The sequence below is a fragment of the Podarcis liolepis genome, assembly GCF_965112155.1.
Source record: "Podarcis liolepis genome assembly, chromosome: 14".
NCBI classification, from domain to species: Eukaryota; Metazoa; Chordata; class Lepidosauria; order Squamata; family Lacertidae; genus Podarcis; species Podarcis liolepis.
This window is the reverse complement of record NC_139569.1, coordinates 12,131,184-12,416,832: the sequence shown is the minus strand read 5'-3', so window position 1 is coordinate 12,416,832 and position 285,649 is coordinate 12,131,184. Positions and strand designations below refer to the sequence as shown.

Sequence of the window (285,649 nt, the reverse complement as noted above, 5' to 3'; positions counted from 1 at the left end):
AACAACGGAAGTTGCCCTATAGAGGCTCAAGCTTATCAGACCATGTGGCCGCCGAGACCACATAACACTGGTCCTGAAAGACCTACATTGGCTCCCAGTATCTTTCCGAGCACAATTCAAAGTGTTGGTGCTGACCTTTAAAGCCCTAAACGGCCTCGGCCCAGTATACCTGAAGGAGCGTCTCCACCTCCATCGTTCAGCCCTGACACTGAGATCCAGCACCAAGGGCCTTTTGGAGATTCCCTCATTATGAGAAGTGAAGTTACAGGGAACCAGGCAGAGGGCCTTCTCAGTAGTGGCACCCGCCCTGAGGAACGCCCTTCTGTCAGATATCAAGGAAATAAACAATTCACTGACTTTTAGAAGACATCTGAAGGCAGCCCTGTTTAGGGAAGTTTTTAACGTTTGATGTTTTATCGTGTTTTAATATTCTATTGGGAGCCGCCCAGAGTGGCTGGGGAAACCCAGCCAGATTGGCAGGGTATAAATAATATTAAATTTTTGTTGTTGTTGTTGTTTACTTCTGTACTGCCTGCACTGACTGTCATGGGCTCTCCAGGGCTTCAAATGCAGGGAGTTTCCCTCAGCCCTACCTGGACATGCCAGAGATTGAACCTGAAACCTTCTGCGTTCAGCACTGATGCTCTACCAATGAGCTCCATCCCTTCCCCAGCCTCATCCATCTCTGACAAAGCCTGTCCCTGGAATCAAAGCCATCACCTCCTCGCTTCCCCTGGCCTAGTTTGCAAATCAGGGCACTGTGCAGAGTTCAACAGGAAAGCCGGCCAGCGCCCTCGAGCTGTTTCACCGCAACGTACGCCCTGTGCTTTCCATCTGTTCCTCGGCGCTGAAAGAGCCTGACATTTTAGGAGAAGATTTATAAAGAGAAACAAGGAAATTAACCTCTGCGGAGCAGCCCTGCCTTTATGATTAAAAAGAAACCTCAGGCAATACCGTCGGCTGCCGTGCACGGCTATAGGTAGCACAGGAAGAGGAAATAAAACGAAGGGAACAGGCGCAGGCAGCAGCCACAGCTGTGTGAGTAGGTGTGCGGGGAACAGCAAGTTCTGCAGCTTAATCATCTCTGGAAGAAAAGAAAAACCACAGGTGAGAACATGTCTGGCTAAGATGAAGGATAGGCGAAAACAAGAACTACAGAGACCGGGCTGTCCACTGTGTCATGGGCTCCCTTTTCCTCTACCACACATTTTCCCTCCCAGCATATTCCTGAAAGCAAACTTCAGTCAGAAACTGTATTGCCGGCACAGCTTGTAATTTAGAGCACTATCAAGGTGCATCCTAAACTGAAGGCAAACTTAGAAGATCTTGCTTGGAACCACGTGGGGAGTGATCAGACGTAGAAGGGCTGAATGTTGTTGCTGTTAATCACTATTAGTAATTATTATTAATTATTATTATTTAGTTTATAATGTAAAATAGGATTCTAAGGAATTTCCAAGCATAAGAACTAGTTGTACGCACATTTAAAATACAATAATGCGGCATTTCCTTTAAATTTCCATGGCTTTTCGTATGATGGTTCTGCTCCTATTTCAGTATGTATAATCAAGTTCACCTCGACATTAGGAAGAACTTTCTGATGGTGAGAGTTGTTTGGCAGTGCAGCAGAGTACCTCGGCAGCTGGGGGGGGGGGGTTGAACGGAGGTCGGATGGCCATCTGATAGGGATTTATTTAGCTGTGATTCCTGCATTGCAGGGGGTTGGTCTAGATGGCCCTTGGGGTCCCTTCCAACTCTGCATTTCCACGGTTCTATGATTATACATACAAAATACTTGGGGAAGAACAAGTGGTGTAGAAGGAAATTCTTACATAACATAAAAATATAAGCATTCCAAGGTTCAATATGCAATAAAGCGATCCCATGAAACCAGCACAGTCATTAAAACAGGGGGCTCAGGTGTCACGCTTCGAGGAATCAGCTTCCTCCCCCATGGCAGTAAATAAGAAGATCAAATGAAAGGAACGTCTTACCAGTTAGATTCACAGTGAGAGAAAGAGCACGTCTCCCTAGAAATAGAAGTGCTCCCAATTAAGGCTCACTAACCCCCTCTCTGTCCCTATTAATCTATGTCACTCCTGTGTCTTGTAATCTGAGCTTGTATCCTCTGCGCTTTCTGTTCTAACACTTTCAGAGCTCTCTGTGTCTTTGGGGAAGGGGGGGTTGAATGCTGTCCAGAGATTGTGAATCTGTTTACTCTCTCTCTCTCTTCCAGTGTTTCGTCTCCTAGCTTTTCCCCATCCAGTATTTCCCAGCTTCTGCCTTCTGAACTATGCCCCTCTGCAAACCACTGTTCCAAATCTATACTGTCCTCCCGCTCCTGGGAAGATTCAGAATCAAGGGGAGGGGGTGGCTCCCAACACTCTTCCTCAGTGCAGCCTTCCTCAGTACAGTCCCTGACATCAGGTTAAGAGACCAAGGGAACCCCTGTGCAAAAACAGCACATCTTCAGAAGCCGGCAGAATGCCAATACTGATGAAGCCTCTGGCATTTCAGCAGGAAGTGTATTCCACAACAGTGGTGCCAACAGTGGCAAAGCCAATCTCTGTGTCAACACAAGCCGGTATTCACTAGGAGGTGGCAAAACTTTCCAAGTTCCATGTGGAATGGGCTTCGCACGGTTGTGTTTTCAAGTCACTGTTATGCCACAAACTGCATATGTGGGTTGGGCCCTATCCTAACCTCCTAGGAAAGTTTTTTTGGGGGAGTTGCAGAGCCCTTTGCACCCAAGAAGAACGTCAACATAAGGAGAGTCATGCTGGATCAGACCAAAGGCCTGGCTAGTTCAGCATCCTCTTTCCCACGATGACCAGCCGGGTGCCCCCTGGGAAGCCCATGAGGAAGACATAAGCAAAATAGCCCTCTTCCACTTGTGACCCCCAGAAACTGGTAATATAGCCTCTGAACTTAGAGCTTGCATATAGCAATAAAGGCACTGGTAGCTATATCTCCCAGAAAGAGGGATGTCAGAAAAAAAATTGCATTGCTTGCTTTTAGAGAGTTTGATTAGACTATGGCATTCCTGCCAACAAGGCGACTTTGAAAGCCTGATATAATTTAGCTCGTAGCCTGGACAATCTGATCCACATTCCAGCTTGCTCTGAGGGGGAGGCACCAGGTGTGTGCAAAGAAAGCCCATAGATTGGGGCGAGGAACCTTTGGCTCTGCAGATGTTGCCGAACCGCAATTCCTGCCATCCCTGGTCATTAGCACTGTGTGCTTTGCCTGATAGGAGTTTGTAGTTCAGCAACATCTGAAGGACTGAATGTTCCCCACACCCTCCAAAGCGTAAAGACAGGTGCTGTACTCTTCACTTCGGTCACAGTGGGTTCCTCACCTGCTGCGCAAAACCGTGATTTCACAACTTGCCCTGCAGGTGTGCTTGTCTTGAGAGTCAAAGGCTGAGTCAGCTCTGAGGCTCAGACCGGCTGTCCATTTTTCCAGCGTGCATATGTCCTTATATGGCATGTGTGCATCTTAAAACACAGTTATGCTTTGTCTCATCAATGACTTACACTGTCTGGAAATTGGGAGTGGGTGTCATGCTAATGGTCACAGGTGCTAGCCAATAGGTGCCCACCTAAGCTGCTTTTCCATACCTTCACCCCCTGAAACACTCAATCAGAGTATTATATCTGACTCAGGTTGCATAGGGGCCCTCCAAACAGTATTCCAGAATAAGTGAGATACATAAGGGGAGATCTGGCCATTCTTTAATTTTTTTAAAAAAAGGTTTAAAAAAAGGTTAAAAATAGCCATGGGTTGAGGGCAGTGGCATAGCGTGGGTTGTCAGCACCCGGGGCAAGGCAAGTAATTTGCGCCCCCTAACCCGTGGATTTGCGCCCCCTAACCTGTGGATTTGCGCCCCTAACCCTAACCCCCAGATGTTGCACCCTGTGGAAAGCCCTCCCATCAGATGTGAAAGCGATAAACAACTACCTGACATTCAGAAGACATCTGAAGGCAGCCCTGTTCAGGGAAGTTTTTAATATGTGACATTTTAGTGTATTTTTCATCTTTGTTGGAAGCCGCCCAGAGTGGCTGGGGAAACCCAGCCAGATGGGCGGGGTACAAATAATAAATAATAATTATTATTATTATTATTATTATTATTATTATTATTATTAACCAAGCTGGAGAAAGGATTTATGTATTTTCAGCAATAAGGCTTATAAGCAATTGTTTGGGAGGAGAAGTTGCTTTAGATGGGGCAAATGCCTTGAGCAGAAAGGTTGGACGCCACTCTCTAGTAGCAATAATTTATAATAATTCAGCACCACTCCCCCTGCCCACACACAGAGAGATAATTTGAACTAAAGATGTGGGAATTCAATCGCTTGTCTTTTGTTGTTGTTGTTGTTGTTGTTGTTGTTGTTGAGTCGTTTAGTTGTGTCCGACTCTTCGTGACCCCATGGACCAGAGCACGCCAGGCACTCCTGTCTTCCACTGCCTCTCACAGTTTGGTCAAACTCATTGCTGGTAGCTTCGAGAACACTGTCCAACCATCTCATCCTCTGTCGTCCCCTTCTCTTTGTGCCCTCCATCTTTCCCAACATCAGGGTCTTTTCCAGGGAGTCTTCTCTTCTCATGAGGTGGCCAAAGTATTGGAGCCTCAGCTTCAGGATCTGTCCTTCCAGTGAGCACTCAGGGCTGATTTCCTTCAGAATGGATAGGTTTGATCTTCTTGCCGTCCATGGGACTCTCAAGTGTCTCCTCCAGCACCATAATTCAAAAGCATCAATTCTTCAGCGATCAGCCTTCTTTATGGTCCAGCTCTCACTTCCATACAACTTCCATACATCACTACTGGGAAAACCATAGCTTTAACTATACGGACCTTTGTTGGCAAGGTGATGTCTCTACTTTTTAAGATGCTGTCTAGGTTTGTCATTGCTTTTCTCCCAAGAAGCAGGAGTCTTTTAATTTCATGGCTGCTGTCACCATCTGCAGTGATCATGGAGCCCAAGAAAGTAAAATCTCTCTCTGCCTCCATTTCTTCCCCTTCTATTTGCCAGGAGGTGATGGGACCAGTGGCCATGATCTTCGTTTTTTTGATGTTGAGCTTCAAACCATATTTTGCGCTCTCCTCTTTCACCCTCATTAAAAGGTTCTTTAATTCCTCCTCACTTTCTGCCATCGCTTGTCTAGCTTAGCCCTAAAGACTAAGAATTGTAGCATGCCACTGCTTTATACTCTAAAAGTATTTATTTTCTCAAAGTATTTATACCACGGGTAGGCAACCTAAGGCCCGGGGCCAGATGCAGCCCAATCACCTTCTCAATCCGGCCCATGGACAGTCCGGGAATCAGCATGTTTTACATGAGTAGAATGTGTCCTTTTATTTAAAATGCATCTCTGGGTTATTTCTGGGGCATAGGAATGTTGGGAAACTGCCAGGGAGATAACGTCCATCATGGCCCCCAAGCCGGAGTTCGGAGTTTCCATCGGCCTCCCGTAGTCACGCAGATCCAACAGTTAGGGGCACAAAGCCTTAGAAATTCCTAGCCACATTCCAGGGCTTGGTGCACCCTCTTTAAGCAGAAAGCACAGTCAAAAGCTTGCACCGCAGAAGAGCATAATTTACAGACTTTATTAGCGTTTAACAGAACAAAAGAAAACGTGACCGTTCTGTGTCAGCATCTCTGGCCGACTGAGAAAACGAAAGGAAAAACAGCAAGCATAAACATCCTGTGAATAGGACATGCGCAGACTCTGTTGCTTACAAAAGCCTGCTCCCTTTTAAGGTGGAACGGAAATATCCTAACATCCTCCCCCTTTCCGTGTAACCTGTTGTACCTGTGGTTCACCCAATTGCAACTTTTGTACATAAACCTTTAGTTGTTCTTTGTTAACAACCTTAGACAACAGATCAGCAGGAATTTCATTTCCTGGCATGTAGGACACCTGAATCAGTCCTTTCTGGATACACTCTCTTGCACGATGTAACTTAATCTGCAAGTACTTGGTTCTCTGCTTGCAACTCTCGGAGTTCAGCAAAGCCAAACACGATCTATTGTCTTGATACACTTGTATAGGACATTTCACAGACACCCTGATGTCCTTAAACAGTTGCATCAACCATTCACAATCCATGAGTGAAAATGACAGAGCATTGAGTTCTGCTTCACAGGAACTTAGGCTCACTGTTGTCTGCTTCTTGCACAACCAGTCAAACAGGCAGTGGTTGTACATGTAGCATACTCCAGAAGTGCTTGTACCATCCGTGGTGTCACTTCCAAAACTTGCATCAGCAAAGATTTCAAGACCTCCAGTCTTCTGACTGGTGAACCTCAGCCTGTAGTGCATAGTCCCTTTCAAATAGCGGGCTATGCGCTTCAGAGCTTTCCAATCCTGAACCGTAGGATTGTTGGCATGTCTGCTAAGCAGATTACAGCTTACAGCTATGTCAGGTCTTGAACATCTGGCAATGAAATTCAGCTTGCCTAGAATGCATCTGTATAGCGTTGTGTCAGAAAACGCTTCAGCAGTACTGTCTACCTGGTAACCTGTCACCATCGGTGTGTCTGCTGGGTTTGCATCAACCAAATTCAACCTGGTTAATACATCAGCAATTTTCTGTGTTTGGTGTACCAGAAAATTACCTGCTTGATCCCTCTCCACCTGCAGAGAAAGATAGTTGGATACCTCACCAAGATCCTTCATGTCAAAGTGCTCCTTCAGCTGAGCTAGGGTGCTTTGGTAAAAAGCCTGATTCTTCCAAAACATCAGAAGATCATCAACAAAACATAAACAATACAGTTTGTTTTGCCCCTCCTCCTTGACAAACACACATGGATCAGCTTTGCCCTGGTGAAAACCTAGAGAAAGCAATGTCTCAGTGAGTTTTGTGTTCCAACACCTGGCACTCTGCTTGAGACCATATAAGGATTTCCGCAGTTTACAGACCATACCCTTCTGTATCTCCATCCCATCAGGTGGAAGCATGAACAGCTGTTCATTCAAAATCCCGTACAAAAAAGCTGTATTAATGTCGTGGTGGGAAACATGTAGTTTCTCCTCCGCAGCGACCTTGAGCATCAGCCGAATGCTCTCATATTTGACTGTGGGAGAGTAGGTCTCGTGGTAATCCTGTCCTGGTACCTGTGAAAAACCTCTGGCAACCAATCTGGCTTTGTGTCTGACTACCTTGCCATTCTGGTCTGTCTTGGCCTTGAAGACCCATTTGCTGCCAACCAGTCTCATTCCTGGGACTACCGGTACCAATTCCCAAGTTTGGTTCCTGTTCAAGGAATCAACTTCAGCCTTCATGGCATTAAGCCAAGGCTCAGCATCTTTAGAGGTCAACTCCTGAACCTCTTTGAAGCTTGAAGGTTCCCATACCTTCTCTGAGCTACCAAGAACAGCTGTTGCTGTCTTAGCAAACTCATCAGCATACCTCTTTGGAGGTCTGCCCTTGGTCGCCCTTTCAGATCTGCGTACTAGACGCAAGTCTTCTGGACTCATCTCCTCTTTCTTAGGAGAAAAGTGACCAATGGTGAACAGTGGTTCTTCCAGTTCATTGTCAGACGCATCAGATGGTCTGACTGAGGCTTTTGCGCTCTGGTAGTCTGCTGTGTCGTCACTGTCACTGACACCAGCAGCAGCAGCAGCGCCGCCCACTGAACTGGAATCCGAACTCTGATCATCATCATCATCATCATCATCCTCATCCTCATCATCATCAGCAGCAGCTTTCTCATCTTTAGCTGCTTGCTTGACATCACCTTCATCCTCCTCTGGGTAACTCTGGAAAATTCCCACATTTTCCCCCCACTTAGGATTGTACTCAACACTCCTTGTGAACTTTATGGACTTAGAGTCAGTCATCCATACCCTGTATGCACCTTTTTCGTACCCCATGAACAAACCATGTGCCCCACGCTTCCCAAGCTTGTTGGTTTGTTGTGTGCGTATCCACATGTCCGAACCAAATATTTTCATGTGTTTGGTGTTGGGTTTCTTGCCAAACATCTTCTCATAGGGGGTACAACCAATGGGTGATGACAATCTGCGATTAACGGTGTAAACCAAATTCCCCAGAGCCTCCCCCCAAAACTTATCAGGGAGATTGGCATCATGCAACAAGGTCTTGATTCCTTGCAGCAATGTCTGATTTGCTCTCTCTGCAAGCCCATTCATCCATGGCAATCTGGGCGTTGACATGTCATGCTGGATTCCCTTCTCAGTCAGGAAAGCTTCAAACTGCTGAGAAGTAAACTCCCCGCCCCGATCAGTAAAAAAACAAGAAATACGTTTACCGTGCACATTCTCCAACCAAGCACAGAATGCCTTAAACTTTGGAAACGCTTGTGATTTCTGTTCGAGCAAAAACACATGAATGTACCTAGAAAAAGAATCAATCAGAACCATGAAGTACCTTGCTCCTCCTAAAGAGGGCGCAAGTGGCCCAACCAGGTCCGCATGCACTAGCTGGTAGGGCTTGGAAGCCTGCCTGCTAGACTCCTTGCCTTTTGGAGCAACCTTCACCTTGTTCTCTGCACAAGATACACATTTCATGTGAAATTTACAGGGTTTGATGTTCAAACCCTCAACCACCTCTGGCATCTTGGCCAGTGCCTTCCAAGAGAGGTGACAAAACCTTCGATGTGCATCATGAATGCAACCTGCATGAAGAACTTTGTTAGTTTGTGCAACACAACAAGAATCAGCATTATTCACAACAACAGTGTCATCATAAGTTATATGGAACAAACCATCCATAAACTTTGCATGCAAATAGTCCTCTTTGCCTTTACTGATGACACAGACGCTCCTCTTGAAGGAAATCTGAAAACCACGCCCAGTAAGCTGTGGGACGCTCAACAAGTTGCTTGCAGCGCCTGGAACATACAGTACACCGCTGATGGTTGTGTGCAAACTTGCAAGTTTCACAGTCCCTTCTCCTGCAATTTGCAACGTCCTTCCATCAGCCAGGTGGATCTCACCTTCCTGAGGCTTGAAGGAGATAAAGAGATGCCGATCCTTTGAAATATGGCGGGTGCAGCCTGAATCAACAACAAAGTCGCCTTTGGCTGTTGGAGCAGTCTTTACAGCAAGCAAACCCTTTTGCAGCTTGCCCCCCTGCTGCTCCTGGCCAGCAGACGTGCCTTTAGCCTTTGGTGAAGCTGTGCCAGCAGGCAAAACCTTGCTTTCCACTGGCGTGGGCTTTTGCAGCTTGCCCCCCTGCTTCTGGTCAGCAGACGTGCCTTTAGCCTTTGGTGAAGCTGTGCCAGCAAACATCGCTTTGTTTTTCCCTGGCGCCGCGGGCTCTTCACCCTCCCTCTGCTCCTGGCCATCTGCAGGCGTCTGCCTGTGGCTCTGTTTACCTTTGCCTTTCCGGCCTCTGCAAAGGCGATGACCTTGGTTCTCACGAGAACCAGAGCTCTCAGCTGCCAACTCCTTGGCTCCCCCTGGAGGCTGGAATGCTGCCTGGGATGACGTGACGGTCAGCTCCCCCTGCAGCTTGCAACCGGTGCCCTCAGCATCCCTGCACTCAATCGCATTCTGGGAAACAGCTAGGACCTCCGATGCAGTCAAACTCTGGGCTGGGATTATTGGCTTGTGAGCTTTTTTTAAAGCAGACCACATTCCACGTGCAGTGGTGTTGCCAGCCAGCGTCTTAATTTCCTCAAGAGATACGGATAGGACTATTATGTCAATCGCTCTCGAATCAGCTGATCTCCATTTCTCTGTCAGAGGAACTGGGGGGGGCTTCAGAAACAACATGCCACACCCCAAACTGACGCAGTAAACTCTCACACCATTTTGCCCAGGGTTCATAATTCTGCCCATCCAACTTCGGGCACGGAGCAGTTTCTGAGGTCTTTAAGAGATCCATCTCAGCTTTTTACTTGAGCCGTGAGCCCTATGCCTTCAAAGACTCCTTATCTTGGCAGCCCATTAATCACGAAGCCTTTCTGGCTCGGCTCCCAGGCCAATTAAGCCTGCCGGAGATCAAAGAGGTAAAACAGAAAAGCCAAATGCCTCCCTCATTTCTTTCGCTTTTCCCACCATACCTCTTTAACGCAGTCTGTTGCAGCTTTACTCTCCTGTAGGTGCCGTGAATCTGGGCCCGAAACCTTGTTGTTGGGAAACTGCCAGGGAGATAACGTCCATCATGGCCCCCAAGCCGGAGTTCGGAGTTTCCATCGGCCTCCCGTAGTCACGCAGATCCAACAGTTAGGGGCACAAAGCCTTAGAAATTCCTAGCCACATTCCAGGGCTTGGTGCACCCTCTTTTAGCAGAAAGCACAGTCAAAAGCTTGCACCGCAGAAGAGCATAATTTACAGACTTTATTAGCGTTTAACAGAACAAAAGAAAACGTGACCGTTCTGTGTCAGCATCTCTGGCCGACTGAGAAAACGAAAGGAAAAACAGCAAGCATAAACATCCTGTGAATAGGACATGCGCAGACTCTGTTGCTTACAAAAGCCTGCTCCCTTTTAAGGTGGAACGGAAATATCCTAACAAGGAATTCATTCATTTTTAATTTTTTTCAAAATATAGTCAAAGCCCATCACATGGTCTGAGGGACGGTGAACTGGCCCACAGCTAAAAAAGGTTGCTGACCCCTGATTTATGCCCTTCTTTTTGGCCAGAAAGCTCCCAGAGCAGCTTGGAAAATAACAAACAAACAAACAAACACCACATCCCACTCTTTGGTTTTCAGTCTTTAAAAGGCTTGACACGAAAGGAAAAAGGGATGGTGAGGAAAGAGGAAAACAAGCAAACAGAGGCACCACCATGTTCTTAATGGTAACAGAAAGGTAGCCTGTGATTATAGGCCTTTCCTAACTCAGAGCAACACAGAACTTGGCGTGCTTGAAAATATACAGTGGTGTGCAATACATTACCTACAAGAAGACAACTCTAAAGGGAGGTGCAACCTCATTGCTACTCCAGAAAAGCAATGGAAGCCTCTGCATATTTTCCCCGTTGAGTTTTACAGGAGAGCAAGCTTGTCTCATAGGAAATGCAACAGGTAATTCTACCTCCTACACGGTTATTTGATTCGGGGGGGTGGGGTGGGGAGAACAAAATTTCTATTACAGGAATAATATACCAGGGAGCTACTGGTGTGGAGAAACAAGCAACATGAGGAAAATAAAAGCACTGATTTTCTTTTTTCTTTTCTTTCAAAGTAAAATAAAACCCACCCTCAAAATGGCACATTAACAGCTGAGGCAGATGCGGTGAGAAGAAGGTGGGTAATCCCTTGGCAGAAATCACAATAGTCAATTCCTCTGAGAGACATTCCCCATGTCTGTCAGCACGCCTGAGTGTCATTTTATATAACAGCTAATGAAAGGGGATGTTCTCCTGTCTGTTAAGTTTCTATACCAGGTGCAAACGGAGATGAAAATTGCTTGCTATTACGGGGGTACCTCCTCGAGTAGGCGATCAAAAGTTATGTTGGAAACATTTGTCTGATTAAGGCCCCACCCAGTGCAACATACATTTCAAGTGCTATGATGCCACTTCTGCAACTGTGGCATGCTGCAAAGGATTCTGGGAGCTGTAGGGTTGGAGACCCTCTGACTCCCCACACAGAGCTACGATTCTCACCGTATTAAGCCCTGTTTCCGGGAACTCTGGGATATGAAGCTCTGTGAGGGGGATACATGTAAGGGGCATAGGTGGCACTGTGGTCTAAACCACTGAGCCTCTTGGGCTTCCTGATCAGAAGGTCGGTGGTTCGAATCCCCGCAATGGGGTGAGCTCCCATCGCTCTGTCCCAGCTCCTGCCAACCTAGCAGTTTGAAAGCGTGCCAGTGCAAGTAGATAAATAGGTACCACTGTGGTGGGAAAGTAAACAGCGTTTCCATGCGCTCTGGTTTCCGCAAGGGAGTCCCGTTGCGCCAGAAGCAGTTTAGTCCTGCTGGCCACATGACCCGGAAAACTGTCTGTGGACAAACGCCAGCTCCCTCGACCTGAAAGCAAGATGAGCGCCACAATCCCATAATTGCCTTTGACTGGACTTAACCATCCAGGTGTCCTTTACCTTTTACCTTACATATAAATGAAGCAAAGAGATCAGGTACTTGGCACTCAACCACACTCCCTATTGCTGATGGACACCTTCGTTATTTCCCAGAAGGCATCAGAGCAGGGTAGGAAGAATGGGCCTGACTTGGAATTGGCTTCACGGCTGTGCCACATCACATGACGCCACCATGAATCATTGTGAGGGCAATGGTGTGGTGTCCCCCACCACCACCCCCCACCGCCTTCTCCATTATTCCTGCCAGCAACCGAAAGTGCAGTCAGTCTTGTTGCCTGGGCCACAGGAGCGTAGAGGGACCATTTAGGCATTGCCCAAAAAGAGGGCACAAGAAGGCACAGATTTGCATGTGCTAATTCATATTTGCCTATTTCTTATGCGTGCGTGTTTTACATTATTTTATGTCAAGCACTTGAGGTTTTTGTCGATGAAGCCATGTATAAATATTGCTAAGGACGGATGTGAATTTAGATGCAATTGCGTTATTGGTCAGAAGGCCACTTGGCAGGGAAGCTGACCTGTCACCATTTGCCTGAGGGCATGTCAGCGCCGCCAGAGGCTCTTTATCCCATCTGCCCAGTGAGACTTACAAGACTTGCGGAATCTCCTGATCACAGTCGAGCACAGATTAAAGTTTAGTTCAAAATAAAGATATTTGAAGACATTTTAATTGTTGCTTTTTTTTTAGTGTGTGCATTTAGTGGAATGAGAGGGGGGAGAGAGGAAGGGAGAGAGAGAGAGAGAGAGAGAGAGAGAGAGAGAGAGAAGAAATAACTCAGAGTTGCAAATCAAAAAACAGCAGAACAGCACAGGGAGGGAGGGAGACAGAGAGGCCCAAGCAGAGCAGGCTCACTTAATTTTAAAAGTGTGCATTTGTATTGTAAAATATGGCACAAAAAGAATTAAGATGCAGTCAACACTTACTGCATACATGTGCATTTAAAAGACACACATACCTGGAGGGAATGTTCTTTCATATGTGGTGGACCTGTAAAAGGGTAAAAGAGTATTGGGAAATGATCCATAATGAATTGAAAAAAATGTTTAAAAGTACTTTCCCAAAAAAACCCAGAGTCCTTTCTGTTGGGGATAATTAAGACTGAAATTCCTAGGTGTCAAAAAATGTTATTTATGTATGCTACTACTGCGGCCCATGTCTTGTTAGCCCAAAAATGGAAAACGAGCGAGGTCCCAACCAAAGACGAATGGCAACTTACGTTGACATAATATGCGTAGCTTGCAGACTTAACATATAGAATGAGAGAACAAGAAGAACGTACGTTTAAAGAAGATTGGAGAATGTTTATTGAATATTTGGGAAATAATCGTTATAGCTGAAAACGCTGGCAGCATTAAGATAAATTCAATAGTGTAAATAAGTTTTGATGGATGCAATAATGGAATACTGAATGGTGCAGTTTTTTGTAAAATATGCAGGGATTTATGGTATGTAAAATGAACCATGGAAAGAGAAGAAGGGAAGTCATTGATATCTTAAGGACGTAAAATGAGTATTTTAAAGTGTGTGTGTGTGTGTGTGTGTGTGTGTGTGTGTGTGTGTGTGTGATATCACACATACCCCTCAAAGAATCCTGAGAACATGGGCCAGGCAGAGGCTCTCAGCCCAACCTACCTCACAAGGTCATAGTGGGGATTAAATGAGGAGGGGGAGAACCACATACACTACCTTCAGCTCCTTGGGGGAGAAGGTGGGCTATAAATGCAATATACAAATAAACGATAAACACAGAGAGCTATCTTCTGCTGGGTCAGAACATTGGTTCATGTAGCTCAATGTTCTCCATACTGATTGGTAGAAGTGGCTCTTCAGGGTATCAGCCGGTGGTCTTTCCCTGGGGATGCCAGAGATTTTAATCTGCCCGCCATGCAGGTGCTCCACCCCTGAGCCTCAGCCCTATTAGCAGTGACCTTTCAAAAATGGTGCCCTGGCTGAACGTTGCTCCCAAGGCCACGCTCCGTGGCTTTTGACGAGGATTCCCGTTCCGACAGAGACCTTTTCCAAGAATATTTTCTCAAGACTTGAATATGCATTTATTGTGGTCGAAGTCACCAAACCGTAAGAGGGGTGGGGAGGGCGGCAGCCGGAGAGCGCCTGTTCCTCTTGTTGCTTTGCAGGGGATTAAGAGGGGATTAGAGAGCGTCGCAATGAAGCCACATCGCGCCAGCCCTATTTTTCTCGGGCACATTGAGTCGTGCTCTGCTGAATCCATTCTTTCACATCGTTGTTTATGTTATTGAAAATTTAAGCCCTTTCCCCCTCCCTCTTGTTTCATAATAATCTCCTTCAGGTACTCCCAGATCCTCATATGTCTTACAAGTGTGTGTGTGTGTGTGTGTGTGTGTGTGTGTGTGTGAGAGAGAGAGAGAGAGAGAGAGAGAGAGAGAGAGAGAGAGAGAGAGAGACTACCACAAGAGGTGGGGGGGGACCTGTGACTCTCTAGATTGTGTTGGCCTACAGCAGGAGTTGAGGGCTGAGGGCGGAATCTGGCCCTCAAAGTCTCTTTCTCTGACCTCTTCCCAGCCCTCACTCCTTCCAAGGACACACACCCTCTTCCAAAGGTAAGAGTCACACCTGTTCTTCCACGCCCACTTTTGCCTCTGTCCACTCCCATCACTGACATGTAGCCCCTGGAAGGTTGTCCTTGAAGAAATGTGGCTCTCAGGATGGAAAAGATTTTTCATCTCTGGTCTCCATCACCCCTCACCGTTGGCCATGCTGGCTTGGGCTGATAGTCCAGCAACGTCTGGAGAGCCCCAGGTCTGTCATCTCTACAGAACCCAGTTGGATGTGGGAAGCTATTGGGTTCCAGATAGCCAGTGGCCAGCCTGAATGAGTAGTCACTCCAGGTCTCCGTTGTAGTCCTGACAGCTCCTGACAGAGTCCATCCAATGCCACAGCAGGAGCAGTTGGGGTTCTTACCTGCGAGAGATTGGCACCCAAGCATAATAATTCCTTATTCTTGCTAGTTAGCATGAGGAGGGGTTAATACCACAGAGCTGCATTGCTGATGGGCAGATACTCAGGCCACAGAAATACAGCTGCTAGAGATGGCTCTGTGTGATGTCATTTCCCCTCCTCTCTGGTTAGCAAGGAGAGAGTTTAGCCACAAGCCCACTTTCCCAACTTTAAAGTTAAGATCAAAGGCAGCTCACCACCATGGCTGGGTTATAACAATACAATTGCACAAGAGTTCATGCCTGCAAGAGGGGTCAGAATCAGAGTTCTCACTTTAAAAAACAACTATGTAGCCTTCTCAGAGGGAAAGCTATAAAGGAAAATGATCAGGCCCTCCTCTAAGTGGTTTCTGTTACATGAGTCAGCCCAGCTACTCCTTCCTTTCAGTGTTTTTAGCTTATTAGTGACATCAGAGCTGCAATTGAAGAGTGAGGATTTTTCCAGCAGCACCAACCTATAAGAGTCCCTGGAGTCCTAAAGAGCTGTTTTTTTTTTGTGGTACCTTATTTCATGTGTAATTTTTGAGGGGGGAGAGAACCCTGTTTTGGGAACTGCACCCGGGCACCAAACTGCCTTTCTCACATTCATAACTAAGCATTAACAGATTAAAAATGATACTGCCATCAATACAATCATATTTTCAAAAGCCACACACACACAACCACAAAAAATGGCATATCTGTAAGCAAAAGCAATGTGGGAACGTTTAGCGCTGGACAGATGGTATTCCAGAATGTGAAATATTCCGACAGCAGACATATCAGCTAAAACATACGAAGGGTCTCAATGGGGACATGGGCTTCTACAATATATGGTGGTGTTTCTCTGCTTATATTTAACAAGCCTCGGTCTCAACAGCAATCCTCTAAATTTGGAACAGAGCATAGAATATTTGACAGGAACTACACATGTGCTTTGGGTTAAACCACAGAGCCTAGGACTTGCCGATCGGAAGGTCAGCGGTTTGAAACCCCGTGATGGGGTGAGCTCCCATTGCTCTGTCCCAGCTCCTGCTAACCTAGCAGTTCGAAAGCACATCAAAGTGCAAGGAGATAAATAGGTACCGCTCCTGCGGGAAGGTAAACGGCATTTCCGTGCGCTGCTCTGGTTCGCCAGAAGTGGCTTAGTCATGCTGGCCACATGACCCGGAAGCTGTACGCCGGCTCCCTCGGCCAATAAAGCGAGATGAGCGCCGCAACCCCAGAGTCGGCCACGACTGGACCTAATGGTCAGGGGTCCCTTTACCTTTACACATGTTACACCATTACCAAGGAACACCAGGGGCTGGTGGGAACTGGAATCCAACAATTTCTGGAGAGCATCACATTGGCTCCCCCTGCCTGGGTACATAGTATCTCCCTGTGTTCCTATGATAAGACTGTACAAGCCTGATGGATCAGGCTGAAGGCCAAACTGGACAACCATCCTGCTGTCACAGTGGCCGCCCAGGTGCCTGTGGGAAGCAGGACGTGAGTACAAGAGGCCTCTGCCCTCCTGTGGTTTCCCACAACTAGTATTCAGAAGCAATACTGCCTCCAACTGTAGAGGCTGAGCACAGTGATTGTGGCTAATGCTAATAAATAATAATAATAATATAATAATAATAATAATAATTTATTATTTATACCCCACCCATCTGGCTGGGTTTCTCCAGCCACTCTGGGTGGCTTCCAATGGAATATTAAAATAAAATAACCTATTAAACATTAAAAGCATTAAAAGAAATGCCCACGAGAGAAGAATGGAGAACGAAATTGATGGAATACGAAGAGATGGATAGACTAACGGGGAGAATTAGGAACCAACGAGACCAGAGATTCACCGAAGACTGGAAAAACTTTACGGAGTATATCAAAAATGTTTGTGATGAACAATTAATACTTGTTGGTTTTCAAGCAGCTCTGTGAAAAATATTGATAGAAATATTGCATAAAAATATGATATGATTAAGAATGTTAGAGTGCAATATAAAATTGAGAAATGTGAGACGAAGAGATAATACGGAGAATTGTCAGACATGCTGATGGAAGTCTAAAAGAATGACTAAGTGAGGATTGGATGTTTAATTTTGTATAAATCTATGTTGGAAAAATTAATAAAAAATAATTTTGAACATTAAAAGCTTCCCTAAACAGGGCTGCCTTTCAGATGTCTTCTAAAAATCTGGTAGTTGTTTTTCTCTTTGACATCTGGTGAGAGGGCGTTCCACAGGGCGGGTGCCACTACCGAGAAGGTCCTCTGCCTGGTTCCCTGTAACTTGGCTTCTCGCAACGAGGGAACGGCCAAAAGGTCCTTGGCGCTGGATCTCAGTGTCCGGGCTGAACACTGTGGTGGGTGGGTGGAGACGCTCCTTCAGGTATACTGGGCCGAAGCCATTTAGCGCTTTAAAGGTCAGCGCTAGTACTTTGAATTGTGTTTGGAAACGTACTGGGAGCCAGTGTATGTCTTTCAAGACCGGTTTTATATGGTCTTGGTGGCCGCTCCCAGTCACCAGTCTGGCTGCCACATAGTAGCCGCAGAGAGACGTATTCTCCACGAATTTGTCTATTAAATCCATCCAAGTTGGTAGCCATCGCTGCCACCTGTGAGGGTGAGTTCCATAGTTTATTTTACTTATTTTATTACATTTATATATCACCTTTACCTCCCAAGGGTCTCAGGGTGGTACACGTGGTACTTCCCCCTCCATCTTCACAACAACCTGTGAGGTAGGTTAGGCGATGGTGACTGGCCCATGGCTGAGTGAGGATTCGAACCCTGCTCTCCCAAGGTCCTAGTCAAACGCTAGTCAAACACTCTAAACATTACGCCACTGCACTCTGTGAAGGAGTTTTTTTAAAAAAAATCTCTCCTGAACCTTCCAACATTTAGCTTCCTTGGGTGTCTATATGAGAGAGAGAGAGAGAGAGAGAGAGAGAGAGAGAGAGAGAGAGAGATCTATTCTCTTTCTCCATTATGTTAACCCTAGAAGAACTTGTCTGGAGTTGATCGTGCTTCAGCTCAAGGCGACAGAGGTCATCTTCAGTTCCCTTGAAGCCCCATACAAGACTAAGATTATATGTGACATGTACTAAGATCAAAGGCTGGTTCATGCATTCCTTCAACCTGGTCCTCGTGAAAAGAACAGTCTGTTAATTCACACTGAAGGCTGCAAAAGGTCATAGACAGTGGAGTCTTTTTTCAGCCTACAGTTTCTCTTGGCGAAGAGCCTCTCATTCAGAACCAATCCCTTGGTACCTGGGAGGTCTGAGGATCAGGGAGGATGAAACCAGCACACAAGAAAGTGGATAGCCAGTTAAAAACCATCAAGTTGGGGGGTATAGCCTAGAATAATAGAATCAGAGAATTGAAGAGTTGGAAGGGACAGCAAGGGTCATCTAGCCCAACCCCCTGCAATGCAGACTGGTTATAAATCAGTCTTTCCCAAAATGGTGCCCTCCAAATGTTGTCGAACTACAGCTCCCATAATCCTTGACCACTGGTTGTACTGAGTGAGGCTGATGGGAGCTGTAGTCCAAAAAACCTGAAGGACACCACTGTGGGTGTTGTTGTAGATTATTAAATACACTCTTTGATTGCCAAGGAAGAACCACTGCAGTTATAAGGAATGTGGCAAGTTACCTATTAAAGTGTCAAAAATCATACAGGTGATCCAGCTGACCAAAAAGCTTTTTACAAAGTACCTCTACTAAGACTAAATTTAGCAATTGTGGAAGAAGAGGAGAGGCTGGGGAACTGGTTAGATAAGAGGAAGCAGAGAGTAAAAATAAATGAGCACTTCTCCCAGTGGAAGGATGCAATGGACACCCCACTCACCCCGCAAGGATCAGCGTTGGGCCCCATCCGATTTAGATGGCTTTAAAAGAGGATGAGACAAATTTGTGGAGGACAAAGCTATCAAGGGCTACTAGCCACAAAGGCTGTGCTCTACCTCCGGGGTCAGGCAGGAGTGAGGTGACATGGCTGGATTGGGGGTTGGTTTTTGAGCACAGCTGCTGTCGCAGATGTTTGCCTGCCTGAAATATACTCAGAGTTGAGTGCGGATTTCATGCTCTTTATTCAGCTCATAGTAGTGAGGAATGGGAGTTTCCCCGAAATGTCTGCTTTATATACATTATTTACACAATGGGCCCCACGTGATTGGCTAATTCTGGGATTCTCCTGTAGGCCAATCAGGTTGTGGATTCACTTCCACCTGGAGTTGGATTGGGTGGCTCCTGCGGACCAGTCAGACTGCTGCATTCTGGATCCTATTATTCTAGGACCAATCAGACTGCTGCAATTTGGATCCTTTTCAACTCAGTACATAACACTGCCCTCTCTAAGTGAGGAAGCAGAGAGAGGAGGAGGAAGAAGTGCTGCTTCTTCTTGTCCTGCCTGCTTCTTGCTTTTCCTTCAGCTAGAGTAGAGTGCAAGGCCTGCATCTTGCTTGGCTTCTTCCTTTGACAGGAGGTAGGCAAACAACACCAAGGAAGAGTGAGTGTGAGTGTGTGTGTGTGTGTGTGTGTGTGTGAGAGAGAGAGAGAGAGAGAGAGAGAGAGAGCGCGCAAATGCATGAGAAACAGAAAGAGTCTTGGTGTGTACATGTGTGCAACAGAAAAGAGAATGTGTGTTCATGTGTGTGTTCATGCATGTGAGAGAGATTTGTTTCTTTCTGGAAGAATGGCAGATGAAGGTGATGGACTACATGGAATTGGCAGAAATGACTGGCAGAATCCGAGACCAGGGAGAAGAGTTGGTGAAAGAAGACTGGAAGAAATTCAAAGACTATTTACAGAAATATTGTAAAATTAATGAATGTTAGAAGGATGTTGGATAGAAACTAAGGGGTTTCCAGCTGTAATGCTTTAGGAGATACGAAAAAAAAAAGGTTTATAAATGGGTAAAAGCTTAATGGTAAGGATTTGCTGACCTAACAAATTGAAGTGGAATACAAAGAAGGGAGGTATGAGGAGGTCTGGGGAAATAAGCGTCAGGAAGATATGTTATGGAAAATTATCTGTTTTTTAACTGTTTTATGTTGTATTTTGTTTCTTTTTATTTTTTGTTTTTTTCATTGTTATATTTTAGAAAACTTTAATAAATATCTTTGGGGGGGGGGAAGAGATTTGTTTCTCTCCCATCCATTCCAAGGGTGACAACCCACCTCCCACAAAGACAAGGAGAAGAAGGGCAAAAAGGTTTGCCATGTTCCACAACAGCAGCCCACACACATTGCCAGCATGCAACGAAGTAGCAGTTCCTCGTCATAATTAGCCTCCCAGAACTGATTGCAAATATTGCATTTGGCAGGCGTGGGAAAACACGAGTGACTCATAGCCTTCTTGCCCTGATATGTCGTCCACCAGATTCTACTGATGACCATAGAGAGGGAGAGGGAGGAATCATGACGCACCCAGGACCTTTTGCAGCTGGGCGAGTGCAACTGGATCCTTTACCTGCTTGAGGCTTTCATCGGTTTCACTCTTAGTCCTGAGGCTGTTGACGCCTCCTCAGCAGCTACAAAACCACAAAATGCCAAGAACATTTGGAGTGGCAAAGTGTATTCATGGGGCAACTCGCGTATCTTCAGAGGATCCTAGCCACTGCCAGGCAAATACGCTCAACCTGGAATATCAGCCCAGGCAGATACTAAGCTTTGCCATCACTTACCAGGCACACAGCCAGGACCAGGACCAGACTGGGCCATAGGAGGAGAAGGAGAAGAAGAAAAAGAGGAGGAGGAAGAGGAGGAGGAGGAGTTTGGACTTGATATCCCGCCTTTCACTCCCCTTAAGGAGTCTCAAAGCGGCTAACATTCTCCTTTCCCTTCCTCCCCCACAACAAACACTCTGTGAGGTGAGTGGGGCTGAGAGACTTCAGAAAAGTGTGACTAGCCCAAAGTCACCCAGCAGGTGCATGTGGAGAAGCAGAGACGCAAACCCGGTTCAACGAGTCCACTGCTGGGCTTGCTGATCACACAGACAGAACCCTCCATCCATGCGCTATCAAATATGAGAGAGTTTGCTCCCTTTCAGCACTGCAAGTCCTTTTGTCCTCTGTTTGGATTTGGGAGCAAGACAACGACAATCTTTGTGCATTGATTCCCCCCTCTCCCCACCTCCACGCCCTGCTTTTATCCGCTAAGCATTTATGGGCTTTAAATGATGAAGCCATTCTAAAACTCCCAGACAGTACAAGGCTAATGACTGTTATTGCCATGCATTATTCAACAGGAAATATACAATTAGTTCCTTATGTTCAATTTGGTGTATGCATTAGCATTGGGTTATCATAAAATATAATTATGTGGAACTGTAAATATGTCTTCTCTATATAGCTCTCTCTCTGTGTGTGTGTATGCGGTTGCCTCCTGCGTTCTCCTTTGCCTGCTGGGTGAGCAAAAAAAAAAGACAAGGACACATTCGTCATTTCAGAACCAGGGGCAAAGCTTAGAGAAACCATCTGGCAAGAAGAGTTCCCTAGCCATTACCTATTGTGTTTTGAGAGCAGCAGGACAGCAGAGTCAGCCCTGTATATCCTGTATACAGAAGGCTGGGCTTGGAGAGTTCATTTGAAAAAGGAGTTCATTCTGGTTCAAGTTTGAAAGTTGCCAGTCTCTAAACGCTAAACCACATTACTTGAGAAACTGCCTTATTCCTCAATGGAGTTGGAGGGGGGGTCCCCATTCAGTTTGCATTTGAAGCTGAGCTATCCAATAAGGAATTCCTCACTTCTAGGGGGGGGGGGAATATGAAAACCCAAATACACCCATCCTTCAAAATGCCCACTCCTCTGAATTTTACAGTGAAGTTCTCCAACCAAACACTGGTTTATCCCCAAAAAAGTATATCTTATGTAAAAGTGTGTATAAAAGTGAAAATAACATACCAAATAGCATACCGAAACACATTATATTAGGATAAATTGCTGACCAAAACAACAACCACCACCCTGTGGACATCAAGGAAAACTGTATCAGGAGAAATTCACAAAAAATGCCAAAGAATTTTCATGATGATTTTTTTTTAAGGATGGAATTGCAAATTGCTGTAGAACTAAATTTAAGATGGGAGGAAATGGGTATATTCCTTATTTACCCAGTAGGTTACTGCATACCCTGCAAGTGTCCTGGAAAAACAGGGACATCACATGTTTTTTTCTCATGAGAGGATGGCGGCCATTTTGGTGATCTTGTGTAATTTGGTGCCACAATTCCCCCCCCCCATGAAAAAAGCACTTTGGGGGGAGGAATGATCTCGTGCAGCAATGCTCTGCCCCCCAAAGGAGCTTTTTTCCGATGGGAAATTGTGACACAAAATCACGTGAGAGCATAGGGTCCAAAATGACTGCCGTCCCTTTCCGAAAGAGAAGAAAATGGGAAGATGGCGTCCCGGTTTTTGCCTTTGAAGTGTTGGAGGGTATGTCACTGCAGTCTGTGTGAGAGCTTCCCCTTCAAGTCCCAAATATCTTGGAAGCCTGCTCTGCAGTAATTTGGAGCAGGGCTTTTAGTGTGGCTGTGGAATGAGGTTCCTTTTGAGTTATTGTTGGCATCCACTATCTGCATTGTCCAGGAAACAACAGAAGACATTTCTGTGCCAACAATCCTTCCCAGCTGGATGAATTGATCTCCGCCATAGGTTTATACTTGGTACTGCTTGTAAATTTATCTGTTGTTGTTTTCTGTGTTGTTTTCAAGTGTTTGTGTTGCATTTTGTGCGTAGAAGGCGAATCATCATCATCACCATCTGAGTCTGTGGAGGGGCCCTGTTTTTTTCTCTCCCTCTGTTCCAGCCAGATGAAATGGCTGATGATAGATGACAGTCGAGACATTCCTTGAGAAATAGGATTATAACATCATTCACCAGCATGGGGAACCAAGCCTAAATTAATGTAGTCTAACACGAAGCGGCAAAATGCTGTAAGAGCCAATCCGAATGCACCTTCATTCCAAATTATTTTGTACCAGCTAAAAAATTTTCGTAGCTAATCATTATCTTGTTCCTCGGCTAGGTAATTAATTTTTTGCATTGTTGCTTCGCTCCTCTCCCCATGTTCGCTTCATGTTAGCAAAGTTTAATTGACCGGGGGTGGGGAGGGGGATGAAATAAAGAGGAATTTTAATCAGTGAAACCAGAGTATCTTTTTCAAAAGGAAAATCTAAAGTAATAGAGAGTGCATATTCCCCCCTTATCAACCACTTTCCCCCATTCATTACAGAGTTGGCCTGCTTTTTAATCACATAATTTTTTAAATTAAAAAGGCATTTCAGATATTTCAGATATTTGGAGGCAAACATGGGTTTGCTGGAGGTTTAGCCTGGAAAGACAATCAGTGTTGTTGAACTACAACTCCCATCATCCCTGGCCCATTATCCATGCTTGCTTGTGCTGATGGAAGTTGTAGACCAGCAACATCTGGAGGGCCAAACGTTCTCACCAGTGCCACACATGACCTTGCCGCTCACCCTACGCTCAGGCCACTTCAGCCCGCCATTGCCGCCACAACCCCTCACCTTACTCTCGCTGGCTGGGCTCTCTACACCTCCACCACCGCTGCCACTGCCACAAGGACGTCTCTGCCACAAGGCCTCATCTGAAGCCTGTTGTGGCTGCTGACATACTTCCAGAAGCCGGTGACTTGCTTCCGGAAGTTTGGCCCGGCTTCTTGAAGTGCCTCAGCAGCCTCACCGGGCCTTGGCTGAAGCAATCGCTGTGGAGGAGTCCTTGCGGCAGTGGCTGCGGAGGAAAATAAAATAAAATAAAATAAAATCCTTCCAGTAGCTCCTTAGAGACCAACTAGGTTAGTTATTGGTATGAGCTTTCATGTGCATGCACACTTCTTCAGAAATAAGGGTCTGGTGACTTCTGTTTCAGTGTATCTGAAGAAGTGTGCATGCACACAAAAGCTCATACCAATAACAAACTTAGTTGGTCTCTAAGGTGCTACTGGAAGGAATTTTTTCATTATTATTTTTATTTTAGATAGTGGCAGGAAGGAGAAAGAAGAGGTACTAGGAGGGTCCAGGAGGTTGACGCTGCAGTCCCTTCAAGGGTGTGGGTCTTGGCATGTTCCCAGCATCCCTGACCCTGTTGTTTTCTTGCCTAGCTGCATAAAGACCTCCCCTTTTGCCACTATTGTTTTCAGCTCACCATTGTGAAAGGGATGCCTTCTCCCTTAGAGCTTCGTATTCTTCGCAGGGGTTGGTAATTATTCCCTCAACGGGAAGCCCTCGGCAGTGCTCATTATCATAATGCCTGTCTCCATGGAGACGCTTTATAGTAATTCGCTCACAGGAAGGCAAGAGGAACAGAGAGTGGAAGAATCCAATGTGGTCTCCCCGTCTTCATTTTGCTTCTCACTGCACTGAATAAGAGGAACACTACTTGCTCTCACTCTGAGTTATTAAGAGAGAGACTGAGGCTGCAAGTCTAATGCTACTTACTTGGAAGTAAGCCCTACTGAATTCCATGGGACTTACTTCTATGGAGACATAGTTAGGCCTGCAGCCTGGTCCTCCCACCAGAAAGTGAACCATACAAATCTTGCCTGAGACAGGTAAGGGGAAACCTGTGGGTCTCCTGCTGTTCCTGGACTACAAGTCCCATCACTCTTGACCTGTGGCGATGCTGGCTGAGGCTGCTGGGAGTTGTAGTCCAACTGCAGCTGGATCTTAAGATCTGATCAGAGGTCCTTCTGCAGGTTCCCTCACCCAATGAAGGGAGATGGGTGCTAACTCAAGAGACAGCCTTCTGGGTGGTGGCCCCCTGGTTATACAACGCTCTCTGTAAAGACATTGGCCTTTCCCCTGCATTTGGATCTTTTCAGTTTCATAAGTAAGGTTTAGTGCATTTTAGATGTACTTGGTCCAGTATATCTGAAGGAGCGTCTCCACCCCCATCAGTCTACCTGGACACTGAGGTCCAGCCCTGAGGGCCTTCTGGTGGTTCCCTCACTGCAAGAAGCCAAGTTACAGGGAACCAGGCAGAGCGCCTTCTCGGTAGTGGCACCCGCCCTGTGGAACGCCCTCCCACCAGATGTCAAAGAGAACAACAACTATCAGACTTTTAGAAGACATCTGAAGGCAGCCCTGTTTAGGGAAGCTTTTAATGTTTGATGCATTACTGTATTTCAATATTTTGTTGGAAGTCATCCAGAGTGGTTGGGGAAGCCCAGCCAGATGGGTGGGGTATGAATAACATATTATTATTATTATTATTATTATTATTCCCCTTGGACAATTTTATGAGGTCTTCCTTTTGCAGGAGAGGGTGTCTGAGAGACCCAACAGATCAGCTTCCTCCTGACATCTGATGCCAAAGGGGGAGGCCCTCCATCTTCCACCCCTGGGTCAACAGCCTTCCAGTGCTGCTGCTGCTTCCTTCCACTTCTCTTCCACCTTGGGCTGCCAAACCATTCCGGATTCTGATGGAACCATAGGTCCCCTTGACAGCTCTACAGGACTAGACCTACTAGACCAAATGACAAAAAAGGGGATGGGTTTCAACTTAGGAAGTTGTTAGGAAGAACTCCTTGGTGGTAGAAACGATCTGATGGTGGAATAGACATCTCAGAAGGTAGTGGGTCCCTATCAGAGGTTCTGGAACAGTGGCTGAATGGCCACATCAATGGATTTCCTGCCTCAGCCCAGTCTACCTGAAGGAACGTCTCCACCCCCATCGTTCAGCCCGGACACTGAGATCCAGCACCGAGGGCCTTCTGGCAGTTCCCTCACTGTGAAGTTACAGGGAACCAGGCAGGCAATCTTCTCGGTAGTGGCGCCCACCCTGTGGAACGCCCTCCCACCAGATGTCAAGGAAATAAACAACTTTCCGAATCTGACTTTTAGAAGATATCTGAAGACAGCCCTATATAGGGAAGTTTTTAATGTCTGGTGTTTTATCGTGTTTTTAATATTCTGTTGGGAGCCACCTAGAGTGGCTGGGGAAACCCAGCCAGGTGGTCGGGGTATAAATAATATATTTATTATTATTATTATTATTAACCTGTTGGGTGGACTAAATTATCTTTGAGGTCCTTCCAGCTCGACAAGACTATGTTTCTACATCTGCCTATTCCTGGCTCGTGGTTATTTTGTTGTACTAGGATTCGGAAGACTGGGCTCAAGTCCTAATTCATCCAGAAACGCTCACTTGGTGACCTTGAGGCAGATGGGCACTCTGGGTTGTTGTGAGGATAAAATGGGGGAGGGGAGTTATGCAAACCATCATGAATTCCTTGAATGAAGGCTGGGATAAAAATAAAAACAATGAATGCATTCTCCTCAGGTTTGAAGATTCCTTAAGCAGAATACCTTCCTTGTTGGGGCAGGCAAGAAGAGGGACAGTTTAGTAGAAAAAACAGGATTTTTTCCTCTCCAATGACACCCCCCCCTTCCCCATCTTTTGTGGCACAATATTTTCTCTACTGTTTTGATGGATTAAGGAAAGAAGACTTTTTTGTTCCCAAAGTAGTCGTCTTAGAAGCCTGAGCTATATAATAGGTTCCCTCTCAAATCGGCTGGGCCATGTGGCTGAGTTAATTTAACGCCGCCTGTATCTTCCAGTTCACTCTGACATGAAGTTAATTAAAATATTTGCGTGTTTTTATTCCGCTTATTACAGTTTCCTGTGGCAAAAGAGCTGTTTTATAGGCTTGTGAGCGTTACTGCACAATTAAAATATAAAAATAAAAATCCTGCACACTTTACCTAGCAGATAACAGAATCCGCTGCCGGAAATTACAGAAACGTGCAGCGGGGTAATTGGTTGCCATTGATCCAAATGCCACAAGGCCATGTTGAGGGGGAAGGGCCAGGCATGGAATGCTGAGGGGAACTTGAGAGCGCAGGGTTCGAATCCTGCTGAATCCTGAAGCGACCTTCGGCCAGTCACTGCTGCTCAGCCCATCTTACCTCACAGGGTTTTTGGAGGGATTAAAGGAGGAGGGGAAGAACTATGTACGCCACTTTGAGCTCCATGGAGAAAACGGGTGGGATATAGATGCAAATCAACACCATGTTGGTGGACCACAGCTTCCATGTACAGGAGGGAAAGCAAGTGAGGGAATGTTTCTGTAACAGGAATATATGTTGGTTCTCCACTGTTCGGTGGGGTGTGTGTGTGTGTGTGTGTGTGAGTGCGGCTTTAAAATTTCTCCTTAGTTTATTATAATTCATTGTTTCCTCTTTATTTCCTTTGGAATAGCCTTTTTAAAAAAATAAAAAAGGAAGCAAACCTTTTCCCTTTTATCCTTTTTCGCCCAGCTGGCAACCCTTTTCCCTCATGCTCCTCATGGAGCTGGAAATGAACTTGGGCTTTTGTATGCGCTGCCTTGTTTGCACACCATTATCAGAGGTGCTGGGAGAGCTTTGAAGACAGCGTTTGATTGTTAATTGCTGCCACCAAGCCAAGGCGAGAACAAGCAACTGTTTTATTTAGTGGGGGGGGGGGAGGCAGCTCCTTACAAACATTGACTGGGGAGGGGGGCTTTAAAAAAGGAAAAAAGAAGCAATTCTGCAGCCTGTTGCTTTTTAAAAAAAGAAAACAAAAGAGCTATTTTCCACGAGTGTTTGCACCCTGTTTCTTAAGGGTGGTGGACTGCAGTTTCAATTTAACAGCCAAAAGTATGGCTCAAGGTGCAGAGGGGGGCACAGAGCTGTGAAGAATAATATTCTGTTTTTGTCACAAAAGCATCACAACCTGCCTTATACTAAGCCAGACTACAGGAAAGGGCGTAGCTAGCTGCTCCGGCGTCCGGAGAGGCAGGGGCAGGGTGATCCGCACATAGGGGCGCTGTGGCAATCCACCCAGGGGGGCGCCACAGCGAGCTGCCCATGGAGCTCGCCTGGTGGACGCAAGCCCCACACTGCCGTTTCAGGCAACGCAGGGCTCGAGCCACTGCGTCACACGCAGGAGAGAGGAGTGGCTTGGGCACGCTGCAGGCCAAGCCCAGCGGTACGTGCCGCACCCCCTGCGATGTGCCGTTCTGTCACCCCCTCAGGGATGACACCCAGGGCACACCGCACCCCCCCTGCACCCACCTTCCTACACCCCTGACTACAGGTTTGTTTAGTTCAGGTGTGTGCATGAAGCCCAATCACTGCAATCCACCATTCTGCTTTCCTCCCCAGCACTGTCATCGAGCCCGGCCTTTGAGGGGGGAGCAAAAGCGCAAGGCCCCAGTCAGCAGAATGAGAAACAGGAGCAAACGCAAAATTCTTACCACCTTTTGAAGTACAGTAATAATGCACATTAGTAAAGAAAGTGGGAGCGATCACATTAAGACCATCACATCCAAAGCCTAAAATTCCCTCCCTGCACCACTGTGCTGAGAAATACAGCAGTTCTTTCCAAGGATATCAGGACAAAAGGAATGAGGAGATGGAAGGAGAACCAAAACAGTTTTATTAACAAATAAACAGCAGGCACGCAAAGCAGAAAATAAAACATACCCGACAGGGGCTACCTAATCTCCCCTTCAGCTGCCCAGAGCCCCAGGTAGAGCAGCAGGAGAAAGACCCCGACCGTCGGTCTCCAGCATCAGGTCCTTCGATCTGGGCAGAAGCTCTCCAGGCTCCTCCCACCTATGGCTTTTATAGCCTGCCTTGATGTAATCAAGTGCACCTGGCATTACTCATGATTAATACAGAGCGGCTGAGAGTGTCCCTGCAGCCAGTATCCAGCCAGCACTTGCAACACAGAAGAACCCAAGAAACTCCCGACAGGTGTGTGAAACACAAGAATCCAGCAGACCTCAAACTGGGGGTGTTAAAGGGAAAGGGACATGCCACCTAACGCCTCGAAATACAATTGTCTTCCGCATTTCCACTACAACCACTGTTCCTTCCTGGTTTCCCCATGATCATAGCATCCTCTTAGGCCCTTCACTAATGCCAAGGCAGAAACTGCAGAGAAACTAGCCAATTTTGCATCTAGGAAACAGTTGCTGAAGAGTTAAGAAGCAATGAACAGATGTTCCAACATCTATCGCCGCCATGAGTAGTCCATGCTTTACAGATGGCTGAAGGTGCACGAGTCGCTGCCTGGGCGCACAGATTTCGCAGTGTCCTTTTTAGCTTGGCTGTGGTGGAAACGGGATGGAGAGCAGATGAGTTTTGCAATAAGAAATGAGACCCACTGCATTTTAAAGTCAGGACTTACTGGTGAAGCTGGATGGCCCCATGAGTAGAGCTAGGGCAGCCACAGTTAAGGAATGCTTAAAGTGGAAGTGGTCAATCAATCAATCAATCAGTCTTGTTCAGGGCTGGATTTAGGTTTGATGATGCCCTAAGCTACTGAAGGTAATGGGACCCTTTGTAAGTCCAGCTGTCCTTTGTCAACAACAAATTGTCACTGTTTTTTGTGTTGGATATATGCTATATGGTAATTTATGGACCGAATAGGTATCTAAAGCCATTAGCACATAACAAAATACGTATTTCATCGAAGTAATTGTTGAACTGAAATACAATTAAGAAGTATATTAATAGTAAAATACAATTAAAAGCAAGTATATGGGGGTCCAAGAGAGTGGGGCCCTAAGCTACAGCTTGTTTAGCTTATACCTAAACCCGGCATTGGTCTTGTTATTATGTGGTCATAGACCTGAGCAAAATAAAACCAACAAGCATATAAGTAAAATATCATAACATACAAAGTGCATCAAAGTGGGTTATGAAATATGAAATAAAATATGAAGAATATCAAAAACATTTCTGAAATAAGCTACAGTATCCTACTTGACACCTTCATATCTGGGAATTAAAAGTGGCTAATAATAATAATAATAATAATAATAATAATAATAATAATAATAATAATATGACCAGATTAAATAAATGCTGCTCTGGACCTCAACCTCTGTCTGTTTTGGACCTTTGGTTTGGCTCCATGTGCAATGCAAGTCTGTTCCCCTTGATGCCCAAACTTGACTGCCTGTAGTGGTTGTTGTTGGACTCCAACTCCCATCATGCCTGAACACTGATGGGATTTGGAGTCCAAAGACATGAGGTGGGCCACAGGTTCCCTACTTAGAACCTGCTCATTGTTGAAGCCTGACAATACCTCCAATTTGAGAGAGAGAGAGAGAGAGAGAGAGAGAGAGAGAGAGAACCTTTATGTCTTTAATAATAATAATAATAATAATAATAATAATAATAATAATATATTATTATTATTATTATTATTATTATTATTATTATTATTATTTGTACCCCGCCCATCTGGCTGAGTTTCCCCAGCCACTCTGGGCAGCTCCCAATCAGTGTTAAAAACAGTGCAGCGTTACATATTAAAAACTTCCCTGAACAGGGCTGCCTTAAGATGTCTTCTGAATGTCAGGTAATTATTTATCTCTTTGACATCTGATGGGAGGGCGTTCCACAGGGCGGGCGCCACTACCGAGAAGGCCCTCTGTCTGGTTCCCTGTAGCCTCACTTCTCGCAATGAGGGAACCGCCAGAAGGCCCTTGGTGCTGGATGTCAGTGTCCGCGCTGAATGATGGGGGTGGAGACGCTCCTTCAGGTATACAAGACCAAGGCCGTTTAGGGCTTTAAAGGTCAGCACCAACACTTTGAATCGTGCTCGGAAACGTACTGGGAGCCAATGCAGATCTCTCAGAACTGGTGTTATGTGGTCCCGGTGGCCACTCCCAGTCACCAGTCTAGCTGCCGCATTCTGGATTAATTGCAGTTTCCGGGTCACCTTCAAAGGTAGCCCCACGTAGAGCGCGTTGCAGTAGTCCAAGCGTGAGATAACTAGAGCATGCACCACTCTGGCGAGACAGTTTGCGGGCAGGTAGGGTCTTAGCCTGCGTGCCAGATGGAGCTCGTAGACAGCTGCCCTGGACACAGAGTTAACCTGCGCCTCCATGGACAGCTGTGAGTCCAAAATGACTCCCAGGCTGCGCACCTGGTCCTTCAGGGGCACAGTTACCCCATTCAAGACCAGGGAATCCCCCACACCAACCCGCTCCCTGTCCCCCAAAAACAGTACTTCTGTCTCGTCAGGATTCAGCCTCAATCTGTTAGCCGCCATCCATCCTCCAACCGCCTCTTTTAACTAAGTTACACAACTGACAGTCTGCTTGGAAACAAATGGGATCGAATATTTCTCGCCATAAGGTTTCCCCGAGTTTATTTAAAACACAGTCCTCTGCAGCATCTGTAATCGAGTTCCACTTCAAAGCATCGTTGTGCAGTGACCTTATTTCTTCCTAGTCAATACAATCAACATAATGTTCCTTTTATATGCAAGAATTATGAAAGAGGAAGGGAGAGAGAAAAAGAAAGAAACCCAACCTCTAGCAGATGATATTTGCATCCCAGAGACGAGCACTGCAATAGCAACCTCATAGTTTATGGGATGGCATTTGAGTTCCATAGCATTTACTGCCTCATTACTCAGATAAACTATTAGTGTGTAAGCTTCTCCTTGCCTCTTAAATATATGCAGAAAGGGAGGAGAAAGGTGGTTGTTTTACTGGGGGGGGGGGTTGGCACAGCGGGGGTGGAGAATTAAAGCCTGAGGGCCACATTCCCTCTTAAGTAGTCATCCGGGGGCCTCAATCCAGTGGTGGATGAGGCCAGAGGCGACAGATGGATGGAGCAGCCTTTGTTTCTCTTAACCTTTCTTCAGTAAGCCGCATTCCAGCCACACAAAAACTAGTTTCCCACACATAAATTCGCCCTCTCTCTCTTCTTCTTCTTCTTCTTCTTCTTCCAGGCAAGCAAGAGGCATTCTGATACATCAAGGACACACTCCTACCAGGCAGAAGTGCCATCTTGAAGAAAAATATTGGGATGGCCCAGACAAGAATGGTAATACAGTGGTACATCGGGTTACATAGGCTTCAGGTTACATACACTTCAGGTTACAGACTCCGCTAACCCAGAAATAGTACCTCGGGTTAAGAACTTTGATTCAGGATGAGAACAGAAATTGTGCTCTGGTGGTGTGGTGGCAGCAGGAGGCACCATTAGCTAAAGTGGTGCTTCAGGTTAAGAACAGTTTCAGGTTAAGAATGGACCTCCGGAACGAATTAAGTACTTAACCCGAGGTACCACTGTACAGGATGGAGGCTCTCGGTTTCCTCTTCTTGTTTTGAAGCCGAGGTGTCGTGTTTTCCTCGGCTTGCTCCGTCCCCATCCTGTCCTCCTGTGTACATCCCCTTCTGGCTCCAATCACAAGGGCCATAAGAAACGACGTCAGAGGTTCTTGCCCAATCCCAGCTCCCTTGCCATCCAGCAACCCTTTTACAAGTTCCTTTACAGGGCTAGTTGGGAAATGAAGTCCAGACAGGGAGAAGAAGGAAAGGCAGCAACGGCCATCAACTTTTTTTGGGGGGGGGGTCCTCAGTGCCCTCAGATGTTTTATTGGGGGGCTGAAGGAGGCCCCTAGGAGTTGGTGCCTATGCTACCAGGCAAAAGCGCTTGAGAATGGTACAAGTGAGGGAACTGGCCTGGAGTGGGGCATTACCCGAGGGAACCTGCTTTTTAAAATTTATTTCACAAGATTTGTATATTGCTTGATTGTAATAAAGCCTGAAAGTACATTACAAGCTGAATAGAACAATACAACTATCAGGGTCTTTAAACAAATTAAAAACTAGTATTCAAAATATTAAAATATGATTAAAATCAACAGGGGTGAGAGAAACACCTTGAATTAGGCCCTGAAATGAACTGGCAGCCAATGCCACTGTTTTAGAAAGTGGATTCTATGAGTTCTAAAGGCCATCCCAGCCAGTCATCTGACCGCTTCATTTTGGACCAGTCAAAGTTTCAAGGGCTTCAAGAGAGCCAGTGTGGTGTAGTGGTTAAGAGCGGTAGACTCGTAATCTGGTGAACTGGGTTCGCATCTCCGCTCCTCCACATGCAGCTGGTGGGTGACCTTGGGCTAGTCACACTTCTCTGAAGTCTCTCAGCCCCACTCACCTCACAGAGTGTTTGTTGTGGGGGAGGAAGGGAAAGGAGATAGTTAGCCACTTTGAGACTCCTTCGGATAGTGATAAAGCAGGATATCAAATCCAAACTCCTCCTCCTCCTCCTCCTCCTCCTCCTCCTCCTCCTCCTCCTCCTCCTCCTCCTCTTCTTCTTCTTCTTCTTCTTCTTCTTCTTCTTCTTCCTCTTCCTCTTCCTCTTCCTCTTCCTCTTCTTCTTCTTTAAAACCTCAAATGGAAGGAGAGCCCACCATCTTCCAAAGTAGTCCTTTCTCCTGTGAAACAGCTCTTACTGTCAGAAGCTTCTTGCTAACATTTAGTCAAAATCTCTGTCCTTGCCATTTGAATCTACTGTTTCAGGTCCTACCGTCTGGAGCAGCAGAAAACAAGCTTTGCTCCATCTTCCGGCCCTCTCCCCGTGTGTGGTCTCCAAAGATACCTTCATTTCAGATGTAAAGCTAAACAAACAAGGTTTGCGGAGTGCCTGATTCATTGTTAAGGCCATCTGATCTTAATTAGGAGCCAATCTGTTAACTCTCCATGTGGAGAGAGGTTCACTCCCTTCCCCTTGTCTCTTGGCATACAGACCATATGGTTCATTTTCCAACTGGGAAGCATGCTCCATAAAACGAACAATAGCACTCCCAGGTGAAATACTGTGTTTACAATTTGGTGACATAATCAGAGGAAATTACATGCCAGCCAACTAACAAACAGTAAATGATTTGGAGTGCAGGGACTGAGGGTGGCGGTGGGTGTTCTCTTACGGATATATCATGCTCCTTCAATCAATTTTGACCCCACCAAATGCTCACAATAATTCCGTGGCATTCATACCTCCATCATACAAAGAGGTGGCACCCACACCATGCATTTAAAAGCACTTGGTGTTGGCATCTGTCTGTCTCGAGAGAGAATGGAGGGCATCTCCGGGGGTGAAGCCAAACCGCTATGTTAGCAGCACCCAAGTGACCTTCACAGGGCGCAAGCTTGGGCAGTGTGTCTGAAGGTCCTGGACTGCCCAGATGACAAGACCCCCTCCACCTCGGCCTCTCCGGTGTGGTCCAAAGGAAAGCAGAGCAATAATTTTGGCACCAGCTTGGCTGTAGGAGTTGCCGGAAGAAGGCGTGCAAGGCACCATCCAACCATCTTAGGGACTACACCCCGGATTTGTGTAGTAGGGCTTACTCCTTAGCCCTTTCCTCCCTCAGAGATATTCCACAAGGCAGCAGAGATTTCAGATCAGAGTTTTCCTTCCTTCCCAGGTTGATGTTGTGATAGGAATTTTGAGGTCTTAGATATATGTTAAATGTTCATAAGTGTACCAACCAAGCACGTACATAGATCAGCACAGGAAGACCGACCTGAAGCCATTTTTGATTCCCATTGTCTACTGACCAAATGTTTTCTCTGCAAGGAGGGAGGGTGTCAGGGAGCCTTCAGGGAGCCTTCCCATTGTCCCAGGAACTGAGTAATCAGCATTTTAATGGGTGAAAGACTATCAGGAAAGACAATCAGGAAAGGCAATCGGATAACCTGGCAAACAGGAAAAACAACATTCAAATTTCTGTTTTAGACCACCTTTTCTGTGATGTAGGTATGATGTATCTAGGGGGTGGTCTTAGGTTACACCCCTTCTGTGATGTATGTATGATGTATGTGGGGGTGGTCTTGATCTACAGGGTGGCAATTTCAAAAGTCTATATAAGGGCTTGCACACCACTGTTTTGGGTTCCTCCTTTCCTGCGTGTGATGGGACGCAGGTGGCGCTGTGGGTAAAAGCCTCAGCGCCTAGGACTTGCTGATCAAAAGGTCGGCGGTTCGAATCCCCGTGGCGGTTCGAATCCCCGCGGCGGGGTGCGCTCCCGTTGCTCGGTTGTTTAAATTGTTGCAAAAGGAATAAATATTATTATAAAAAAAAGATAAATAGGGACCGCTTACTAGCGGGAAGGTAAACGGCGTTCCGTGTGCTGCGCTGGCTCGCCAGATGCAGCTTGTCACGCTGGCCACATGACCCGGAAGTGTCTGCGGACAGCGCTGGCTCCTGGCCTCTAGAGTGAGATGAGCGCACAACCCTAGAGTCTGTCAAGACTGGCCTGTACGGGCAGGGGTACCTTTACCTTTTTCCTGCGTGTGAGGGGAGCACCCTGTTGCAACAGATCAATAAAGATCAGGCTTACTAGCTGCTTTGCTTCTCAATATTCTCTGGTTGGCCTCTGTTATTTTCTCCTACCAATAGGGAACCTATGTAAGGACTCTATAAGGGGAAAAGGGCAGATTTTGTTTAGAACAATGTGCTCCCATTTGCCCTTAAGGGAGGCAACGTGCTTCTGAATACCAGTTGCTGGAAACAGCAGGAGGGGAAAGTGCTCTAAGAAAGTGGAGCAGGTAAGGATGGGCTGAGAGCAGGTACAAGTTGGTTGGCCAGTATCCCAGTTGTCCTAATGGACCAGCCTCCTCTGGCCCAGGGTCTAAAACTATCTAACCATGGCACTGCTTCCGTGTCAGGAAAATAAACTTTAGCAGAAGCGGTTGATGACCACTAAACAAGGCTAAGGCCTCTTCTCGGACCCTGAAATTCTCACTTCCATCACTGGAGTCCCCGAGAGCAGGTTCAGACTGCTCCCCGTTTCCCAAGCGCTTGACAAAGTGTGCACAGATTAAATCATGCTTCGGGGAGGCAGTTCCCTAAATCACACCTCTGTGCTGTGACACGCACTCCAGCCTTCCCAAAGAGCTGCTGCAAATGTAAAGGCAGAAACAAGAACGTCATTTAGAAAGAGGGAACAGAGCCGCCACGCAGAGGCATGGATTGCCTCTCTTTTAGCCCAGTCGCTTTCCGAAAGAAGTCTACTGCTGCCAGGCTGCGGCAAGGCGAAGACTTTTCCAGTTAAATCATTGCATAATATGATGGTAATGAGATTCTCAGAAATCATTATGTCTCTGTCAGGTGGTAATAAAACGGAATATTTGTCTCTCTTCTGGGTTCGCTTGGAGAATATGCAGATCTGCCAGCCCTCATTATATCTTGATGGAAACAAAACCTATTAGCATAGGTGCTGTAGATTTTAATGAGGGAGACACGCTGGAAAGTAATCCGGGTCAATGGTAATGAAACAGTTACACCTAGCTGAAACTGATAAAAATCTAATTATGCCCGTATCAATGGGCTACTTCAGATATTCACTGCGCCGGTTCTCCCCCCTGTTTCAGGAAGGCATTAGACATTTCTACCTAAATGGTTCCATATAATTGGGAGGTGAAGGGTGGGGTGGGGTGAAAGAAGCTGGAGGGGGTACAGTATGCTTCAAATTTACAATAATATAAAAGGAAGAAAATTTCTTGGCTGGGAGGGAGATGTGTGTGTGCATGTTGTTAATGTGGTTTTCTTTTCTTTCTTTTTTCGTTTTTATCCAGATCAAAACATAAAATGCATCATTGAGCAAAACAAATTGACAGGGTTAGCAGAGCCTGTCAGCAAGTGTTAATTCTCAGTAAGTTTGGCTCCGACAGAAAAAAAATCAGCTTGCTAACCCCAAGAATCCAGGGAGTTCTCCTTAAGCACCTCCTCCTGTTTGAAAGATTGCAAAATGACCTTTAGGACAGCTTGCAAGCTGAATGTGCTTGCTAATGGCGCTTGGTGGCTGGTGGCTACTAGCTACTGCATAGATACCTGGCTGGGCAAGGGGATGGAGTCAAACTGTTTGGCAACCTGATGGTAGCCAACAAGGGAGACGTGGTGGGAAAATGAGTTATGAAAGTGACCTGTGAAGTCCATAAAGCCAGGGGGACGTGGTTAGAATGTCGGACCAGAATCTAGGAGACCACGGTTCGAATCCCCACTAGTCCATGTAGCTCACCGGGCAACCTTGGGCTAGTCACTGCCTCACAGCCTTCCCTGCCTCACAGGGTTGTTGTGAGGAAGTGGACAAACATGTACACCACCTTGAGCCCCTTGGAGGAAAAGGTGGGGTACAAATGCAGTTGTTGTTGTTGTTTAGTCATTTAGTCGTGTCCGACTCTTCGTGACCCCATGGACCAGAGCATGTCAGGCACTCCTGTCTTCCACTGCCTCCTGCAGTTTGGTCACACTCATGTTAGTAGCTTTGAGAACACTGTCCAACCATCTTGTCTTCTGTCGTCCCCTTCTCCTTGTGCAGCAGGGTCTTTTCCAGGGAGTCTTCTCTTCTCATGAGGTGGCCAAAGTATTGGAGCCTCAGCTTCAGGATCCGTCCTTCCAGTGAGCACTCAGGGCTGATTTCCTTCAGAATGGATAGGTTTGATCTTCTTGCAGTAGATGAATAATAAATAGAAAGGTGAAAAATTCAACCCCTAGTGTCTTTGGCTGAAAGGTTTTTAGAAAGCACCAATGGTAAAGATGTTAAGAGTGCCAGTTGCAAGACATGTTTGCTGGGTTTGACAGAAGAATGATGAGACTTAGTGTAAGGCATCTTGATATTTTCTTGATTGACACAATGCTCTTATTTTTATCTCCTTCCCCCGCCCCTAGTTTTGTCCCATTCCCTCCCTACAGAAAGACGGTTCACCCCTCCAATGCAGCAAATGGCATATAACCTTGTTTTGCATCCAAGCTTTTATTTAAAGAACCATGTGTTTGTGCACTAACTGATTTCAGTCTCGCCTGTGGGAGATTTGTCCAATAAACTGTGCCCACTGCACAATATATGCCTCCCTTAATCCATCTCCTGCTGACATGGGAGGCAGCTAGGCTACTTTCTCCTTGACAGATGTCTCTCTCCCATGCCTTCTTCAAATCCACGTCCTTTCAAACCAAAGCTCAAGCACAGGTCCCCCCCCCCCCCGATCTTCCCTTCCTGGTTCCCTCTCAGCTCATCTTTGGCGTTACGAGTAGAATTTATTTCAATGTTCCTGAATGCAATTCCATATCCTTCAACAGAAGGTTTCTTCTTCCAAAAAACAAACAAACAAAAACCTTACATTGTCTCCAGGTATTGCAGGATCATCCCTTCATTTATCTAGCTCTGGAATTACACATTAATTTGGTGCATAGATATCCAAAAACCCTCACCAGGCAAACCAAGGATTGGATGTAGACTTAAGGCACACTCCCTATACATTTCGACTCAGGGGTCACATTAAGTTCAATGTTCAATGGCTTAGTCCCAGGCTATCAGAAGGACCAGATTCTCCCATAAGAACCTGCCCCAGCTGTGGGATCTTTGGGAAGAGCACCTTCTCTCAGTCGCACCATCCTAACAGGCAAGTTTGGTGGGGATACAGGAGAAGACCTTCTTGGCATCTGCCCCCAGGCTTTGGGACTCCCTTCCTTAGAGAGGCTGTCTCCCTCCTTGTTGTCCTTCAGCCAAGGAGGTGACGGCTGGTTTATTCCAACAGCCTTTTGGGAACAGATTGCTTTTAAGGAAAGGGCTTTTAATAGCCCTGTGCTGTTTATACTACCTGCATTTTAATAGACCTGTTTTTGCATCATTTTACTTCCCTTATAGTTTAATTACTTGTTGGCTATTTTCTGTAATAGCTTTTTTTTTTGGCTATCTGTGTTTGTTTCAATTTGTGTGAACGGGTTTGAATCCCAGTTCTCGGGGAAGGGCAAGGAATAAATAAATAAATGTTTCAGTTTCTCCAGCGTTCCACAACCACGTGTGAATTATTTATTTATTTTAGAAAGCTGACATGAACACCCGTCAACATTTTAGTATGATTCCCCCACCCCAGCCAAAATGCACATTTTACCTAACGCACACAACCCTTACATGATCTTCTATGATATTTCATGCACATTCCATCCTAGTCAGTTCACTACTGGCTGTGTACAGTTCTGGTCTCCTCAGTTCCAAAAGGATACTGTAGGGTTGAAAAAAAAATGGTTCAGAAAGGGGCAACCAAAACATTCAGATACAAATAATAATATACACCGGCACTACATTGGTGACCCCCAAATCATAGAGCAGGTAGGCAACTCCAAGGTCCCCACATGCATTATAACATTTTAAAACACCGTATTTTTTGCTCTATAAGACGCACTTTTTCCCTCCTAAAAAGAAAGGGGAAATGTGTGTGCGTCTTATGGAGTGAATGCAGGCTGCGCAGCTATCCCAGAAGCCAGAACAGCAAGAGGGATTGCTGCTTTCGCTGCGCAGCGATCCCTCTTGCTGTTCTGGCTTCTGAGATTCAGAATATTTTTTTTCTTGTTTTCCTCCTCCAAAAACTAGGTGTGTCTTGTGGTCTGGTGCGTCTTATAGAGCGAAAAATACGGTAAGTGTTGATATGCATTATTATCAGTGCTTTTACACTTACTGGCCAGGAGAGGATTGGAGATCAAGCTTATGGTTGTTGTTTTGAACAACCGGACAAAATCTTGCCTTCACACTTTTCCTTCTATCTCTAGAAACTAAAAGACTAGCAACTCAAGCAATCGGAACATTCCAGGCAGGGCATAGAATATCCCAAAGAGCCAGGGTGTCAGAATAGGACCTGGGAAACCATGGTTCAAATTCCCACTCAGCCATGACACTCACTGGGTGACCTTGGGCTAGTCACTGCCTCCCAGCCTAGTCTACTTTGTAGGCTTGGTGTGGGGAATAAATGAGTGGAGGATAACCACTTACACCACTTTGAGCTCCTTTTGAGTAAAATGATGGGACAGAAACGCAATGCACATATAAATATTTACACAGCTTGAGCCCTGCCCGGAGACCATGACTGCTAACTTACTGTTTTGTTTTGGAATTTGGTGTGTGTTTGTGTGTCATTATTTCACGAGCTGCTTTTCTGAAATGAAGAAAATGAGATGATTGCTTTAAAGACTATATAGTAATACGCACCAAAGTTACCTTAAAAAAATAAAAGCATACACACCCACACAGCTTATGCCTTTTAAATAATACATCTATCATCTCCTGGCTCTGTTTTATGGAATAATTGCTCTCCTTTGTTGAAAGGAACGCAGGTGGGAGAGGGGGCTCGCTTCGATATTAAAAGAGGCCTGCAACTTCTGTGACACACGCAGACCTCAATTTAAAAACCGGCTGCAGCGGCACGTTGAGAGACACCAAGGTTTTCCATGTGATCTTGACCCTACCCTCAAGTTCCCGATTGAGCAACTGCAACTGATCAAAACATCTTGCTGAACGAGGCGATTTGATCCATTAATGCCAAAGTCTTATAAATACCACTGGGCAGCGTAGGGAGACAGGAATTAATGTGCCTTAGAGAAGCAGAACACTTGCCAAGGCCCCCTGCCCTTCCGAGATAACAGACTGAAGCTTTCCCTTAATAATAATAATAATAATATAACCCACAAAGTCTAAGCAGATTGGGGCTGGAACGAGGGCAGGCCTTGATTGATTGATGACGGGCAGATCCTGACAGAGCGCCTTTGCAGCTGCAGATAAATACCACCTCTCTCTCTCTCAAAGGAAAAGCCGCCATCAAGCATGGCTTGATTGTTCGAGCCCTTGCCTTGCTGGCTGTATAAAGCTAATGTCACCTCTAAAAATAATAAATGCGGGCACCTTGACCCGTCTCCGCACCACCTGAGAGGAAGAAATGTACAGACCAAGTTTCCTTGCCAGCTGCTTATGATAGCAGATCACCTAACCCTGGGTTAAATGGACTGCTCCGGTGGGGATTCTAACAAGAAACTCAAATAGCAGGTGGGGTTGGGGCTTGTGCCCTCCTCGTAATTTATGTATATAGAGTCAGGATCACAGGCATCAAGGAGGCTTTGGAGACCACGTAGCCCAGGGGCCAGCAAGCTTTTCCAGCAGGGGGCTGGTCCACTGTCCCTCAGACCTTGTGGGGGGCTGGACTATATTGGGGGAGTAATGATGCAAGAGCACCACAAGCCTCAGTGGCTGCTTACCTGTGTCTTGCGAGTGGCAGGGGCAGGCGGCAGTGGAGTGCCTACCATGTGCCTACTCCCAAAGGTACTACTCCCAAGAGGGAGGACTTATAAAAAAATGTGCTCTTAAACCACACCCTAACCACAACTGCAGGCAGTGAAAGAGTATGGGTAATTTCTTACTCACAGATAGACCTCTTATTTAGGAGTAGGCCAATGAGAATGGATTTGTAGATAAGTATTGTGCCATTGTTTTTCAGCTTGGACCTGAAGCTTTTGGCACCAACACTCTTCAGGACTGAATGGTTCTGGCTCCCTCCTCTGACAGTTCCAGGGGTTCTTCATCAGGCTGAGGACCTCCCAAGGAGATCCTCAGCATTGCATCCAGGTGGCCCCGCTTGTTCCTCAAGAGCCTGGGTCCTTTAGGGTGTTTGGTTCATCCTCTGAGGACTCAGTGTTGCCAAGCATGACAACTCACCCAAGTCATTTTTCTGCCTGAGTCTAAGAATCTCACCTCCTCCCCAAATTCATATAAAAGCTGGCCGGACTGGCAGCTGACTCTTCCTTCAACACGGATGACGGGTTGAAAGCCTCCACTGTATCTGGGGGTAGCAGAGTTGCTGATGAGGTGTAGAGCAGGCTGCCAGGCATACACCCCTCTGACTTCCAGCTCCATGCCATCACCAGCATTTGCTGCCTGAGGCAGCTGCATCACTCTGCCAAAAGGTAGGGCCAGACCTGATCAGTCAGCCCCTATCTGAATTTGCAAGGGGTGAATTACTCAAGCACCACCACCACTACCCAGTCCTGTCTCCCTCCCCACATCTACTCCACCAAGGTAAATTTGGGAGACAAGAGAGGGTTGCAGCAGGAAAAGGAGATGGCAGGGACTGGTATCTAAATGGGAGAGCTGGCCCTTTCTCAGTTTGGCCTCTGCAGGACACATTTATTTTCTCCCAGAGCAGTAAAATGTCTTGAGACAGCCCTGTCTCCAACGGGACTACCAGAGAATTAAGCTGCTGTTCCTTTTTAAAACATACACACATCATCCATCGGGTTGAAACAATTATAGTTTTGAGAGCAACACCCTCCCGCTTTGCTGCCATCAGAAAAACAAATCTTTCATTGCTACAGACAGATTCTGAGTCATCTTTCCCCAGTACCTACAGACTAATTTCTCTCTCTCTCTCTTTATATCTGACAATTCACAAAGAGCCCAATTACTGGGAGGAGGGGGAGGGGTGGCAAACAGAGAGTAAGGCACCAGTCTTAGAAGACGACTGAAAACACTCTGATAGTGCTACACGATTTCACTTGTGGGGACAATGATATTTAATCCAGAAGGCTGTTCTCTGAATGAGAGCAACATTTTAGCTCCCCTACCCCATCCCAATATCACTTTACCCCTACCCGAAAATGTGTTGTTTTGCAAAGTCTTCCTTTTGCCAGCTGTGATGTCTGATCCTTTCCATTTCCTCCAAAGATTGGTCTCCTTCACCCATGCCTGCATTGTAGACAAATCTTCCAGCTTGGGTTCTACAAATTTCTCATTTTCCCTTTAGTTTTCCACATTTACATAACAATTTGCATTAAATAATGATAATAATCTTAAGAAAATTCACCCGCAGGGAGTGCGACTTCCTCCTAACACACACATTCTTCTTGTATTCTTTTTTGACTCAGACATTTTTGCAATTTCCCCTAATGCAGTGCAGTTTTGGAGATCATTTCCACTCTCATATGCATTTTTATGCAATTTTCCCTACAACAGATGCATTTTTTGGTACATATTGGACGGTTGGAAAACCGCATTGCAAAATTCAGAGAAGAGATCGTTTCAAAGGTTAGCCGTGCCTTGGTGCGCATATTGGTTTAAGAAGTGCGAATTAGGCACTTTCTGATTAAAATGGTAGCAAAATCCATTTTCTCCTGCAGCCCTACATGCACCTCAAGGTAGATAATTACAGAATTGCAACCAATCTTATCTTAAATAATGATGGGTCGAAGAGCAGGACTCAAAAAGACTTCAAAGAATCAGGAATCAGGTCTAGGCTGCACCCTTAGGTGTATGTTTGGAATATGTGCCCCTACAGATTCTGCTATCTATGCTTGGGGTTGGCTTATTAAAAAGGAATGCATGGAGGCTTGCATAACCAAGAAGGGCTGTACCCAATGTTAGCCATACTCAAGAGTATACCCATTGAAACTGATGAAAATTGATTAGGTCTATTACTTTTCGTGAGTCTACTCTTGAGAAAAACTTAGCCAGAGGTTTATTATAGCACAGAAGTAATGGACACTGTAGGGACGCGGGTGGCGCTGTGGGTTAAACCACAGAGCCTAGGGCTTGTTGATCAGAAGGTCGGCGGTTCGAATCCCCGCAACGGGGTGAGCTTCCATTGCTTGGTCCCTGCTCCTGCCAACCTAGCAGTTTGAAAGCACGTCAAAGTGCAAGTAGATAAATAGGTACCACTCCAGTGGGAAGGTAAGCGGCGTTTCCATGCGCTGCTGTGGTTTGCCAGAAGCAGCTTAGTCATGCTGGCCACATGACCTGGAAGCTGTACGCCGGTTCCCTTGGCCAATAAAGCGAGATGAGCGCCGCAACCCCAGAGTCGGCCACGACTGGACCTAATGGTCAGGGGTCCCTTTACCTTTTTAATGGACACTGTACTCAGTAGGGCTTACTCCAAAGTAACTATGCACAGGATGGCTGCCTTCAGCCGTAAGACACCATTCCCGAGGCAGGCAACAAAAGGGATGTTTCAAGAAATGGCTCGTTGTAAATAAATATATGAACAGCAATGGAGAAATCCTCCAAGAGATGTCTTAACAAGAAAGGAACTTGAAAGTATCGGAGTGGAGCTTACGAAGAATTAAGACTCATTAGCAGGAATAGCGTAGGGAGGGGGGGGGGAGAAACAGCTTGTTAACACGAAGATGGGATTTAAATGATACGTTATGTTTTTAATGTGCCATTACTTAACCCATTTTAGGATGGGCGTGGACCAGAAATGCAAGCTGATAAAAGTAAAAGTACTTTCCATCAGGCATGTTCTCTCATAAACGCATGTACAGGCTAAATTGTGTGGGGCGATAGAAAAACAAAGCTTTGGGAAATGTTTCGTACACTTCAAAACGGAAGTATGGCAAGTGTTATTTTTAAACCAGGAGTGGGTAAGAACACAATAAGAACAGCCTGCTGGATCAAGCCAAAGGTGCAGTAACATGTTCTCACAGTGGCCATTCAGATGTTACTTCTGGGAAACCTACAAGCAGGATTTGAATACAAGAGTTCTCCCGCCATCTTTAGTTTCCAGCAATTGGTATTCAGAATCATTTCTGCCTCCACCGTGGAAGCAGAGCATAGCCATAACAGATAGTAGCCATTGATGGCCCCTCTCCTCCAGGAATTTAATTCTCTCTTAAAGCCATCTGGATTGGTGGCCATCACTGTCTCCTGTGGCAGCGAGTTCCATATTTTAACAATGCACTGTGTTAATTACCGTACTTTTCCGTGTATAAGATGCCCCCTATTTTGGGGGACTCAAATTTAAAACAATGGGGGAGATGGCCCAGAGTTGTTGAGCTTTTTTAGTGGAGGGTTGCCTCCACTAACATCTAACAGCTACAGCAGCAACAAATCAAATGTCCACCCTATGCACTACCCATGTATAAGATGACCTCCATTTTTCAGCATAATTTTTAAAGAAACAAACATAGTCTTATACGTGGAAATGTACAGTATGTATTTGCTCATGATTACTAGAATTATGGGACACGGGTGGCGCTGTGGGTTAAACCACAGAGCCTAGGACTTGCCGATCAGAAGGTCAGCGGTTCGAATTCCCACGATGGGGTGAGCTCCCATTGCTCGGTCCCTGCTCCTGCCAACCTAGCAGTTTGAAAGCACATCAAAGTGCAAGTAAATAGGTACCGCTCTGGCAGGAAGGTAAACGGCGTTTCCGTGTGCTGCTCTGGTTTACCAGAAGCGGCTTAGTCATGCTGGCCACATGACCTGGAAGCTGTACGCCGGCTCCCTCGGCCAATAAAGCGAGATGAGCGCCGCAACCCCAGAGTCGGCCACGACTGGAGCTAATGGTCAGGTCCCTTTACCTTTACTAGAATTATACTGGTGAAAATTCAGAAACAGTCCCTCCAAAAGCAGGCTACGGTGACACGGAACGTTAGTCTGTTGTTGGCAACTGTGTGTCTCTCAAGAGACAATGGAGTGCACCTTGGGAGGTGAAGTCAAACCGCTGTGGTAGCAGCACCAAAGTGACCACTCTGGTATCCATGTTGGTCCTACTCAAGAGCTGACCGATTGAAATCGATGGACGTGACTGACAGGTGCATTAATTTCAATTGGTCTACTCCTGAGTAGAACTTAGCTGGCTACAACCCAATAGTTCTACTCTTGCCTATGACTTTTCTGGAGATCACCCAGGGTTATTAAGGTTTGCAATTTATGGTCACTTGTGAGATGGGACTATTTTTCAAAAGGTCTACTATAAACAATTATGTGAAAGCTGCCGACCCGTGACAGAATATTTATCATGTCATTCTATTATTGCTACCTGTTCGAGCTTTCTAAATCTAATGTGCTGTGGTGGTCGAAGTAATTTAATGGAAGGTGTATTTATATATAATTTAGGTAGGTAGCCGTGTTGGTCTGACACAGTCAAAATAAATATCTGGTATCTGAAGAAGTGTGCATGCACACGAAAGCTTATACCCAGAACAAACTTAGTTGGTCTCTACGGTGCTACTGGACAATTTTTTATTTATATATAATTGTTAGACTAAGAATAGGTGCTAAATTAATGTTTATAAGAGTTCCCTCTCCATATTTAGCATTTATGTTTACAATATGTGTGTTTAAATATATATAATGCGCTGTGTTCTGCATTTTGGTAATACAATCAGCAATATATATGGAAGGAAAAACTCTCTTTAGCTGCTACTTATGCAGCACACCAAACAGAAGAGCCTTCTCAGCAGAGATACTGATGCAAGTCCCAATCCAAACATACCGTATTTTTCTCTCTATAACACGCAGATTTTTTCTCCTAAAAAGGAAGGGGAAATGTCTGTGCGTGTTATTGAGCGCATGTGTGGTCCCTGGAGCCGACTAGGGCAAGCGCAGGAACAAAAATCAGTCAAAAATCAAATCGCGTGTCGGAGAAGGGAAACCTGAAAAGAGGAAGTTGCTGCTTTCCTGCATTCTGCCTCAGGGTCTTACTGCCCACCCGCTTGTGTTTCGTTGCTGTGTTTGCTCAAACGGAACAAAGAGCAGGCAAATCCCCTCCCCTCCAGGCAAGCAGAGGGGAAAGCAGAGCGTCCTTCCTTCTAACTCCTCTCCCTGCTCCTCGCAGGCAGCCAGAAAAAATGCAGGTGGGAGAGAGGGAGAGGGAGAGGGAGAGAGAGGGCTGGCTTGGGTGGGGTGGGGGGACTTTTGCCTTTCTTTCCTCCCTCCCGTTAAATTCCTCTCCTGCATTCTTATGCTCCTTGTCCCTTCTGTGTTTTTCTTCCCTCCCCACTTAAAATGCAGTTACAAAGCATGGATCCACATGGATCCTCAGGCTCTTTGCATTGGGTCACCCCAAATTCACCATCAGATCACATAGCATGTCCATGGCTACAGCCTGCCCCCCCCCCCAAATCACGCACCCACTGTTGCTTGGGGCTGCAATGGTGCAAAAACATGGTTACAAAGCATGAATCCACAGGGATTCTCAGGATTTTTGCTTTGGGTCACCCCAAATTCACCATCAGATCACATGTCTGTGGCCACAGCATGAAGCACAAAAATGATACATCCACTGTTTCATTCAGAATTCCCCCCCCCCCCTTGTTTTCCTCCTCTAAAAACGATGTGTGTGTTATGGTCAGGTGCGTGTTATAGAGCGAAAAATACGGCACTTCCTCATAAGCTTGTATCAAGCCAGGAGTTTTAAATCTTTTAGGAGCAGGATGCCGTTTCTTGGAACACGCCATTATGAACCAAGAGCGGTTCTCCATTCAACGAGAAACAAGAACTCACCTACTGCCATACTAAAAAACGTAGCCACAGGAAGGATTGCTGCCAACCTCTCTGGACTAATTATTCAAATGCTAATTATTCAAGTAGGCGCTGGGCGTCCAAGGCCCTCTTTAAAATGGCACAAATGGCTAGCAAATTCATTACTGCACCAGGCTCTTGTATGGGTCTTGTTCTTCGGCTGATTTAATATCTGCATTACCAAGAAGTGACATGATTATCTGCACACCGTGCATTTGTGCTGGGAACAGTGTTTTAATGCCATCAACCCTCTCTACTTTGGAAGCCTCGTGTTGCCGCTGCTTATTTTAATTCACTGCCACTGAGCCCACTTCAGGAAAACAAGCACCGTTAAAGCATTTTAGAAAATATTTATTTTGAAAAAGTTCACTCTGTACAAATTGGAACTGTAACATTCTGAACACTGCAAGTTTTATAAAAAATGCTAACATGGACCCAAATAAAAGCCATTTCTTTTCCCCCCTTCTTTTAAATTACAAAGGTAAAAACTAAAAACGTTTCCTCGAGAAGCTACTGAATGAGACACATTTAAAGATGGCAAAGCTCAAGACATAACCAGCTTATCATATACTTTCTGACTTGTGTTGCACTGGTTCCATCAAAATATGCAACTTAATGGATGACAAATTCACTTTTACAGTGCTCCTCCGACACAGAAGTGAGCCTCTAAACTAGGTTTCAGAAATGGGTCCATCTGTACAATGCACTGCAACAGTTAGGGAGAAAACTAGCACAATTTGATCATTGCTCACCCAGTGGTGACCCAAAAAGGGCAATTCTCCCCCCTTCTCTATACATTTTGTTACAAAACCACTGTACAAACCCACTACGATGCACATGCGACTGGATGAAAATGGCATTCATTCCAGCAGTCTTTGCACCAATCGGAAGGTAAACAACAAAGAAAACACTTTTTTATAAAATGAAAAACAGGAACGTCACGCAGGAAGACCCACAACGTGGGGGATACAAATTCCTTAAAAGTGTTCTTGAAATAAAACAAAAAGTTTGAACGAGTAGGCCTGCAGCTTCCGAGCCACAGGCACATCCTCGCGGCGGCGCGAAGGAAGAGATGGTTCACTGTCTCCTCTCCCTAAGCCACTTCAAAGGAGCGATCCTTGGACGATAAGCATGCAAAAATGACTTCGAGGGGCATAGAGGCAGCGGTACTTCTGTAAACATGATCACACCGAAGACTGATGAAAAGGTGGGGTCAGGACGGGTGGAGATGTAGCGGCAAAGCAAGGCATAGTTCACAAAGAAGTGTTCACATTTCCCCACCCTTCTCCCCACCGCAACTGCAGGCCGTAAGAACTTCACGGCGCCAAGTCAGAGCCAGGGGTGCCAGGCGGGATCCATGCGGCAGAGGTTGTCCAGGCTGTTTGCTGCAGCAACCAGGGTGTTGACTTTGCTCTCCCCGCCTTCGAACTGAGCCAGGTTATGCAGGCGCGTCATGATGGCGGTCACGGCTTTCTGAACCAGCGAAACCAGCTGCTGGCTGTCCATGTTCTCTGGCTGCCCTGCTGCCGAGAGCGGGGAGGAAGTATCCTCTTGGGTCTTCTTGTGCCAAGCAATTATTTCGTCCCGCAACACCGTCTTCAGGATGCCATCAACCTACGAGGAGCGGGGAGGGAGGGAGGAAGGGAAAATAATTATGTTTAACTAGGAGGGACTGTCAAGGGACTTAGCCAAACTGCAAGGAAAACGGACCGTCGCGAGGCTTTGGCATTCCTGCAATAAACCTTAGCAACAACAACAAAACTCTACGGTGGCATGTTCAGACCACTGCAGCCTAGAGTGAGCTGCGTTATTAAAGGCTATGCATTTGATGTTTTCTTCTAGAACCATTTGTGACGGTTTACTTTTGGCTGTGCCCACCTTATGGAACCCCTTTGCCCCATGATGCGTGGCTATCTTTCTCCCCCATTGTATTTTCCTCCTGTTTATTGAAGCCCTTTTCAACTCAGGAAGCTTGTATTTGATCAGGCAGACAATACTTCTACTTAAAAAACCCCTCACTTCTGTCACTTGTCTCTTTTGTAGTTGTTTCCTACGCTTTCTGCAAAACTGCAATTTCTGTGTTTTGTAAGCAAGCCCTGAACAGAAGAGGCAGAATATAAATGCTCCGATCGATCCAAAAAACCCAAGCCTTCAACTTCAGAAAAATCCAACGCTTCTACAATTTTGATCCTCCCCACTTTTGTTTTTGGCTGTTTGCTCCCTTGCCCCCTTGCATTTAAGAAGTTAAGAGAGGATTTAGCACAACTGCAGGTTGAGTCTTTAGATGCCTAATTAGGAAAATCACACAGGCATAACACCTGCGCTCTTCATGTGTCACGTGGCGTGTTTGGTGTAACGCGGCAACTGCAAATTTGCCACCAGCTGCGAGGAGATGCTTCACCTTGGTGAAGCGGCAGAATTTAAAACGGAAATAAGCCCATTCCTTGAGCAAACTGTACCCTGCCAAGAGCCAAACTCCATCAAAACCACTATATATCATGAGCTTCCTTTTCCACTTAACAAGCCGCCAAGACAGATTCTTATTTGCCACATGATTCGTGGGGAAAACTAAACGATGCTGCTGATTTGCAACCCGCGCCACCGTTCTCAGGCTTGCAGACACCAGCACTGTTGATGGGATGCTGTGGCAACTGCTGAGGCACGTTAATTTCAACCCAACAGGCCAAGCTGAGAGCAGAATTATTGTCCGCTTTGCAGAGTTCTGCCCAAGAAACAGGACCGCACAGGCATCAGCTACAGTTTTTACGGATGTGTTGTGAGACATGGGAAAGTTAATTCATTCTCTAATTGTCTGGAAAATCCCCCCCCCCCCCGAATAGGGTCAAACCAGCAAAGCTCTTTTCAGATGTGCTTCAGCTCAGGGTACAATCTGATGCAGGTTATCATCTGTGAGCCGAATTCTAGGGACATCGTAGGATCAAGCTCATAGACCTGCAAGTTACATTTTCAAACCGATTGTAAGTAGCTACTCTATAAAAAAGTGGGGGGAACAGTTACTAGGAGTGCAGGCATTTTTGCTATAATGTACTGCCGCGGAAGTGGGGCCAATTCCGTAGAGGACTGCAAAGCCAGGGCTATTATTTATTTATAAAAAGCTCATATTATGCTTATATGAGATTTCTGCCCGAAGGCGGAGAGGCCAGCGTGGAGGTACATGTTAAACGAGAGAATACTTTTGTTTCTCGGTGAAAAGGAAACCTGCCTATAGGAGAGCATTATCAGAAGAGCAGTGGCAGTGGGTGATAAACACTTTACTCACTAGTCGGTTCTCCCCTACCGTCATACATCCCCCCTCCCTTTGATAGGTTTATTTATGGTTTCTATGCCAAAGAGGCAGTGGTGGAGGAAGCCACTTGGGCGCCTGGGGTGGTGCGCACCGTGGGGCCTCCGGAGTCTGCCTAACTCTTCCCACTCAGCTGCCCTACAGCTGGGGGGGGGGGAGGCAGTGGGCGGACCATTTGAGCAGTGCAGAACCTGCGCATGCCCAAGCCACCACATCTCTCCTAGGAGAGACGCGTGGCTCGGGTGTGCTGCAGGCCCCACGGTGAGTACTGCCCAGCATTTTAATAATAATAATAATAATAATAATAATAATAATAATAATAATAATAATTTATTTATACCCCGCCCATCTGGCTGGGTTTCCCCACCACTCTGGGCGGCTTCCAACTGAATATTAAAAACAATACAGCCTTCAGTTGTTTAAGTAAAATAGTTGTTTATTGCCTTGACATCTGCTGGGAGGGCATTCCACAGGGCAGGCGCCACTACCGAGAAGGCCCTCTGCCTGGTTCCCTGTAACCATACTTCTCGCAATGAGGGAACTGCCAGAAGGCCCTCGGCATTGGATCTCAGTGTCCGGGCTGAACAATGGGGGTGGAGACGCTCCTTCAGGTATACAGGACCGAGGCCGTTTAGGGCTTTAAAGGTCAGCACCAACACTTTGAATTGTGCTCGGAAACGTACTGGGAGCCAATGCAGATCTCTCAGAACCAGTGTTATGTGGTCCCAGCGGCCACTCCCAGTCACCAGTCTAGCTGCCGCATTCTGGACTAATTGCAGTTTCCGGGTCACCTTCAAAAGTAGCCCCACGTAGAGCGTATTGCAGTAGTCCAAGCGGGAGATAACCAGAGCATGCACCACTCTGGTGAGACAGTCCGCGGGCAGGTAGGGTCTTAGCCTGCGTACCAGGTGGAGCTGGTAGACAGCTGCCCTGGACACAGAATTAACCTGTGCCTCCATGGACAACTGTGAGTCCAAAATGACTCCCAGGCTGCGCACCTGGTCCTTCAGGGGCACAGTTACCCCATTCAGGACCAGGGAATCCCCCACACCCACCCGCCCCCTGTCCCCCCAAAACAGTACTTCTGTCTTGTCAGGATTCAACCTCAATCTGTTAGCCACCATCCATCCTCCAACCTTGTCACACACACACACCCCCGGTGACACCCGGGGCGGCCTGCACCCCCCTTCCTCCGCCCCTGCGAAGAGGCAGGGGAGAGAGAAAGCAAAGAAGAAGAGCCAGGTAGGAAGATCGGATGGCTTTCACAGAGGATGAAAGCTAAGGAGTGTAATTCAGTTCTTTGGTATTAAACATACAAACTCCCACCCATACCTGTACATACCTTAAAGTTTGGTTGTGCAAAACAGCGAGCCACTGCAATCATAGATGCAGTGAGTGGACCAGAAACGCCAATAGTAGTGAGGAACTCAGAAATGTTTGGTGTGAGTCGGAATGGGACGGGTCGGTTGGCGTCAAGATCCCCGGTAGCATCATTGATATCAAAACGGAAGTATGCCACGTTCAGTTTGCCGGTATCCTAGAGATTTTTTTAAAGACACACATATAAACCATAAGTATGGAAATCAGAAGAAAAACAAAAAGCTATCCAAAACTGATTGTATTATTGCAAATCTGAAAGACTTCCCTTGCATTCAAATTGTAAATGGGGGAAAGAATAAAAATAAGCTATTCCAAAGGCATGTTTACGTTAACAGACTCCTGCTCAGGGATTATGAGCACAGACAACAGTTAACAAGAATTGCAGACATGTACACTATTCCTTGGGGACGCGGGTGGCGCTGTGAGTTAAACCACAGAGCCTAGGGCTTGCCGATCAGAAGGTCGGCGGTTCGAATCCCCGTGACGGGGTAAGCTCCGGTTGCTCGGTCCCTGCTCCTGCCAACCTAGCAGTTCGAAAGCACGTCAAAGTGCAAGTAGATAAATAGGTACCACTCCGGCGGGAAGGTAAACGGCGTTTCCGTGCACTGCTCTGGTTCGCCAGAAGCGGCTTAGTCATGCTGGCCACATGACCCGGAAGCTGTATGCTGGTGCCCTCGGCCAATAAAGTGAGACGAGCGCCGCAACCCCAGAGTCGGCCACAACTGGACCTAATGGTCAGGGGTCCCTTTACCTTTACTATTTATTATGCAAGTTGCCCCCGGATGCCGAAGGGCATCACGTGATGATTATATGCAACCTGCAAACTAGTCCCAGTGCATACCTGAGCAATCTGCAGCATCTCAGGGTTAAGCCTGTTCAAATGGAAGACAAATTCTGCGAACCCAATCAGTGCCAACTGGATGGTGAACATCTTCCGGAAGGTCCAGTAATCGGTGGCGTTTGGGAAGGTGTGCAAAGCCCACTCTTTCAGCATGCTCCGAGGCACCATGTTGCCCTGCACCTCTTTCAGAATATCACGGAGAACCTAAAACGGGGGAGGGAGAGGAAAGCCATCAGGATCATGTACTTCTATAAGGTTTCAAACAACTTCAAAGGGGCCTTTGCAACTATAATTAAGCACTTAAGACTGCAGCTATTGGGATGGACAGATTTACATCGGTTGACAACAGAAACACATTATGTATTTATTTATTCCAGGTTGATTTAAATCCTTAGAGTTGTGTCATGTTACACTTGCAAGTGAAGCTACTTCAAGAAGAAGCTCCCTTTAACCATTCTGGGGTGGGGTTTTTGTGGGGTTTTTTAAAAAAGCAACACCTTCATTTAATGAAAGCTGAAAGCAAAATGATAAGTCCTTTGAATATTTTAGCACATTATTTTCGCTTTTAAAAAATCAGGCTTTTAAGTAAGCCCACAAAAGTTATAGTCTGCAGGGTTTTTTTCTTTTTAACTAGCCTGGTTCGAGAGCAGCAGCAGCCTGCATTTCTAAGCTGGCTGCCTCGTCTGTCGTGGAAACAAAACTGCTTAAAAGTGCCAAAAACCTGTCTTCCAGCAAGAGAAGGAAGGATCCCTTCTCTATCAGTCCTCTGTGCTTCTGCGCTTTCCTTCCTCTGGATTTTCTTCCAGTGTGGAAATCAAACGTGTCCTTCCCTTGCCAACCTGCTCGTTTTGCCTGCATGGAATTCCTTACTGCCCGTGGTGAAGAGGAAAGCCTGACTGAAATGTATTTTAGAATGCACAGGACTTGGGAGGTAAAATATATTTCAGGTCTTCTGTTATAGAAATGAAAGGATAAAATGGTAACCCAAATAAAAACATCTTGGAGATCCTGGGCCACAGGGAGGTTAGGCTGGCCTCGACCAGAGCCAGGGCTTTTTCAGCTGTGGCCCCGATCTGGTGGAACGCTCTGTCACAAGAGACTAGGGCCCTGAAAGACTTGACATCTTTCCACAGGGCCTGCAAGACAGAGCTGTTCCACCAGGCCTTTGGCCAAGGCACAGTCTAACCCTCTCCTTCCATAATCCTCATAGAACTCTAGCCCAATAGTTGCCATTAATTTGACTCTGAATTGATTTTAGAATGAATTGATTTTAGAATGTATTTCAATTAATTGATTGTGATTTTATATAAACTGTGTTATTTTTACTGTTGTCAGCCGCTCTGAGCCCAGCTTCAGCTGGGGAGGGCTGGATATAAATAAAAATGTATTATTATTATTATTATTATTATTATTATTATTATTATTATTATTATTTAGGCAATATTGCATTAGTGGCAATAGATGCCACAGGGTTTCGGGAAAGGGAGTGTGTACTGTAGGAGCTCAATAAGCCAACAGTTAAAACTGGGGAGTCTGGGACACTGTCCAGGGGTGCAATACGAAGAAACCTTGCTGAAGCTAAGGAGGTCTAGCTTGTTCCTAGACGAAAGGAAGTATCACCCATGATATCAGACTGGGCTGCCCACCCATGAGGCCTTTATCCCAGCAGAAGGAAGGTGTAACAGCCACTGAATGATACTGTATTACTGCTCATTTTATTCAAATTGGGCTGTATAGCTCACCTATGTGATAGAATTATATCATGCAATGTAGGCAAGATTTAAGAACAAACAAACAAGCAGAAGTGGGTGGGATGATAGGAGACTGGTGCACCCATAACCACATCAAACCAAACTTTTATATCCTTCTAGCATGGCTACATCCAGCTTTGTAACTAAAGCAGTGACAAAGGAATCTGTGGTCTTCCAGAGGTTGCCAGGCTACAGCATTCACAATCCCTCACCGATAGCCGTGTTGGGTGGGGCTGATGGGAGCTGAGCAACAGCCAAAGGGCCAGAGGCTCCCCAAACCTAAACTGCAGGCCCAGCTACTAAAGTGTGGGCTTTGGGCTGTGGTTTCCACAAGCAGCCTCTGAACCTCTTACGCCTCCCTGCATGGCACAGATGTCGTGATGGATGTTCAAGCACTGAGAGGCAATACTATCTTTCCGCAGTCTGCACAGGGCCTGGTATGCTCGGGCTGCAATCAAGATCCGCTTCAAGCATCTGAGTATTAATGTTACCACACTTTCCGCAGCCAAGTTGTGCCTCCCATGTAAACATCTGTGAACTACCTCCATATTTAATTACCTACAGCGTGGACTGGCCTAATTAATTAGAAGGAGAAAATAAAGTGGGGACCTGCTCCACTGCACTAGAAAAGAATGATAATCACACTTGCTTAAATTAAATTACTCAGAGAGAGAGGGGGACTAAATTTCCACAACCAGAAGGGAAGAGCCTCAAAAAAGAAAACGGGAGAGAGAGACAGATGTTCCACGTCACTTAATTTTATTTTATGCTGTGCAAGGAATGAAAGGTTGTTTATTACAGACACAACTTTCAAGACACAACACACCTGGAACTGCATCAATTTCAATGGGAAGAAAGAGGACAGCACAATGCTTAATTATATGTGTTAAGGCTTTTAAAGTAACTATTTATTATTATAAATGGGCAAGGGTGATAATGGAATACTAAGCCTTAATTACACCACTTCAGGGGGATTCAAACTGTGTCTTAGTTGGCCTAGGGGGAGGGGGGAATGGCAGATATCGGACAGGTTTTTTTAACGCCAAATGGAAAAAAGCTTCCTTTTTTGTTTTCATATTTGAAAAGAGAGAATGGTGGAGAGGCCAGTCTATGGACTGAAACACAAAACAGTGAGAGCATTTGGGCAGGGCTTTCTGGGTGTCTGGAGCAACTAATACACATTACTATAGTCATCCTTAACAGCTTTGTATTGTTAAGTCGCATTATCAGGAAGCTGGTCCAGGACTGTCTGCATTGATTGGCAGGGGTGACCGAGGGTCTCATATAAAGGGGCTTCCCTATCATCTGCTACCTGACCCCCCTCCCTTTTTAAAGGGAGATATAAAGGATTGAATCTGGGACCTCCTGCAGGCAACACATACGCTCTACAAGTGAGCTATGATTCTTCTCCATTGCAGAACCAAAGTGGAGGAACAGTGGCCCAAGGTGACACGGTGAGTTCATGGAAGAACTTCTCAATGAAGCAAGCTTCTCCTGAAGTACTGTTTGGATTAGGGATGGGGATCCTGTGGTCCTATGAATGCTCTTAAGACTCCGGCTCCCATCACCCCTAGCCAGGATGACCAATGGTGAGAAGTGATGGGATCTGTAGTCTAAAAGCATCTGCAGCACCACAGGCTCCCTTGGATCAAACGTGCTGGATCAGGCCAATGGCCCATCCAGTCCAGCGTCTTGTTTTCACATTGGTCAGAAAGATGGCCACAGAAAGCCTGGAAGCAGGACCTGAGGACAACCACACTCTTCCCCCTCCTATGGTTTTCTGAAGCTGGTATAAGGAAGCAGAATGCCATTGACGTGGAGATGGAACGTGGTGGTCATGGTTAGTAGTCATGGAGAGCCTTATCTTTCCAGAAATATGTTTAATCCTCTTTTAAGCCCATCCAAGTTGATGGCCATCACTGCCTCTTGTGGGGCTCATGGCTCTGACAAGCAAAACAACCCATGCCAAACACCCAACAACCCACAGCTGCCTAACAAAACTTCTTTGTTGCATATCTTGTCTTTTTCCGGTCATAATTACGCTCTATTAATCATACAAGGTGGAGAGGTAACAAGGCTCTTTTGAGGGTTTATGTTTTCGGAGCTTTGCCACAATATTAATGCGATGCAGGTGCCCGCTCAGTCCTCTGGCAGATCTACTTTGAAAGATTGTTTTGCCGATAAAAAGAAGGGGATGGGAGAGAGAGCAAGAGAGTGAAAAGATGAGATTGATGCATCAAATACGAGGCAAGGGAAGCAAAGGGAGGCGAAGAGCAGACCTGGCGCAGAGAGCGTCTTAACGCATTCGTCACAGATTACAATACCTGATGGCTGGCCTGGGTCCCTCGCGCTTGGACGGTTGCCAGTCTGTCATAGTAGCGAGAAATCGGGCTGTCGTGCTCAATCCCCTTCTTGGCGCAGCGCTGCTTGTAGATCTCCACGAGGGAGAGAGATGAAGGATTGTCTTCGACCAGGCGCATCTGTGGAGAGACGGCCACGACTCGGGGGACTGGAGACAGGGAGAAAGGGGAAAACGTAAAGTTAATGTCCTGAAGGATCAAAGCGAACAAGCCCAACACATTATTTTTCCTCCTTTCCCCAGGACAGCCGTAACCATCAGGCCTTGTCCTTGCTTTTAAAGCTCTCCTGAGGCCTCCCCAGCCTCCATGTCTGCTCTTCTCTCCCGAGACATGCAAATCCATAACCTCTTTGCTTTTCCTACCATCCTCAGCTTCTCAAAGGCTTGCTTGTTCCTTGGGAGCATGCTGCTGCACTCAGGTACTGATTGTAAGCCTCCCAGAGGCACCTGGATAGCAACTGCGAGAAGAGGATGCTGGACTGGACCAGCAGGGCTTTTCTTATGTTCTTAGATGACATCGCCCATTCAGCGTGGTGCTGACGCCCAAGTTGCATGTTTGGTCCCCATATGGGACAGCTGCATATTCCTGCATTGCAAGGGGGGCGGGTTCGATCCTCAGGGTCCCTTCCAGCTCTAAAACTCTATGATTCTTGTGTCTCTTTGGAGGAAGAGTGGGGGGAGCAGGACCCCTCCCTGGAGAGAGACCTGCACTGGCAGAGGTGGCACTGAATCCAGGCATCCCCACCCTAAGACCAGAGGTCTCCACACCAGTTGGCTGGGATCCTGGCCAGCTCTCTCTCTCACATACATGCCCATCACCCCCCGAGCTGCTGCAGCAGAGAAAATGGCCAGCAAGACCTCTTGTCAAAGCACCTGGCTAGCTAGACGTGAGGCTACTTTGCAGGAGAGTAAAGTAGATAAAGCACCTACACGGTTTGGGACTTGACTGAGAGCCTGGAAGGGATGGAGCCTCCACTTTCCATACAAGTTTCCCAAAGGCTGATGAGATGCTTTACAGCTGCAGCGAAAGCTCCCTCAGAGCTTCAAGCCTTCCTGAACTGCGGAAACTGACATCGTCCCTCCTCAAAACTTTGGCCGCAATATTAAGTTGATTAATCGGTTCGATTAAATTGACTGGAAACATTTCAACAGACCTATAAAAGCTCCCCTCATTAAAACCAGTCAGCAGAGTTTAAAGCATTTAAAATGATTTAATACAAAAAGACACTCTCTTCTGTGTGTGAGAAAAAGGGGGGTGCCTTTCCTAAGAGGACAAAAGCTGCAACACATGCATGCGCTGCTAAGCGCAAGGGTGAGGAAACCTCTGTCCCTCCAGTTGTTGTTGGACTCCAACTCTTATCAGTCCCAGTCAACGTTCCCAATGGCCATAGATGATGGGCGCTGTAGTTGAACAACATCTGGAGTTATAGGTTTGGAGGGAGGGACACCTTTTTAAAAGAACTTTTGGGCTTTTTTCCTCATATGCCAATGTCTGCAGATTTAATAATCAACCAACCAACCATTTAATTGAGTAAGAGATTAACCCAAAACTTAAACCTTCCCTGTGAAACCTTTGTGTAACCCTTTTGGCAAGCTGAAACCCATAACTGCATTTGCTCACATTAGTCCCTTGTTATCCTTGTTTGTCCTTTGTTGCCTTTGCCAAGGTCAAAAATCCAGATGTTCAAATGGTCCCCCAGATGCTTCCATGGTAAAATCCCTGGCTAGGGCTAGTAGGAGTTGGCTCACGTGTTCCTCAATCTTGCCATAGGACAGGGGTTAGGAACCTCTCACTCGCCGGCCAAATCTGGCCCAGCAAAGGTCTCAATTTGGCCCACAAGCTGTTTTCCCCAAACCACTTGCAGCTGCCCCACACCCAATGTCATATGTGGTGTCAGGTGCGGGGCAAGTAGAGATGGATCAACTGCACAACCAGGTTCCCTGTGGGGAACTTGCTCATGAAGCCGATCCTACAGAAGGAAGTTTTAAAGGCACGGCCAATCAAGCCTGCTAGATTGGTTATGTGACTGAGATTTCCCTGGGGAGCTCAGTTGTGGAACTGATCCCTGGAGAAAGAAGCTTTGCCAGCCTTGTGCCAGCAGATAACAGCAGTGGATTGACTGGCGGGTTGTCAAAATTGGCTAACGGCAGTGGGTAACAATACATACCTGGCCTGCTGGATTCCCCACCAGTTATAGGATCTGGCCATAAAGCTTCCCCACTATTGGAAGCCGCCTTATGCAGAGTCAAATCATCAATCCATCTAGCCAACTACAGTGGTACCTCTGGTTACAAACAGGATCCGTTCTGGAGGCCCGTTTGCAACCTGCGCACACGTGGGTCATGATTCGTTGCTTCTGCGCAGGCGCATAATGTTATTTTGCACGTCTACGCATGCATGAGCGGCGAAACCTGGAAGTAACCGGTTCCGTTACTTCCGGGTTGCCATGGGATGCAACCTGAAAACGCACAACCAGAAGCAAACGTAACATGAGGTATGACTGTACTGTCTTTGCAGCCTGGCAGTGGCTCTCTCAAGGGTTTCAGACACAAGTCTTTCCCAGCCATACATTAAGATGCACACCAGGCCCTATCTAGGCACAGGAATCCCTGTTAAAACGTCTCTTTGCTGCAAACCATTCTACAAAGGGGGATGTTACAACCTTACACGGGTCAGGACCTCAATATCTTAAGGACTGCCTCTCAGCATACAAACTGACCCGGACCCTGCGTTTGTCATCCAAGACCCTCCTGTATGTCCTCCCTTTCTGAGAGGATTGGAGGGTGGCAGCATGAGAACAAGCCTTTTCTGTGGTGGCTCCCCGACTGTGGAATGATCTCCCCAGAGAGGCTTGCCTGGTGCCATCATTACATGTCTTTAGGTGCCAGGCAAAAACATGCCTCTTTATCCAGGCCTTTGGCCCTTGAATAATCTATGACCTGTTAAATGTGGGCCCGCCTATTATTATGATTATTTTATGAGTATAATTCTATTATTATGCTCCATAAAATAGGTTTTTTATGTTGTACTCCGCCCTAAAAAGGTAAAGGTAAAGGACCCCTGACCATACGGTCCAGTCGTGACCGACTCTGGGGTTGCGTGCTCATCTCGCTCAAGAGGCCGGGAGCCGGCGCTTCTCCGCAGACAGCTTCCGGGTCACGTGGCCAGCGTGACTAAGCCGCTACTGTCGAAGCAGAGCAGCACACGGAAACGCCGTTTACCTTCCCGCGGTCCCTATTTATCTACTTGCACTTTGAGGTGCTTTCGAACTGCTAGGTGGGCAGGAGCAGGGACCGAGCAACGGGAGCTCACCCCGTCGCAGGGATTCAAACCGCCGACCATCTGATCGGCAAGTGCTAGGCTCTGTGGTTTAGCCCACAGCGCCACCCGCGTCCCTTGTACTCCGCCCTAGGGGTATATAAATCAAATAAATAAATAATAATAATTATAATAATAATAATAATAAACCTGAGCTTGGGCTCCACCACAGGACTAAAATACCCTGTTCACTTATGGTGCCTCATGAGCAACAAGCACAAGGAGAAAAGGGTTTGCAAGAAGAAGACGCCTTCTACATCGAAGCAGATTCTAGACTGGCAAAGTATGTAGATATCAGTTCTCCCACTGCCGTGATGATCGGCCTGAAGTGTGTCAAGTGGCACTCGTTGTCCACTCTCGGCAGACTCAAGAGCTCTGCTATGAAAGAGAACTCACAAGAAAGAACCATTTGTTTGTACTAGACGCCAGGCCCCACAAAGGCATTTCTGAATGAAGAGCTGTATTACCCTGAACAGGATTTCAAGCCTCCCATTGCTACACCACGCCAGCTGCAAATCTGGAGAGTCATGGGCTACTCTGCTCACTTTTATGTCAGAGACAAGGATAATTTCTGCTCAGATAAAAATCCACCTACTGCTGACACGCTCGCTTTATCCGATTATGCCATGAAGCACAATTTTTCGTTCCGAAAGAAGAAAGCCCAACCCTGGCTCAAAACTATAGGAGGCTCGGGAGAACGGCAGCAACTAGAGAGGAAAGGCCTGGCAAGCAGAGAGGAAGCGACCTTCAGCGACAAGGTTATTCCTGCTTCACTAAGGCTCTGCCGGGATGCCTTTAGCTCCGCTTTATACCTGCTGCATCACCAGCCAAAGGCTCTACATTCTGTTCTTATATACAACCAAGTTGTACTCAGGGAAAACCCAATGAAATTAATGGACCAATGTTCACCATCATGTACGTTCAGTCAAATGGGTTGACTCCCGAGTATGACTAACATTGGATACAATAATTAGTGGGACGCGGGTGGCACTGTGGTCTAAACCACTGAGCCTCTTGGGCTTGCCAATCAGAAGGTCAGAAGTTCAAATCCCCGTGACGGGGTGAGCTCCAGTTGCTCTATTCCAGCTTCTGCCAACCTAGCAGTTCAAAAGCACACCAGTGCAAGTAGATAAATAGGTACCGCTGCGGCAGGAAGGTAAACAGCATTTCCGTGCTCTCTGGCACTCGTCATGGTGTCCTGTTGTGCCAGAAGCAGTTTATTCATGCTGGCCACATGACTGGGAAAGCTGTCTGCGGACAAACACCGGCTCCCTTGGCCTGAAGCGAGATGAGTGCCGCAACCCCATAGTCCGCTTTGACTGGACTTAACCATCCAGGGGACCTTTATATTTTTTACAATAATTAGTAGCAGTAGTACAGATAAGTCGCATCTTACGCTCTTTTAATTAGAATCATAGAGCTGTTGGAACTCCTAGGATAATCTAGTCCAACCCCTGCAATGCAAGAATCCTTTGTCCAACGTGGGGCTTGAACCCACAACTTTGAGATTAAGAGTCTCATGCTCTACCATCTGAGCTACATGATTGCGGCTTTGCACGGTTGCCTCAGACAGCATGGGCCAATGGTTAGAAATGATAGCAGCCATAGTCCTGCAATATCTGGAGAGCCACAGGTCCCCCACTCCTGCCACTGTGGGAGCCTCTCTGCTATGTAAAAGAGGGATCAAGGTGAATGAGCAAAGGTGCACAAATGTTTTCACAAGCAACGCCCACCCTGGTCTGTGGACAGTTGCAGAGGGCTTTGGAGAGCGCAAGACTTCTTAGCTTGCACGGAGGGATGGAGAAAAATAGCAGGAAAGGCTCCTGCTGTTTCTTTCCAGCTCCAAACTGCAGCGCAAGTAGAAGAAGACTCCACGTCTCCTTTGAGCAAGCCCTCTGACGAGTGCAAAGGGCTTGGGGTGTTGAAGTCTTCTCTTCTCTGCGCCATTAAGAAAGAGCTGGAGAAACTCCCGCTGCTTCTTTTTGTATTCAAACCTCAGCGTGAACCAGAGTCTGGGAAAGGATTCCTTGCATCCTTCCAGCCAGAGGACTGACAGCTGGCGTACCAGGGGACCCTTCGGAACACAGGACTTGTCTTCTCAACACATCTTGAGGTTGCGCATAACAAAAAGTTATTCAAGGCACTTGAAGATGTACGATCCTTTAGAGCTCCTTGTTTGAAATCCTAGGAACAGCTCGCTGCACCCATACCTACCTGTGAAAAAGAGATGCCTCTTTGTGGTTTCTTTCCTCTTCTCCAAACAGGGGTTGAGGAGGCGAAGGAGCTGTAATACTCGTTCCTCTCTGCGTGACTCTGTCAGGCAAGCATCGTTCATTACGAGATATGGGTAAATCTTTCCATTATGACCTCGGATATAGAGTCTTCTGGCTGCAGTGTTATGCTTTTGTACTATCTCCACTCTGGGCATAAACCTATCAAGGGGGTGGGGAAGAGAGAAAGAGAAAGAGATAAAAGCACCTGAGCTTTCAAAGTCCAAAGCTTCATTTCTTTCCTCCAAGATGAAAGCTAAGATTTTTTTTTTAAAAGGGGGGGGAGGCCCTGAAATGCCATACTTAAAGCTAACAAAATGAAGCATATTAGCAGCTGAGTTTTTGTAAAACTAACATTCTCATTATGAATTTTTATAATGATGCAGCTACATTTTCTATTACGCGGCTCAGCCAAGACTGGTATTATGTATGAAAAGCTTCCAGCATCTTTTGTCTTCTCCAAATTGACTGAGAAATGATTTTCTCAATAGACAGAAACAACAAAACCAAGTCGCTTGGTGTAGCTTGGGTTCTGATTTCCATATTACTGTCAGTGAAACCACGACGGGAACAGAAGACCGAGCATGCAATTGGATGTGCTTCAGATTTGAGAGCAGTTATATAAGTTTAAAGGTCATCCACTGCTGCTGATGCTGCCACACACACACCCTTCCCCAAAATCTCTCTCAAGTACACATGGAAGAGCTAAATTGAAATGTATCCAAAACGGTCTTGAAAGGCAGAAAATAAATCCATTCTCCTTTAAAAAATGGCTTAATTCGAATTCTGCACAACTTCTCAACCCACCAAGCTGAATCCGGCCCATTGCCTGCAGCCCAACACATACTTAACAAGGCCAACAGAAGAATCACACAGCTGCAGTGTGTGTGTGTGTGTGTGTGTGTGTGTGTGTGTCTGTGTGTGTCTTGCAAGCCATCTAATCTAACCAAATGCCTGATGCAGGAAAATCCAGAGAGAGAAACCCTAACAGATGGCTGCCCAACATCTGCTTACAAACCTCCAGCACAGGAAAATCTATGGCAATTGGTTCCACTGGTGAACTGCTCTTACCGTTAAGACATTTCTCTTACGTTTTACCCATTAAATCTAGCCCTGCCCTGGGAGCACAGGAAGCTGCCTTAAACCACTGGTCCATCTAGCTCCATACTGTCTACACTGACTGGCATTGTCTCTCCAGGGTCACAGACAGATGTTTCCCTCCCAGCCCAACCAGCAGATTCTATCCTGGGACCTTTCACAATAAAAGCAGTTGCTCTACCACCAGTCTTTGCCCTCTGCATGACAGCCCTACAGGTACTGTAGAATCAAAGAACCATAGAATTGGAAGGGACCATGAGGATCAATTAGCCCAACCACCTCCAATGCAGGAATCCTTTGCCCAACTTGGGACTTAATAGTAATAATTCTATTATTTGTACCCCGCCCATCTGATTGGGTTGCTCCAGCTACTCTAGGTGGCTTCCAACATATATAAAAACATGATAAAACATAACACATTGAAAGCTTTCCTACACAGGACTGCCTTCAGTTGTCTTCTAAAGGTTATATAGTTACGCATCTCCCGGACACTGAGGTCCAGTGCTGAGGGCCTAATGGCAGTTCCCTCACTGTGAGAAGCAAAGTTACAGGGACCCAGGTAGAGGGTCTTCTCGTTAGTGGTGCCTGCCCTGTAGAACGCCCTCGCATCAGATGTCAAGGAAATAAACAACTATATTACTTTTAGAAGACATCTGAAGGCAGCCCTGTTTAGGGAAGTTTTTAATGACTGATGTTTTAATTACAGATAGGTAGCCGTGTTGATCTGCCATAGTCAAAATAAAAAAGTTCCTTCCAGTAGCACCTTAAAGACCAACTAAGTTAGTTCTTGGTATGAGCTTTCGTGTGCATGCACGAAAGCTGTGTATCTGAAGAAGTGTGCATGCACACGAAAGCTCATACCAAGAACTAACTTAGTTGGTCTTTAAGGTGCTACTGGAAGGAACTTTTTTATTTTGATGTTTTAATGTATTTTTAATCTTTTGTTGGAAGCTGCCCAAAGTGGCTGGGGAAACCCAGCCAGATGGATAGGGTAGAAATAATAAATTCTTCTTCTTCTTCTTCCTCTTCTTGTTACTACTACTGAAAAGGCCCTCTGCCTAGTTCCCTATAACTTCACTTCTCGCAACGAGGTAACAGCCAGAAGGCCCTTGGTGCAGAATCTGTGTCCGGGCTGAACAATGGGGGTGGAGACGCTCCTTCAGATATACAGGGCCAAACCCACAACCCTGAGATTAAGAGTCTCATGCTCTGAGTTATCCCAGTTTGGTAGTACCTGTGCATGGCCTCACTCAGCCTTGTCTTCTTCAAGCCTGAATGATCCATTGAACCATTCCTCACAGGATGCAACTTCCATACCATCTGAACCATCTTCTCTGAACCTTTTCCAACCTGTCAATTTATCTACCTGCAGCACACAGAACTGAAAACTGCATCTAACTACATTCCACACAACAATAGATGCGCTAAATTAATGAACCTATGCTAGTCACGCCCATTAATTCCGACGGACCTACTCCGAGCACTTTTTACAATCCATTGCTCCATATGAACACTGAGCAGTGGTGGAGGTGGAGCCAACTCAGAGGCTGAGCACCTGTTTTGCGTGAAGAAGGGTTCCCAGGTCAATCCCTGGCATCTCCAGATAGGGGACCAGGGAGCAGGAGGTGGCAGCAAGACCTCTGCCTGAGCGCCCGAGGAGTCAGGGCCCATGAAAGCAGCTGTCATCTAACCTGGTTCAAGGCAGCTTCCTGTACATTTGGACTGATGGGTAGGCCTATTTTAGATCTTGGCTCACGCCAAAAATAAAATTCTTAGGCTCTCAACCTCAAAAACCGCAGGCAAAGTTCTGCTGAGAAAAAGAGAGCCCTCCTGCTCCCTCCCTCGCCCCAGCTGCTCTCAACAGCCTGGGGGAACCCTCCCGAATGGTGTGCGCTGTCGTGTGATGGGCAGCAGCTGGGAGGAACTGGCAAAAACTGAAGACCTCTCCTCCCCTTCCGTCCTGTATGGCTGGAAGACCATTTCTCTCACTTTTAAGCGAGACTGCTTTATTCAGGTGAGTATTTATTTACTTTTTACTTAGTTGTTGCTGCTTTTCTTCTTCTTTTTTAAAAAGTGCTTTTTTAAGTTTTCAAAAACAACAAGGAAACAAAAAAAATGTGTGGAGCACATTACTGCAGCTGGAATAAAATAAACAGAAATCTCAGCATACTTTTGCAGACATCATAATAAAATAAGATTCTGCAATGGGACAGTTTGGAAGTAAGAGCCACATACTGGTAAGGTAGCCTTGCCACGGAGAGATGTGTATTGTTGTGGGCCTATGCAGTGCACTATTTTTATTTATAAAGCATATGAATGGTCACCATATCACATCAAAATGGTCTTGTTTTAAAGCCTCCTGTGATGGTTTAAAGGCTCAGCCAAGGCTGTGTCCCATACTCTCCCAAACAATTCCACTAGAGGGAATTGATGCAGATGTCCAACGTAAGGCAATTTTGAGTCTGGCTGCAGCAAGCAGCAGAGCTAACAGCTCCTTGGGAACAAGGGTGGGATTTAAATCCCTTTCAAGAGCCAAGAGAGATAATACTGGGTCCTTGCTATTCAAAAAACAACGTTAGTCAAAAATATGGATGGTTAACTCAAAGACCTAGAAAGACTCAGTGGTATAAAGAGTGAAAAGGAAGTGAAATACCTGGAGATATGGTTAACGGTGAATAATAATAATAATAATAATAATAATAATAATAATATCTTTAATGATAACTGTGTAAAGGTTTGGAAAGAAATCAAAAAAGATATGCAAATTTGAAGCAGAATGCAATTATCACTGTTGGGCAAAATTTCTGCTATAAAAAAGAAAGTACTTCCAAAGATGCTATTTCAGACAATACCTATAGTTAATGATATTCAAAATTTTAAGGAATGGCAGAAAGAGCTATCTTAAGTTTATTTGGCAGGGAAGAAAACCCAGGACAAAACACAAAATTATGATTGATACTGCTGCTGTTAATGCTACTTTCACTGCTATTTTGTTTTACTGTTGGGATTCTTTTGTTTTACTGTTGGGATTCTTTTGCTATTTTTATTTGTAAGAAGCCTTTTAAGTTTGACTGCATCATGGAAAGGCAGCATACAAGTGGGGAAATAAAGTGGCTTCAATTTGTGCAAAGGGTCCTTTAGATCGCCAGTGTGACTCCCAAGGTAGGAATACAGGAAGCTGCCTATTGGTCAATCTAGGAAGTCAGACCATTGGTCAATCTAGCTCAGTATCGCCTACACAGACTGGCAGTGGCTGTCAGGATTATGAGCCTTTCTCAGGCCTACCTGGAGATGCCAGGGATCAAAGCTGGCACCTTCAGCTGGCAAGGCAGATGCCCTGCCACTGAGCTATGGCCCTTCCCCAGCAAACCACAGGTTTGCACCCGGATCTCACAAATGCTATTCTAAAATGACAAAGAGCTACGTCTAGCACAGGGTTTGAGAGCTGGGTACTTAAAATCAACGGCTCTGAACCCTTTACTCCATAAAATGCTGACTTCCGTAAAGATGCTCTCTCTGCAGTCTCTGTCTTCACCCCTGCAGGAAATGGCCGAGCTCAGCTTTCACGACTGTGTAGGAGGGATTTTAAAAACAACACACTGACTCCCACACACCAGAAAGTAGTTGCTTGTTAGTCAGGACTCTATAAAGGACAGACTGCCTTCCTGTTGGCAGGCTTAGTTTCTCTCGCCTTGGAAAGAATCAAGCGTGCAGATGCACACTGCTGTTGGGAGCCCTTGGGAACATCTGACTAATCCCTGGCAAGACACCAAAGTAGATAATCAGGCCTTGAAATGAAAAGAAAAAAGAAAAAAGGTAGGAAACTAATGGCTCAAGACAGGGAAGGCCAATTTTGTTCAACCCTTGGTGCAGCCACCAAATTTTAATCAATGCATGGAAGAAAAAAGGTTAGTCTGCAATTTTGCCTCCTGAGGAAATGAAATTGTCAGGAAACAGAAATGCTCCAAAACCGAAATATTACACTTCTCAGGGAGAATAAGGCAAAATTGTACTTTTTTTGCTAGATCTGTTAACTGTAGCTATTTGTTTACACTGCGTTTTCTATTTATTTATGGGATTTGTATTCTACCTTTCAACCTAAAATCTCTCAGAGCACGATAGGGAAAAAGAGTGTATATTTATAAATGCAACAAAAAACAACAGATCTAAACAAAACTGACACTTAAGGCTGCAGTTAAAACTTCTTGGTAAAAATATCAGCTAAAAACTAGGGTAAAACAATGTTAGCACACCCTTAGGAGCCTGGCAACAGGAGGGATGATGTGTGGTGCTATCCTTTTACTTTATCTTTAGATCACAAGCCTTTGAGTACAGCCTGTGTCACTTTAAATTCTTGTGCAGCACACATTGCTGTGGTTCGTTAAAGGTGTTGGGAACTGTAGATCTGTGAGAAGGAAACTACAGTTCCCAGGATTCTCTGGGGGAAGTCATGTGCTTTAGATGTGTGGTGTAGCTCTCCTGCTCGTCTTCCATGAATTCGTCTGTAAACCCGACCAAATATGGTGGCAGAAACTGTTTCAGGCCCCAGATGATTGTGTCTGGAGAACAGAGAAGCCCAGGAAAATGGAGAGGTTAATTTTGGGTTGGATCCAGACCAAGTTAGTTGAACTTAAGTTCCCAGGAAATCACTGAAGCTAATTTATGACTAACGGCACTGTGGGTTAAACCACAGAGCCTAGGACTTGCCAGTCAGAAGGTCGGCGGTTCGAATCCCCGCGACGGGGTGAGCTCTCATTGTTCGGTCCCTGCTCCTGCCAACCTCGCAGTTCGAAAGCACGTCAAAGTGCAAGTAGATAAATAGGTACCACTCTGGCGGGAAGGTAAAGGGTGTTTCCGTGTGCTGCTCTGGTTCGCCAGAAGCAGCTTAGTCATGCTGGCCACATGACTCGGAAGCTGTACGCCGGCTCCCTCGGTCAATAAAGTGAGATGAGCGCCACAACCCCAGAGTCGGCCACGACTGGACCTAATGGTCAGGGGTCCCTTTACCTTTACCTAGTCCAACTAGTGACCTACATTCAGCACCTTAGCCGGGAACTAACCCAAGAAGTTCTGGTACGTATAACTAGTACACTTCCCAGCCTTAGCTTCCAACCCCAGATTTACCGTGCAATCTTGATGTAATAATGTGTCGGCTTTGGCATAAGGAACTCTCCAGGAATTTCCACTTCGGCTGTTTGGGCTGAGAAGTTGCTCAGGAATCGGCACTTCTCCTCTATGAGGAAGAACTTGGGAAGCTGCTTTGTTTTTGCCTCGAGAATTTTGATCCATTTCTTCAGCTTAGAAATAAGATTGTGGAGCTTCATGGAGCCTGGCACGCTGAAGTCGAAATCTAGCAGATAAAACAAATCCAACAGAAAATTGCTTGTTAGAAATGTGATGCAGGTATTTAATCAAAACTCTGCTTGGTGTAAACACCTTGAATAGTTAAGGTATCTGGGCTTTGGAGCCTTACCCCAGGGAACTGCTACCGTTTTTCTTTACTATTTGCACAATAGTAAAATGAAGTAAAGCAGGAAAGATTATTATCGCATACAACAGAAATTATTATAGTAGTCACTTTTAGCCTAACACACATTATTGCCAAGCAAATCCATGTATAAAATAGATGAGCTGTTAGCAAAAGCAATTCAAGCTCATCTGTTCCAATTTACACTGGCAGAGATTACACATTAAAGATACTTGTTTCTATCATTTGTTTTCCCATTATGTGGATGCTGTTTCTTGTTGGGCTATGTCTAAAACTGCCTTTTTAAAAATGTCCCTGAGCACCTCTCTCTGTACCAGTGCAACAGAGAAACAATTAACCACATAGCATTGGTCGGGCAGTTCACCCACCTTTCGGTTGGCATCAACACCTTCAAAAATATAACAACAAATGTTATCAAGTCACGTGTTTTAATTCTCATAGAAACCATCTTATATCTTAATTCACATACAAATCTACTAAGGATTAAGATTTGTGCCTGAGGAAATTCTTGGAAGCGAGGCAAGTGAGAAAGACCAATAACCGTTCTCGACAGCAGTGGTAGCTGCGGGCAAGGGGAAAGTTCCTGTGTGGCTGGCTGGCTGGCATCATCAACCAGCTAGCCACAGGGAGTTTGAATTTAAACTGGCCAATTAGAGCCCAGGCTGCAGGGTGGGAATTTGGAGACAAGACCTCGGTAAGCCTGCTTCCACTCAGGTCCGTCTTCAAATCATAAAAGCTGGCTGCATAGCCTCCAAGCAGCATCAGACATCCCACCCTCTGGCCTTGTATAATTTTGTCCTCACCTAAAGGTAAGCAGGTGGTGCACGTGTGTGACCTTGCTTGCTTGGTCGCCTTATTCAGGGTCAGGGAGGAATTTGCCTGCAGCTAATTGGGTTGGTTTGGAGGTTTTGCCTACCTCCAAGCAACTGTCACAGCTTGTTGGCGGGAAAAGCAGTTGGGTTGCATCTTTAGTCTAAGGTGGCGGGGGGAGGAGACTTACCCTCTCTCCTCAGGATCAAAGCATCAGGGTACTCAGACAAAGGGGTTTGTCTGTATGTCCAGACAAGGGCTAACAGGCCATAGAACTCCCCAATTGGCATTCTGTATGGGTCACCTGCATAAAGAAGGCTGGTCGCCAGAGAATTTATGATTCTGAATTATGGTGCTGGAGGGGACTCTTGAGAGTCCCATGGACTGCAAGAAGATCAAACCTATCCATTCTTAAGGAAATCAGCCCAGAGTGCTCACTGGAAGGACAGATCGTGAAGCTGAGGCTCCACTACTTTGGCCACCTCATGAGAAAAGAAGACTCCCTGGAAAAGACCCTGATGTTGGGAAAGATGGAGGGCACAAGAAGAAGGGGACGACAGAGGACGAGATGGTTGGACAGTGTTCTCGAAGCTACCAGCATGAGTTTGACTAAACTGTGGGAGGCAGTGGACGACAGGAGTGCCTGGCGTGCTCTGGTCCATGGGGTCATGAAGAGTCGGACATGACCAAACAACAACAACATGGGTCACCTGTATTTGATATGTGTCACGTGGGGATGCTTAACCCAAGACTGACCCTGATGAAGTTGTCATCCAGCAACCAGTATACATATCCAATGCCTAAGCCAAAGCCTTCTTGCATCTGCAGTCAATAAAGTTGTGGCCATTTCGATCCCAAAAAGGCTGTCATGTCATTTATTGCTTCCTATGCAACAGGAACCCTGATGAACTCTGTCTTACTACAACTGGGCCCACAACCAGAGAGAACATGACACCCTTTGTCAAATGATCTCCATAAGGAGAGTTTAAATGAACCTATCTCATTAATAATCTCAGATATGAACAAACCTTTTGTCCACAAAAACAACTGTCTCCTCTCTTTGCATAGGCTGGCAAACTGGAAACTTTTCAATTAACTATTGTTTCCCGTTTCATCCAAGCCAGGAAACAATGGTTAATAGTTTCAGAAAAAGCCATAACAGCAACCCAACTTCAAACCATGATTTAATAGCCTGGTTTCTTTAGAAGATATTAATGTTTCCTTTTTGGATGAGATGAAGAACTACATGGAAGACTTCTTGGTTTGCCTTGTGCAAAAAGAGGTGCCAAGGGGCTTTGTGCACAGGAAAAATGGATCGTTCATATATCAGCATATTAAGGCAAGATATGTCTAAACGCAATCACAGATATCCCCATTTCTAAGAGTCAGGCATCATGTAGTAGAAACCGCTCAATTCATCCAGGCATTTTAATAATGGCTTTTACCAAACAGTGACTAACTTACTTTCACAATGAATGGTTTTAATCTGCTGTTCTATGTAGTATTGGCTTCCAGGCCATCTCTGCGTTTTTTAGATTTCCCCTCCTTTCATCCTGGTATTTATTATGATTTATAGTATTATTGTTTAGAAATTGTTTTTACTGGTACTCACTTTGAGAACGTTGCATAAACCTGAAATGGGGGGGGGGGCGCTACGTGGATTCTATCTGAAGAAAAGGCAGGGTAGAAATGTTTCAAATAGACACAAACGTGCTAAATAAATTAAATCTCTACCGAAGAACAATGTTGCAGACAACATAATTCCATTTAAGCAGCACAAACATTAGCTTTGCAGGTAAGGCCCTATCTTCACTATGCATTTAAAGAAGGATCATACCACTTTATCATGAATTATGATATGTGCAGTTTGTTAAGGCCCCTGAGAGTTGTTAGGAGACCCCAATTCCCCCACAGAGCTACAGCTCCCAGAGTGCCCTGGGAACAGGGATTGACACTTAAACCGCAATGTGAACTATAGCTCTGTGTGAGCAATAGGGGGTTTCCTAACAACTCTCAAACCTGAACCTCTCCCCACTTTGCCTTGTGTCCAGTCTGAACCTCTTATTGTCCTATACAGTGGTACCTCTGGTTACGTACTTAATTCGTTCCAGGGGTCCATTCTTAACCTGAAACTGTTCTTAACCTGAAGCACCACTTTAGCTAAAGGGGACTCCTGCTGCCACCGTGCGATTTCTGTTCTCATCCTGAAGCAAAGTTCTTAACCCAAGGTACTATTTCTGGGTTAGCGGAGTCTGTAACCTGAAGCGAATGTAACCTGAAGCATATGTAACCCGAGGTACCACTGTACCAGGCACAGGCAAACTCGGGCCTCCAGATGTTTTGGGACTACAATTCCCATCATCCCTAGCTAACAGGACCAGTTGTCAGGGATGATGGGAGTTGTAGTTCCAAAACATCCGGAGGACCGAGTTTACCTATGCCTGTCCTATATCCTGGCTGTATCTTGTAGGACATGTTAGCTCTAGGAACTGCAGGGTCCCTTTTGGGGGCTGGAAGGGGACATCTTAGGGCATTCTGCCATAAAGAGCCAAGCCAACTTCCATCTACACAGGGCCACTTTGGGTTCCATATCAAGCTCTGTCAACATGTCACTAGGAATGCGCCCAAGACGGAAGCCAGGTGCTGAAAATATATCAACCTGAATCAAGCCCTGTAAGATTATTTAGATACCTCAAAAGTACCATGATTATAATCAAATTGTTTGAAGATATTATGGAGAAGCTTCTGCCAGGCTGAGTTCAAGCGTGTGAGTGTTCCTGATGGATCCAGAAACTGTGACAAACCACTAAGTCCATATCAAAATATATACCAGGTGGCGGCAACAGGGAGCCCTCAAGTTGTTACTGGACAATGACTCCCATCAATCCTGAACACTATCCATGCTGGCTGATAGGAGTTGGGAGCCCAACAATATCTGCAGGACACCATGTTGGCTGCTCCTGATGCTTAACAACAGCAATCTTTATTCTCTGAGTGTGAATTCTTACGTAGCCAAAATAGCACCATCCACAAAGAAGAGGGAATGATCAACTGGTTTTGACGAATGCTGAGGTTCTCAGAGCTACAAGAAATTGGTGAAGGAAAAAACCCACACGGAGGGAGGGCAAAAAATCACAAACAGCCCAATGAGGACTGAGCATGCTCAATGATAATGGAATGCTGATCAGTTGGGGGTCTGAGGACAGAAAAGGAGAGGGGGAATGGAATGGAGTGACTGGAAGATTGAACAGGGAGTTCTGTATGGACTGCAACATTTTGTTGCAGGTTCCATTGGCATTTGCTATTTAAAAAAGCCAGCCCCTTCCCTCAAATTTAAAGTGCATCCCAATCATGCTAGCTCATTAGAAAGGTAGTGCTAAGACATACCGGCTTTCATATGCTAAACATGAAAATAATTTAGAGGTGGTTATCTGTAGATAACACATATTGAACAGCAGTACAGGGCTCAAAACTTTAAGACCTATTTAATGCTCAACTGTGCTCAAAAATTCCCTAGCAGTTTCAATAAAAAACTGTTCTATCACACTTGACACGGAACAATGATGCCTGCCATTTTCAAGTACTTTCCTAAAATTAAAGTAGAGCAATTTACATACTCCCTATAAATCTGTGCAGGAATCTTTTCATATGACCGGGGGGTGCGGAATGTGCATAGACTGGTGTCAATGAACACGTTTCAATTTAAATCTTCAAAACAACCTTTAAAATATCTATTAGACAGAAGCGAGCAAAAGCAAGCACGGTCCACTGAGTTCAATAGCAAGGAGGAATTGGGATATAAAAAACTGGCGTCAAAGAACTGAGGGCTGCACCCAAGCAAAAGGGTCTTCTCTTACACTAGCACAGTGCTGGATGGCAGCTACATTTGAGCCTCCTAACCTAGTCCAGTAGCCTCCAGATGTCGTTGAACTACAATTCCCATGAACCCCAGCCATACGATGGGACTTGTATTATAGCAAAATATGGAGGGCAACAGATTGGGGAAGGCTAACACAGGCAAACAGAATATTTAAATGCAGGGCCCAATTAGGCAAAGCAATAATAATAATAATAATAATAATAATAATAATAATAATAATAATAATTTATTTATACCCCGCCCATCTGGCTGGGCTTCCCCAGCCACTCTGGGTGGCTTCCAAAAAAACATTAAAATACTGTAATACATCAAACATTAAAAGCTTCCCTAAACAGGGCTGCCTTCAGATGCCTATCAATAAGATAGAGGCCTTTAAATGTAGAACTTATATGGTGAAATAAGCATGCCTAATATATATTTTTTTTGGGGGGGGGGGAGGAGAGGAACTACAAGGCTCCACTTGCTCTTATTTATTTATTTATTTATTTATTTATTTATTTATTTATTTATTTATTTATTTATTTATTTATTTATTTATTTTCCCCACTCTTCAGGCAAGAAGTGTGACTTAGAAATCAAGTATCATTAAAGTAAATCAAGTATCATTAAAGTAAAAAAGCAAAAATGGCTTACATGTACTCTTTTAAAACAACGAAAGCCAACTGTTTCCAAGTGTACAAGCAGGGAATTACAAAGGCAGGTAGCTTTAGCCGCTTAAGGCAAATTTGGAAAAAGTCGTTCCTGCAGACCAAACTCTGAAAAGCTACCTGAGGCACAATTTAAAGGCTAACTTGCTTTGAATGCAAGGACCCTGACCCAAGTAGCATCAAGTACAGTCGTACCTCATGTTAAGTACTTAATTCATTCTGGAGGTCTGTTCTTAACCTGAAACTGTTCTTAACCTGAAGCACCACTTTAGCTAATGGGGCCTCCTGCTGCTGCCACACCGCCGGAGCACAATTTCTGTTCTCACCCTGAAGCAAAGTTCTTAACCCGAGGTACTATTTCTGGGTTAGCAGGGTCTGTAACCTGAAGCGTCTGTAACCTGAAGCGTCTGTAACCCGAGGTACCACTGTACTGGTTTGAAATGCTCCTCAGTAGTGCAAAACAGAAACCAAAACTCTTTGTAACTCTCACTTAAATGGGACACAGACAAGAATTTTCCAGCCCAGTCCTGCTGCCACCTGTCTCCTCCTTCACATGCTATTGGGTACACTTGGTGTTCTGCATGCCCAGGGCAGGTGAGGGAGGGCTTGACGAGAGAAGTGACAAGTGGGGGGGGGGGGAGCAGAGGGAGTCCCAGCTGCCTTGTCCACATGCTTTAAACCCTCTGGTGTCCAGGTTGTGAAGGTGTCAACCTATCAAAATTGCTTAAAGCTGGACACATTGCTCCTTTGAGTCTTAGGAGTCACGGGCTCTCTCTTTTTACATTTTCAAGGAGGGCTCTCCTCTCCTCGCCATTCACAGCCCCTCTTCCCAACTTATTTTGTATTTTTGTACCAGTTGCAAGTCACACCTATGAACCTTACAGAGAGCCGTGCTAAATCGGACCATAAACCAGAGGCACACTGGCACCTGAATCCGGAAGGGGCCTTTAAAACACACTGCAAACAAGTGAAGCCTTGTGAAATGTTCTCTTTCATTATCCTGTGCTCAAAGGATGACAACTTAACCTCTCTTACTGGACCAACATCCCAAGACCAATGACAGGTGCATCATATCACCAGTGGAGACAAGCTTGTTTTTGCCATAAGGCTAGTTGTCAGTAGGACAATTAATATTCATTTTGCAATGTATTCACAGTACGGAACTTTATTTGTAAAAAGTGCTTTCCAGGTCATAAAGGTGTTAGCAAGAAGACGAAAAAGGACTGCTGCCCTTCTTGGCAGCTGTCTTTTAATTTTTATGCAGCCAGTCCAGCACCTCTTGCATCTACTGTGAACGTACTTGTAAAAAATCTCATTATAATTCCAAGCCTACCCTCTAGTGCACAGTCTGAGCAAATCGCTGGGTGAGAAAGAGAAACATGAAATACGGCATTGTTTGCCGCTCATCGGCTCCCCAAAGTGCAGGGAAATGTCACCAAACGGCAAGTACAATCTTCTTGCTAATGATATGCAAATAGCTGAAGCAAAAATATTCAGCAGTGTTAATTAAAATAAAACACACCAAGCCATTCACTTCACCGTAGGAATCACTCCAGTTTGTTGAAAATACCTATTTTAGACTTCCCTTTCTCCTTCGTTGTTTTGCTTCTTGGTAGCAGATGGGAATGACAGAGAGCACTCGATTAATTAGCTTTCTTTCTTCGTGTCACAGGGGCTCCATACAGAGCCTGTCTAAGTACATCCAAAGAATTACCAGCTATGTGGCATTCTGGAGCGGCTCCCCTGCTTTGCAGACAGCTTAATTAGGCGGAAAGGAAATCTCTTTGCGATACCGATCCTAACTAAAACCCAACACTTACTACCTACGTTAGTTTAAGCACCAGAGACTGAACGAGAGGATGGCAGTCCACTTTTAGAATTCTGGACTCCACACGGAAATTCCTTTGGAAATTGCAATAATACGGACTAAGATTCTTTTATTGGACAGAAGGAATAAGAATACTGAAGGCTAGGATAAAGTGGGATGTTGTTGTTTAGTCGTTTAGTCCTGTCCGACTCTTCGTGACCCCATGGGCCAGAGCACACCAGGCACTCCTGTCTTCTAAAGTGGGATAGGATGCCTAATAAACATTCTTTACAGAACCTTGACTAACACAAGTTAGCAAATATGGCTCAGGGCAGGAAATATTTTTTTTAAAAGTGTATATTTGTGATGAAAATAAAAAGTCACTACCTAAATAACTGACAATTCGCTGCTCTCTCCAAACATCTGCTACATGAAGCACCTTGCCTAATGATACAGGCAACCTTGGTAACCAGTCTAAAAGCTCTGGAGTCATCTTTTATCATTTATTGACCAGGTATCTATTTAGGACATATGGACCAGAGAAAGATGAGGGGAGAAAAAGATATTACACTGACTGGTAAAACCCTAATCTCATGCTTTTCCTCAAAGTGTATTCCTGTGTTACTTTCTACTTCCCTGAAATGATGATGGCTGGAGATCCTTCTTGAAGCTCCCATGTCTTCCTTTGCTTGCCAAGTCTAACCAAGAAAGGAGCCACTGTTTTCCTATCCTTGGTAATAATATGAAATTGTTTTGAGAAGGAGAATACTGTCAAATTGGTTCTCTCTCTTATTCAGCCCGTTGGTTGCTCTTCCTTAATCGATTGGGAAGAGGAGAACCTGCCCATTTCTCTGTTCAGAGAAGGTGAGCTGCTATCACGTTCAGTTACACTGATTTGGGTGTGGAAAACTGGCTTGGATTAGCAACTTTTTTAGATTCAACACCCCTTGGCAAACTCAGTCCTTAAATGGGTCTACAGCCCAAAATTTAACTGTTATTCAACTGTTATATTGAATCCGGGCTAAAGGAAAGGAAACCAGGTTACAAAAACATTGGGCTTTTGCAAATACGCCTGAATGGCATTGGCTGGAAATTGCAAGAATATTTAGAGGATCTTGAATCCATCATGCCTTGGAAACCTAAAGGCTTGGATAATAGCAACTGTATGTACTAGTAGAGAAAACTTGTGAGACTTTCAGAAATCTTGGAGAGCAGTTAGCTCTAAACCCTTGCAAGGGCCAAAGGGCCATGAACTCAAGAAAAAGGAGGATTCAAAGCATAAGTCAAGACCAAGACTGCACAAATTGGTGATTCATTCTCGGCTAAGGACTGGTATGGTAATTAACTCGCCATTAATTCAGAAGCATAAATTCTATTACTGCTGCAAATTAATCAAAAATGTATTTTCTGCAAAATGAATTGAATCCCCCAAACGCCAAAAGGCAAGCGTACTGACCAATCTAATTGCAGCCATTTCCCCCTCCACCCTTCAACTTTAATTCAAACTCCAAATTTAACAGATTAAAGTAATCTCATCTTGCGCTAACTAAAAGTGCTGTTGTAATCCTGTGACTACTCATGCTTAATCATAATTGAAAAATAAAACGTTCCAAATCTGTAGAAGATATCAGAAAAGTTTTCATTCTTCTAGAAAGCAGCAAATCCCTTTTGTATCCTGAATGCTTCTATTACTTTATCTTGGAAGTCGAGGGAAAATCTCATCCTTTGTTTGAATACATACACACACACACACACACACATATATACACACACACACACAAAATAAAAAGTGGAACTTAGTCAAAAAAGCCAAAACTCTGCATTTGGCATTTGAAGAACTGAAAAAACAAACATCAACAAATGCATTAAAAAAAGAGTTGAGCAAAATTTAATTTCAAATTTGGTGCAGAAATGGCAAGAGTGAAGTTGTATCATCCATTATGCTTCAACAGAGGCAGCCCAAAGCACCTTTCCATATGCTTTCCTGCCTCCTCTGTTCAGCTGTTCACCTTACGGCTGACCCAGGTTTGGCCACTTTTTGCCGCAAGCATGGAGATGGTAGAACCAGCCCTCTAAGAGGAGGGAGAGCACAGCTGCTCAGCCTGTGTTGCGACTGACAAAAAGCTGGAGCTGGAGTTGCAAGAATGCTTTAACTCTGCAGAGCAGAAAGGCAGAGAATGAAGGAGGCGCTCTCTAAAGCAGGGAACCTGGTACCACCCAGATGTTGCTGGACTCCAGCTCCCATCAGCCCCAGCCAGCATGTCCAGCGGTCAGGGAAGATGGGAGGTGCAATCCAGCAGCACTGGAGGCCACAGACTCCACACATCTACTTTGTTGGATTCACATGACCCTGCCTCTATCTGGAGTCAGCGGGAGGAGTAAGCTACTCAGGAGAACACACACACACACACACACGGCCTTGGTTTAGAATGAGAAAATACTTCAACTCCTTCTGTATAGTTTATATGCTAAAAGGGAATGTTTTTCCTCTTCAATTTTCCCCTACTCTGAAACAAACAAACACAAAACAAACAAACACTTTTTATCTATATACCAATTTTAATACGGATATGAGTTTTTGAAGTACCATCGCATACAGGAAAAATTGTCTATTCTTCCTAAGCATGGAGAAACAACACATATGTCTTAACTGCAGCTGCATCCCTTTGACTTATCAGAAAACCCAGAAGAAGGACAATATGCTGGCAACTCTCTTCTTCCCTAGTAGCTGCCACGCATTAAATTTGATCATATGGTTCAAGGCTTCCATTATCTACTGTCATGCGACTGTTGTGCTGCAAAGATTACTTCATGCAGAGCTTAACATGCTCTCTAATGTGCAGGGCATAGATGTGACACACAAGAATCCCGTAAGGCCACTTTCTCCATGCTCATTAAAGCGAGGTTCTGAGGAACTATCTCAATTTCCCTGTTGCGAATTCAGAATGCCAGCATCCCAAATTACCCTAGAATTTCCCTCAGTTTCAAAACCAGTTTACTGTGGGTTGTTGCTCAAGAAATGCAGACGAGTTGCATCATTCTTTCAGATTGTGGCTGCACACCATGCAATGCTATGACCCTGACTGAACTTGAATGCTCAAGACATCCAGATATCTCAAAGGGTCACCTTCCTCTGCACAAAGCTGTCAACAGAGACCCTCCTCTGAATACCCTCCTGTTTCTGAGGGGCGGGTGGTAACTTGGCTAGGGCATTTTCTGTGGTGCCACTCCATCTACAGAACACCCTTCTCAGATACGCCTTCACCCTTTCACCTTTTAGGTTTCATGTGAAAACTATTTCACTTCCCATAAGGTTTTTCATCTAAGATATAAAGATCTTTTCCTATTAATGCTGCGGGTTTTGATGGTGTTGTTCATCATGCTTAATATTTTCATAAGAACAATCCTTTTTATTATGACTTTTTAAAAAAACAACCTTTATTTTTGAAGTTATCTTGAGCATATTTGATGGATAAGTGTGATAAAACTACAGTGGTACCTTGGGTTAAGAACTCAGTTCGTTCTGGAGGTCCGTTCTTAACCTGAAACTGTTCTTAACCTGAGGTACCACTTTAGCTAATGGGGCCTCCTGCTGCACGATTTCTATTCTCATTCTGAAGCAAAGTTCTTAACCCAAGGTACTGTTTCTGGGTTACTGGAGTCTGTAACCTGAAGCGTCTGTACCCCAAGGTACCACTGTACTTAAATACAGTCGTACCTCGGGTTTCAGACGCTTCAGGTTACAGACGCTTCAGGTTACAGACTCCGCTAACCCAGAAATAGTACCTCAGGTTAAGAACTTTGCTTCAGGATGAGAACAGAAATCGTGCTCCGGCGGTGCGGTGGCAGCGGGAGGCCCCATTAGCTAAAGTGGTGCTTCAGGTTAAGAACAGTTTCAGGTTAAGTACGGACCTCCGGAACGATTAAGTACTTAACCTGAGGTACCACTGTATCCCGACTGTCTCTCAACTGCTACTGTCATCCCACCTAGGTGCAAAGGAGGGATGAGACAGCAAGGTCCTCTCCACTGGCTCATTTGTGACCGACTCATTTGGCTCGATTTCCTGTAGCAGCATTTCACCTGACAGCATTGGAGGAGGAGGTGGAAGAGCAAAGACTCCTCCGTTGGCTCACCCACGGCTGCTGGTGACGCAAGAGGGAGCCTTTTCTGTGGCTGCTCCCGTATTGTGGAACTCCCTCCCAAGAGAGGTGAGACTGGCTCCCTCTCTGCTCCCCTTTTGCCAGCTAGCTAAGACCTTCCTGTTCGGAGAGGCCTTTGAAAACTAAGGAGCAGACAGACGATGCTGATCACAGGGCTGCTATCAGGGCAAGCTATTTTAATTACTGGTTTTAAATGTGTTTTGATGTATTTTAAGTATTGAAATATATAGATCCCATAGATCTACTAGAAGAGGAAATGAACATTTTTTTAAAAAAGTTATAGGGGTACTGTAATCATTCCAGCCACATAAAAGGAAGGCTAACTTACAGAGCCTCAGACCTTGGGAATGAGAGTCTAAAGATCCTAGCATATTCTTGAGCCCCCACTGCACAGCATCTCCCAGGACCACAAATTCTCCAGTAGAGCAAACACATTTGAAATGGGGTGGAAAGGTGGCTCTAGGCTAGGGCCAATGACTTGGCAAGTACACACATCCTTCAAGGTTGGCCTCTTTGCTGTCAGTAAAAGAGGGTGGTGGAAATTGAAAAACAAAACAAAACATTCTGCCTGCTGCCCTTCTCACTGGCAGAGGGGTCAAAGTAGTCAGTTCAGAGACTCAGAAGCATTTATTCTGCAGTCCCAAGCATGCTTACTCAAGACATAAATCGCATCAAGCTCAATGGGGCTTAATTCCAACTCCCATTGGCTTAGCATTTCATGAGTGTGCAGAGCAAGGAATGGCCAGATTCAGCTTGCAGAATTTCCCTTTCATAAAATACACCTTGTGCCAGAGGAAGGCTAGAATCTAATATGGCAAAGAACAGATGCTCCTTACAAATAATAGTTTTCATGTAGTGCTGCTCTATAAATAATAGAAAGCAAAGCTGGTTAACAGAAAATGAATTAACAGTAGCAAAATACTTCCCAAATTGCCCCCTTAAAGGCCAATTATAGCAATTGATTTAAATTATCAAACTCAAATGGCAAAAAATTTTAATAATTTCATGAGTACCAGACACACCAAAGTTTAAATCACATCACTTACACAGATGCTTCTAATTTAGGGGAAATAAACATACAACTCTTCCAACAAGCACATTGTGCATTTTAGGTGTAAACCTGGACTACTTTGAGATTTGTTTTCTTATCTAAATGGTTTGGTATAATTGTTTTCCTACTCAGTTAATGAATTAGGTTAGGTATTTTACTGAATTAAATGCCACAAAAGGATTCTTAACATAATTCTGTGACATTTATAGCAGATAAAGGAAATTACCCAACTCTCTTTCACTCACTAGGCTGTTCCCTAATTCTTTCTAAATGCTCATATACTATTCCAAAGGGCAACAGAGAAAATAGGCTGAGTTCAGACGTAACATAAAACCTTGGTTTACCAAAACAGTAATGGACAGTGGCCAACTTTGGGCTAAACACTTCTTCCTTTCTCCCTCATTTTTCATATTCACATGGATTGCAAAAGCTCCTACTTCCACTGTCCCTGTGATGTCTGAATTCTGGAAGCTGTTGTCGCTTAAACAATGATTAGTGAGAACAAGCCAAATGCAATTGTTCTTACTAGCCATTGTTTAAACAAACCATAGTGCCCCAAGTTTGGATGCCACAGGGAACTGTGGCTAGTTTGAAAACAGAAGAAGATTTCAATCTCATTGTAGATATAAAAGGGAATGAGATGAGAGAAGTTTCCACCATGGGGTTGGTTCCACGGTAAGTGCTTTAATTAAAATAGCAGGCAATATTAATACAAGATATTGAGACAGCAACACCGGAAAGGCAGTGATTCCTTCACTGTGGTTCCTTGCCTAGGAGCAGAGAACCAATGATCTGCAAGAGCCCATCCAATCCTGGTTTGGATGAGCTGGGAAAGCATCTCCTCTTGTGCCTTCTGTCCCCTTCTTGCTCTAAATCAGCAATCATTTCGCTTTTGCTTCCTCTCCCCATCAAGCAACTTGTCCTCCAGGACTTGGTCCAGCTGGAGCTGGAGGAGACTCTTGAGAGTCCCATGGACTGCAAGAAGATCAAACCTATCCATTCTGAAGGAAATCAGCCCTGAGTGCTCACTGGAAGGACAGATCCTGAAGCTGAGGCTCCAATACTTTGGCCACCTCATGAAAAGAGAAGACTCCCTGGAAAAGACCCTGATGTTGGGAAAGATTGAGGGCACAAGGAGAAGGGGACGACAGAGGACGAGATGGTTGGACAGTGTTATCAAAGCTACGAACATGAGTTTGACCAAACTGCGTGAGGCAGTGGAAGACAGGAGTGCCTGGCGTGCTCTGGTCCATGGGGTCACGAAGAGTCGGACACGACTAAACGACTAAACAACAACAACAACTTGCTCCAGCCTCGGCTGGGTCTCAGCGAGGGAGGCTACATGCATTCCTGAAGTTCAGTGTGGCTCATTCTCATAGCACAGTTTCCCATTACATCTGAAGCTTGCTTTGATTTAGAGGAGGGAAAAAGAAAAACCTTTTCTTGAAGGAATAGCAAGCATCATTATTTCTGATGCAAATTTTGGATAGAAAAGGAATCGTAGCCATTGTAGAGCTGAAGGGATCTCAAGGGTCATCTAGCCCAAGCTGCAGCAATCACAGCTACTAAAGAATCTCTTACTGATGGACATCCATCGGTCCAGTATATCTGAAGGAGCGTCTCCACCCCCATCATTCTACCCAGACACTGAGGTCCAGCGCCGAGGGCCTTCTGGCGGTTCCCTCACTGCAAGAAGCCAAGTTACAGGGAACTAGGCCTTCTCAGTAGTGGCACCCGCCCTGTGGAACGCCCTCAGGCCACCAGATGTCAAAGAGAACAACAACTACCAGACTTTTAGAAGACATCTGAAGGCAGCCCTGTTTAGGGAAGCTTTTAATGTTTGATGCATTATTGTATTTTAATATTTTGTTGGAAGCCACCCAAAGTGGCTGGGGAAGCCCAGCCAGATGGATGGGGTATAAATAAATAAATGAATTATCATTATCAAATAAATAAATAAATAAATAAATCATTATCATCCAACCTCTGCTTAAAAACCTCCAAAGTACTATTCCCAGATGAGTTCTGGATCACAACCTGTAGGGTGAAAGTTAACCACAAGCAGTATAAAAATCACATACCTGTTGTGAACTGCCCTTTCAGTTTCTGGAAGACAGGGTCTTGAGCCGTCGCCTGGGCTCTCCTCGCTAGCGACTCCGAAGCAGCGCTGGAAAACATGGTGGAGACATTGGAGACGTTCTCCAGACCGACACCAAAGGTGCTGACCAACTTCTTGACAAAATTCAGCGTGTGGGGGGTGATTTTGGCATCTGAAACTGCTCCACTCTTCTCAAAGGCGACAGAGTAGCACTTTGCCAGGCCTTGCTGAAGCTGTCGAAGGACCTAACGCCATCAAACACAAAAACAGCCCTTTTTTCAATGGAAATAATGAAGTACACATTTGGCACCGTACAGCAACATTCTGAGATGGAGCTACAGAAAGCAGTGCTAAGAATTTTGCTCTTCCTCTCCCCAACCGGTTTTGCTTTTCTGTCATGTATTCTAGACTGCAATCCTGAGATCAGGGACTGACTTGGGGTTATTTTGTTGGTTTATATGTAAAAAATGCTCCAGAAGCCCTCTTGCTTGAAAAGTGGGATAAAAACCTTCAAAATAAATAAATACACATGTGACACATTACCAGCATGTTGCAATTCCTAGCTTTTTGGATGCAAACCTGTCTGCATATAGCCAACTTTCCTGTACTGCTTTTTGCTTGTCAGGAAGTCCAAACAGCAATTTTAGATACACATTTATTTCTGAAATGTTCTATATTCCACTCTTTGGTTGCACGAATCCTTCACAGAAACTGCTGTCGCTTTTCAGCATCCTGTAAACAACTTTGAAAGGTCTGCTTTACTTGCAAAGTGCTATATACATACTTAAATAAAAAATGGGAAGTAAGGTAGGAAGAAGTCAATGGGAGGCAGTGATGGCTTGTCCATTAAGGCAAATGGGGCACTGCCCCACCAACCTCAGCCTTTATTCTTCCAAGAGTGGCTAGGGAAACCCAGCCAGGTGGACAAGGTATAAATAAAAAAATATTATTCTAATTGTTAAGTCCACACGTCTGCCTTCCTACTCACAACCAGCCTAGGTGGTAGCACGACCTGTCAGGTTCCTCCTCCTGCTGCTACTGAGTCCCAGTGTTGCCACTTGCAGAACTCAAGAGGGTGGAGATGGAGACAAAACTAAAATCAGCTGACTCTGCTTCCTGTTTGGTCTGACTACACTTACTGTTGGGCTCCTTGCCTTCTGCCCAACGAGCCACCTTGGCTGTGTCTGAGCCCAGGCTGGGCAAATGCCTAGAGCACCAAGTCAGTCCCAAGAAATGCAAGCCCCCTTGAATCAGTGTGCAAGGTGCAAAAGCTTGAAATGATCTCAATACCAGGAGCAGGGGGAAGCAGGGTGGTGGCATACGGGCCTCTTCCCACCTACGTGCGTTTGGCTCGCATGTGACCATGTAGCACCCAATCCGATATGGAACCCGGGAAATAATTACATAAATCCATTTCAAACTGCAGAAAGAGCAAAAATTGCCCAAAAAGAGCAGGAAAACAGCTAACAATCCCAGGAGCCTTTGCAACTGCAATCCCAGCAGCTTTTGCATATCACCCTCCATTGATGAGGAAGACTAAGAGCCACCATTGCCACCTGTCTGGTCAGTGCTACTTGTTTTTTAAACAGTTTTTCAAGGGGTTTCCGGGAACATAACCCCGGCGTAAGTGGGGAGACCCCTGTACACGTTTTAAAAATTCCAGTTCTAAATGGAAGAAACATACCTCTTCATGCCAGTTTTCTCTGAACCAGACCATCTGATCCACTATCCCTTCCAGAGAGGAGAGGAGTGTGGGGTGCAATTCCCTCTGCATGTGCATAATTCGGCTACAACGCCACATGGGAGCTGTGGCTCTGATTGGCCCAGGGTCCGAAGCCGAATGGGACTGGTTTCCAACTGAACTTGGCTGCTGCTGTCCGGAATCTTACAGGGGATGGAAAAATTCCCAGAAAACACCATTAGCACTACAAAGCACCCCAGAACCTTAAAAATAAGTTGCAATTTCTCTGTAAATTAGAAAAGGAATTGCAATCCCGCTACATTGACAGGCACATTATTAACACAAAACGTTTACAAGAATTTCTGCTACAAACAAATACTTCCTGTTTCCACTTCAATAAAGCTGACAAAAAGAAAGTATTTCATAGAAGACCCACACTGGAAAACAGAAATAGCTTTATGGTCCTCAACTTTCTTCCCCTCCAACTGCTTGGTTTTGGTGTGCCAGGAACTGCTAAAACATATTTCTAGACTAGACGTTCAGAGTAGCCTTTCCATTCATAAAATCCCACAACATGTCTGGGCTCCAAAGTCACCATTAGCCACAAGGAAACAAGTCATTTCCGAGAAAGACTGTCCAGAGATAATACAGTAATATCATAATCTGTTTTAAACAGCAACCAAACACTGTCTAGCAAAAGGGGAGAAAGCCTAAAACTTAAAAACAAGCTATGCATTTCTGATCATTTTTATCAGACTCTAACACTTAGAAGCAATTTGTTTTAACCCTGTTATGCATTTAGGATATTTTCATGCTCCTATATCACTACTACTACTACTACTACTACTACTACTACTACTATACAGCACTTCATCTGAGGACCACAGGGCAGTTTACAATATAAAAGTGTGAGTTATGGAAATGACCTAAGGGGTCAGTTATGAAATGTTTTTAAGTCTAATTCATGCCACTGAACAATCCACATGTTCTCCTACAGTAGAGGTATGCGTTTGTCAATCATTCTATAGCAGTGGTTCCCAATTAGCTAAGTATTGCGGACCCTCATTTTTCAAAAGCCAAGCCAGATACCCTTTACTTTTGAAAATGTTTATATCTGTATGGTAGTTTTTGTTATGCGAAGGGTGACACAGACTCCTTGGGTATGTGGACCACCATTTGGGAGCCACTATTCAATAGTATTGTAGCCTCCTGGCGCCCTGCACCTTAGATGCCAGGAGTGTAGATGACCCCAATATACTTAAGCTCTAATTTAGCACAGCCACTGCTGTCATGTTGGTGCAACATTTTTATATACATAAAAAAACCACAGGCATCTGGAGCGCCTTTTATTATTATACCTCCAGGACATTTTGAATGGAAGGAAAATGAATTTGGGATCTGTGAGATCTGATATGAATTAACAATGGGGTAGGAGGGATTACAGACCTCAAATGCTATCCTTCTATAGTAATAACAATCCACAATACAATTACACTTTAAAATATTGAATTTAAATGAACATCAGTAAAGTTAAAGGACCCCTGGATGGTTAAGTCCAGTCAAAGGCGACTATGGGGTTGTGGCGCCCATCTCACTTTCAGGCTGAGGGAGCTGGCGTTTGTCCACAAACAGCTTTCCCGGTCATGTGACCAGCATGACTAAACCGCTTCTGGCTCAATGGAACACCGCTGACGGAAGACAGAGCGCACGGAAACGCCGTTTACCTTCCCGCCACAGCGGTACCTAGTTATCTACTTGCACTGCATGCTTTCAAACTGCTAGGTTGGCAGGAGCTGGGACTGAGCAAAGGGAGCTCACCCCGTTGCAGGGATTCAAACTGCTGACCTTCTGATCAGCAAGTCCAAAAGGTTCAGTGCTTTAGACCACAGCACCATGCGTGTCCCTCGAACATCAGTAAGTATGTATGTATATATTTGTTTAACCCCTCCCCGCCCCCCCCCCAAAAAAACCCCTATGACTTAACTGGGGTCCATTTTATTATGAGGTTATTGACACACGTTTTGTAAGCATAAGGAGGTTGAACAAAGAAGCTGCCTATCAGCCAACTCTAGAAGCAAAGTTGAGGCAAATTGCCCAACTTGAGAAAGGGCCAAGGACATCATGGTATGCCTGCTGCTTACCACTTTTGTAGCGCTCCCGCTGTTCTATCTTCAGTGTCAAGTAGAGGGTCCGAATAGGAAAGTAGACTGCCTGGGGATAGACTCGCCCAACCTATTTTGCCATTAAAAAAAAAATACATGTGAATTCTCAACGGCCTCATGAAAAATACTGTGATCCAAACAGATCTGCCAACTGATTGATGCCTAAGCATAACTACTCAAAAATATTTTTTTTAAGAATGATATATACAGCAGGTGAAAAGTACAAATAAAGGGCCCGTCTGGGCAATATTTCAACGCAAGTCCTGAACATGGTGGGGAGCAATAGCATATCTTTTAATACAGCTTTTCTTTGATTTTACAAATTCATTAACACTCATATTCACAAATAAAAAAGACTACAAAAGATTCCTCCGAATCTCAAGGCTTCCCTCCTCCCCTCCGTGGGTTCTTTGGGTAACCTATTAAACTGCTTTTCGTAAGTCCATCTAATTTATAATCCTCCATTGTGTCCAAGGTCTATATATCATTGCAAGAGTTATTTAAAACCAGCAATAGCATATCTTACCCCCTTGCCCACCTGGTGTGCTGGTCCACTCTGCACAATTAGACATTTTGTGCTTCATTCTCTCTCTCTCTCTCTCTCTCTCTCTCTCTCTCTCAGGGTTTTTGTTCTTAATTATATATTGAAGTTCTTCGTCTATGCAAATCATCCTCTTGAGGGGAGATCTTTATCCCAGGCTGCTATTATCCCAGGAAACTATTTGAAAGGGTTTCTATATGTGGACACTTGTTTTTAAATGTTTGCATTTTCATATATGGAACCATCTTAATTGCTTTATACAGTGGTACCTCGGGTTACAAACACCTTGGGTTATAAACGCTTCAGGTTACAGACTCCGCTAACCCAGAAGTAGTACCTTGGATTAAGAAATTTACCTCAGGATGAGAACAGAAATTGTGCTCCGGCGGCGCGGTGGCAGCAGGAGGACCCATTAGCTAAAGTGGTACCTCAAGTTAAGAACGGTTTCAGGTTAAGAATGGACCTCCGGAACAAATTAAGTTCATAACCAGAGGTACCACTCTATACGCAACTGCTTTTTATCTTTTTTTTGGTTTATAGACCTTTAACTGTTTTATAAATTGTCTATCTTATTGCTATAACGCACCCTGGGACCTTTAAGGTGAAAGGGACACGTACAAAAGCTAACTAACTAACTAAACGTAGGGATCGGATCCTGATAGAGGCATCGCCCAATCTGATATAAAAGCCGCTCCGAAAGGGTTATAAAGGGAAGCTGACAAGGATTCTATCATATTACTTTGTAAGCCAGACATCTGCATAATGAGATAGCATACAGAGCACTAAAAAGATGTTACTGATGCAGATAAAAAGAGAGAGGCACAGAAAGACAGCATTTAGTCTTTAAATAAGACCACAATTCCCAATGAACCCAGCACGATGTGTTAGCTGGGCCCATTAGAGCGTAACCTTATCTCACAAAATTGCTGCTCTACTGGGTGAAAAATAGCCACTTAATGTAAAGGGATACCACTTTCACCAAGCAGAGGTTTCATGACTCCTCCGGGGAGAGGAGGGGGGGAAACGGTGAACACACATTAATGTGCCATTTTTGCCTTTAAATCTATACGTCTTGGTATCTATTAAATGATAGGAACAATATATCTGACCAGATTCTATGAGGCAAGGCAGACGATAAGCTATGGCAGGAGGTTCCTCTTGCCATCCTTTTCATCAAAAAATATACCGCACCGGCTTCCAAAGGAACTGAAATGTCACTTTAAAACGTTTGCAATGAATTAACTCCCGCCTGTAATGGCCCATTTGAGATCAGCATAAAATGTACAGTAATGACAGCTGGAACAGTCTGATCATGGCGAGGATTTCGTTTCTGTATTTCACATATTTAAAGACTCCTGATAAATAAAAGCCTAGCTCGTGCTATAACAACACCATTGCTGTTATAGCGGCACCAGAGATTACGGTCTGCAAAAGCAAATCACTCTTTGACTCCATTTGCACAGCATGGAAAGCCATACTATAGCTTGCCAGGACTGCACAAATGAGCAGGACTGCACATGTGTAAGGAGCTCCCAAACACTTTGCTCCTCCTTTTTTGGGTGTCTGTTACTCCTACACCATGGGTAGGCAAACTAAGGCCCAGGGGCTGGATCCGGCCCAATCGCCTTCTCAATCCGGCCCGCGGATGGTCCGGGAATCAGCGTGTTTTTACATGAGTGGAATGTGTGCTTTTATTTAAAATGCATCTCTGGATTATTTGTGGGGCATGGGAATTCGTTCACCCCCCAGCTACGCAAACACACGCTATCCCCTTTTTTGGGTAGTCTAACATCACGACAAAATGAAAATATCAGATTCTATCTGTCTGACCGGAAGTAACTGCAATATAATTTGGAAGCCAAGTGGCTGAGTTTTTAATCAAAGGTATCTATCTCTCAGAGTGGTGAGCAGCACTATTTAGCAGGAAGAAATGCCAATGAAAACCCCCATTATTAAGTATTTTTACATGGCTGTTTATTTGCATATATTTTAAATTTTTATACAGTGGTACCCCGCAAGACGAATGCCTCGCAAGACGGAAAACCCGCAAGACGAAAGGGTTTTCTGTTTTGGAGGCGCTTCGCAAGACGAATTTCCCTATGGGCTTGCTTCGCAAGAAGAAAGCCCATAGGGAAATCTCCGGGGACCTCTTTTAAATGCTGGTGGTGGGGAGCAAAGCCTTTCCCCCCCTCCGGCCTTCAGAAGAGGTCCAGGAAGGCCGGCGGGGGCCGAAAGGCTTTGCTCCCCACCGCCAGCATTTTAAAAGCAGTCCGGGATAGCAGGGAAGCGCTTCCCGCTATAGCGGACGGCTTTTGAAGGCAGGCGGGGGGGAGCAAAGACTTTCGCCCCCCGCCCGCCTTCAGAAGAGGTCCTGGACCTCTTCTGAAGGCGGACGGGGGGGTGAAAGTCTTTGCTCCCCCCTGCCTGCCTTCCCGGGAGAGCGGAGAAAGGCAGCACGTTTCTCCGCTGTCCCGGACGGCTTTGGAAGGCAGGCGGTGGGGAGCAAAGACTTTCGCCCCCCGCCCGCCTTCAGAAGAGGTCCAGGACCTCTTCTGAAGGCGGGCGGGGGGCAAAAGTCTTTGTCCCCCCTGCCTGCCTTCCCAGGGGCTTTTACATCGCCCCGGACAGCGGAGAAGTCCTCCGCTGTCCCGGGCGATTTTAAAATGCCGCCCGCCAGCATTTTAAGATCGCTCCGGACAGCGGAGAAGTCCTCCGCTGTCCCGGGGTTTTTTAAAATGCTGGGGGTGGGAAGAAAAGCCCTTACCCCCCCCCAGCCTTCAGAAGAGGTCGGGGGACAGACTGTCCCCGGACCTGGTCTGGAGGCGGTTTCCATAGGAACGCATTAATTGATTTTCAATGCATTCCTATGGGAAACCGTGCATCGCAAGACGAAAAACTCGCAAGAAGAAAAAACTTGCGGAACGAATTAATTTCGTCTTGCGAGGCACCACTGTATATGGATGTTTTATGGTAGCCTATATCTGCAATGCCTAATAAAGGTTTGGCAAAGTAAGGATAACATAAAAAATAATCAAAGCAACCAAAAATGCATATATGAAGTCTTTTATGGTCATTCTTCCCTGTGTACATAATGAAGGAAGGCTGCTCAATTGTAAAGCAGTCCTTTTGTTTTATATCTTGTGCCATTCTAAATTTATTGGAGAGTTTCTTAAATTTCCAGAGCTTAGTTATACCAATTCATCAAAGAGGCTCCTTCCATGAATTTCCAATACCTAGTTACAATAAGTCTTGGTGCAATTAACAGTGATTTAAAGCATGCATCTGCATTTTGCCCGCAAAAAAAAGAAAAGAAAAAAGGATTTAACAAAGCCAATTCTGGGCAAACCGTTTTCAGTCTTTTGCCAAAGATGGGACATCATAAATAAAAAGGAAAAACTTTATCCTGTAATCAGCTCATGATCTGCAATTTTAGATTTTTTTATGTGAGGGTTTTTTTAATGCACATACTGTATGTATATATTTATGATTGCTGTAAACCACATCAGTATTTGTTTCAAGAACAATGAGATATACAAATATTTTAAGTAAGTAAAATAAATAAATAATCTTACATTGTGATGGGATGATGAGCTGCTTGTGCGTAAAATGCAAGTCCCTCAGAGTTTGATCAGGTTTTCAAACCTCTGCCTGTGACGGAGCCCCTCCGGCATGGCTGCGTCAATCGCTAGTAGAATCCGAAAGTGGTTGTTTTCGGAAACGTTTCCAACATAAGAGCTCTTTCACGGAAACACGTCTTCTGGACTCTCTGCGTGACAGTTTCCGGCGAGGAGTGGGTGTCCCTATAGGAGGTCCTGAAACCTCTCCACTGTTTTCGCTGGAAACGTCTCTGAGCCATCCCTCCGACTCACTTTCCCTGGAAGTTCCTGCTCGCCCCCTACTGGTTCCCTCTTCAGCTGCTACGTCTCTTTCAACCTCAGGGAGCCTTTGCACCTCCTGTCCTTCCGATGGCAGTTCCCTGACATCCACCTCCCCTCCAGGGCCCCCTTCACCCCCTCCCGTCTCCTCCCCTCCGGGCTGGGAGGAAGTAAAACCCCTGAAAGAACCTTCATCATCGTCCGAAGTTTCGAACACTTCCCTCCACCTGCTACTGTCCCTCGTCTCTCGATACTCCTCGTCATCGGAGTCTATTCCCTCTTCCAAATCCGACTCCGCGAATCCTTCCATTTCCTGTTCCTCGTCGGTGGTGCCAAAGTACTCCCTCCTAAACCTTTCTACCGGCTGTGGTTTCCTAGGGAATCTTCGGTGGAACGTTTCTGTTAAAACCTCGTCATTGACCTCCCCTGCAGTCACCCAGGTGTTTTCCGACTCCGGTTCCCCTTCCCACGCCACCAAATACTCTACCTGATTTCCCTTCCACCTGGAATCGAGAATTTCCGCTACATGGTTGCTGCGTTCCCTTTCTTCCAAGGCTGGTCCCCTGGCGTGCTCCCCTGCACGCCCCCCCCTGTATGGTGACAGTAACGACCTGTGGAACACTGGGTGCAATTTCATGTGGTTGGGTAACCGGAGTTTGAAAGCCACTGGGTTGACCTGCTGAATGACCTCGAAGGGTCCCAATCTTTTGGGCCTCAATTTCTTACAGCCCCCTTTGAACGGCAACCCTTGGGTTGACAGCCACACCTGATCGCCCACCCTTATGGTTTCACCTTCCCTCCTGTTCTTGTCTGCCTGCTTCTTATATTGTGCCTTGGCCCTTTCTAAGTTGAGCTGGAGCTGCTGATGGATCGCTTCCATCTCTTCTACAAAATGCTCGGCCGCTGGGACGCTCCATCTCTCCCCTCCCTCCCCTGGAAAAGCCCTGGGGTGACACCCGTAATTAGCCAAAAAGGGGCTCATCCCTGTGGACACATTCTCCGCATTATTGTAGGCAAATTCTGCCAGCGCCAACTTTTCGGCCCAATCGTTCTCTCTGTCATTGACATAACACCTCAGATATTGTTGGAGTATGCCATTTGCTCTTTCCGCCTGCCCGTTGGTTTCTGGGTGCCGGGCAGTCGAAAAATTGACTTCCACATGCAGCAAGCTCATGAGCTTCCTCCAGAACCTGGAAGTAAATTGTTTGCCGCGGTCTGAGATCACCCTCAAGGGGGCGCCGTGCAACCTAAAGATGTGTTCTACAAACAACTTCGCTGTTTCTTCCGCTGTGACTGCATGTGAGCATGCCACAAAGTGGAACATCTTAGTTAACAGGTCTACTACTACCATGATGGCCGTTTTCCCCTTGGATTTCGGCAGATCCGTCATAAAATCTATTGATACCGCTTCCCAAGGCCGTTCTGGTGTGGGTAATGGTTCTAATAACCCTGCCGGTGCCCTTCTTTCCCCTTTGGCTCGCTGACATTGGTCACACCCTCTTACATACTCCTTTACATCTTCCCTCACCTTGGGCCACCAAAATTCCCGGGTCACCAACCACATGGTCTTGTGTTGCCCAAAATGTCCCGCCGTGGGGCTATCGTGCAACTGCTTGAGTATTCTTCCCCTCAATTCACCTTCGGGTATATACAGTGCCCCTTTGTAATACAATGCCCCATTTCTTTCCTCAAAACCTCCGGGGCTCTCGCCCTCCCCCCTGAGACCTCTGAGCTTATCCTGGGCATATTCATCATTTTCCGTTTCCTGTACCAGTTCACGTTGCCCCACCATCACCGCCCCACACACCCAGCGGTCCTCAGGGATGACATGTCTCTCTTCGATTGCCCCCTCCCCCTCCAAATACTCTGGTTTGCGTGAGAGGGCATCCGCCCTGACGTTTTCTGGGCCTGGCACATAACAAATTTCAAAGTGGAATTTGGAAAATTCCTGGGCCCATCTGACTTGTCGTTGGTTGAGTACTCGAGCTGTTCTCCAATACTCTAAATTCTTGTGGTCGGTGCACACTTGCACCTTGTGTTGTGCCCCAATCAATAAATGTCTCCACCTCCGGAACGCTTCGTGGATGGCGAGTAGTTCCCTGTCATACACCGTGTAGTTCCTCTCGGATTTATTCAGCTTCCTCGAGAAGAAGGCACAAGGTCTCCACTCCAACGTACTCCTCCCGGGTTGAAGAAGTACTGCTCCGATAGCCCGGTCGGACGCATCGGTTTCCACTCTCATGGGTTTTCGTAAGTCCACATGCAGAAGTTGTTCTTCCGAGGCGAAAGCCCTTTTTAGTTCTTCAAATGCTCGCTCCGCCTCCGCCGTCCAAACAAATTTCTTCTTGCTGCTGAGGCAGTCGGTGATGGGCGCCGTCAAATGTGCAAAGTTCTTGATGAACTTCCTATAAAAGTTCCCAAACCCCAGGAATCTTTGCACATCCTTCTTGGTCTTCGGTGTCTTCCATTCCAGTACCGCTTGGACCTTGCCTGGGTCCATGGCCAATCCCTTGTCTGACAAGCGGTACCCCAGGAATTCCACCTCCTTGGTATGAAACTGGCACTTCTCCAGTTTCACCCACAGCTGGTTGGCTTGCAGCTTGCCCAACACTTCTCGAACGTCCTTCACGTGCTGCTCCTCATCCTCCGAATACACCAACACGTCGTCTAAAAAGGCCACACAATTCTTGTAGAGCAAAGGTCCCAGGACGTGGTTCATAAAAGCTTGAAAGCACGCCGAGCCTGCTTGTAGACCGAAGGGCATAACGAGGTATTCAAAGGCCCCCAAAGGGGTGAACATGGTGGTCTTCCATTCATCCCCCTTCCTTATGCGTATCAGATTGTACGCCCCCCGCAGGTCCAGCTTTGTAAAAATTTTCCCCTTCCTCACCCGGGTCAAAAGGTCATCAATTCGGGGCATCGGAAAAGCCAGGGGTTCCGACACGGCATTGAGGGCCCTAAAGTCCACAACCAATCTCGGCTTATCGGTGTTTTTTTTTGTCCACAAAAAACACTGGGCTGCCCCCCACCGCTCGTGACTCTCTGATGAAACCTCGCTTCAGGTTCTTGTCAATGAACTCCCTCAACTCCTGCATCTCCCTGTCAGACATGGCGTACAGCTTGCCCACTGGGAGTTGAGCCCCAGGGAGTAGGTTGATTTGACAGTCAAAGGGTCTATGCGGCGGCAGCTTGTCTGCTTCCCTTTCGCTGAATACGTTGCTCAGATCTGCGTATTGTGGGGGCACTTTCCCTTTATCCATTACTTCCATCCCGGCTAGGGTGACGCCAGCTCCTCCCGGAACCTTCCCCTGCTTGCAGTGTTCTAGGCAATACGCTGACCCAAATGAGACCACCCTCTGATGCCAGCCCACTAGCGGGTCATGTAGCGCCAGCCAGCTCATCCCCAAAATGATGGGCGCTCCTCCCAAGGTGGCCACATTAAATGCTATTGGTTCAGTGTGCCTTGCCACCCTCATTATCATTGGGACAGTCTGTTGGCTAACTTCTCCTCCCAACAGCTCTCTGCCGTCAATCGTGGTCACCTGCAAGGGGTTACTTAAAGGGATGGTCTGTATCTGGTGCTCAGCTGCAAACTCCTTACTCATAAAATTACAGGAGCTGCCTGAATCCAAAAGCGCCTTGACCTGTAGTGGGTGTCCATTTTGCAGCTCTAGTGACACTTCTATCACTAAAGCAGGTCTGGGTGGTTCTGGCGTGGGCACTTTCACTGCTCTTTGGCCTGGCTGCTGTGCCCCAACGGTGGCAGCCAGGCGTTGGCTTTTACTTGCTCCTTGCTTTCTTCCTCCCTCTCCCCAACAGCTCCTGCCATCCCTTGCCATTCCTTTCTTTGTGGGCAGACTCTGGCAAAGTGCCCTGGCTGTTGGCAGAGATAACATTTCTTGGCGCTCTTTCCCTCCTTCTTCCGCCCTTCACTGGGATTTGAAACTGCGCGCGCCCGCGCTGTTCCAACTTCCATCGGCTCTGCCGGCGGGAAAGGTGGCTCTGGAATGTCTGGAATGCGCAGTTCCCTCCAACGTTCTCCTTTCCCTTCCCGCCTTTCCAAAGCCCTCGCTTCCTGGCGCGCTCCTATGGCCAGCGCTGATTTGGTCAGCTGATCCATAGACTCGGCCCTTGGCCCCCGGGACAATTCATCTTTAACGGCCGAAGAAAGCCCCTCTTCGAAAAGCATCTGGATGGGTTCCGCCGATAGGTCCCACCCCAATTTGTGAATCAACATAGTAAACTCAGTCCAGTACTCACGGACAGATCGACTCCCCTGTTTGCAAGCCATTAACTGCCTTCGCACCACTCCCTGCTCAATGTCGCTGGAAAACATCAGGTCCATGGCACGAAAAAACTTCCTCGTGTCCTTTAGGATCTCATTATTCACTGCCATCAGGGGTCGAACCCAATCCTTCGCCCCCCCTTCGAGATGGCCAATTACAAAAGCCACTCGCGATTCCTCGTCGGGGAAGTCATCATACTGCAGGTTGAGAGCGTATTGCATCTCAGTTCTAAAGGCATGATAGTTTCTGGGATCCCCCCCGAATTTCTGCACCAATCCTGGCACCTTTCTGGCGATCGAGGTGGTTTTCTCCTTTCCCTTTTCTGCATCCTGAGCCCTCCTCTCCTCAAGCCTCGCCGTTTGCATGGCAAGCTGGATCTCCAACGCCCTGTACCTTTCTTCCAGGCTTGGACCTCCTCCAGCTGCTCCTGCTCCTCCGGTTCCGGCTGGGTCGCTCATGATGCCGCTGCTTGCACAAGCTGGCTTTCAGGGACTTTCGGATTGCTGTGATGGGATGATGAGCTGCTTGTGCGTAAAATGCAAGTCCCTCAGAGTTTGATCAGGTTTTCAAACCTCTGCCTGTGACGGAGCCCCTCCGGCATGGCTGCGTCAATCGCTAGTAGAATCCGAAAGTGGTTGTTTTCGGAAACGTTTCCAACATAAGAGCTCTTTCACGGAAACACGTCTTCTGGACTCTCTGCGTGACAGTTTCCGGCGAGGAGTGGGTGTCCCTATAGGAGGTCCTGAAACCTCTCCACTGTTTTCGCTGGAAACGTCTCTGAGCCATCCCTCCGACTCACTTTCCCTGGAAGTTCCTGCTCGCCCCCTACTGGTTCCCTCTTCAGCTGCTACGTCTCTTTCAACCTCAGGGAGCCTTTGCACCTCCTGTCCTTCCGATGGCAGTTCCCTGACATACATGTTATCTGCCGTTTGATCTGAGGTTTCAGAACTATTTTGTGTGGTTCATCATCTGCAAATGACTTCATGTGCAATTAAAAATATCCCTATTTAAAGACCACAGTTGAAGTAGTGATTCCTTTCACAGATATGCATCCCTTCTGGAATCATGGTATCCAATGCCATTTTATCCTTACTATACCCATTAAACACCACATATGAAAATACGCAACACACAGTGTAACAGTTTCTTGGGGAGGGACCTTTAAAAACACAATTATATTGCCTTCAGTTTTACCTTTAAAAAATGGATAAATAAAAAGCTTATACTTCTACAGTATGAGAAACAATGAATCAGGCATTATTGCAAACTCCCCTACCTGGCTAATAAGGTTTAACAGAAGTTTCCCTTCTGAGCCAACCAGACAGGTTAACAGCTGTGGAATCCAAGCCAGCCATTGGATAGGAGGGACTCCAATGCAGTACTTGTCAACAGCATCTGCTAGCGTGTTCTTGTCATCGTCAAAGCTCAGTAGCCAAAGGACCTAAAAGAAAAGAGCGAAAATGAAAATGAAGTCCTTTCATAGGAGAATGGGTAGATGACATTTCAATATCCCCCACGTGGAAATATAGTTTGGGCAAAGGCTAAGTTCTGGTTTTTGCATGCTGTCACCCCCTCTCACCTTTGTCACGTCCATTAATTTCAATGGGTCTACTCTGAGTAGGACTAAAGCTAGATGCAATAATAGTTGGAAGGCACCCCAAGGGTCGTCTAGTCCAACTCCCTGCAATACAGGCATCTCAGCTATCCAATGCCTCTAAGTTGCCATAACTTAAAACTTTATTTCAGCAGCTAGGTAAACAGTCTCCAAGGTCACAAATGAAGGGAAAGACCTTTCCATTCAACAGGAAACCACTCTAGTGAGCAACAGGTATCAGACAAAGTGTGATCTGACTATCTTCACTGGAATACAGTGGTGCCCCGCAAGACGAATGCCTCGCAAGACGAAAAACTCGCAAGACGAAAGAGTTTTTCGTTTTTTGAGTTGCTTCGCAAGACGAATTTCCCTATGGGCTTGCTTCGCAAGACGAAAACGTCTTGCGAGTTTGTTTTTCCTTTTTCTTAAAACCATTAATACCGTTAAAACCGTGCTTCGCATGACAAAAAATTCGCAAGACGAAAAAACTTGCAGAACGAATTAATTTTGTCTTGCGAGGCACCACTGTAACTTGAATACTATTAGTAGATAGGTAGCCGTGTTGGTCTGCCATAGTCAAAATAAAAAAATTCCTTCCAGTAGCACCTTAAAGACCAACTAAGTTAGTTCTTGGTATGAGCTTTCGTGTGCATGCACACGAAATCTGAAGAAGTGTGCATGCACACGAAAGCTCATACCAAGAACTAACTTAGTTGGTCTTTAAGGTGCTACTGGAAGGAATTTTTTTATTTTGAATACTATTGTGAGATAAGCCCTTTGTTTCTTGATCCAGTCCAGAAAGATGTAAAACGGGTCGGAAAAGGGTTAACGAGGTCATGATTATTATGCCAAATGCTGGCAGGGAAATCCACCTTTGGCTAATAATAAACAAACAAACAATGGGATAGCTTCCAAACTATACTGGAGACAATAAATGTCAGATCTGTAAGATACTTTTGTAAGCTGGAGAATTGTTATTAGGTGACTAACAAATGCAAAAAAGAATCAAAATATGAAGTCAAATCCCCTAAATAGTAATATTTGGAAAGAAGTAAGCTGGCAGAATTAAATGTAATGTGCAACAGCTGCAAGATTAAAATCAGCTCTGTTCTGCTTCACAGCTAAAAGTGTGTCGTGTTATGTGTTTACCCCAAAATGCCCATTAATACACAAATGCAAATCTAGTTTGGTAAAAACAGTACATTTTCTTTATTTTTAGATAACCAGCAGGTCACGTTTATGCACACTTTACATTTAAAACGAAAGCAGTATTGAAAGACTGCAAGAGCCATTTAGGAACTCACATTTGAATTAGTTTGGCAACTTGCCCAAACAAATCTCTCTCTTTCTCTCTCTCTTTTAAATACAGGGCACAATAGTAGTCATTTGTCAAAGATTAGGGGAGAAATCCATTTTAGAACCTTTTGGATTAAACCGAAGTTCAACTGAAGCTCAGGTGCTAGAAGCTATAATCCATTATTAAACTTCCATTTCAGCAGATAGAACTGGGTATGTTCTGGGGTGCACTTTAGATTTTTTGAAACCGGGGCCACAATAACGATTGTGATGTATGGTTTGGATATGTCAAGAAATTCAACTGCTATATTATAATATATAGCAGGGAGAAAGCAAGGCTCTTCATCTAACTAGCCCAACGTCCACTTGGCCCCTTTCCCAGTAAATTCCAACAGCAGTCAACACCGTGCCTTCTATACACTGTCGGACCCCCATTATCCACAACTGAGTCCAACATCTGGAGACCACCCCACTGCCCATCCCTGCTCTAGAGGGAACTGAGAAAGAAAGACCCCCTTCCATTAGCCTGCTTTAGCAGCTGCTTACTCCAGCTTTTCCTAATTAATATAGTCACTCTCTCCCCCAATAACCCAGCTTTCCTCAAACTGGAGCACAGCACACGTTTGAACTTCAACTCCTCAATACACACACACATTGCTGTTGATGTTGGCATCCGACTGTCTCTGGAGACAATGGAGAACGTCCCTGGAAGTGAAGTCCAACTGCTGCATTAAGCAGTACTGAAGTGGCCTCAAACAAAAATAAAAGCACTGGGAACCAGGGAACCACACAAACTGAATCTGAATCTGTTGCAGGTTTGCAGTCATTTGGATGTGTAAATCCAGGGTTCTTAAAGTAGGAATATAGTAATGGAGGAGGGGGGATGTGGCCTCAGGAGCATCTAGGTAGTTCATTATGCATCAGGGGAGAATATCTGAGTCAATTGAATTTCCCCCGCTTTCCTTGAAAGCAGATAGTTGATGGCTATGGGTAGTTTCACCTCTCCATCCCCCAACCTAAGTCAGCTCTGGCTAATTGCCAATTGGTTGTGGAGACCATGTCTTTGCCATGATAGATGGCCTTGGGAAAGGATCAGGAAAGCTGACAACGCCTGTTGTGCACCCGTCTTCAAGGATGACAAAATGAAAAAAAGAAGGCAAGAGAACACCCAATCTTTCGTTTCCCTAAACTCTGGTGAACTGTGCTAGAATGCAAAAGGCTGCTGTCCACACAGCTAGTGTGCATGTTGACTTCCTCCAACAACGTGTCTGCCGTTTAATGCTTATGTTCACCAACATCGGCTGAAGCCCTGAGTCTGTGTTTAAAACGTATGAATCGTGCGCCGTATCAGCATCCTTGTCACAACAGCCCATTCCCAACGGTATAATTTGTATGTCAGGCAGAAACGCCAGAGCTCCTCTTATAAGCCACATACACTAACACCTCTGCATTCACGGTATTTATTTTATTTTTAAAATTTCTATACTGCTTTATCTTTTTAAGAAAAATCTCAAAGCAGTTTCCAGCATATTAAATCATTAAAACATAAATAAAACCATCTGAAGTAAGTCAAATATAGAGTATACAGTGGTACCTCGGGTTAAGTACTTAATTCGTTCCGGAGGTCCATTCTTAACCTGAAACTGTTCTTCACCTGAAGCACCACTTTAGCTAATGGGGCCTCCTGCTGCTGCTGCACCACCGGAGCACGATTTCTGTTCTCATCCTGAAGCAAAGTTCTTAACCCGAGGTACTATTTCTGGGTTAAAAGAGTCTGTAACCTGAAGCGTATGTAACCTGAGGTACCACTGTATAGTCAAAGCAACACAACAGAAAACTAAAATATTATTGTAAAGATTTCAAAATGAGACATTACAAAGGAGGTCAACTGCAGAATACATATTTAACATAGCAGGGCTGGTGAGTCTGGGCCTTGCCCCCTAGGCCAGATGGAAAGGGCCTCACCTTTGCCAAGTACTTCCTGGACTTGCTCTCATTTTGATGGCGACAGGCATGCAGGTAGCAAGTGATGGCCGAGACCCCGAGATGCAGCTGACGCTCCTTCACAAATATATTTTCCAAGTAGTCCCCCCACATCGCCCAGGCCTTCACTAGAACGTCGTGCATCTGCACAGCTGCAGAGAAGGCTTTGTTTGCTTCCTCGGACCTGGGGGAAACATGATGGGGCAGGATATTTGCTGAACTTTAACAAGCGCAATGAACAACAAAGAGAGAATGGAATGCAGAATCCGTAAATAAAACAATCAAGATGGTTCTTAGAAACGTCTGGAGTTTTCCATACTAAAAATAAAAATATCCCTGTGTTGCTTTGTAACAGGTTTCACCAACCTGCTCCCCACCGGATGTTTTGGATGACAGCTGCCATCAGCCCCAGCCAGGGAATAGCAGCTATAGTCCAAACATCTGGAGGGCACCAGGTTGGCAAAGGCTGCTTTATAATAACGTGGGGAAAGGAAGTAGCTGTACTTTATATCCTAGAGGCGAGAGGAAGCCAGTGCCAATTCCCCACCCAAATTATGTGTCTGCTGGATGAATTCATTCCCCCGATTCCTCAGCCTAAAGCCCAACATAGATCTATTGCAACTCCCCCCTCCGCTGAGAAACTGCACAAACCCACAGTTCCCTTCTGGGGAAAGACACAAGAAACCTATTTCAGACATTATGACAATGCAAAGAAACAGGAAGCACAAGGCGTCAGCACTTCCTGTTCCTTTGCATCAGCACAAGTGTCAGAAGCTGCTCTGTTTTACTTAAGTTTGGACCACATAACCTGGAGTAACAGCCTGCGGCAATAAAAAAATTGATGGGACCAGGAGAAAAACATGGCAAATGGAAAATAACCTTATCTGTCAAATAGCTTATTAAACAGCTAATTAGCCTGGGTATTACTCAGCCACTTTATTTTTTGCTAACAGCTTTTCGTGTCCTAGGCTGTGCGGCGCGGCAACTTATTACTGAAGGAAAAGGCTGATAAATGGCTTGCCTTATTACGGCTTTCTACTGCTAACAACAGGATTTGTCTTTAGACTTCCTTTCTCCCTCGCCTCTCAGGTTATCTATCACTGACACCCCTGATGACTCTCTTTTATTCCTTTTGCCTTGCAGGCCAAGTGGGAAGAAGAGGGACTGTGCAAGTGACCTTTGGGTCCCAATTCAGTCGATAGCTGGGAAAGGGTAATAAAGAACAATTTTTGGCATGTAGCTTGAAAACATGAAACTGGGAGCGCAAGTTCCGACACTGTACAGGAACCACGTTTTTGACAAGAGGATAGGTAAAGTTGGCACTTGAAAGTCCTTGATGGCAGATAAGCAGTGTAAATTATTCAGCCCGGCCGTCTTGATGGAGAAACCTTCTAAAGGCGCACTTGCGGCTGTTCAAAAGGAGCACATTGTGCTTCCTTGCTAAATTAATTACCTTTCCCCTATTTAAAATTCTCTCTAGATTTCCTCCGGAGAGAGGACAGTGATTCCTTCTGCCGTAAGCGATTGTGAAGCTAGGCGGTATACATTTCAAAAGCACATTGATTTTCCGCCTCTGAAGTGGCTACAGCAGAGGGCCAACGAACAGCTTCTCCTGCATTCTCAGCATGCGAAGTGGCGCAGTGCATCAAGTTCAATCTGGAGGGAATCTGAAAATCTGTTTGCGCGGAACGGCTGACAGTCAAACTACTGCTGAACAGATGTAGAGGTACCCTAAACCTACTCTCTCCTTCTCCCCCGTTTAGAATAGTTTTGAAAAGCAAGAGTTGTACAACTGGTGTGGCCCATCTTGGGTCAGACTGTGAGCCACTTGTGGGCCCCGATCCACCAGCTGAAGACTGGTAGTCTATCTCTCTCTACTATAAAGGTAAAGGGACCCCTGACCATTAGGTCCAGTCGTGGCTGACTCTGGGGTTGCGGCGCTCATCTCGCTTTATTGGCCGAGGGAGCCGGCATACAGCTTCCGGGTCATGTGGCCAGCATGACTAAGCCGCTTCTGGCGAACCAGAGCACCACACGGAAATGCCGTTTACCTTCCTGACGGAGTGGTACCTATTTATCTACTTGCACTTTGATGTGCTTTCGAACTGCTAGGTTGGCAGGAGCAGGGTCCGAGCAACGGGAGCTCACCATGTCGCGGGGATTCGAACCGCCGACCTTCTGATCGGCAAGTCCTAGGCTCTGTGGTTTAACCCACAGCGCCACCACTAAATCGTTGTCACAAGCTTTGCCAATGTTCTACAGGCTTTCATATTTTATACTGAAATTTCAGAGACGCTTTCACTTTCCCCCTCCCTCCTTCCCTCTCTTTGCCCTCCCCCCTTCATGGTGAAAAGAACATAATGGACGCTAGCTGGGTCCTGCTCCTCTGGTTGCCGTGGTGACGCCAAGTGCCATTGATTAATGGCATTGGGGAAACAACTGCCAATAGAGAGAAGCAATGTGAAAAGCCCCATGAAGGGTCATGTCTATGAGTGAGTTTTTATCCCTTTTCTTTGCTTTTGCTGTCTGGGGTGGGTCATTTGGTGCTAAACCTTAAAAGAAATGTGGGGTTTGGAGAGTATGGGAGTAAGACGCACTGAATTCAATGAGACTTGCTTCGAACTGAACAGATATCTAGGACTATGTTGTTTGGAATAGGTTTAAAGAGGTTGATTGGTCCTGGGGTTTCCAGTGCAAAAGGATGGTCCTAAGCCCCTCTCTTAAAAGTAAATACCTCACTTTAACTTCCAGTTGCGATCTCTTCCATCTTTATCAGATTACAGGCCTGGTGGGGGCTGCCAAAGAGAGAGGGCAGATAACCCCCATTTACCATTTATTTTAGCATTTACCATTTATTTTAGATCATCTCATCCCACATGAGCCTGCTTCCATAGACACTGCTACAGGTGCCACATAATACATGTTCCACATTTGTAAGAACTCAATCATTTAATGTGTACACCAGGGGTCTGCAACCTTTAAGACAAAAAGAGCCACTTGGACCGAAGAAAAAAAACCTGGGAGCTGCAAAACCATTGTGACATTTAAAACAGTGGGGAGTGTTGGGGCACACAATGCGCCTCCTCCCCTCGCTAGTATCTGCCCCGAGCCGCGACAAAGGTGTAAAAGAGCCACATGCGGCTCTGGAGCCGCGGGTTGCTGACCTCTGGTGTACGCTATGGAAATCCCTGCCTGTTGAGATCAAGCAGGAGCCTTCACTGTACTCTTTTCAGCTCCTTGCTAAAAACACCTGCCACCTAGATGCTTAGAAAGTTGAGGTGATTTTATTGCTTAAGTGTTTTAACTTTTGATATGTTTTAAAGTAGGTTTGTGAATTTTTCTTGACTTTACTGTTATCTTTTTGTACACCGCTTTGAGGGGTTTTTAAAATGATCAAGCGGTGTATAAATTTTATGAACTAAAACAAATAATAAGAAAAATGATCCCTCACTATCCGGGCTTACTCTTAAAAAATAATTATATCACCACTGGAAAACTCAGCACACAGGTGGGCAGCTGCAGTCAATCTTTCTTCCATGCAGTGTGGGGTACAGATAATGAGCGTAATTACTCCCACCCACACTGAAGCTGTGACTTTTTCAACTGTGGCTTTTTACTTAGCCTCTGAATCACTGTGTTCTGGCATATACATTCCCAGATGTGTGCTCAACACCTAACCCAGTCATACGTACTTGTTAATCTGAGCCAAAAACATCCCCTTCAGCGCGTAGAACTCTGCAGTCATCTCCTTGGTAAAATACTTCAGATTTGTTGATTCAATAACCTCAAGGCCCTGTTCAATAGATTTTTTACACAGCAAGAACTGTAAAATATATATCACGGGCAAATTGAAACATATGAAGAAGAAGAAAACAAAGTATCGAAACTTTTAAAAGGATATTTCATGAGCTCCCAAATGGTGAAGTGTCACGCCGTCCATACCTAAATGTAACCATTTTTCTTGTTCTGAATCAGGAACCCAGAACTGGCAATAATATCCATACTAGCGCTGATGCAATTTGTGCACTGATATTTTACCCTTTTGCACTGTCAAGGGGCAGGGGGTCAAGCAGGAAGGAAATGTGGGCATTGGGTGGGGGAAAGGAGAAAAATCATGAAATGACTTAAGAGTAGGAGGACCCTAAATGGCCAGGTGCATCTTTTCAGAAGAAGGGAGGAGTTCCTGCCTGGCAGGCTTCAGGCCTGGCCTCTCCTCCTTCTCACCAATGCCCTGCTCCTCCATGCAGGATGGAGGTTGTGATCATGCAGGCTGCGACTCCTTCCCAGGGGGCTTCCCTGCAGGAAAGGTGCTTGCAAGCAAGCAGCTCCCCATAAGACGAATTGTGGGGAGTGAGACAAATTGATCTGAGGCCTGATAAAGGCTGGTTGGTCCCCAGGTTGGCGTGGTGTGGACTGGGCGCCCAGATCAGGGCCACGGGGTGACTCGGGGAGTCTGTGCGCAGCCTTCTAGTTCCTGCAGGTATCTGGGTAACCAAGTTATTTACGGCTTTCAAAGGTAAGTTTTAAAGACAATGAAGTTAAAGAAGTGAATAAAGAGCCAACGGAAGTCTTTGAAAACCAGCACATTGTGCATAATAAAATGGCCATGCCAATCAAATTCTCGGTGGCCGTATTCTATATCAGATGTGTTTTCAAGGGAAGCCCTGCATATAATGCATGACAGCAATCCAATGAGAAGTGTTTGAAGCTGGCGATCCAGCCAAAACTGGTAGAAAGCAACCTGTGTCACAATGGTGAACTAGGCCTCTAGCAAAGGGGTTGTTAACTAGTGGGCGTTTCAGGATTCTAGGTGGGCGGTAGGGGGTTCTACGGCACAAACTGAATCCTCCTTCCACTGAGCACTGGTGGGCGGTAAGGAAATTTGACCATCAAGAAAGATGCATTAGTGGGTGGTAGGTATAAAAAGGTTGACTACCCCCGCTCTAGCATCTCTATCTCTCTCTCCTCCCCGCCCCTCTCACTCACACACACACACACTCCTGCAAGTGGCAACCTAATCTTTCAAGGGAAGCCCATCCAAAACAGAACACACACTAAACTCCTTGATCCCATTTAACAGTGTTTACATAACCAGAGTCCTATCACCATCAACATTCCACTTGGCATTATGACACCCCATAGTAGCATGTGCTGTTGCTATACCTGCATGCACTCGTTTTTGCCCATGACTCCAGCCAGCTGGAGGTAGCATTTGACTTGCTGTCGGATCTTCTGGAAGCAATCCACAATTGGCACCGTTGGAATAGTGTGAATGCGACTCAAGATGTCCAGAGCCACGTTGACCAGCCCTTGCTTCCGAGCGATCTTCCCATACTGGATAATGGCAGAGGCTGAAGCGTGGACACCCAGCATGGCATTATTGGAGCTAGGATCGTGCTGAGTGCTGTTCTCATATGCACTGACAATGGCTAAGAAAACCCGAGAGAGCAAAACTTTTAAAATTATGTTAAATGAATTTACACATGTTCATTTTTGATTCATTACGTTTGTATCCTTAAGGTGGGATCTTGCGGAGGGTTCGGCAGGATCAGTGGATCGCCTCAGTCCACAAAGCCATCTCTTCAATGCCTTATGGCTCATTGAGAAATCAAGCAAACTATGGCTTGGAACAGGCATGTCCAAAGTCCAGCCTAATCCAGCCTGGTCAGTTTAATCCGGCCCCTGTCTTGTCTTATTTGGTTGGCCCTCATGCATGCCCACTTTATCAAATCTGGCCCTCTTTGAAAAAAGTTTGGACATCCCTGGAAGGACATGAATGAACCCAGGTTCCTCCAAGGCTCACATGCTCCCCCTTCCCCACCGCTGGAAATTTCTGACATGGGCCTGTTTAAACGAAAGCAGAAGCTTTGAAACACCTCCTCTCAGCCACATCATAGGAGGGGGTGGGACTTGTCAGCCTGGGAGGAGATTTGGCTTGTTCGTATCTCACTAAACCTATAACACAAAATGAGTTCCACAAGCAGTTGCTTTCTCCCGGCACCAGTGATCCAATCCTTCATGTCTTGGAAGTGACTCGTATCACAGCAAGAGCAGCTAATGTATTCCGTTCCTTCCGCCAGAGTCAGACATCTAAATGCTACTCAGAATGTTAAGCTGGTCCCAAAACAGCAGCTATGTTACTGATCCTGGGCAACTTCTGAACACAATCCCAGGTGCTGGTTTTAAGCATGTGCAGTGGTGCCCCGCAAGACGAATGCCTCGCAAGACGAAAAACTCGCTAGACAAAAGGGTTTTGCGTATTTTGAGTCATTCCGCAAGAAGAATTTCGCTATGGGCTTGCTTCGCAAGACGAAACGTCTTGCGAGTTCTTGCGAGTTTGTTTCCTTTTTCTTAAAGCCGCTAAGCCGTTAATAGCCGCTAAGCCACTATGCCTTTAATAGCCGCTAAGCGCCGCTAATAGCCGTGCTTCGCAAGACAAAAAAACCGCAAGACGAAGAGACTCGCGGAATGGATTAATTTCGTCTTGCGAGGCACCACTGTAAAACCTCATGCTGCTTGGGAACTGGGCATCTGAGGGACCTGTCTTCCCATGCAAACTTGTCAGATTATCTTAATTATTCTAGACCCTCATAGAATCATAGAGTTGGAAGAGACCACAAGGGCCATCGAGTCCAACCCCCTGCCAAGCAGGAAACACCATCAGAGCACTCCTGACATATGGTTGTCAAGCCTCTGCTTAAAGACCTCCAAAGTAGGAGACTCCACCACACTTCTTGGCAGCAAATTCCACTGTCAAACAGCTCTTACTGTCAGGAAGTTCTTCCTAATGTTTAGGTGGAATCTTCTTTCTTGTAGTTTGGATCCATTGCTCTGGGTCCGCTTCTCTGGAGCAGCAGAAAACAACCTTTCTCCCTCCTCTATGTGACATCCTTTTATATATTTGAACATGGCTATCATATCACCCCTGAACCTCCTCTTCTCCAGGCTAAACATGCCCAGCTCCCTTAGCCGTTCCTCATAAGGCATCGTTTCCAGGCCTTTGACCATTTTGGTTGCCCTCCTCTGGACACGTTCCAGTTTGTCAGTGTCCTTCTTGAACTGTGGTGCCCAGAACTGGACACAGTACTCCAGGTGAGGTCTGACCAGAGCAGAATACAGTGGCACTATTACTTCCCTTGATCTAGATGCTATACTCCTATTGATGCAGCCCAGAATTGCATTGGCTTTTTTAGCTGCCGCATCACACTGTTGGCTCATGTCAAGTTTGTGGTCAACCAAGACTCCTAGATCTTTTTCACATGTACTGCTCTCAAGCCAGGTGTCCCCCATCTTGTATTTGTGCCTCTCATTTTTTTTGCCCAAGTGCAATACTTTACATTTCTCCCTGTTAAAATTCATCTTGTTTGTTTTGGCCCAGTTCTCTAATCTGTCAAGGTCGTTTTGAAGTGTGATCCTGTCCTCTGGGGTGTTAGCCACCCCTCCCAGTTTGGTGTCATCTGCAAATTTGATCAGGATGCCCTTGAGTCCATCATCCAAGTCGTTGATAAAGATGTTGAATAAGACCGGGCCCAAGACAGAACCCTGTGGCACCCCACTAGTCACTCTTCTCCAGGATGAAGAGGAACCATTGATGAGCACCCTTTGGGTTCGGTCAGTCAGCCAGTTACAAATCCACTGAGTGGTAGCAGAGTCAAGACCGCATTTTACCAGCTTCTTTACAAGAATATCATGGGGCACCTTGTCAAATGCCTTGCTGAAATCAAGGTAGGCTACATCCACTGCGTTCCCTTCATCTACCAGGCTTGTAATTCTGTCAAAAAACAAGATCAGGTTAGTCTGACATGACTTATTTTTCAGAAATCCATGCTGACTATTGGTGATCACAGCATTCCTTTCTAGGTGCTCACAGACTGTTTTCTTAATGATCTGCTCCAGAATCTTCCCTGGTATTGATGTCAGACTGACTGGGCGGTAATTATTTGGGTCCTCTCTTTCCCCCTTTTTGAAAATAGGGACAACATTTGCCCTCCTCCAGTCTGCCGGGACTTCGCCTGTTCTCCAGGAATTCTCAAAGATGATTGCCAGTGGTTCTGAGATCACATCTGCCAGTTCTTTTAATACTCTTGGATGCAGTTCATCTGGCCCTGGAGACTTGAATACATCTAAACTAGCCAAGTATTCTTGTACTATCTCCTTAGTTATTCTGGGCTGTGTTTCCTCTGCTGAATCATTTGCTCCAAATTCTTCAGGTCGGGCATTGTTTTCTTTATCGGAGAAGACTGAGGCAAAGAAGGCATTGAGGAGTTCAGCCCTTTCTGTGTCCCCTGTTTGCATTTCACCATCTTTTCCTCTGAGTGACCCCACTGTTTCTTTGTTCTTCCTTTTGCTACAAACATACCCATAAAAGCCTTTTTTGTTGCTTTTAACCTCTCTAGCAAGCATGAGTTCATTCTGTGCTTTAGCTTTTCTGACTTTGTGTCTACACGTGCTGGCTATTTGTTTGAATTCCTCTTTGGTGGTTTCCCCCCTTTTCCATTTTTTGTACACATCCTTTTTTAATCTTAACTCAGTTAAAAGTTCTTTAGATAGCCACCCTGGCTTCTTTAGGCACCTTCCATGTTTCCGTCTCATTGGTATTGCCTGACGTTGTGCTTTTACTATCTCCCTCTTAACAAACTCCCAGCCATCATGAACTCCCTTTCCTTTTAGTATTACTGTCCATGGGATCTCACCCAGCACTTCCCTAAGCTTTATGAAGTCGGCTTTCTTAAAGTCAAGAAATTGAGTCCTAGTATGCTTGGCTGCTCCTTTCCGCTGTATAGTAAACTTCAGAAGAGCATGATCACTCGCGCCTAATGATCCTTCCACTTCTACCCCACTAACCAGCTCATCAACATTGGTTAGGACCAGATCTAAAATGGCTGTTCCTCTTGTTGCTTCTCCCACTTTCTGGACAATGAAGTTGTCTGCAAGGCTAGTGAGGAATCTGTTTGACCTTATGCTCTTGGCTGAGTTTGACATTCAACAAATATCCGGGTAATTGAAGTCCCCCATTACTACTATCTCCCTTCCTTTTGCATGCTTGGCCATCTGTTCCAGGAAGGCATCATCTATGTCCTCCGTTTGGCTTGGGGATCTATAGTAAACTCCCACAATGAGGTCTCTGTTATTCTTCTCTCCCTCAATTTTGACCCAAATGCTCTCACTTTGGCTTTGAGGTTCTAAATCTTGGATCTCTTCACAGGTATACACATCCCTGACATATAACGCCACTCCTCCTCCTTTCTTGTCTGCTCTGTTTCTCTGAAATAGATTGTATCCCTCCATTATTACATTCCAATCGTGGGATTTATCCCACCAGGTTTCAGTGATGCCTATTATGTCATATTTAGTTTGCTGTACCAAGAGCTCAAGCTCATCTTGTTTATTTCCCATGCTTTGCGCATTAGTGTACAGACATTGAAGTCCATTAATCATTCCCCCGTGTCTCTTATTTAAGGATTTTTTTCTCCCACCACTAGGTCTGCATGCTGTTTGCTCCATTTGGTCTATGACATTTGGATGATCATCATCAATTGATAGACTCCTACCTTCAGGAGCACTGTCTCCCTCCCCCACATTAGTCAGTTTAAAGCCCTCCTGATGAGGTTTCTGAGATTTTTGGCAAAAACATTCCTCCCAACCATTGTGAGGTGCAGCCCATCGCTTGCCAGAAGTCCATCTTCAAGAAACTGCAGTCCGTGATCTAAGAATCCAAACCGTTCCTGTTTACACCATTTGCGAAGCCAGCTGTTCACTTCCACTATTTTTCCCTCTCTCCCTGGGCCACGTCGTTCAACTGGGAGGACAGATGAGATGACAATTTGTGCATTTAATTGCTTCAATTTTCTGCCCAGAGCCTCGTAGTCTCTTTTGATCTTCTGGAGGCTATTGCTTGCAGTGTCATTGGTTCCCACATGAACCAAGAGGAAGGGGTATTTGTCAGTGGGTTTTATGATTCCTTGCAGTCGTTCAGTTACATCTTGGATCTTAGCCCCGGGGAGACAGCACACTTCCCGAGACATCTTGTCAGGCCCACAGATCACTGCTTCTGTTCCCCTCAGTAGGGAATCCCCTATCACCACTACACGCCTCCTCTTAGGTTTTGTCGGGGTTCTTCCATGAGCTGTCCGTTCCAAGGTCGCCTGCACATTCCCTGAGGACTGACTTTGCTGCTCGTCTTCATATACCTGATTGACTGTAATGAGGGAGAGATCCTCAAATGGAGTCTGCTCTTCGTCTTCCATGCTAGGGGAGAGGACCTCAAAGCGATTGTGTATTTCTAAATAATCAGAGCAAACCCTGGGCCTCCTACTTCTTTGAGTCACGTTTCTCCATATATCTGGCTCCTGTGTTGGTGAACTAGCTTCCTTCTCAGGGGAGTCCCCTGTCTCCTCCTTGGTGGAGACGGTGTGCTCTGTTGCTTCCAAGAAGAGCTCCAGCTCTCTAATTCTTTGGAGCGTAGCTACACGTTCCTCCAGTTGCTGGACTTTGTCTTCTAAGAGGGCAATCAACATGCAATTGCTGCAGGTAAAGCTGCCTGCAACCTTTGGCTAGATGGCAAACATTGCGCAGGAACCGCAGGCGACTGCAGCTGTTCCTTCACCCTCCATCTTGAGAACGTGTCGTTGGGGGTGGCTACAGCAGTCCTCCATCATAAAAAGCGTGAAGACAGGACAAATAACTCCCCCCCCCAAAAAAAACCTAGGTCTTCCCCAACAAACGTTTGAGACTAGCTCCCCTAAATCTAAAAGATGGATCAAACTGCGCGGCCCTGCAAGCTCTGATAAGCTCCTCCCTTCTTTGGGTGCTCCTAGCCACCAGCAATTAAATACCAGGAACACCAGGAAAATGACTTTTTCAGATGTCCTGCATCAGTGGAATGTGCCTGGCACCAAATCCATCAGCTTTCAGTCACCAGGTGACTATCGTTTTATGTACCCAGGCTTTCCTTATCTTGCTGGCCTGTGCTATGCTAGTTCCACTTGCTTTGTCTTGTTGTTTTTATTGAGTTTTGTTGTTGTCTGTATTGTACTATGTGACTTGATCTATTGGTAAGCTGCTCAGAAAATATTTTGATTAAAAAGCTGGATAAAAATACATATGAACTCACTCACCCACCTACCCAGTCTTCGCTCTGAATGCTTCAATGCCCAGATCGATGCATATTGTCAAATATACATGATTGCGCCTCATCAACGGAGTGGAAAAACATTTCATACACCTAAGCCCCAGCCTTATAAAGAGCCTGAAGTTTAAATCAACCAGCATCAACTGTTTTGGTGCCTGGAGATTTTTCTCCCCAGACCTGCTTATGAAAATGGAAATTTAAACTCACCCTCAATTTTTTTGCATTTTATTTCTGTCCCAGGAACAGGTCTCAGATGCAACAGTTTTAGGAAATAGTTTTCTAAAAGGCTGGAATAATAAAATCACCTTGCCAACCAAGAATTAGATCACAATTCCTTATGTGTTTTTGAAAGCCAAAAATTCATACCTTTTATGCGAGGGGTGGAAAGGGGAGGGTATCTTCCCTGAAATAGGATATAATGGGACTGGGGTGTTTTTACCTTGGTAATGATGTTGCCTCCACATGAAAATGCTGCTCCAGTGGGACAAGTCGTCCGACACAATAGGCAACCTGTTCCTCCAAGTTTTCACAACAGTCTTCATGTCATGCAGGCTGTTATTCCTCCCAAGATTGGCCGGCTGTAACCCGGCATTTATTTGAGCTGCTTCCTGAAGTTCAATTATTTGCTGTGCTGCCTAGGAGGATGAAGGTTGTAAAAGTTATAGCACATGTGTCATTGGTTCCTCATCAGGAAAGGGGGGGGAGGGAGGGGGGCTGTCTTAACCACATGCAGTACCAACAGCTGAGTGATGTGTTTTGCCCACCGAAGACCATCCGCACATTACAATGAAGAATGTTGAAATCAACGTCACAATATAGTTGGTTGATTTCTTTTAATGCTGTTGATCAGATTATCAAGGTTCATTATCCACCCTCTTCTAAGGAAACAAACAGGGCCATGAATAACCATTAATGCAAAACAACACACATTCCCTGGGACAGAAAAACTGCTTTAAGATCATGGCAGGGGTCTTGCTAACCCAACACCAAACAGCTGTTGTCTCCAACGGCATATAACATGCTGTTTTTGAAGTGCCACTCACTGGCCATATGGCATTATACAGACGGTGACGTGTCTCTGAATTGCTTTGGAGAAGAGTAAAATGGCGGGTCTATGAAAGTTTTGTTCGTAGCTAAGAAAAAGCTGATTAAATTATTTTATTTTCTCCAAGAAATAGTACTGCAAAGGCCAGGAAGCTAAACTGACCATCACAGGGACTCAGAACCGGTTTCCTGGCTTCTAGACTGAGCACTGTTCCCTCTCTACTCTGGGGCAACTCAGCTTACAAATGGGTGAGAGCTTACAGATGCACTAGATGCAATAGCATGTTTAAAATAGCACAGCCTAAGATACAGGTAGCGGACGTGGTGCCCTCCAGCTGCCTTAGATCAATGGTCTGTGGTGCTAGCAAGCATCGGATACATATTTTTAAATTTTTCAGTCTGCCACTGTAAACTTTAATTTGTTTTAGGGGTTATTTGGGGGGGGTGAAATCATGCAAATCAAAGAGGACCCTTTTTAATTCTACTGGATTTAACTTACGCAGACGCCTTGGAAAAGAGGATGGAGAGGAGTGCATAAACTTTTTCTGTGTGACTGGGGAGGGGAAAGTGCCCATAGCACACTCTCAAGTTTTCAAACGTACCTATGGATCCAAAAGGGTTGGCGACCCCTGGTCACCCCACTATTCAAACAGCCCTTCCTTCAAACACATTCTGCAAATCCAATACGTACTCACCTTACACAGGACAAATGCAACGCAGCAGCACTTTGACAGCCACCAAAAAGCGGCACAGAGCTAGTTAAGCTCTGGGCAGGCCTATAAACCTTACTGGAATTCAAATCCTTTGTAGAGATGTAACCATTTACAAAGCAGCTTCTTGAGAGATGAACACTTGTCTTAGCTATTAATCAACTAAGATAACTGCCTCCCACCCCCTCAAAAAATCTGTCTACACGTACACACAAATCTCTGGGAACAAAATAAATTAAGGAGAGAAACACCACCAGCACCTGCAAACACATAGGCATACACACACACACACAATCACCAGAATTTCAGCGCTCACAATAGCTTAACCTTCATCCTACTCCCATTCATCATGCAAATTTAATTTTCTAGCAGGTATTTAATCACTCACTATCTGATGCAGGAAAAAGTAATTACTGCTGAGTAGCTTCATTGCCATGCTGGCAACTTTGTCATTCACTGCCTATTTTAGCAATTTGACAATGAGAATGTATACGAAGGTTTTCAACACGCCACGCAATGCGCATGGAAGTGTTGAGAATGTATTTATCACTATTAATTCTTACAACCGTGCGCGTGTGGCAAACTGAAATGGTAGCTCCTACTTACTGAAAGAGGTCGATGCGGCACTTTGCCTATTATTCATCTTAACTCTTTCAGACATGCTCTCATCTTAATATGTGGAAAGGCTGAAGTTTGTTATCAAGTCATTAAAACAAAAAGGCAGAAAATGCCACAAAAGGGATGCAAAGATGCATAGACAACCTCCAGTATTATCCCAGTCTGCATCTCTATTTGAACTATTTATATAGATAGATATTGTATTGCATTCGTGAGGTTATTTTAAATGGTTTTATGTATGGAACAGTTTCAAAACTTTGCTTCTTTTATGATTGCAATTGTTTAATAATTGTATATTTTATTGCTGCAACCCACCCTGGGGCCTTACAGTAAAGGGCAGGTTACAGAACTAACAAACAAATAGAATAACATGTCCTGCAATATTTTTTGTTCGCTGAGTGCCATGGGGGTAAAAACAGGCATGGCATATCAAGATGAGTGTACATGCGCGTGTATACACCTTGCTCTTTGCATGGCTCTTTACAGGAAACCTAGGAACAAACTTCCGTACAGTGCCTGCATATTGATTTTAAAGACCAGCTTTCTCAGAAGCACCTTTTGCAGCAACGACAAAAAAGTTATCTGTGCTTAGGAGGGTCCTAGATTTACTTATTAGTTTTATATACTTCATCGTAAGTTCTCAGGGCAGTTTGCAGAATAAAATACAGGATAAAAACAAACCTATAATTAAAAACAAATTAGCAAAACAATACCCCCCCACAGGAGGGTCTGGCAACTCACAGCAATTTCGGGCTCACCTGAAGAAGGGGCGTGTGAACGTGTGAAACCACCTGAGGAAGTCTTCGCCATTCCCGGATAGCCAGGCCACTGGCCATTTCAACCAGACGCTCTATGTAGTTGAGCTGTTGTTCCTCGGGATGGCAGATTGCCAGGTATCCACGGTACATGTTGACTTTCCATGCCATCTCTTTGGGGCAACTCAACTCCACCTTGGGGCAAAACGAGACATTACAATGCTTTTTGTAGGCGAAAACACTGCAAAAGAAAAAAAGAGCGGCTGGGTTTTCAGACACAACGCAAAACCGTGCTTTCTGCTAACCGTGGTGAAAAACTCACACCACGGTTTGCAAAATTGCTCGCCCACTTTCGTTTTCCATCTGCCCAGGATTCAAGTTCCTAAGTTCACACCTGTCTCCATGATGCTGCCCTTGTGATGCAGGGGTCCAAACTGTTGCTTGACAATAGTTTGCAAGCTTCGTAACAGTAAATCGCATTTAGAAAACTGTGATTGCAAACTAGTTATCAACTTATGGTTTCATGTCCTGACTCGGTGAGCTCCAAACAAAGCAAGGTCTGTTGGCAGACACACATGCATTAAAACAAACTGTGTCTTAGCTTAAAAAATTGGCGGACAATAAAATAAGGGAGGGAAACCTGTGGCCCTCCATATTACATTGCTCCCATCATGCCCGATGATTTACCATGTTGGTGGGAGCAGGTGGGAGTTTCTTATTTTATATTCTTTACTGAAAGATAAAAAGTACATAATTATAAGTGCACAGAGTAAGATAAGATGCAAAGAAGAAGAAATAGCACCCATACAGAAAACAAAACAAAACAAAAAAACTTGTAGACATTACAAAAAGTTGTTACTGCGGTTAACCAGACCGTAACCTAATACGGCATTTATAAAAATGAATTCCAAGTATTGTTAAATTTGCCCATGACCAGCATAATGGAGTCCAGTACATTCTAAATATTATTTTTGCTTGTATGAGTCTCAATTTGAGATCCAGAGACACACTTGTTATAGAACTTAACACAGTTTTCCATTGTCAAGATCTCCAGTTCTTTGCACTGAGTTTATATAGGTGGCTCAAAATTGTCGCATTAAGCAACACCAGCGCCATTTACCTCCAGTGGAAAGTGGACAGTAAGCATAAATGTAGAAGCAGCATGGAGGCAATTAGGCCTCAATATCCTTGTATTTATGAAAAACATGTTTTCTGGCTTAAAAAAAAAAAATCCAGAGCAGCTCAATTTACAGCTTCACTTATTTTCTCTTTAGTTCATTAGTATAGGCCTCATTACTGAAAATCTCTCTTTCAATCCAAGCTCCAGCTATGGCATGTCCGCAGTTGCTGGTGGCTGTCACGTCGATTCAGCCTGCAAGCCTTCACAACGCGAAGCTGTCAGACATGATCAATTCACTTGGCTGCAATTCAAGGCTTCAATTCTACCCTGCAATCTATTCAGTATTGCACAGCTGCAGGGAGAGGGGGGACATGGAAACAGCACCAAAATATGATGATGATCATCATTATGAAATGATTCCATAATTATTGAAGGGATTGGGCTTCCGTGATCGTGGATCTGTTAAAACTTTAAACCAACAGGGATTTGAAAGTGAATACCCAACAGCTGAGTAAAGTAGAGTTTTCAGGAGAGAGGACTGCAGCAGGTATCTGTCCTCAGAGCGCCAGACCTCCTTTCTTAATAATGCAGAAAACTTTACGTTTCCTATGGCTGCACTCAAGTTGTGGACACCCCTTCAAAGATAAAAGGACTCCTTCATCCTGGAAGCAATCTTTATCAAGACATGTTTATTTCAACTCCCTATTTCACAGCTGAGTGAGATAATACATAGCCCGTTTCATTCCTATGCTAAATTCCTCAATATTATGTGTGCCTGTGTCTGTGTGTATTTCCCAAATTGTCCTTCAGGGCTTTAACCAATGCTAAAAGTACAGAGTATTCTGGACCTTTACCTCAAACATAATCCACAGTTATGAAACAATATATAGCAGCACTTGGACACTGAGAGCAAAGCTTCTTGCTAATATTTCACAGGAAGCAACACGGCTTTCCTGGGCATGGGGAGGCCCCACAGAGTCAGATTTTCCACTAGCATTCACCCTAGTACTGATGTCTCCAGATAATCCAAATCTCAAATTCCATGAAAATGTTGCCATTGATTTGAAAGGAACGGATTCACTCTACACAGCCCTTGAATTTGTTTATTTACTGCATTTCCATCTCGGGGTAAACTCTAGCCTTTGCCTGCTCCCACACATGTCAAGAAGCATAATCCATCAGAAATGGCAGCGTGTGGCAGGCTGGGAGGATGATGAGCTATAGTGCTGAGGTCATGTGGCAACGCCAGCACCCACCACTCCAAGATACAATGCAACTATGCCATTTTGGACTCACAGCTGTCCATGGAGGCACAGGTCAATTCTGTGTCCAGGGCAGCGGTCTACCAGCTCCATCTGGTACGCAGAATGAGACCCTACCTGCTTGCGTACTGTCTCGCCAGAGTGGTGCATGCTCTGGTTATCTCCCGCTTGGACTACTGCAATGCGCTCTACGTGGGGCTACCTTCGAAGGTGACCTGGAAACTGCAACTAATCCAGAATGCGGAAGCTAAACTAGTGACTGGGAGTGGCTGCCGACACTGGTCCTGAAAGACCTACATTGGCTTCCAGTACATTCCTGAGCACAATTCAAAGTGTTAGTGCTGACCTTTAAAGCCCTAAATAGCCTCCGCCCAGTATACCTGAAGGAGCGTCTCCACCTCCATCGTTCATTTAAGTCCAGTGCCGAGGGCCTTCTGGCAGTTTCCTCACTGTGAGAAGTGAGATTACAAGGAACCAGGCAGAGGGCCTTCACGGTAGTGGCGCCTGCCCTGTGGAACGCCCTCCCATCAGATATCAAGGAAATAAACAACTATCTGACTTTTAGAAGATATCTGAAAGCAGCCCTGTTTAGGGAAGTTTTTAATGTTTGATCTTTTATTGTTTTTATTGTTCTGTTGGGAGCTGCCCAGAGTGGCTGGGGAAACCCAGCCAGATGGGTGGGGTATAAATAAATGATGATGATGATGATGTGGTTGGGAAGCTCAAAGGGTACCATGCTGCAGAATACAGCTGGTCTACAGTTCACATTCAGATTAGATTTTGACTGGTCTCTCGCTACATTTGCAAGCTCCCATCTAGGAGTGCTCACACACAGCTCATCTCTTTCCTCATGCTGTAACCACTAACCTTCCTAGTTACACACACCCCGTAGCTTTGCATTAAAACCCAGCAAAGAACTGAAAGCTTATGCAAACACAAAAGGGTGAGGGAGACTACAGCTGAGTTCAGCACACCAGATTAAGGAAGAACACAGAATTCTGAGCAAGGAGCTGTCGTTTGACTTAAAATATGAACTTCACTGGGATTCATGCTGGGATTCTTGGGAAAGCTTCAATCAGAGACAAGTTACTATGTGGATGATGCTGATACTTGAGTAAGCTTTACTGAGCCTTTTTTTTATTTCTTTAAAGAAATAAATCGCATCAAGGTAGAAAAGTTCTTAAATATCCCCCCATATGCCTGAATTATGGATTTACCAGTGAGACAAGAAGGAGCTATATATTGAAACCAGTCCTCCCTTCTTCGCAGCCACTTAGCTTTATAAATGTTTAATACAGCATGAATTTCACTCAACCCGAACACACACTCAAGATATTTTAGACATGAAAAACAGAGCGCCCTGAAGCAATCTACTAGATTTTGAATGCTCTACAGCAGCCCTGGTTTTATGAAGGACTAACTCATCAGGTACACACACACACACACACACACACACACATGTATGTGGTTCTAGCTCATATATTCTCAAGTGATTCCTATGAAAGGACAAGGATGATCAGAATACAAATCCACATTGCTCAGTAGAGATGGCAAAGGAGACGGGATGTAACTACATGGTGTGTCATAAAGGGCAAAGCTCACCTATTTGAAAACTGTTGTTTTTCAGCTACTACATTAGAACAACTACATCTTCCAACTCTCTTTACTCCAATAGAGGAGACAAAATTGCAGCTCAAAATACATTTAGGTATTTAACCTATTCTGCACCTTGACTTATTAAGAAGAAATCCCAAGGCTGCAATATAATTCAGGTATAAAATCAAGTCATGCTCTGCTCTGATGCCTAAACTAAGGCAATCTAGTGAACCATGGTTTAACATCTAGGGACTTTCAGGGAAGGAAGAGGCAGAGGGAAATCATACAGACTATAATTCGCCTGTGCATCAGGAAAATAAACCATGCTTTGGAGTCTGAAGTATGATTAGCATGAACCATGGCTTACGTATTATGTCTGTACCAGCCTGTTCATCATCACGGTTTGCCTGATTTGGACATCCCAACAAACTATATTTATTGGAGAACAGAAAATGAGGAAGGTAGCACACAAGCTCAAGGCACAATGCCAATGAACAAGACATGGTTTAACAATAACATTTGAATTGGGGCCAGTGAAACACATCCTCAACTAAGAGTCAAGCACAGTATTGGAACCATTCCTCCTAACTGCAGTTTTTCTCACATGTCTTCTGTTGCATCCATATTATGTTTATTTTTAACCCTCTGAATTAAAATGAAAAATAAACTCATTAATAGAAAAAATGTTAAGGCGTGATTTTAAACTAAAAAAAACCAGGTGCATCACCTGTACTATTTTAACATGCCCAGCTGCAATATTAATTGCTGGAGGCCCAGGCTGCAATTATTTTGACTAAGAACTTTGAACGATGAGCAGTCCGAGCCATTCCACTTCTGCCATTTGCTAACTAAAGCCTCAAAACATGTTTTATTGATTTCTTGTCCTTTCGGTTGCTGAGCTATGCCGTGCAAGTTCTGCAAGGCAGTTCCATTAAGGACTAACGCAGGGCATCTTGCCTTTGAATAAAGAAGTGGATGATCTATCACTAACGCATTTTTTATTTGAAATTATGCCACCCAAACTGAAATACATCTCAATTAGCCATCAGGAGTGTTTTATGCCTTCGTTCCCAATGCTGGCTTTAAGAAAGTAAACAGAGAGACTCAGGAGGAGGAAGAGGTATATCAGACCATGCTGCACTTAGCTTATTGCACAAATTCTGGAACCAAAATGAAACAAATGAAAGCTCAGAACTATTGAAAGAACCATGCCCTGACATGAAATAAGACAATGACTCTGCTCTCTTCTCAGTATTACTTACATGTGGATATTTTGGCAGCTATTCCCATAGGACACTGGCTGACAAATCACATGCTCCTTCCCACCATTGTCACCTTCCTGAAACATGCATTTCTCCATTGTGCCTAAGTTATCAGGCGCATCAGCAGTGACTTTAGAGCTAACCAGGGTACCAACTGAACTAGCACCAGCCCAAGACATTTTGCTACCTGAGGCCAAGGACAATATTGATGTACAGAAGCCTCAACCGGACCTGTAACCTGGTATCTGAAATCACAATGTGAAACTATTTCAGATTATTGTTTAAGCAGGAACCCGGGTTCAATCAGTTGATATAAATACTAATGTAGCTACTTAGTAGGGGAATTGGTGTTCCTGAAGGGGGTGGGGAAGTGATCTCAAAGCCCACTCTAAACTGCTCAACCACAGGTAAATGATTAAAAAAACAAAACAATTTTACATCAGAACAAGCTCATAACCTGTAGTTTTCTATTTAGGTTTGACATCAGGGATGGGGAACCCGTGGTCAACTCCCATTATCCCTGGTGATGTTGGCTGAGGCTAAGGGAGCTGCAGTCCAACATCATCTTGAAGGCCACAGGTTCGCCATCCCTGTTTTCACAGAGAACAAAGAGGAGCACAATCATCCAAGGAAGGGAAGAAATAGTCCTCACTGGTTTCCTGTGAGTGAGAGAATAAACAGAGAAGAGAATGGATTTGCCGGAGGTCACCTGGTGTGAGGTGGCTCAAACACGAAGTAAGGCAAAGAGCCATCCCAAACTAAATAGGCTGCCCATAACTCTTAGCAGAGACATCACCTTGCCAACAAAGGTCCATATAGTTAAAGCTATGGTTTTCCCAGTAGTGATGTATGGAAGTGAGAGCTGGACCATAAAGAAGGCTGATCGCTGAAGAATTGATGCTTTTGAATTATGCTGCTGGAGGAGACTCTTGAGAGTCCAATGGACTGCAAGAAGATCAAACCTATCCATTCTGGAGGAAATCAGCCCTGGGTGCTCACTGGAAGGACAGATCCTGAAGCTGAGGCTCCAAAACTTTGGCCACCTCATGAGAAGAGAAGACTCCTTGGAAAATATCTTGATGTTGGGAAAGATGGAAGGCACAAGGAGAAGGGGACGAGAGAGGACGAGATGGTTGGATAGTGTTCTTGAAGCTACCAGCATGAGTTTGACCAAACGGCGGGAGGCAGTGGAAAACAGGAGTGCCTGGCGTGCTCTGGTCCATGGGGTCACGAAGAGTCGGACACGACTAAACGACTAAACAACAAAAACTCTTAGCAGTATTCACTTTTAGCTCCAGTGTACTTGGAATGGAGCTGGGAGGTAGCACCTTCCTATAAGCAAGATTACGAAGGCAGGAGTGCATCTAGCTCCTCAAAGGGTATTTGTCTTCACTGCAGCCAGGGAAAGTAGCCTGACTCTCTTCATCTTGTCCTACTGACAGATGTTTCTTGAGAACCAGGGGACTGCAGTGTGCATACCTGCGCACTTCGCTTGCCTCCCTTTTCCTCTCGTCTGCTAAAAAAGCTCCCCAGACACAGGGCAAGAATGATTGGAAGCAGAAGCCAGTTGTCCGTGTTACATTTGCAGATGCTCAATCAGCATCTTCTTCCCTTGAAGAAATAATTAGGACAAAAATCTGGGAAACCTGCATGCAGAGCACAAGCTTCGCTGGCTGCTCACTCCATCACAAGGAAGCGCACCACCACCCCATAGGGTGCAGCTTCCATTGATAGGAGCTGCAGGCCTGCCTTCCTACAGTTGCACTTTGTACAATCATGGATTAAACCGGATCCTCCGGGACAAAAGGGAAGGACACCCACCTGCACCAGCGCCTCCTTCATGGCGGTCCAGTTGGAGATGCGCCACGCACATTCCAGGACTAGGTAGGGGTTTATATGACCCTTCGATTGGCCGTACTCTGTCAGAGCTTCCCACTGGTTCAACTCTTTGGAGCACCTTGAAAAAGGAAACACAAGGTTGATCTCACTGGTTAAGAGTACCTTTGCCCATTTCAAATAGTTAATAGAGGGAGTTTATTTTACAAACATATTTGTGACATTTAAATGCTGCCCAACCAAACTCCCCTGGGAGGCTTACAATAAATATGTAAAACACAAACGAATGCAAAGTCAAGCATACAACTGTTACAAAGGAAGAAGGTAAAGGTAAAGGGACCCCTGACCATTAGGTCCAGTCGTGACCGACTCTTGGGTTGCTGCGCTCATCTCGCTTTATTGGCTGAGGGAGCAGGCGTACAGCTTCCGAGTCACGTGGCCAGCATGACTAAGCCACTTCTGGCAAACCAGAGCAGCGCACGGAAACGCTGTTTACCTTCCCGCCAGAGTGGTACCTATTTATCTACTTGCACTTTGACGTGCTTTCGAACTGCTAGGTTGGCAGGAGCAGGGACCGAGCAACGGGAGCTCACCCTGTTGCGGGGATTCGAACCGCCGACCTTCTGATTGGCAAGTCCTAGGCTCTGTGGTTTAACCCGCAGCGCCACCCGCGACAAAGGAAGAATGCCCCCCCCCCAATTTATAAATAGTAGGCGTATGCATCAGCTCTGTGAGACCTCAAACAATGAGGCAAATCAGGGTGATCTGAAGCAGATTCTCACATCCCTGAGTCAGACAGTGCCATTAGCAAGACTTGTTTAAGTGGATCAGGGAGTCTCCAATCTCCTGAGTGGCACTGGTGCCTTAGTTTCTTCAAAAAGGCAAATGCAACCCCAAAATTAAATCCAAGCTGACTGGAAATGCCCGGCGCTTGGTAGATAGTGCTGGGGAGGAGACAGTTGTTGTGGTGCACACTGCCTGTCACCAGTTACATGGGGAAATGTAGTGATGAGGTCCTGGAAGCAAAATTCAGGCTTCTGAAAGCCACGCTTTCCAAGGGAGCTTTCTCTGCATCGCTACTGATTCCACGTGCTAGGCCAGCTAGTCTCAACGCATGGATGTGATGGTGTTGTTGGTCCAAATTACTCAAGCATTTTAAAAAGCTAGTAGTGGTACCTCTAGTTACAAACTTAATTCATTCCAGAGGTCCGTTCTTAACCTGAAACTATTCTTAACTAGAGGCATGCTTTCATTAATGGGGCCTCTTGCTGCCGCTGTGCCGCCGGCACACGATTTTCGTTCTCATCCTGGAGCAAAGTTCTTAACTCGAGGTAACTCTTCCAGGTTAGCGGAGTTTGTAACCTGAAGCGTTTGTAACCTGAGGCGTTTGTAACTCGAGGTACCACTGTACTGTATTTTTCAGTGTATAAGATGCCCCCATGTATAAGACATCCCCTATTTGGGGGGACTAAATTTAAAGAAAATGAGGGGAGGTGGCCCAAAGTTTTTGAGCTTTTTAAAGGGGGAATTGCACACACGCCATCACCCCAGCAGGACCGTTATTGGGGGCTGGCAAAGTGGGCAGCCACTCCCCCCCCATGCCACTGTGGGCAGGAAGCTCCCTAGAGAATGGGCCGCCAAACCAGCTCCCCTCACACGCCACTATCCGGGTATACGAAGACACCAGTTTTTTGACATGATTTTTGAGTCAAAAAACCTTGCCTAATACACGGAAAAATACGGTAGTTCTACCCAGATGTTCCTGGCTGAGCCATACTTGCACATCTGATCACACACAACCCAGGCAGGTTTTCCTGGTTTTGGTCTGAATTTTTAAGCTTCCAAATTGTTTTTTAGTTTTTATTGCCAAAACATTTACTAAAAATGCATGGTTAAAAAGAGGTTTTAACTATGGCAAATTAAAGGTTGTTTTTTTTTAAAAAAAAAAAAAGCAAGGTGTTTTTTTCCTGTATAGCAGTTTTGATCTGGAATAAGTATGATGAGATTTGTTCAACCAATAGCAAACGGTGCCACTGATGGGCTTGAGGCATCAGTTAAACAACAGGAGATTCAACTAAATTTGCCCATTCCTCAATATCTTCTGAATTTTACGTTCAGCCTCACATGAAATCTTTTAAGATACATCAAAACCGAGCAGTAGAACAAATTCAATTAACATACCGAATCCAGTGGTCCTCCCAAAGCTGATACTCTGGGAAAATGGCAGGGGAAGCATTGCTTCTTTCATGTTCTTTCTTCGCTTTCTCCATTGCTTTCTCATAGGTTTCCTGTGCCTAGAAGAAATTGAAGAAGCTTATTTTCTCACGGGATCCTACAGGAGGCGGCACACTCACAAACAGATGCTGTATCACTATTTCCTGATCTGAAAAGCCAGAATTAAGGCTGTGCAACAGACTGTAGCCAATAAGATCCACAGCTGCATTCAGTAAAGCTTCTCTTTCCTCAAGCAGAGGACTGGTGCCACTGATGTGCATGTATGGCCCTCGCTCCTGGATATGGTGGGGGGGGGGGGGCGGAATGTGCATATCACCCATCTGCATTAATTGCAAGTACCTTCACTGTACTACTGTTTTAGATGCCTGTTGAAAACTCCTCTATTTCATCAGGCTATCCAAGCACGTGATTTGGTGACATCTCTTTCTGAATCTGTTTTAATTGCGCTCCCCCCGCCCCCACTTAAAATATATTTGCATTTTATTTTTAACAACATTGCTTGATCACAAATGTGTTTGGGAAGAAGGGTGGGGCATCAATGCAATCTTCTATTATTAATTATTATTATTATTATTATTATTTGCTTGTCACAGCCAGGACAATCATGTCTCTCATACTACACTTAGCTATGCATTTTTGTGCCTTGGGGACTCCACTCAGGATTTGTGTAAGGTTTTCCCCTTAGCCTTTTCTTCTCCCGAGGCAGAGGTTGTTTATGGTCAGAGTTTTCCTTCTCCTAGGTGGGCTATGCTCCCAGGTTGACAAGCCCCATCTGCCCCTCACTTCCCTCTACAGCGCATGGTGCACTTACATGCACAAAACTGGCTTCCAAGTGGTTTACAAGTATAAAATATCCACGTCTTTAAAATATACAATAAAACAAACTCCATCGAAAGGTTAAAAACATCTACAATTGGAACATGTGTTGAAGCAAGCCTGTTAAAAAGCATAACAATTAAAAGTTGAACAACTAAAACAATTAGATCAGAAAGGTCAAGTTCAGGGGAATGCTTGTCTGAAGAGGAGTGAAAAAGCCCTTCAATTAAATTCGCTCATGCGCTGCCTGACTGTAGCTCCGCTTGTAAGACACGCTATATCAAGGTTGTCGGCAGCCCCTGTTCTTCAATACAGGGACATTATATAATGCTTCCAGTACAATCACGCACCCGCACTCTGTGTGCTTGCCATATTTATATGGTCAATTTTTAATCTAATATACTACCTGCTCAAAGAAGCCGTGTTGCTCGTAAGCAATAGCAGTTGCCGTCTCCGGAAATTTACAGCGTTTCTGCCACAACCCAGCCCACATGTCCTCCTCTTGTAATAGACAGTACAGCTCCGCAAGAGAATCGAGTATTTCCTTAGAGGGAGAGGAAAAGCAAAAAGAACAACAATAACAATATAATAAATGTTGCTGCTATGGCACAAAGTTTATGACCGACCCATTATGAAGCAGACATTTTCTGCAATAAAGCTATGAGCCGGGAACTGGAATAATCAGGCAGCTGGCCAAACAAACACGGGCAACTCTGGCGTCTTGGGCTTCTGGAATAGGCCTATACTTTTGCAGTTCACAATATGATGAGTGCCTGATTCCATCAAGGCTAAGAACATTTTATCAGCTGACTGTCCCGGTCAGGAACTAGCTTTGTTGGGAGAGCCATGTCGAGGAAATGCTGGAAGCTGGCAGGCCAGGATCCACCTTCACAGAAGACTGCCAGCACTCCCACACAAAACCATCGCTTAAACCAAAGGGCAGTTGACGTTTTTACCTCGTGGGTCATATACATACACCCTTGGCCAAACTTCCAGAAGTCACATGACAGTGGTGGGCGTGGCCATCCTACTCCTTCACATCCTGCCAAGCTCAAGTACATACTGAAAAATATTCTAATTTTTTCCCCAGGTGTGTGTGTGAGAGAGATCTGCTGTTTCAACTTTGAACAATGGAGTGTGTGGGGAAAATTCAGCCACCAAGGGCCAGCAAAGACATACTGCTAACCTTGGTTCACAAACTTATAAAGCCAAGCTTGGGAACAGGGTTTTCCTCACCAGTCATTTCTTAACACAAATTCTTCCCTCCCAGCACACAAATACAGTTAATCCACTAGCTTTAATCACAGCTGAAGCAACCAAGGTTTCTCTTAGCCAAGATCTGAAGCCACTCTGGGCTGCAGATCCTGAGGTAAGGGAAACCGGTGAAATTTAAAAGAAATAGCGAATTTGACTACTATCGCTTTTGAACCCTGCAACCTTCAAATGTTGCTCCCTACCTGTTGAGGCGGAGTTATGCTTTCCTGCTCATAAAACTCAGTGCAGTGCTTAGGCTTAATCTGGAGACTCAGTCCTTTCTCAAAGGCTTGGTGCTCCAGCATCAGAGTCGAACGGAACCAGAGGTTGTGTGTTTTACCCAGGTACTTCAGCACACAGGGCCTGATTGGAATGGGAGGGACACACTGAGACATGGCCTCCACAAAACAGTTCAGTGCACTAGGCTGGCAGTCCCGCTGCACTTGATGGCTCCCGCTACACAGGAATGGGCTGATTTCTCCTGCAAGGGCCTGAAAGAGGAGAGATAGGAGGGTAGGGAAAACTGCTGAATCTTCGTGTTAAAGCAATCAAGTCATTTCAACACAGAAACCTCAATATATTGGGACAGTTCGCATGCAATGATCTCAAATAGCAAAGATGCAGAAATGTGTACTTCTAGTCTCAGAAATACTATTTATAAAAGTGCTTACATACTGCCTGTATTGTGGAAAAAACAAGCAGTTTGCTATATACAACAAAACCAAGTAAAATTAGAGATCATTAACTATCACTGAAGGAAGTTTTCTTAATTGCCTACATTTATAAAATACAAGTCCTGGCCGGCTTGAAATGGTTCCCCGAATATGTAGCAAGCATCATCCCTGACCACTGGTCCTGCTAGCTAGGAATGATGGGAGTTGTAGTCCAAATACAGCAGGAGACCCAAGTTTGGGAAACGCTGAACTAGAGATTTCTCTAATATATTATTCCCAAGAAAGTTTGAATCTCTCTCTTTCACCAACTGCACTTAATTCCTCCAAAGTTTTACATGCTTTCTGCAGTTGCAATATCCAGCATGAGGCAACAAAAAAATTAGAATTTTAAAATGTTTTCAGATTTTTTTCACACCTTCAAAATGTGCTTTGTTGTAATAATAAAAAATTCACACTCACATGTTGCTGTCTATCCGATAGGATTTTCCACAATCTGGAGAACAGCTGGATCCAAGTCCTTTCAGCTAAGGGCGTGGAAATATGGCACAGCTGCACAAAGGCACTTAGCAGGGCTCCAGTCTTGAAATAAAATCAATACGGTTAGGCATATTGAATGATGAAGGAGCTTCCTTCGCCTGCCTCCCCGCCCCCCACAGGCCATGACTCTATACATAAAGACCAGCAAGTCATCCCTCACAGTCTTATTCCGCAGCACAGCTATGGCATAGCTGCAGCAATACTATGACAAACACTACATAATCCTATGCACGGTTATTAACTAACTTTAAATGGGTATATACCACCATTCCTAAGGAACAACCCAAGGCATCTAGCAAAGGACCAACCTTCACTTCTCGAAGAGAGTCAAGAAATTTATCATGCCGGTTGGTTAGCATGTGCAACTGGTTGCCAATGTCCTTTTCAGAAAGCTCTTTGGTTTTGGGTGTACTAGTCTGATCACCTGGAGCCAACTCAATGTCTATCTCCACATCCTAAAAAGAAGAAAAAAGAAAAAGGACATGAGGTCTGAGATGATATAAAGAGACACTAAAGTGCATATTGCAATATGAAAACCAAGTTACCTCTTCCTTAGATTCACTGTTTTCTCTTTCGCGAGGCTCCTGCTTGACGTGGGTCACCATAGCAAATGCTGCCCGATCGTGGCTGTCAGCTAGGTTGATAACATTTGTGATGGATGGCAGCATGGCACCTTGGCAGCTGGTCCCAATTGTGGTGTTTCTTTCGCATACAGCCAGCAAGAGCTAAATATGTTTTAAAAGCAATCATGAAACTATTTGGTTTTTGAGGCTAACATACCAAAGAACTCCTGCATGTTTATTTTATTACCACATGTAAGTAAGCGCCCTTGTGCAGAACTCTTCTCATGGCCAAGATGACTGGGAGTAGGCTACAGCCAACCTCCCATTCCCTCTGGGCCAGAGTCTCCCTTTCCTTTGTTGGCTTTAATCACGGTTTAGTGACACATCTGCAGGAATGATGAACTACATTTCCCATCCTGCCCAGGGTTTTCAAGTCCTGGCTAAGAACCAATCAGGCGTTTGCCTCTCCCAGGACATTCCATGCCAACCCATATCCAGGAGGGGAGTTTTACATTCCTTGGCTAGACCACTTGAGTTTAGGGAACAGGCTTGACAACCATATGTCAGGAGTGCTCTGATGGTGTTTCCTGCTTGGCAGGGGGTTGGACTCGATGGCCCTTGTGGTCTCTTCCAACTCTATGATTCTATGATTCTAACATTTAGGACCAAAAAAAGGGACATCACAAAGTGCAATAGTTAAAGTATGGAACTAGAGGGAACAACGACCACTGACCAGAATGGCTTTAAAAGACTATTAGATAAATTCATGGAGAGCAAAGCTATGCTACTTGGAGGCATTAGGTCAATGAATAACATCTGCTGGGAATCACAAGTGGGGAGGGGGCTGTCATACGTAGGTCCTGTTTGCAAGCATTCCACAGGTATCTAGTTTGCCACTTTGAGAACAGAATGCTGGACTAGCTGGGGCTTTGGCCTAATCTGAGCAGGGCTCTTATGTTCTTGCTATCAGCAGAACTCGTCGCATGAATCCTGCATATTCCTGGAAGCAGATTCCATTGGGGAGCAGTGAAACTTACTGGACTAGTTCAGATGCAATGCTAAAAATGATGTTTGTGACCCTCTCCTCCCCTGGTGCAGCTGCGAGGAAGGGATTGGAAGCATCTGCTTCCATTTTTTGATTCACTCGCTTAGGCAGTTGTTTATTTTTGGTTTTTTGAAATCATTTATATCCTGTTCTTCCTCCTTAAGGAGATCAGTACAAAAGAGCACAAGATGGCAGTAGAAAGCAATAGTCGGTAACATAGCATTCAAAATATCTAGGGCAGCTCAAAGGCACGATTAAAAAGCAAAGTTTTGACTGCCCTTCTGACTGAAGGCTAGTATATGGGGAAGCCCTGGGCTGCCCAGACAACAAGACCCTTCTTTCGGCCTTGCTGATGTGGTCCAAAGGGAAGCAGAACAGTACATTTGGCACCAGCTTGGCTACAGGAGTTGCCAGGAGGAGGCGTACAAGGCGCCGTCCAACTGTGTTAGGGATTCCACTCTGGATCGGTGTAGGGTTTATTCCTTGGCCTTTTCATTTCCTGGAGTTGTCCCACAAGGCAGCAGATAAAAGATTATTTATCAGGGGTTAGTCTCAAAGCCTCTCTCACCAATAAGTATAGCCGTCAGGCAGAGGAGGTTTAAGGAGGTTCTAGGTTTAAGGAGGTTCTAGGAGAAGGAAAACTCTGGCGTTAAGGGATGTTAAGGCCTCTTTATAATTGTCCTTGGATTATTTTTATTGTAAACTACCCTGTGCTCCCTATGAGAGGAAGGGCAGAATATAAAAATGACTGAACCAACGAAAGGATGATATAGTCAGGATGCCTAGATCACTTCTCTCTCGCACCTAAAACGCAATCATACTTCTTTTTTTCTTTCCCCCCAAAAAGTAGCTGAACAGCAGCTGGAATGAAAAGCTAAAACACATAATTCTTTTACGTGCCTGGCAATTCCCCGCCTAACCCCCCTGCGGTTATGAGCACTAATTATTTTGAGGGGTAGGGGGTAGCTTGCTACATTAAAGTAATTGCTTCCCATTCAGTTCTCTTGTTTAGTGTTTAAGTAATTGTTTAGTATTCACACAGCAAGCATTTAGGTTATGTATTGAATCCACATTATTTCATCTTCAATCAGAAAGTGCTTTGTATTCCTCTTAGCTTTTGAGCTTTCGCCTTATTAACTTGATTTATCCTTCATTGTTCAACACAGATGCATATATTACAGTGAATATATGAAAGGTGGAGGTTGTCAACTATCGCAAGAGAACAAGGACGATCCTACGTGCATCTACATAATCTCAAAGATTTCCAGGTTACACTCATGAACAGTGACAAACGACTAGCAGGTGACTGCCCGCTTTCATTTGTGCTGCCATACGCACATTCGTCAACTTATCAACATTTACTGAAGTTCATACAGAATCTTAGCAGTTCATGGATAGGAAGCAAATAGGATGTATTTCTTTTTTCGTTTTTTCTTTTCATAAAATTTATATACGGTTTGATTACAAGAAAAAATCAAAATGAATTACAAAAAAACAACAACACTGTTTCAGCACAAGGCAAATACATTTTTGTTTTTGTTTTCCCAGGCCTTTGGGCCGCACCAGTGATAAAAGGTAAAGGTAAAGGTACCCCTGCCCATACGGGCCAGTCGTGTCCGACTCTGGGGTTGTGCGCTCATCTCACTCAAGAGGCAGGGAGCCGGCGCCGTCCGAAGACACTACCGGGTCACGTGGCCAGCGTGACAAGCTGCATCTGGCAAGCCAGCACAGCACACAGAATGCCGTTTACCTTCCCGCTGGTAAGCGGTCCCTATTTATCTACTTGCACCCAGAGGTGCTTTCGAACTGCTAGGTTGGCAGGCACTGGGACCAAACGACGGGAGCGCACCCCGCCACAGGGATTCGAACCACCGACCATGCGATCGGCAAGCCCTAGGCGCTGAGGTTTTACCCACAGCGCCACCCGCGTCCCTCGCACCAGTGATACTATACTATAATTTTAAATTCTGATTATAATTTTGTGGTTTTTATTGTATACTTTACTTTGATTGTAAATCACTTTGGGACTTTAGTAGGGTATGTATAATTTAATTCTAATGATATTCAAGAAGTTAGGCAGACCACATGCATTTATCATGCTACAAACATTCACATCACACACACTCCTACCTCAATGCACTGCTTGATCCAAAAGTGGCTTCCCATGGCTTCCCAGTTTTGAGAACAGGTAATATAAAGCAGGCGCTCATAGACACGGCGCTTCATGGAGTTGTCAAAAACCTCGAAAAATTTGGCTCTGATGAGCGGCTGAGCACAACGGAGTCCCGAAAGGAAGGCTGGTTCAAGTTTAGCGGTAAGCTCGCTGCCCGAAAGGTTTTCGTCCCTAGGAAAAAAGCAGCATTTAAAAATACAGAACTTGCAAAGCAGAGATTTGGGGGGAGGGCGTTGTGACAAAAGGTAGAGGGGCATGAATCACAGGATGAGTTTGCATGAAGGAAATCAGACAGTAGGAGGAGTCATCTTTTTCTGGAGTGTGCGCTTTGCTTCTGTGTTGCCGACATACATTGGAAGGCGCTGGGGGAATCCCAGAATACTTCTCAGCCCTATTTCCAACACTGCAGGTAGACAAAAGCCTTCTTCAACCATTCTCCTGAACATGCAAGTTTTAAAGCGGTACAGGGCTAAGCCCTGTCCACCCCAATGTCCCCACAGGTGAAGTGTCAGGCCTTAACTCACCGAGCAAAAAGATCTGAAAGGGGTTTCTATGTGCTTTCCGCTGAACCGGCTCAGAAGCCTCTGAACGACCCGGTGCCCTTTTAAACATATGAAAGTTTGCACTTGCAGGGTCAATCACAGCAGAACTTGCAAATACCTAGAGCTGAGCTTTCCAAACTATGTGTTGTGACACATTAGTGTGTCAGCTGCAGTGTGTAGGTGTGTCACACAAACGCTCCTTTTGGGGCTGAAAAGGGGTTAGCTTAACCTCTGGTTTGCTAGTAGAACTGAATTGCCGTGTCATGAAATGATGCAAAACTGAAGTACTGTGTGGCGAAATGACACATGTCTAAGAAGTGTGTCACCAACATGAAAAGTTTGGAAAGCTCTGACCTACAGAGACTATCCTCTCAGAGGTGAAGACACACCCTAGGGAGAACTTCCTAGGTCTTGCTTCTGTAATATACACATGGACAACCAAGAATATAGGAATATGGGTGGGTAATAGCTTGCTGCTAGAGGATATGCTTTGCATGTAAATGGATCTAGAGCTCCTTGAAGAAAAGGTGGGATATAAATCCAGTAATAAATAAGTATGTTCACATGCTTTATAGGGAAGAGTTTGGGATTTAACAAATTGCAAAAAAAACCCTCAATTTAATTATATTTTATTATAAAATAAAAAATTCTGAACTCTTGCAATCCTTGATTATTTGTGGAACACCGTGTAATTTGGCACATGATTAGTGCATTTAACATGTGCCACGGTATATATTGATTTCACCTAGCAAAGAAAATGCAGACTGACCATGGATTTGAAGGTATGAACAAGGAAAATTTATGAAACTTTGAAGAATAGTTACTTTAACCCGCCCCTGCCACCTAAAAACTCATCTAGATTAGCTTTAAGAGATTGATGGTATGTTATTAAGGTCATACATGGCCCAAATTATGAACCAGTAAGCTGAACCAGTTGATTAATTGCTATAATTACCTATAGACATAGTTAACAAGGTCTAAAAACTGGGCATTTAATTCAAGGTCTTCTGGAAAACGTTTTTCAATGTAGGTCATCATTTTTACTAGCAAAATGGACTTCTCTCGGAGCGTAGGTGTCTGTTTGAAAAGAAAAAGAAGACAGCAATTAGTTTTTCACGTTGCCTTTGAAATTGTGGAGCGCTGGCATCCTCAAAACACTATGGACTATATGTGATTTCCATGTCTTGGTCCTAGCATGCAGACATAGTTGCAATTACATCTTTTCCTCTCTTTAGAAACATAGGAAGCTACCTTACACTGATTCAGATCAGTCTTGTCTACCCGGACTGGCAGCAGCTATCTACGATTTCAGGCAGTTTCTCCCAGCTTTACCTGGAGATGCTGGGGGTGAATCTGAGACATTTTAGATGCAAAGTGGATGCTCTACCGCTGAGCTACAGCCCTTTCCGGTATTCAGACTGTGCATACCATTGCTTACATAGCCAAAACGGCACTATTTACACTCAACTGGCAGGGACCAGCAAGCACAAGGGTACCCCAGGTTTTGCAGAAGTGCAAAAGAAAATTATGGGAGGTGGGAACTTATGGGGTACCCACCAGCAATCCAATGTCACGAACTAGCTGGATGCAGGGGGAGTGGCGGGAAGCTCCAGCCAGGGAACCCCCAAGGGAACCCCCCAGGGGAAGAAGGCTCAGAGCCAGGGGATTGGTGGTAGGATGATGCTAAGTGGTCAGAGGGAGCAGAATGGGAGGAGGTGTTGGAAGCTGAAGAGGCAACAGGGTCTAGTGAGCAGGAAGAGACGGTGGCAGACAGAAGTCCGGACTCAGAAGAAGGAGAGGAGGGAGAGACAAGAGGCAAGAGGCAGAGTGGAGGTTGGGTGCTGAAGAAGCCAGGAAGTCTTCCCATCCTGCTGCGAACAGTTCCCCTCCCCTGTGGTCTCTCAGAACACAAAAAGAACTGAAGAGGGTAGAGCAACGAGAAACTCAATGACGGAGCCATAGGCTGCTGGGGAAGGAGAACCGAGAGAGGAGCCTTAGAGAGCAGTGGGAAGGTGGGGACCTTCAGGCCTCGCAACTGCTTCATAGGGGCAAGACCTACTGGGAACGATTGTGTGACCACTATGACTGAGCTGTTTCGTTTCTTTGAATAACGGGTTAACTTTGTGGACACTGGGTGCTTGATTGTTTAAATTGCTGACCTACGCCTCACATCCAATGAGTGCAATTAAAAGTTATCCATCTTTTCAATATCTCTGTGGCTTTTGATGCCACTGACTATTGTATCCTCTTAGACTGACTCCGTGAGATGGAGACTGGAGGCTTTGTACTGCGGGGTTAGGTGTGCACTGGGGTTCCTACTGTGTGGACTAAAAGGTTGTTCTGCTGCAACCTAGTTGGTTTCTTTATTCCATTCTCCTGTCAAGACATCACTGAGTATACAACCAATTTACCTATGACTTCGGCCAAACAGCCATGCACTATGTCAATAAACTTTAAGACTACATAAAACGCTGCTTTCACACGTATTTTCCTTTTGCCCTGCAGCAAAAAGTTTAAAGGGAAACACACAACAAAACAGTTTTTTTTGTTAAAAAAAGTAAAATAAGTAATACAATAAATAAGAGTGAAGCATTAAAACCACTACAATTTAAGTCCAAAATGCAAAGAGCAAAGGATATGAACAAAGCACCAAAGAGTATGGTTCAAAAGCTACAGCAAGATTTAGAGGTTTTATGGGGGTTTGAATTTTTTTAAGAGTGAAAAACCACAGGGCTTACATACTGCAAAATGTGTGGATAGCTATGTTCTTGCCTATTTATCAACTGCAGGATTAATGTAAAACGGCAGCCAAATCGTTACAGGGAGAATTCTACAGCAGGATTGGCTTTGAGCCGTCCTTGACAGCCACAAAATCTCAGAACTGCTTTGCTTGTGGAGTGACGCAAAAACGGGTGTGATATTTGATACAAAATTCCCCTTGTGCACACACAAGAAAGAGAATGTGAGCACGTGTGTGTGTGTGTGTGTGTGTGTGTGTGTTTGTAATCCCTTGATGCCATCACTTTGGAGCATTCCCTGGACCTAAACAGAGAAAACCCAAACAGGAAGAGTGGCTACTGGGGTCCATTGTGCTATCTATCCCTCTTCCAAATAAATACTGTAAAACGCAGCATTAAAGAAGCATTGACATGTTATCCTAGGGTCTATGTTTACTTTTGGAACACGTCCTTTTGATAGGAAAATGCAATTAAAAGCAAACCCTATTACAAGGGGCGGGGAACCTGTAGCTCTCCGGATGCCTTGGATCACAACTCCCATCACTCTGCCAGTCAGGCCAATGATCAGGGATGATGGGTGCTCTAGTCTAGCAACATCTGGAGGGCCAAAGGTTTCCTACCCCGCCCAGTAAGGAACTGTGCTCATTCAACTTTCAATGTTTTCTTTTAACTCCCACCACTAGGCCATCTTGCCCTGAGGGGGAGGGGAGAATAAAGAAAATTGGGGAATTTCCACCACCTAGTTCCCACAGCGGCCCTTTCCTCCACCAGCTGCCACCACAGGGGTGTCTAAAGGACCACCTTGCCCTGAGGGGACTGGAGAAGCAGAAGCAATAGCTTCTTCTAAACAAACAAGTTGTATTTTCCTTTTATTGTAACATTTAAAAAATATATATTGGTGCCTATTGTTTTAATATTCTTCAGCAAACTGCTTGGGTAGGTCTGCCCGAAAAGCTATATATAAATAACTTAAATAAATAAAATCTTTTACATTTTTATGCTTCCCTTTCTCCAAAAAGCTTGGAATAGCATACATGGTTCCCCACCCACAACAAGCTGGTGACGTTAATTGGACTGAAGACACCAAGTGAGTTTTGTGTCTGGTGTGGTATTTGAACCCTCGTCTGGAACTTCAACTACTACAACATGTTGACTGTCAAATTAGGTGAGCCAACATCTAGCAAGACAAAGCTACAGTAGGAAGTTTCTTTTGCTCTCTCTACAGGAAGCTCTCTTTAGATTACCTGGTTGGCAGCCATTGGAGAGTTGTTCTTCACCCACTCTTCCACAATTTTGACCACAGCGCGGAGGATTTTGGCATCGTTTGACTTCTCAATGAGGGATGTCAGAATAGCTTGGATGAAGTTCTTCCTCATTTCCATGCTCATCACAGCAAGGCGGGTTTTCACCAAGTCCAAGCTGAGCATGACCAATTCACTTGTACCAGCTGCAGACAGAATCAGAATTGAGACACACGCATTATTTTATTATGTACATGACGATTTAGGGTTTTTTCGATTGAAAACCATGTCTGAATCTTCCTTAGTTTTGGGGACACTTTGAAATGGAAAGCCTTCCAAACGCAGTCCAATCCCTATATCAAGGAATAACATTACTGTAACACTCAGCTGAGCCTTGCCAACAGGGAGTTGCAAGCTATTACCTGTGTTTGCTTCTGCTGCCCCTGCCTGGGACTGTTGGTTTAAGTGTTCCCTCACCATCTTCTGGAGAGATCGCATGAAGACCGAAATCAATCTGTCTATGTAGCTGGGATTGTTGCTGCATGCAGACTTCAAAATCATTAAAGTACCTGAAACACATACACACACAAAACTCATACATTAATGAAGATAATAATAATTAGAGGGGGGAAACATTTGTTGCTGTCCTACTTTGAACAAGACAATCAAGCATTACTTTTTACTATGGAGGAGCAGTTCAAAGATATAAACCAGGCATAGGCAAACTCGGCCCTCCAGATGTTTTGGGACTACAACTCCCATCATCTCTGACCACTGGTCCTGTTAGCTAGGGATCATGGGAGTTGTAGTCCCAACACATCTGGAGGGCCAAGTTTGTCTATGCCTGATATAAACTTTTAACGGGGTGGGTGAGTTCTGGCAACCATCTTTTCCTTCCAACGAGTGACTCCTCTCTAACAGAGTTACAGACTGGACAGTCAAATGGCTCAATATGGGTTCAGCTCCTTTCCAAAGTCTCCTCCACTGTCTACTTTGCATCAAAGCCGACTTCACCCACATCCCAACCTCAACTGGTGTTACACTATAAAAACATATATTCCTCTATCCTCACCAAATTCATTTCTTCCCACTCCACTCAACCCAACAACTACTGCCTAGTCTGTAGGCAGTCTAATATAGTGGTGCCCCGCAAGACGAATGCCTCGCAAGACGAAAAACTCGCTAGACGAAAGGGTTTTTTGGTTTTGTGTTGCTTCGCTAGACGAATTTCCCTATGGGCTTGCTTCGCAAGACGAAAACGTCTTGCGCTTTTTTTTAAAGCCGCTTGAAGAGGCGCAGTTGCAACGGACCGTGCTTCGCAAGATGAAAAACATCGCAAGACGAAAAGACTCGCGGAACAAATTATTTTCGTCTTGCAAGGCACCACTGTATAGGGATTAGACCTCCCTTGCACTGGATAACTGCTCACATCTGAGCATCCCATCCCTTCATGAGATGCCATCTTTCCCATGGCTCCACATCCCATTCCCATGGCTAGTTCAAATCTCACTTGCCCATTCCTAATCTTTTAACCACAGTTTATTAAGCTGAATGCCTAGTCAAGTCATTGTCATCTGATTGTAGCCAATCCTGGTCCTACTCAAGAGTGCACTGGCTGAAATTAAGGTCCGTTAATTTCACGGAGTCTGCTCAGAGTAGAACTTGGTTGGATACAACCCAACCTGTAGGCCAGTATATAACAAAATCCCCCCGCCCAACGAATGGTGGCAGATTGTTCGGTACAGTATACAGCAAAATGTTTGACCAAGAAATCACCAGTAGAAACAAGCCAAGCGCTCTCTGTGAACGTTCAAATGACTTCTGAACATTTCCCAGGGTAGGTCTTGCATTTGACAACTGACAAGACTCTACTGAATGCAAAACAGCCAGGCTGCTATCTACAGGGCACCTCCTGCCTTCACACCTGCGGTAGGTCAAACGCTTCCGCTGTCAAAACCCAGCCACTTAATCTCCAAGGCTCTTGCTATCAAGCCGTAACTCAGTAATTCTGCAGAAATCCCCCCCAAATGATTTAGACACTCCAATTTTGGTAGCCAAGAGATTAAATAACTTATTCTTCTTATTTCCCCCTACGCCTCAGGCTCCTGCCTCCCTCTCAATAAAGCATGCTTGTCATTTTGCATCTTATAAGGGTCTGCACTTTGCTTATGGACTTGCTGGGATTTTTTTTGTGGGGGGGGGGGTGTGAGGTGTCCTCAGTAAGATTGTATACTACCTTGGGGGTGGGGTGGGGACAACAACACTAGGCTCTATAACCTTGGAGTGTTCTGGACAAATGATAAGAAGTATCTTTCTTGGTTAGTGTGTTCTACAGCACAACCTGACACCTGACAAATAGGCAATTCCCAAAGTGAAATTACATCTGTCTACCCAGATCACAGGCTAGGATAGTGAAGGACATTTGCCATTTAAAGCAGCCAGCTCTCTAAGCCATTGCAATTCCAGGCCCGCGTTATTGACAGAAGCAATTCTGTGGCAAGCTGAGGATAGACCCAACTTGCCAAATTGTTTAATCATTTCAACACATCCGTGCTGCCCGCTCAGGCACTTTGACAAAGGACAAAAGAGAAAACCACCCCCTGCTTGTTTAATCAAAAAGTTAATATGTGAATGAACGAGGAGAAGCTTATTGCGGATGCAAAGGATGAAGAGAATACATTCAGCATTGTCTCTGAAACGAGTCTATTGTTTTGGAAAACAAAGGAACAGAATAGGTCTGGCGATCGCGTGCAACTTGCGGCCAACATATAAGCTTATTAGTTTAAATAGTGCTTTTGAAACAAATGAGAGGGATGAAGCTAAAGATCACGTTGGTTATTTTGACCCAACGGGTGGATTTTAGCCTTTATTACTTTTGTAGCTCTTGATCACGTGAAGCACTTCTCTCTGCTCATTCATTCTCCAATAGGATCTCCTCCTTTGTGGCTCCTCCAACTAGCCTAGTCTTCTCTTCTCATCATTCCTCTGGGCTCTGGAACCACTATAACCTTTCCAGCTCCATTCTCCTAGCTATCCTGCATCTACTGGCCAGCTGCCATCTAAAGTCTGCTCTTCCATGATGCCAGAATTAAACAACCTAGTGCCCTTCAGAGGTCGTAAGACTCCAACGGCCAGCATGGCAGATGGTAAGGGAGTGGTGGTCCTATAACCTAGAGGGCATCAGGTTGGCTATCCCTGCCCAAAGCTCTTGGGTCCATCTACCTCTTGGTCCTTCTGCCTGCCCTGTCCCTATAAAGCATCAGAGCTGCTCAACCAATGGCAGTGAGAGAAGCTCAGCCAATCGTTGCCAGAGACCTCACTACAAGAGGTACATTACACTCAAACCATTGTCCTGGCTTATCAATCATGGGTTTTGTAAATACATTGTAGAAGTGATGCAATTATTGACCAAATGTCTTGGGGGCGGGGAACTGAAGAAGGAGATCACACTCCTATGAGAGAAAATGGATCTTGTCAGCCATGCCAAGGCAAGATAAGCATATTGGAAAGAATTCATTTTTAAAAGCAGGGGTGGCCTTGGTGGAGAGGCTCTGGAGGGGGCAGGTTTGAACAGTTCAAAAGGAACATAAAGCAGGTCAAAAAGCTTAAACCGTCTTTGACATGAATATATTTGAAGCTATTAAGCAGCTGGACAGAATAAATAAATATTTTATTCATTAACACTTGATGGCTTCATTCAGGAAAAAACACAGATTCCCAAGGAGAAGCCTATTCTACAAACAACATCTGCTTTCGTTATTTTTCTTGAGCCATCTGCTAGAGGATCATGAATGCTCTAGCCACATTTCAATAGCCACTTATGATCCATTAAGTGTCAGATTGCAATATTCAATGTGTAGACGGCAGCTTATCTCTTCCTTTTCAGTTTATCTTATTATGGCGCCATTTGTTCGTAAAGGCAGACGTGAGGGCAACTTGCCCCCCACCTTTGTAGAAACCAGAGACAACCCTAGAAGCAAAATAAATCTAAGAATCATAGAATTGTAGAGTTAGAAGGTACGAGTATAATCTCTAGTCCAACTCCCTGCAATGCAGGAACATGGAGACAACCCATATGGGGAATCGAACCCAAGACCTTAGCATTATCAACACCACGCTCTAACCAACACTGGCTATCTGCTGAAACTGCAGGCATCTCCAAACAGGAAAACAGTGGCCAAAAGCGCTGCCTACTGGGCAGAGCAGCAGGGTACTCCCCAGATATTATTGGACTACAACATTGACCCCTGATCAATGGCCATCCTGGATGAAGTTGATGGGCTCTGGAGTCCAGCAACATCTGGAGGGCAGTATCTACCAACCCTGAGGGTCAGAGTGCTATGCTAGGGCCAGATCCACATTCAAATCCTCACTCAGCCATGAAATGCATCAGGCAATTTTGTGACACACACACATTCCATCTAACCTACCACAGATTGTTTCTGTGATGATAAAAATGGAGGAGTACTAGGTAAACTACCCTGAGCTCCTTGCAGGAAAAGACAACATTTTTTAAAATGTAAGAACATGAATGTTAACAAAACCCATGCTTAAAACAAAATCAGTCAGTTTTTACAAGTGATATCAAATTTGGTTCTTGTAATTAATGTAAGTATCATATCTCTTAAAGATTATGGGCAGTGTTCTGCTAGCGCAAGCACACCTGAATTTTTCCTCTAACTCTCTGGAGCAGATTTAGGGCATGTGCTGAAAGAAAAGGAGGAAGTGACGTTCTGTTACACAGCCAAAAGCACTTACACGAGAACAGTTTAGCTGAATATCTTCTTTGCTGCTTTTATAATGGCTCAAGCTTTAAAAATATTTGACAATATATGATCAGTCAACTGGCCAAATCTGTTTTGACCAGTCGAATGCCCAGCCCTAATAATGTAATGCACCAGGAACTTACCAAAGAGTTGAGAAGGATTGGCATTTGTAGCTTTTTCATAATTAGTAAGTCCTTCATAAATAACTTTCCCAACAGCTGCATAGAGACACTCCAGTTCTTCATACTTTGAGGCAACACTTGAAGTACCTACGCCACAGTTAACAATAAACCGAACACAAGATAGATTCATATGTATTTATTTCTGCTGACTTTCATTCAAACAGTGAGCACATGGATACAAATGCCCATACCTGGATTTTACACTGCTACTAGTAAATTCAGCCCCTGGCCTGAAGTTTCCCATCCCTGATGAAGATTGCTGAAGATCAAGTTCCCTCAACCTCAGCCCCCCAGATGTTTTTGGCCTACAACTCCCATGATCCTTAGCTAGCAGGACTAGTGGTCAGGGATGATGGGAATTGTAGTCTCAAAACATCTGGAGGGCCGAGGTTGAGGAAGCCTGCTGAAGACTTCTGGAGAACCTGAAAGCTTGTCCACAGCTTTGTGGAATTTTAGTGGGCGTAATAAAGATATTGCCCTCTTGTGGGACTTGGAATTCTTTGTTAGTGGGTTTCTGCAACAGACTGAGGACTTCTCTTCACATTTCCTACCTGAAATGTAGTGAGTTCACAACCATACATTTCTCCTAGTTGCAATTTTAAGACTTACTTCCTCTTCCCTCTCATCCCCTGTTAGCTAAAGTCTAGCTTTACACCCAAGTTCCCTTTCTTGTCTTATTAAAATAGCCATGTTTAACAACTGAAAAACTGCACCTTCAAAGCAGAAAAATGGTAATTGCAAAAGACATTAAATTTATGACATGCATTTCTTGAGCCAAAGCAATAACTGCCACAGGTTATTAAGTTTTTATGCCACTGGATAATGATGTATTTCTCATGATTACTTATTTCAACTTTTTCTTTTAATTGGGGTTGAAAGTGCAAATATTAAAAAAAAAACAGTCCATAAAAACCAGCACAAATGAGAGGATCGCATATTTGGAGATGTTTCGCCCTTTTCCCCTGATCACACAAGGTTTTTTTCTAAATAAATAAAGCAGGGAGCAGAGGGCTGCCCCTCCCCAACATACTTGGTTCTGTAGGAAAGTTGCTCATTAAGCGAGAAAGGAGGCTGTGGACAGCTCTTAGTACTTTGGTGTTTCCACATGTCATGCAAGAGGCAATCCCTCGCTGCAGAGGTTTGAAGCTACTCAGAATAGCTGGAGACTGGAGTACGGTAAGGAGGAAGCTGAGAACCTCCAATCCAGTACAGATATTGGCAAAGTTGGCCTGGTTGGGCTGTTCCTGGAATAAGACATCAAAAGACAGATAAAAGATTAGCAGTCTCTACCATACTCACCTACATGCACACAAACCCCACATACAAGAAATCCACAAGAAAGTGACTTCAGGATTTAATGTGAGGGTTTTAATTCTTGCATCAATCATGTCCAAACACTTCAGGGCTGTGCGGCAAAATACACCCTATTCCTGAGCAGAATATGCTCCTTGAACATGGTCAGAATCATATTTAGAACACACACATAGAATGCAGGGGAGTGGGATTGCGCCACGATCTCCATTTCCAACCTCTTTACATTTGTTGGTTGTGGTCACATGGTCTGAGACACTGCAGTCTTCATGCAGGTAGAGAGACGCCAAGGTACTGAACACCTGGAGGTCAGAGATGGAGAGCTCCCTTTGTGATCCCACTCCCTACACATCCCTTCCGACCAACCAACACGTTTTCTCTATGGTCGATCAAACTCTCTGAAAAGAAGTTGTCGTTCCACTGAACCACACAGGAAAACCAAAACTATTGTTCGTTCATTTTTTGTCCTTAATATTAAAGAATAATGCACTATTAAAAGTAGGGTTATATTGTTCACTTGATCTTTTTTAAAAAAAAGATTCACTGAAAAGATGTTAGGAAGCAAATTTAAAGCCAAAGCAAAGACTACCCTTTTCTCAATTTACAAACGTATTAGTAACTGCTGATAGAAAGCACCATTTAAAGAGAGCTTCCTGGCTTTTTCCTCCATGTGGGACAGAATGCCTCTACAGGAGTAGCCAGTGTGATGCCTTCCAGAAGTTGTGCTACAACTCCCATCATCCTTGATCATTGGCCATGCTGGATTGGGCTGATGGGAGTTGTAGTACAACAACATCTGGACAGCAGCACATAGGCAACCCTTGATTTAAGATGCCAGTTGCAACACAGGCACACATGGTCAGTATACTTCTTGCTTCTGCAAATTTACTGGCATACCTGGCTAAAATTCATGACTTTTAAGATTTTTCCAGTAACAGTCTTAATTAAAACATGCAAATGGGTATACTTTTTGGGTAAGAAAGGTTTGTTTTCTTTCCTGCATGTATGCACGCCCTAATTTTTATCTCCACCACCTCCATTTGGATTTCAAGAGATTGTTACAAAAGGAAATAGGATAGTCAGAACCAGGCTCCAAGTCAAATTCCCCTTGACGATACTCTTTGAACGGAAGCTGGCCATTTACCACAATTTAGAAGGGAATCAAATAAAAATTTCTCTGGGTCAGTAGCTTAAGAGTGACCTTGTCCATATTTTGTCTGCAACTGCAGTGTGCAGCTGGAATCTCCTATATGAGCCATCTGGAGCTATTTTCTCTGCAACTCCTCTCTGCTTGTGACTTTTCATGGCCTGAACTGTGCAAGCTGATTTGAGAGGCAGGGGAGACCCTCACAGGTAGATGATTTCACTATGCTGGGCAAGTCATCTTAAATAATTTTGCTACAGGTTTGCAAGGGACAAGGATCCCCTAAAATTCCTGGGTGCCAGGTTCTCCCCATAATCTCTGAAATTTGTAAATGTGGGGTTTGGTCATTGAATGCAGCAAGGCATTAAGACAGTGTTCCTCAAATGGTGGGAGTTGTAATCCTTAATAATAAAAAAGTCCTTAATAAAAGCTGGAGACCCACAGAGCCTAGGGCTAGCCGATCGGAAGGTCGGTGGTTCGAATCCCCGTGACAGGGTGAGCTCCCGTTGCTCGGTCCCTGCTCCTGCCAACCTAGCAGTTTGAAAGCACAAAAGTGCAAGTAGATAAATAGGTACTGCTGCGGCAGGAAGGTAAATGGTGTTTCCGTGTGCTGCTCTGGTTTGCCAGAAGCTGCTTAGTCATGCTGGCCACATGACCTGGAAGCTGTACGCCGGCTCCCTTGGCCAATAAAGCGAGATGAGTGCTGCAACCCCAGAGTCATCCTCGACTGGACCTAATGGTCAGGGGTCCCTTTACCTTCTACCTTAAAAAATAAGTCAAGCCAGCTTCCTCAGGAGCTTGGCTTAGAGAGCTGCCATCAAAGGACAAAGGTAGGTGATTACACAGTCATTACCCTGACAAAACATGAGACTTTCAGCAAAAGACAAGAAAGGGAGAGTGCCAGGTTTACAAGGGGCTTGATGTCACCACAGGAGAAAGTGCCTTTAGCAAGAGGCCTTTGAAATGGAAGATGCCAGGGTGATGGGGGAGGGGGATACTGGAAGCAGAACGGGAAGTGTTGCTTTTCTGCAAAGGCTTCTGGGAAGAAAATGGAGGAAATGGAACTCAATGTGCACTGGTTGGAAGAGGCTGCACCAAAAGACAGGCCCATGACCAGCTACCACTTTGGACCAAAGCTTGCTGAAGCTATGAGAGAAGCAATGAGATAGACTTTGAGGGTTTAATGAGCCCCCTCCAATGAAGACTTCAGGTATAAATATATGTAAGATAAACCATATTTATAAAGACTCCAATATCTGATGTTCCTCTTTCTAAAGCAATGAATTATTTATTATTATTATTATTATTATTATTATTATTATTATTATTATTACTACTACTACTACTACCGGTAATTCTTAATTATTTTTATTTTATTTTATTTATATGCTACCCATCTTACTGGGTTGCCCCAGCCACTCTGGCCAGCTTCCAGATTTTTAAAAAAACACACAATAAAACGTCAAATATTAAAAACATTTCTATGCAGGGCTGCCTTCAGATGTCTTCTAAAAGTTGTATAGTTGTTTATCTGATGGGAGGGCATTCCATAGGGCGGGCGCCACAACACAACCCCTGGTTAAGTGCCAAAACCTCTGGAATCCCTTGCTACCCCTCGGCAGATATTGGGGTGGCCTTTAACACAATAAATAAAGGCTCTACATTCAGAGGACACTCAATTACGTGTGATCTATATATATTCCAATTATTCCAATTACGTGTGATCTATATATATTCCAATTATTCTATGGAAGCTTACATTCTTACCACATCTGTGAAAAGATCTGCCATAAGGGCTCCACCTTTCCAACATTTAAATGTATTAAGGAAGACTGTCGCATTAAGCTGGGCTGGTGCTAAGTACCATTGATGGAAGAATTTATAGCATTTTTTTTTCCAAACTGAGGGTTTCAGTGATCCTGCTTTGACAGAGTGAAATGATTCGTAATCATTTCTAACCCCTAACTTTACACCAGGGTGTGCTAAGGCACAATTTGCAGAGGACCACTATTTCACAGGTTACGAGCAATTGCTCTTCAGGTCCCCTTCCTGGCTAACTCCGTAATTTGAGCAACTATTAAATCGGCACCTATCCATTTCCCTTAAAAAAGCGGTGGGGGTGGCAATAGTTCAGCGCGTGTTGATGACATTGCTATGATAACGTGAGCTGTAAGAAGTGACCATACTAAATATTCTGCTGCTTTTCTTTCTCCCAGATGAGAAATTATGTCCTCTCCCCCCACACAGGGGTGAAATCTCTTCACCCCTTCACAATATATGAAATGGTACCTCTGATGTGACCTTAAGGAGACTGGCACATTGGTCCCGTTCAATTGGGATTTTATCAGAGGGGCCATTGCTCAGTTTGCACCCAGGTTCATTCTCTGGTATTTCTAGGCAAAAGAATCAAGTAGCAGGTGATGGAAAAGACCCAAGATCCTGGAGAACAGCTGCCAGTCAGAGCAGAACATACTGGGCTAGATGGAATCATAGAATGGGAAGGGACCCCCCAAGAGTCATCTAGTCCAAGCCGTCTGCAATGCACGAGCCTCACCTAAAGCATCCATGGCAGATGGCCATCGAACCTCTGCTTTCAAACTTCTAAGGAAGGACAGTCCACAACCTCCCAAGGGAGTCCGTTCCACTGTCTAACAGCTCTCACTGTCAGAAAGTTATTTTCCGAATATTTAGTCCATATCGCCTTTCTTGTAGCTTGAAGCCATTGGTTCACGTCCGACCCTCCGGAGCAGGAGAAAACAAGCTTACTCCATCTTCCACGTGACAGCCCTTAAGATATTTGAAGACAGCTATTGCATCTCCTCTCAGTCTCCTCTTTTCCACGCTAAACATACCCAACTCCCACAACTGTTCTTCATAAGGCTTGGTTTCCAGACTTTTGATCATCTTGGTTGCCTTCCTCTGCATATGTTCCAGTCTGTCAATATCCTTCCTAAATTGTGGTGCCCAGAACTAGACACAAGACTCCAGGTGGGGTCTGACCAAGGCAAAACAGAGTGTGACTACTGTTTCCCATTATCTGGACACTATACTCCTGTTGATGAAGCCTAGAACAGCTTTAGCTTTTTCTGCTGCTGCATCATACTGTTGACTCATGTTAAGCTTGTGGTCCACCAAGACCCTAGATCCTTTTCACATGTACTGCTAGTAAGCCAGTTGTCCCTCATCTTGGGGGACAAAGAACCTAGCCTGGTATAAAACAGCTTCCAATGTTTTTGCTCATCTCCTCATCTTTAAACACAGAATTCAGTGTCAACATTTGTCAACCACAATGGAGCAGGCTGTACAAGTAACCCGCACTGGGCAATGTATCATTGAGTCTGAGAGTGAAGAAAATTTGTATAGCTGCTGCACATTCACGCTGCATCTTTATGTCCTCTGTGTCCAACAACAGAATGACTGAACCCAGACGTCTTCTATTCAGCAAGCTTGCTGATCATTCTTCAAATCAATTCCATTTGCCTGATACCAAACAGGCCTCCAGTCAAAACGATCTCCCTTCGAGCAGAGGGAAGCAAGGCTCCCTTTTTATTTGGCTCCCAATGTGTGCTGTCTTTGTTGCACGACACAAGAGCTTCTGACAAGTGCTAGAATAATAGATATGCATTCAATTATTCAGAGCGGGGAAGGTAGGCCAAAGATAATTCTTACGGCGCTGTGTAATACTGTTTCATTTGTAAGAAGGAAGACAATGTGCAGAGTAGCTGTTAAGTAATTCAGTTTGATCTTCCCCAGCGCAACTAACATTCGTTACTAAGCACTGAATTTTAATGGGAATGCTCTCCAGTTGACTTATAGAGCAATCAGAGGATGGCATGTAAAAAAGCCGTAGCTTTTCTTCTAAAGTCACCATAGGGGAAACGGTTGAACTCAAAAGCCAGTGTACCAAAAAAATCAGAACAAAAACCTCACAGCCACAGTGGCCTGCAAGAAAAGGTTAACCAGCAGTTCAGCTGCTGTAAGACGAAGAAGCTGAAAAGTTAAGCATCCATCACAGGACAATGAATCGTAGCTCAAAAAACCACCTCAACTGCAACCTCGAAATGTGAATGCGTCTCCTGCTATGAAAATTGCTTTCTTTACAAAAAAAAAAGTGTCAAACAAACATATCCAAGAAAAGAACTGTGATATAGTTGTTTGTTTGTTTGAGTGACCCAATTTCACTGCTGAACAAACATTTGCAGGTTGTCTTCCAAGCGTCGAGCAACCACCACCATCCCAAAAATAGAAGCGAGGGAAATGGCAACTACCCTCCACTTGATGAGAAGAGTGCAGGGTCTCTCTCGCCTGTGTTTCAACCAGAACTGCTAGTGGTCAAAGTTGATGAGAGTTTAGTCCAGCAACAATGGAGGACCTCAGGCTCCCCAACCCTGTTAAGAGTGATAGAGTATAACTGAGGAGACCTCAGCCCATAATCCACTCAGTCATGAAGCTCATTTGGTGACCCTGCGTTAGTCATTCTCCTGCTCACCTGCCTCACAAGGTTGTGGTGAGAATAATCTTCCACATTACTCTGAGCGCTCATTAGAGGAAGAGCGGGACAAAAATGTAATAAAGATATAAAATGCTGTTAAATTATTAGGGAGGAAAACACATGAAAAGTACCAAGGGGAATGCCCCACAGATCCCTTACATCACAAATGACTCCCCAAAAAGTAGGTTTTTAATGCCCGGCTACAATTTGTTGAGTAAAGGGGGACAGGTGGGAGAGCAAAGCCTCCACTTTTGAACCACTTAGCTTTTACCTAAAATCAGTCCCATGCAGACAGGGAGAGGGGCAGCCAAGTACAGTGGAACCTCAGTTTTCAAATCTGTAATCCATTCCGAAGTCTGTTCGACTTCCGAAATGTTCAAAAACTGAGGATCAAAGGGCTGTCGGCAAAGTGAATGGAAAAAATTGAGAAACGCGCCTTGGAAGCCATTCAACTTCCGAGGCGTGTTTGAAAATGGAAGCATTCACTTCCGGGTTTTTGGCCTTCGGCTTGCGAAATGTTCGGCAGCTGAGATGTTTGAAAACCCAGGTTCCACTATACACTTGCTCTGGGCCTTGGAAGGCTAAGCTGGGCAACAGCGGGGGGTGCCAGTGACTGGCTGTTTGTTTGTTTGTCGAGTTTCAACATTATTTTAACAAGACTCCCATCCCGGACCTTGGACAAGTTCTCAATGGGCCTTCCTAAAACATAGCTAATGAGAGCAAAGTAGAAGAGCTTATTCTCTCTCTGGCTGCTCCTTTTACCTCTCTAGGGAGTCCTACCTTGCATATCAAGGTATCAAGACCCATAGCTGGTACTCTGTGAAAGAGACCATTGTGTCAACGGATTCGTAGCGTTTTCAGGACTCGGATGTCTATGCAGTCTGAAAATAAACTACGAACTCATCTATAGCCTAATTGCCACATTTTGCAATGCTAGCCGCAGTCAAGAGATATTTATTTTATTCATTAAATAGACATGTATAGTATAAGCTCTATGCTATACACACCAGCTAATGAATAAAATAAATATTCCAGACTGGTGCTTATAACGCAAAATGTGGCAATTAGCATCCAAACACAGCAACGGGTAAGGCTATTGCTCATACCACTGGTATTCATTAGGCAGCTGTTAAGGGTCAATTTGGATGCAGAACATGTTTAATGGAACACATTACTGGTGTGGATAGATATTTAAAGATAGCAGCTTCCCTCTCCTGCAGCTGTCCACATTTTCAGATTACTTTTTGCATGCTTCAGACACACACATCCCACCGCAGTCGCATAGCCTAGTTCCCAAACCAATTCTCCCATTTTCCAGCTCTTTTCTCCACACATACAAGCAGCAGCAGTGTCAATGTTTTTGTTGTGGTGGTTGTTGTTGCCACAGAGGTGTTTGGCAAGGCTGGCCTCAAGGATACAGAAAAAGAGTCAAGGGAACAAAGCTGCAACAACATCCCTGTAGGAAACACAAGGGCTCCAGGCCACCTTTCTTGACACATTCACTCGTTCTTTCATAAAATCTATTGCGTCTTGTCTCCTCTTTAGGCAATACTGCTCAACAGCGGCTAACAAAGATCCAACCTATAAAATGCAGTAAATAAATGTGTATCCAATTAAGTCCTACTCAGAGCAGACCTATCAAAATTAAGGGACCTGAGATAGAAATGTTGATTAATTCCAGTGGGTCTACTCCAAGGATGGCTAGCACTGGATACAACCCCAAAACAACTTTTAAAAGCCAGAATAATCTGAACAGAAATAAAGCCAAAAGCCAGTTGAAAAAGCAACAATGGCATTGTACATGTCAGAAAGGAAGAACTTTGAAAGAAATTGAAAGGAAGAAATTGAACCAGAATTTGAAGGTGGTGCACCAGAGAAAGCTATTTTCTGCATCTCCACCAACCTTAATTCAGAAGACAGGTGCATGCGCAAGTGCCTCCCCTCCACAGCAATAGTCCTTAACAGGTAGGCAAATTCACATGGGAGCAAGTGGTCCTTCAAGTAGCCTATACCAGACAAAGTGAATTTCCAAACCAACTGTGAATGCCTAAAGAGGTTCCTTGGGAGGTTGGGCAAGGCTACCTAGAGACTATACCATCAGCTGAGAGCCTCCACACTTGCTGAAAAGTATACATTGTGCATGTCCCCATTAACGTTTCTTAGTTACTACAGTTACTAACTCTTGCCCAGTCCATGGAGAACTTGCAACCAGCAAGCCTTCACCCCACCTCAGCAACAGACAACAACTGCATGGCAGCGAGATTAATGCAGCCTTGTAAATAAGCCAGAAAGTTACAGGCCTGCGAAGAGGCTAGATTACTGCATTGCCATGTTGGACACAGAAGAGGGGAACCATCTTTTCTGTGTCCAGCATAGAAACCTGGGATACAAGTCACTAAGCAGAGGTAAATAATAATGATTTTATTCTAGGAAGTGTGCTAAAAGAGGAGGGTCAGAGGTGAAAGAATGACTTTCCTTCCACCAAGCTAGAGGGCACAGAGTGTTGCATCCCACTCGCTCACTCGTACTGTATTTTATTTTCTTATTGCCTAGGAAGTTGTTAAATGCAAGGCTGGGTAAGCAATAAGGACAGATGGTTGGAAAGGGAATACAAGGGTAGTAGAATCTTCTTCCTCTTATTCTCACAGTTCTGATGAGGAAAATTCTCCGGGAGCTCAACATTAAAAAAAATAATACTTGCGTAAAATACTAACATCTCATCAGTGTTACAATGCAAAAACTAGCATTCATTTCCAATTCTCAGCGGTTGACTTTTTATCCTAATCCTGGTGTCAAGAACAAAGACAAGAGTAATTATTTGAGACTATAAATCAATTCCATTAAGCTGAACATTTACCAAGTCATGACATCAAATTAAATTGGCAATTAAATAGGCTAACATGACATTTCAAGTTCTCTACAGCGAGCACCACACTGTTTACCTCAACACATTCTCAGGATCTTCATATATATATATATATATATTTAAATGAATCAATACATTGGGTGCAACATGACAACTTGCAACACATACAGGGTACTTTATTAAGCATTTAATTATATTGTTTCTTACTGATGCCTCTCAAAGTTGTTTAAGGCTGGAACATTAACTTACCACAGTCATTAGAAGCTTATCAAACCACTGCAGTTTGAGCTCTGATTTCGGCCACATGTCTGGCCGTAAAGCTGTCTTCAGAAGGTTGACACAACGTCGAGAGAGCAGTTCTCCTGGAGAGCCAGCCGTGTTTGAGTTGTCATTTACCTAGAAATTTAACAATAATAATTACGAAGTAGCAAATACTATTATTGTTGTTGTCAATATTATAACGACAACAACAAGAATTTCTATACCACGCTTCCTCTAAGGATCACAGGGCAATTTACAATATAAAAACACATAAATACAAAAAATACCATGGTAACAAACAAAACAATACCCCCCCTCCAAACACAGAGAGTTTAAAAGGCTGTGCAGAAGTTGCTGGACTATAACTCCCATCATCCCACTGGCCATATTGGTTAGCACTGATGGGCATTGGAATCCAACCACTGCAGGGCCCTAGGCTGCCCATCCCTGCTGTATGGAAAGGGCCAGAAGATGACAAGCTAGATTTGCATGCTGAAGTAGACTCCCCCTGCAGACAAGCCCATTATTTAGCAAATGCAAACAAAAGGGGAATTGTTACTATGAATTATCGTTTGTGGATCCGAACAGAGGACACTTCTCTGAAAGGAGGCCCAGCGAGCTATTATTCCTGCTTCTGTGCGCTATAGGGGTTGCTCCCCAACTAGAAGAAGGCACAAAATGTATAAAAAGCACTCCAGGGCCCAGAAGAAGAGCAGATTCACCCACAACGCCTGCTTCAGTGGTGGCCCAAATGACACAGGAGGTGGAAGGACGTGCCTGTTTGGACAGAAGGGGCAAAGTAGGAGAAGACCTCTTAGAGGTGGAGGTGGAAGGAGATCTCCCAAACCTACTCCAAGGTTTGTGAGATATCCTCTGTTTCTAAGCCATGGGATGCTTCTTATGCATTTTGTGTTTTCTCCTGACCAGGGAGCAACCCCTATGGAAGACTGCAGATCTCCCTTCAATGGAGGTTGTCTTTTTCACACCAATCAAGCAAATCATACTGAAGAGAAGTGCACAGTACCTGGCAAGCAATTCTAATGAGGAAGTTGATGACCGTATCGGTGTGTTGCTTGTCAATTGGCTTTGAAAGGAGCGCATCAGCTCCAGGCAGTGACTGGCTGCGTCCGAATACCTGAAGAATAATAATATTAATAAAGCAGCACATCTGAAAGTACATTTGACTTGAAAAAGGGACAGCAATTTGCTGCGTCCTTCTTGAAACATGCACAGTTCACCAAGAAGATATGAAAAAAGGTACAGGTACATTTGAATTTTGTCTGCAAGGAAATGGGGGGGGGGAGGTGACCCTTACTGCACTTATTGCGCCCGTCGCAGTCCTGAACCGCTTTACTTCTTGGCCTGAATCAACCGAAAGCCCCCTCTTCACAGCAGATGAGGCGGAACTGGCTCCTTCGCTACTGGCACCCTGATCCATATCGGAATCCGGCTTTTGGGGAGGTGGAGAGAGAGGGGAAAGAAGAGCCAAAGAAATTGAACTCAATATGGGATTTCTATAGAAAGGCCAAGGATTCCATACCAGACAACGAAACAGCTGAAGTCCTCTTACCTGCTGATCTTTGATTCTTTGCAATTCCCATTTGATGACCACTTCTGCCAGGTCCACAGCCAGTTTCCTTTGCTCGATAGTAACACTGGGAGTGAAGCCAAGTCTCTGCATGGCGCTCACCATGTGCTGCACTAAATGGTGCCTCACTGGATAGTAAACCTGTGGAAATTTCCCCCACAATTATTGATATACACATATATATTTATACCCTGCCTTTTACCTGACAGGGACTCAAAGCGGCTTGCAGATAAATTAAGAACAGGTAAAAACATAGGGGGGGAAACAATCATTAAACACAATTAAATACACATAATTACAATGAAAACAGCATGGCATCAGTCGTTTCATTAAAAGCAGTCAGTTTGCAAAGGCCTCCCAGAATAAGGAGGACTTAACCTGCCAGCAAGACAGCAAGGAGGGAGCCAATCTAATTTCTCTAGGTAGGGAATGCCAAAGTCTGGGAGCAGCCACCGAGAAGGCCCTCTCCTGCATCCCTACCAAGCATGCCTGTGAGGGTGGCAGGACCGAGAGAAAGGCCTCCCTCAAAGATCTCAGAACCCAGTCGGACAGCTTGGACCTAAGCAGTGTGCGTAGGGATTTCTAGGACACAACCGGCACTTTGAATTGTGCCCGGAAACAGACCAGTAGTAGAGATGCCGTAACAAGGGAGTCGTATGTTCCCTAGAACCAGCCCTAGTCCACGATCTGTCTGCGGCTCTTTGAGCCCATTCACGTTTCTAAACACTTTTCAAAGGCAGCCCCACATAGAGCATGTTACAATGGTTATCTCCCTATATAATGTCCATACCTTCTACAAATATGATTTATCCTTCAGAATTAAGAAGGAAGAGAGTTCTCTCTCCCTTCCTCCATTCTCCTGCCACTGGAGCAAAATTATAGGGGCTGAGAAAAAGATGTAATCTATATGTTCCAGGGAGGGTGGAGGAATTAGGAATGGACCCCATCGTCGTGCTTCCAATGACATCAGGAGATACAGGAATCCGATATATGCTCAGAAATAATACCAGATATTTTCCAAGTTACAAAAAAGAAAAAGCACATTTCAGTCATTTCCAAGCCTTGGGACGCCCATCCAAATCTCTGAATAACCCTGCACCACACCTTCTGAATGGCTGGAATGTGCCCTTGAAATTTGATCATGCTTCTTGCTTGCGGGCAGGGGGAGGAGTTCATGGATTTGGCATGGCTGTAATGTAGCATATTGTGTAAAGGTAAGAGAGACATCCATCCTTCTGCCTACTTTTGCCTCTGGCCCTGGTATCTCCTGGAAGGTAGGTTGCGCAGGAGGCAAAGTTGTGCTTGGAGTGTACAAAGTTCCCCACTCCTGCGCTAAACAGCGTTGGCAACTAGGAATTCATCAGGTGTGGGGCAATGTTGTTTTTCAGTCCAGGAGCCTCAGGTTTTTCTAACTGAGCTGATAAATACGCTTTGCTGGTTATGAAGCTGGGAGCCATCTAACTCTTCCTCCTCAATTCAAGCTGTGCAAAGCAGGCCTAGGGACACACAGATTCCGCCAGTGCCTTTGAAACCTAGCAGGGTCAAAGCATTACAAGGAAAAGAAAAGCCAAGCTTTCTAGTTTGTATACTGTATTTTAAGTGCCTCTGGCCGATGGATTACAGGCCACTTTCATCTCAGGTTTGCAATTCTCTCTTGAGCCCACAAAGAGTGCAAATCTTTAGGGTATTATTCTAAAGTGGCAAAAGTGCTCTCGCAGTCGCTCCAAATGACCAGAAAAGTTGGGGGAGAGAGTATTCACTGGACCAAGAGCACAACAGTTCTTGTCCTGCACCAAAATTACTCCCCTGGGCCCTCAGAGGCAATCCAGCCTGAAAATCAACACAAAGTACCCTTACAAAGTGTTCTGTGCTGAAACAAGCCACTCCAAATTTGATTTGTGTTCTCTGGCATTTAAGAACATCTCAGAGGGTTTCTGTGTGCACTGAAAATTTATGCCATGCAAACACCACTGATGAAGTTATTTGGGTCAAGGCCAATCTTAATGCCTAGTAAGAGACAGAGAGAACATTATGGCCGGCATCGTATCCATTCATTACACTGTTAATCCATTTTATGGAATAATGTGTGAGGAAGAAGCTTTCAGACTGGCCACTTGCTCAGAAGCAGCTCAACAAGTAATCAGACCGGATGAAAGGGTGCAAACTCCCAGTCCCCTCTGAATCAATGCCTTATAACCCTCAGAGGAGAGGAGCCCAGTGATGGCAGGCAGAGGGGAAAGAGAACTGGTGGGCAGGATAGGTGCGATTTTCAACCTTGTCCCCTGGTGAACAGGATTTCTTTGGTGTAATGCTCTCCACAGGGAGGCTCGCCCTGGAACCTTCCTTTCATATCTTTAGGGACCAGAAAAAAATCATTCCTATTCTCCTGGGCCTTTGATGAATTAAACCATCCATGGCCTTTTAAACTGTGCTGGTGGGGGGTATTGTTTTCGTAGGTATTTTTGTGTTTCTATGCTGTAAACCGCCCTGCGATCTTCAGATGGAGGGCTGTAGAGAATTTTAATAAATAATAAAGATAAATACCTTGAAGTGCTGGACTATTAAATGCAAAATATGGACCAGCTGGGGAACGGTGTGACCTTCTTCCACTATGATTTTCCTTGTCCAGTGGGTCAGCATCTGGTGGCCATCTTCCATCCGAGCAGGCACTGCTGGCGTCAGAATAGCCATGGCTTGCCGGACAATGGCTCGCGCCTCCATCGCATGAGCCTTCAGGAGGCTGTGAAACACCTGAAGAGGAGGAAAACACACACAACTGTATAAAATAAAATCCAGAAAAGGAAATAAAGGTTTTCAACCGGGGGTCTGGACCCACAGCTGAGTCAAGAGGCTACACCAGGTGAAGTGCGCCAATGTTGATGCTGCCATGTTGGATTCCAACTAAGCCTATCTAGACCAAAGAAGGCCTTCTCGGTAGTGGCACCCTCCCTGTGGAACGCCCTCCCTTCAGATGTCAAGGAGATAAAGAATTACATAACTTTTAGAAGACATCTGAAGGCAGCCCTGTTTAGGGAAGTTTAAAATGTTTTTTCTATTTTTTATATATGTTGTAAGTCGCCCAGAATGGAAACCCAGCCAGATGGGCAGGGTATTATTATTATTATTATTATTATTATTATTATTATTATTATTAATGTTTCTGGCCAATTACATGCCTACCTTCCTATATCTATTCTGAGAGAGCTCTGTATATAGCGGGGACATCCTGTTCACTTTCCAGTCTTTTTCTGTAGCTTTCTAAAAACTTCTCCAAGCATGCAAAATCAATAGCTTCTCAGCCTTTCGGCTAAGGTTAAGTGTAAAAAAAACCAAACCACCGCTTTTCATTTAGTAGTAATGCAAAGCAACACTGCTCTGTGAACTGAGATTTTAGGGTTAACAATGTGTATTATTAAGTATAAATAAAAAGTGCAAATATGAAAGTGGAACCCATGTAGTAGATTGTAAGTCAGAGGTGGGTTTTAGGTCCAGACCAGTTAAAGACCACTGTGTATAATTGATAATTTGGCGCTTTTTGTAAAACTACCAGGCAGACAACATAATGGAGGAACAGTCATTTTATTTCCATCCTCCCATGTATTGGAGTGTCTGCTCCAAGATCTTTTCAGCTCCCTGGAATCTTCCTCCAACCACAAGTACTATGATTTTCAAAACACACTTGTCCAGGAGGGTTAGACAATAGGAAGAACGTATTTGTCCACAGAGTTGTCATCATCACAACATTATCTTTGGTCCACTCATCTGAAAGCTGCACAAACAGTATAACCTGACCACCATTCTCATCATTGTGAATGTCTCAAACCCCACCAACCTTTATGTTTGTAGCTAACACTCTTCCCCACCCCTGTCCTAATTAGGTGAAGGGTGGTCTATACATGAAACATTCAAAAAATGTTTATCTCTGAGGGCCTTCTGACGGTTTCCCTCACTGCGAGAAGTGAAGTTACAAGGAAGCAGGAAGAAGACCTTCTCGGTAGTGGCCCCTGCCCTGTGCAGTGCCCTCCCGTCAGGTGTCAAAGAGATAAACAACTATATGACTTTTAGAAGACATCTGAAGGCTTCCTTGCAATGGGAAGTTCTAATGTTGGAGTGCTTATTGTGCTTTTAATATTTTGTTGGGAGATGCCTAGAGTGGCTGGGGCAACCCAGCCAGATGGCTGGCACATAAATAATAAAATTATGATTGTTATACAGTGGTACCTTGGGTTAAGTATTTAATTCGTTCCGGAGGTCCATTCTTAACCTGAAACTGTTCTTAACCTGAAGCACCACTTTAGCTAATGGGGCCTCCTGCTGCTGCTGTGCCGCCAGAGCACAATTTCTGTTCTCATCCTGAAGCAAAGTTCTTAACCTGAGGTACTATTTCTGAGTTAGCGGAGTCTGTAACCTGAAGCATATGTAACCTGAAGCGTATGTAATCTGAGGCACCACTGTAATGTATTTGGTACATATGTAGCCATATATACGGCCACCAACTTGGATGAATTCAAAACAGGGTGGGACAAATTCATGGAGGACAAGGTTATCCGTGGCCACAATCCATGGTTGCAGGTGGCAGTGCTTCTGAATGCTAGTTTTAGAAACCACAGGAGGTGAGATGCTCTTGGGCTCAGCTCCTGCCTGAGGGTTTCGCACAGGGATCCGAGTGGCCATTGTAAGAACAGGATGCTGGGCTAACTGGACCTTTGGCCTGACACCACAGGCTCTTATGATGTCCACTTAACATGGCTATTTAACCAATGTCCAGTTTCAAAGAATTGGGGGGGGGGGGACAGGCAGAAAGATTGTGGACACGTTTTAAATATGAATCTACACACACATATTACCTGTAAGACTATCTTCTTGTGAATGGCGAACTTGGCGATGATGTGCGCTAGGAGCAAGTGTCCGCTGTATTTGCAGGCTGGGTCCACGCATGCCTTCGAGAGCAGGCAGGGCCAGGCAAAGGTCATGAGGCGCCGCAGCTTGCTGTTCCGGTTCTTGTTGTTGTCGTGAATGTGGTGCGGCGCATGCTCCACGAGAAGAGTGGCAAACTGCAAGAGGTAAATCCTGAGCGAATCGAGCATGTCAGCTTGCTTTTCTGGATCAAGTACCTGACCCCAAAACAGGAAAAGGAAAGGAATTTCAGGATGCATCGCCAAACAAAGTGCAAGGGGCTCGATTCACCAGGAGCTACTGCTAGGAGCTACTGGGAACCTGCAGCTTTGTGCATGGCTGTTCCATGTCTTAAGACCCAAAGGGCTGGAGAATTTCTCAAGGCAGCAAAGGTTTTCCAGGTAATGGAATGTCTCCAGCCACCCAAGGCTGGCCATAGAGAATCTTCGCACCAGGAAATGCCACAAAGGCTTCCTGATCAAGCTAGGACCTTGCCTTAGAAACAAACGACAGTCCTTACTGATCTCAACTTGACCACCACCCCAACGCCCAGGTTGGGTTTGTTTGCTTTTTCCCCCTCCTTAGGCTGAACTACCTTTGTTATAAATACACTGGTGATGCTTTCGGGGTTATCTCCTTCTGGGTTGGGGGGCCCCAGAAGCTGTTCGCCTTCTCCCTTTTCAAAGCTGTGCAAGAAAGCCGGATTCAGAATGTGTTGCAGAACCTGCAGATCGGGGGGGGGGGGGAGAGAAATCATTTATTTCTTTATTTTGAATGATTTCTGGCCCGGTCTTCCTCCCTAAAAAGATTAAAGTGGTTCACAATAAAAGGAATTTAAAAAATCAATAAAATGTAACAATCAAGGTCTCTTCTCCCCTCTCCCCTCCCCCCTCCATTCTAAGTTACAATAGTGCTTTTAAAAGCAATTGATGACTGATGCTAACCGATAACTAAAAACCTCAACTATTATGGAGAAAACACTCCAAGTGTATCAGGCTTCTGCCAACTAAGGCTTAACTCCTTGATATCCACTTTCTTCGTTCAAATTATGTGCAAGAGAGGTTAATTATGTGCCACCAAATTAGCAAACCAGCTGCAGATCTCTTATGCTTTCTATGCTTTTATTGTGGTCTTTGGCACGGAACAAGCTGTTGCCTCTGCTTCAGAGTAAATATACAGAAACACAGCAACTATGCTTACAGCAAGATATACTACACTAACAACCAGGGCAATTAATTTTAAATTATCTTAAAATTTCAGTGATAAGGTTTTTTGAATGCATAACAATGCAAGCAGGAAGCTTCCATGTCCTCTTCTAAAGTGCCAGATAATTGCAAACTTAGCAGGCAGGACTATGACTGATTAGTACCAAGAGTCACTGTGGATCCCTCTGGAAATTAAGCTTCTTCCGCCAAAAAATAGAAAGGCTGCAGGCAAACAGGTATGTCAATATTCAAGAATCGGGGAAATCAAATGGAAGTTGAATAATTGTTGACTTCACCCATTATTGCTCTTCTTTAGGCTTGGCATTTTCACAGAAGTAGTTCTGCCAATTATCAAACCCTTGTTGACATTTAAGCAAGCAACTTGCATTGCCCACGGAAACGGAACCTAAAAATACCAACCCGTTTTCATTTAAATGATTTGCTTTACCTTGGCTTTAAGCTCATCTCCAAAGTTGGGATCACTGAAGTCAACAAAGCGGAAGAAGAGTGCCCGTTTTTGGGCAATGGTGTAATTTTTGGGAATCTCCTCTTCCATGTATTCTTTTAAGAAAGTCATGTTGCAGAGGAAACGGCCGGTAAAGGCCCGGAGAAGCTGGAAGAGCAGCTCTATGTCACCATAATTTCGCCTAAGGAAAAAGTAAAATATACAAGGCTAAGCAACATCAAGCTAAGAAAGGAGGTCTGAAAAAGACATGCTCTGTATAACAATGAAGCACCCAAATTTCCAGTGGACACCTTACAAAGAAAGCTAACTCCTATCAGCTGCCCCGCTAACCCAGCATTCTCCTTTTTCACCAGCAAGAAGTATTTTCCCATGTCTTGTTAACTAAGGTGTGAAGAACCTTGGCCCTCAAGCTGTTGCTGAACTACAACTCCCATCAGACCCAGCAAGCATGGTCAATGGTCAGAGCTGATAGGAGCTGCAGCTCAACAACTTCTCGAGGGCAAAAGGTTTCCCCACACCTGAGCTAAAGTGAAGTCAGCTTAGCTTCCCAACTACCCAAGAGGCCTCTGTTTAACCAGAGCATACATTAGGGCAAGGATGAGGAACCTGTAGCATTCCAGATGTTGGATTCCAACCCTCATCAGCCCCAGACAGCTTGGCCAGTGGTCCAGGGAGCAATGATGCCACCATTTTGGCTGCATAAGGACTGGCACTTCGGAGAATTGCTATTAGCCTAGATCAGTAACTGCAGGCCTGGGGGCCAAGCACAGCCTTCCAGCCCTCTCTCTCAGAACACTCCCGGGACAAAGCTTTTGCTAGCCCTGTTTTGTGCCCTGAGTGTTTTTGTACGATTGGAATGTGTCCTTGTACTCTGGCAATGCTTCTTGCTTGTCTAGGTTGAGGACAGAGAGGGGAAGGATGAGAATCTGTAGAAATGAGCCGCTTGTAATATGAGCCGCATCAAATGAGCCGCATCAATTGCTCCACCCACTTTTGCCTCTGGCCCGCCCACCACTGCCATGTGGCATTTGGAAGGTTGTCCAGAAGGGAATGCGGCGCTCTTGGCCATGAAAGGTTCTCCATCCCTGGCCTACACAGCAGCATTTGCAGATCAACATACTTGCAGTAATTCAATAAGCAATACGCCAGAAGCTTTGGTTCCTTCCAGTTTGTGGCTGCCATGTTCTCCTTGCGGTGCCTTTCCTGAAAAGCTTCGCTGACCCACACTCGCCTGAGCTGGCTCACTAAGGAATGCTGGTTCGCCAGCCAGCACTCATCATTCTTCACTATAATACTTATGATCTGTCAAAACAAAAGCAAGGACATGTACGCGGTACTTAAATAGCCCTAAGCGGGTTATTAGTTATGTCCATTTAATGTTTCCTTTCCAGTAGTTCTGGAGAAAGACATTAAGAACTGCTCTCATGTCTTCAAACCATAAGGGAAATGGGATCAAAGCAGGAAGGTGGGGGAGAGGGAGGGAGCAATACAGGAGCATATCCAGTTTAGAAGAATTTCAAAAGGAGGTCAGATACACACACACACACACACACACACACACACACACACAAGTGCTGCCAATCTACTATATATTTTGGAAAGCAGTTTGTTTGTTTTCTATGCATTCAGGCGCTTCTTGAGATATCACTGCCAAACCCGGCATGAGGGTTCCTGAGGCAGGAGCGGCCTTCGTCAATGTCTGGATGCCAGGCACAATTTTAATTCAAGATGGTGGACAAAAATGTGACTTTGGTGTTTTTTGGCACATGTTCAGCTCCCTCTCAATATATAACCACCAAACTCTGCATTAGAGTTCTGGAGGAGGGTGTCTTCATAGTCATTTGGAGGCCAGGTGCCATTTTGAACCAAGATGGTGGACCAAAAAAATGGCACTCCTGTGACTTCACCTGAGTTGTTTTCATGATGGGTCCAAACACACAAATTACATTATCTATTTAAAAAATCACATTATTTTCTGGTTTCTAAAAGTTCCTGGGCAGCACCGGGCACTCCTTGCTAGTAAATACAACAACAAAGGATTAGGAATAGACTGGTGGGACAAACAGAGGAGTGGGGAGAGAACTACCATTGAAGTAGACCAAGGAGGAATTGCTATTGGACAGATTCCACAAATCTCAAAACAAAACAGAAGGTGCAGGTGTGAACTATTCAATGCAATTTGGTAGGTGGAATGCCATACCTTGATAGCCTGAAACTGGAGATCAAGGCGCATTGTGCTGGTGCTGGGAGAGCCAGGGCGAACAGCTGCTTGAGTACCGACGGGTATCAACAATGTGATGAAGCGATTTGGATTAGCTGCCAGAACATCACGCAGTGGCTTCGCATCTTTATGTTTTAAAAAGCTCTGGTTTTGAAACGATAAAAGAAAACTCTGATGAAGGCAAGGAATTGTTTCCGAAGTCTGCCAGCAACATACATTGTGCAGTTTTATACATGGGTGCAGTGTCAGCTATATCTGAGCAATCTTACGCTTAAAATTGCTTACTTACATATCATACATTATTTAGATCAGTCATCTCAAACTTGGTGCCCTTCAGAAGACAATGGGCTACAACTGCCATCATTAAAACACTGGCCATGCTAGCTGTGGCTGATGGAAGCTAGAGTCCAACAATATCTAGAGGGCACCAGATTAGGAAGACTGAGCTAGAGCAGTGGGCAGGTCCTGATCAGGTTCAAGTCCTGATACAACAAAATGCTAATTGAGCAAATAAAGATGAAAGAACTGTTCTAAATCTTCACCTGTACACTCCCTTCCCTATGTCTCCTCCTTTATGCAGCTCCCTCCTTTCTTCATGCTGGTAATTATATTTCTTACTATATAATAAAATTTTAAGGATGTTTTCACACTGCAGTTTGCATAGCCTCCAATAGGCAGCCGTGAGAATGGCAGATGACAAAACAACAGCAGGCGAGAGAGAAGGTGGACAGTCCAGACTAGCTGCAGAGGAAGAGCCAGGACAGGGCAGCTCCCCAGCAACTGTCTTGCTCTTATGTGAGGTGCACAGTGACAGCCAATGATAAAGTTTCTGCCTTAACACTGTAGGAGGCCAAGGAGGAGACAAGGCAAAGTAGGGTAGAATGGTTACTGGGGAGACGCCCCAGACATCTGTGGCTTGCATAGGCAGTGTTTTGGCAACGCTGTAAAGTGAGGAGCACAGTTTGGCCAAGTGAGCTACAAAGCAAAATAGAATATCAGCAGAGTCGATGGAATAGCCAACCAACCAAAGCACTTTCCTGGAGTTTGGGCTGCTGTTGCATGGGGCTCATCAACGTGGGAAGGTAGAGTGTCTAGGAGAAGAATTACTCTGAACCTAAACTTCTAGTGCCTTGCGGGATATCTTCAAGAGAATAAAAGCCTAAGGAGTAAACTCTGCAGATATCTGGAGTGGAGGCCCTAAGACGGTTGGGATGGTGCCTTGTACACCTCCCTCCGGCAACTCCTGCAGCCAAGCTGGTACACTGCTCTGCTTTCCTTTGGACCACATCAGTGAGGCCAAGAGGGGGGGGGTGGGCAGCCCAGGAGCTCCATACAACACAGCCCAAGCTTGCTCCCTGAGAAGGTCACTTCGGTGCTGCTAATACAGCAGTCTGACTTCACCCCCGGAGGTGCACTCCATTGTTCCTCAAGACAGATGGATGCCAAGAAAAAACGATGGAATAGCCCAGCTTCCCTTCTTTTCCTCTGCTGCAGCCCAAGGCTACTGCTAGGTGACAGCGGAGAAAGATCTTACACTTGCAAGCACCTTGATCATCCACCAGCATTGAAAGTCAATCAAACAAAGCAAAACAGCATGAGTTACCATGAACATCCTGCTCCACTGTGGATCATTTAAGGTTGCTTCCATCATGAACAACTCAACCGTCTGTGATGGATGACGCGTCAGAAACTTTATTAATGGTTCCCTGAACGGACTGCCAGCCTGCGAAAACAAATCCCAGAGAAAAAGAAGCTTCATTTAGTATGTGGACAAGTTCAAGGCAGCTAGGGTTGCACTCTTGGGTTATGTTTTTCTAAGGACTGCAAACATGCCAGCAACCCCCAAGCCTAGAATTATGGTTTTCTCTCCAGCACATCTGAACCTTCAGTGTTTCCAGTGGGGAAATGTTTGAAATGTCACAATATCTGGCCCTTTCTCTCAAGGGCAGACTAAGCAAAACATTTCTATATAGCTACAGCGGAAGATTATATTTCTACATGTAATTCTAATCTGACCACAAGTTTGATCTCCCTCCACTTTATATATGTATGTATGTCCCTGGGGGACACGGGTGGCGCTGTGGGTTAAACCACAGAGCCTAGGACTTGCCAATCAGAAGGTCGGCGGTTCGAATCCCCGCGACAGGGTGAGCTCCCGTTGCTCGGTCCCTGCTCCTGCCCACCTAGCAGTTCGAAAGCATGTCAAGGTGCAAGAAGATATATAGGTACCGCTCCGGCGGGAAGGTAAACGGCGTTTTCATGCACTGCTCTGGTTCACCAGAAGCAGCTTAGTCATGCTGGCCACATGACCCGGAAGCTGTACGCCGGCTCCCTCGGCCAATAAAGCAAGATGAGCGCCGCAACCCCAGCGTCGGTCACGACTGGACCTAATGACCAGGGGTCCCTTTATCTTTATGTATGTCCCTGTGTGTGTGCGCGTACACACACACGAAGTTAAATTCTCATTTGAACCTTGAAAATCCATTAGAACTAGTTCCAAACTCTTTTAAAAATGGAGTAGAGTACAAGAGGGGTGTCCACAAATCAATGTTTTAAATCAAATGGATTCCACAGGGGAGTTGAAACAATTCAAAACACAATTAAAGCAAGTATTACAAATGGAAGAGCAGAAGCAATTAAGGAAATTAAGTGCCATTTTACCTCTATCAACATAGCCCGTTCTGTTTTCATCACAACTTCCAGTAAGGGTTTAACGAGTGTCTGAGGAGCAGCTGGGATCAGATGAAATAGGTTTATAATTGCTGAGCAAATCTTCATTTCCTACAGACAAAATGGAAACATTAGCAAGCATCCATTTACTTTAAGGCAGCGCTCGAATGCAACACACAACGGATCCTAATGGGAACTCTATTCCCCTTTCTAGGTGTTAGCTGGCTGGCAAACCAAAGCAAGGAGTTAAAACAACAACTACTTACCCAGGGCATGTAAGATAGCTGTTTTGTTCGGGGGGGGGAGGGGGGCAATGGGTGGCTAGATGGTTCAGTTTGCTTCAATAGTGCAACTTAAAAACTTTGGGGTTTTATTTTCTTTTTTAAAAAAATGGTATGACAACAGCGGTGTGGAGGTTTGTGAATGTCCAATGTTGGGCACATTAACTGCGTGACTCTCTCCAAAAGGCAAAAGCTGCTGCTAAAAGCTGGCTTGTACAAAACTATAAAGGAAGAGTTCTGTTTGGCCTGCATCAGAGTTCAATTCATATGGGCTAGCAACTTCAAAATTCAACTCCATTGGGGCAAGCAGGGCACTGCCACACAAACCTCAGCCTGCCTTCATCCAGCCTCAACCTATCTGCCTTCTAAGTTACAAACAGTCCAGGAGATCACGGCATTACTGCCAGCGTCCTCTTCCTTAGCCTCCATGTTGCCCTTGATGAAGTTAGCAGGGAGGAGGATGGGGACAAAACTAGAATTATCTGGCTCTGCCTCCCATTGGCTCTGTTCCATCTATGGTTCGGACTCCCTGCATTTCTGCCTCACCAGTCCCAAAGGTCATCAGCCACTGACCTCCGAGCTCTTCCACAGACCCCAACGCAGCAAACCTCCTGTTGACCATTTGGGTAGTTTCTTATGTAGGGTTATGACAAACACCACAGAAGGAAAAGGGGCAAGAAATTGTGCATGCATACACACAGTACATTAGGTCTAGCAAGGTGGTTGCATTTCCTGAACTGAATGGAGCACAAGTCTCCCCCACTTGAACAGAGAGGCCTGCACAGCCGCCAGACGTTAGAATTAGGAGTGGGGCCTCAGTTTTTGCATTGAAATCTCTTCCTTTTAGATGTTAACAACTCAAGAAGGCTTCTGCTCAACGTATGTAGAGGGAGGGAGGGAAACTGCACCAAAAACTTCCTAATTTATTCATATTTTTTTAAAAAAAGAAGAAGAAAACATGCTTTATAAGTCCTTCCACAGGTCACAGCAAATGCTACTGATACAACTCCGCCACAGACAAACAACAGAGGACAAGTCACAGCACTGCACTCAAGGCACAATGCGCTTCGCCCAGTACATAACAAATACAGCTAACAAACCATAGCAAAACAAACCATAAACAGAGAAAGAGAGGGAGAGGGAGAAGGAGAGAAAGAAAGAGACAAAGGAACGGAACGGAACCCAAACAAACAAAGAACCTCCTGGGCACCTCCACCGAAAGTTCTCACCTCTACCCCTTCCATGGCAGGCTGAACCGAAACAAAACAAAACAAAAATTCACAGCGTGAACAACAACGACAACCACAAAAACGTAAATGCAAAAGAAAAGTGTATATGCTATGCTTCAGAGCAGAGTCAGAAACTGACTTTAGTAGGGTTAGATTCTCACCTCAAACTGACAGAATGGAGACAAGGAACATCTCCCGCACTCGGAAATACTCTCCTGAGGATGGGGAGGAAAAGCATCTTTTTTTTGTTTTGGCTGTTTGTACACACACTGAATACATACAACTTCCCATATATATATCTATATATATAGTTAAAGCTTGCACACAAGGAGGAAGAGGAAGGATATTAAGGGGTGAACAAGACAGTGAAGGCGGCATTCAGATTATCTTGGGAGACAGGCAATGTCCACAGAGACAACAGAAAAACAAACCACCTTTCAACGCTCAATAGAGTAGAACAGAACAAACCGGAATCACAAACAATACCCTTGGCAAAAAAGGTTGTAGTATGGCAGTTCTATATAATGTATGTACCCAGAGGAGTGCTGAGCAAAGGTAATTGTTGAGTGAGGAAAAGTGTGTTTTGAGTGGAAGTGTGAGCAAATGGGTGTTGATGCAGACTGACTGAGCTATGGGCGTGTTTGAGCAGGTGGCAAATGTGTGAGCAACTGAGCGAGTAGAACCATAGTTTTACATCATACTGTATTATTGTATTTTGCTGTTTGATTACTCTCACAAACCATTTTAATGAAAATTGAAATGCAACTTTAAGAGGTGTTTTGGGGCTAACCTAGTAAAACTGATGTGCGTCATAATAATTAACAACAGCTCTTAGTAGCATTTCCACCGGGGAGAGAACAGGCACACGTTTTTACCACTTCTCAACACGAAGTCATGGCAAGGTCATAAAATGCCTATGAATGGTTAGAGGATGGAAGCAGGATCTTCTGAGATTTGTAGGGCAGCTTATCAAACAGCCTGAAGAGGAGGGGACTCTCTCAAAACGAACATTAGTCACTGACTAAGTTTGGATGGCGCTATATTGGCTTAATTAGACAAGATATGACTGCTACATACAGTTGCTTCATTCTTCTCTTTGCATAAGCCAGGAAGTCTTTAGTTAACTTTAGTTTCTTGTTACACCCAAACCAGGAAATCATAGTTAAAGACTTCCCAGTAAGCCAAGATATGAAGCCATGGTAAAGGTAAAGGGACCCCTGACCATTAGGTCCAGTCGCAGACGACTCTGGGGTTGCGGCGCTCATCTCGCTTTACTGGCCGAGGGAGCTGGCGTACAGCTTCCAGGTCATGTGGCCAGCATGACTAAGCCGCTTCTGGTGAACCAGAGCAGCACGCGGAAATGCCATTTACCTTCCTGCTGGAGTAGTACCTATTTATCTACTTGCACTTGACGTGCTTTCGAATTGCTAGGTTGCCAGGAGCAGGGACTGAGCAACGGGAGCTTACTCCGTCGCGGGGATTTGAACCGCCGACCTTCTGATCGGCAAGCCCTAGGCTCTGTGGTTTAGACCACAACGCCACCCACGTCCCTATGAAGTCATGGTACAATTCACTAAATACCTTGTCCTGTTTGGAAACCATAAACCATAGTTTCTTGGTTACGGTATAGCAGAAGACTCTAGTAAGGTGGTGAATCCCTGGCTTGCACGAAGGAAGGAGGAAAGCCAGAGCGTAGAACAAAGCTTGTTCACATCACATCTTATGAAGCTCAGGTGTGATTGCTCAAGCACAGCTACAAGCCTAATCTATATCAGAGGATCACTGTGAGAACAATATAGGGAGAATGGGGATCTGCCTTGAGCTCCTTGGAGAAAAAGTGACAAATGAAACAATCCATTTTTAGCCGATTTGAAGGAGACACTCTTAATGCATGCCTGCAGCTAAACACAATGGCTGCATGCATATGATCATGCTGTCAACAGTATCCAATACAGCAGTGCCAGCTTTATAATCCATGAAGCCATGAAGCACGGCTTAATTAGCACGGGGAATGCAAACCTCTTGCAGGCAGATACATATTAAAGCAATAAAGAACCTTGTTGTTGTTGTTTTTAATTGGTATGAAAGGAGATTAAGGATTTGGGTAAAGTCTGCCCCAACACACAAAAACACACACACGGGGGGAAGAGAGAACAGCATTCTTAAAATTTCAAGTTATGTTTTCCTGAAAGCGCAGTATTTCTATTGCTTTGCAAACAGGGTGGCTTTGCTTCAGATGTTGAGACTTTGGGGGAACTCCCAGAGGGATGCTCCACTTGAAGAGCTAGTGGAAAGGCTGAAAGTGAAAGGCTAGGGAAAGCGCTTGCTAGACTTCTCACGACAATGAAGCAACCCCGAGTCACTTCTTCACTGTCCACAGCATGGAGCCGTATTTTGCACACAAAAACAGGAGGGACACGGCGGAGCAGCACTTAAAATATACTTGTGTTTCACCTCATGGGGGGGGAGCAAGGGGAGCACCCCCATATCCAGTGCCCAGTCCCCCACTCCCCCTCTCAGATTGGTTACTCCTCCCCCAGAGTCAACACTAGTGGCAGCAGAAGGAAGGGAAACTTCCTATGATAGCCACAGTTGATTCCCAATAGCTGTTAGGGCAGGAATTCACCATGAGCGATGCAAGTGATAATGCCTAGAACAGCTCTGCCACACACCTCCGCATTTTAACAGTAGTTGAGACTGCTGTTGGGCCAGACTAACTCCAGTGGCAAGTGCTTACAGGATTAAAGCCCCAGCTGTTAACGGGGATCTGCGATTTTTGAGTGGCCTTGCTGGTCAAGGCTGTAGGCACCAGCATCCCCTTTTCCCCTACCAAACAGAAATGTGGGGGAAGCACACCAGGTTGGGCAAAGCTTCTCAAAGTCACCCCAGGTAATGTCACCCAACACAAACAAACAAACAAACACACACACACACACACACACACACTGCTGGGTTTTCCTGTTTAGAATGGTAGCCGACTGGGCTGGGAAGAGGTGCCCTGAGCGGCACTGCCCAACCCTTCTTTCCCACCATTGGCCTTTCCCAACAGGACATCTGGCAGGAGAAGGGTTGCCTGGACACCACTGGGCAAAGGACCAAGCAGGAGCATCCAGTTTTCCTCCTCTGCCTTTCCTGCTCCAGGGTCAGAAGGTTGGTTAAGAGTGTTTCCTGTTCCACCCTGGGTGGCTGGCTCCATGTCACACTCCCCAGAGGGTTGTGCCACCCTCATCATGGCAAGTGGGTCTGTTAAAGCCTGGCTGTTAGCAGCAGTTGCACCTACTGCGATGTATAGAAGAATGTGTGTTTTTAAGTGGTTGCACCCTGCCAGATATAAAGGAATAGCACAGTCTATGTAGCCTACATGAGCTGAATTACCATTTCTAACGTTTCTCAGATTACGGCCATCTTGAGGCAGCAGGAAGTCACTCTCAGGCAAGCATTTATGCCGCCAACTACAGGAAAAAGAATACTTGCCTGTGGTGGCCCTTTACAGCATGATTAGGTCATGTATGCTAAGCATGTCCAAGTATAGCCAACATGGCGCCCTCTAGATGTTTTGGACTACAACTTCCATCAGCCCCAGCAAGAGTTAGCAATGGTCACATATGGTGGGTTGGCAACATCTGCAGGGGATGATGTGGGCCACCCCTGGCACAAAGTGAACAGCCAAATCAAAACATGCCAGCTTTGCAGGCAAGTGCCACCACCAGAAAACCATGCTAGCTATACAGGACACCAGGTTCAGAGGAAATAGATTTGGAAATATCAATGGCTAGGGAGGAATAATGTAGGAGGGCTACTGCCTTCGTAGCCTCTTTGTGGGCTCTCTGGAAGCAACTGGCTGGCCACCATGAGAAACAGGATGCTAGGATGCTAGAATATATGGGCCTTTAGCCTCGTCCAGCAGCACCCTTTGGACTCTGTTGGGGCAAACTACCAAGCTCCTATCTTCCTAAAGCCTTGCAGGTATATTTGGGTGGTGGGGGCGGGGGAGAGAATTTTGCTAAAGTGGAACAGTGCTTAATAGATTGTGCCATACTTAGCAGTTGAAGCACAGGAGTCTCGAAAGGACTGGGCAGATTCCAAGCCTAGCGCATAATGCAGCAATGCTTCAAAAGGTGGTGCGTCCTTTCTAAGTGTTTTTACCACGCCTGTATTCCCACATCACCACATACAATGCTTTTAACAACAGCCAAATGTTCACACTCAGACTGAAACCATATTCGGACACTGCCTTGTCAAGCTTCTTCACTCGTTCCTCCTTTTAAAGAATGAATTATAGATAAATATGTATATTCAAACATTAAGAGTCTGCAACAGAACTTTTTTGTTTACATGAAAGAGCACACGTAGTTCAGAGCGAGTTGCTGCTACTGCACAACTACTACTAGACAAAAGAGGCTGCAAAAGTCCACCATAAGAGGGGTGGGGGGGTTGGCCCAACTCCTCCTCATTCACCTAGTCTTGTGCCAATAAAGCTCCTGGGTGAATTAAACACATGCACACGAAAAATCAAGAAATTAACAATGCCTGAAAACTTTCAAGTACCAGTAAGCTGGTACTTACTAAGGATGGTCACCTGAGGAACCCTAACATCCAACACAAATAATAAAACTGATGGCACAACGTTGAACAAGCCTCGGCCTTTTAAGCATTATTTCCCCAGCTTTCTTCACAATCTCATTCCAATAGCAGTCTTGCTTTCATTTCCAACAATTATTTCATGTATTGCATATACACACACACAAAGATTTAGCCTGCAGAAAAGGATGGGAGAATGGTACATGCTGCTCATTTGCAAGAGACGTGGAACATCCAGTAACATTGATTTGGAGTGGGAGGAAATCTCTACCAGGTCAAGGTGTTTTTCTTAAGGATGGATTTCTGTTAATGACAGTGTTTGTGCTTCTTGCTGAATCCAATGAACTGGGATGGATTGCCACTGAAATCACTAGGGGTGCAACCAACAGTTTTCATATAAAGCACAAGCTCAATTCACCCTACAACAGGGTGCACTCTTAAGGTCTTCCTCCACACTTAAAGTTCAGCAGCTAGCATCTCACAAGATTGAGCGTGGCTACCATAGAGTAGGTGAACATCAAGCATCTCTAAAAGCATTAAGAATCTGTCTATCACACACACACACACACACACACAAAGACAATCATTAAGTAGGTATGTAGTGTGCTGAAAGGAAGCAGCTAGCGTTTACAGTCTCCCCAACATTTCATTCCCATTTGCTTTGGCTTTTCATGCCCCAGAAAAAGAACGGAATCAACTTACATTTCCATCACTCCTCTGTCCTCCTTTGTGTGTAATAACTACCACTTCCATCCATTTACGCAGGTGTTGCTGTGGAGGAATCCAATACCGAGTGTTATTTCCCGCTTTCTTACAGCCTGTGTTAGCTAAGCATGGCCACACAATTATTTACAATAAAGAAACTTTGTATAATAGTTTTATTCATTTGGGGGGCGGGGTTAAGTGAGGAGGCAAGACTGATATCTGCAGATGCTGAGGGTTTTGCAGCCAAGGCATTTTTCATTTTTGCCCAGGTAGAAGCAGTCAATGAGATCTTTTGTCAAGCCGGAATCTATGCGAAGATTGTTGCATGCTCCCTGATGCGGAACTCATTCTAATAAGCGACCTTAGCTCACCTCAAGACCTACATCCTAAAGTCATGAAGAAACCTCCAGCTTGATGACAAACACATGTTGTCTCCAGCTGTGCCGTGCCATGTGAACAAGGTCACATCTAAGTTCCCCATTGTGCCTGGTGCAAGAAGGAATGAGGGTGGGCGGCAAGGGCAGCTGCGGTGGAGGCGAGAGGAAGCATTCAGTTCAGCGCCTGCCACCCGGCCATGCCACTACTTAGGGGCCACAAATCTCAGACCAATCAGCTTCAGCTTAGCATTACGTTCTTGTAGTACTGCAAAAGGCTCACACAAATAATTTTACACACACACATCCAAAGCCAGCAAAGTTTTTCCAAGGTTGAAGGGAAAGACAGACGCCCAAGCAGAACAGCAAGGAACAGGGATTCCGTTCCAGTTGGTGTATTCTGTTTGTGCCTCTAGCCCCTATGACTAGATCCTCCACTGGAAGAGTCCCTGGCCAGGATTTTACCTCTGCTACTAATCCACCTCCAGCTACCCTTGGCATTCCAGTATTCAAGCTCTGCTGGAAGAGCTCATTTGAGCTGCAAAAATTGAGCAAGAGGTGGCAGTGGTAACATCCTACACATAACAGACCAAGTTTGGAGGTGGGGGTGAGGTCAGAGAGACTGGCTTGCCGATTCTCTTTAGGAGCCTAGCTGCAAGTTCCCAGTTCCAGTTTTTGGGTTGCTAGCGGCTGTTAAGCCCTTGGATGTTATTTTATTTGGCACAACTGGACAACAGCATCAAACTTAAATAACAAGGTGGAGCAAATTCTAATGGTTAAAGACATGTTCTTGTTCATGCATACTGGATGTTTATTATAGCATTAGAAATAAAGTTGCCAAGTCTATGAATGTTTGCCAAAGTAGCCTGACATTTTGTGGTTTGTTGTTTTTAAAGGGGGGGCATGCTTTCATTTCAATTTAGCAGCACTTTTTTAAAGCCAACTAGTTCACATTCAGCTTCCAACTGAAGATTCACGTACTCCAGATTCCTCCTCCCACCCCACATCCGACACCCAATTAATCCACAGTTAAAGAGAGAAGATTCCTTGTACAAATCTATTCAATAGCTTTTAAGCCTCCTCTTTGAAACTTTCGATTTCAGAGTGACATTTGCTTAAAAATCATTCAAGCGGTTCCATGTTCTTACCATCATTTGATCGCAGAATTTGTCATTAAAGGAGTTAGGGAACAGTCGGGTCACTGAAGTTAGGCGGTTCACCACATTTAACGTCAAACTTCGGTAATCACCCAACATCATAAGCAGAGGTCTCATGTGCGTGTGAATCTGGTCAACTTCAATCGTAGCACCTTCCAAAAACTGACAGGAAGTAACATAAGCAACATCATAAAAGTATTTCTATGCAAGCATCTACGTAAGCTGGTATTTTTGACTGCAAGTTTAAAGCATCCTTAGAGTGGAAAGGAAAAAAAACACTTACTGAAATAATTGTGACTTTTGAGAAATAAAGTACACAGGACCAGTGCAGACATAACTACGGTTTCTTGCCTTGATGTTAGTAAAAATCCCAAACAGAGTGAAACCCCATGACTGAAATTGTTAAACAAAGGCTGATTCCAGAATGCATGTAGCAGCAGATAACCAGAGAAACCACTTGCAAGCAGAAAGACTGCAATGGCTGGGGAATCAAACCATTAGCCTCAAGTCTTTAAACATGGTTTGGGTTAAAAAAAACCAAACAAAACTTAACTGTGGTTAAGCAAAGCAAAGCAAACCAAGGCTTGCGATACATTTGGATTGGGTCACAGATGAAAAAGTTTCACGCTGGCAATTACGTTCTCCGCGTGGAAGGAAGATTCCTCCAATAAAGCAATAAGCAACTTTAGAGGCCCCTATTTCCAACAAAACAAATGTCTGATATCACAGAGCTATGCACTTGTGTCAGAGCTTGTTGAAGCTAAGCAAGTCTGGGTGTGGACAGTCCATGGATGGAAGGCCACCTGGAAATCTTGTGTGTGCCACCCTGAGTTTAATAGGAAGGCAGAATACAAACAAAACCACATAGGACACACACAAAAACAAACCAGCCTGCTCCATTTACAGAATTTACTAGCGACGTGTCTGCCGTGGTCCCAGCCCAGGAGTCCCTAGTCCTTCCCAGGAAGGTAACTGTGCCATCTGGACTCTGGTGACGGGGCCAAAGTTTTTGGAGGATCAGGAAAGACCTGATCATGAGAAAAGCTTTCTCCAAACGAGTCCCCAAATCCTGAGACCTCACTGCCTAGAAGAAACCAACAGCTGCAGAAAAAGGCACCAGGTCTATAGAGTTCTGCTGGTACAATGTGCCACAACTGCAGGACTGCTCATTATGGTCCTGACCCAGCACCTTAGTCTTTGCCCAAGGCCCTTGCCTGGCCTGGGTTTACAGTTTATTCCAGAACCCTAGACATACTGGACTCCATCTTGCATGGGTCATTATCACTCCTTGGTGGTGGGTGTCACAATGGATCTGGGTAATGGCAAGGCTAGTTACAGTGGCCTCTTGGGCCACGTAAACCCTGTCATCAAGATGTAGGACAGTTAACTCAATTTTCCAAATCTTTTGAAAAGACTTCCGCTTCAATATTTTGTCTATAAAAGTCTGCGGGGACCCAGCACCTGCTTACTATTTGAATGCATTTTCAGCCCTGCCGTTCAATACGAGTACGGTGCAGGTTTTAAGCAGCAATCAATAGTTACATTAGCTATTTAGGTACCATAATTAAAAACACTCAGTTGCATTATAGCTATGACATCAACAGCCCACTCCCAAGATTATGGGGCCCATCACAGCAAGACATCAATAAAGCGCCCCAGAACAACGTTGTTCTTTCTTTGGAAAGTGGTTGTACACATTTGAGAGGCAGCAGAGAACTTCTATGCCCAAGATCAAGCCATTTAAAAAATAACCCACTTCATGGCGCCCCAATTACACTGGCATCATGCAAACAGAGATATAAACAGAGCAGCCATTAATCCCAATGGCAAAACAGCCTCCTTGTTACTCAGCTCTTGAGCAGAGGAAAAAAGTCAGTACAAAGCAGCTTTGTTTCAGTGCCACAAACCTTTCTCATGCAAGCCTCTCCTGCCTCCTGGAGTTCATTGTTTGTTGAGTTAAGTGCCTTGAAAAGCGCAGCAATGATTTTCTCTCTCGACTGCGGCAAATAATTGCAGGCAGCTAAGGCATCTGCAAAAATCAAAGGAAATTGAGCTTCCTTATTAACTGGAAATTCAAAAGGTTAAGAAACAACTCTTTTGTTTTTATTTCTATAACACTTCTTTGATTTCTTCCCAAATTACAGACGGCTTAACATGCTTTGCCAACAGCAACAGGCTTCAGAAGAGGGGGTGGTGGCAATCATTTGTAGTTTTACAAGTAGCCGATTTCCAAAGCACATTTAGAATTCTGGACCATTCACCATGTGTGAAGAGAGGGAAAATGTTCCAGAAGAGGAGAGAATGGTGAATGACAAGTGGTGAAGAGAAACAGGCTGTGACCCGTTCCTGGCAGGTGAACATGGCCCCTGGCTCTGCCAATGAAATGGAATTAGTATTGCATGCTAATTTACTTAGCCAAACTTCCGATACCACAAAAAAGAAAAAAAATACCTGCCCTGCAACACAAAAGCTTGCTAGCACAGAGAAGTCTTCAGCATATAGCAGCAGACAGCAAGGGAGATGAACATCACCAGGAAAGGTATTCCACAATCTGGGTGCAGCCACTGAGAAGGCCTCACTCAACTACGCTTCCACTATTGTCATGGCACAGAAGGATCTCTCTACTAGACTTTGAGAAGTGAGCAGCTTGATGCAAGATGAGGCGATCCCCAAGATGTCCTAGACCCAAGTTATCCAGGACATAAAAGCTCACCGCCAAGACTTTTAAAGGCGCCCAAAAACAAACTGCCAACCAGCGCTGTTGTTTCAGGGAAAGCATAATATAGTCTTCTTGAATGAGCAGCCATCAACATCCATGATGCCGCATTCTGGACCAACTGAGGTTTCCCAATACAGTGGTACCTTGGGTTACATACGCTTCAGGTTACAGACTCCGCTAACCCAGAAATAGTGCTTCAGGTTAAGAACTTTGCTTCAGGATAAGAACAGAAATCGGGCTCCGGCGGCGCAGCAGCAGTAGGAGGCCCTATTAGCTAAAGTGGTGCTTCAGGTTAAGAACAGTTTCAGGTTAAGAACGTACCTCCGGAACGAATTAAGTACTTAACCCAAGGTACCACTGTACTCTCCAAAAGTGAGTTACAAGTCCCAACAGCCTTAGCAAGCATAGCCAATGACCCAGGACAATGGGAACTGTGGTTCAGCAACAACTGGAAAGCCAAAGACTCCCCACTCCTGCACAAGTTCCTGGATTTGCTCCATGGCACCAGTTTTTAAAAGTGTATCAGCGAGAAGCAAGGTCAGAGGAGACAATACTGAGTTAGGTGAACCAACAGTATGACTCGGTTTAAGGGAGCCACGTATGTTTATATAGCTAAGTTGGTGCTCAGCCTACTACTATGCTACAGATGCTACTGCAGGCTGCAGACATCCTTATATCTACAGGGCCCCATCCTTTTCCCACTACAGCATCAACCCTAGTGCTTTCTATACAATGCAGCATATAGCACCCGTATTCAAAGTCTTAATAAACTTACTCAGTGCTGCAATCCGAAGAGGTACCAATGACGGAAGACTCTTGTAGCAGGGCAATTTCATCAAAGCACAGTCTTCAGCCTCACATAAATTCAACAGCTGGAAGTGAAGATGGAAAAGGGTTGACTCCTTGTTTTGAGCCAGTGAGCTCTAAACACACTTTAAATTATTTACCTGTCATTTTAACAAGGAACTTTGAAGCCAAACACAACCATTCACATTTCATTAACAAAAAAATACCAGGTGTTGCATTTTGGAAGGTTTTCCCCATCATTGTTCACTGTTTTAATTCACTAGACTGATGCACCCTGCCTTGTAATTACATAACTGCTCCAAATTGTTTACTTAAATACTGTATCACATTACCTTTTTGTCCATTTTGAACCATTATTACAAACAATCGATCAGTCTGATAGTCCCAATTTTATTTATTTATTATTTTATAAAATTTATATACTGCTTGATTGTAGCAAAACTTCAAAGCGGTTTAGAGAAAATATAAAACAAAATTATCACTAAAACATCTACAACTATAATTTAAAACACACGGGAGGATCAAACCGCAATAAAATAGAGTAAAACAAATCAAAACTCCTAAAAAAAACACCTTTCTAAACATCTGGGTAGCCCTTGTCTAAATGGGAATGTCTTCAGCAGGTGTCAAAAAGAACACAGTGAAGGTATTTCAATTATCTGCATCTGATCCATATAAAAAGCAGATCAGAGCTGCTCATCGTAATTCTTTTAAAACTATGTGGTATATACAATGTCTGCCCATTAAAAAATGCATTTCACCTTACAAGAGGTTATTGTAAAGGATTTTTTTAAAAAAAACCAACTTAAACTTCGCAAAATAAACAAGTATAGCGGCATCAGGAAGAAAAGCCAAGGCTTTCTGGCAAGGGCACATTATGAATGTCTAAATATAGTAACATTAATTAATTACAGCTGGTGAATGACAGATTTACTAAGCATACTTACGCTTCTCACTTGTATCAGTTTTGCACTGTTTAAGAACTATGGTCCCCCCAAAAAAATAATCCTGCTACTCTCAAGTGTATGTACATAGGGTGGTAGCCCAAAACTGTATCGTGGATAAACCCATGGAGACTAGTTTTAAAATTTGTGAACATAAAGACCAAAGGGAAGTACCTCGGTATAGAACACTTTGTGTTCTACAACATTTAGATCCATGGTGAAAAGTCTGGGTTGAAGGGTGGTGCAGAATGTGTTCCCCTCCATCAAACCAATCTGGGCATTTGCAGGTTGATGCCTAAGTAAGTGCTTTTTCGGAGGAACCATGTCTTGGAGGACCTAGAAAATAGCAGAGAGCATCAGAAAAGGGGTCTTGGTTTGTGTAGTCTAAACGCCACCTTTCTCTTTCCCTCAATCATCGCAGACTCTTCTTATATGCAGGATTATCAAACCCAAATTCAGGACACACAGTAAACATCACTCCCTCAATACAACCATCCACAATTAAACCCCCAAAGTCCCTCACTGGTTGCTATCATTAGATAACCCTCTGTGCTGCTTCCATGACATACAAGGTCAAAATCACGACTAATCCTTTCTGCACTAATCATAGTATTTTAATCTTTCAAAATTCCTGTTATCACAAGATCATCAGACACAGCACAAAAGTGGATATAGCAAAGTATATGCAGAATGGAACACTGGTCCAAAGAAAAACAAGGCCTGAAAAGTAATCGCATGGGAGGATTCCCAGAATGTGCAGTGCAAAGAGAAATTCCATGTAAATCTCAAGAAAAGAAAATAAGCCAGAGTGGTTAGAGCAGGGCTAGAGAACCTGTACACCTCCAGATGCTGTTTGACTAACAACTTCAATCATCCCCAACAATGCTGGCTGGGGCAGATGGGAGTTTGACACCAACAACATCCAGAGGTGCCCATGGATGAGCCATTCAAGCCCCTACAGAGACTTAGGACATTTATATCCCTCTTCCTTCCAAGGGCACCTAGGGCAGCAAACACATCAGTGAATATAAAGAATACAGGTAAAAATAAAACCGAATACAAACTTCTAAAAACCATTTAAAACATTGAGCTCAATTGGAAATATCAAGCCAATCGGTATCTCTCAACCTACTTATCACACAAGGTTGTTGCGAGGATAAAATAGGGGAGGAAAAATGAGGTGTGCTGCCAAATGCTCATTCAAGGAAGGCTCGGATAAGCACCCGATGGAGAATATTTAGTTCATGGGCAAGCACGGCCAAGGAGATGGGACTCGGGAGACCTGAATGCAAAGCATGACTCAGCCAAGGGCTTGCTGGGGAACTTAGGAGCTATGCTTACCCAGCTGCAGTTCTTGTATCACCTTTTCCAGGGAGTTATCACACAGATTAATACTGGATCAGTAATGAAAGGGCTTTAACATTGCATATGTACAACTTGTGATGTTAAACGATTATGGCCTCTCAGCCCAATAATCCTCCCAGGATTGTTAAAAGGATAAAATGAGCTCTTTGGAGGAAAAGGTGGTATGTAAATGTTAAAAAATAAATATATTTAATAAAATACAGCAGAATGAGGCAGCAGCATTCTGAACTGGAGGAGTAGACTGCAACCCTTAAGGCTGCAATATGGGGATTTCATGTTTGAATGCTGTCTCTTGTGTAAAGTCCCTGAAAGCAAAACACCGAGAACATCCAAGAGACAGATTCTAGCCAAGCCAATCCCCGCCCCCACTCTGGTGGTGATGATTTACTATTTACAAATTATAAATGTGCTAGTTTTCTATTTCCAGAGAGCTTTTTTTTTCCAATAAAGAAACGTTGTGAAATGTGACTCCTCACCAGCAGATTGCAGTGGTACAGTTCACACTGCTATCTCAGCCCGCTGCATGTGTCAATCAGGTCACAGACAATTAAACATTAACAGGCTGCCTCACCTCTTTATGTGGCTCCATGATCACAGTGACGCTTTTCCCCGTGACTTGGGCAAGCACCTGCAAGGAGTGCATCGCTTGCTTCCTTACAGTGGAGTTTGGAGAGGTCACCTCTCGCACCAGGTCATGGGTCACGTGATGGAAAGACTTTTCCTGGGCCGAGAGGATGTCTTCTGTTTTCTCTTCATCTTTCAGAGGAGTCGCGCACCTGATCAGGAGCTGTTCCAGGGTGGTTTTGGCCATAGCAACTGCTCCATTCGAAACCTATACAGATTGCAGAAGTGTCAGTGTGTTGCCAACGCAAACTAATGAGCAGCACTGGAGTACCAAATTCAACAGTGAAGTGACCAGCTTGCAAAAGCATTCCTGCTTGAACGTGGATTGGAAACTTTACACAGAGGGCCAGTGTGGTCACCCACTTTCTCAAAGGGCCCATCGCCATCAGGACCACCATCCCTGACACTGTCAGAGCCATGGTGCAACACAGCTGTTTGCTGCTGCCACCACCAGCCAATTAATCCCAGTTCCCCTCCTGCCTGCAGTTGCGTTTGCCCAGCATCTGTTATTTGTCGCGGGCATCGTATCATGATGGGAGATTGTGCCCATGATGCTATTATTACGGGAGCCAAGCTGGTACTCAGCTCTATGCCACAGCTACCATGTTAAATTCACCAAGATGCAATACCCAACATCTGCACTACGTTTTGGGAAACCTTAACATGGCAGCCAATCCTGCAGAATGGAGCCAAGCGCCAATCTGGTTCCACTAAGAGGCACCACTGCCCACTGCTGCTGGATAAACACTTGGGAAGGAGGAGGCAGTGACAAAAGAAGCAGGAAGCAGACATGCTAGGCAGGCAGAGGTAGCATCAGGCATGGAAGTCAGACTGCTGCTGGACAGAGGGCCAATGATAGCAGCTTGTGCTGGCTACACAGATACCGTATTTTTCGCCCTATAGGACACACTTTTTCCCCTCCAAAAATGAAGGGGAAATGTGTGTGCGTCCTATGGGGCGAATGCAGGCTTTTGCTGAAGCCTGGAGAGCAAGAGGCGTCGGTGCGCACCGACCCCTCTCACTCTCCAGGCTTCAGGAAGCTCTGCGCAACCCTTGGGAGACCGGCGCAAGCTTCCCCCGACCCCAGCCCCCAGAACAGCCTGCTATCCGCAAGCCTAGGGAGCCGCGCCGGGCTCCCAAGGGTTGCGCAGAGCTGCCTGCATTCCGAAGCCTGGCGCGTGCTGAAGAGCGCACCCGGACTTCGCGCAGCTCTCCGCAAGCCTGGGGAGACCAGCGCGGCTCCCTAGGCTTGCGGATAGCAGGCTGTTCTGGGGGCTGGGGTCGGGGGAAGCTCAGGCTTCCCCCGCGCAAGCCCCATGCCTGGGGGGGGAAATATATTTTTTTCTTTATTGCCCCCCCCCCAAAAAAAAAAACTAGGTGCGTCCTATGGGGCGGTGCGCCCTATGGGGCGAAAAATACGGTACATTTCCAAAGCCAGAATGAATTGGTGGTTTAATGTTTCCAAGGTGAGATGTCAAAGCACACCTCATCAGTAAAGTGGAAGTGTCTGGGTGCAGAGCACATGACAAAACCTCACTCAGTGAAGTTCAGTTATCTTTAAAAGTCTTGCTTAACCAATTCCATGCTGTTTTTCTTCCCCACATTTAGTCACACTGAAACACTGCTATTTAGCAACTGAACGCTTCCCTAGTTTTCCATGCAACCAAAAATAGTAATTACACATACAAAGTTGAAAGAGAAAAAGGCAGGTCCGCATGCAGCGGATTCGATGCTCGTTTTAATCTGGATTCGTAAAATCTCTTTCCTCGCAGGAGTACCGTTCCCTCTCGCCTTCTTTGAACCCTGATGAGGGACACAAAGGCTGACCAACCTTTCCATTTAACCCGATTTTGAAGGCACAGCTTAAGGCTGACTTCAACTCCTTTTTAGCCTTTAACCATGGTTAACAATAATGCAATATACCCCTTAACAGTGGTGAAGGGAAGAGACAGAAATGTGATCCCAAGACAGAAGAAAGTGCCCGTGTCTGATATCTTAACTGGGGTTAAACGGGGGCCACTATCACATCCCTGCATAGTTCTGGTCAAGCAATCTCAGGCCCAACAACACACCTGTGAAACAGGAATGATGCTGACTTCACTCACGGTGAATGCCTACTGAGAACGAGCCAGATGAATCTACCATGTCCTTCATGGTAAAAATCATACAACTATTAAGCATCTGTGTAAGAACCTCCAAGTTCTCCACCAGTTTTCAGTGAGAAGTATCACTACAGAAGCTCAATGCAATGGTGAAAAAAAGCAGGCGATAAGCCGTCTGGACAGGGACCAAAACTCAGTCATAGAGCTCTACATGCTGAAGGTCCAGGGCTCAACCCCCAGCACCACTGGGAAGTAAACCGGGAAAAGATACTATGGAGAGCTACTACCAGTCAATGCAGGCAACAGTGGACTAGATGGACCAACCATTGGTCCAAGCAGCTTCCTATAATTGATATGAGTCTTAAATACCTCTCCTGTTAGGTCCATCATGACAAACAGCAGCGCCTTGAGGAAAGTCTGTTGATTCTGGAGAACCCAAATGAGAGGCAACCGCTCCATGAGAAATTTGATGGACACCACTCCCCCGAGCTTCGCGTACCAGGCTTGTTCATAGCAACAAGCGCACAGCCGCTCCACGATGTAGGAGAACAAGGGAAGCTGGCAAGCCTAGAGGGTTAAGGAAAGAAGCAAGCAAATGTGCATCAGTCAGCAAGGGGCTGGGTTGTTCAAAGCAAGATCGCATCTGCAAAGCTGGAAGTGAGCTTCGTTACCCTTTCCTTCGATCCCAGGATGATGCTGGCAACATCAAATATCACGGCTAGCGCCACCTCTCCAATTTTGCAGAGCTCTTTCTCCTCGTACGCCATGCAGATGGCGATGGCATCGATAAGCACCAAGGGATCCATGCCTTTGGATCCGTTTTCTTCACTGTGGAACATGGCCGTGCTGGGCTGGCTTCCAACCTGGTAACACTGAAGCAAGAATGGACCTGGGATTTATAGTAAGGCGGGGAAGAGGAGGAAGCAGAAAACAAGGAGGCTTCAATTAGATGAGAAGGAAAGAGCAGCCCTGCTGGGTCAGAATAAAGGTCCACCTGGTTCAGTGTCCTGATCTCCCCGGACCACAGGTATAACCAAATGCTTCCAGGAAGCCCACAAGGAATGAGTGAAGGCATTGGCAACTGCTGCCCAGAGGTATACTGCGTAGGACCATGGAGGCCCAACTTAGCTGGCCAAGAGTTGTTGCCAAACTGGGTAAATACCTTTTAAAGCCATTGATGCCATTGGCCTCTGCCATATCTTGTGGCAGTGGATTCCACAAATCAACCCCACATGGTGCAAAGAAGCCCTTTTTCTTGCCCATCCCAAATCTGCAGTCAATTTCATTGGGGGAGCCCAAGTTCTTTGATGGCAAAGACGCGAAGGAGTCCGCTCCATTTACTTCCTCCACACCATACTTAAATACCATAAACTGTTACTGTCATAGACCTCCCCACCCACCCAAAAAATTATGTACAGTTGTCAGAGCTGCTTGAAGATCCTAGCTCACAGAGGATCACGCTAGCCAGCGATCATTAAGTAAAAGTCTTTATTGAATTACAGTTTCCATTCTCACGCTGCTGCGCGCAACTCTACGTCTAGTAGCTAGATCGGCGAAGCTCCGTCTGAGTCTCCGCCCCGTGTGCACCAACTTAATATCCTAGCCTTGCTCCACCTTTTCCGCCTGACTGTCCTCCTCTGGGTCCCTCTACCCCCCGGGGCTTCTTCCTTCCGGGATTCTTCTGACGCTGACCCGGACCCTCCTGCCTCCTTGCGCCGGGCTTTAGGACCTGGCTCCCTTTCGGGGCTGCTTACTGCGCCGCCTTCCTCTGCATTTGAACTTGGCGCGCGCGCCCAACCTTCCACTTTCCTCTTAACCGTTTCTTCGCTCCCCGATGGAGGTGTGGCCACTCCTGACTCATGCCCTCCCTCCTGTGGTGAGCTGCCAGCGCTTCCCCCCTGGCTCCCTTCCTCTTCCCTGCTTCCTGGCGGTGACGCTGGTCCCGATTTCCAGCTGCTCCCCCCTGAGTCCCCTCTGGCTCTATCTTCCTGGGGTGCCCCCCTAGACTCCCCCCTTGCCCTGGCCACTGGTGCTCCTTTCTGTGAATCCTCTGATTCACTGGAAAGACTAGGAGATCTCGGGTCGTCGTCATCACTCATCTTTTCTTCTGCCTCCTCCCCTTCGCTCTCTGTTTCCTCCCTTGCCCGTGCCTCTGCTCCTAAACCCCTGACAACAGTGATACCTCGTGTTGCGTAACCTCTAGGTTACAGAATCTTTGGGTTACGACTGCGGCAAACCCAGAAGTGTATACTTCTGGTTTTCACCGCGCACGTATGTGCACAAGCGCTCAACTGCGCCCCGCACATGCGCAGAAGAACTCAATTGCACCCCGTGCGTGTGCAGAAGGGCACCTCTGGTTACGAAGTTTTCGGGATACGGCCAGGCCTCCAGAACGGATCCTGTTTGTAACCGGAGGTACCACTGTATTCCTCTTAACTGCCATTTATCATAACAATTTCAGGCAGCATACAATAGTGTGAATGGCACCATTCACAGAAACTAATTAAAACCGGGTATCAACAACATGCACTTAATGACCTGAAAAAGAATGATATCTTCGCCTGAAAACAAAACTGCCGTGCTTTTAGTCCAGGCTTCTTGTTAAAGAGTCACCAACCTGCTGCCCTCCAGAGGTTGTTCTGGCTAGGGCTGATGGGAGCTGTAGTCCACCAACATCTGGAGGGCACCAGGTTGGTGATGGCTGGCCCAACATTTACTTACCGCACTGCTGGGCAACTGCCACCATGGTGTAATGCCGAATTAAGCTGGCTACAAATGGAAGAGCGCTGGGACGCAAGTCTTTGATCACTGCCGACATGAACGCCCCTGTCAACGCCTGCTCAAACGTCTTACGGGCAGGTGTGTCCTGGGCTTTGTACCGATGGGAAATGATTACGCTGGGAATTGACTTCTCAGTAAAGCTGCAAAAAGCAAAACGAATCAACAATTTTACAGATTTACTTTAACTGAGAGAGAACATTTTGTTCTGATCGAGGGATGAGCAGTTCATCTGAAACCACATCCAATGTGTCCTGTGCCACAAGGACGCACTGAGGAAATGCAGCTCATAGAATCGCGGAATTGTAGAACTGTAGCTCGGCATCAGGAGAACTGTAGAACTGTAGCTTAGGATCAGGATCAGGCCACAGCTGATGCTAGCCATCTGAATCTGATTCTCAAAACCATGGCAAACGTGTCAAGGCTTGCAACCAAATAGTATGGATACAGCAAAGAGAGTTTGTGTTCACTTACCCAGAGCTCAAAAGGGTTAACGGGAGCACCAAGCTGAAGTCTTACATGATAGGCTAATTTCATCCCGAGGATTTACTATCAAAATGTCTACTGCATCATCTAAATGCCTGAAACTGGTTTTAAATAGGAACAGTAATTCCCCGAGTAACTCAAGTTTTGCAATAAAAAACATCAATCTGTTTACTAATAGTGCAAGTTCAGTGCCTAACAGAATGAGCTTTCAACCAGGAAATCCCCCATCCAAATCTTGCCTCCACCACAAACTCAACAAATAGCCTTGGGCAAAGGAATAGACCTCAGCCTCAGTCCCTTATTTATAATAATAACGGGACAGCGTTGTTGAGCTTTCCATAAGGCTGTTGTAAGGAATACTGAACTAATAACGCATATGAAGCATTCTGAATGTTCTAAAATGCAAGAAAAGTGTTCAGTAACATAGTTCGGTTGGAGATCATCTGTTTCACATGCAGATGGCCCCAGGTTCATTCCCTGGCATCTCCAGGTAGGGCTAGGAGAAAAGACTTCCTTAAACCCTGGAATGCTGCTGCCAGTCAGTGCAGACAGTACAAGGTATAGGTTCCTTTGTACTACAAGATGTTCACTGTCCCTGGCTGCCATTAAAGTCCTCCATAGGCAAGTGTTATCAGTTCCAGGGAATTAGGGGGTCTATTCTTTCCTTTTAACAGTGATTCAAGCTCAATTCCAGGGATCCATTTACCACCCTCTGGCAAGCATGACAAGACATTCAGCCATGAACCTGAGAAGGACCAGGGTATTGCCCCCTGATCAGTGTGTCTGATCAGCAACCCGTGTGCTTTCTGCATCCAGGTTTGTCATCTCTTTCCCCACCTATTTATTTCCTTCTATCTCAACACTGCAGAGTTACACTACAAATCACCCAAACCACCAAACCTGTTTGGTTGTGTACAATGTTATTCCAACTCAGAACAGACCCACTGAAATTAATGAGCATGACTAATGTTGGCCCATTAATTTCAAAGGGTCTGCTCCGAGTAACACTTAAGAGACGGCCCTCTGTAGAATGCAACCCCCAAGAACTAGGCGCAGCCTGCCAACCTTAGTTTTGCAAGCCATCATAAAATAATCTTACTTCGGATGGGCAAGAAGCTGATACAAAGCATGCTTGTTATCATCCAGGCTCATCATGGCCACCAAGAAGCATTTGATCACCTCCCAGGCCTGCCTCCGGTAGTATGGCTCTGTGTTCGCACTCTTCAAGCAGTCCAAGGCAGTCTCGATGGCCTAAAACAATGGAAGTAATTTGCTTCAGTAAACCGTAAGAACAAAAAAGGTGATGCATTTTAGAAGCTGCCTAGCTAAAAAATTGCACAAGCTTCTGTGATGCCCGCTGGCTTAGATCAGTGGTCCCCAAACATTTTCTCCCCCGGACCACTTGAAAATTGCTGACCGTCTTTTCTTTTCCCCGCTGCCAGTTCTAAAAACTACAGTGTGCTGTGCCAGTGTTTATTATTTTTAATTGTATTTTTATTGTGTCTTTGTTTTGCACATTGAATTTTATTGTATTACAATTTGAATTATGAAGGGTCTTCAGACCACAGTCTGGGAACCCCTGACTTCAGTATCTTTAAGAGGGGATTACATTACAAAGTCACATGCAAGGGCACCCTTCTAGGCAGCAACCACAAAAAATGGTGAGGAGCACAGCACTATGAACTACAATGTATTGATAATGAGAAGAGTTTACAATAAAATAGACAAAATAATGAATACATTTGCAAGGCTTACAGTGAACCACAAAGCACAAAAATTACTGAAGGATGCTCTAAGCAACTGACAAATATAATTACACTTGCAAAGTATACATTTCACAGTGACAAACCGTACTGCACAAGAATTATTATTGCACTGAAGAATGTTCTAAGCAGCTGACGTTTCAGCTGCTTAGAGCTTTCTTCGGCGCAACAATAATAAAAACAGCACCAATAATTATAATATAATAATAAAGTATGTTTTGTACTGAAGGGCTCACTGTAAGCCTTGCTGGGACGTACATTTTGCAAGTGTAATGATATTTTGTCTACTTTATTGTAAACTCTTCTCGTTATCAATTTCTTGTTGGTCACAGTCATACGCTCTTCAGCATTTTTTGTTTGTTTATTTGTTTGTTTAAAAGAGGATTAGACAAATTAGATGACTATTAGCAGATGTGATAAGCAAATGGAATTCCCAAGTTCAGAAGATGTATATGGCTTGAATATCAGCTGCTAGAGAGCAACATTGCATGCTTTGAGTGTAGATTGCCTAAGAGTGTAACAAAAGCCCTGCTGATGCAGGCCAATGGCCCATCCAGCATCCTGCTCTCACGGTGACCAACCAGATGCATGATGGGAAACCCTCAAGCAAGACTTGAGCGCAAGATCACTCTTCCCAATCCTGCGGTTTCCAGCAACTGTTATTCAGAAGCATTACTGCCTCCGACTGTGGAGATAAGAGCATCAACATGGTGGCTGGTTCTTCTTCTTTGGCGATCACTCCTAGCCGAGTAAGACTGTCTTCCATAAACACAATTTTAACAATAAGTCCGTAAGTGGCTGTGGAGGCCAATTCTGGATCCACACATCCTTCCACAGTGGGGACATTGGTTTCCAGGCGGGAGTTGATCATGGTGTGGATTTGCCAAGCATGCCTTCCTCTTAGCACGTTTCTCCCTTTTGTTCCTGAGTTTGAGTGTCTTCAAAGCCCATGACACCTTTGGTAAAGGCTGTTCTCCAACTGGAGCGCTCACAGGCCAGTGTTTCCCAGTTGTCAGTGTTTATACTACATTTTTTTAGATTTGCCTTGAGACAGTCTTTAAACCTCTTTTGTTGACCACCAGCATTACGCTTTCCATTTTTAAGTTCAGAATACAGTAGCTGCTTTGGAAGACAATCATCAGGCATCTGCACAACATGACCAGTCCAACGAAGTTGATGTTGAAGAATCATTGCTTCAACACTGGTGATCTTTACTTCTTCCAGTACACTGATATTAGTTCGCCTGTCTTCCCAAGTGATGTGTAAAATTTTTCGGAGACACTGTTGATGGAATATTTCAAGGAGCTGGAGATGGTGTTTATAAGTGGTCCATGTTTCACAAGCATATAGTAAGGTTGGTAATACAATAGCTTGGTAAACAAGCATTTTGGTTTCCCTGCAAATGTCCCCGTCCTCAGGCTGGTAGCTACTGATAGCCTTATCATCTATGAATTTGTCTAATCCTCTTTTAAAGGCATCCAGGGTTACAGCACAACTTTGTGGGAGCAAGGTTCATAGTTTAACTACACGCTCTGCTTTCTTTTGTCTGTCCCATAAATACCTGAAAGGACCTTTGATCCAGCAATACTAAACATAAAACTGAGATCTGAAGTCACTGAGATACACACACAAAATGTACAATGCTGTTTTCTCAATTTAGGTACAGAAAGGTCCACAAAGGAATCTAGAAGCTTAGGAACATTTGCTCCTTCCTCCTGCTCTGCACCGACTTCAGCTGCAATTGCTTCACGCTCTTCCTTGCAGTGTGGCAAAGGTTTGCTCTCCAAAATGGTTCCCTTACAAGCCTTCTCAGAAGTTAAAGAGAAAGTGAGCCAAGCACTTTGCACACACTGTAAATGGCAAAATGCTGCTTTAAGCATCTCATAAGGAAAATCAAACTTTCGTACAAAAAACCTTGCGCGACAGCAAAAAAGCACTCTATACATGAGACTCAGGAAAGGCATCTTGGAGTCTGAGACCAACTTAATGACAATTTATAGGAGTCCTTTCACGGCAACCACTCTGTGAAGCTCCAGGGCTCATGGTTTTGCCGACCCAAGGCAACCCAATAAAAGTTATCATCTCGACTTACTCTCTGATTTAATACACATGCACACACAAGTATGTTTTTGCTCCAAGATGAAGAAGGCAGGCACCCAGAATAGGACATTGATCAAATGTAATCCAGCTGAAAAATTCATCTGAGAACCATGAAATAAGAAATTTCATTGCCTAACTGATTGTGAAAGGAAATCCAATCATCCATGCTTAAATGCTGGAGATAAAATTATGCAGATAAAAGTGACCTTTGAATGCTAAGGACTCACCCCCCCCAACAACAGAACCACTCTTGTTTGCAGGGGGGGGGGGAATAGTATTTCCAGCCATGAATGAAACTGGTCGCTTGCCTCTCCTACACAACCTTTCTCAAGTTTTCAATAAAAAAAACAATGAGTTTTCCACAGACCACTGAGGTGGAACTTCTCTCACTATACAAGGCTAACACGAAAGATGGATTTCTTCTGTTGGCACTTCATTCCAATTCTGGAGAGATCAACTGTTTTTACTCCCAGCTCTGTGAATGCATAGTGTAAACAGAGATTGCTTCCTACTCAACCCAAAAAAGCTGGCAGGAATTTTATTTAGTATGGGCATATCTACAGCACTTTTCGTTTTATGGCTGTCTATGCAAAGACAGATTTCTAGTCTATATTCAAAGTAAAATAATGGTGTAGCTGAATTCAGAACTGCAGAGACGTAATGCTAAGGGGGAGAAAAATTTAGCCAGAAAGGTTTCACTTACTGTCTGGCAACAATGAGGTGAAAATATCCTGTCTTGGCGCAACAGGATAATTAGTCCTATTTATAAAAAGCATTAATGGCGAGGAAGAGAAGAGGCCAAATTGGATCAAAGCTGAGACATCGTGACCTGCCAAATGCTGTTAAGTGATTCAAGAGTTCATAGCCGGGATGCAAGCCCAACAACAAAAATATGCAAGCTAAAATATACCCATCATTTAAGTGGCAGGTTCTGTTGGATTAATTTGCAACTAACACTACACACACAAACACGAAATTGTTTGCCTTAGTCTACTATGTCCTAAATACAGACTCAGAAATTTTATAGGCCACAGCAGGATTCTCCTCTCACCACCATTACAATGCCCTTCTGAGCTGATCATAGTTTTCACTATGACGGCAGAAAGAGATGAACTACAGGCATAAGCTCCATACCTATGCAACAATGGATTTTAGATGGGTCTCAAGTATAATGGAATCATCATGCAGCCCACACAGACTTAATACAACAATCCTAAACATACTTTCTAAGAAGCAAGCTCCATTTAACAACTTCATGTTTCACAAAGGTTGCAACAGGCATCAACAGGATCTTAAGGAATTTCTGTAGCATAAGTAGTCTCTTGTCGGCAGCTGATGGAACAGACTTCCTCAAGATGGAGCCTTCCTGATGCTTCTAATACTGCTCCCAGCAGGGCCAAAGGTCAGGGATGATAGGAATTGCAATCGGAAAACATTGGGAAAGCACCAATTTGGAAAAGCCTGCAGCAGAAGCCCTTCTAGAATATTTGTGGAAAGGGAATTATTTTGCTATTAGCATAAATATTAAACCTTACCTTCTCCATTGGGAGCTGGATCGATGCTTTGCAGTCGGAGAACTCCGCCGTAATACTGGGGCCTTGAATCTCCGTCACGACATACTGCAACTTCTGAGACTCCTTCAGCATTTTTCTGTTGCTTCCACCGAACTTGCCAAGCACACGATAAGCAACGTGGGAAATGTTCTCTGCTGGATTGCGCAGTGTCCGCCACAAAGCCTTGGAAAAAAGTTTTTAAACATCCATGTGTAGTTCAGAACAATGTCGGTTCAAAAGAATGCCATATGCTGTACTTTTTTAATTTTGACAGTGAATCCTGGAAGACCTGCTCACTGCCTTGCAGGCCTTTTCCCACCTGCCCTGGAATGGTGGGGCCCTGACTGATTCAGCTGCAAAAGCTGAGTCTGCTGAACAGACTCTAGAGTTGGGATATCGTTTAGGGGGCTTTGTGGCGGTGACTGGGGGGGGGGTAGTTTCTGTTATTAATTCTTTGTGTGGAAATTGTTCAGTTTGGTTGTGTATCTTTTTCATGCTTTATTCATTGCTTCTGATTACTTTCATTACGTTGCAATTATGAATCTTTTTGATGTTGTAAGCCACCTTGAACTATGGAAAATTGTGATGTATACAGTGGTGCCTCGCAAGACGAAATTAATTCGTTCCGCAATTCTCTTCGTCTTGCGGTTTTTTCGTCTTGCGATGCACGGTTTCCCATAGGAATGCATTGAAAATCAATTAATGCGTTCCTAGGGAAACCGCCTTCAGACCAGGTCCGGGGACAGTCTGTCCCCGGACCTCTTCTGAAGGCTGGGGGGGGTACAAGGGCTTTTCTTCCCACCCCCAGCATTTTAAAAAACCCTGGGACAGCGGAGGACTTCTCCGCTGTCCGGGGCGATCTTAAAATGCTGGCGAGCGGCATTTTAAAATCGCTCCGGACAGCGGAGGACTTCTCCGCTGTCCGGGGCGATTTAAAAGCCCCTGGGAAGGCAGGCAGGGGGGACAAAGACTTTCGCCCCCTGCCCGCCTTCAGAAGGTGTTCCCGCCCCCCGCCCCACTTCGGAACAGCTTTCCGAAGTGGGGCGGATGGGGCAGGTGTCCCCGCCCCCCCGCCCCACTTCGGAACAGTTTTCCGAAGTGGGGCGGCGGGGCCAGGTGTTCCCGCCCCCCCTCCCCACTTCGGAACAGCTTTCCGAAGTGGGGCGGCGGGGCCAGGTGTCCCCGCCCCCCGCCCCACTTCGGAACAGCTTTCCGAAGTGGGGCGGCAGGGCCAGGTGTCCCCGCCCCCCCGCCCCACTTCGGAACAGCTTTCCGAAGTGGGGCGGCGGGGCCGGGTGTCCCCGCCCCCCCCCGCCCCACTTCGGAACAGCTTTCCGAAGTGGGGCGGCGGGGCCGGGTGTCCCCGCCCCCCCCCCGCCCCACTTCGGAACAGCTTTCCGAAGTGGGGCGGCGGGGCCGGGTGTCCCCGCCCCCCGCCCCACTTCGGAACAGCTTTCCGAAGTGGGGCGGCGGGGCCGGGTGTCCCCGCCCCCCCGCCCCACTTCGGAACAGCTTTCCGAAGTGGGGCGGCGGGGCCGGGTGTGCCCGCCCCCCGCCCCACTTCGGAACAGCTTTCCGAAGTGGGGCGGCGGGGCCGGGTGTTCCCGCCCCACTTCGGAACAGCTTTCCGAAGTGGGGCGGCGGGGCCGGGTGTTCCCGCCCCACCCCCACTTCGGAACAGCTTTCCGAAGTGGGGCGGCGGGGGCGGGTGTCCCCGCCTGCCCGCCCCACTTCGGAACAGCTTTCCGAAGTGGGGCGGCGGGGGCAGGTGTTCCCCCGAGCGCTTCTAAAGGCGGGCGGCTGGGAGGGAATCCCTTGGCCCCCCGCTGGACTTCCCGAAGCTCTTTTGAAGTCCGGCGGGGGTCCAAGGGATTCCTTCCCAGCCGCCCACGTTTAAAAGCACTCCGGGGAAAGCAGCGCACTTCGCTGCTTTGCCCGGAGTGCTTTTAAATGCGGGCGGCTGGGAGGGAATCCCTTGGCCCCCCGCTGGACTTCCCGAAGCTCTTTTGAAGTCCGGCGGGGGTCCAAGGGATTCCTTCCCAGTGGATCTCTCTGCCAGCAGCGGCAGCTCTGCCGCTGCTGGCGGAGACTTGCCGGCATCCCGAAGCCTGTGCGCAGCGCGCCCAGGCTTCGCGGATCTCTCTGCCGCTGCTGGCGGAGACTTGCCGGCATCCCGAAGCCTGTGCGCAGCGCGCCCAGGCTTCGCGGATCTCTCTGCCAGCAGCGGCAGCTCTGCCGCTGCTGGCGGAGACTTGCCGGCATGCCGAAGCCTGAGCGCAGCGCGCCCAGGCTTCGCGGATCTCTCTGCCAGCAGCGGCAGCTCTGCCGCTGCTGGCGGAGACTTGCCGGCATGCCGAAGCCTGCGCGCAGCGCGCCCTGGCTTCGCGGATCTCTCCTGCCTTCAAAAGCCGTCCGGGATAGCAGGAAGCGCTTCCCTGCTATCCCGGACTGCTTTTAAAATGCTGGCCCTGGGGAGCAAAGCCTTTTGGCCCCCGCCAGCCTTCCTGGACCTCTTCTGAAGGCCGGAGGGGGGGGAAAGGCTTTGCTCCCCACCGCTAGCATTTAAAAGAGGTCCCCGGAGATTTCCCTATGGGCTTTCGTCTTGCGAAGCAAGCCCATAGGGGAATTCGTCTTGCGAGGCAAATCGCGGACGAAAAAACCTTTCGTCTAGCGAGTTTTTTGTCTTGCGAGGCATTCGTCTTGCGGGGCACTACTGTACATGTTTTGTAAGCCACCCTGGACTCAGATTTGCTCAAAAGTACAAAAATATTTTAAATTAACTGTTAATTAATTTGGGGAAGAGCCGCAGCTGAGTGGCAGAGCATCTGCTTTGCATGCAAAAAAGGTTCAATTCTCAACATTTCCAGGCTGGGCTGGGAATATCACATGTCTTTAACCCTGGAGATCCATGGCTAGTCAGAGTGGAGAATACTGATCTTGATGGACCAACAATCTGACTTCTTATGGTCCCAATTAAAGCTTCCCAAGGCAGCTTCTTATGGTCCCAATTAAAACAAATAAAAATAAACATGAACACTTTCAAATCCGTTTAACAGCAAAGTGAGGGAAGACACACAAAAACAGAGAAAGATAATCCCTGTTATACATCAACATGACTAAACAAGTCAGGATTTTCTCTAGTCTCCCACCCTTGGTCAAAAGACAAATATTAGAATTTGATGTTAACATTTTTCTAGGGTACAACAACCTACATTTTCATTCTTTGAAGGAAGGGGAGCAGAATTTAGCAACAAACAGTAAGAGAAAAAATGTGCAGAAAGCCTTTGAAAAGTTCAAAATACAAGTGAAACTCCCCACAAATCACCTCAAAGACATAGTTCAATATAGTCAAAACCTCGGTTGTCGAACGTAATCCATTCCAGAAGCCTGTTTGGCTTCCGAAATGTTCAACAACTGATAGGCGGCTTCCGATTGGCTGCAAGAGCCTCCTGCACTCTAGTGGAAGCCATCTCAGATGTTAGAAAACCGGAACATTTACTTCCAGGTTTTCGGGAGCCGAAATGTTCCTAAACGGAGGCGTTCGGGAGCCGAGGTTTGACTGTATCACAGTAGGTTTCAGGACCTCACAAAGTAGCACAGCTAGCCGAAGAGATGAATTAAAACCCCTATATTTTACACATACCTGAATTAACCGGCCATTTTGCTATTACAGAAAACAAAAGTCGAAAGGAGGACTCAACCCCCATTTAACAGGAAAGTTTCTTCCAGCGTTCTATCACCGTCAAGGCTAAAGCAAAGCAGGCCAGATAACTGAACCAACACTGACCTCTAAAGGTCCCTTCTGATAACTGCATCTTTACCTGCATAAGCTCTGCCCGCACAGGTTGGATGTGATCATACAGGAAGTCTGGCTGTAGGTTATCCACACACAGCTCCAAAGTCCGCAGGCCCTGGCTGACCAGCGTCTGGGATCCATTCAAGGCAGACACCAAGGGATCCATCAACATTGGCAAATAAGGAAGGAGGGAGCTCAGTCGGACTGGCACGGTGAGGCAGAGCTCTACAAACAAATCCTTCATGTGCTGCTTATGCAGGCCACTTTGCAGCATGTTAAGTCCTGAAATGTGACAGCTGGCATCAATAACAGCCCAGATTTGCTACCAACAATCATGGACATAAAAAGGAGATGTATATCCCGCCCCGGCCCCCGCCCCCCCTGCCCCCGGCTTCTGCTCTGACCTTGCAGTAGGTTTGGTAGCAAGGGCAAGAATTCCTGATACAGGAGATCGTGGCTCCCTCCTCCAATCGATCGGAAGAGAGCTCTGAGCAGCAAGAAATAGTTGTAGGGCTCCTTGGCTGTCTGTGCAAGTTCCATGGAGCTGTTCACAATCTTGTGGAGGTGTGGCTGCAAAAAAAAATTAAAAATCGAAAAACAGAAGAATAGAGGTTTTTCTTAAGGTGCACTCACACTGCCAGATTAACAAGAAATCAGCAAAATATTTCCCAGGGACAAAGACTCTTTCCTGGGAGACTGGAAACATCCTTCATTTGAGGTTTTTAACCAGAAGTTGGATGGCAGAGGTTGCTTAGTAGGGGGTTGGATGAAATGACCTTCTGGATCCCTCCCAACTCTATTATTCTGCGGAGGATGAATTACTAAGCTTAAGGAAGTTAAAGTAAATATATAACCAGGACATTTGATTTTCCTGCAAGCAACGGGAAGCATATCCGCACCACACCGTGGAACTTTGGGAAATCAAGTGAGAAGATTTTGGGTATTTTCCCCCTCCATTTTTGTCTTTTACTTAATAGAAGAGTTCTGTTGAAAGCTTGCAAAGTAACCTGGCTGAAAGCAAGTGAGTTTGTGTTTGGTCTGTGTCTGGATGGATGACAGCCTACGAACTGTAGGGACATGGCTTAAAATTCTATCGTGAAAGGAAGGCCAACTATAAAAAGGTACCAAATGATGTATCCATGGAGGCAGACAAGGCTATCAATGACTACATGGAACCAGAGGCAACAGTGCCACTGAATACCACTCACTAGGGGACAAACAATGGAGGAGAGCTGTTACTACTTGTGGACTTCCAGAAGGCGTGTGACTGTTAAATAAATAAAGTGGAGATCTGCTTATTATAAAAGGAAGGGGAAACCAAAAAATCCAAGTCCTGCGGATCAATGGACTGAGCCAATGAGCTCTGCCCCAGTTTCTGAAGCATGCTGTACCATTTGTCATCCTATTTCCTTGTTCTCTCACACAGAACTGCACCAAGCTAACGCACAATGCACAAAGGGACCAACATGATTAGCACAGTACAATTTGGATTAATGCATCCTTAGAAATACAGAAGAAATTAAAAGCCTTGTGCAAGCTATTACAAAAAAAAAGAAGAAGACAGATCGACAAGACTCGGCCCAGGTACAAACTCTGAAATAATTATGGGTTTTATTAACATCTAAAGGCCCTAGACCTTGCTTCACAATTGCTGCGAATAGCTTTCATCACTCAAATTAAATTGTCTACTCAAGGCCACACCATCAATTCTTGAGAATCAAATAATTTAACAGGCATGGAGTGGCGACGGCAGTATATCACACCATTTAAATTGGATTTGCCGTTTATAAAATGAAAGTGACCTTGGTTCTGGCAGCAGAATAAGGGAACACAATGCATCAGAGGCAGGATGCCTTACACATTTGGGGCTCCTTTACAAGACAGGAAGTGCTTGAGTTCAATTATTAATCCACGAATAATCAGGACTTCCTGGCAGAGGAACAAAATAGTGCACTGTGTATTTAAAACAGCAAGCCATCAAAGTCCAATAAGGAATGAACAGTGCCAATAAACTCTCATTGGAAGCAAAGCAGCTTTGTAAACATTGCTCAGGAACCGAATAACAACTTACATTCATCCAAATGTAAGTCTGGATGTATTCTATTCCCCCAACTTTGAATAGCAAACTTTCCTATCTTATGTCACAAACTGCTTTTGATTGGTGTACTCCTTAATTCACATGCATACGTATACAGTGGAACCTCTATCTGCGACCATAATGTGTTCCAGAGGTCCACCCGGAGGTCGAAACAGTTCGCTGAGAGAGGTGCCGTTGTGCGCAGGCAGTGATCACTGCACATGCGCAACCAGCGGCAAACCCGGTTAGTTCCAGGTTTGCCGCAGATGTTGGGCGAAATGGATGCAAGCGGAGGCGGACATAAGAAGTTTGACTTTATATAAAATCTAGTAACAGTAACATCGAGAGCCTAGACAGTGGCTTTACTTATTCTGGCTTTAAAGAACTCTCAGACAGTGTTTTCTCATTATCATGACATAAACTGGGTTACAGAGATGTTGTTGTTGTAATTTTAATCTTTTTAAAGCAGCAACTGGCTGGCACATGGCCATCACTTTGTGCTACGCTGTATGTTAGACAATGGCTAAAACAATGAAATTGAACTCAAAACTGCTTTCAGAACTGCCCTCTGTTTCAAAAGAGGTTTGCTGTATAGCCTGATGTGTGAACGAAAGCAGCCTTGAATGCACAAAGAAGCCACCATGACAATCTTAAGATGTCATGTTTTATAGAGAGTGCACCTCCTTTATGATGCAATCCTACACAAATCCACTCAGAAATACGTCCCACCAAATTCAGCAGGACTTGCAAGGTAAGTGCATATGGGCTTGCGGCCTAAAGCTCAAAATCTCATGGGAACTACTCTCTCTCTCTCTCTCTATATATATATATATATAGTGGTAGATCCCATGAGATTTTGAGCTTTACACGCACACACCTACATTTCAGAAGTCAACCCTGGGCGCATTAAGAGATCTCACCATTTTTACCCGTTTGCAACATTTACCTTAAGCATCTGTTCGTTTTCCGCTGCAAAAAGTGAAACGGAGCCAAAGACTAACTTGAAAAGTTTGAGATACAGGTTGGAGAGCTCCACGTTGGAGCCCATCTCAGGCAACCGATCCAAGAGATACTCCACCAGGATTGTGGCAAACAGAGCTGAGGTAGTTGGGTTGGCCAAGAAAGAATTGGCAACAATCTGTCAAAAGGAGAGAATGAAACAATTAGGAATAACCACTGGCAATGATTTATTTTTTCAAAAAAAACATTTGCTTAACGTTATCGGTCACTGAGTTGATTTCAAATTGTTTTCAAGTAGCTTGCCTTTTTACAGATTTCATTTCACTGACATCCCATTTGATTCCACAAGGAGTAGCAAGCTATGCGTCAAATAACAGTTCCTCCAAACCACTGTCCATTTCCAGTGAGGACAAGAGCTATTGTCAGTTCAACTTAGTGTAGTTTATTGCTTAACCCAGCGTTTGCCAACCTGCTGCCCTCCAGATGATTTGGACTACAATTCCCATCAGCCCCAACAAGCCCAGCCATGCTGGCTAGGGCTGATGGGAACTGAAGTCCAAAACATTTGGAGAGCACCAGGTTGGCAAAGGCTGGATCAGCCGTAAAGGCGACAGAATGACAACACAGTGGCATGTTAACAAAGAAATCTTCCAAGCTCAACAGAAAGTTTTTGTCAGGGCTCACACTACTATCAAGTACACGAAACATACTACCTGAAGGGCATAGTTCTTAGAGATTCTTTCAACCATGTATGGAACTGTCGTCTGGAAGATTTCTTTAAAAGTCAGAGCATTCATCATTGTGAAGACGCCGGCAAAATGCTCCAGGACCTCCTTCTCCTCTTTCATCCTGACGGTCTGGCAATTTGCAACTCGGATGTACGTCTGCCCATTCCCAGCTATTTGAACCTTTTGCAATGGAGACACAAGACAGGATTCAAGTCAACATGCATCCCCACCACCATTTGTACTGGCTTCCCGTCTCAAAATATCCAAAGCAATTGAAAAGCCGCAAATTTAAAAATGATTTGGAATAAGCCATGGAGATTAAAATTACAGAGCAATTAAACAACAGCTAGGATACGTGCCTGATAAATATCCAAAGCTTGCATTGCATATTTGACCAGCTTGATGTATATTTGTGTCTCTTTAGGTTGCAGCTGCTTATTGGGAATGAACTGAGCTTCTGAAAAAAGAAGAAAAGGAATTGAAAGAGAAATTACTTTTTACTGCTAAAAAGTGTGCACTTGTGCAACAAAATGGGAAAAACTAGAGCTGCTCACAACAATTAATCCCACAGTTTAATCTGCTTCAAAACTTTGAATCTAAAAGGTGCCCCCAATTAATCAGGCATCACATTTAAATATGTATACGACTATTTTTAAAATGGGTGCTTGTATTTTTGTATTAATACGCTGTTCGCAGCTTTGGGGGCCTTTCACAGACACTCAAAGCCTAATGCAATAAAATCTGCAGACAGCAAGCAGTATCTTAGCCAATTCTCCCTTCTCCCACATCACTACAGAGGAGGAATTTCACCTACAGTACATGCATGCATCACCTAAGCGCAAAGGGTGTTTCTTGTTTCGGAAATAATAACCCAGAACGTAAGAAGAGTCTTGCTAGATTAGGTCAATGTCCCATCTAGTCCAGCATCTTGGTCTCACAGTGGCCAACCTGATGCCTACAGGAAAACCCGCAACCACCACCCGAGCACAGGAACACTCTCCTCTCTTGAGGTTTCCAGCAACTGACATACTCATATGCATATTTTAAATAAATGGGTAACTAAAACCCATATGATAAATTGCCTTTTTTTTAAAAAAAAAAAAAAAAGGTTGCACCACCCTAGGAAAAAAGCCCAGGTAAAATTCGAATCATGCCACCTTACCACCAGGAGCTTTGCAAGAAGTGATACCCCAGGTAATCGTCTTGACACCACAGACCAAGGTTTTCACCAAGCTTCGGCAATCCGTGACTTGGAATGTTTGCTTGTCTTCCTTCTCCTTCTCCCCTTGCTTCTCAAAGACAGGCCCCGGGGCAGGGGCCACGGGAGTGGTGGGAGCAGGGGACGGAACAGGAACCGGAGCGGCATTTCCTCCAGCCGGCACACTGGGCAAGGCAGCTTCTCCTGCCCCAAGTTCAGACTGCGGCTTGCACTTTTTAAAGATCACGGAGAGCTGATAGCGGGCAATGGTGTGGAATTTAAGGACGAAAACCTGGAGGAGAAGAAACACCGTCACAACAAAGTAAGATTCATCATCTGAATCTAGGTGTAACGCCAAATCCGACAACCAGTGGAAGAGGCCGGAATGATACTGGTGTTCACACACACACACACACACACCTCCCTCTGCTAGAAGGCAAACCAACACTTGCCATTAGAGCTGGACAAACTATGGTTTTGAACTTGCCCTCCAAACTGGGATCACAAAGCAGCTTCGAACTATGCTTTGCCATTCCCTGTATGAAGGGCAAGTGCAAGCCATAGTTTTGTCCATTCAGATCTAATGACAACCGGTGGTTTCCCTCTAAACAGGAGGCAGCACAAAATAGAAGAAGCGAATGCATGAGCCCAAGGATGGTTTTCAACTCAGGTTTTAACTCAGAGTAGATCCATTAAAATTAATGGAGCTAACTTAAACATTCATTCATTTCAACGGGTCTGCTCCAAGTAAAATTTTGTTGAATAGCACCTCCAGTCCCAAGTAGATCAATCTACCTTTTCCATTTAGTTATATATTTAATTCCACCTCCTCAGCACAGAGGCCTCGTTTCTGAGCAGCTATGTGATTTTAATGAATATTTTCATTCCAGCACCCCTACTTTAAATGCCACAGTACCTCCAACATCCTCATGAGGATGTCTCTGCCATTTCCATTTTCCTGTTCGCTCTTGGATCGAATGCAGTCCACGAGATTTAGCAGAAGTTTGCATGACATGGTCTGGATACTGCTGGGCAATGATTCGTCATCAATATTCTTAGCAAATAACTGGACAGCAAGGGAGAGATCATTGAGCGGCAAATGCTGTCGGACATGATGAACCAGATCTGCTAAAGTGCTGTACGCAAGGGGCCTGGGAACACACAAAGAACAAATAAACTAGTTACTTTAGCGTAATATCTCCAGTTTACGTGTTGAGACGATATGTGTGAAGCCAACATAGACGTCCAACACACAGTGATGAGGAGTGAAAGGGTGGTAACCAATGCCAGTCCTTCCCTAGAGAAGACCCACTGCAATTAATAAACAGGCCAATGGGCCACCCAGTCTAGGATCCTGTTCTCAAGGTGGCCAGCCTAGGAGAAGCATGCACACAGGACCTGAGTGCAAGAGCAACTCTCGCCACTCATGTGATTCTCAGCAATTAGTATTCAGAGGGATCCTGCCTCCGATGACAGAGGTTGTTTGCATCTGTCTGTCTCAAGAGACAATGGAGTACACCTCCGGGGATAGAGTCAAACCGCTATTAGCAGCACCGAAGTGACCTCTCTAGGGAGCAAGCCTGGGCAGTGCGCATGGAGGTCCTGGGCTGCCCAAATGGCAAGGCCCCACTCCTGGCCTCATTGATGTAGTCCAGGCATGTCCAAAGTCCGTTTTGGGGCCCTAATAAACTGTGGTAGTTTATTTCCTGGAGTAAAATCCTAAAAAAACCTCAACACCTGCAACCCTTAAAAAAAGATCAAAAACTTCAATCCTAAAAAAAGTCAACAACTTTTGTTGGCCCTTTATTCAGCCCCCAAGGCCCTTCACTTTATCAAATCTGGCCCTCTCTCAAAAAGTTTGGACACCACTGATGTAGTCCAAAGGAAAGCAGAGCAATATGTTTGGCACCATCTTGGCTGCAGGAGTTGCCGAAGAAGGCATAAAAGGTGCCATCTAACCTGGGGACTAAACTTAGTAGAGTAGAAAACAGCCATTATGGCACATGCAAGAAAAGATGCCTTGTACAACCATTAACTTATTAGCCGACCCCCTGTAGAGAAGACACAATGGAGAGAAGAGAGGGACTGCACCTGCCAGCAATGCCAAACCATCTGCACATTCAGGGACCATTGAGAAGTGGACATAACTAGGGATCTCAAAATGCACAGAGCTGCAAACTCTCCTTTCTGACAATTCCCTTAATGTATGGACACCAGGGGACTGGGATGCCAGGAGTCTGTCATGGGTAGGGTCTATAGGTGTGGTCCTCCTACAGCCTCCTTGGGTATAATGTTCACACGGAGGGAGGGAGCAGCCCTTTTGCCTTTTTGCCTTCTTCAGCCAATAAATGGGAGAGCAGGTAGGACAAAGACCTGGTTATGATCTTGTGCACCCGCTAAAACATCCAATGCGCTGGCAGCATTAACAGATAGAGAACAAGCTTCAGTACGCACCTCAGGGTTTCACGGGCCGTGTATCCAGAGCCTATTAGTATGGATTCATCGAACAATTTGTCCATGCACGGAATAAATTCTGTAGTGAAAAGTGACAAGAGAACGCTGTCATGATGGAGGCAACAAAACAAGAATTATTAAGCAGCTTTAATTAATGCAGAAGGCAGTCCAACTACTGGGCCACCAATCAAACATTTCCTGCAAAATTTAGCCTACCAAGCATGACTTTTAATCCTCGGGAAGTGGCAGTTCTGCCAAAAGTGAATTTAACATGCTGCTCTCTTCAGTGAAGAAAAAATGCCGCAGGTATTTACTTAGCTTGCAAATATTTGTTTCCTTAAACTGATTCTGAGCACCCTGCCCAAGTTTACTGGAGTGGTACAAACATTTAGAGCCTTCTCATCCCTCTACAGATCAGCAGAAAAACTCCCCTAAGAAATTATGTTAAATGTATTAAGGAACACTAGTATAGAAAGATGTGCTTCTGAAACTGTATATTTCTACATTGTTAATTTCTCTCATTGGTTTAAAGAGCTGAGGGTGATGAACATGCCATTTTACTTTATGTCATTTCACTTCACAACAGCCTTGTGAGGTCGGCTAGGTTTGACTGAGAACACGAAAGCAAGAAACATAAGGAGATTAACATACCCCTTTCAAGAGTCAAACATAGACGTTACTTTCCATATCATTATGCTTTTGTTAATAAGATAAACACACTTAATTAGCAATTAAGTTACACTCAAGACTGCAATCCTTAAAGGAAAGTGCAAGATTAGGGGGTCTGTAGAGCTGGATCCCATGTGCAGAATTAAGCTAAGCTATACCTTTGTCAAATCGCGATTTTATAGCTCTATTTAGACAATCCAAAAACAAGTTTTATCTAGCACACACCATAAGAAAACGGGCGGAGAACAGAGAATGACTTCATTGTATTCAATCCCATATTTCTACTGTACAAAGTAACTGTGGAAGAGTAGTGTAAACTCAAAAAAAAATTGTTTTTCCACTCTATAGGCTCACCAGCACCTTATGGGGGGTGAGGACTTTGCATTTAATTTGGCAGATTCCAATTGATTTTACATTTACCAATGTAAGATATTAAATTCACAGGTACCAGCAGTCTGATTTGACCTGTTTGACCGGTTCCAGTTCATAGGCATGGCTGATTTTCTATCCACTTCACACCAAGTGAAGCGAACTCAAACTAGCTCTGAAACTGCTGTGCTAATTGCACCCACTTGACTCTGGCAGCAATCATAAAGCAACCTTAACAAGAGAGGACTCGTAACACTGAGAACACAGAACCATACCTTGTGACCCACCTCTCACCATTTTCCCACCAACATATGCCAACTATTTAAAATATGCAAAAGGGACATACGGCTCCTCAGGTCCGTGGTCAGAATATGCTTGGCTGCAATGAGAAGCTCCTTTCTCAGGTGAGCTGTTTCTGCAGGACAGTTTGACAGCAACTGCAACATGCCTTTTACCATTTGCTGAGAATACTTGGCCACCAATTCCTGATGAAAGTAAAAATATAGATGCATATATTCCAGCTATATTTATGGCATATATAGGTAAAAATCTCAACTGACTCACACCCTGGTAGAGGCATCAATAAGGCTTACTTTCCACTGTGTATACAGAGGCCCCATCTACAGAGGTGGTTGTATTAAGCAGAGATGGGGATAGGAATCCAAACAAAAAACACAAACAAAAACCAAAATTGGGGGTGGGGTGAGAAGGAAAGCAAGGAGAGGGAATTCCTGCTTTCTTCTACCTCCTATGAATCCTCAGAAATCCCCAGTTATATGGCTTTGTGGAGAATCATTAGTCCTCCATGTGCGGCTGACCAAAACTCCCATAATCCCCGGTCGTTGGTCATGCTTACTAGGGCTGATGGGAGTTGTAGTTCAGTAAAGTTTTCCCCACCCCCTGTGTTATACAAAACATTGTTTTACACATACTTTTTGGTTGGGGTTTCAAAAGTGTTTCACTTTCACATGGAGTTTAAAGGTTTCTTATTTTGTTCTCTCTTGATACAGCCTATCCACCCACCGAAAAAAGTTCTGTTAACTAGTGGAACGCATGACTCTCTGCCTCCACCTGTCCAAGAATGCTCAAACCTCTCGAATGTCACTTACCTGATAAATTCTTATTATGTAGGCCAAGAACGACAACGTTTTTATCTGTGCAGCAATGAAGTCAGCATACAGTTCCTTGTTGTAAAGTTTATGCTGCCTGAAAATTGAACGTCAAACAGTGATTTAGTCTTGCCTTTCTTTTTTAAAAAAAGTTACCTCATGAATGGTGCTTCTTGTTTTTTTAAAGCTTAAACGTTACCATTTACATGGCTAATGTAAAAAGGCTTCGCCAGGAGGTTTTGTTATGTAACCTTACCTTGCTTGTGTGGACACCTGAATAATAATTGTATTCATAATCAAGGGTACAAATTCAGCCACCACGTTATGGATGTTCAGTTTGTACAGCTAAAGAAAGAAAAGAAAACAATGTGTGATGAAAGATGTATGATTGTTGCTTACAAGGCGGCTTTCGAACAAACCTGCAACCCAAATAAGTTTGCAGCTTGATGCCCCAAAAGTCGCCCTCCATTCATACGCCAAATAAGAGGAGGGGGAAGCCCTAAAGTTTGGCTAGAAGACAGGGCAGAAATTTAGACACAAGCAGGTTATTTATATGAAGCATTCCAGTACTCACCTGATACATAAGGACAACAATAATGGGCAGCTCAGCTAACACCTTCAAGGAGAGAGAGCCTCGAGGAATTATTGAATGCTGGGGGGAAAACAGAAGCAAAGGGCAAACATTTCCACAAAATGTCTCTTTTAAAATGGGATTTTAAAAAATTAAAAGCTGTTAGCATGAAACACAGTTTGACAGCTGCTTTCTTGGATCAGTTTGTTTCAATATAGCTTGCAAGTTTTAACCAACATGGTTTTTTTCTTTCTCAAGCTCCAACTTGGTCCACGTGACCCTGCTGAAGACCCGACAAACAGCTTAATGATGCTGGGCAAGCGGAGGATGCAGAGAACATCCTTCAGATGAAAGAGCAGCATCAGACTGTTGGGTGTCACTCCCAATGGGAAATAGAAGGCAAGGTGGGGAGCAAGAATGAAGGAAGACAAGGGGAAAGGCAGAGCAGAGAGACATGAAGCAGCACAAAGGAAGAGACAGAAGGGAAGAGGACAAACTATGAAGGAAAGTAGGGCTGCCACAAAGAGTGTGCTTGGCCAGGGCAACGGGGTATGGAGGGATCTGAGGCACCAGAGATAGCTTGGTAAGTGAGAGCATGGTGCTGATAATGCCAAGGTCAGACGTTCAATCCCCATAAGGGACAGCTGCATATTCCTGCATTGCAGGGGGCTGGACCAGATAATCCTCAGGGTTCCTTCCAACTCTATGATTCTAGGAGGACTCACAACCCCCGTGGGAAGTCAGTGAGAGAGAAAGGAGAGGCAGAAAGGACAGAAACCGATGCGGTATAGGGGAGCGAGAGACTGAATGGGTCAGAAATGCTAAATAAATAAAAACAAAAAGAGTGGTGTCCAGTGATGAAAAGAGATAACCAAACTCCACCAGGTGGCAGACAGGAGGTGACATATATTGCTTATAGATGTATTGCTCAGGTGGGGCTCTCCGCAGTCTCCCATCTTGGCACCGCCAAGGTTCATATTCACTTCATGCCAACGCAGATGCACCGTAAACCACAGGGTTCTATTACAAGCTGGAGTCATGTATTATACATACCGTTCTCGTTTCGCTGTCGTCCCGTTCTGGATTTACTTTCACTACGATCGTCGTGATCATACCCACCATTTCTGGAGTAGGAACAGTGTTGTCGGGGATAACCTGAGGATTCTCAAAGTAACGATTCTACGGCAAGAACAAAGAGATTTTGAAGCATTAACAATAGCTGCAGATCTCGCCGACTTCACAAGCGCTGATAAGCTTACGGAGGTGAAGCACGAATAAAGCAGGGGAAAGCCACTTCTACCAGACTCCATGGCTGCTGAGGGATGGGACAGGAGGAAAGGAGGAAGAAGAGCGACTGCTTTGGCAATGAGCTCTGACAAAAGGCAACTTTGGCAAAACTCATTGTTGATAATTAATACAGAACTGTGAATACCGTACTAAGACTAGTTCAATAACCTATTAGCTATCTCAGGATACAATTAGCGCATGATTATACTTGCTGCAATAATAGGCACTGCTGATCATCTATGATTAAATGTTTGCTCCCTACATCTTTTCTTATAATATGGCATTTACAAAGCCCACACCAAGCGTTTCAGTATCCTTCTCAATATACATTCAGGGCTACTGCAATCCTATCTTTCTAATACAGCCCCTTGCAAAGACCAAAAGGTACTTTGAACACTTGAACGCACTATACAAAAAGGCGGTGTAAAGGTGGTGGTGGTTGTTGTTGTTGTTGTTGTTGTTGTTGTTGTTGTTGTTGTTGTTGTCCCGGCCTTTGAATCTCCAAGCGAATCCTGACTAGATTGAGATCTTATGGAGCTAGTGAGTGGGCGATTACCAGACCTGCAAGCTCCTGCCAATTTTGCAAGGCAAAATAATAATAATCAAAAGTCTTCCAGAAGGCATAAAAGAAAAGATACCAAGTTAGGGTATTTTATCCATGATGGGTCAAAAATGTGGATTTCAGAAGTCAAAAAAAATAATTAAGACCTACCACTACTTTTGGAAGCTCCTTGTAAATCTGTTTCACAAAATCCAAAAAATGATGTATCTGTGGAAAGGGAGAGAAAAAAAGGATGAGTCTATGTTCTAAAAAACTTTTTTTTAAGCCATTCTGTTTCTAGGTATTCACACTGAACAACTTTAAAAACAAAGGAAGTGAACTGGGCAGGTTCTAAGTAACTAGTTTTAGGGCATCCCAGTAGGATTACAGCTCTCTTGCCAATTTACACAGATACAACAGTATTCATGGATATGTAGGATGGAGCTGTTTAAGAAACTCAGACCCAAGTCTTTTCGGGATGCAGAACCCATTGCTCAATTATTTTATGCATTGGCCATGCCTAAGTTTAATTTGGGAACTTAGAATTCCAACAAGTGATCTGAATTGTCTCTATACTAAAGCACAGTATGTGAAACAAGCAAGATGAATTTAAGCCCTTAATGCAGGATGGAAAATATGACCTAATAGGCGTTACTGAAACCTGGTGGGAGGAGACTCATAAATGGAAAGAAGAATTAGAGGGGTATAACCTGCTCAAAAGGAACAGACCACCAGTAAGGGTGGATAAGAGGAGTTATGATAGCCATCTTCAAATATCTAAAGCGCTGTCACATGCAAGATGGAGCAACCTTGCCCTGCACCCCCAAAAAAACCTCAACAACTTGGACCTGAACCCCAGAAAAGGGGATAGATCACTGCCAGTTTTTAACTCTGTGAGTAGATCGCAGTCTCTTGGGAATTGGCCACCCCTGCTAAATAACACACACCCCACACTCCAGAGAGACAGAGGGGAGCATAGGTAAAAGGAGGGGACAAGACCCTTCCTTATGTGAACTTAACAGCACAATCCTATATACATCTACTGAGAAGGAAGTCCCAATGAAGTTCAATAGGGCTTCTTACTGAGTACATGATTGCAGCCTAAGTTGACTCATCCAATAATATAGTGTGTACTACAATAGTAAAACAGAAAGCAAAAGATTCCTTTACAAGTATTCTAATAATTTATGAAATCTATCCATAAAATCCACAACTGTATGCACTTTTTCTCATAACTTGAAGCTTAAGTACTTAATTACAATATTCTAAGGTTTCTGAAACCTCCCAGAGATTTCATAAGGAGACAGCAGCACTGGTACAATTCTTTTCCATTGCATTTTCAATTATTATTAGATTATGTTTCTAATATAACAGCACAGAATCATAGAACTGTAGGCATGGAAAGGACACCAAGGTTCATCTAGTCCAACCCTCTACAATACAAAATCACAAATCAAACATATCCAAGTAGTAATACAAAAATAAAACTTTAATAGTACAGGAGAAAGTAATTTACCTCTTGTGTGATTGGTGGACGGAACTGCTTGTGCAATTCAATGATTATCCTCAAACAAATAAGTACATTTTCTTCATTTTCAGTCTAAGTGTAGGGGGAAAGAGAACAGATTTATTATTTCATGACTGAATTCCTGAACTTTTAAAATAATGTTACAGTTGTCATAGTTTCTGAATTATTCAGAAAAGTGTATTTGCTTCTGTGAAACAGTAATTCCTTAAAAATAATCTTTATTGTCATTTTGTTATGAGAGAAGAAGCCCAAGGTACATAGAGACTTTTCACAAATTACATGAAAATGTTATATAGATGGTATCTAACACCCAGTAGATTGCCAAAAACGCATAAATCAAAATCGAATAAGTGTTGGAAATGCAAAGAAAAAGAAGGTACTTTTTATCATATGTGGTGGTCTTGTAGTAAAGTTAAAGCTTACTGGGAAATGATATATAATGAACTGGAAAAGATGTTCAAGGTAACATTTGTAATATAAAAAAGAAGAAGAACAAGAAGATTTCCTCTTGGGAATTATAGGTGTAGAACTACCCACACAGTACAGAAATTTATTTATGTACAAAAGAAGGGAAATGGTTTATTGAATATTTACAAACAAATTGTAAACAGATAAAGACACTGGCAGAATTACTGTAATAACCTGCAGTTTCAAAAGAACATATAATCAAAATAGATGAATAAAAGATTAAGTTGTTAATTTAGAATATGCAGGAAATGATAAAATAAATTTAAGGAACTGCAGAAAGAGGAGGAAGGAAGTCGAGGTTTGAAATGTTAGAACTATTGTTAAACTATTGAAATGTATATAAACAAAAAACTATAAATAAAATTATAAAAAATAGAGACTTTTTACAACAATGGGGACAAAATAAAACATAATAAATTAGGAAAGGAGGAGGGGAAAACCAGGATGTAGCAAAAACATGCAATGCAGCTTTACACAGCGATCATAGAGAGGAATAAGAAAGTAGGTTAATCTTCTACAATACTTCTCCACACAAATAACCTGGAAAATTGGAGGTTTGGTGCATTTTGCATCTCAGTTGACAAATGATTTTTTTTTAATGCCACATAAAATGAAAACGGTCTATTTTTTACCTGCCCCTAAGGGCTCTCATTTGCTGCACTGTGTCTCATATACAAGCACATTGGAATAACAGAACAACACGTGACATTTAAATAGTACTCCATCACTTCTAGTTATCTTTCCAGTTATGAAGTTTCAAAGGTAGGTAAATCCACAACAGGAGTAATTCTTTTTTTAAAAAAATGTTGCTAAGATTGTATTTTTAAAGTACAGTACCTCTAGAAATCTGAACATCACAGATAAGATATTTTTGGTGTGCGGTCGAAGATGTTCATTTGTTGGTATTCTATGGATTATTTCCAGAACTAATTTTCTCAGTTGCTGGGGAGAGATAAAAGGAGGGCCATCAACTCAAAATATATAACTCAATGAAAAGTCATATGGTAAAACCCTAACAGCTTGAGGAACACGTTAAAGAAAAACACACAGATAAAATCCCAATATGCATAAATAACAAAGCTTCCTTCTGGTTTGCCAAAAGGGCTCATTGAAAGACAAAGCCTGAGAGAAAGAGAAGAGTTCGTTTCACAATATACCTGTGCTGGCTTTTCCTGCAGAAATTGAACCTCTCCGTCCTGGAGAAAAGTAAGGAAGCGAGGAATGATGTGTTCCAGGAATGTGGAATACTGCTGGGATGACGTCACATTCTAGTAGGAGAAAGCAATGTTTTAAGGATCTTTATTTCAAACATGTACACAATGTGGAATTAAGTACTTTAGTGAAAGCATGGCAGTCAAAGGTTTCATAGCTAACCACTTCAAGCTGCTGCAGCTACTAAAACAAAACAAGCCAAAAATTCTTCAAATTATTTCGCTCATTTTGAGGACAATGCATACATATTGCCAGGCTCGAATAGAGGGATGTGCAAACGGCCAACAAACTTGCAATCCTACTGACTCCTTCCCAATACTTGAACTTCAGTGTGTTTCAGCAAGCCCACAAAAGTTAGTAGCCTGCTCCCCTTACAAAAGAAAATTTACTAGCACAGTTGTGATTTGCCTTGCAATGCTGGCTGCAAAAAAGAAACCCTCTCCACTGTGGCCAGCTTAGAAATGCAGATTACTGGCCTCTTAGCAGAATAGTTTTTTAAAAACAAAAACAAAACCTACCAAGCAGGATAGCAGTGGAATGATGGAGGGATCCACCCCTGCTCCACCAGTTCATTGTGGTTCTGGGTTGGTTAAGGAGGAAGAAATTTTCCTTCCTCTGTGGCCAGCACAGAAACCAAGCAGACTGCTGAAGGAGAGATGGAACAATCTGTCCCTCCTCCACCAGATCAAAACTCACCTGTATGGTATACCTGGTGGGCTATGGCTCACAGCAAACGTGTTATATTCAAGGCTGGCTTGATTTGTGTCTCTGCACCAAGCCTAAGTAGATTTGGGGGCGTGGGACAATATTAACTGTCCTGATCAGATTTCAGTTGGGTGGGTCTCTAGTAGAGAAGCCAACTTACATAATTATTGTTTGAAATCTCTCCACAAAGGTCTACAATGTTTAGATCAGTATGACAGCGATCTGATTTTCGTTACCTCAAAGTTTTCGCTGACTTCTTGCATCATCTTCAGCTTTGTTTCATCAGCTACAAATCAAGAATGGAATAATAAAAAGGGGGGATTAAACGACATGTTTGACAGATATTGAAGAAATGCTCTTTGACCGCACTTGAAGAAGCAGTCAGATCTTATCAGTTTAGCTCTCATGACCCAAATTGTGGATTCCACAAATCACAACTCTCACTCAAACACACCTGCACTCATCCATCTCCACGCAGTCACACACAAGGTTACTTTTTCAGGGTTCAAGAAAATATTTTTCATCATTTTGCTTCTTCATTAAAGCAAAGCTTAAGGTGACCGTGGAGTTTACTGAACCATCGCTCAGTGCAGACATAACTCTGGCTCACTCCAAATCCTGATTTCTTGGTCAGGAACCAACCTCAGGCCCATATTCCCATCACTCTCCAAAACAATTTCCTTTTCTCCCTGAGGACCTTAATCACAGTCTAGCATTCACTCTACAGCAATGCTACTACCTAAAGTGAATGCTAACCAGCTTCACTCTTCACCCAAGGTTTGCAAACCCACTTCAAACTTAAGACTTTACACTGCGGTAAAGATGGGGACTCCTGCTAGCATCAGGAATGCTCAGGATTGGTACAGATAAAATTCAAAATCATGCTTAAGGCCAATAAGAATTCACATATGACAGGAAAGATGAAGGTTGAGCACATTCCCAAATTTAGGTTCTGATTTGCGGGATGCAATTTGCAAGAGCCAGTGATACACCTGTACTAGGCCAGTGTGAATAACTCGTCTAGCAGATGAAGCAAAAATAGAAGAAAAAACCTGAAAATAAACTTACGTGTATTGACATCCGTTAGAGCTGCCACAAACTGGAGGTATTTTTTCATTAAAGTGGTTTGGTCAACCACAGTGGGTCCTTGCGTTGAAACAAATGCCATTTTCCCCTCGTTTGAATGTAAGTTATCACTTACAAAGAAGAGTTAAAGACCTCAAGGATCAGTCAGCCTGTTAAAAACAAAATGCAAGGCTACTTTAACAAACAATAATAATAATTTGGGCCCCACCCATCTGGCTGGGTATCCCCAGTCACTCTGGGCAGCTTCCAACAAAATATAAAAAATAATAAAATGCCACAAACATTAAAAACTTCCCGATACAGGGCCGCCTTCAGGTGTCTTCTAAAAGCTTTGTAAATCTTTATCTCCTTGGCATATGATGGGAGGGTGTTCCACAGAGAGGGGGCTACCACCGAGGAGGCCTCAAGAGGTGGACCTCAGTGTCCAGGCTGAAAGATGGGGGTGGAGACACTTCATCAGGTATACTGAAGCTCATTCAGCTATACTGAAGCCCGGTGTCAACTCACACATAGTGGGATACCAGAATCACCCCAACCATCCACATAGGATGCTTCAATTGCCCTTCATGCATTGAATTTCACCTTTGCATAAGGAACGGCTCACCTAGGTCCACACATGAGCAGGCCTCTGGCACACTATCTATATAACTCAAATTTTGCCGTATAAGGACCCAAAGCTCCCACTGCTGCATTTTGCTACCAACTGAAATGTCCAAACACTTTTCAAAGAAAACCAACCCCACACACTGCAGTAATCTAACCTGGATGTGACCATGGCATGTTGAACAGTAGTCAGATTTGCATTCTCTAAAGAAGGATGCAAACTATGTTCCTAAGAAGGTACTCCAAGCCTATGCAGAGTGACTCAGGTGTAAGAACCACTGTAGAAAGTGGACTGACTTCTAAGCTAACATGCTTAGGATCCAGATGTAAAAGTGCCTTTTCTGTACTTTTCTGAGAGTAAGCAGTAGCCAAAATGTGACTGCAGAACAGACTGACGTAATGGCATTATACTTCCTGCGCTTCGACTTATGGAGGGAGAAACAGAATTACCTTAAAATGAGCTAATGTTTTCCTTCCTTGCATGTGTGACATTGAAATAATTATTTGGGGACTGAAATGAATTCTGCCCACTCTGTTGTCAAATACGACTGACAAAAGTTTTGAGGGTGGGGCATATGTGCATCTGAATTAAGATGTTTTTATTTTCCTCTCAAAATATTTGTTATATAAATTATCAAAAACTCCTATCCCAGTTCTCTCTTCCCAAAAGAAGTTGCCTGAAGCAGTTTTGGAGAGATAAAAAGAAGCACAAAAATAGCAATGATCAATTATTTAAAAACACCATCACCGGCCTAAAAGCAGCAGCAAAGGAATAAAGACACAAAAAGCCAAAACTAATAATAAACATATCAAATTAAGCAACAGCAAAAGCAAAGGCTTGCTTGCAAGGAAATGACTTCACTTTGCCATATATTTATTTTGTAGGCATTTCAGTGCAGTAGTTGGAAGTCCTTCATTAATCATTCTTAGGGCTACAGTGTTTGGCCAGACAAGACGGTCAGCCAACATGACGCCCCCCCAGGTGCTGTGAACTACAACTCCCATCATCCTTAACCAAGTAATGGCTAGTGGTCAAGGATTATGGAAGTTGTAATGTCTGGAGGGCACTAGGTTGAGAAAGGCTGCTTTAAAAACACACAGGCTTAGACCCAGGAACACACAAGCGCCGCAAAGGATGCCCACCTCTGTTCTAAAGTGCTTGCTATGCTGCATTTGTGTATCATCTCTAGAACTAAAGCTAGTGGGATTCTTTACTTGAAAACTAATTACACTTAGGAACATTTCCATCCAATTGCTCAATCAATGTTTATTTAATTAGGTGACAGGGTAATCATTCTATATAAAATATATTAAGGCTGTAGCCAATGTTAGTCCTACTCAGAATCAATCCACTGAAATTGATGGCTATGACTAACTTGAGTGCATTAATTTCAGTTGTGTCTACACTGAGTAGAACTTTGTTGGATACAACCCATCATGCAAAGTATTATTGGAGCTAAACCAGTTGTTGTTGTTGTTGTTAAAAAACCTTAAAAAACCTCAAAGACTACTGGAAAACTTGTAAAGGTTCAATTCCCCAATTTCAGTCATTGGCCATAACACAACCAGGGCAAACATGTGATGTTTTCAATTGGTAACAGTTCACATGCATTAAAATAGCTGGGTTTTAAACAATACACAGTAGCATGGGAGCATGACAGCAATCGCTGTTGTTAATGCAGGAGAAATCCTGCCATTTAAACAAATATGTTTCAGCACTGGGACAAATTTTTGCCACTGAAATTTACACACTGAAATTCAAAAGTAACATGTCTGGTCTAAGGCAAACCTTAGTGCTGTAAGGAGGATAAATGGAGAAAGACACATCCCGTTCGCCAGGATACAAATTTTGGCAAGTAAGGATATACAGTAAATGCTTCCTCTCTCCAGCTCCATTCCAATTCAACATAAGATCTTACATTGAAGGGTGGTATATAAACAAACAAACCCCTTTCACATGAAAGCTTGCCTCTGCTTTGGACTGTTTGCCAAACAGACCCCCTGCCCATATACAATCTACAAAACCTCTGCTGTCAGAGGCAGTATGCCTCTAAGTATCAGTTGCTGGAAATGGCAGGGTGGTAAAAGTGCTGTCAAGCTCGGGTTCTGCTTGCAGGCTTCCCACCAGTCCCTGGCTGGCCACTATACAAATAGGATGCTGGACTAGATGAGCCCCTGGCCTGATCCAGCAAAGCTCTTATGTTCTTAGCCCCCTAAACTGCTCTCACTTCACTTCTCCAAAGGAGCAACCCATCTCCCCTCCCATTCTGCCTCAGGCTATAATTTTTCTTAGAATCACAGAGTTGGAAGGGACCCCAAGGGTCATCCAGTCCAACCCCCTGCAATGCAAGAATCTCAACTAGATCATACCTGCAGAATCTTACAACCACAATGTGCCAGGTCTTAAAAGGTCATAAAAGCACAGCTGGTTGGACTTCCTTGAACTCCCAAGTGAGTATGCATGGTTCTACCACCACCCATGCGCACGCAGAAGCCCACAATTTATCCACACAACAACCCTGTAAGGAAGTTAGGCAGAGCAGGAGCTGCTTGCCTAAAAGTCAACCAGTGCAGACTTGAACCCGGATCTTCACTATTTTAGTTGAAGCTATGGAACTGGCTCCCACAGGAGGCAGTGACGGCCACCAAGTCTGCTACGCCGGACCCTTCCATCCTTACCCCCACCCCGTTCTCCTTTCACATAAGACGCACGTACTACGTCATCTGCACAACTACCCCCCTGTGAGGTAGGTTAGGCCGAGTGGCAGCGGGTCACGGGCAAGTGGGGATTCGAACTCGGAGCTCCTCGGAGCTCAGTCCCTCAACTTCCTGGCCCCCCCGTGGGGACTCCATCTCCCATCAGCCTCAGCCAGCGTGGCCAGCGGCGAGGCATGATGGGAGCTGTAGTCCAGCAGCCACCCAGAAGGCGGGAGAGCAGGTGAGGGAAAAGCCACCCTAACCTCTACGAGGCGTCAGGGGCCCCTCAGCGCCTTCGGCTGACTCCTCCCCCTCGCAGGACACGCGCGCAGCGGCGGACCAATCCTCGGCTCCCGTGCGCTCGGCCCCGCCCCTTTCTTCCCTCCACAGCAGAAACCCCGCCTCCTCCGGCCTCCCTCAGAAGCTCCCGCAGCCACGCCCACTTTCCTCTCAGAACGGGAGGGGGACTCGCCTCGCCCTCCTTTCTTGTCCCCCCTCCCCTTTCCCCTCGCCCCGTTTCCTCTCCGTTCCCCCCCACACACTTTCCCCTCACCAGTCCAGGCCGCGCCGGCTTCTTCATGCCTTCCTTTGTTGCCTCCGCGCAGCAGCTGTGGCCGGAGCAGCGACGGAGGCACCAGCGGGCGCATGGGCGCCTCTCCTCGCCTAGCCCGCCTGCCTCCCCCTGCTGCTTGCCCACCCCAAAGCGGAAGCACACCAAGCGCCACTTCCGGTTAGCTCTCCTCGCTGTAGCGATACGAAAGAATCAGAGCGAAGCGCTCCTACCACTTCCGGCCTCCCGTCGAAAAACTGGCTTTCCGCTCTCTCAGGGCAAAAGGAATGTCAGAAAAAGGGGCGGGGTTCATCAATAAGCGGCTGAGAGCCAGAGCGGCGCCGCTTCACGACATAGAGATTCGGAGCCTTCAATTGTTCACCGGAAGTTTAGGTTGCATGGTCACTCTCCAACTTTTCCTATATTTACGTCCGTCCCTCTTCTAGCCCTTCGTCCACCAATCAGCGTGCTGCTGTCTTTTTCCCCCCTCCCCACTTCCCTCGGCGCGCAGGGCAATCCTATGCAAACAGTGGGGCGCGCAGGGCAATCCTATACTGTATAGATCTTTACTGGGAAGTGCTTCTACGTTCAATAGGGCGTGCTCTGTAATAAGGGTGTGCAAAGTGATTGCGTAGACCTTATCTTCCTTTTTTCCCTCAATGTTAAGCATCAAAATCATACCTATACATCAATAAACTTAACAACAACAACAAAACTCGCCCCCACCTCTCACCCGTGTATTTAACAAAGTACATTAAACAACTATGGTCCATGCGTAGATGAAAGATGCCAGTTTTATAGATTGTCAGACAGGAAAGTAATGAAAGGAAACCATAATTCCGTACAATTGTTGGGAGTCTTGAGTTCCATTTGGAGCTTACATATATTTTCTAAATTTCTCCATTAATGCCACCACTGTCTATACATTTTGTCTCCATATGGAAAGTTGCAAGTACCCTCAATTTTTCCAGTTTTGTGCAATCAGTTGTCCGGCTGCCACAAGCAACAATGTTATTAGTTCCTTAATTTTCAAGAAAAGTAAGGCTGCGATCCTAACATCTCTTACTGAGCAGTAAGCCCCATTGAATTCAATATGCCATACTTCTAAGTAGATGTGTATATGACGCTAGCGATACATGGAGAAAGGAAGGGTAGAGATTATAATTCTACAGTACTATAAATTTTAAAACCATAGAAGCCCAGGTGAAATTTCACTATTTTCCTTGAATCAGATCGTTTTAGGCACACCATCAATCTCAGTCACCCTCAATCTAACACCTGTGATGTGGAGATATTAATATTGACAAGCCTTACAGGGTTGTTGTGTGGATGACTATAAAGTTACTGTATGTGATACTTTCAGCAACCCAGAGCAGGACTGCAAATCTGACTGGCTGGGGCTGATGGGTAGTCCAAAACATCTGTCCTAAAGTATTAGAATATTATTTAACTTTCATATTTAGTCATAATTGTATCAAATAAGGTCCTTGTGTGGCAGAATAAATGGGGGGGACGGGACAGAAGGATGCTACAACTTAAAAACCAAAATCAATTAGAAAAGGAATGTGCATAATTCAAAATATGAATTTTTTATTTTTGAATGTTTGGTATTGAGATCTTTTCCTAAGGATGCAGTGCTAGCAACCTGCATTCTGCATCATACTGGAAATAAAGATGTGAGCTGCAACAAAATGTTGCAGTGTAGCGGAGCAGTTCAATGTTCCACTCAGTCAGCCCTGCCCTCTTCCATTCCATCGCCTTTGCCATCCAGTTTTTCTTTTTCTTTTTTTCAAAAATTTTTATTCGTTTTCACAGTATTATAAACAAACAAACACACAAGACAAACATAAATCATAGCCTTATTGAAAATTACACTTATTAACTTTGTTAAGTGACTTCCTCGCTTCCCCTTGGTTGAATTTCATTGCATGTCCTTTTAACAGTTTTCCAAATCCCAATTCTTATGAAATTTAACTTAAACATTAACATCCTTAAATCTTCACCTTATGGAATTAAACATATTAATTCATCACCTAACATAAATAAATTCCTAAGCCAATTAAGTATCTGCAAGCTGTTTTCAGTTAATTTAACTTAACAAATTTAACTAGATAATCATTAAATTTAATCCACTCTTCCTGATACTTGCCATCCAGTTTTTCATTCCTCCTCCTTCCTACCCCTAATTTTAGGGACAGGTGAATCTGTTGATTTCAGATTTTGCCTATATTCTGTGCTTCCTGTATGTTCTCTAAAACTCAGTAAACATAATTTATTTAAAAGAAAGAAAGAAAGAACAGCAGCTTTCCCCAGCCACAATATTCTGGGGGTTGTCGTTTCTGTATAATATATTTGTTTTGCTTTTAATCTAAAACAAAAACAAACAAATCAAGGAATAACATTTCTGCAGGGATGGGATGCGACCCGCATCTTCAGCGCAGGAACAATGTGTAAGGTGCAGTACAACCAGCTTGCCCTTAGGGGGCAGCACTTGCCATTGATACTTGGCCGTCTCCTCCTTAAGGCAAGCTAGCACAATTGAAGATGAAGCCTGATTGCCGGAGCTAAGCAATTGCGGGAGCCAGGCTGATGACATTTCCTTTGGAAGCTGTTTTCTAAATGGCCCAGACACTTGCCTCTCTGAGCCTCTCCAAGGTAGTTTGCAGTGTGCTGCTCCTTTGCCATGTCAGATCAGCATCAGGTAAGACTGGTCAGCTCTCTATGTCTAAGGGAAGCAATGGGATTTGTAAACCCTGAGATGCAAACATGCACCGGAGATTTTATTCTGGCAGCATCCCAGCACAAGAGCATGGCTATAAATATCAAGGTGTGTAGGCTGGCATTCAAGGGGCTGCATTTAAATCTAGGGTTCCACACTGCACCGTTCATTTCAATTATATTACAGACCTCTAGAAGAAGGGCAGGTAAGAATTGCCTTACATCTCAGAGTCCGGTGGGGTTAAAAGATAATAAATGGCATCCGAGTTGGTGGACAGTGACTGTCTGGAGGAAGAGATGGCTTTTCGCAGCTCTGAAGTTGATGGCTCTGTGTTCTGCTTCTGTGCAAGATGGAAGAAGGCGTGGCAGGAGCTTTTCTCACCCAGGACATTTCCCCATTGGAGGGAAAAGAGCGAAAAACAGCAGTTCTACATCAGAAACTTTAATCCTAGGGACAGGGCCTCTGAGAGGAATTTTGAACGTTTGATTTGAACACCTTTGTTTACGCTGCAATACAGATGAGGAGAAAGAATTCACATTGAAACATTATTTTATATTGCAATGCAGATCAGGCCATCAGAATACATTAGTATTAGTTTTAGAAAGGTATATAAACTTACTATTCACTTTTTTAAAAATGCTTTTCTGGCCTTTTTGTGGAAAAATTTTCCAGTCAGTCACCACGTGAAAATTGATTGTCCTGGCAATGTTTGTTTGGTTCAGTAGCCCGGCCAAATCCACAAGATGTTCCTGATTGTAACTCTTTATTAGCTTGCTTTTTGTTAAATGACCTCTTTCCAGAAGCTACTGCTGCTGCTGGAATTGTTAATAGTATTCTTAAGCTAAGGCAAACATTTGGAAACAGCCCGGTCACTGAGTCCGTACTCTGTTAACATGCTGAACAGATCTAATGGCTTTAACTCTACAGTTACAAAATTTGCTTTACGTACAGAGGGCAGATGTCGCGTTTCTTTTCCAAAGTCATCACTATTAAGGTCAGCAGGATATTGCTCTGATAAAGCTCTGGGGTCAAATACGGCCCTTGAAGCCTCTCTCTGTGGCCCTTGGAATTCTTCATGGGCTACACCCACTCCGACAGGCCCCACACCCCTTGAATGTTTTCACCTGGCTTGAATATGTCTGTGAACTGTGGTGGCTCTCACTTGCCTGGAAGGAAGCCAAAGAGAGGCACTGTGTGTGTGTGTGTGTGTGTGTGTGTGTGAGAGAGAGAGAGAGAGAGAGAGAGAGAGAGAGAGAGAGAACACCTCTGGATTTTGCATGGCTGGTATGTAATCTATTGTACAAAGGTGACTATCACATCAATTTGCTCTGCCCATGTTGGCATGTGGCCCCGTCCACCATTGACGTGTGGCCCCCACATGGTTATGTATGGGGGAATGTGGCCCTAAGGCTAAAAAATGTGTGCCCCGCTCCCGATGCACAGAGGACAGGAGAAATAGTGGTCCAATATTCATTTTATTTATTCATGTGTTTATTGAAATTTGAAATACTTTATTGTCACTTGTACAACTTGTATACAGTGAGATTACACAAGCATCCCCCACTCAGCTCTCTTAGTCTTAATTCCCCGCATTTACTGACGCACACCCACCAAACCCAAAAGTCAGTTGCCCTGTTGTTATCTTTTCATTCAGCAGCCTAACAGCCCACGGATAGAAGCTGTTCTTTACCCTGTTGGTGCGACTAATCATGCTTCTATATCTTCTGACCGAGGGCAGGAGATCCAGAAAGTGCCGGCCAGGGTGTGAATCATCCCTGAGAATTTCCCTCACGCTCCTGAGGCAACGTTCTTCCGCTATTTCATCCAGCGGATTCACGGGACAGCCCATAATATCTTGTGCTGTATTCACCACCCTCTGTAGGCACTTCCTATCAGATGATGTCAAACCAGCGTACCACACCGTGATGCAGTAGGAAAGGACACTTTCTGTTGTTGACTGGTAGAAGGAGATCATCAAATGTTGATTGACATTGTTCTTCCACAAGACTCTGAGGAGATGGAGTCTCTGTTGGGCTTTCTTAACCACCTGGGTTGTATTTATTTTCCAAGTAAGGTCTTCACTGAGATAAACTCCTAGGAATTTAAAGGAAGAGACTCTCTCCACACAGCCCTCCCCGATGTACAGCGAGGCTAGTTCTCCTCTCTTCCTCCAAAAGTCCAACACCATCTCCTTTGTCTTGCTGATATTAAGGTGCAAGTTGTTCCCTAAGCACCATGTAGATATTATAATTCCCATCTTCAAACTATGTCAAGGCCGTATAAATAATATACCGTACTTTTCCGTGTATAAGACTAGGATTTTTTTTTAAAGTTATGTTAAAAATTGGGGGCGTCTTATACATGGATAGTGTATCCCCCCATTTTCTTAATTTGGAGTGTGTGTCCCCCCAAAAAAGTGGGTGTCTTATATACAGGGGCGTGTTATACACGGAAAAATACGGTAATAATAACATCAACAAAAAGCATCCATATACCAGATACCAATATGTTACGTTCCCTGCTCATTTTTCACCCTCCAAAGTTTGGAACCAAGTGGCAGGAGAAAGTACAATTTCTCGAAGAGCTGGCTTTAAATAGCTTGCGATTTATCACACTCCTGGATTTGTTCATCGCACTGGTGTGTTAACATTTGTCATCAGTTATGGCTGGGTAAAGGAACATTAGGAATCCAGGCAATGCAGTACAGTGTATTTATCCTTAGGTGAGAGAGAAAACTCTGCTGAGTCAAAGAACTAGCCTGCTGGTCTCCAGAAGAACATTTTGCGGAAGGTCTTAGAAGCTCAAAGATCCAATTTATCATGTTTTATTATTAACGTTTAACAAAGAAAAGGAAGGCGGGGGTGTGTGTGAAAGAATTAAAGGCAATAAAAAACAAAAATAATATATAAATAATACCAATAGTAACAAAAAAAAATCCCCACCATTCGTTCACATTACAGATACAATAGTTATCAGCACATATGTCTTAAGGTTAACATCTAAGCTAATAAAAGCCCCCCAGATGTCCAGGTCAGTATCAACACAAAATTAACACCAGGCTCGAAGTCGCATTTATCATTTGCAGTTTTAAAGCAAGATGAATCCATCCAACTAATATCTAACCAGTGTTGCTCATTCTCAAGTTGTCGCCTGCCCAGAAAATATTTTGGGTTCAGAAGAAAAATCTACCATTCATTTATTTAAATACAGTGGAACCTTGGTTCTCAAACTTAACCCATTCCTGGAGTCCGTTGGACTCCCGAAACCATTCGAAAACCAAGGCACAGCTTCTGATTGGCTGTGGGAGCTTCCTGCACTCGAGCAGAAGCCATGTCGGACGTTCAACTTCCGAAAAACGTTTGAAAACCGGAACGCTTACTTCCTGGTTTTTGGCGTTTGGGAGCCAAAACGTCCAAGTACCAAGGCATTTGAGAACCAAGGTACGACTGTAGTATATGCACAGCTTAATGTCATATTGCATAAGCAGCATTCAGTAGGGATAGAGCATGCATCATAAAAGTCACTTAAAAGTAAGAGCAAAACTAGGAGAAAGAAAAACTTGAAATGCCTGCTGAAATAATAATAATCATGAAGTCTTCCCCAAGCCCTGGGAGTTCAACAGGGAGGGGTCCTATATGTTCGCTGCAGGGCGGAAGTTTTGCAAAACTGAGCCCACAATGCTGAGTACACAGCTCCTAGTAGATATGAGCTGCGCATCTGAGCCACAGGGGACCACAAACAGCAACTATGAGCTCCTCTATGGTGTGCCTAGGAAATGAAAACATAGTGGTCCTCGCTTTGTAATTGTCACAGCTGAGGCTGCAGTCTTACCTGGGATCCCACTGAATTCAACAGGGCTTCAATTTACTTCTAAGTCAGTATGGTTAGGATTGCACTGTGAATTTCTGAAATCGTATGCATTGATTTTATTTCTTCAGTCCTGTATGACTTGGACATTACCAATGACGGCCCCATCACGACAGAAGCACAGGCTACGATTCATTCCACGTTGCGTGTGAAGGATGGAGGCAACTCACCCGCTAGTGACCGGAAGTACCATTTCAACTGGGTTTATGCCCCTTTGACTTTGGTAGAGAGCTCCGAGCATGGCGCGGACTCCACAATTATAGTGACCAGCCCATTTCCAGGAGTCTTTCCTGTTTCCGTTCAGGTGATGCACACAGACTGCTGGCTCTGTCAGACCATTGCAAGAAACCTAACGGTGCTAGAGGTGTCAGGTAAAATGTGCATATTTTATTATGTTTTCCTGTAAGAGAAGGGGGTCTCGTACAGTGCTTCTGAAGATGTCCTACAGGGCCAGCTCTAGGTTGAAGGGAGGCAATATCTGTGGTGGACTCTCCACCCTTGCCTGTGACCTTGTCTGCCTGTCCATGACTCACCTGACTAGGGTTTTCTTGATAGCAGTGGCTGGATCTGGGAAGCCACTAGCCATGTTGAACTCCCACTACGTCCAAGAACTTTACAATGCTGGTTTTCCTAGGCTCATCACTTCTCAGACGCCTCCCAACTCTTCCTGGCTCTGGGACAGCCTTCCCCTGTGACTATTGCATTTTCAAAAAAAATACTTTCTCAATACAACTCCAAAGCTCATCTCTGTTGCTCACCCACATAATTGATGAGAGCCCTCTGCCATTGCCAGGCCTTGGCTGTCCTCTGGGGTGAGCCAGGGATCATGGGACCAACCAGTGGTAAGGACCACACAAGAACCACAGGGTAAACAAAGAAGCAGCAAGCTATAAGTCAGGACTAAAGTACTGTATAGCGAAGTTTGGGAGACACAGCCGAGCTAAGGATGACGGTGTTGCATAAGCAACGCTCAGCTGGAACAGGAAGTCCTCTTATATTCCTTCCTCTCTAAGAGGAAGGGTGGACAGAGAGATAGAACTGGTCTGTGTAGCTACTTATTGCGGTTGGCTTCCATTCTTCCCATTTTTTAGTCTCAGCCAATACTCAGAATTTTTTTTCTCCTTTCAAATGTACTTCCCCCTGATGAGCAAAGTTTTAGTTGATACCATGTACCAATTAAACTTGATCAAAGCTGGGGAAATCCCGGTATTTGCCTATCCTCAAATAGAATAAACGAGAGATTTTCTCATTAGATGGGAAGGTCTTTGAGAGAGCTTCAGATGACTAAATATATTCTTTGTATTTTTCCCCCCGACAGAGTTTATAGTAGGGAATCTGTCCATTACCCAAACAGAGGACCATGAGGTATTTGACAAACTTGACACCCGATCTCCAACAGACGCCCTGACCCGGGTATCATTCTTACTTCATGACCCAAGTAATTATTTCAAGTCAGCTTCATTCACTTACAAATGGGATTTTGGAGATGGGTATGTCCCTACTTTTTCTTTCCCTCCCTTTTATTTATACAGATTTTAGCAGAGACCATTATTTATATGCCTGTACTAATATATCCTTACCAACAGACCCCACCACCCCCACAAACATCATTTCTCACCAGGTGGACCTCTGAGATCACACTGAATGATAACCACACATAGAGCGCATTGCAGTTACTGAGAATTGAGGTTACCAGGCATGAATCACTGTGACTAGACTACCCCTAGCCAAGAACAGTCGTAACTGATATCTGGTTTTCAACATTGCAATATATCACCAGCTAAACATTATGTTATACTGATATATCACAATATCTGAAATAAGAATATATGAAGAGGCTATGAAGAGGCTTTGGCTGGCTTCACGGTTTTTCCTGTATCGTGATTTTTGCATAGCGCACACATACATCATGATACGCAATATATTGCCAGCTCAAAAATTATGAAACCAATAGCACAGTATGGACTTCAAAACAGTTTTGGATGATATATTGATATATCTCCCAGTCCTAGCCCTAGATCTTCATTTCAGAGGGATTGGAACATGTCTAGAATAGACGGCTGGCCAATTTCTTTGACATAAGAACCACTCAACCACAGTGCCTCTGACCACTAGCCATGCTGGCTATGCTCAGGCTCCACAGCTAGAGACCCTAATGCTTCTGAATACCAGCTGCTGGAGGCCAGAGGATGGGAGGGTCCTTGTATGCTCAGATCTTGCTTTGAGGGTTTCTCACAGGTTGGCCGCTGGGAGAAGAGGATGCTGGACTAGATAAGTCATTAGCCTGATCCAGGAGGCTCATCTCGTATCCTTAGGGTTCAAACACAGTTTATTGGCCCTGATCCAGTCCACCACTGAATCCAGGCCACAGTCCAGATGGCGCATAGTCTCTTCTTACTCAGATGTTAAAGATGCATAGGAAGCAATTCATGAATGAAACCATCAAATAATATGCCTACACAAACACAATTGATTTCCACTGTTTCCCCATCACCTGCAGAACCGAGATGACAACAGAATACCCCACCGTCTACCACAATTACCCTACTGTTGGGGTTTGCACCGTGAACCTGGAGGTGGCAGCAGAATGGAGACAAGATGGGAGCAGGATGGAGCAACGAAGAAAGATGGTCCAGAAAACAGGGCATTTTTCTGCTGCATTGGAATTGATGGGTAATGGCAGGGAAAAGCTAGGCACGGTCTAGTGCTATGCTCAGCATCCCTTTTGGTCTGTGAGGAACACAAGTTCAGGAGATCTGATCCGCACACAAACACCACCCGAGTCAGCTTGGTCTCCTTTCCTACAGATCACTGATCACTGACTCCTATTGGGACTGGCAGCACAAAAGGCAGGGAAATCAGCAGTGAGCAGAGCCAGAGCCAACAAATTTTATTTTTGTCCCCATCCCCCTCCTCCCTGCGGAGTTCTACAAGGGCGACACTGAGGCAGAGGAGGAAGGTGGCAGGTAGGACGACTGTTGTAAGAGGTCAGACAAGAGGAGCTGGCCGAGGGCAGCTACAGACTCTTGAGTAGGCTATGGAACAGGAACAGTCTGCAGCATTCAGTGTAATGCCGGATTGGTTCAGAAATCATCATCATCATATTTTTTTATTTATACCCCGCCCATCTGGCTGGGTTTCGCCAGCCACTCTGGGCAGCTCCCAACAGAACAATAAAAACACAATAGAAGATCAAACATTAAAAACTTTCCTAAACAGGGCTGCCTTCAGATGTCTTCTAAAAGTCAGATTGTTTATTTCCTTGACATCTGGTGGGAGGCCGTTCCACAGGGCAGGCACCACTACCGAGAAGGCCCTCTGCCTGGTTCCCTGGAACCTCACTTCTCACAAGGAGGGAACTGCAAGAAGGCCCTCGGAGCTGGACCTCAGTGTCCAGGCTGAACAATGTGGGTGGAGATGCTCCTTCAGGTATACTGGGCCAAGGCCGTTTAGGGCTTTAAAGGTCAGCACCAACACTTTGAATTGTGCTCAGAAATGTACTGGGAGCCAATGTAGGCCTTTCAGGACCAGTGTTATATGGTCTCGGCAGCTGCTCCCAGTCACCAGTCTAGCTTGGCAGAGATTGAAAGACACAATGTTTGTGTGTGTCCTTCCCAAACTGGCCTCAGATGTTCTCACTTGCTGGATTCCAGTTATCTCTGCCCATCGCTAAAATAAAGCGTGTCTAAGCTCAGGCCCACCGGGAAGGAAAAAAACATTCTTTAGCCTGGGCATTCTTCCCCTCATCTCAGCTGTGAGGACCTGGTTGAGATGTGAGAAAAGCACTTTGCACATGCTTAACTGTGCTCACTTTGCTGAGCGGGGAGGTTGGGTTCCCTTTATAAGGAGGTCTGTGGCACATTTTGGAGTATTTGCATTTATTTGCAGATACACGGGTTGTGCATAGGTGGTTGTGCACAGCTTGAACCAAATTCTGTTGGCAACAGAATTAACCCTTAAGTTGCCAGCCGAATGATCCCCGCTGTTGTGCTTCCAATGTTATCCCTCTCAGATTTGCCCAAAATACTAATTACATTAAGACCAGCAACGAATGCTCTTCCTTCAAAGCACAAACTTACAGTTCTTAACCTCTCTACCTCAGATGCCGTCAGAGGTATTAACATTGTTGGATCCACAGAGGCTCATGTGATGGAAAACTTAAATCTATCGCTGCATATCCAAGGCAGGTAAGCATATCAATCATTCTACTTTCCCTTCTGATCTGCTATTTGCATTCTCCTCTGGGGTTTCCTAGGACAACAGGCACCTCCTGAAGGCATAGGAAACAGGAACTGAAATGTGTATCAGTTGTCTCTTAAGGAATTCTCTGGCGAGTGTGTGGTTTGAGGAGCATCCCAAGCGCCAGATAGAAAGTCTTGGGAGGCTGGATTTGGTGCCTGGACCCGAGGATTCAATAATAATAATTGATTATTTATACCCCGCCCATCTGGCTGGGCTTCCCCAGCAACACTGGGCAGCTTCCAACAAAATATTAAAATACAGTAATGCATCAAACATTAAAAGCTTCCCTAAACAGGGCTGCCTTCAGATGTCTTCTAAAAGCCTGGTAGTTGTTGTTCTCTTTGACATCTGTTGGGAGGGTGTTCCACAGGGCAGGCGCCACCACCGAGAAGGCGCTCTGCCTGGTTCCCTGTAACTTGGCTTCTCGCAGTGAGGGAACTGCCAGAAGGCCCTCAGCGCTGGACCTCAGTGTCCGGGTAGAACAATGAGTGTTCTGACTAAACGCCAGGAGGAACTTTCTGAGAGTTAGAGCTGTCCAACAGTGGAACAGTCTTCCTCGAGAGGTGGTGGACTCTCCTTCCTTGGAGGTTATTAAGCAGAGGTTGCATGGACATCTGTCATGGATGATTTAGCTAAGATTCTTGCATTGCAAGGGGGTTGGACTGGATGGCCCTCAGAGGTCCCTTTCATCTCTATGAAATCAAGGGATTATTAGATCAGAAGTAAACACGGCCAAGTGCATTGCTTTCACTGGGTAGACTACGCCCCGGGAAGCAAGCAGCTAACCTCTGAAGGACGAGATAGCTGGTGTTTGCTGTCTGTACGGAGGTCCAAAGAGCAGGAATCTGTCCCGAAACGCAGCAGGACAAAGGTCTGTTGTTGACTCTTCTTCAAGACACAACAGTCACATTGCCGGCCAAAATCTGCCACATCATCTCTAAAAACAGTCGCTGAGCTAATGAATCTGGAGCGGCGGCTGTTTTTGGCTCTCTTATCCATTTGCACTGCCAGCCGGGTTGTTACACTTCTGCTTTGGCAGAGGCAAGAAAATACGTAGTAGAATGTGTGCGTAGGGGAACATAACAAGAACTCTGCTGGATCAAGCCAATGGCCCATCTAAGGCCAGGATCCTGTTCTCACAGTGGCCAACCAGGTGAGATCATCTTCTGACTCCCTCCTTCGTGTGCCCCCTCCGTGAGAGGTCCGGAGGGTGGCAACGCGAGAACGGGGCCTTCTCTGCAGTGGCTCCCCATCTGTGGAATGCTCTCCTCAGGGAAGTTCACCTGGCGTCTTCATTGTACACCTTTAGGTGCCAGGCAAAAATGTTCCTTTTTAACCAGGCCTTTGGTTGACCTGATTGACATCCTATACCCTTTTACCCACGCAGGTGGTGCTGTGGGTAAAACCTCAGTGCCTAGGACTTGCCGATCGTATGGTCGGCGGTTCGAATCCCCGCGGCGGGGTGAGCGCCCGTCGTTTGGTCCCAGCTCCTGCCCACCTAGCAGTTTGAAAGCACCCCTAAGTCCAAGTAGATACTGTATTTTTCGCTCTATAGGACGCATTTTTTCCCCTTCAAAAATGAAGGGGAAATGTGTGTGCATCCTATGGAGCGAAGACGCCATAGCCCCGCGACCCTCTCCCGGCTGGAGAGGTGACGCGCGGCTATGGCAGGAGCCTCTCCGCTGCGCCTTTCCACTGCTCCCTGACCTGCTCTTTGGGGCTGGTGGTGGGCTTCCCCCCGCCAGCCCCAAATAGCAGGTCGAAAGGAACCTGAAGCCTGGAGAGCGAGAGGGGTCAGTGCCACCGACCCCTCTCGCTCTCCAGGCTTCCAAGGTAGCCGCCTGAACGCACCTTAAACGGCACCTTGTTTTAGAGTGGGAAAACAAGAGGGGGAAAGTTCTCCCCCTCTCTGTGCAGCGCCTCCTGCCGCTTCACTGAAGGGGCGCTGGGCAGAGAGGGGGAGAATTTTTTTTTCTTGTTCTCCCCCCTCTAAAACAAAGTGCGTCCTATTGTCCTATGGTGCGAAAAATACGGTAAATAGGTACCGCTTTATAGCGGGAAGGTAAACGGCGTTTCCGTGTGCTGCGCTGGTGCTGGCTCACCAGCTGCAGCTTCGTCACGCTGGCCACGTGACCCGGAAGGGTCTTCGGACGGTGCTGGCTCCCGGCCTCTTGAGCGAGATGAGCGCACAACCCTAGAGTCGGACACGACTGGCCCGTACGGGCAGGGGTACCTTTACCTTTACCTTTTACCCTTTTAAAATGTGGCTCTTTTTGGGGTGGGTGTTATTTAGGTTATTGTTTTGATTTTGATTTTATATATTGTGATCTTTTCTGTACACATTTTACTTGGCTGGAGAGCTGCATTGGAAAATTGAGTCAGCACATGTCAAAAGATCCCAGTGTTTCGGTTCATGCATTGTTTTGGAAACTCCCCGTTTGGTAGCCTTGTCTTGAAATGGGAGAGGAATCAAATTTATCCTTTATCCCTCCCTGGGAGTAAGTCCCATTTCAGCTTGATTCTGAGTTGGCACACAGAAAATTGCAGCGCCAGCCACCTAAAGCAGAATAGAGCTTTTGTCCTTCTTTCTTCCCAGCCTGCCTCTCCACTTGTGCTGGCTAATCAAGACCGAATGCGTTCCGCTCGACAGGGACCACTGCCACCTGGTGGCGATGAATGCTACACACTACAATCTGAGCCACGTCTTCAGGGACGCTGGGCAGTACTGCCTTAGCGTGCGAGTGGAGAATGGGGTCAACATGTTGCAGTCGTACCAGGAGATTCAAGTGAGGCCGTCAGGTGAGAGTTAGGAGAAAAGCTACTCCACAGTTGGAAAGCAGGTGTTATATATATATATATATACAGTGGTGCCTCGCAAGACGAAATTAATTCGTTCCGCAAGTCTCTTCGTCTTGCGGTTTTTTCGTCTTGCGATGCACGGTTTCCCATAGGAATGCATTGAAAATCAATTAATGCGTTCCTAGGGAAACCGCCTTCAGACCAGGTCCGGGGACAGTATGTCCCCGGACCTCTTCTGAAGGCTGGGAGGGGGGACCAAGGGCTTTTCTTCCCACCCCCAGCATTTTAAAAACCCCTGGGACAGCGGAGGACTTCTCCGCTGTCCGGGGCGATCTTAAAATGCTGGCGGGTGGCATTTTAAAATCGCCCCGGACAGCGGAGGACTTCTCCGCTGTCCGGGGCGATTTAAAAGCCCCTGGGAAGGCAGGCAGGGGGGACAAAGACTTTCGCCCCCTGCCCGCCTTCAGCAGGTGTCCCCGCCCCCCCGCCCCACTTCGGAACAGCTTTCCGAAGTGGGGCGGCTGGGGCAGGTGTCCCCGCCCCCCCTCCCCACTTCGGAACAGCTTTCCGAAGTGGGGCGGCTGGGGCAGGTGTCCCCGCCCCCCCGCCCCACTTCGGAACAGCTTTCCGAAGTGGGGCGGCTGGGGCAGGTGTCCCCGCCCCCCCTCCCCACTTCGGAACAGCTTTCCGAAGTGGGGCGGCTGGGGCAGGTGTCCCCGCCCCCCCTCCCCACTTCGGAACAGCTTTCCGAAGTGGGGCGGCTGGGGCAGGTGTCCCCGCCCCCCCTCCCCACTTCGGAACAGCTTTCCGAAGTGGGGCGGCTGGGGCAGGTGTCCCCGCCCCCCCTCCCCACTTCGGAACAGCTTTCCGAAGTGGGGCGGCTGGGGCAGGTGTCCCCGCCCCCCCTCCCCACTTCGGAACAGCTTTCCGAAGTGGGGCGGCTGGGGCAGGTGTCCCCGCCCCCCGCCCCACTTCAGAACAGCTTTCCGAAGTGGGGCGGCTGGGGCAGGTGTCCCCGCCCCCCCTTCGGAACAGCGTTTTAAAATGCTGGGGGTCGGGAGCGAAGCGCTGCCGACCCCCAGCATTTTAAAACCTTCCCGGGACAGGGGGAGATTTTAAAATGCTGGGGGTCGGCAGCTAACGCTTCGCTCCCGACCCCCAGCATTTTAAAATCTCCCCGGGACAGAGACTTCTCTGCTGTCCCTTGGAGATTTTAAAATGCTGGGGGTCGGCAGCGAACGCTTCGCTCCCGCCCGCCAGCATTTTAAGATCGCCCGGGGCAGGCGGGGGGGAAGGCAGGCGGGGGGAGCAAAGACTTTTGCCCCCCGCCGGCCTTCAGAAGAGGTCCTCTTCTGAAGGCCGGCTGTGGGCGAAAGCCTTTGCTCCCGACCGCCAGCATTTCCCTATGGGCTTTCGTCTTGCGATGCAAGCCCATAGGGAAATTCGTCTTGTGAAGCGCCTCCAAAACAGAAAACCCTTTCGTCTTGCGGGTTTTCCGTCTTGCGAGGCATTCGTCTTGCGGGGTACCACTGTATATATATATATATATATGGAGAATGTCATTTATAAAAAGTCTCTTGGACACCATTAGGGTGGCTAGAATCCATTTTCGCTGTCAATTGTTGTCAATTTCCATACAATCGGTATATAGTTCAAGAGCCTATTCACTTCTGAAAATCTTAATTTTTCCTGTAGTGTCTTGTTTTTGTTGACCAGCACTTTCTCCCCAAACTTAGTGTGGGACACACTAAAAGCATGTGTTTCAAGGGAGCATTGTCCATATTACATCTCCAACAAAGAGCTACATTAGATAAGGAGTCTAATAGATTATAAATAGTATTTTCTGCTGTATAAGTTTTGGTGTGTGCACCAGTCCTCCTTGCTCCATTTCGACTGGGCCCTTTACATTCCTTCACCTTTTCTCCTCCTGCACAGGATTGTTCAGCGTAATTAGGTGACCCCATTGGGTTCAAATATTATGAGAAAAGGGGCTTAGGTTTATCCACTTCTTCCACCCCTTGCGTAATCCTACACACCTCTCTCTCTCCCTCTCTCCCTCCCCCCTCTCTCTCACACACACACTTTCCCCTTTTTTTCTCAAGTGCAAAGCCACTACAGTCAGACCTCATGTTACGGCCGCTTCAGGTTACATGTTTGCGGGTTGCGGACTGCGGGAAACCCGGAAGTACCGGAACAGGCTACTTCCGGGTTTTGCTGCTCGCACATGTGCAGAAGCGCCAAATCACGCCTGCGCAGACACAGCGCTTCAGGATGCGAACGCTGCAGGTTGCGGACGTGCCTCTGTCACGGATTATGTCCACAACCTGAGGTTCTACTGTAATTCCATGAGCTTCCCTAGGGCAGGAGTTGCTCTAACCGCCCAACCATTTTGGTTCCCCTTTCCTACACCTTTCCCAGATCTACAACAGGAGTGCAAGGAACCCTCAGGCCCAGGAGCCAATGTGGCCTCCATGCCTCTCTACCTGAGCCCTCAGAACCTTTCCACAAGCCCTGCTGCATACCCTGAATTCTGATTATGCCTCCTCACCAAATTCTGATTATGCTTCTCTGGACAGCAGCTAGAGAACGGCGTGTGAATATCTGTAGAAACTTGCCCTGCTGTACCAAAGTAAAATGTGCACAGGTTGCTCCACCCACTCTGGCATCTGGCCCCGCCCCCCACCACTGGCATGTGGTCCTCAGAAGGTTCCCAGAAGGCAATGCGACCCTCAAGCTGGAAAAAAATTCACGCTGCTCCTTTTTGAGTTGTGGCAACAGGAGCTGGACATAGAAGTCCAAGTGTGGTCACACACAACGTACAATGGCGTTGAGATGTTTCCTGATAGATTTCCAATCTAAGCACCCTCCTTCTCCTCTTCTCCAGGCATCCACCCAGCTTTCTTAGTGCTGCCTTGCATCACCCTCTTATCAGCCATGCTGGGATTAGCTGCCTACGTGACGTTCCGGAGCAGCGCACAGCAAAAGGATCTTGTGGAGGTACTTCCGTAAAGGCTGCTATGATCACATTGTGGGACGAGGAACCCAAGCCGAATTTAACCTTACTTGCATCACAAGCGGGGCCTGCAACGAAATGTTGCCTCGTGGAGCACAGCTGCCACTCTGTTCCAGTCCTCAAATCATGTTCGGGTCCGAGGCAAGATCCCACAGAGCAGGCAGCCAGGTCACACTCTGTATGACCCCAGGCTAGCTCCAAAGGCTGAGAGGAGACTGAGCATCTGCCCCCTCCCCAGACCACCTCCTCCAGGCTCCACCCTCTTGTGCATGACATTAGAGTCTTAAAGGGCCAACTCTCTGGCCTGAAGGCAGGTCATTCCTCCTCCACTCCATAGCCTTCTATGGCTATGCGCCACCCAACTGGTGATGTGCGCCAGGAGGCATTTGGCTCCTCAAGCTTGGGGGAACACACCCTCGAAGGTCCTGGCTCAGGCATGATAGGTTGCTCTCATGGGCTCCTGTTTATCAGTCCCACACTCAGTGGTCTCTTGGCTATGACTCCATAGCTGGAGACTGCAGCCCCTGACTCTGACCCTTGATCGCTGACCCCATGTTCCTGGATGTCCCCCCTGTTAGGATCATCCTACTCTCTTATAGGACCCTGGCAGAGACACATGCCTGACTGGCATGTTCTCTCCCTCCTGGTCGGTCGTTCGGGAGCTTCAAAAGCTTTCTTCAGCCTGAACATCCCAGCGACCAATGCCAACAGACATCGGCACACTTACGATCCTGCAAAGTATTGGCGTAACAGAACTCAATAGCACAGCATTTTGGCTAATCTACTTTTACTTACATATAATACACTCAGAGCATTCTGACTTAGCTCCTTCCTCTTTCTCATCAGACAACAAAGAGAGAAAGAACAAAGGACAATAGTCCTACATTCCGGAACACAGTAGTACAAAACATCCTGTCTCCGTCACTTCCCACTCTGTGGAATGAAAACATACACCGTCATGTGATAGACAACAATCTCATGACTGCAAACACGGAGCAAGAATCCTAACACCCCCCCCCCCACCAACAGTGAGTCAGGCCAGGCTGAGAGGCAGTGACTAGACCAAGGTCACCAGTGAGCTTCATGGCCGAGTGGGGATTGAACCCTGGTCTCCCAGGTTTCGAATCCAGCCCAATAGCCACCACCCTACATAATTCTTCACAGAATTAGATGCATTACTGAAAACATCTGGCTATTTTCCAAAAATGCAAACTTACAAGTATACTTAAACTTCTCTAAGCCGTTATGGGGAGGGTTGGTTTGTCACCTGAGACATTATTGGAACCAGCTTTTGTCTTCCCCGTTGTCGAAACGCAGGTTGCCGATTTTGACTTCTCCCCAACGTCCGACACCTCACCTTCCGGCTCCAAGTGGAGCTGCCGTCAAATGTGTTGCGAAACCTGCTGCCTCTGGCCATCTCAGGAGTCTTGCGAGACGATCCGAGAGCATCACCGCCTCCTGCGCCCTTTGCGTGAGCCAGTGAAAATGTACACCATGTGAAGAACAGGAGCTTTGTTTGTCATATACTGCTGCTGGCTTGGCCTTCTCCTGTCCGCCTCCTCTTGTCTCCACGCAGGGGTGCTGCATGGGCAATCCGTATCTTTTGCTGGTGCATGAAAAGTTGACATCTGTGCTAGGGCCCTGGGTTGCAGATTATTTCACCAGGTCACTCGAAAAGAGCAGACTTGGATCTGCACTGAGAATGCATTCCTATGCAGCAGGGATGGGGGAGCCTCAGCCCTTTGGGCCAAATGTGGCCCTGCAGGTATCTCCTCTGTCTGGCCCTTGGGACTGCGCCGCACCTTCCTTAAGTGCTTTTGCCTTGCTGGATTTTGCCCTAGAACTTCCACAATGCCTCTTGCTTGGCTAGATGAAGAGATGTGCTTGCGTGTGTGAAGTATGCCTGAAATGTATCCTGTTGCCAGATGGTAAGAGCCATTGTGCTGCTCCACCTCTGGTCATGCCCACTTTTGCCGCTGGCCACAGCTACCCCAGACATGCAGACTCTGGAAGGGCTGTCCGCAAGGGACTGTGTCCCTGCAGCTGAAAAAGGTTCCCCACTGCTAGGGCTGGGCAATATATTGATATACAGTGGTACCTTGGTTCTCAAACTTAATCCGTTCCAGAAGCCCATTCCAAAACCAAAGCATTCCAAAACCCAGACATGGTTTCCCATAGAAAGTAATGCAAAATGGATTAATCTGTTCCAGACTTTTAAAAACAACCCCTAAAACAGAAATGCAACATGAATTTTGCTATCTAACGTATGGTTACCAGATTTTTTTCAATGAATCTTTCTTTCTTTCTTTCTTTCTTTCTTTCTTTCTTTCTTTCTTTCTTTTTAAAGCTGAGTAGCAACAGGGAGTCAGTAGTGGGGATGGTGAGGCAAAAGACCCTGGGCCCAAGCACACATGCATATTGTATAAAGGTGCAAAGCCCTTCTTTCGCACCCTGTGAAACAAAAATGCACAGAGTTTTTTAAAAACTGGGCAACGCCTGCCCGCCCGAGCCTCCCCTGATCTGTCAAAACAAAGGGGGCAGGATATCTGTACTGCCGGTCGCCCCCAGTTCATGCAGTGGCTGGCGGCAGTGAACAGCTCCTGAAGCCAGACAGAGCCAACTGCGCTACCAAGCTGGCTCCAGGCTGCTGAGGCAGCTGCTGCCACATTTCCCAGGGACAGATTTGCAAATCTGGGGACATTCCAGGGACGGAATTTGTTTGGGGACAGATTTGCAAATCTGGGGACTGTCCCCAGGAACCAGGGACGTCTGGTAACCCTAAAATTCTAATGAGCCCATTGATCCATAAAATGAAAGCAATAAACAATGTACTGCAGTCACACAATCAATCAGTAGCTGAACTGGGTTCCACGCTGTCACAAAAACAAAACAAAAAAGAGCTGCAAAAATAAAAACGGAAAAGAAATAGCAAAAACAGGCAGACCTCAGTATAACACTCAAAATGGAAGCATAACACTCAAAACAGTAGTGTGGCACTCAGATTGGAAGTGTAACACTCAAAATGGAGTATGTTCGGCTTCCGAAAGAGGTTCGCAAACCAAAACACTTACTTCCGGGTTTGCAGTGTTTGGGTTCCAAGTTGTTTGAGTACCAAGGCGTTTCAGAACCAAAGTACCACTGTAGTGTCCAAAACCGGTTTCATAACTTTTGGGTTGGCAATCTATCGCAAAACATGATATATGTGTGTGTGTGTGTGTTATGCAAAAATCACAATGTGGGAAAAACGGTGAAGCCAACCAATGCCTCTATGTAGCTCCATCTAGTTCTATTAATTATATTCATAAAAGCCATCTAGCAACTACATTTTCACTGGTAGATCTCACTTTAAAAGAAGGGCACTTCCAGACACTGATAATGGCGCAAAATCAGAAGGCACTTCAGCGAAGAGGTGACTTCTACCACCAGCTCTGCCGGTCTACTGCGCAGGCATATTGGCAGGCGTCCGTATGTACTGCAGCAATCAGAATAGGGATAGGAGGTCCAGAAAGATAGAAAGAAAGAAAGAAAGAAAGAAAGAAAGAAAGAAAGAAAGAAAGAAAGAAAATGGTACCAGAGCCGAGGGGGAAAGCCGCCATCTGGTAACTTACTTCCTTGTAGCAGGAAGCAAGGGCTGTGTTGAGGATGTTATATGGCTGTCAAGCCCGCAAGCTGTTGAAATGTTGTTTATACTTAACATAAAGATGTCACATTTCAAAAGAAGACCTTGAAGTGCATTCTGGGATGTGCATTTCCAGCAAGGAAGGCACCCACCAGAGATTCCCTCTGACGCCCGTCACAAACAAAAACAGAATAGGCTCTGCCACCTCTGTTTTACCACTCACTGCCTCAATAAAGCAAGTTGTGGTTCCCTTAAAAAATTGTGTGCAAGTTACTTTTTGGCAGAAAGAGGTTACCAGAAGGGGGGATACCGCTCTTCACTTCTTGGTTTAGGGCTTGATGTCCTTGAGGTCCACCCCCATGCCTCTGAAGCCTTTGGACCTCCTTCATCATGTGGTAGATGGGGCTGTTACCTTTTCCTCCCTTGAGCTGAAACCATAGAGCCTAAAGAGGAAGTTAGAAGGATGATGTTCTTTCCCACTTCCATTTTGGCTTCTTTGCTTCTTTTCAAAGCCCAGGTCCAGCTTACTGAATCCGACTTGTACCCGGATTCCTTGGATAAGCAAAGTGTGTTTATATGTGTCTTCTTTCTCTCTTTTGGGGTGAGCAGGCTGATTTGGAGAAGTCGGTGAGAAGTGGCGATAATAAGTGGGACTTCCTTCAAAATCCAGATGTGCCCATGGCCTTAAAAGGTTGGGGATTCTGGCTCTGAATGTAGGGTTCGTTTCCCAGACAAGCCCATGCAAACAGGGGAAGAGGGCCATATTTCTGGACAACTATCTAGAGATGGACCATCACTCCATGGTAGACCGTGTGATTTACACTAAATGCAGAAGTACTATGTTTTATCTATCTTGACTCTTCCAGCATTCAGCTTCATTGCATGACCGTGAGCTTGGTTCTCTCTCTGCGCTCAACACTGCATAGGGCAGTTTTCTATTTTAGATCTGTATATATCTCTGCATTTCACAAGGCCTGAGAACCTCATTTTGCTGCCAATTTGATAGGCACTCAACTGCCCTAGTTAGCTATTATATAGAGGGAACGATCTCCTCGAAATCCACCTTACGGACGTCAAAGAAAATGTAAGAGTGTCATTCTGAATGTGGCCCAAGAAGCTATTTCCTGCTCTGACATTAAAAAAAAAACAACCCTCCATGAATTAATCTGTGGATTCATTAATTTGCAGTTGAAGACTCTTGACATTCTACCTTTTGAAAGCAAAGGACAATCTAGCAACAGAGGGGGGGGGGGGCAAGGCAAAGCCAGCAGTGGTTGTGCCCAGAAAAGATAAAGGAGGAAGAAAGTCATTCAGAGAACTGGGTTTTTTTTAACTTTACAGATCAATGACCTGGAAAAAAGGAACATTCACTGCTAAAAAAGAAAGAAAGAAAAGATGAAACTTGCTGATTTGGAACCAAGGGTTGCAGGAGTACAGGCAAGAGAGCAATTCAGTCAAAATAATAAGCACCAAGTATAAAGATAAGTGCTTTATTATGCAACACTCTGAGCAAAGTTATGAGGAAAGGAGTCCTAGGACGGAAGCATATATTCCGAGGACATGGCGTAAAAACAGCAGAGCAGTGCACAATGGTTGTTAAGAAAAATAGCTGAAATACACTGCATCACAATTAGCAGGTATTTACCATTAAGATTAGGGACGCGGGTGGTGCTGTGGTCTAAACCACTGAGCCTAGCACTTGCTGATCAGAAGGTTGGCGGTTCGAATCCCCGCAACAAGGTGAGCTCCCGTTGCTCTGTCCCAGCTCCTGCCAACCTAGCAGTTTGAAAGCATGTCAAAGTGCAAGTAGATAAATAGGTACCACTCCGGCAGAAATGTAAACGGCTTTCCATGCACTGCTCTGGTTTGCCAGAAGCGGCTTAGTCATGCTGGCCACATGACCCGGAAGTTGTCTGTGGACAAACGCCGGCTCCCTTGGCCTATAGAGCAAGATGAGCACGCAACCCCAGAGTCATCCGCGACTGGACCTAACGGTCAGGGGTGCCTTTACCTTTACCATTAAGATTAAATAACTGAGCTGAAATTTTACAAAACTTTGCAGTGAATCCCTTCCAGGGAATATCCCTGCATATTAAAGGGTCAGGAATCTCCCCTGCCCGCAACTTCTTCTAGGATGCTTTCTGAACGCCATTAGGGGCTTGGGCAGTTCAATCCCCTCCACACAGCTCTGGTTTCTTTTTAATCCCCCTCAACATTCTGTAAATCCTGGAAGATCACAGGTCTCTGTAAGTATATGTTTTGAGGATCTCATTTCTCTGTCTCTCTTTCCGTTTACATAGTTGGCTGCATAGCTACAGAGTCCCATGAATGTGTCAGAACCATATTTTAGGGGTTGCCCCATTTGATCTCTAAATTAATTGGCACATTGTGCAACCCGGGTCCACCATCATGGGAACGATGGGGTGTTTGCAGGAGTTTGCAAACTTAGCTCTGTCGATCCAGAGTCTGTGAAGATCTCTTTACAATGCATAAAAAGAAACTGTCAAAACGGCTCCTGTTCTTTCAAGGTCAACAACATCAGGCCTCCCAAAGTTGGAAGCTGGCCACAACATCTTTGTTATCAGTCTCACAAATCAACAAGGAGCTATTTGGATCTTGTTTGTGCAGTTGACAAAATGTCAGATGACAGCTACCCATTTAATTTCCGCCTTTCCCTGAAACAAACCCACAAACAAACAAACCCTCTTGCCAGGAGGAATGTTTAATGAAATAAGAGGAAAGCCGTATCTTTGCAATCCTTGGCTAGGAAGTCTCTCAATGTGGATAATCTTCTTTTCAGGCCTACACAAAGGGAACCAGATAGACAAAAGACTGTCATGGGCCTGATCCTTCCACAAAACATCTTGCATGCAGAGCAAATATATAAATTCCCAGATGTGACATCACTGGCTGTTCAGCCCCTCTCTCTTGCCTCAGAGGGTCACCAGTGGGTTTTGCTGTCCTGGACAAATTTATTTTGGCCGTTGTGGGCCAGTTAGAAACCTCAGCCTACACTTGAGTAGGATCCTAGTAGAAACACATGCCTGACTGGCATGTTCTCTCCCTCCTGGTCAATTGTTTGGGAGCCTCAAAAGCTTTCTTCAGCCCAAACATCACAGCAACCGATGCCAACCAACACTGGCACACTTAGGGATCCACAGAGTCTGTGCAGATGCATAACAGACCTCAGCAACTCAGCATTTTGGCTAATCTACTTTATTTACATATAAACACACATGGAGCACTGCAACATGGCTCCCTCTCTCTCTAGCATCAGACAGCAAAGAGAAAAAGAACACAGGACAATAGTCCTATTTCACGGAACACAGTAACATAAATATCCTGTCTCCATCACTTTGTGGAGTCAAAACATATACCGTCATGTGATAGACAAAAATCCCATGACTGCAATCATGGAGCAGAAATTCTAACAGGCTGGACTACTGCAATGTGCTATATGTAGTGCTTCCCTTGGGCTTAACTGGGAAGCTGCAGCTGATGTGACACCTTTGTTGAGAGAGCTGGATTGGCTGCCAATATGCTAGCGGGCACAGTTTGTGTAATTAACATTCCCTATATGACCGGGTCACATTTCTGGGAAAGCCTTCTTAACAAAAAATTCAGTAGGCTGGTCATTTCAGCTGGCAACCTATTCCAGAGGGCCAGAGCCGCAACACCAAAAGCCCAGTTTCCAATGCAAGCTAAGCACACACCTCTGGGCATGCATTAATCTCAGTGGCTGGCTGCCAGGCACTTGGGCATTGCTGTGCAATGGGATTTAACAAGTGGGTGGGACTACCTACCCACCGGACACTGGGTGTTTGACAGGCAGTGGGTCGCCCCAGCAATCAGTCAAAGTTGGCCTGTGGGGTGGAGCCAGATAACAATGTGACCTGCCAAGCCAGAGCCTATGGGAAAGCTGCAAGATGTACAAGCATAAGGCAGACCAAGAGAACAGAATGGTAGATATTTACACATTCACAAAAGAACATGAATAAGAGAATCTGCTCACATCTGTTTTCTCATCTGTTTCCCTGCCACACCATGCATCTTTGGGCTCCATTCTTCCAACATTTGTGTGCGCGCTCCACCCTTTGAGCACTAGATGTCTCCCTTGCTTAAGAATGCATCACAGAATGAGTCAGCGATAAACACGGCCCACTTTTCAATGAATGGGAGCTCCATTTATCTCCATTCATTGCATTGCATTGGCTTGGCACTTGTGCTAAGGAACACGATGTCTGTGTTTCATTATTCCATTCTTTTGATGGGGTTCCATCTCCACGGACGCTTCTAGCGGTCAGTGTTTTGGACCGCCTTCTGGAGGGAACATCAGTCAGTCAGTCCATTTATAAGGCTATTTGCCATCCAACAAATCTCAAAGGAGCTTTTAACAGGAACATATCCAAATAGATAAAATCAACATTCATATGTGTAATTTATTTAAGAAATATCGAAACACATGAATACACAATGGACCACATCCAGCTTCAACCTTACTCAGAGTGTATCCATTGAAATGAATCAAGACATTATATAGGTTTCATTCACTTCATGGTTTCCAACTTATTATGTAGGGGTTTTTTTTCCGGCTGCTATGCAAGTCTATTGGGCATATGTTGTAACATGTCAATTACAGGTGTGATTTGATGCACTGCTGCTGCAATGTCCTGTTATGTCTGTCAGGTGCAGGGTACTTGGGGGATGCTCCTAGATTCAACAACCACTGGAGAGATATGACTTGCCCACTGTACTTCCAGACTGGATAATTGCAATGTCCTTGGAAACAACTTGGAAACTTCAGCTGGTGTAGAATGCAGCAGTCAGATTGCTTGCGGGGCTTGCCTTCAGAAATCATGTAACGCCCTGTTCTAAAATGGCTGCATTGGCTACCGGTTAGTTTCTGGGCCCAATTCGAAGTGCTCACGTTAGTTTAAAGTCTCAAATAACTCAAATACCTGGAAGACCATCTCCTTCCCTGCAAACCGTTCATGGTATTAAAAGCAGCAAAGGGAGCCTTTTTGGTAGGATTGGGGGGGATGACAATGAGTGGTCAGAGGGAGAAGACTGGGAGGAGGAGGAGGTGACGAAAGCTGAGGAGGTAACAGGGCTTTGTGAGCAGGGAGAGTCTGTGCTAGAGGGAAGTTCAGAAGCTGGAGCCAAGTCAGGAGAGGAGGGGAGTCAAGAGACAAAAACAAGTCTAGCTACGCAAGAAGAGCTTTCACTCTTGCTAGAAGCTCGGCCTTGCCCTCACCAGTTCTGGAAGGCTCCTATAATGAAGGAGTGAGGACCAGGGGTCCACCTGGGTCCACTTTGGAGAGCCAGGCTGGAGATAAGCTGAAAGCCATCTTAGAGAGCAAACTAAAAGCTAAAAAAGACATTTCTCTCTCTCCCCTGCTTGCCCCTGCTTGCAAAACAATATTTTTGCAACACAGCGAGTTTGCAGGAGGATGCGGTCAGGGGATTTTGGAGCTGTTCTGAGAAACTGTTCGTTTGCCCAGGATGTCTAGCCCACCACAAGGTTCTAAGCCGAGCAACCTGTTGGAACCACAAAAACAGGTGGGGGGGTTGAGCTTCAATGAATATGCATAAAGGGGAATGTTTGAGGGCTGGGTCAAGGGTTGAACCATTGTTTTGCCTGAGGGGATAAAAACTGTTTGCCCCTGGTGTTCGGGGGCATTCTCTCTCATTTCGTCCTGAATGCACCCCTTTTTGCTTTTTGTCTGACAAAGACCAAATTGAATAAAACTTTTGTTTTAAAGAAATATTGCTGCCTGGATTTTTCCATTCTGGTCTGTATTCTGAAGTCTCTAACATTTCTGGTGCCTGCGTGACTCGGATAGGGACCTTAAGTCCTCAAAAGACCAGAAGGCAGCTCCCTTGTCCTTTTCTAGGCAGGACACAGGGGAAGAGCCAATAGGCCGCTTACTCCTGGCGCCACCGAGGCTTTTCTTCGGAGGAGGGCGAAGCCAATTTGACCCTTCTGCTGGATCCTGGAAGAGAAGGCAACGGATTGAAGGACCGAGGTTGACAGGACAGGCCAGAGTCCAGCCGGCTGGTGAGTACATGGAAAAGGGCCCTGGGGACAGAGGAAGACAGAGACCCCCTTGTAATTAAAAAGGGGAAGGGGCATCCTGATCACATGCCCAAGCGTGTTTGGTGGCAGTAAGGGAAGGATTGGCCCCTGATACCCACCCACGCTTAAGGATTTAAAGGAAGGCAGAAAGGAAAAAAGGGGGGGAACCGGGAGGCTAGTGTGTGTGGTACAGTGTCCAGTGAAAGAGGCACTTGGTGCGTGGGTGTGTGTAACCCCAGGGTATTCCCCTGGGGTAGAACCAATAAGTACTCCGGTTCCCAGCAGCGCGAGCTCGACTGGGCGAGGAAAATTGGGAACTGCATGTGTGTGTGTTTGGTGTTTGGGGACGCTGCACAAGGGCCATATTAAATATGGGAGGGAGTGGCTCAAAAGGTCTAATAACTCCCCTACAGTGCATGCTGAACAATTTCAAGAAAGGATTCAGCGGAGACTATGGCGTTGTGATGACGCCAGAATGTTTACGCACTCTGTGTGAACTGGACTGGACACAGCATTGAACTGGGAAGAAACATAGGGGCCCTAGTTGGGACAGGGCAACAAGGAGTATCTTTTGAGGCTGAGTAGTTATTTAGAGAAGAGTTTCAGACTCAGATTCAGATTTGGGAGCGATGAAGGGGATCGCTCCAGAGATCCCTTAGGTTATCCAAGTTAGTATACAGAACTAGAGTGCATACAAAGCTTTCAGATCTCTGGACCTCAATGAAGGCAAGAGTTCAGCCAGGCAGAGCTGAAGGGTTCTCTGCTGAGCTGTAAGTTTGATAGTAAGGCAAGCCTCCTAGTTTCTCCAAAGCCCATCACTGAACTATGAAACACATGAGCCTTGCAGACCTCCAACAGTTTTGATCCCTATAGTAACTACAGTTTGACCAGGGAGGGCAACCTAAATCCCAGAACTTAACTAGGGAAGAGCTGGGTATCTATGTGACCAGCGGCAGTTTGGAACACATCAGGGAAACCACCAGTAGTGCCCTAGTTTCTCTGATGACCAGTGAGAGGTGGTCTATGGCTAGGAAATACGAAATGGTTTTAGACCTATAGCAGTTATAGTTGAGACAGGGAGGACAATTTAATTGGTGTCCTTAACCAGGCACCAGCTGGATGGCTCGGTGCTCAGGTGTGTCTCAGAGAACACTGCAGCAGACCCCTGGTTTGAGACTCAGGCAGAGAAACCTCAAGAGAAGACCTGTATCTTTGTGGCCACCACAGTTGACAAGTTAGTTGCCACAGAAAAAGGATGAGGGAACAGATGAAAAAAAAAACAAAAAACAAGCCAGATACCTGAAACTGACCACAGGGTGTGACCAGCCAAGGTCAGGTGTCTGCTGGGAGAACTACTAGAAGTTTTAAAAAAAAACAACACAAAGAAACTGCATAAAACTAAAAGAGGAAGAAGAACTTTTTCCATTTAACTTGGATGAGTTTGTGAACATGGATGAAGTTCTAGAGGTTCACGTGATAATAGACAACCCCCCCACCCCCCTGGCTGAAGAAATATAAGACTGATCAATGCAAAATTAAGGAGCACAGGCAGGAAAACGCCTCAAGAAGCCCATTTACCAGGGATCCGAGGCAAAAGTCCTGGCCCCACCCCCATATGATCCAAGTGCCGTGGTGGCCCCTTGGGAGGACAGGGACAGCCCCATATCCCCAAAGCTCCACCGCCGCCCCGATATGCGGCCCAGGGAGCCGAAGCAGGAAAGGGGAGGCTGCCAGACACCCCAGAAGTAGACGAGGCAGAGCCCAGTGACCAGATCCTGGACAAAATATACCCCAACCTTAAAGAATTGAGGGAAAGGATGAACAAATACAGAAGTTTGACCACTATGTATCGAAAAGCTGCAGAAGCTTATTGCAATGTTCGAGGCAAAGCATTGGGGGAGCACATAAAGCGGTCCAGGTCCACCGCAGAGGCAGGAGAAGCAGAAGTCCTGACCCCCCTTCGTATAGTTTGGGACAAGCCACTCCCTGCGCCTCCGTTCACCCTTCAATATGTCCCCTTCACCACCATCGATTTGATGAATTGGAAGACCCACACCCCTGCGTTTGCTGAGAAGCCCCAGGCAGTTGTGGACTTGCTGTCCTCTATATTTGCAGCGCATGAGGCTACCTGGGCAGATTGTCAGCAATTGCTGAGCACTCTCTTTACCTCAGAGGAAAGGAGGAGAATTAATACACAGGCTTTAGAATTTCTTGGAACGCCTGATGGAGGCATACAGAATTTGGACCCCCTTTGACTCTGAACTCCCTGCACATGAGTTAATGGTAAATGACTCCTTCATAGGACAATGTGCAAAGGACATTAGAACCAAAATCCAAAAACAGCCTGGGTTCCAGGGCATGTCCAGATCTCAGATCATGGCCATCGCCCAGAAGGTGTTTGAACAAAGAGGAGAGGCTGAGAAGAGGGAGAAAAAGCAGTGGATGAAAGAAAAGGCAGCAGTGTTAGGCACAGCAATGGCTCACAGGCCAGGGACCCGAGGGGTCCGCCGTAGCCATTCAGAGACCCGCGGCCAAGGGGGAGGAAGATGCCTGTTCAGCAACAGCAAGGCCATAAGAATTACCCCTGTGAAAGGCTGCATGGAGCCAATTAGGAAGCTTGGTCAAAACGCATGTATTACTGGCTGGCAGAAAAGCAGCTATGGAAAATACACAGGCTGAAACAGGCTTTGCCCAGCCCATTAAGAAGTTTACAGGCGCAGTGGAGGCTTGTGAAGGAGACGTGGCTGATGCTCTAGAGAAGCCCTGGGTTGCGTGGCAGGGATTGAAGACGGCATGTCAGGCTGCAGTGGAAGCCAGACCAGAGGGGCCTAGAGGACGCCCAGAAAGCCCAGAGGGGTCTGAGGCTGCTTTGAGAAGTTGTTTCTACGGTTCAATGCATCTGTGTGATGGACTGTGTGTTGGAGAAAGGCTGAAAAGGCAGTTGCAAGCTGTTCCTCAGGCAATGGAGTACCCAAAAGTGGGGGTGCAGGCCAGGCAAGCCATTCCAAGAGTTCTGAGGAGGCCAAAGTCTCCAAGAGTTATTTGTCCTCTGAGGTGAAGTCCAACAGCGAAAGGCATTGCCATGCAATTGGCAGCTGGATGCAAGGCTACCATCTATATTGATTCTAAATATGCCTTCTTAACCCTGCATGTGCATGGCGCCCTATGGAAAGAGCGGGGCTTGAGTGGAGCCCACGGGAAAGCTCTGAAATATGTTCCAGAAGTTGAGACGTTACTAGAAGCTGTATGGGCCCCCAAAGAGATTGCTGTAATGCACTGCAAAGGCCATGATAGAGGTTGGGACATGGTCACTAGAGGCAACCGGAAAGCAGATAACGCAGCTTGTGAGGCAGCTCTGAAACCTCCACCAGTGGTCACCACTGCCCTCAACCCAGCTACCCTGTTGCCGGTAGGAGAAGGTGAGGAGCAGACGCACGATTGCATTGAGGTTATGGACACAAGACTGGACCTGGAGAAGTGGCCAGAGGAAATCGATTGGCAGACAGAGTGGCCAAGGAAGCAGCCCGGGAACCGGCCCCCGCCTCAGTTATTGGAGCAGTGGTCCCAGAAGAGATCTTAAGCACTGCTGACAAACCAGATACTATGTGTCCACCCACATGAGGCCAGATGCCACAACCAAGCAGCTGGAGAAGTATGTCTATATAGCCAACCTTTATCAACTGGCAGCCCAGATTTCCAGGAAATGCCTGCTATGCCAAAAGAATAATCCCAGAACTCACTCCAGACGATGTGGAACCACGTTACACCCTTGATGAACAGCAGTGGACCAGCCAAGAAGGAGCAACGCTCCAGGAAGGACCAGACAGCCGTGTTTTTGTGCCCCAACATCTGGCCAGCACAATTGTAAAGAATTACCACGAGTCCACCCATTTGGGAGGCCCCGCTGCTAAAGCACACCTTGGGAGAATATTCTATCTCAACTAACTGCTGCTATAACTAACTGCTGCTATATCCCAAAACTGTGCCCTGTGCGCCAACCAAGAGACTGAGACTATCACCCTTTGAACTTCTATATGGCAGGCCAACCCCTTTCGTCCGAGACATCCCCGCCAGTTTGGGGCAGATGGGAGATCACATCACCCAAGAACAAGTGCAATCCCTGTGTTTGTTGTGTGTGTTTGCTTCCTTTCCAGGTATTCCCTCGAGCGTACACCTGCAGTCCCGCGGCAGTCTCGCTGAGCCGGTTCACCAGTTCCTCTGGGTGACAGCGTCTGGCGACCCCCTCATCCCCAACTGCAGTGAAAGTAGCCGAGGTGATTCCCTGGGTACATCACACGCATCTGAAGAAGGGTGTCTGGACTTGCAAGAGAAATCCTGCTGACCCTCTGAAGTTGATCATCACCTTGTGTCTGACGCTACCAGGGAAAAAGCGTTAGGCCACGGGCAACGAGATCCTGCGACTACTCATCACAAGGACAATCACAAAGACTTTCTCTTTTCTCTCTTATTTTCTTTATTGACTTGCTCTATGTCTTATTGCCCTGACCCTATCGAACCATACCAACCCTATTGGCCTGCTGACCTCTGCCGGTGGTAAGAGACGGCATACTCGTAGGCTCTTGGGAACGAGGGTTCAATAGGGCGGCCGCAGTACAGCATCCCACTCTCCCACTGTGGCTCTTTATTCACTGCATTGCCCAGCGCACTTGGATGTGGCTCCTCCGGGGAGCTGCAGGATCTGTCGAAATCTATCGAGTTCTAGACCGCTCTAGTGGTTGTGGGAGAATAGCCTGCTGGTTGTAGGGTAGAGCACTGTACCAACCCCATTTGATAAACCAGGCCCAAATCTTACTCCAGGTGTTGCATGGGAGGGTGTCTGAATCAGGTGCACACTAAAATTACTGAACAGGTGCCTGTGGGTTCTGCAGCCCCACCTGTGGTTGTCGTGGTGGCTCAAGCCTCCCAAAATCCCAGAATACTACCTGAACTACTGGGCCTGGTAACTCCACACCTAATACCCTTGAATGTGGCAGGGTATTCTTGTGGCTGCATAAGAGTTGCCACCAAGTAGACAGACAGGGCACCTAGTTCCGGAAGAATTGGATGGGAGGGGTGCCCGCGGGCAGGGTCCCCAACGTAGAAACTTGCTCTCCAGCAAATTTAGAGGCACCACTAGGACTTTTGGTATTGGGACCAGAACCCCTTGATATAGTCACCCCGTGTGTCAGGCCGTTGCAGGGGTGGATATATTCTTGTGGGTGCATGGTGATATATGAAGAGGGGGAAGCCCCTTTTGGGTATAATCTCTTGAGGAGACAACACGAGGGCCCAGTCCACCCACAAGGGATTATAGGGAAATTGCTCCATATAGTGGGTGCCCAGCGAATAATTGAATACGAATATCAGTGGGCCCTTCAGCAGTAAAAGAACATTAGGAATGAACCCTGAGTATTGGTGCGAGGAACTATGGAATTATTGGGGTTGGTGGGTAGGCGTGGTATGTACTGCCCTACTTCTTTGGATGCTCCTGTATTTTTGCTGGCATTGGCCAAAGCGGGAAAGAGTTCCCTGGTCTCCCCTGCCAACTTTTCCCGTCTAATGACTGAGTGGGGCGTCCATAACCCCTACACTAGGTGTTTACAAGTGGCTGAAGTGGTAGCCCATTCTGCCAATAAGTCACCCCAACAGATGCCACGAGTGGACTACCACTTCTCCCACTGCCACTTAACCGTTCCGCCATTCACAAACGAGCATTGGTCAATGCAGCTACATGTACGCATATCCTGGCTCTCTATGATGTGGTATCTATAGGTCCATCAAAATGAAAATGCAGAACCATAATCGGTCGGCATTTTCATGATGGAAAGGGGGGAATGAAGGAGTGAGGACCAGGGGTCCACCTGGGTCCACTTTGGAGAGCCAGGCTGGAGATAAGCTGAAAGCCATCTTAGAGAGCAAACTAAAAGCTAAAAAAGACATTTCTCTCTCTCCCCTGCTTGCCCCTGCTTGCAAAACAATATTTTTGCAACACAGCGAGTTTGCAGGAGGATGCGGTCAGGGGATTTTGGAGCTGTTCTGAGAAACTGTTCGTTTGCCCAGGATGTCTAGCCCACCACAAGGTTCTAAGCCGAGCAACCTGTTGGAACCACAAAAACAGGTGGGGGGGTTGAGCTTCAATGAATATGCATAAAGGGGAATGTTTGAGGGCTGGGTCAAGGGTTGAACCATTGTTTTGCCTGAGGGGATAAAAACTGTTTGCCCCTGGTGTTCGGGGGCATTCTCTCTCATTTCGTCCTGAATGCACCCCTTTTTGCTTTTTGTCTGACAAAGACCAAATTGAATAAAACTTTTGTTTTAAAGAAATATTGCTGCCTGGATTTTTCCATTCTGGTCTGTATTCTGAAGTCTCTAACAATAAAAGAGTCCCGTACGCACAGAGACTTTGCGCCTGCCCATTAGGGGAAATAGGAAGCCCCGGACATATATTTTTTAGATGTCCTTTTTATGTTGAGATTCGTAGAGACACTACTGATCCTTTGCTGAAGAGGCTCGCCAATCTTTCAGACAAGTCTAAACTTAATTCTCTCCTCTTAGGCAAAGATCACAAGACGACCTGGCTGGTAGCCAGATTCTGCACCCAGATTTGTAGGCACAGATCATCCTCGAGAATAAAATAGCTTATTAGGGAAATGCTGAAGTCACCCTTTGGGGTGCCTCAGGGTCAATTTTTATGGTAGCCCAAATCTCAGTTGTACGGGTGTATGTATATAGCTCAATTTTAATTCATGAGCTATTGCTGCAATCTGCTCTGATTGTATATTTTATCTTTATGAATGCTGTTTTTATTGTGTTATGCGAGCTGGTCTTTGACCGTAATAAATTATCTAAATCTATGTAGCTAGTGAAGAGGTACAACAAATCCTGCTGCAACAAATTTCCCCAGTCACCCAGAACCAGGAGAGGCGTGAAGTGGGCACAGGAAAAATGAGCACCACACAGGTGCAGTTTCAGTTTGCTTGGAGAAAACCCTGGAGAGGAGGGGACTTAGGCAACTGTGCGACGGCAGGGGCTTTCACTCTCTGCAACTGCGTCATAGGGGGCAAAACCTACTGAAGATGGATTGCGGCGCTCATTGGGCCTGACACCTGTGCAGATCCTGCCCCCCCCCCAATAAAGAGTTGATTCCACTTGCTTCGTGTTACTGACTTATGGCTCACTCCTGTTTTTAATTTATTGCATTTATATCCCATCTTCCGCCGCCCCCCAAAGAACTCAAGGTGGCATTACATGGTTCTCCCCCCTCCTCATTTAATCCCTACTACAGCCCTGTGGGAAAAAAGCAATGACAAACCTAGACAGCATCTTAAAAAGCAGAGACATCACCTTGCCAACAAAGGTCCATATAGTTAAAGCTATGGTTTTCCCAGTAGTGATGTATGGAAATGAGAGCTGGACCATAAAGAAGGCTGATCGCTGAAGAATTGATGCTTCTGAATTATGGTGCTGGAGGAGACTCTTGAGAGTCCCATGAACTGCAAGAAGATCAAACCTCTCCATTCTTAGGGAAATCAGCCCTGAGTGCTCACTGGAAGGACAGATCCTGAAGCTGAGGCTCCAATACTTTGGCCACCTCATGAGAAGGGAAGACTCTCTGGAAAAGACCCTGATACTGGGAAAGATTGAGGGCACAAGGAGAAGGGGACGACAGAGGATGAGATGGTTGGACAGTGTTCTCGAAGCTACCAACATGAGTTTGACAAAACTGTGGGAGGCAGTGAAAGACAGGAGTGCCTGGCGTGTTCTGGTCCATGGGGTCACGAAGAGTTGGACACAACTAAACAACAACAGCCCTGTGACATAGGTTAGATAGACTGAATGTCACCCAGTCAGTTTCATAGCCAAGTGGGGATTTGAACTCTGGTGTCCTGGGTCCTGGACTGACACGCTAACCACTACACCAGCTCTATCAAACATGCATCACCTTTACTGTCCTTTTGGCACTTGTTGAAGATGTCCCTCTTTCAACATGCCTTCTAAATGCAGATTTCCACCCCAGTGTGTGTCTGTATTTATTTATTTATAATTTAAAACACACACACACACACACACAGGTGTCGTTGTTGCACACACGGTACTTATTTTATTGTGAAATTGCTTTGAGATGTTTCACATCTCTCCACCCCACCCCCTGCCCCAGCCAAAATCTTCCCAGGAAGAACTATCGGAAAGAGAAGCTGCTCAGAAACAAAGCTTTAAATAATCAAAGAGGATGGCTATAATGAGAAGCAGAGGCTGCCAAAAGCAGAATCGTGATGGATCTCTTTGGGGAAATGGAGCAGAGAGCCTTGAAGGATTACGAGGCTTTGGAACCCTCTCCAAACAACATCTGCCACTTCCTTTAGAAGCATCCCAGTTAACAGGCAGGGAAGGGCACAACGGGAATCCAAGCGCTGAAGCAGCATCACACAGCACTGTCAGTGGGGAAGAAGGTCACAACTCCAATTGGCAGGGTCAAGCAAACTAAACTATTGCACAGAACTAAAGCCTGTGCGTTTGTGTCCACCTGTCGGGGACCGTGCGGAGGGAGGGTGGCACTGAGGAGGAATGGTGGGAGCCTCCCCGCTCCCCCTGCTCCTAATCAGGATCCTGAATCTTCCCAGGAGCAGTGGGGAAGCATAGATTTGGAACAATGGTTGTAGAGGGACATAGTTCAGAAGACAGAAGTTGGGAAATACTGGGGGGTGAACAGTTAAGAGGAGAAGAACTGGGAGAGAGAGAGCTAACAGACTCAATGTCGCTGGATCAGTCCAAGGTCAAGGAGGGCAGATAAGGTGGCAGCACAGAAAGCACAGTGTTTGCGAGATCAGGTTACAAGATGCAGTAATGACATGGGTGGCTAGGGAGGAAGTGGGTGGAACCCTTAATTGGGAGCACCTTCATTCTGAGGAATGGATTCTTTTTTTAAAAAAATATTTTTATTAAACAATTTCATCATAACAAATTATCAAATCATATAAGCACATAAATTATTTTCCCCATTCCTCCCTCCCTCCCCCCCCCCAGGGACTTCCCTCAGCTCCTCTCTCTGATTTCTCTGCACATATTATTCTCTGCATGTTTTAAAATTATACATATCCTTGCTCTGTCTATCTATCATGTTATCAACCAATAAATTTGTGTATGCTTATTCAAAACCTGCCAAGGAGTCCAGTTCATTTTGTTGTCTTTTTAGATAATTTGTAAAAAGCTCCCATTCTTCCTTAAAGCCACAGTTGTCCTTGTCCTGCAGTTTGTGTGTCATGAGGAATGGATTCTTTGTTGTCTCTCTGTGATCATTAAAATCTCTAACTGGTAAGAGACTCTTTTTGCTTTGTTCTGCTTATCTACTACCAAAGGGGGCGGGGGAGGTAGCTGAGTCCCTGAAGCCTGACACTACCTCATCCCAAGGTGCAACTCTGTCAGTAGTTTTGCATTGTGTGCAGTTCGCTGCCAAATGTATGCCTAAAAACTGATTAGATCTTGAAAACCCAGTCTCTTGGCACCGATGAAGTCAACACTCCACCTCCCTGGTACCACAGCCCCAATCCATATCCTGTTGTATTTTCCTGTGAAGTGTCATTGTCTCACAGCTCGTTGGTTAGAGCATGAGGCTCTTAATCTCAGAGTCAAGGGTTTGAACCCCACATTGGGTAAAAGATTCCTGCATTACAGAGGGTTGGACGAGACGACCCTCGTGGTCCCTTCCAGCTCCACAATTCTATGATCTAGTTTAGCCCAATGGAAGCTGATCTGTGGCCCATTGGTGGTGTTCCTAGAAAGGTGCCATGCTGCTGCTCAGTTATGTGGACCGCTGCCCCGTGTGGGGACCTGCTGAACTGCAGGTAGCAGCTTCTCAGCGAAGAACCCTCAAGACCTGGACTCCATTCTTGGGTATATTTATTAAGTTTGTAACCAGCCCTTCCTCCCAAAGGAGCCCAGGGGTGCAAACTTCAAGATCTTAGAACAACACAATTTAAAATAAAATAAAAACATATTTGACAACAAAACAATATCTAAAAAACATATTAAAGCAAGTTTGCCGTGGCCAGTATTTTTCAGCACTCAAATAACTGGGTAAAGAGGAATGCCTTTACATTTCTCCTTCAAGTCAATAGTGAGGAAGATAGAGGCACCTCACCAGAGAGGGCGTGCCACAAACAGGGGACTACCACTGAGAAGGCCCTGTCATAGGTCAATAACAGCTGGGCAATAGCCAGGTGTAGCACCAAGAACAGGGCCTCCACTTCTGATTGTAGTGCCTAGGCTGGTGGATACTGGAGGAGTTGCTCCTTTAGATACTTGGATCCCAAGCTATTTATGGATTTGTACGCCAGAGTTGTAACCAGTAACACACACACACACACACACACACACACACACACACACACAGACACACACCCCGTCCATCTGGCTGAGTTTCCCCAGCTACTCTGCACGGCTCCCAACAGAAGATTAAAAACACAATAAAAAGTCAAACATTAAAAACTTCTCTAAACAGGGCTGCCTTCAGATGTCTTCTAAAAGTCAGATACTTGTTTGTTTCCTTGATATCAGACGGGAGGGCGTTCTACAGGCGGGCGCCACTACTGAGAAGGCCTTCTGCCTGGTTCCCTGTAACCTCATTTCTCACAGCGAGGGAACAGCCAGAAGGCCCTCGGCGCTGGAACTCAGCATCCAGGCAGAACAATGGGGGTGGAGACGCTCCTTCAGGTACAATGGGCTGAAGCTGTTTAGGGCTTTAAAGGTCAGCACCAACACTTTGAATTGTGCTCGGAAATGTTTTATTAGTTTTACTCAGAGTACCAGTATTGAAATGAATGGACATGACTAAATCTGGTCTGTTTATTTCAATGGGTCTACTCTGAGTCAAACTTACCTGGATACAGCCCCTGGTCTTTGGCCCTGGCTGCTGGCTTTGTTCCCAATTCACCTCCAACTGCTGCCCACTGCCCAGCACTGACAAAAGGATTCAGTCTTCGCATTAGGCCATTTGGGCACGTCAAAGAGACAAAAAAAGCACCCTAAAATACTACAGCAGAGGAAAGTTTGCCACTCGGTCTGAATTCCCCTGCTGAATAAAATCTATAACTTCCTCTCCTCCCCCTTCAGGGGCTAGTTACGAAAGATCAAACCCTGATGGGTAATACTCAAAGGATTCAGAATTTCTGCGTAAAAGGCAAGGCTCAAAGTTCAGATGCTGCCTCGGTGCTTGTGGGATCTATCAGAACATTGTCATGAGCCTGCAAAACCGACTGAGAATTTTAAGAGTCATTTCAGCACTTCCTGTCTCCTTTGGGGACCCAGAAGAGAATAGGTATGCAATACTTTTTCAGAACTTCAGGGAGGAAAGTGTATTTTAGGCAGAAGCAGCTATCTGGGTGGGGCAGATACCTCCCACCAGCTTCCCAGCAGATGCATTGTGGCTGCTTATTGGGAGGGAGAAGGGAGGGGGCAGCATGGTGGTTGGTGCGGTGCAAACACAGCAGCAGAGCCAATCTGGTGCTCCTGCCGTGACATCTGTTGCTAAGTCACTTTCAGTCGTTTTCATGAGTACAGTGACTAATACATATAAATCATCATCTGCACCACAGCAGGCAGAGGAAACAGAACCAAAAAGTAGGCAGGCTTCAGTGCTTCCAGTAATTCACAGCTTATTAGGCTCAATGCGTTTTGGAGAAATATCCTTCAGGAGCTATTGACAAAACATAATTAAAGCAATGATACTGCTCGCAGCACAAAATAGCTATTCATGCTTTTAAAAAAACACATGTGAAATAACACTTAAAATTATATATTCCAGAAATATGTCTTTTAAAAAGATTGTTGTATATTTTATCTCAATAAAAAATATTACATATCTGTCAACAAGCCTCCATGGCTAATACCATAATACCCCTATTCTTGTAAAATTCTTACAGAGCCACATTTTTAGTGCATCTTCCTATATACATAAAAATGTAAGACTGTCAGCACGCTGCAGTTTGTGTGGCTGCCAATAGGTGGCTTTGCCAACCAATGTGTGACAATGGAGCAGCAGGTAGGCAGGCAAGCAAGCAAGCAGCGTGAGTGGCAGGCAACCCCGGTGAGATGTTTTATAGAGAGAAGAGGTGCTTCAGAGAGTGCTTTACAAAACTGCCCTCTGAAGCTCCTCCCATGCTCCTTTAAAAGGGGGTGGCGCTTAGGGAAAGCTGTAAGTGGATAGGCAGGGATGGCAAGCCCCTAGTATAGTACCTCAGGTTAAGAACTTAATTTGTTCTGGAGGTCCGTTCTTAACCTGAAACTGTTCTTAACCTGAAGCACCACTTTAGCTAACGGGGCCTCCCGCTGCCGCCACGCAGCCACTGCACAATTTCTGTTCTCATCTGAAGCAAAGTTCTTAACCCGAGGTACTATTTCTGGGTTAACAGAGTCTGTAACCTGAAGCGTATGTAACCTGAAGCGTATGTAACCCGAGGTACCACTGTATGTCTGAATCATCACAGAGACAACCAGCTGCCCATAAGCAAAACAGTTACAGTGGTACCTTGGTTCTCGAACGTAAGGGCTGTCTGCAAAATCAATTGAGAAAATTGAAAAAAAATGCAGCGGAAGCTGTTTGACACCCAAGGCGTGTTCGAAAAAGCTCCCTCAGCCAATAAAGCAAGATGAGCACTGCAACCCCAGAGTCAGCCACGACTGGACCTAATGGTCAGGGGTCCCTTTACCTTTAAAATTATAATCCTTTTCACTTGTGGAAGTAAAATGTCCCAGCTGCAAGCATGAAGGTGACACCCTCCTGTGGGTGTGCTTATGTATTACTGCTTTATTTCAATTTTTTGTGATAGTGATTTAATTTGTGTTATGCATTAAAACCTTTATGTGAAATTTGGTTACATTATTAAGAGGTGTTCAAGTGCATAGAAACAACTTTCCAATAGATTTGTGTATGTTATTTTCATGAATATATGCATTCATATGCACACTATATCCCAATATTTGCATTTTTGCACCTATCAGTGCAGCTGAAGAACTGCATTGCAAAATTCGGAGAAGTGTGAATTTTAAAGGACTCATTTGTTTTGGGACTCAGCTTCACAGCTGCAAACAAAACATTTCAAATGTGCTGTAAAGTGCAATAAACAAATGTGACACTGGATGGCAACAGTGAGCTATGCAAAATTCAATGTTTTTTTCCAAATGTTTTAATATAAAGCATTTTCACAGCATGAAAGTTTAAATTCAGGAGGTTCATCTTCAAATGCAATCCAAGCTGAATCTGTCCACCATCTCTACTCCTAAGTAAGGGTGCATAGGATTGCAGTCTTCAGGTAGCAATCCTATACCCACTTTGGAGAAAGCTCCACTAAACACACTATGACCTATGTCTGAGTAAACATACACAGGATCATTAGATAGATAGATGATAAATAGATTATTTTTCTGCAAATCTTAGACTGGCATCCATTGCCAGTAAGGGGTGGGGGGCGGGAAGTCCACTATGAAATGAAAAGCTTTTGCATTTTGTTTGCAAGAGTTTGCCCTCCATTAATTGCTGCCTTCTATTTTCCTTCTGTGCTAAGTCAGCTGCAGTCAGCGTGCCAAGGTTTTATTGCATTGTTCATTCTTTTGCAAGCCTACCTGATATGCGCTTGTCATGTATGACCCACTTTTTTCCCTGCGATAACATCACGTGATGTACTGTGAGAGACACAAACACACACACGGGCTTACACATACGGCAGCCACTTCTGAGTAGATTTCTGCATTTGTTACCATAGTAATGATTCCACGCACCGAGCGAATGAACGGCTTTTCAAGGAATTTTACAAATGCTGCCTAGAAAATAGCAACCATCAACAACTTCTGCAAGGCTGAAAGCAGATGTAACAGCATCAGCCTGATTTGTTGAAGCCTGAATCTTACCCAATTATGTATAAAGAGCTCCATGCTTTAAAGCAAAAGGGGACAGGTGGGTATGAAATAGAAAGACCTGCCTTAAACCTAAACAGATCGATTATCTATTTAGCCCAGTGGTACCTGTTCTGACTGGCAGCAGCAATCCAGGGGCTCATGCAGAGAGTTTTCTTGATCAACTTCTACTATCAGGAAACGCCAACATGGTGCCAACCAATCAATCTTTTGGCACCCACGAAAGCTCTCAGTAAATACCCATTCAAAAATCCATAAGGCACAAGAGACTGCTCTTCAGTCGGTGGAGCCTGAGACTCTTCATCTCAGGGCTGTGGGTTCGAGCCCCACAATGGGCAAAACATTCCTGCATTGCAGGGGGTTGGACTAGATGACCCCTGTGGTCCCTTCCAGCTCTACGATTCTTTGATTCTTGCTGCTCCGTTCCTGTTTGCACTGGTGTAGCACCCTGCTTGTGGTTAACGCTTAGCTGGAATGAAATATTCAACGCAGCAATAGAGAAATTAAAATAATAATTTAATTGTCAGACAAATAAATGATAGGCACAGTGGTATATGGTTACCAAAAGCTCTGCCCCCCTCCAGCCCTGATGGCCAGCACTTATATTTCCTCAGCCCAGCCCCCTTGCTCCTCCTTTGGCTGCCTCTGTCCAATCAGCCTGGTTGAAATTCCTATTGGCTGTTTGCTAGAACCAACCATAAAAGATACACCCACTTCCTATTACCTTTTATGGGAGACAAAGAGCTATATTTCCTTCTATCCATAAATGGCAGACAAGTAGCCATATATCTTACATTTGCCTTGACAAGGCACCTTAATTACCAGATCACCTTTTGCCCTGTTGCCCTGGACTCCAAAACAAATGGCTAAAACAGATGGCTCATGGTTTTAAATTCTATCTAAACAGAGATCTTGGGTTCACATTCTCACACACCATCAATGAAATAAGAATCTAACATAAGAACCTAACATTTCTTACTTTCTAAATCCTTTGCATAATTACATTAAGCCAACAAATTTCATACATAACATAGATAGCTTTTTAGAAGAAAAGGCCTTTGCAAAGTAAAAAGGAATTCAGTAAAAACAGCTTCAAAAGCAGCCTCTTCAATTTACACCCTTCTTTCCCAGCTAGCTGCTTTTCCCATTAACTCTTGCCCTTTAACCTTAGGAAAATATGGCTCGAGTCTGATGGGAGGCACATGGTATTATTTTCTGTTAAACAAGAAATCTTACTATTTACCAACTCTTAATTAGTGTTTTTGCAGCTTGATTGTATTCTGTAATATGTAGGGTCAATATAACATTTGCTCCCAACCTGTATTTCCCTTTTACAACTTTGAGAAACTTGTCTCCTGGTACTGCTATAAATCAGGGGGGCCCTTTTCAGGAGAGCAGGAGGATAAACAACTGCCAAAGTACTTAGCCAGTTGCTTTATGCCTGGCATGAAACATACAAACATTTGCAAATATATCTTTAAGCTCATTTTAAAATACAGGCCTTGATCAGATGCCTCACTGGTTCAGCCTCTCCTACACCAAACAGAGCCCCTTTAACATGCTCACATTTCATGGGATGCCAGGACTGGAAACCCTTTCACTTTTATTCTGAGGGGCACATTAATCTGTGTGAGCAAGCACAGGAGGTGTCTCTCCTCACATAAATGAGAGGTTAATTTGGGGCATGTCTGTACCTTTTTGTGCTTCTGTCTCTTTTACATAGGTAGCGGCCATTTTGGGTTAGGCCGCACACCCATGGCGGCCATTTTGTGGCTGGTGCTCACAGTACTCTCAAAATTCTGAATGTGCCCACTGGCTCAAAAGGGTTGCTGCCCCACTGTGATCCACATCCTTTGGCCTAGGGCAGCCAGACCTCCAGGGCTGACCTTAAGGCTCCATGTTGGCTTGAATGTGGGCGAAAGTTCCTTTAATTTTAATTTTTAAGATGCCCTCTACATGGGGCATCTTACCTCTACAAGGTGACCTGAAACTACAATTAATCCAGAATGCAGCAGCTAGACTGTGACTGGGAGTGGCCACTGGGACCATATAACACCGGTCCTGAGAGGTCTGCATTGTCTCCCAGTATGTTTCCGAGCACAATTCAAAGTGTTGATGCTGACTTCTAAAGCCCTAAACGGCCTCGGCCCAGTATACCTGAAGGAGCGTCTCCACCCCCATCGTTTAGTCCGGACACTGAAGTCCAGCTCTGAGGATCTTCTGGTGGTTCCCTCACTGCAAGAAGTGAAGTTACAGGGAACCAGGCAGAGGGCCTTCTTGGTGGTGGCGCCCGCCCTGTGAAATGCCCTCCTATCAGATGTCAAGGAAATAAACAACTATCTGACTTTTAGAAGACATCTGAAGGCAGCCCTGTTTAGGGAAGTTTCTAATGTTTGATGTTTTATTGTGTTTTTAATCTTCTCTTGGGAGCCGCCCAGAGTGGCTGAGGAAACCCAGCCAGATGGGCAGGGTATGTACAAACAAACAAACAAACAAGTTGTTGTTATTGTTAACAAGACTTGGTGTGCAGCTTGCAAGCTTCAGCCCAGCGATATTGCAGTGGTAGACATTGGGCTCTCATATTTCAAGGGTGCCCTGTGCAACACTAAAATTTGGTACACCCCCTACTTGTGGGAGGTAAGGCATTTTAACCCTTTCTCCCCTCTCCCCAGGGGCCTGATCTGATCCTTTTTAGCTGGAGATTTCCATCTGGGACCTTTTGTGTGCGTATTACGCGCTTCCCCTAGTCAGCTCTGAGATATTTGGCTAAAATACACTTTTGGCAGGTCCTTTTCCTGTGCTCATTTCACATGCAGATGTCATGGACAAATGCATCCCTGCCTGGCTGGCATTTCAAATGCAGCCAGCCACGGCCAACCAGAGACTCTCCTGCGCTGGCAAATGTCACCCTAGACAGGGAATGGCTCTGTTTGCAGAATTTGAGGCAGTCTATGGCAGCCTGCTGCTGCCGAAGGAGATTCCCCCTCGCCTGTCACTCCAGACAGTAGCAGCTTTGAGGGCAGCAATAGCGGCAAGAAGAGGCAAGGAGAAAAGAAAGTTTCAAAAACGTTCATTAATTAGTGCTTAGCCTTATTTGGGGGGAAGAAAATGCATCTTTCATGATGTGTCATGTTAATGTGCCAAAGCCTGGTGAGCACTGTTGTTTTTATGCTTATCAGGCAGGCCCCGGCTCGAAGGGAAGCGTTTTCGATTTGATTCAATCTAATGCATGTTTAATGTGGTGTTTGCACACTTGAAGATGCTACTCTATTAAAAGAGCAGGGAGCGAACAGTGGGGCGGAGCAGGGGAGATGGTAATCACATTGCAGGGTGTGGAAAGAGAACGGATCAGGATTGCAATCAATAATAGATCAGTGTGTGTGTGTGTGTGTGTGTGTGTGTGTATCGCCTACACATATGAGAGGAGCCCCCAGATTGGGAGAATCCTGTATCAATAGCAGACATTTGGGGAAAGGGTAGTTCAGGGTGTTTGGTTTTCCAGTAGAGAACATTAAATCCACTTTTAAAGACCTAATACCATAGAAGAGGCATAGGTGCCAACTCCTGGGACAGAGGTGTCTCTCTTTTTTTTCTGTATATACTGTGGTACCTCGGGTTAAGAACTTAATTTGTTCTGGAGGTCCGTTCTTAACCTGAAACTGTTCTTAACCTGAAGCACCACTTTAGCTAATGGGGCCTCCAGCTGCCGCCGTGCCGCCGGAGCACAATTTCTGTTCTCATCCTGAAGCAAAGTTCTTAACCTGAGGTACTATTTCTGGGTTAGCGGAGTCTATAACCTGAAGCATACGTAACCTGAAGCGTATGTAACCCGAGGTACCTCTGTAATGTTTATTAAACTTTCTGTTTTACAATTTAAAGTACTCATTTTTACATCCTTAAGATATCCGTGATTTCCCTTCTTATCTTTCCATGGTTCATTTTGTGTATCATAAATCCCTGTATATTTTTAAAAAAACTATACCACTCAGTATACCATTATTGCATACATCACAACTTATTTACACTGTTGAATTTATCTTAATGCTGCCAGCATTTTCAGCTGTACACAATTATTTCCCATATATTCAATAAACGCTTTCCAATGTTCTTTAAATGTCCGTTCTTCTTGTTCTCTCATTCTATATGTTAAGTCTGCAAGCTGCGCATATTATGTCAACTTAAGTTGCCATTCTTCTTTGGTTGGGACCTCACTCGTTTTCCATTTTCAGGCTAACAAAACATGGGCCGCAGTAGTGGCATACATAAATAACCTTTTTTGACACCTGCGAATTTCAGTCTGAATTATCCTCAACAGAAAGGACTCTGGGTTTTTTGGGAAAGTACTTTTAAACATTTTTTTTTCAATTCACTGTGGATCATTTCCCAATACTCTTTTACCCTTTTAAAAGTCCACCAGGGCAGATGTGTCTTTAGTTCCCTCAATACTTTTTGGCAGGGGGCTCAGTTCACCCAATATTGGGGGGGGGGGAGGGGGCCAAGCATAGAGCTGATTGTGTGCAGCATCAGCGACAGGCTCCTCCAGAGTGCAAGAGCACACTGAAGCAGTGTAGCGCTGGGCTCCGTGCCTGGACTCCTCCCAAAGATGCACATGCATTGCACATGTGACATCGCAGGTACGCAATATTGCCTCCTCCCCCCAATCTTGGGCCCAAGCCAGCGTCTGTGATATGAGGGATGGCAGAACTTGTGGCCCTTCAGATGTTTTTGGCTCCATCTCCCACGAGCTCCAGTGGTGAGAGAGGACGGAAGTAGCAGTCCAAGGGCATCTGAGTGGCAAATGCTCTACCACTGAACTATAGCCCTCTGCCTAACTCTTGACCTCTTTCTCTGTTCATCCCTGCTCCACAACTCCCATATACAGTGGTACTTTGGTTGTCAAACAGCTTGGTTCTCAAAAAAATTGGCTCCCGAAGGCCGCAAAACCAGAAGTGAGTGTTCCTGTTTGTGAACGTTTTTTGGGAAGCTAAAGTCCAATGCAGATTCCACAGATTCCAATTGAGTGCAGGAAGCTCCTGCAGCCAATCGGAAGCTGCGTCTTGGTTTTTGAACCATTCCGGGAGTCAAACGGATTAAGTTTGACAACCAAGGTACCACTGTACTGGAGATGGAGAGTGGCAGAGTATCTGCTTTTGGTAGCATCCCCATGAAAGCTGGGGATGTTGAGTTGCTTTGGTGCTTTCCAAAGTGAAGACTGGTTTATTGTTTAGTTTTATATATTTAACTTCTTAGTTGCTTGTCTTAGCTAAGGTCTCCAGGTGACTTACAGCAAAGGAAAATATGCAAGACATAAAACCCTTGGGGGTGGGGAGGAAAGGACTATACCAGCCATATACAGTTATACAGTGGTACCTCGGCTTACAGACGCTTCAGGTTTCAGACTCCGCTAACCCAGAAATAGTACCTTGGGTTAAGAACTTTGCTCCAGGATGAGAACAGAAATTGCATGGCGGCCGCACAGCTGCAGCGGGAGGCCCCATTAGCTAAAGTGGTACCTCAGGTTAAGAACAGTTTCGGGTTAAGAACGTACCTCCAGAACGAATTAAGTTCTTAACCCGAGGTACCACTGTACCTTGGTTTTCAAACAGCCTCGTTCTCAAACGTTTTGGCTCCCAGACGCCGTAAACTGTTCTGGCCTGCGAACTATTGTTGGAGCCTGAACATCTGATGGAACTTCCACAGCTTCCGATTGGCTGCAGGAGCTTCCTGAAGCCAATCAGAAGCCATGCTTTAGTTTCCGAACGTTTTGGAAGTCGAATGGACTTCCGGAACGGATTCCGTTCAGCTTTCAAGGTACGACTGTACTCAAATATACTCATATAATACATTAATATTTCATATAATGTAACATCATGAACAATACTCAAGTAATATATGAAGTAATGCTCTGAACCACTAATTGAGCAAAATAAACAAAACCTCAACCTCCCCCTAGTCCAAAAGTCATTCACATTGAACCAACAATTTTTCCCATTTAACCTCCCCACCTGACCCAGAAGTCTGGTGTCAAGGCCAGCTGTTGCAAATCAGTGGTGGGTGGGGCCAGTGCCCCCAGGGATGGATTTGCAGACCAATTTATTGATGGGGTGGGGACAGCTCCTAAGTTCCCAAGCCATTAGAAAGCAAGACAGACTCATGGGGGGGGGGAATACTTCAAAGAGCACCAAGAAAAAACCCAGAGAAGACATCTAACATTTTACTTATTAGCTAGAAAAACTCACATTAGTTACAAGAGTCTGAGTCTGACCCTCGATGACACTCAAGCACAAAGAAGATGTGTCTTTGTGATCAAAAGAAAACATAATCACTGCCAGCACCAAGACTTGACTGTCAAGTGAATTCGACATTTGAAGAGCTGGCAGTTCCATTTTTTTCTGTAAGCACAATCCTTGCTAGAATACGTCCACATACCCTGAGACACACCAGCATTGACAGGAAAAGAGGGCCTAGCATAAATAGTTGTTAGGATAGGGTGCAGGGCTAATAATAATACAGTTGTACCTAGGGACGTGGGTGGCGCTGTGGATTAAACCACAGAGCCTAGGTCTTGCTGATCAGAAGGTTGGTGGTTCGAATCCCCACAACGGGGTGAGCTCCCGTTGCTTTCCCAGCTCCTGCCCACCTAGCAGTTCGAAAGCACACCAGTGCAAGTAGATAAATAGGTACCACTCCGGTGGGAAGGAAAACAGCATTTCCATCCGCTGCTCTGGTTCGCCAGAAGCGGCTTAGTCATGCTGGCCACATGACCCGGAAGCTGTACGCCGGCTGCCTCAGCCAATAAAGCGAGATGAGCGCCACAACCCCAGAGTCGTCCGCGACTGGACCTAATGGTCAGGGGTCCCTGAAAGTCCTTGGAAGTCAAACGGAACCCCATCAGACATTCAGATTCCAAAGAATGTTCACAAACCAGAACACTCACTTCCAGGTTTGCGGTGTTCGGAAGCCAAAACGTCCGAGTACCAAGGCATTTGGAATCCAAGGTACGACTGTAATAATAATAATGATAATACTTTTTTATTTATACTCTGCCCATCTGGCTGGGTTGCCCCAGACACTCTAGACAGCTTCCAACACATATAAAAACATAATAAAACATTTAACATTAATAGCAACAATCTGATCCAATACTAAAAAGTCACTATAACTTATCTAGCTCAAGTCCAGCTCGGAGCTCCCTCTGGGCAGGGGACATGTTGCCCAGCATAGCAGGAACTCAAGGAGTGGCGAAGAATCTCACAAGGCCAGGGCACTAGCTCCTGGGGGCAAAGCCCTTTTGGGGGCCCTGAATATTTTGGGGTAGGTGTGCCCCCCATGTCCATAAAGGTAAAGCAAGGAGCTGAGCACATGGTGGCTCCAGTGGCTGGTTCCTTCTCCTCCCGCTGCTGCTGTGGAGGGGAAGGAGGTTCGAATCAGCCCCTCACCAGTGGTGAAAGGCCAGCTCCGTCAGGCTTCTCCTCTCGTCATTCATGCTGGTCATTGTAAGAACTATCCTTTAACTTTGAGGAGGGACACCTGGGTGTTAAGTTGTGGGTGAACATATCAGACGACACAGCGATTCTTCAAACAGCTCTTATTTATTCAGAGGCCAGAACAGAACTGAACTGAAGAGTTCAGTCAGCCTGCTTATATAAAGCTCCAGTACAACGTAACTGTAACAATTTTCTAAAACTATCCAATCACTGAACGTCACTTTCTATCCCTTATTTGCATAACTATCTACTGTATCCCCCTGCTGGCCCAGGATGAGAACTTCAGTACATAATACTGGGTAAGCTCCTCTCCTCTCCTCTCCTCTCCTCTCCTCTCCTCTCCTCTCCTCTCCTCTCCTCTCCTCTCCTCATCCCTTTTTCCTTTTGTGCCATAGAATCATAGAATTGTAGACGCATGAGGGTCATCTAGTCCAAGCCCCTGCAATGCAGGAATCTTTTCGTCATGTCTTCTTGGTTGTTCACCTGCTGTCTGAGGCTGATTTGAATGTAAATAAGCCACTCTGGGAGACTTGGGGGGCAGGGGGTGCAAAAGGAAGGATAAAATTCTCCAAATAAATAAAATCACCTCTCTTCACTAAACGGTGCACAAAAGCAGCTAAGAATACAAATGCGCTGAAATATAATAAACGACAATTAAACTGTAATAAGATAGAAAGCAAAGGAAACCCCAGACCTCCAGGTTGGGTAAGGCAGCTCTAAGAGATGTCGATAATGCTTAAGAAGGGAACACGAACACACACACACACACACACACACACACACACACACAAGCACATTACTTGCATTTCCGGCAACAGTCAAATCCTGCATGCAGACAGCTTCTGCCTAATCCATTTATTCCAGGGATTAGAGATGTAATTGCCTTGAAACTCTCTGCCTTGTAATGACATTAAGGGTTATTAGAAAATGTGACCAACCTCCACCTCTTCGATATCATAACAATCCCCGAGGGGCGTTTGAACAGCGTTTTATAAGAAACCACCTCTCGGCAGCCAAATTGGGTTCTTCGGCTTCACAAAGGCTCATTTGCTCTCGATTAGAAAACCCCCCCCCACACACACACACACATATACATATACAAAGCTGCAGGTTTTTGTTTGTTTGTTTGTTTGTTTGTTTGTTTGTTTCAAGGGTCTGCTGCTGCATGGATATTGTTGCTAGCTGCACACAGGTGACACTTCCTCACCCCGGCGGCTGACACCACCGTTAGCGACAGCAACAGCCGCACCACGTTAATGAGTCCCAGGGAGACCTCCCTGCGCCTGGAGTTGCCATTTCAGCCTTGGCTGAAACGGGGAGCAGAGAGAGAGCTGCTGGCAACTTTCGACGCTGCTCAGAAAACCAGGCATTTTGGAGAGCTTTTTATGCTGGATTCTGCCCCTCTTGCCAGTTTTACTCAATGTCATCACCTCCTCCTTTTAATTTCCTGTTGTTGTTTGTACAGCAGCAACTGTCAAGATGCCAACGATAGCGGGCCGAACTGTAGTGTAGCAGCTATTTAAAGCCCTGTATTTTGGGGGGCGAAGGAGTGGGGTTGGAAGCTGCATTTAAGGCAGGGATGAGGAATCTCAAGCCCGGAGGACGAATGCATGAAGACACAGGACATAGGAAGCTACCTTAGCCAGACCATTGGGCCATTTCGCTCCGTATTTACACTGGCAGAAGTTCCCTGGATATGCTGGCGATTGAAGCTGGGGCATCCTGCATGCAAAGCAGATTCTGTGCCACTGAATTACAGTGGTACCTCGGGTTAAGTACTTAATTCGTTCCGGAGGTCCGTTCTTAACCTGAAACTGTTCTTAACCTGAAGCACCACTTTAGCTAATGGGGCCTCCCGCTGCCACCGCACCGCCGGAGCACAATTTCTGTTCTCATCCTGAAGCAAAGTTCTTAACCTGAGGTAATATTTCTAGGTTAGCGGAGTCTGTAATCTGAAGCGTATGTAACCTGAAGCGTATGTAACCTGAGGTACCACTGTATAGCCCTTACCCTGCTGCAGCATGGAGGAAAGACCGTCTGCCCAACCCAATATTGTAGCTCTCATCCACATTGGGGTCTCTGCCGCTAACCTTTACCCATCTCCCATTACACTGGGAGCTCGAATCAGCAAGGTAACATTAAAACTGGCCCTTTGTCTGATCCAGAAAGGCTGCTTTGACGTGGGATGTAATGTAGAGGACCAAAAGGAGGAGAACCAAAGAGTTACGCGAGGTCACGCAGAGGTCAGTGACCAAACGCTTTAGCAAAGGAGGACGTTGTAGCTTCTAGTTCCTGATATAAGAAAAAACCCCTGCTCTTTTTCCCTTATGGAGGTACCCAAGAGCCCATATAGAGTCCTCTTTTTAGGTTCTCTGTCGGTAGGAGGAAATAACAGAGACCAACCAGAGAATACAGTCATACCTCGGGTTGAAGTTGCTTCAGGTTAAGCCTTTTCGGGTTGCGCTCCGTGGTGACCTGGAAGTAACGGAGCGCGTTACTTCTGGGTTTTGCCACTCGCGCAGACGCTCAAAAGGACGTCACGTGCATGCGCGGAAGCAGCGAATCACGGCACGCGCAGACGCGGGTTGCGTTCGCTTCAGGATGCGAACCCGTTTGCATCCTGAGGTACCACTGTATTGAGAAGCAAAGCAGCTAGTAAGCCTGATCTTTATTAACCGATGCAACAGGGTGCTCTCCCACATGCAGGAGAGAGAGGAGGACCCAGAACAAAGGGGTGCCCCCCCTTATATAGATTTTTGGAATTGCCCACCCTCAAACTCCAGACCACCCCCAGAAACATCATACATACATCACAGAAGGGGTGTAGTAGCCCAGGACCACCTCCCCCAAATACATCATACCTACATCACAGAAAAGGTGGTCTACAACAGAAATCTGAGTGCATTGTTTATCTCCTGTCTGGCAAGTTACCTGGGTCTTGGCCACTCTTTTGTTATTATAACTACTTAATTCCTGAATCTAGGTCACAGGCTCACACCCTGTTCATATCTTGAATGTGCCCTTAAGACACGATTTGTGAGGACAGGATTTGTGACGAAGGAGACAATGGGGAGGTTTCCGACTTTGACTTTAAAATTCTTATAACAGTTCCCAAACACAGGAATGTTTTTAAGCGGGTGGGCCGTGGGGACTGAACCACGAGTCTTTCACACTGGGACCATCCTGCTCCCTGTTTTAAAACTTAAAAACACAAAAAACCAGAAGCCTTTTTACTGGGTGTAGTGGGTAAAGAGATACCAAGGGAAGATAAAAGCCTGTTTATGTATGCAACAACTGAGGCAAGAATGCTTTTAGCCCCAAAATGGAAACAACAAGAAGTACCAGCAAAAGAAGAGTGGCAGATGAAGATAATGGACTTTGCAGAACTGGCGAAGCTGACAGGAAAAATCCGAAACCAGCATGATCAAGTATTCCAAAAGGACTGGAGTAAATTTATACGATATCTGAAAGATTATTGTAAGCAATTAACATCACTGGCAGGGTTGTCTGAAGACTTGTGATGAGAAATTTTCTATATTTCTATTTTTATTTAAATTTTGAGTTATTTTGTAACGAGTGTAAGTAGAATTGGAAAGCGTACACACTGCAGTGATATAAAGGTTAATTTTGAAAGCCATGAGGCAGGTAGCGGGGGTAGGGGAGGAAGTCACTCTAAGGAGCCAAAGTGGTAAAGTGGGTAATGATATTGTGAATGTATAATATTAAATGGGAAATAAATTTAAAAATTATATATATATACTTAAACACACACACACACAGTGCAGTGAAAGCCACCCAGCCACTATCTTTAATATGCATAGAGGTAAATGTCATGGTGTGAGGAAGGACGTGTTTGTGTATAGGAGAGAGGGAGGGAGAGGCCATTCCAGATGTTGGGCAAGACTTGTGCTAGTTTTAAAATGTGCATAAGCTGCAGCTCCTGCCAGCAGCTGGAAGGTTGGGCAGAGGGCCCAATCCACTCACAGGGTTGTCGCCAACTGTGTTTTACTCTGAGCAGACCCAACTGAAATGAATGAACCAAAGTAAGTCATGCCCATTAATTTCAATGGGTCTACTCCTGAATGTAACTAACATTGGATACAACCCAAAGTGTAAAATCCTGCTGGTGCACATAGCACAGAGTACGCCCTGAAAACAAAAAAAGTCAGCATGATTTGATCATATTTTTTTAAAAAAACTGCTGTTTGGGGTTTTTTAATAGTCAAGCGCCATATGCATTTTAGGAATGAATGAATTAATCAATACACTCATATCAATTACTGTATGCAAATTTGCGTTGCAGGCTTTTAAATATCTAGCAGCAACCTCCTTGCAACATGGCATGTGCTTCTTCACGCATTACACCAAATACAGATACAAGCTGCCTCTGCACACACACACAAGTGTGTTTGTGTGAAAGAGGTCACACTCATCAATTTGTACAGCTCAGGAATTGTGCGCTCATTGAACACTGCATGTGAAGAACTGAATGAGTGTACAGCCCAGGTATATTTGCATACACAGCTTGTACATTCACTGAATGTAACATTTGAATGGCCCTGATGTGATTTTGGTGAAAATAATTTTTTGGCCTGCAGTATTTCAGTGTGGCCATCTGTTGACCATATTTATGAATCACTGCAAGGATGTTACAGCATTTAATTAGTGTTTTTACAGCAAGTAGTTTGGACTTTTTCAGATGAAAGAGACCAGGGGCAACGCAGAACATTTCATTGCTGAAATAAAGATGTATTTTGATCCTCCCAAACTTTTATTGCTTCCGGCTGGAACAGCCATTGTGGCAGATTTTGCATAGACAGGTGTTTGCATACTGGGCCAAATATTCAGAGCAGAATATCTATTTATAGCTCCTTTTTATTATTCTTATTATTTATGACCTGTTCTAGCCTGCCAGGCTCAGGGAAAAGGAACAAGTCTGCACCACACAACAAGGGGAAAGAAAATAATTTAAAACATATAAATGCATTTACAGTTGTAATCTTGGGCAAGTTTATTCAGCAGTAACTCCTACTGTCTTCGATGTGGCTCACAACCTAGTAAATGTGTTTAGGGCTGCAATCTTACCTGCAAAATGTAACCTATCTCAATCTGCCCCCATCTCACCGACCCATGAGACAGGATCAGGGGCGGACTTTGGTCTTTGAAATTTCAGCAGTACCTTGTGCAAGGCCAAAAATTGGTTGTTTTGGGGATTAAATGAGGAGGGTATGACTCATATATGCTGCCTTGAAGTTCTTGGAGAAAAAGGTGGGATCTAAATGAAATATATAAATAGAATCCCCCCCCCCTTGAACAAGTGTGTCACTTCTGCAGCAGAGATCCAACAAGTTGTTCTCCACACAGAAGAACACATTCCTGTTTGCAGAAATTTTGAATCAGGGGGTCTTTCTCAGCTGGCAGTGAGAGCTGTCCATTTAATTCCAGGACACAGGGAAAAGTGGCGAAGGAACCAATTCACGTTCATCTCCCTGCAGCAGAGATCAACAAATTGGGTTTTCTCTTTCCTGGCAATGCTTTTGCCTCCCCTTGGGGAAAAAGGAGGGCAACATACTCCAATCTATACAAAGTCTAGCATCTTGAGTTCAAACAGAAACAATGTTTTTCAAAACACACACAGAGAGAGAAATTCAGGGTCAAGTAAATCATCCAGTTGCTGGAGTTTTGTAACATCTCTGCTTCTAATTTAGTTTCTCTCTAGAAAAGGGCATGTGTGTCACGGGGCAGCTCTAAGGTGGAGAAAAGGAAAAGGAGAAGTGGTCTTCTTTATGCCAGCATCCAACAATTCTGAAACACATTCTTCTATCGTTATGATTTGGTTGGCCACTTGTTACTCAAAAGGATCTCTAGCTGACTTACAGCATGTTGAAGAACATAAGCATGAGTAAAATGTGTTGTGAGCTGCCCTGAGATATGCAGATGATATGCAAATTTAATAAATGATAAGAATATTTATAAAATACATGGGGATGTGTCCAATGCACTCGCTCCATTGCTGCAAGAATTTCAGTTTGCACAACAAAACTCTCCCCTTTCCTTTCCTCATGCACACCACATGCCCTCCCCAAATCTGCTATGGAGAATTAGGGGAAGTCACACAGAGAGCGTGAAGGGGAAGAAGAGGGAGGGGAAGAAGTCCTGTTGAATAGTCGAAAGTCCTTGTGATAATGCAACGTGTGCGTTGGATATCACCCATTATAATAAAAACCACATCAACGTTGATGCAATGCAATAAATCTGGAAGTTCTTTTCAAGCGGTTCAATGCCCTGAAAATTTGCACGTAGGAAAATATCCTTCAGCAAATTACAGAAGCCAACCAAAGCCAAATACTCTCTGTTGTGGCCCATGGGACTTGCCTAGATGGAGGAGAGGGAGAGAGAGCATTTGTAAAGCTAGCCTACTGTATAAAGGCAACATTTATATGCATTGCTCCACCCACATTCCAGAACCCTCAAGGGTCAGAGTTCTAGAAGGTGTGGGAGCCTCCTGTTACTTGCCAAGGCTGTGCCCACATTCTAGAACCTTGGAAAAAACCAGAGTTCTGGAATGTGTGGGTAAAGGTAAAGGACCTCTAGACAGTTAAGTCCAGTCGAATTCGACTAATGGGTGAGGTGTTCATCTCTACTTTCAGGCCAAGGGAACCGGCATTTGTTCGCAGACAGCTCCCCGGGTCATGTGGCCAACATGACTAAACCACTATTGGCACACAGAGGACTATGACGACTGCCAAAGTGCACAGAAACGTCGTTTACCTTCCCGCCACAGTGGTACCTATTTATCTACTTGCACTAGTATGCTCTGCAGATGCTAGATTGGCAGGAGCTGGGACAAAGCAACGGCAGCTCACCCCGTTGCGGGGATTCAAACTGAACCTTGTGACTGGCAAGCCCAAGAGGCTTGATGGTTTAGACCACAGTGCGACCTGCGCCCCAAGAATGTGTGGGGAGTGTCCTCAAGGCTCTAGAACCTTGATTTTCCAGGGTTCTAAAATAGGAGGCTCCCCAGAAGGAGGCACAGTCACCTTCCAAGTCAGGTGACAAAAACATCAGCAAGGAGGCAGACCTACTGTACACTATTTCCTGCGTCCTACCCTTTATGTGCTTAGGTAAAGGTAAAGGGACCCCTGACCATTAGGTCCAGTCGTGACTGACTCTGGGGTTGCGGCGCTCATCTCGCTTTATTGGCCGAGGGAGCTGGCGTACAGCTTCCAGGTCATGTGGCCAGCATGACTAAGCCGCTTCTGGCGAACCAGAGCAGCGCACAGAAACGCAGTTTACCTTCCAGCCGGAGCGGTACCTATTTATCTACTTGCACTTAGACGTGCTTTCAAACTGCTAGGTTGGCAAGAGCAGGGACCGAGCAACAGGAACTCAACCTGTCACGGGGATTCGAACCACCGACCTTCTGATCGGCAAGTCCTAGGCTCTGTGGTTTAACTCACAGCACCACCTGCGTCCCTTATGTGCTTAGCAGTGCTATTTATTTAGTTATCCCATTTCTACCCCACCTTTTTAGGAGCTCAAGGTACTATACACAGTTCTCCCCTTCCTCAATTAATCCCCACAATAACCCTGTGAGGTAGATTAGGCTAAGAGGCAGTGTCCCACCCAATATCACCCAGTAAGCTTCATGGCTGAGCAGGGATTCGAACCCTGGTCTCCCAGGTCCTAGTCCAACACTCTAACCCCTACACCAAACTGGCTCAGAACCTCAGAAGCCAGCTTTTTGTGAGTTTGCTTTCCTGCCTCTATGCAGTATTAGCTATCTGAGATGGCAGTGTGAGATTGCCTGTGCCTTGCCAAGGCGACTGAGCTTATGGGCGGGTGAGTAGGGAATAAAAGCACCTTCCAGGATCATTCTTTCAAAAAGGGTTACTTGCCTCTGGAGATATGAGCTAATTTAACTTTAATCAGCCGGCCCAGCTAATACAATTACGGTGAAAGTGAGCAGCTTTCCTTTTTTCTTCTTCTCTTTTTTAAAGTTGTTAAATGCCTCCTTGGAAAGCTGGTTAACACTACAATGAATGCTCTAATTAAAATGTTGGCAGGCTCCACACATTGCGCCGAGTGATAAAGACGCTTTCATCTTGAATGGAAAATCCTCCTGGATAAAAATGGAAGGGAGACACCTGCCGTGAGGCAATGGAAGAAGGAGTGCAAGATTCTCCTGTGAATAGTAATGAGAGGAAACCACACACACAGCGGTGCGGCTGTATTGCTCTTGATAAAGTTTCTATCCAAGTCATGTGACCTCAAACAAAGGTTTCTTCCCAGAGCAGGAACTCCAGCCTCTCACCCCAGGGACCTGTTCAAAGTTTTTTGGGGGAAGTGTGTGGCACAGTCCTCCAGACAGGACTACCTACAGGACTACCTATGGGACCGCCTCTCCTGGTATGCCCCGCGGAGGACCTTAAGGTCCAAAAATAACAACACTTTGGAGGTCCCAAGTCTCAAGGTGGTTAGATTGGTCTCAACTAGGGCCAGGGCCTTTTCAGTACTGGCCCCAACTTGGTGGAACGCTCTGTCACAAGAGACCAGGGCCCTGCGGGAATTGACATCTTTCCGCAGGGCCTGCAAGACAGAGCTGTTCTGCCTGGCCTTTGGTTTGGACTCAGTCTGAGCCTTATGTTTCCCTCCCTTATGGTTTTGATCTATGGGCTACCATTAAAATGAGGCTGCATTTTAAATTGTATTTTAACCCATATTTTAAATTGAGGTATTTCCCCCCCCCCCCCATTATGTTTTTATTGTAATTTTACTGGTGTTAGCTGCCCTGAGCCCAGCTCTGGCCGGGGAGGGTGGGGTATAAATAAAAATTTAGTAGTAGTAGTAGTAGTACAGTGGTACTTCGGGTTACATACGCTTCAGGTTACACACTCCACTAACCCGGAAATAGTGCTTCAGGTTAAGAACTTTGCTTCAGGATAAGAACAGAAATCGGGGTCCGGCGGCGCGGCGGCAGCAGGAGGCCCCATTAGCTAAAGTGGTGCTTCAGGTTAAGAATAGTTTCAGGTTAAGAAGAGACCTCCGGAATGAATTAAGTACTTAACCCGAGGTATCACTGTATACCACTTCTGAATGCAGAAGCAGGGCTGCGTTTTCAAATCTTGGGGTTCCTGCTAAGTTCCCTCCTATGTACAGGTGGCACCACTTCAGCAATATGTCGTGGACTGGTTGGAAACAGAGGAATGGTGAGAGGAATCAGCTGGGGAACCCTCAAGGGAAGAAGGCTCAGAGCCTGGGGAGTGGTGGTGGAATGGCAAAGAGTGGTCAGTGGGAGAAGACTGGGAAGAGGAGATGTTGGAAACTGGAGAGATAACCAGGTTTAGTGAGCAGGGAGAGCCTGTGGCAGAGAGAAGCCCAGAATCAGAAGCTAAAGCAGGAGAGGAGGGGGGCCAAGAAGAAGAGATGAGTCAGGTTAATGAAGACGCATGGGTGTCTCATCCCCCTGCTATGACAAGCTTCCCTTCCCCCCTGGTCTCCCAGGACCAGGAGATACATGAAGTGAGAGGAGCAAAGGCAGGCATGGCAGCATAGTCTCAGATTCCTTAGGAAAACCCCCGGAGAGGAGGAGACAGGCAGCTGTGGGAAGGTCTTCAGTCTCCACACCTTTCACTTAGGGACAATGCCTACCAAAGAATAGCTGCTGTGCTCATTAGATCTGACACTCCTGGGCAGATTCTATTTCTTCTAATAAAGAGTTTACTTCACTTACTGCATGTGATGTATTGCTAGCTCACTCCTGACACTATATAACTCAAATTATCCATTAGGGACACGGGTGGTGCTGTGGGTTAAACCACAGAGCCTAGGACTTGCCGATCAGAAGGTCGGCAGTTCAAATCCCCGCGACGGGGTGAGCTCCCGTTGTTCAGTCCCTGCTCCTGCCAACCTGGCAGTTCAAAAGCACGTCAAATTGCAAGTAGATAAATAGGTACCGCTCTGGTGGGAAGGTAAACAGCGTTACCATGCGCTGCTCTGGTTTGCCAGAAGCGGCTTAGTCATGCTGGCCACATGGCCAGGAAGCTGTATGCCGGCTCCCTCGGCCAATAAAGCGAGATGAGCGCCGCAACCCCAGAGTTGGCCACGACTGGACCTAATGGTCAGGGGTCCCTTTACCTTTTTAATCCATTAGTAGATATGTTTGTTAACAACTCCTGTACCCACTTGGCACAGCTCTGCCAGACGGGCACTATTTTCACTATAAATGCTTTTGAAGTCATCTAATCTGCTTCACTGTCTGCAGTTTTCCCCAAATCACTGCCTGGCAGGGGCACTCCAGGATTTCAGACTAACGGCATTCCCAATCCTACTTGAAGGTTCTGGCATTTGAATGTGGGACCTCCTGCATTTAAGAGTTGCAGTCCTTCCCCTTGTTTTAAAATGCAGTATTTAAAGCCAGCCAATCCTATCCGGTTTCAGCTTGTTTTGAGTGCGTCTCTTCCAAATCCCACATGAGCAAGCTCACCCATCATTACTTAGAAGAGTAAACCTGAAATCCAACTCTGGCACCTCCAATTGTGTTAACCAAGTGTTCACTGCCCAGACAAGTTGCTCAGGACGACATCAGTCACTGGGAGAAGCAATTACGCAGAAACTGCTCAGAAATATGGTTACAGATGGGATTATTGAGGCAAATTAAATCTTCCGTGAGTAATAGACTTATTAACTCCCTAATGCAGCTGTAAAAAAAAAAAATCCCACTCTCCAACTATTTCACAGCAAGGGCATTCGAAACCCCAAATAAATGATCGGCTATCAGTCTTGAGTGGGAGGAATTCAATTAATTTTTAGATCTTTGCTCAACATTCAGTAGGACTGCAAAAACGGAGAGCATGCGCTCTTCCACTGAGCAGACTGGGAGCATTAAGAACATAAGAAAAGGCTGCTGGATTAGGCCCATCTAGTTCAGCATCCTATTCTCACAGAGTCCAACAGCGATCTCCCCATTTGTGATTCTCAGAAACTTTCATTCACAGATATACTGCATCTGAAAGTGGAGGCTGGTAGCCACTGAGACTTGCCTTCTCCCTGCGCCATGCATGGATCTCCTGCTGTGCTATGGGCACTCCCCAGAAGTATGCCAGATCTTAGCCTGCTTTCACACAGGATGCTAGCACCATATTTAAAAAATATATATTATTTATACCAAAAAATATATATGTCACACTTCTGCCTCTATGAGCTCTTACAGAAGCTCAATGCCTTAAGTTTGCAAGAATTAAAATGTGACTGCAAGCTACTACAATTCCAACAACTAGCTTTCAGTAATGAGGGCAAGGAACTTTCTGGCATCTATCCTACACGAACAACATCCACGAATAGCTTTGTTTAATCGACTATTGCAACACAACATTTCTCCATGTCACCAGGGTAGCACAAAGAAGCCCCAGATCACAGTGAAGGGTCTCGTGTTACATTTCCCCTACACAGGAATATTATTACCCTGCTTTCCAGGAGGATGAAAGAGTACACTCACAAATTTACGTGCATTTAACTTGTGCACATTCAGCTTTAAGTGCCTGGCAAAAAATAAAAGAAATTAAAAAGGGAGCAGAAAGGAGGTGGGTGTCTGAGGGGGGAACGACATTGGCTTTAGCCACTGTCCTTGGATTGTAATTGCTATGTAAGTTGCAGGCTTACTGTACTGATTTAGACTCATAGAACTTTAGCATTGGAAGAGAACCTTGGACATCATCCTAACCAATGCACCTTGCATCTAATAATAATAATAATAATTTAAAAAGTTTTTATTTATATCCCGCCCTCCCCAGCCGAAGCCGGGCTCAGGGCGGCTAACAACAATAAAACAGTACAAAAGTACAGCATAAACAACACTCTAAAATCATTCATTATAAAATTAATTAATTCAAGCCACTGGCAACCATTGGGCCAGAGCTCCGCGAAGATTGCCGAGGGAGGGAGTCAGGCTGTGCCCTGGCCAAATGGCTGACAAATGGCTGCCGAATCTCTGTTTAAGCACCTTCAGTACCCATTACAGCTGTGTGTGCCCACCACTGCTGTGTTCTGGTCCAATGCCAGAACTCATGTGGGAAACAGCAAGGCTAGTAAAAGGTTGCTGGAGCATGGACAGCTCCGAGTGAGAAACATGCTTCAACAAAGGCTGCAAGCAGATTGAGGCCATTTATGCCTCCAGATTTCCTCCTCCAGGCAGAACTCCCCCTTGACAGAACTTCAGACCCTGACCTGGGGATGAGTGCTTCTCCTTTGTTCCATAGCCAACCTCTTGGTGCATACCCAGCACTGCTGGGCTGGTGATATTTGGTGATAGGCATCTGGTTCTTCAGGCTCAGGTGCCCATGAGGGTCCAGGATCTGACCCTATAGGCTCTGGGGGTTCCTCCAGGACTTCCTGTCCAACTGCCTGAGGTGCAATTGTCTGCCTCTCTTCTGTTGTTAGATCTGAGGCCTAACCCAGACCCAGCTCTCCATCTGGTACCCCAGCAACTTCTGACTTTGTGTCCAGCTCACTGCTGGATACAGGGCTCATGACAACCACCTCCTTTGATTGCTGAACGGCTCTTTCCATTAAGACATCCTTCCTTGTGCTGAGTCAAAATCTGCTTCCTTGCACCATCCACCCACTGGTTCCAGTCATGCCCTCTGGAGCAACAGAGAACTAGTCTGCTCCGTCGCCTGCAGGACAGCCCTTCAGATATTTGACAAGCGCTAGCATACCTCCCCCTAATCTTCTCCAAGCCAGGCTTAAACATATGCAGCTCCTTCAGGCATTCCTCCTAGGACTTGGTTTCCAGATCCCCCATCCTATCTTAGTCACCCTTCTCTGTAGGGAAGAGCTCCTCACATGTGCCCAGGGACTTCTTGCACTAGTGTGGCAATGCAGAGACATAAGAAGGGCTCTGCATATGTAGACAGTCCCAGTTCCAGCCCCTGGTATCTCCAGGTGGGGCTGGAAGAGACCCTTGCCACTGCCAGTCAGGGTAGATGATACTGGTCTGGCTTGCTATCATCGTTATAATTTCCTACCCTCCCTTTACCGGTGGATCCCAGGATGGTATTACAACAGTGTAAAACCCAGAAATTAAAACCAGTTAAAACAAATTACATTCATGGGAATAGAGGGTCTCTTGAAAGGTAAAGAGACATGTCTTCAGCATACTATGAAAGCTGTACAATGAACAGTAAGTCAGATGTTAATGAAGAAAATTTATTGAATTTCTTGAATTTCATGACTTAGGGGTTGCCACAGACAACGTCCTCTCCTGGGTCACCAGCACTCTGAACTTCTGAAGTCGGAGCAACTACCCAGAGGGCCCCCTCTCCTTATATTAACACCCAGGAGTGTCTATAGGGAAGGAGGAAGTCTCTCGGGTATTTGGGGTCTTAGTCATTTAGGGCTTTAAATGTTGGCATGAGCAACCTTGAATTGGACCCAGAAACAAACCGACAGCTTCCTATGATCCTATGCAGGTAGAAACTCTGATGCTACCAGCCCAGTGCAAGAGTTAATTGTGTTTGTTAATACAGTGGTACCTCGGGTTGCATATGCTTCTGGTTACATATGCTTCAGATTACACACTCCGCTAACCCAGAAATAGTGCTTCAGGTTAAGAACTTTGCTTCAGGATGAGAACAGAAATCGTGCTCCAGTTGCGCGGCAGCAGTGGGAGGCCCCATTAGCTAAAGTGGTGCTTCAGGTTAAGAACAGTTTCAGGTTAAGTACGGACCTCCGGAATGAATTAAGTACTTAACCCGAGGTACGACTGTATACCTTTTCACCACACCATATGCAACTGCTGAGAGACCCCACCAGAGACAGTGGGCAGCTCTGCTAATAAGAACTCTCCACTTGGAGGATTTTTCTTTCTCTCTTAGCCGTCCATCAATTGAAGCATTCAGTGCATGTTCTGTTCTTGCCAGGGATGGTGCTACAGGTTGGCATCACCAGGCAACTGCCAGGGCCCACACCCCTACAAGGATCCTGCTGCTAATCCCCAGAACACCCCCCTCCCCAATCCTTGCCATCACTCTCTGTTGATGGAATGAATCTTGAGTGCCATTTGACAGCCAGCTGATCGGGACTTTTGTGATCAGAGACAATACACCAAAGGTGGAAATAGGATTTGGCAGCTACGGGAGAAGTGATAAGCCAAAGTGACTCTTAAATAGCAGGCCACAAAAATATTATCCTTCCTTCATTCAAAGGCATGGGATCCCATTATGTAGCCTTGGCAACAGAGGGCTGGCAGCGCAGAAAGGCAGCCACCTGTGCCTTAATGAGAGATGACAACTCTCGCCACAAAAGGGGATTCTACAAGAGACAAAAAGGTAATTGTTCTTAATCTCTGCTCTTCATTGGTACCGTTCCTTTCTGATGGTTTATTGATCTGTTGAGAGACCTAGGGAAGTTTAATCATTGCCTGGCCTTTCCTTTTAGCTGGGACAGTGGGGTTGCCGCCAACTAATTTTTACTCAAGAGTAGACCTGTTGAAATTAATAGACCTGTTAGTCATGCCCATTGATTTCAATATGCTTATCTGAATAGGGGCAAACTTTGGATGCAACTCGGACTTACAAAGGGCTAAAGACCAAACCAGAACACGGGGAAGACAGGAGAGTTCAGGAACACTTTGAAGCTCAAGCAAGGGCTCAGCTGGAGCAAGACCTTCTTTATGTGCCTTCCTGCCAAGAAAAGTCCAATAGTGAGCCAAGGCAGGCGAAGTCAGTTTGGAAGGTTCTTCCCTAAGAAGGGCACCACCCTGCCGTTCACCACATGGAGCAGCTGAGTACAGATTCCAGCTCTTCCTCACACATAGAAGCTAATGAATTGACAACACACCTGGTGAGAACGGAAGGAGAGCTGGGTCAGGCCATTGGCACGGCTAGTCCAGCTTCCTGTTGTCACAGTGGCCAGTCAGATATCTGTGGAATACCTCGGCGGGGGTGGCCTCTCTTCCTCACCCGCTCTCCGGCAGTCGCTTTGAGCTGTCCAAGGGGAAAAGGTGGCAGCATGTCAGGGACTGGGCAGAGGAGGAATGGTGGAGAGCGCCTCCCCATCATGACCCTTCCAGGGAAGAGGAAGACATTATAGGTTTTCAACAGTGGTTTGCGGGAGGTCACAGCTCAGAGGCAGATGAGGGGGAAAGTTGGGAAATAATGGGAAGAAGAAGAAGTAGAGTTTGGATTTGATATCCCGCTTTATCACTACCTGAAGGGGTCTCAAAGCGGCTAACATTCTCCTTTCCCTTCCTCCCCCACAACAAACACTCTGTGAGGTGAGTGAGGCTGAGAGACTTCAGAGACGTGTGACTAGCCCAAGGTCACCCAGCAGCTGCATGTAGATGAGCGGAGACACGAACCTGGTTCCCCAGATTATGAATCTACCACTCTTAACCACTATACCACACTGGGAGAGGAGGAGCAGGCAGAGCAACTGGCTGATACATTGTCACTAGAAAGCATTCCAGACCCTCCATCTCCCAGAACCCAGCAAGCATTAAAAGTAGGAGAGCAAAGAGCTCAAAGACAGAGGGCACGTAAGCAGCACCCGTAGAAGTGAGGAAGTGGGATAGACGGGGAGTGGAGAGTCACACGGGACAACACCATTACCCAAGCGGCTGGATTCTATAGCCTCTCTCTGTAAATATTGAAATAAAAAAGGATGGTAAGAAACTTTTCCTTGTCTTTATACTTTCCTGGGCAACCAGCCGGGAGCCACTGACAGCATCCTGACACAGCAGCGGCTGTGATGGCCTGGGAATCTGATTCAGAGGCTGAACCGGAGGAACCCCAGCCTGCACAGGAGTCCCCGCCTCCAGGGCCGGCTGAGCTGGGGCAGGGCCTTGGATCTGAAGCGCCTGCACCTGTGCCGGATCCTCAGGAGCAGGCACCAGGTGATTCCACTCTGGCTCTGGAGGTGATTGAGGACACAGTGCCTACAGGTGCACCTCTCCCAGCCCTGTCAGGGGAAGGCGAGTCTTCCCCTGGGTCCAGTAACCCTCCAGCCTCTCCTGAGCTGCAGAGGCTCAGGGCAGAGAGGCGGAGGGAACTGGTTTCTCCCAGGAGGAGTGCTCGCCTTAAGGCCAGGAGAGGCGGGTCTCCTGGGGGCTGGGACCACCCCTGGCCTCAGAGAAGATAAAGGCCAGTCAGCCCGGTCCCAGGTTGTGGGAGCAACGTCATTGAATACCTGCTTTTGCCCGGACCCAGACCTGTCCTTCCAGAGTTCCCGTCCCCACCCGGCTTCCTGCTTCGGACCCCGCCTCGCTCTTTGTGAACTGTTTCCAGACTCGTGACCCAGGACTGGAATTTGACCACGCCAACGGTAACCTTCCCCCCGGGACCAGCACAGCGGCCCTGAAGAAGCAACGGGATGCTCAGAACACATGCTGGCTCATCCTCTTCCCTGAGCTTGGGGGTGGCAGAACTGGCAGGGGAAACAGGGACATTGCAGGATCAAATTAAAGCCAGACTCGCTCCAGAATTCCAGGACTGTCCCAGGAAAATCGGGACACTTGGAAGGTGCTGTTCATGGTGAGAGCAGGATGTTGGGCTAGATTGGCCATTGCCCTAACCCAGAAAGCTCTTCTTATGTTTTTACCACATGAGGTTTGGATGCAGTGTTTTTCCCTGCTAGTGAATAGCCAATGGCCATGCCAAATGGCAGGTTTCCATGGGTTGGATTGCTCTGCCATTTCTCACAGAGTCCACTGACTTCTGTTCTCCTGCATCACATGACAAGCAGCAGGTTAAAATAGGGATGGGGAACTTGTGGCCAGATGTTGCTGGACTCCAACTCCCATCAGCCCCAGCCAGCATAGCCAGTGGTCAGGAATGGTGGGAACTGTAGCCCAACAAGAGGAGGGCCAAAGGGTAGCCACCATGCTTGGAGCAGTTTTGGGGTGCTCACCACTAGCCCTGCCCATAGCCTGCATCTGTCAAGCAGTGATGGGCAGCTGTAAAACTAGTAGTAGTAGTAGTAGTAGTTGTTGTTGTTGTTTAGTCGTGTCCGACTCTTCGTGACCCCATGGACCAGAGCACGCCAGGCACTCCTGTCTTCCACTGCCTCCTGCAGTTTAGTCAAACTCATGCTGGTAGCTTCGAGAACACTATCCAACCATCTCGTCCTCTGTCATCCCCTTCTCCTTGTGCCCTCCATCTTTCCCAACATCAGGGTCTTTTCCAGGGAGTCTTCTCTTCTCATGAGGTGGCCAAAGTATTGGAGCCTCAGCTTCAGGATCTGTCCTTCCAGTGAGCACTCAGGGCTGATTTCCTTCAGAATGGAGAGGTTTGATCTTCTTGCAGTCCATGGGACTCTCAAGAGTCTCCTCCAGCACCATAATTCAAAAGCATCAATTCTTTGGCAACCAGCCTTCTTTATGGTCCAGCTCTCACTTCCATACATCACTACTGGGGAAACCATAGCTTTAACTATACGGACCTTTGTCGGCAAGGTATACAGAGCAGTAAAAGCTGGCTGAGAGCAGGACAAGATGAACGCCACTCTCCCACCTCTTTGTTCTTTGCAGGCATCCCTTTCATCACTTTGCTGCATCTTGCTGCAAACAGAACCTTTGTACCCTGGACAAATTCAATAACCGTGACTCAAGCAGCAGCCCATACTGCGCTGCCTTCTGTTTCAACTCTCTTATTAAAAGGCCATACATGCTGTTAGATGAGTGGTACAGACATTGATTACTAGCTATCCAAACCCCAGCAAAATGGAGAGTAGGATGCTGGAAGCATGAAAGAAGCCGCTGTTGTTGTTCATGATGACGCACGTCAATCCTGGCCTTCTCTTTAAGCACAAGCGGGCACTTTCTTTGTCATCTGTTCCACCAGTGACCTGCTAGAGGCATCTTTCAGAAACAACGCTGCCACCTTTTAACTTCATTGTTTACCCAACGGCGAGAGAGTCTAAGAGCTACAGCCTGTGCTTTCTCTAAAAGGGTTGTTGTCTTCTAGCTCAGAACTGAGTCACCTGTCCCTGCATGTGGAACGGACTAGCAGCTAAAATCCACGGAGGTAAACCTAGGAAGCGTCTTTATACAGAACCAGATGTTATGGGTCCGTCTAGTTCAGCATTCTCCAGAGTTTCTCAAACTTGGGTCTCCAGCTGTTGTTGGACTACAACTCCCATCATCCCTAACTAGCAGGACCAGTGGTCAGGGATGAGGGGAGTTGTAGTCCAACAACACCTGGCTCTGACTACCAGGGCTGGCCATTGGCTACCCCTGGGCAGGAAGGATTTTAAGAGGGCTTCCTGTCTCGATGGGTCTTTCAAGTCTACCTGAATCCTGATGTGTCTTGTGCCTCTGACTATGTTCTTTGGTCCTGACTTGTTCACTGCCCTTGCTCCTGCCTGGCTCTGATCCTAATTGCTCTTCAGTCCTGACTCACTCCAGACTGCTGCCCTCAGCCCAGACCTGACAGAGTAAATACCCTGAGATTCCACCTGAGGGGCAGGGGGAAGATTTTGGTGATTCCTTTTTTCATGGCTGCTGTGACAGCATGGTTTGATACATCTACAATTTATCTACAGGTCCCCCCTCCCCGTCCCTACTGCTTTACATCTGGTATTCAAGTAACTGCCTCTACCTGGGACATCTTGTTGGGCACTCCGTTCTGCAATATCGTTGAGATGAATTATTGCTAATGAAACATTTGCTTTATACTTTCGAAACGTCTAAATAAATAAGACGTTGCGGTTCAGTTTCTTGGCTATGTCTCCTTCGCCTTGTCTTGAATCGTTCTCTTCTGATCGGTTGAAATCAGATTATACCTGGGGCGTAAATCGTGTGCAGAGGTGGCAGGCAAAAAAAAAAAAATGGATTGCAATTAAGTAATCAATCGGCCATTGACTGATTAATCAATCGTTGATTGTGGAAGCCTGAACCAGATATCTCAGAAAGGCCCACCATCAGTCTGGATTTACGTATAAGCTAAACAAGCTATAGTTTAGGGCCCCATTCTCTTGGGGGCCCCAAAAAAAAATTTAAAGGGGGAAAAACGATGTACATTTCCAAAATATAAGAGAAATAACAATTACTTTGATAAAATATATATTTTGTTATGTGAGAATGGCTTTAGATATCTATTGTTGTTGTTGTTGTTTAGTCGTTTAGTCATGTCCGACTCTTCGTGACCCCATGGACCAGAGCACGCCAGGCACTCCTAGGTCCATAAATTACCATATATTCAACACAAAAAAAGAGTGGCATTTTGTTGTTGACAAAGGACAACTGGACATATAAAGGGCCCTTCAGTAGCTTAGGGCCTCATCAAACCTAAATCCAGCCCTGCCCACCATACTCCCCCAACCAACACTCATCCTGTCTGATTGCACACACATGCATCTCTTGTAATTGGGTTTGTTCGTTACATTGAAAACTTTACATCAAATTAGTCATCCCTTGAGTGGGCATGAGTCATTGTTATTTTTAAATTGGAACAACCATGCACATCATGCTCTGGAGTGGAGAAGGGAGGAGTATTCATGCCCAATGTTGCCTTTGGAGAGCGCAAACCCCACACTCAGCCATATGCTTGAGGGAGGCAGTGCACTTCAGCCCACAGCTATCTTAGCTACTGGATCTAAAGATGCCACGGAGCGAAATATGCTTCCCTCAGCTTCCATTTTTAAATGCGCCTCTCCCCTCGAAAGTTCAGCGGCACCCATGCTTTCTCCACATGGCCGGATCTGAGGAAGCCTGTGCAAATGTAACTGCTACCGACAATCCCAAACGGAACAGATTGTGGCTCGTGGTGGCTTTGCAAGTAGCACAGCCCACTAGCTAATTAATTATAATGCCTCGTGGGCCCCGGAAACATTTTGCAGCAGAAGTTGTAGGCAGGTAGGTCTCTCCAGCACACTGAGTCACCGGGTGGTCTTTCCAGCGTTGACATGCAAGCAATATTTTAAGAGTAAACCTCCAGAGGATGAGCTGAGGAAGCAGTAGGCATTCCTGTCTCCCAAGCCCAGCAGCGGAGCTGTCCAGCAGGCCAGCAGTCTCAGGAACTACAGTGGTACCTCTGCTTGCGAACAGGATCCATTTCGGAAGCCCGTTCACAACATGAATAGAACACAACCCGCAGCAGTGCGGGTTGCAATTCGCCGCTTCTGCGCATGTGCGTGACATCATTTTGCGCATCTGCACATGCACGAGCAGCGAAACCCAGAAGTAACCCTTCCGGCCTTTCTGGGTCGCCGGAGTACGCAACCTGAAAAAACGTATCATGAAGCAAACGTAACATGAGGTATGACTGTAGTGCTGAGGAGCAGTTGACAAGAGGCAGAAGGCACCTTGACGAGTTTGGATTTGATATCCCACTTTATCACTACCCTAAGGAGTCTCAAAGCGGCTAACAATCTCCTTTCCCTTCCTTCCCCACAACAAACACTCTGTGAGGTGAGTGAGGCTGAGAGACTTCAGAGAAGTGTGACTGGCCCAAGGTCACCCAGCAGCTGCATGTGGAGGAGCGGAGATGCGAACCCGGTTCCCCAGATTACGAGTCCACAGCTCTTATCCACTACACCACACTGGCCCCAACCAAGAAACTCTCAGCCTAGGTGTGTAGAATACTAATGGGCCCCTGATACAGACCAAACCTATTTGGTTACCGTTCTTCCTCACGAGCAGTGGGAGCTGGTACTCACGGAGACAGGTAGGATGGAAGGCAGCAAGCTCAGTGTTAGGTAGAGCCAATTCTGGTTCCTCTTCACTTGCTTCTATGAGGGCATTACTAGGATTAAGGAGGAAGAAGCTGACTGGCAATGACAACCCCTGGACAGGTTGTAGGTAGGAAGGCAGGCAGATGGGGACTGGCTGAGGGCAGGTTGAGGTTGGTGGGGCAGCACCCCATTCATCCTGATGGACCCACCTTCGCTGCTCCAAAGTAGAGTTCATATGGGGACACTGCACAACTGGAACCATATACAATCTATACTTATAAAAAATGGGAAAGCAGACCTGCAATGATTGTGCTGAGTGGGGATTTGAACCCAAGCCTCACCAATCGTAACCACAAGATAATGGTGCCTAATGGAGAAAATGAGATCAAATTTACTGGGTGCTGTTGAGAAACATGCCATTGGTCTGCCCCACCACAGAGGTTTGTTGTGAGAATGAAATGGTTTATTTCCTTCTCAGAGGAAAAACAAGATGTACATACAATAGTCAATGTATTCTTTTTGGTATCTGCCTAAAGCTTTTTGGTTTAGGCAAACTTACCAAGACAGATGAAGCTGCGGTGCATTTAAATCTGTAATTTTAGCTTTAACACATACTTTGGTTGTTGGTTTTATGGATTTTACTTTTTTATATAAACTTGCTTTAAATGTTGATTTTCACTGACAATTTCAACACACACCTTTTTGGTAAGACTGGTTAGATATTTAATGTACGGTTAAGCAGCGTACAAATTTTGTTAAATAAATTGAAAGCCATCAGCAATGCCACTGAGGATTTCCTTTGGAGCACGTGCAGAGTGCCTTTTAGCATAGATAGGCAGAGTAAAGAGGAATGTCTCTGAGGATGTGTCTCTGGATCGTGTGCAGGGTGCTGTTCGGCATGCAATAGCCACAATCCTCTCCTATCATCAATGACTAGGAAGAAAGAGCTTTTAGATTGGAAGACATGGTATTGGAAAAAGCATAAGCCCCGGCACTTATGTAATGGCATGAGATTTCCCCAACCTGCAACTTTGGCTTCCTTTCTTCTCCATATTGCCTCAAACAATTTGTTGATCGTTCTCCACCCCCCACAGAGAACTTCTTACACATTTCAAGAAAGGACTGTCAGAATGACACACATGCTCTTTCTTTTGTTATCGATAAAAATGTGGGGTTTTATTATTATTATTCCCAGGCCAATAAAAAAGTAGGAAGCTTTAGGGGAGGGAAAGAAACTGCTCTGGCAAAATAATAATGAGTTTATTGGAGAAATGAAGATGAAGGGAGAGAAGAGAAGAGAAAGGAAGAATCTCTAGCAGATTTTTTATTTTTTTAACCTTCTCATGTTCCCATCATGAATATGGAACAAAGTAGAGGGGGAAAGAGCCTAGAGACAGAGCAGCCGCAAATTCCCTACGGGGAGATCAGAAACAATCTCGCAAAACCTCAGGATCTGAGAATTTGCAGCTGGGGAGCAAGAGCGAAAGACCGGGGCGGCTTTTGAGGCTGGGGAGTGATCACGGTTGCGGCGGCCTGGGATAATTTGTCAAGAAAATGGCACACGGTACTCAGCTAAGATGGCACAGCACAGCATAAAGCAGACCTTGACACTGATATGCAAGGATAGCTTTGAGATGCAGAGAGAGATATTAGCATCCTTCGGGGAGGACCCGAAAAGCTTGGCCTGATTTTGTATGGAAACAAGGCACTGACCAAGTGGAGAAGGGAGGAGAGAATGGAACAGATGTGCATTTATTTATTACATTTACACCCCAGCTTTTCTTATGGGGAGTGAGAGAAAAGCGCCCGGTTTGCATTTTAATGCAAAACTATGCTAGCTGGATAGTTGGGAAGGGCATATATGTGAACTGAGCTGTCCTTCAAAAGCCGCACTTCTCTGAAAGCTGTTAGTTCTCCAACCCAAAATGTGTATGTCAGTGAATAGGGCACACAAATATTCTTATAGTAGTGAAAACAGAGTACAGGGGTACCTCGGGTTAAGAACTTAATTTGTTCCAGAGGTCCGTTCTTAACCTGAAACTGTTCTTAACCTGAAGCACCACTTTAGCTAATGGGGCCTTGCGCTGCCACCGCGCTGCCGGAGCACGATTTCTGTTCTCATCCTGAAGCAAAGTTCTTAACCCAAGGTACTATTTCTGGGTTAGCAGAGTCTGTAACCTGAAGCGTCTGTAACCTGAAGCGTCTGTAACCTGAAGCATATGTAACCCGAGATACCACTGTACAAAAAATATTGGGGGAAATCGCTTTCAAAATGTGTATCCATGAGGTAATATTGCATCAGGAACTGTGTATATTTGAAGAAGTGAACCACAAAAGTGTGTGTGAAATTTCATGTTGGCTTTTTAATAATTAAAAAATCACAAACTGATGCAGAATCATAGAATCATAGAATAGAATCATAGAATCATAGAGTTGGAAGAGACCACAAGGGCCATCGAGTCCAACCCCCTGCCAAGCAGGAAACACCATCAGAGCACTCCTGACATATGGTTGTCAAGCCTCTGCTTAAAGACCTCCAAAGTAGGAGACTCCACCACACTCCTTGGCAGCAAATTCCACTGTCGAACAGCTCTTACTGTCAGGAAGTTCTTCCTAATGTTTAGGTGGAATCTTCTTTCTTGTAGTTTGGATCCATTGCTCCAGGTCTGCTTCTCTGGAGCAGCAGAAAACAACCTTTCTCCCTCTTCTATGTGACATCCTTTTATATATTTGAACATGGCTATCATATCACCCCTTAACCTCCTCTTCTCCAGGCTAAACATGCCCAGCTCCCTTAGCCGTTCCTCATAAGGCATCGTTTCCAGGCCTTTGACCATTTTGGTTGCCCTCCTCTGGACACGTTCCAGTTTGTCAGTGTCCTTCTTGAACTGTGGTGCCCAGAACTGGACACAGTACTCCAGGTGAGGTCTGACCAGAGCAGAATACAGTGGCACTATTACTTCCCTTGATCTAGATGCTATACTCCTATTGATGCAGCCCAGAATTGCATTGGCTTTTTTAGCTGCCGCGTCACACTGTTGGCTCATGTCAAGTTTGTGGTCAACCAAGACTCCTAGATCCTTTTCACATGTACTGCTCTCAAGCCAGGTGTCACCCATCTTGTATTTGTGTCTCTCATTTTTTTTTGCCCAAGTGCAATACTTTACATTTCTCCCTGTTAAAATTCATCTTGTTTGTTTTGGCCCAGTTCTCTAATCTGTCAAGGTCGTTTTGAAGTGTGATCCTGTCCTCTGGGGTGTTAGCCACCCCTCCCAGTTTGGTGTCATCTGAAAATTTGATCAGGATGCCCTTGAGTCCATCATCCAAGTCGTTGATAAAGATGTTGAATAAGAC

General features: G+C 45.4%; 2 protein-coding genes across 7 annotated transcripts; one reads left to right on the top strand and one right to left on the bottom strand.

The window, feature by feature from the left end:
* Window positions 1–47,150: 47,150 nt before the first annotated feature.
* Window positions 47,151–214,066, bottom strand: TRRAP (transformation/transcription domain associated protein). 5 transcript variants are annotated; one of them, XM_083474102.1, is made up of 73 exons: window positions 213,902–214,056; window positions 210,031–210,197; window positions 209,199–209,248; window positions 208,203–208,313; window positions 207,883–207,987; window positions 206,566–206,649; window positions 205,221–205,277; window positions 204,275–204,400; window positions 203,225–203,302; window positions 202,907–202,995; window positions 202,651–202,747; window positions 201,888–202,026; window positions 200,504–200,582; window positions 198,966–199,200; window positions 198,014–198,341; window positions 197,211–197,308; window positions 196,837–197,031; window positions 196,110–196,301; window positions 193,491–193,656; window positions 193,112–193,368; window positions 189,273–189,473; window positions 184,974–185,125; window positions 183,332–183,531; window positions 181,282–181,499; window positions 180,980–181,177; window positions 178,456–178,716; window positions 176,694–176,855; window positions 175,544–175,640; window positions 173,957–174,078; window positions 172,041–172,211; window positions 170,516–170,584; window positions 165,394–165,447; window positions 165,233–165,253; window positions 163,714–163,833; window positions 162,656–162,775; window positions 161,032–161,196; window positions 159,952–160,133; window positions 158,814–159,012; window positions 157,756–157,884; window positions 157,112–157,378; window positions 154,809–155,015; window positions 152,247–152,405; window positions 151,992–152,126; window positions 151,701–151,811; window positions 150,665–150,811; window positions 141,633–141,846; window positions 140,564–140,689; window positions 136,077–136,223; window positions 135,658–135,860; window positions 132,631–132,752; window positions 131,091–131,304; window positions 127,898–128,077; window positions 127,661–127,807; window positions 127,275–127,394; window positions 126,345–126,632; window positions 125,294–125,431; window positions 124,018–124,130; window positions 121,822–121,957; window positions 114,764–114,955; window positions 112,073–112,268; window positions 105,666–105,931; window positions 104,195–104,295; window positions 100,485–100,686; window positions 96,906–97,070; window positions 86,907–86,997; window positions 84,769–84,968; window positions 83,068–83,329; window positions 68,267–68,492; window positions 61,989–62,206; window positions 56,421–56,605; window positions 52,346–52,549; window positions 51,467–51,661; window positions 47,151–48,434 (listed from the first exon to the last, which is right to left on the bottom strand). In XM_083474102.1, the coding sequence occupies exons 2-73, from the start codon at window positions 210,128–210,130 to the stop codon at window positions 48,150–48,152; spliced, it is 11,589 nt and encodes a 3,862-aa protein (XP_083330228.1). In that variant the 5' UTR covers window positions 210,131–210,197; window positions 213,902–214,056; the 3' UTR covers window positions 47,151–48,149. The 5 variants fall into 5 exon arrangements, with proteins under 5 accessions (XP_083330228.1, XP_083330229.1, XP_083330230.1 ...); XM_083474103.1 differs by having other exon boundaries at window positions 213,891–214,050; XM_083474104.1 differs by lacking the exon at window positions 165,233–165,253.
* Window positions 214,067–216,311: 2,245 nt separating this feature from the next.
* On the top strand, window positions 216,312–234,416 carry TMEM130 (transmembrane protein 130). 2 transcript variants are annotated; one of them, XR_014518919.1, is made up of 9 exons: window positions 216,312–216,599; window positions 220,556–220,855; window positions 221,803–221,974; window positions 222,985–223,157; window positions 224,587–224,671; window positions 227,323–227,525; window positions 230,410–230,522; window positions 231,856–232,134; window positions 234,240–234,416. XR_014518919.1 is itself a non-coding variant. In XM_083474447.1 (8 exons), the coding sequence occupies exons 1-8, from the start codon at window positions 216,518–216,520 to the stop codon at window positions 232,036–232,038; spliced, it is 1,311 nt and encodes a 436-aa protein (XP_083330573.1). In that variant the 5' UTR covers window positions 216,312–216,517; the 3' UTR covers window positions 232,039–233,813. The 2 variants fall into 2 exon arrangements, 1 of the variants encoding a protein (XP_083330573.1); XM_083474447.1 differs by lacking the exon at window positions 234,240–234,416 and having other exon boundaries at window positions 231,856–233,813.
* Window positions 234,417–285,649: the final 51,233 nt, after the last annotated feature.

Bases quoted from the DNA above. Each gene is read 5' to 3' on its own strand.
- TRRAP (XM_083474102.1), bottom strand. From the start codon at position 210,130: ATGGCATTTGTTTCAACGCAAGGACCCACTGTGGTTGACCAAACCACT. The intron at 199,201-200,503 runs GTGCGTACTGAA...GTGTGTTCCCAG, and splicing joins ACGGCCCGTGAAACCCTGAG to GCCCCTTGCGTACAGCACTT. The intron at 121,958-124,017 runs GTATGTTAATTG...TCCTTTTTCAAG, and splicing joins TGGGAGGACCACTGGATTCG to GTGCTCCAAAGAGTTGAACC.
- TMEM130 (XM_083474447.1), top strand. From the start codon at position 216,518: ATGGCCCAGACACTTGCCTCTCTGAGCCTCTCCAAGGTAGTTTGCAGT. The intron at 216,600-220,555 runs GTAAGACTGGTC...TTATTTCTTCAG, and splicing joins CCATGTCAGATCAGCATCAG to TCCTGTATGACTTGGACATT. The intron at 227,526-230,409 runs GTGAGAGTTAGG...CCTCTTCTCCAG, and splicing joins GATTCAAGTGAGGCCGTCAG to GCATCCACCCAGCTTTCTTA.